The sequence below is a fragment of the Plecotus auritus genome (genome assembly GCF_963455305.1).
Source record: "Plecotus auritus genome assembly, chromosome: 8".
Taxonomy (NCBI): Eukaryota; Metazoa; Chordata; class Mammalia; order Chiroptera; family Vespertilionidae; genus Plecotus; species Plecotus auritus.
In genome coordinates, this window is record NC_137782.1 from 87,067,387 (window position 1) to 87,307,091 (window position 239,705).

Genomic DNA, 239,705 nt, shown 5'->3' on the forward strand with positions numbered 1-239,705 from the left:
CTAGTCACGCCCTGAGACCCCGCCCCACACAATCTATGAACCCACCCAAGCTCCAAACAGCGGCTTTAGCATATGAATGGCGTGCCCTATCGCAGCTTAACCTAGCAAACTTGCAGCCCGGGTCAGACAGCTCCAAAACCTCCAAACCCCAAGCAAAGAGGAGAAAACTGTAGTTCTCGCTGTAGCTCCTGCTGGGTGGCCTCAGACAGTAGCTGACCTGCACCCCATTGGAGATCCAGAAGCCAGTGTACCTAGTGGTCAGTGTGAGACACCAGATTTCAACTCCTCACATCCATAAGTGACACATTCAAGAGGCAGACTCAGTGAGCACCAAAGCCCCACTGAAACAAGTCCTGCACCATAAGCGTGTCTCCAGCACAGCAGTTCTTCCATTATAGACACAGCGGATCCTCACAGCCCATTGGCCTGGAGGTCAATTCCTCCCAGTGTACCAACAGAAATCAAGGCTTAACTACACACAGACTTTGCACTCAGCCCACAAAGGGGTGTACCAAAGGCGTCCACCTCAGGTGATTGGGGAGGCTGAGCTACTGGCCCCTATAGGTCACCTACCACACAAAGCCACTCCATCAACACAAGGAAGCAGCAAAATGTGGAGACAAAGAAACATGTCACGAATGAGAGAAATGGAGGAAAGCAAACTAATGGACGACATAGAGTTCAGAACCACATTTATAAGGTTACTCAAGAATCTTCTAAAAACTGCCGAGAAACTTGATGAGACCTCCGAGGAGCTTAGTGAGACCTTCAAGGACCTTAATGAGAATGCCAAAAAAATGGAAAAGGACCAGTCAGAAATTAAGCATACACTGTCTGAAATAAAGAATATACAGAAACTCAACTGTAGATCAACGTACCCCAAGAATCAAACCAAAGATCTGAAATATGAGGAAACAAAAAACACCCAACCAGAAAAACAAAAAGAAAAAATTCAAAAATATGAAGATAGTGTAAGGAGCCTCTGGGACAACTTTAAGCGTACCAACATCCGAATTTTTGGGGTGCCAGAAGAAGAGAAAGAGCAAAATATTGAAAACCTATTAGAAGAAATAATGACAGAAAACTTTCCCTACCTGGTGAAAGAAATAGACTTACAAGTTCAGGAAGCACACAGAACCCCGTACAAGAGGAATCCAAAGAGGACCACACCAAGACACATCATAATTAAAATTCCAAGGGCAAAAGACAAAGAGAGAATCTTGAAAGCAGCAAGAGCAAAACAGTTAGTTACCTACAAGGGAGCACCCATACGACTGTCAGCTGATTTCTCGGCAGAAACTATGCAGGCCAGAAGGGAGTGGCAAGAAATATTCAAAGTGATGAACAGCAAGAACCTACAACCAAGATTACTCTACCCAGCAAAGCTATCATTCAGAGTTGAAGGTCAGATAAAGAGCTTCACAGATAAGAAAAAGCTAAAGGAGTTCATCACCACCAAACCAGGATTACATGAAATGCTGAAGGGTGTTCTTTAAGAAGAGGAAGAAGAAAAAGGTAAAGATAAAAATTATGAACAACAAAATGACATCAAATACATACCTACCAACAAGTGAATCTAAAAATCAAGTGAATAAAAAATCTGAAGAACAGAATGGACTGGTGAATATAATAGAATCAGGGACATAGAAAGGGAGTGGACTGACAATTCTCAGGGGGAAGGGGGTGTGAGGGGTGCGGGAAGAAACTGGACAAAAAGCTTACACCTATGGATGAAGACAGTGGCGGGGAGGGGGGGTAAGGGCATGGGATGGGGTGGGGAATCAGGTGGAGGGGAGCTATGGGGGAAAAAAAGAGGAACACCTGTAATAATCTGAACAATAAAGATTTATTAAAAAAAATAAACCTCTAAGTTCTGGGGTGGTTAATTAAGCAGCAATACATATCAGAGACAGACCTGAACAGTGAAGGGAGACTGACCTGCATCCTTCTGCCCCCACCCAGAGTACAGTGCCCTGCAGCCCAGACCGATGGAGAGAGGGGTGCCCAACCTCCGCTGGACAGCTCTCTGCATTCTGATGGGCCTCCCTCTCCCTGCTAAGAGGAGAATAAGCTCTTTGTGCCCAGGTTGTGGCATCTGCCAAGAGCCCCACAGCCCACAGGGCCCTTACAAAAGGACAGCAAGGGAAGTTTTTCTGGGAACTGGGTCACCAGTTATTTGGAGGCTTCAAACCTGGACTAACAGAGAGAAACCAGTTAAAGGAAGCTGGAAACTATAGGAGGCTGCTGGGCCTTGTCATGGGGATTGCTCAGGGACATGTCCTGGTCAGGAGTGGCTGCCTGCCCCTACTTGACCCTTACATCGATAGAGTCTCTCTCTCTCTCTCTCCCTCTTCTTTGTGTCTCTCTTCTTTATTCTTTCTTGGTAGTTAAAACATTGGTAAATCAAATATATAGATCCTCTATCTTTCTACCCTTCCTTCCTTCTTCTTTTACTTATAAAAATACTAGAGGCCCAGTGCATGAATTCATGCATGGGTGGGTTCCCTCAGCCTGGCAGCCATCAGGGCCGATTGGGGCGGCGGCTTGGGGGAGGGACCGTGGGAGGTTGGCTGGCCAGGGGAAGGGACCGAGGGAGATTGGCCAGCTGCGAGAGGTTGGCTATGACAGCGCACTGACCACCAGGGAGCAGCTCCTGCATTGAGCGTCTGCCCCCGGTGGTCAGTGCGCGCCATAGTGGCCGGTCGACCAGTTGTTCGGTCATTTGGTGGCTTAGGCTTTTATATATATAGATTATTGGCTTTGCATTTATAATAGTGATATCTTTTCTTTCTTTTTATTTATTTTATTTTTATTTATTATTTTTTTTAAAATATATTTTGCTGAAACCGGTTTGGCTCAATGGATAGAGCGTCGGCCTGCGGACTGAAGGGTCCCGGGTTCGATTCCAGTCGGGGGCATGTACCTTGGTTGCGGGCACCTCCCCAGTAGAGGGGGTGTGCAGGAGGCAGCTGATCGATGTTTCTCTCTCATCGATGTTTCTAACTTTCTATAGCAGCCTCCTATAGTTTCCAGCTTCCTTTAAATATATTTTTTAATATATTTTATTGATTTTTTACAGAGAGGAAGGGAGAGGGATAGAAAGTTAGAAACATCAATGAGAGAGAAACATCGATCAACTGCCTCTTGCACACCCCCTACTACTGGGGATGTGCCCGCAACCAAGGTACATGCCCTTGACCGGAATCGAACCTGGGACCCTTCAGTCTGCAGGCTGACGCTCTATCCACTGAGCCAAACTGGGTAGGGCTCTTTTCTTTCTTTTTAAAAATATACTTCATTTTTTAGAACAGTTTTAGATTCACAGTAAAATTGAGGAGAAAGTATTGAGCTCCCATATATCCCCTGTCCACCAGAATAGAACATTTCTTACAATCAATGAACCTACATGAACACATTCTGACTCAAAGTCCATAGTTTTCATTTAAGTTCACTCTAATGTTGTACATTCAGTAGGTTTGGACAATGAATAATGACATATATGCACCATTATATTATCAAATAGCATAGTTTCTCTGCCCTAAAAATCTGTGCTCCACCTATCCATCCCTTCTTCCCCCTTAAGCCCTGGAAACCATTGATCTTTTTACTGTCTCCATGACTTTGCCTTTTCCAGAATGCTTTATAGCTGGAATTGTACAGTGTGTAGCCTTCGCAGATTAGATTCTTTCACTTCATAACATGCATTTAAGATTCTTCCATGTGTTTTCATGGCTTGATAGCTCATTCCTCTTTAGTGCTGAATTATATTCCATTGTCTGGATGCACTACATTTAATCCACTCACTTAGGTGCATCTTGGTTGCTTTCAAGTTTGGGCAATTATGAACAAAGCTGCTATAAACATTATGCGCAGGGTTTTATATAGACACTAGGGGCCCAATGCATAAAAATTTGTGCAAGAGTAGGCCTTCCTTTCCCCGGCTGCTGGCACCTGCTTCCCTCTGGCACCCGGGACACACACTTCCCTCCTCCGGCCACCAGAAGGCACCTGGGACCTGGGCTGGCTTCCCTCCAGCCCTGGCTTTGTCAGAAAGGACATCTGGAATGACATCTGGAAGATGTCCAGTCTAATTAGCATATTACCCTTTTATTATTATTATTTATTTTTAAAAAATAAATCTTTATTCAGATTATTACAATTGTTTCTCCTTTTTCCCCCCATAACTCCCCTCCACCCAGTTCCCACCCCACCTTCTGCCCTTACCTCCCCCCCACTGTCCTCATCCATAGGTGTATGATTTTTGTCCAGTCTCTTCATGAACCCCCCATACCCCTTTCCCCCTGAGAATTATCAGTCCACTCCCTTTCTATGCCCCTGATTCTATTATATTCACCAGATTATTCTGTTCCTCAGGTTTTTAATTCACTTGATTTTTAGGTTCACTTGTTGATAGATATGTATTTGTTGTTCATAATTTTTATCTTTACTTTTTTCTTCTTCCTCTTCTTTAAGAATACCTTTCAGCATTTCATATAATACTGGTTTGGTGGTGATGAACTCCTTTAGCTTTTTCTTATCTGTGAAGCTCTTTATCTGCCCTTCAATTCTGAATGATAGCTTTGCTGGGTAGAGTAATCTTGGTTGTAGGTTCTTGCTATTCATCACATTGAAAATTTCTTGCCACTCCCTTCTGGCCTGCATAGTTTCTGTTGAGAAATCAGCTGATAGTCGTATGGGTACTCCCTTGTAGGTAACTAACTGTTTTGCTCTTGCTACTTTTAATATTCTCTCTTTGTCTTTTGCTCTTGGCATTTTAATTATGATGTGTCTTGGTGTGGTCCTCTTTGGATTCCTTTTGTTTGGGGTTCTGTGAGCTTCCTGGACTTGTAAGTCTATTTCTTTCACCAGGTGGGGGAAGTTTTCGGTCATTATTTCTTCAAATAGGTTTTCAGTATCTTGCTCTCTCTCTTCTTCTGGCACCCCCATAATTCTGATGTTGGTACACTTGAAGTTGTCCCAGAGTCTTCTTATACCATCTTCAACTTTTTGGATTTTTTTTTTGCTTTTTGCTTTTTCAGTTGAGTGTTTTTTGCTTCTTTGTATTTCAATTCTTTGACTTGATTTTTGTGTTCCTCTTGTCTGTTTTTGGGTCTCTGTATAATATTTTTTATTTCAGTCAGTGTATGTTTAATTTCTAGTTGGTCCTTTTTCATATCTTCGAGGGTCTCGTTATATTTATCGGCCTTTTCTAGGATATTCTTGAAAAGCCTTATAACCGTGGTTTTGAATTCTATATCCAGTCGTTTGTTTTCCTCCATTTCTTTCGTTTGTGATCTGATTCTTTGACGCCGCATTTTCACTGCTTCCCTGAGTTGGTAGGGTAGATTTGTGTGCTAGGTTTCCAATATGGCCCAGTGGGTCTGCCTCCCCAGTTAACCTGAGGTGGACACTCTTGGTGCCCCCCTTTGTGGACTGTGTGTACAGCCTTGTTGTAATTAAGTCTTGATTGTTGTTGGTATCACTGGGAAGAATTGACCTCCAGGCCAGTTGGCTGTAAGGATCAGCTGTGTCTATGCTGGGAGAAGTTCGGTGCTGGAGACAGCCTTATAGGATTAGACTTGCCAAATTGCAATAGCCTCTGTGCTCAGCTTGGATGGGGTGGAGTCTCAGTCTTGGCTTCCTGTCAGCTTTGCCCTTGTGCGCACATGCGCGCCTTCAGACCTCTGCCTTCCCCTGCTCCCGAGTCTCTGCCCGAGAGTCCAGACTCCCCCCACAAGAGCGTGGGTCCCCAGGGGCTCGCCTGGAACCGGGGTTCAGTGCAGTCAGAACTGGGGCCCTGTGCAGTCAGGAGCCTCCGACTCCCTTCCACTAGGGAAAGCCTGTGGCTACCTCTGCAGCTTTTGTGCGCACTGGCACGCGTGAGCCTTCAGTCCTCCGCCTTCCCCGGCTCCCGAGTCTCCGCCCGAGAGTCCAGATTCCCCCAACAAGAGCGTGGGTCCCCAGGGGCTCGCCTGGAACTGGAGTCCAGTGCAGTCAGAACTGGGGCCCAGTGCAGTCAGGAGCTTCTGACTCCCTTCCACTAGGGAAAGCCTGTGGCAACCTCCGCAGCCTTTGTGCGCACTGGCACGCACGCACCTTCAGACTTCTGCCTTCCCCAGCTCCCGAGTCTCCGGCCGAGAGTCCAGACTCCCCCAGTAAGAGCGTGGGTCCCCAGGGGCTCGCCCGGAACTGGGGTTCAGTGCAGTCAGAACTGGGGTTCAGTGCGGTCGGGGGCTTCCTTCCCCCTTCCGCCAGAGAAAGTCAGCCAGGCTCTCAGCTGCCCTTCCTCTCTGCGCACACAAAGACCCTTTGCCGTACCTCCAATTCTCTGTGAGCTCTTCTCTTTCCTTCTAGTTGTAGAATTTTCACTCAGCCAGCCTTCCTGTGGTTCTGGATGGTGTCCGTTCTGTCTTTTAGTTGTAGTTTTGAAATTGTTGTGCGAGGCAGCAGTTTAGGTGCTTACCTATGCCGCCATCTTGGTTTCTCCGGCCCCTTTTATTATTATAGATAAGTTTTCAACTCATGTGGATAAATACCAAGAAGCACTATTACTGGATTGTAATATAAGAGTGTATTTAGTTTTGTGGGAAATTGCCAAACTGTCTTCCAAAGTGGCTGCACTACTTTGTATTCCCACCAACAATGTATGAGTTCCTGTTGCTCCACCTCCTCGCCAGCATTGGTTGTTGTCAGTGTTCTAGATTTTGGCAGTTCTAATACACGTGCAGCGGTATCTATTTTACTTTGCATTTCCCTGATGATGTATGATGTGGAGCATCTCTTTTTATGCTTATTTGCCATTTGTGTATCTTCTTTGGTGAGGTGTCTGTTTAGGCCTTTGGCCCATTGTTTAATTGGAGTGCTTGTTTTCCTGTTGTTTTTTAAGAGTTCTTTGTATAATTTGGATAACAGTCCATTATCACATGTGTCTTTTGCTTTCTCCCAGTATGAGGCTTGTCTTCTCATTCTCTTAGTGATTCAGGTTTGTTACAGATAAATCCTTTTGAATTAAAAAAAAATTGGTTCATTTGAGGAGAAATATTCAGAAAAGGACAGTTAAGGTGGTAGGAATACAGCAAAAAACAAAGGTATATGAAACTCAGCTCTGGCTAATACTTATGCCACAACCAGAGCCTGGTACACAGCTTGGCTCCCAGGCTCCTTACCTGGCAATTATTATGGCTATTATTGTTATTTTAACCAGAGGCTTCGTGCACGAAATTCAAGCATGGGGGTTAGGGGGTCTTCTCAGCCCCGCCTGCACCCTCTCACAATCCGGGACACCTCGGGGGATGTCTGACTGCCGATTTAGGCCCAATCCCTGGGATTCCTGAGGGATCGGGTTTAAACCGGCAGTCAGACATCCCTTTTGCAATCTGGGACCACTGGCTCCTAACCACTTGCCTGCCTGCCTGATTGCCCCTAACCACCTCTGCCTCGGCCCCCGCAGTGGCTTCATCGGGAAGGATGTCTGGAAGGTTGTTTGGCTGTCCGGTCTAATTAGCATATTACGCTTTTATTATTATAGACTAGAGGCTCGAGGCACGAAATTTTTGCAGGAATAAGCCTTCCTTCCCCTGGCTGCCGGCACCAGCTTCCCTCTGGCACCCCAGACCTGGGCTTCCCTCACAGCCCCAAGCTTCATGCAGAAGGTCATCTGGAAGGATATCTGGTCGAATTAGCATATCGTGCTTTTATTAATATAGATAATATTGGTATCTATTATTGGTGTAATTGCTATAATAATTAAGGTATAGTGACTACTACTGTTGTTGTAACAATAGATTGTTGTTTTATATTATTATATATTGCTTTGATGAACCTCTGTGTCACCTCAGTTTCCCTGGAACCTGGGGGAACCCTGCAAAGTTGTTACGATGATTCTCACCATTATCTTGATATTTCACCTCCACTAGCTGTGCAAAGTTTGGGTGGGAGGAATGGAGGTGGATATCAGTTCCGTGACAGGTAGGGGAGGGGTCGGGCGGGGAGCCTCCGCCCCAATACGGGGCGGGACTCTAGGGTTGGTCCCCCTTGGCGTTCGCCCCCCCTCCCCCAGTCCGAGCTCAGCGATGGTCCCTCGCGAAGCAGGTCGGATCCTGCCCCTGGCACTCGTCCTGGCCGCAGTGGCCGTGGTGTCCTGGGCGAGAGGGCCGCCTGACGCACTCCGGCCGGGGCAGGGCTGCTCCGAGCTGGGCCGCTGCTGCCCCGGCCGTGACCCGACCTGCATAGCCCGCGGGCCCCCGCGCTGCTTCTGCGACCAGGGGTGCGGCGCGGCGCGGGACTGCTGCGCGGACTACTCGCGGGCCTGCCCAGGTGCGGCGGGAGCGCTCGGCGCGTTGGAGAGCGGGGTTTGGGGGTGCGGCGGAGGACGTAAGGTTGCCGTTCACGGAGGGTTCTGGGCTTGGAGGTGCGCGTGGAGAAAGTTGCGCGAGGCGTGGACCAGGGCGCGTGAGTGTCGGGGGCGGAATGGAGAGGGATGCTTGGAGAGTTGAGGGGTGTTCCAGAGAAAGGGGGTGCAAGGACTATGCGCCGGACTTGGAGGGGGCTCGAGGGTGGGTGGGCTTATGGAAGAGGCGCGCTGGCCGGGGCACCGGTGCGAGACGACACTGAACGGAAATAGGCGAGTTGGGGGCATGGAAGGGTGCGAGGTGGGAGAGGGCGCTGAGGTTGGGGTAGGGTGCCAGATTTAGCAAATAAAAATACAAGAGGACCAGTTAAACTTGAACTTCGGATAAACAACCAGTAAGTTTTTTTTAGTCCTATATATTGCACAGGCCACACTTCTTTTAAAAGCCATTGATTATATTTTTCTGAAATTCAGATCCAACTGGGCGGGCGTACAGTGTTTTATCCGGCAACCCTAACGGGGCGGGGAAGAGACGTGGAGCATGGAAGGGTGCAAGGGAGAATTGAGTGCACGAGCTGCATTGCAGACTTGCGGGGGGGGGGGGTGGTGGTGGTGGTGGTGGTGGTGGTGGTGTCACAGGGCAAATGGCAAATGGAGAGGGTGTTGAGAAGGCAGAGGGCTGGGTGAACCCGGAGGGGCGGAAGAACTGGGGGTGGGTGGGGGGAGGAGCAGGCTAAAACTTGGTTAGGCCAGCAGAGGTGGAGGTAACGCCTCCCTGTGGTCGTGGTGCTGGGAGTGGCCAAGGGACCAGGGTCTAAGCATTTCCTATAAAGACCCCACCTGAGTAGTACCCACCAGGCTCTGAAATCAGGGGCTGATTTGTTGAGTTACTAGTGGGGAGGATTCTGTCTTTTTTAAATCCCAGGAGTAAGTTTTTCACACCCACTGAAGACAAAAATCTACATTCTGTAAAGTGGATATGACCCAATTTTGTCAGGCGATATAGCAATTGGACCCTTCTTCAGGAATTTACATTGAAAAGAATTTACATTTAAAATTTAAGAATTTACAATTTTATAAAAATCCTCACCTAGGATATTTTCCCCCTCAATGTTTTCCAGAGAGAGTGGAAGTGAGGGAGGCAGGGGAGAGAGAGAGAAACATCAACGTGTCACATCAACTGGTTGCCCCCTCCCCCTCCCTGCACCCCTATCGCGCTGGAAAATCTGCAACTGAGGTACATGTCCTTGACCCAGAATTGAGCCCCTGACCCTTCGGTCAGTGGGCTGGTGCTCTATCCACTGATCCAAACCAGCCAGGGCAAGAATTTACAATTTTTAAAAACTCAAAATTGAAGGCACCCAACATTTATTGATCATTTACCATGTGTGTGCCCAAGAGCTAAGCTGGGTGTCTCATCAAACCTGATTACTTTCTCACAGCACTCTGGGGTCTCTGCATATAGTCCCTATTCAGCAGATGAGAAAAGCTGGGCTTGGAGAGGAGAAAGCTTTGGCCAGCCAAGGTGTTCCAGCAGGTTTTGAACCTGGTCTGATCTTGGTCTGAGTGGCTAATGGTGGAAAGTCAGGCAACAGTGAAAGGAAAAAGTAATTTGTGGTGTTGTATCTCCCCAAATCATAGTGGTGGTGTATCTCCCCAAATCATAGACTCCCCCAGAATAAACTTGCAGAAGGACTGTCTTGGGAACACTTTTGTACTTGTCTGCTTTCTGTACAGAGTGCATGCAGCCATGGGGTCATTCCGAGTGTGGGGCTGCCCCCATAAGAGCTCCCCTGCCTTAGCCCAGGGGTGGGGGGCCCAGGAAGGAGACAAGGCAGAGGGATCAGTGATACTTTCCCACGGTCTGACCCTCGTCCACAGTATCACATGATGATATCAGTTCCCCAGCATTTTCCATTTTATAAAGAGCTTGGGCTGGTGGGCCCACAAGCCTCAAAGCTTTGAGTCTCTTTTTGTTTTGCTCCTTTGGGAAGGTGTCAAAAAGGCAGCAGACGTAGGATCTGCCTGCTTGTCTGGGCTGGATGGAGCCAAGGTCTTATAAATAGATCAGGGACAAGTTCCGTTTCCTACCTCCCAGAGGAGCAGGGCAGGAGGGGACATGGTTACTAGTTAGGAGGCAAGGGATAGAGGGAAGTATGTTTTTTTCATGAGTGATTTCAGGGGATAATGTTGACTGACTTCAGTAATTGATCGTGGTAGAAAGAGATATTAAGGATGACTTAAAAAAACACACCCTAACATTTACTGAGTACTTACCAAGTGCTGGCTTCTTTAAACCTCACAAGAACCCTATGGAATAGTGTTTTCATGTCCATTTTACAGATGAGGAACTGAGGCACACAGAGGTAGGGACCTGCACAGCTATCAAGCAGCAGATCTGGGATTTGAACCCCAGCGGTCTGGCTCCAGACCACAATACTATATGGTTGCTCAGGAGGGGGAGGGAGACTTGAGCCTACAGGTGGAAGAGGAGCACCCAACATGCCCAATTTCAGTTCAGTCACACCACTGGCCATCTGCTGTGTGCCCAGCTCAGCTAGAAGCCATGGGGCTGGGAAGATAGGCTCTGAGCCCCCTCAAGCTTATATTTTGGGAAGACGGAGTGAAAGAATTGTAATCAGAGCAAGATAGCAAGATGAGGCTTGGAAAGAATCAGTGAGGATGGGATGGAGGCAAGGAGAGGGTGGAGCTGGAGTGACTAGTAAGGCCTTAAAGGATGGACATCATTGCTTCATATTTTTCAAGTTTGTTACCAAATGTTTTTGTATATTTTACATCCTTTAATTCTCACTTGAACCCTGTAAGGATCAATGTCCTCATTTACACACTTATGTATTCATTGCCCTAGTCGTTACTCTAGGGTTTGACATAACTCAAATTGACTTAAGCTAACAAGGGAATTGATTAGTTCAGGTAACTAAGAAACAGTTCATGGATCTGGTTTCAGGCATGGCTGGATCCAGGGACTCTAAGGATATCATCAGGGCTCTATCTCTCTCCACCTTTCAGCTCTGCTTGTGACAGCTTCATTCTCAGGCATGCTGTCACCAAATGGTAGCAAAGGTAATACCCAGTAGCTCTGAACTGGTGTCCCTAGTGGAATGAGAGCTTTCTTTCCCCATTTGTTCCAACCAAAATCCTAGGGATGGTTTTCATAGGCTCAGTTTGGGTTACATGCTCATCCTTGATTCAATCAATTCCTGAGCAGAGGAGAAGGAATATGTCAATTGGCCATGTTTGTCTCACAAACCCCATCAAAGGAATGAGGGGTGAGGTTCCTCTATTCAAACCATGTGGACAGAGAGTGGGGAGGATTGGTTCTTCAAAAGAAAACTGAGGCATTGTTACCAGAAGGTGGCAGTAAGGAGGCCGGGAGGGTAGAAATGACAGCTGCCTCCCACTGAGCTGTGAGAGACTGTGCATTTAAAGGAACTTGAAGTAAAAGGGTGCTGGGACATTAAATAGAAGGAGGAGGGAGTGAATGACTGAGGGTGTGTTGCAGGAACAACTTAAATTTTAGCCACTAGACTTGGGGGTCTTTATGATCCACTATCAAAAAAAGAGCTTTTGTGAGCCAGGTCAATAGGCTACAGGAATCACTCAAGGATTTCAGGTGACAGGTTAAAGCTGCATTCCAGGAAAATCCTTTTGGTAGACAGTGAGGAGGATGGACAGTCAGGGGACTGGGCAGTGAGGTTCAGAGAAGAAGGTGGGGTTTGGATTGTCCAGAAAGGCATTTCCTGATGTTATGAGTGGGGGCAGAGGGACGCAAGGGGACTGTGGGAAATTCATTCTGGCTCCAGCAGGCTCAGCTGGCACGATGTTATCTGGGTCTCTAGGGTGGAATGAGCAGCCTTTAAACCTCCCTCCTCCTCTGCCCCCTCTTTTTTAGCTACACTGATAAGCTAGAATTTCTCCTTTACTCAGAAAAAGGTGGGATGGTCTTTGCTTTGAGAAACACCGCCATCTGGTGGTATTCTTTACAATGCCAACCTGTGGTCATATTTCCTTTGTTGTTGCTGAGGCAAGCGTTGCTCATTCAGTATTCTTTTACTCATTATTTACTGGGTCCCTATGTGCCAGTTACTGTGCTTGGTGCTGGGATTCAGCAAGGAACAAGGACCGTGCTTCCATGGAGCCAACACGAGTGGCGGAGACTGACAAGCTATGAATAATCACACGAATGTACTGAGTCGCAACCCTAGGCCTAGGTGAGGTGTGATGACAGTTCCCTGGGGATATCACATGAGCATGCTGCTTGGTGACTTCACAGATGCCAACAACATGGAAAGATGTATAGGGTGGCATCTGCCTAATTTTCTGCAAATCATCTGCCTGACAGGCAGGGCAGGGCAGGGCAGGACAGGGCAGGGCAGGACAGAGAATCATGGTGGGACTTTGGTACTCCCCTTTGATTCCTATAGTAGTCATTAAAGCCCTGTATGCTATCACTGCCTTCTCCGTCTCTGACATCTCTCCTGCTCCAGCCACACTGGCTGTCTTCCTCACTGTCTTTGAAGCATGCAACCTTGACCCTGCCCCAGGGCCTTTGCACTGCCCGTTTCCTCTGCCTAGAACCCCTCTCCCCAAAACCCCACCCCCAGGTACCTACACAGTTCCCTCTATCGACTCCTCAGATGTTCTGTCTTGGTGGCCTGCCCCCTTTGACCCCTTTATCTAAAACAATTTCTCATCATCTCACCCCTGCCGTTCTTATTCTGCTTTGTTTTTTCTCAGAGAATGGAGCACTAGTTGAAATTACATCATAGGTCGTATTGTTTATTGCCTGTTTCTCCTGCAGAATGCCAGCGCTTCCAGGGAAGGGGTATTTTCTGCTTTGCTCATCTGTGTTCCTGGCACCCAGCTCACAGTAGGCCCTAAATAGTTGTCAAATAAATGTATAAAGATTACCGTTGTTCCGAGCATTTACAGTCTCCTCAGTGCCTTGCATTTATCATTGCACCAGCCTGTGAGCCTGCAGTTCGCATCCAGGTTTGTCTGACTCCAACACCTTGGCTTGGCTTAGATATTCTGCCTCCTTAAGCTCCAGTTGCCTCTTCTGTGAGATGATTTGACAATAGTACAAATACATATAGGAGTCGGGGCCCTGGCAAGTGGCAGATGGTATGCCCGGAATAATAAGTGGAAGAGAATTTGATAAGGGCTCTATTCACAATGGGCTACAGGAGGAAATGGTGTTATGGGAGCCTGTTGAGAGCTAAATTCATGGCTGAAGGTGCCTCCTCACCAGGAGCCAGGCTGAGTCAAGGGGTGGGGTGGGGGGGGGCAACAAACACCCGGGCTGCACTCTCCTTCCTACCAGCACCTCTATGCACTGACGTCCGGTGGCATCTGGGGTCAGGGAGCCTCTGTAATGCACAGGCTTCCCAGAGGGCACAGGACAAAGGACGCCTGAGAGCACACCATCTCCTAAGATTGTTGTGAGGATTACATGTGACTGCCTGGCTCAGCACAGTGACATCATTGATGTCATTATTAGGTGCACGATGAAAGCAATCATGATTGTTAGGTTGCCAAGCTTGATCCCTTCCTCCCTCCTCCCTCTCTCTTTCCTCCCTCTTCTCTCTCTCCCTCCTTCCTTCCTCCCTCCTCCCTTCGTCCCTCCCTCCTTCCTCCTTCCTCCCTCCTTCCTCTCTCCTCCTTTTCTCCTCCCTCCCTCCTTCCTCTGAGCATTTCAGCTCTGCTAAAAGTGGAGATCTGTGCAAGGGTACGTGACTTCCTGAGGTGCCAGAAGCAACACTGTGTTTCCAACACAGTGACCTCATTCCTCCATTCAAGGATGTACTTTGTCTCACATTTTCATGTTGCCGAACTAGGACGTGTCTCAGAGCTGGTGAGGGCTTTTTATGAGGACCCACCTGTTTTTCTGTTCACCACTGTGTCTCCTGACTCACAGTAGTCACTTGGTAAATATTTGTGGAATGAGTGAATTAAGTTCGACGGTAGGAGCCCCTGTGTGTGCATGAGTGTGTGTGTGTGTGTGTGTGTGTGTGTGGTGTGTGAGACTTGGGACTCAGCCCATCCGACTGGCCCCTGAACTGGAGCTTCTTGCTCTGCATCGCACCGCCACCTGCCACCTCCATCCCAGAAGGCAGATGGGGTCTCGTTTGACATCAGCTGTACTTTGGGCGACTGGAAACTTTTGCTGTGTGTGAATGACAGCAAAGCATCTCAAGTATTGATTTGGGAGTTACAAGCAAATTTTAGCAAACAGGCAAAGTCACAAATACAGAATCTTTAAATAATGAGGATCAACATAGATATCTATAATAATAAGAGCATAATATGCTAATTAGATCAGATGTCCTTCCAGACGACCTCCCAGAGAAAGCTGTGGCGGCGGGGGCTGAGGCAGAGGCAGCCGCCACGGTGGAGGGGGCTGAATCCTTTGCATGAATTTCGTGCATCGGGCCTCTAGTGTAAATATAATACCTGTGTGAATTCTTAAACGTTGTGAAGCACTGCTTTGCAGGTTTTAAACTGTATGTACGTATGTCACCAGAAGCAACCTCTGTAAGAGGCTGCTTTCCACTCCATGCTGTTGCTGTAGCTGAGGTTCATGTTGCTGCAGCAGAGGATTAGCTGTATTTACTGAGCACTTGCTATGTGCCAGAAGCATGTGCAGTATGTACTGTATATGTTGTATCCGGTTGAATCCTCAAGGCCTCCCTATCAGGTGAATATTCTTTTTATTCCTTCTGACAGGAAGAATCTGAGGCACAGAGAGGTGAAATCAGTTTTCAGTGCTTAAGAAATGTTTACTGAAGGAATGAGTGACGAGAACAACCTAAATGATCACCAGAAGGATGATGGATGAATAAAACGTGGGAATGTTAAGTTTAGGTAGATGTATAAACAGTTACCATAGAGAAACTTTTGAGGAAGGCATGGGCTTAGGGTTGCAAGAATCCTAGTGCTTTGCATGGTGTTTTTGAAGGTTTGGCTTGTGGGAAGGTGGAGATCTGGCCCCAGGCCAGCCCAAGGCCATGCAAGTTGCCCCTGGAGACTCTACCTTCTCTTCCAGCTGTCTCCTGCATTGTGGCAGAGTGGAGTGGCTGGAGTCGCTGTGCCAAACCCTGTCAGGTCTCCTACCGTGTCCGCAGGAGGCATGTCCTGCAGGAGCCAAGGAATGGGGGTGTTCCCTGCCCCCATTTGGAAGAGCAGGCTGGCTGCGTGGAGTACCGGAGCCACCAGGGAGTGGAGTGCCAGCAGTCCTTGTGTGAGTTGCGTGGCCACCAGGGGTGACTGTCAGATCCTGTGTGGGGTCCAAGTTTGGGGTAGGACTTTGCCTTCCTTTGCCCTGATCCCCTCTTCTCATTTTGTGAATGAGGTAAGAAGCTCTGACTTCCTCTGGGCATCTCGTCTTCTTTCTACACATCTCCCAGTGTGAACATCAGGGCTTTGTATGCACACGATGGGGAACCCAACTTAAACTGACCTGAGCAAAAATGTGTGCCTCCCATGGACACAGACAATAGGGTGGTGAAGGCCTTGGGTGGGGGCAGGAGCAGGCTGGGAGAGATCAATGGGGAGGAAAAAGGGGACATATGTAATACTTTCAACAATAAAGATTAAAACACACACACACACACACAATTCCTCCCCCCATAAGAAACCCCCCCCCCCCCACAAAAGAATATATGGCCAGGTACAAAAAAAAAAAAATGTGGCTCATGTAACTAAAATTCCAGTGGATGCATTCATGGCTGGATCCAGGAGCTCAAGCAATGTGGCCAGGACTCTCCGTTTCTCAGTTCTGTTTTCCTCTGAGTTGGCCTCATTCTCAGGCCAACTGGGGATGGTCTTTGATAGCTCCAGGCTTACCTCCAACCTAACAGCTAGAAGAAAAGGTCTCTTTCCTCATAGTTTCAGCAAATGTCCTGGGATGATATCTTATTGGCTTGACCTGGGTCATGTATCCACTGCTGAACCAATCAATATGCCCAGAGCGATAGAATACACTGATTGGCCAAGCCTGGGCATGTGCTCCCTTTGAAGCTGGGAGGGGGGTCAGTCCTATTTGAGTGAGATTAGGGGAGGGGTGTTCTCCAAAGGAAAATTGGGTTGAATGATGTAGGACAGACACAACTACAGAAGTCAGTGACATTGCACACCTGGACAAAAGTTTTTATGCCACTACAAAAACAAACAAACAAAACACGTGATGCCGGTTTTGTAGCTGAAGAAAGTGACCAAGAGAGTGCAGTGGTTTTCCTGAAGTAGAAGAGGAGGTAGCAGGGCTCCATGCTGCAACCTGGTGGGGAGAGGTCATTCTACAACGACATCACAAACTTTATCCTGGTGTTGCCCTCCTGCTTTCAATTCTCCAATAGCGACCCAGTGCCCTTAGAGTAAAACCCAAACACCTCATCATGGTCTATAAGCTCTTGCCTCGTGTGACCTCATCTCTAAGCTCTCTTGCCCCATTTTATTTTATTTTTTAAAATATATATTTACTGATTTCAGAGAGGAAAGGAGAGGGAGAGAGAGAAAATCATTGATTGGCTGCCTCCTTCACGCTCCCTCTTGGGGAATCGAGCTCACAACCTGGGCATGTGCCCTGACCAGGAATCAAACCGTGACTTCCTTGTTCATAGGTTGATGCTCAACCACTGAGCCACGCCTGCTGCACCCCCCCCCCCCCAACCGCCACCCGTCCACATTTTAAAGGCTCATTCTGATCATCGAGGGGACAGTGGATCAGGGGGCAGCAGGGAGGCCAAGGAAGAGGTGACTGCAGTGGTGCATATAAGAGAGGATGGTGGCTGGACCAGGGTGGTGGCAATGGGATGATGGCAGTGGCAATGTCATTCCTTTTGCCTAAAATCCTTCTCCCTGTCCTCCGACACCCATATCTAACCTTGCCCCGCCTATTATTTCCTGCCCAGATGTCAGTTTCCCAGGAAGACCTTCCTGACTGTCCCTATTATGTGCCAAGCACTTTGCCACATTCCTTGACTCTGTGAGGCCAATGATACTGTTCTCATTTTTTTTTAGAAGGGGAAACCAAGGCTCATGGAGACACAAAACTTGCCCAAGATACATTGCTTACCATAAATCATCTTATGTAATCCTAACAATAGCTATATGATATAGGTCCTAATATTATCCCCATTTTGCTGATGAGACGGGCTTAGCAGGTGCAGTCACTTGACCAAGATCACTCAACTATAAGAGGCAGAGCTGGAACTAGAACCTGGGCTTCTCTGGGGCTCTCCTCACTTCCTTAGGCTGCACCAAAAGAAGCAACATGGATGTTTAAAGAGAGGATGGGAGATTTCATATTAAGTGTTATGGCAAAGGCCAAGCCCATAAAGGGTCTCTATGGCAGCAGCAGGAGAGGGGCTTGGGGTACCCCAGTGTGGGCCTTTTCTAGGTCACTAGCATTAGTTCAACCCCAAACTTTAAAAAAATATTTTTATTGATTTTAGAAAGGAAGGGAGAGGGAGAGGAATTTTAATGATGAGAGAGAATCATTGATCAGCTGCTTCTTGCACATCCCCCTATGGGGATGAAGCCTGCAACTCCAGAATCAAACTGTAATCTCCTGCTTCATAGGTTGAGGCTCAACCACTGCCACCAGCCGGGCAATACCAACTCTTTGATTCAGCTCCATCACTCAGGGAATGGGGAGGAGTAGGGGCTTCCTTTGGACTTTTTATTTTCCTAATGAATCACCAACCTCTTTTTTTCTGTTTTCTGTCTGTTCTAGGAAGGAAGAGACTTGGAAGTTGGTCCAACAAAATAACTTATTAATTCATTTACCTATCCATCCCTGTGTACCTCCTTTCTTCCATCCTCACATCTCCCCATCCATTCATTCATCCATCCGTCCATGTGTCCAGTTTTCCATCCATTTATTTTATTCATTCATCTCTCCATCTGTCATATCTCTATCCATCCTCTTTGCATTCATCATCTCTTTCTTTTTCCTATCCAATCTTCCTATTTATTTACCCATCATCCATCCATTCTTCCTTTTTCCATCATTTAGCCATCCATCCATCCATCCATCCATCCATTCATGCATCCATTCATCCAACCAGTTTTTAACTCTTTTTTAAATTTAATAAATCTTCATTGTTCAGATTATTACAATTGTTTCTCCTTTTTCCCCCCATAGACTCCCTCCACCCGGTTCCCACCCCACCCTTTGCCCTTACCTCCCCCCACACTGTCCTCATCCATAGGTGTACGATTTTTGTCCAGTCTCTTCCTGCAGCCCCAATACCACTTTCCCCCTGAGAATTATCAGTCCACTCCCTTTCTATGCCCCTGATTCTATTATATTCACCAGTTTATTCTGTTCCTCAGATTTTTAATTCACTTGATTTTTAGGTTCACTTGTTGATAGATATGTATTTGTTGGTCATAATTTTTATCTTTACTTTTTTCTTCTTTCTCTTCTTAAAGAATACCTTTCAGCATTTCATATAATACTGGTTTGGTGGTGATGAACTCCTTTAGCTTTTTCTTATCTGTGAAGCTCTTTATCTGACCTTCCATTCTGAATAATAGCTTTGCTGGGTAGAGTAGTCTTGGTTGTAGGTTCTTGCTATTCATCCCTTTGAATATTTCTTGCCACTCCCGTCTGGCCTGCATACTTTCTGTTGAGAAATCAGCTGACAATCGTATGGGTGCTCCCTTGTAGGTAATTAACTGTTTTTCTCTTGCTGCTTTTAATATTCTCTCTTTGTCTTTTGCTCTTGGCATTTTAATTATGATGTGTCTTGGTGTGGTCCTCTTTGGATTCCTTTTGTTTGGGGTTCTGTGCACTTCCTGGACTTGTAAGTCTATTTCTTTCACCAGGTGGGGGAAGTTTTCAGTCATTATTTCTTCAAATAGGCTTTCAGTATCTTGCTCTCTCTCTTCTGGCAAATTCAGATGTTGGTACACTTGAAGTTGTCCCAGAGGCTTCTTACACTATCTTCAACTTTTTGGATTCTTTTTTCTTTTTTCTTTTCCAGTTGAGTGTTTTTTGCTTCTTTGTATTTCAAATCTTTGACTTGATTCTTGCATTCCTCTAGTCTGCTGTTGGGTCACTGTATAATATTTTTTATTTCAGTCAGTGTATGTTTAATTTCTAGTTGGTCCTTTTTCATATCTTCGAGGGTCTCATTATATTTATCGGCCTTTTCTAGGATATTCTTGAAAAGCCTTATAACCGTGGTTTTGAATTCTATATCCAGTCGTTTTTTTCCCTCCATTTCTTTCGTTTGTGATCTATTTCTTTGTCTCCGCATTTTCGCTGCTTCCCTGAGTTGGTAGGGTATATTTGTGTGCTAGGTTTCCTACATGGCCCAGTGGGTCGGCCTCCCCAGTTAACCTGAGGTGGACACTCTTGGTGCACCCCTTTGTGGACTGTGTGTACAGCCTTGTTGTAGTTAAGTCTTGATTGTTGTTGGTATCACTGGGAGGAATTGACCTGCAGGCCAGCTGGCTGTGAGGATCAGCTGTGTCTACACTGGGAGAAGTTTGGTGCTAGAGACAGCCTTATAGGATCAGACTTACAAAATTGCAATAGCCTCTGTGCTCAGCTTGGATGGGGCGGAGTCTCAGGGCGGAACAGACAGTCTTGGCTTCCCGTCAGCCCTGCCCTTGCGCGTGCGCTTCCAGACCTCTGCCTTCCGCGGCTCCCCTGAGTTTCCGCCTGACAGTCCAGATTCCCCCCGTAAGAGTGTGGGTCCCCAGGGGCTCGCTCAGAACTGGGGTTCAGTGCAGTCGGAACTGGGGTTCAGTGCAGTCAGGAGCTTCCGTCTCCCTTCTGCTAGGGAAAGCCTGCGGCAACCTCCGCATTCAGTCTTCTCTGCAAGCACCCGTGCGCGTGTGCGCCTCCAGACCCCTGCCCGCTGCGGCTCCCCCAAGTCTTCGTGTGCCTTTCTCTACCTGACAGTCCAGACTCCCCCTGTATGAGCCTGGGTCCATGGGGTATCGCCCGGAACTGGGGTTCAGTGCAGTTGGGGGCTTCCTTCGCCCTCCCACCAGAGAAAGTCAGCCAGGCACTCAGCTGCCCTTCCTCTCTGCATGTGCCTCCGTACCTCAGCCCTTTGCCACTCCTCTGATTCTCCAAGAGCTTTTCTCTTTCCTTCTAGTTGTAGAATTTCTTTTTTTTTAATTTAATAAACCTTTATTGTTCAGATTATTACAATTGTTTCTCCTTTTTCCCCCCATAGCTCCCCTCCACCCGGTTCCCACCCCACCCTTTGCCCTTACCTCCCCCCACACTGTCCTCATCCATAGGTGTACGATTTTTGTCCAGTCTCTTCCTGCAGCCCCCATACCCCTTTCCCCCTGAGAATTATCAGTCCACTCCCTTTCTATGCCCCTGATTCTATTATATTCACCAGTTTATTCTGTTCCTCAGATTTTTAATTCACTTGATTTTTAGGTTCACTTGTTGATAGATATGTATTTGTTGGTCATAATTTTTATCTTTACTTTTTTCTTCTTCCTCTTCTTAAAGAATACCTTTCAGCATTTCATATAATTCTGGTTTGGTGGTGATGAACTCCTTTAGCTTTTTCTTATCTGTGAAGCTCTTTATCTGACCTTCCATTCTGAATAATAGCTTTGCTGGGTAGAGTAGTCTTGGTTGTAGGTTCTTGCTATTCATCCCTTTGAATATTTCTTGCCACTCCCGTCTGGCCTGCATACTTTCTGTTGAGAAATCAGCTGACAATCGTATGGGTGCTCCCTTGTAGGTAATTAACTGTTTTTCTCTTGCTGCTTTTAATATTCTCTCTTTGTCTTTTGCTCTTGGCATTTTAATTATGATGTGTCTTGGTGTGGTCCTCTTTGGATTCCTTTTGTTTGGGGTTCTGTGCACTTCCTGGACTTGTAAGTCTATTTCTTTCACCAGGTGGGGGAAGTTTTCAGTCATTATTTCTTCAAATAGGCTTTCAGTATCTTGCTCTCTCTCTTCTGGCAAATTCAGATGTTGGTACACTTGAAGTTGTCCCAGAGGCTTCTTACACTATCTTCAACTTTTTGGATTCTTTTTTCTTTTTGCTTTTCCGGTTGAGTGTTTTTTTGCTTCTTTGTATTTCAAATCTTTGACTTGATTCTTGCGTTCCTCTAGTCTGCTGTTGGGTCTCTGTATAATATTTTTTATTTCAGTCAGTGTATGTTTAATTTCTAGTTGGTCCTTTTTCATATCTTCGAGGGTCTCATTATATTTATCGGCCTTTTCTAGGATATTCTTGAAAAGCCTTATAACCGTGGTTTTGAATTCTATATCCAGTCGTTTTTTTCCCTCCATTTCTTTCGTTTGTGATCTATTTCTTTGTCTCCGCATTTTCGTTGCTTCCCTAAGTTGGTAGGGTAGGTTTGTGTGCTAGGTTTCCTATATGGCCCAGTGGGTCGGCCTCCCCAGTTAACCTGAGGTGGACACTCTTGGTGCACCCCTTTGTGGACTGTGTGTACAGCCTTGTTGTAGTTAAGTCTTGATTGTTGTTGGTATCACTGGGAGGAATTGACCTGCAGGCCAGCTGGCTGTGAGGATCAGCTGTGTCTACACTGGGAGATTTTTGGTGCTGGAGACAGCCTTATAGGATTAACCTTGGCAGATTGCAAAGGCCTCTGTGCTCAGCTTGGAAGGTGCGGAGTCTCAGGGCGGAGCAGACAGTCTTGGCTTCCTGTCAGCCCTGCCCTTGCGCGTGCGCTTCCAGACCTCTGCCTTCCACGGTTTCCCAGTTTCTGCCTTACAGTCCAGATTTCTCCCGTAAGAGCAGGGGTCCCCAGGGGCTTGCCCGGAACTGTGGTTCAGTGCAGTCTGAAGCCTCCGACTCCCCTACGCCAGGGACAGCCTGTGGTAACCTCTGCAGTCAGTCCTTGTGCACACTCATGCCTCCAGACCCCTGCCGCTGCGGCTCCGCTGAGTCTCCGAGTTTCTGAGTCTCCGTGTGCCTTTCTCACCACCAGACAGTCCAAACTCCCCCTGTATGAGCCTGGGTCCACATGGTTTCGCCCGGAACTGAGGTTCAGTGCAGTTGGAACTGGGGTTCAGTGGTTGGGGGCTTCCTTCACCCTCCTGCCAGAGAAAGCCAGCCAGGCACTCCGCCGCCCTTCCTCTCTGCACGCGCGTGTCTCCGTACCTCAGCTCTTTGCCGCTCCTTCTCCGTGAGCTTTCCTTTTTCCTTCTAGTTGTAGAATTTCCACTCAGCCAGCTTTCCTGTGGTTCTGGATGGTGTCCGTTCTGTCTTTTAGTTGTAGTTTTGAAATTGTTGTGAGAGGCAGCAGTTTAGGTGCTTACTTATGCTGCCATCTTGGTTTCTCCTCTCCAGTTTTTAACTCTTTTATCTACTTTTTACTTACTCATGTATTTATAAAAATCATTCATTTGAAAAGCGTTTGAGACCCCCCTATGCAACTCACTGTGCTAGGCCCTGAGTTTCAGAAATAAATACGATCCTTCCTCCAGCATCACATAAAGGGTACTAGTGGGGACCACTTACCCAGTTTCAGGTTCCCATAGTCTCCTTAGGGCTGCTATATGAATGACTCAGAAGCCAGGAGTACCTAACTCAGCGTCCTGTGGTCGTGCTGAGTTACCTAACTGTTTTCTCCTTGGCCCGCAGTCCCTGCTCTGATAACCACAGGCAGATACGGGAAAGAACGGAAAAAGCAAAGTGTCCTCAAGGGGCAGGAGATATTAGGGTAAGTTGAAACAAATGAACCCAAAGTCAAACTAAACTTTGTGTACATTTTCATCATGTCTTTCTCTTACCTTGACTCCCTATTTCTTGTCCTGTTACGTTTGTAAGCTCATTAGCATGCTTTTGAAGTCCTTAATAATTGGTCTCCATTACAATTAATTAATTAATTAATTCACTCACTCTCAATGTTTATTGAGTGCCCATTATATGAAAGGCACTGTGATAGGCCTTGGGGCTATAGCAAGGAGCAAAAAAGGACAGACATACTTGTCTTCATGGAGTGGACAGTCTAGTTCGAGGAGACAGGCAATAAACAAATAGCATGTCAATGGTGCTAAGTGCTATGCAGAGAAATAAGGCAGGGAAGAGGGTGGGAGTGCCTGTGGCCTCCTCACTGAGAAGGAGACATTTGAACTAGTATCTGGAGGAGGCTTTCTAGAGGAAGAGCAGGTCTGCAAAAGGGACCAGAAAGTGCAAAGGTCCCTGGGCAGGGCATGCCTGGTGTGTTCAGGATCAGCCAGACCAGTGTGGCTGGATGCAGGGAGAATGAGAGTGTAGGAAATAAGGTCAGAAATATATCTCACTGGGCCTATGGGCTGTGGTGAGAAGTTGGACACTTTCTCATGAGACACGAGTCATGGGAAGATTTTGAGCAGAGGAGTGACATGATCTCCCTTGAGTTTTCACAGGATCCCTTTGAATGATATTTGGAGAGAGGCAAGAAGGGAATCAGGAGACCAATAGGGAGGCTACTGCAATAGTCTAGGCCAGTGGTCAGCAAACTCATTAGTCAACAGAGCCAAATATTAACAGTACAACGAATGAAATTTCTTTTGAGAGCTAAATTTTTTAAACTTAAACTTCTTCTAATACCACTTCTTCAAAATAGACTTGCCCAGGCCGTGGTATTTTGTGGAAGAGCCACACTCAAGGGGCCAGAGAGCCGCATGTGGCTCGTGAGCCGCAGTTTGCCGACCATGGGTCTAGGCGAGAGATGGAGGTGGGTTGGACCAGGGTGATAGCCCTGTACCTTGTGAAGAGTGAACTGCAGGGACTGGAGTGAATTGCAGGGACTGGAGGCAGACCAGTGGGCTGGGGATGGTGGTGATGAGGTCAAGCTTCAGGATATTGCCTGGCACATGGCAGGTACTCAACAAATATCAATGGAAAGAATAAGGTCTGAACAAAAGCAATGGCAATGGAGATAGAGAGGGAGCTATATTAGGATTCCTTTCGTTGCAGGTGACAGAAACTCAGCTCACACTGTGGAAAGGGGTACTATTGGTTTATATAACTGGGAAGGAAGTTTTGAAATAGTGTTACTTCAATCATGAGGTCAAATAGTGTTGTCAGGACTCACTCTCGTATTCATTCTCTCTCTCTCTCTAATATTCTCTATGCAGTGGCCAATGTGGGAACCAGCAGCCCAACATTCTCCCAGCTTAGCAATGCTAGGTCCCTTCCTCCAGTCTTAGTGTGTTATTTCTGGAGGAGAATTTGATTGGTCCTGCTTGAATCCAGCCCATCCTTGAACTAATCACTGTGGCCCGGAGGATGGGAACTCTGATTGGTCAGCTTTAATCATCTGCCCAGGCTAGTGGCAGGTGTAGGCAGCCAGGACCAGCCACCCAGATTGATTGCCCCTCCAAAAACAAAAAGGGTGAGGGCAAGAGTTCCCCAAATAAACTACAAAAAGGGAAGAGAAAGTGTATTGGGAAGACAAAAATTTCATTTATCACAGGCTTCTGGTAAGGGATAGACTCCTGAAGAGTTCTGCTGGCAGCTCAGAGAGGAAGGGACAGGTTTGGGGCTGTCCTAGGAGAAAACTGTCTCCTCCTGAGGCCTCCCAAAGGGTGCAGCCACCAGGAGGCATTAGCCACACAGTCACCCCTGAGTCCTTGATAAGCTGCATCTCCTCCAGCAGAGGGTGCCATTTACTGCCATTTGTAGAAAAGTTGGGTAGAGGTAAAATTTTGGCAAATTGGCTCTTACTTCAAATACCCCATAATGGGAAGTTTCCCTTTTAAATAATTCTCATGGAGAATCTCTTTTATAAAATAGGATCCTTTGTAAAATGAAATGTAGTGGTTAGGAGTGTCAATTTAGGCTTTTGGGGTTTATTGATGGTTCTATTTTAGGCACAACCTCTTATTAGTTGTGACTGTAGACAAGTTAACTCTCTGATTCTCAGTTTCCTAATCTGTAAACTGGGGCAACACCTACCTCACAGGATTTCCTTATTCCATTGGACCAAATGATTCATTCAGCACATTTTTATGAGCCAGTACTGTTCTAGGAGTTGGACACTATGGTGAACAGAACAAGCAGAAATTCCTGCCTTTGTGGGGCTGACATTCTAGTGAGGAGACAGATGAGAAAGAAACCATATAGTCTTTTGGATACAGTGCTTGGAAGAGGGCCTGACCATGGCCCGCAATGAGGTTAACTTAAAGGAGTAGGAGCCACGCCTCTTGTTGAATGCAACCTGTTTTTGCAGATTGGGTTGCCCCAAAGGTTACTATACCAGAGAGAAATTGTATCAACCTAGGCCTCCATAGGGACAGGTGCACTGTAGGTGCTCAATAAATGCTCACAGGTGCCTGGGGTGGTGTCTCCCTGTGTGGCTGCAGGTACTGTGTCCAGTTCCAGCTGGGGCCCATTCCAGGGAGCTGCTGGCAGGTGAGGGCACCCCATGCCCAGTGGACGAAGTATCTGACCCAGGGCCACCTGGTCTGTGTCAGGTGTGAGTGGCCTGCCCAGGATGCCAGGAGCCGACGTTGCTACGGGGACGGCGGCGGGGCCAGAGAGTGAGCAGTGGGACTGGGGCATGGGAAATGTGACTGCAGAGCCCAGGGCTTCCCTGCTGCATGAGGGGTGATGGTGCCACAGGAGCAAGATGCTGCTGCCCGGTCAGGGCGGGCCCTGGAAGGTCCTGGTCTCAGTATCTAAGGAGGAGCAGCCCCTGCCACTTCCAGTTATGTGACCCAGCGCAAATCTCATAACTTTTCTGAACTCCAATTTCCTGAAAATGTAGATAGTAAGATGAACTCCCCATGGAGTAATGGTGAAGGTTAAGCAAGATTGTGCAAGCCAAGGATTTAGCATATTTCCTGGCATCCAGAAAGAGCTCAAGAAAAGGGAGTTGGTATTACTGTGGAATCCTCAAAATTCCCTTAAAAGGCAAGTTTGGTTACTCTCATATTATAGATGAGGAAACCAAGGCTCAGAGAGGCAGTGTGCTTTAGCCAAGGTCACACAGCAGGATTTGACCTAGATTTGGATTATATCAGCCCCCTAGACCGCTTCCCACCAGAACAGGTGTCTCAGGAAGCACTTAGTATACTAATTGTAATAGCAGCTAACATTTATTGAATGTTTACTATGTGCTAAGCATTATTCTAAGCTCTTTATATTCATTCATTCATGTGGTCCCTTCTCTTATGGAGATAACATTTTGCTGTGAGGAAACAGACATTAGGCAGGAAAATTTGTAATTTGTCAGATGGGACACGTGTTAGGAAAAGAAAGCAGAATGAGGAGGAAGTTCTGGGGGTTGTTCCTTTTCGAGGAAGGTGACACTGAGGAGGTGACATTTAAACAGAGATCTGAAGGAAACGAGGGAGGGAGCCATGAGGATATTTGGGGGAAGATGTTCCAGGCAGAGGGAACAGCAAAGTAAAGGCCCTGAGGTGGGAGTGAGATGCCACTGTGGCCTGGGTGGAGTGAGAGAGGGGGAGCATGTTAGGAGGTAAGGACACATTAACACACAATATGCCATTGAAACATTCCAAGAACCCAAAATGGATACTTTTTGGATCCTTGGGTGCAAAGAGATGTGTAAGGTCACACACCTAGCAGGTAGTAGAACTGGGATTTAAACTTATACCATTCAGATCCCTGAGCTAAGTTCTAGACTGTTTCCCCTGACAGTGCTTTTCCGGTGCAGAGATTATTATACTGTAGGAATGAGAGCACCCTCTGGGTCTGTCTGTCCAGGGAGTTCTCCCATTTCAAAGACAATTTCTTTCCTTTTAAAACTGATCAGGGAATGCCAGTGACAAGTAGGGAATTACAGACAGACGTACCTGAACCAGAGGCATTGAGACTGCACAGATCCAGGCTCAAACCCATCTCTGGTCCTTACTCGCTGCGTGACTGTGGGCCAGCCCTCCACCTGAACTTGACAGTCCCCACCACTTGAGTTGTGGGAAGGATCCCCTGCCCTTTGCACAGCACCTGGCCCCTCATTGATACTTAGAAGCAGAAGCTGCTATTGTCATGTCTAACCTAAAATGGATATAATACCTACTTTGTGAAAATGAGATGTAATGGACATAATGAACTTGGCACATAGTAGGTGCCCAGTAAATAAATGGCAAACAATATTATCACATTCTAAAGAGGCCCACTCTACCCACCCCACTCTAATCTCTCTCTCACTTAGACCTGAGATTCTACCATTAGAGATGTGTTCTTTGGGCTATGCTCACTTCTGAGAGCCTTGGTTTATTCACCCATCTTTGAATAAGCCTTTCTAGTCCTAACACTCGGATTAATCCCCAGTTTCTCCTTTTGGATGCAAATATTTCAGGATTTGGGACATGGCACTTTGGTGAGGCTGAGATGAGGGTCACAGGAACCTTGGCTCCACCAGGAAGTGGCAGGAATGGAAAGCAGAGCCAGGGCTGTGCCAGGGAGAGCCGTCTCTCTCCATTCCCACCATACCCAGGCTCGCAACAGGTGATGGAAGGTCTGATTGGGGCATGAGCTCACCAGGCAGGACTGGCAGAGAAGGAGGATCAAAGTGAGGACAGAGAGGAGCTGTCAGCTGGATTCTTTCTGTGGGCAGCTGGCGAGGGCAGGCTTGCAAAGGGCCCGGGCCGGGAGGGATTAGCCTGTCAGTTGGGGATTTTTAGGAGGGTTTATTTAGCCTGAGAAGTGTCTCTGAGTTTGGGGCAAGCAGAAGGAACACTTCCATAGTCACGCACCTGTGGAGTGCTGGGCACTAGGTAGGCGCTTTACATTCTTCAGGCCCCCCAAGCCCTTGTGAGACAAGAGACATTAGCTCCATTTTGTATCATGAGGATGCCAACAATCATGGTAACTTTATAAACTATCATTTGTGAAGCCCCTATTGTGAGCCAGGCGCTGTGCTTAGAAGCTCAGGACAGTGCCCAGCACTTAATAGGCACTCCATCAGTATTTGTTACTATTGTCATTATTTTTGCATTTAAAAAAATATATTTTACTGATTTTTTTACAGAGAGGAAGGGAGAGGGATAGTTAGAAACATCAATGAGAGAGAAACATCAATGAGAGAGAAACATCGATCAGCTGCCTCCTACACAACCCCCACTGGGGATATGCCCACAACCAAGGTACATGCCCTTAACCGGAATCGAACCTGGGACCTTTCAGTCCGCAGGCCGATGCTCTATCCACTGAGCCAAACTGGTCAGGGCTATTTTTGCATTTTTAAAAAGATTTGAATTATGCCTACGGAGAATTGGCTAAAACATATATGAACATGTAAATAAATGTTTGGAAAGGAGACACATGTAGGTAGTCACCACCCAGGCAAGGAACAGAACCTGGCCAGCCTCCCAGCCCCCACACTGCTCCTAACCATAAAGGAAACCACCGTCCTTTCATGGAAAGCCATTAGACAGTTCTCTTAATAGCTCTACTCGGTGCAGATCCCTAAACACTATAGTTTAATCTTGTTTTCCCCCCAAAGTTTAAATTCATGAAATATGCAGCCGTGTGCCTTTTGGAATCGGCTCCTTTAGCTCGCTGTGAGGCTTGCAAGGTTCATTCACGTAGCTGCCTTGTAGCAGTAGAGCTTTCATTCTTATAGCTGACATGGTTAGTTATTGTCCGATCATTTTTTTTAAATCCTCACCAAGGATATTTTTTCCATTGATTTTTAGAGAGAGTGGAAGGGAGGGCGAGAGACAGAGACAGAAACATTGATGTGAGAGAGACACATCGATTGGTTGCTTCCTGCATGCACCCTGACCAGGGCCTGGGATGAGCCTGCAACCGAGGTACGTGCCCTTGACTGGAATCGATCCTGGAACCATTCAGTCCGCAGGTCAATGCTCTATCCACTGAGCCAAACAGGCTAAGGCTGTCATGATCATTTTTATTTTCTCTGCACACAGCATCACACAGAACCTTCCAAACTTCAGAGAGGCAGAGATTATGGATATTTCTTGTCCATTGAAGCGATGGTGGAGACTCCTAGGAGCTGGGTCATGACACTCCTTGATTCCAGGGCGTGTGTGTGTGTGTGTGTGTGTGTGTGTGTGTGCACGCCTTAATCCTCACCCGAGGATATATCTTTCTTTGACTCTAGAGAAGAGAGAGAGGAAGGGAGAGGGAGAGGGAGAGGGAGAGGGAGAGAGAGAGAAATACCAATCGGTTGCCTCACACATGTGCCCCAACCAAAGATTGAACCCATAACCCGGGTATGTGCCTGGACTGGGAATCAAACCTGTGACCCTTCTAACCACTTAGCATACTAGCCAGGGCAGAACCTATGTTCTTAGTGACTCCACTGTGTTGAAAAGGGTCACAGGGAGGTTAAGCAATTTTCCTGGTTTGCCACCTCCCCATACTCTAAGAAGTGAGTCTGGATTGTCCACATGGCCTCTGGGGTGGGCCCTGCGGCCGGCTCAGGGCCATTCTCCATCAGGCACAGCAGACATAGTGCCCAGTGCATGCCCACTTTTAGGATCCAGGAAAAGTTAAAACATTTAAAATTTCTTTGAATAATCAGAAGAAAAAAGATATAATAATCATGAAATCTAATAATGAATCCAGCTGGATTATGTTCATTTTTATACAATGCCGCTGTAAACTATGACTTAAAATATTTTTTTGCATGAAGGAAGGGGCCCCCACAGCAAATGTCCTGGAGCCTAGAGATTCAATGCCACTGAGCCAAGCCCGTCTCTTGCAGGAACCAGCTGTTGCTGTGGCAAGCGGCCGGCCACCCCCGGTGCCGAGGGACGTGGGCGAGGCTTGGGCAGCTCCCGGACTGTTCCTGCCCAGAGGTCCACAGCCTCATCTTCATCTAGTGCCTCGGCCCCCTAACCGTCCAGACCCCTCCTTTCTAAGGCCTCCCAGGGAACCTCCCGTCCCAGAGCTTGGATTCCACAGGGTTCAGGGAGTGGGGAGAAGCCTGCAAATATGAGACTGAAGGAATATGCCTGTCCTTATGTTGACACTGAAAACAGCTTTATGTTTCTCCTCGGTGCCAACTAGCCAGAGCCTTGCTCACATCTCCCTGTAGTTCCCGGCTTCCCAAATGCCCTCTCCTACACACACACTTGTGGCTTTTGCCCTGTCCTCCTTACCTGTACACTTACTTTTTACGGACTCTCCACTCCTCCCCATTTTCCCCACTTAAATAAATTCATTTTAAAAGGCAGCTTAAATACATGTGTTTAAAGAGGAATGTTTTAGCAAACTAGAAATGAAAATAAGTAACAGTAGTCCACATTTGTTACTAAGTATCTACAGAGCGCCAAGCGCTGTTCTGGCTCTTTTCACATATTGGCTTGTTGGATCCTGAGTTAGGTGCAATTATATCCCCATTTTACATGTGAGGAAATGGAGGCACAGAGACATTAGACCACTTGCCCGAGATCATCCAGTTAGTGAGTGGCACAGTGGGGATTTGAAACCCATGAGCTACATCTACTGCTAAGATTCCCTGCACTAGTAGTACATCAGCACCATGAGGGCAGGGTTTTGATCTGTTTTATTTCCTGCGCTGTCCCCTGTGCCTAGAACAGTGTCTGGCACGAAATAATGTTCAATAAATATTTATTGAATAAATGAACGAATAGATGAATGATCTAATTATTATGCTATAATTAGAAGGCAATTAGAAAAATGAACATAATGGAAACTAAACAAGTATGGCTAGGTATTGTTGCCTGTCCAAGGAGCTGAGCACAAAACCTGCTCTCTTCTTGTTCAAACAAGAAATTTGCGTGGGTGTGAGAGATAGTAAGGACCCACTGCTATCTAACGGAGACTTGGATCCCTAACAAATTAGGAGTTACAAGACTCGAAAGGGGACTAATTTTCTCCCCTTGGGAGTCAACTGTTACATATAATTAGAGGCTTGGTGCATGAAATTCGTGCATGGGGTGGGGGGGGGGGTCCCTCAGCCCAGCCTACACCCTCTCGCAATCTGGGACCCCTCGGACATACCTCTCACAATCCGGACCACTGGCTCCTAACTGCTGGCCTGCCTGCCTGCCTGATTGTCCCTAACCACTCTGCCTGCCTGCCTGATCGCCCCTAACTGCTCACCTGCCTTCCTGATTGCCCCTAACCAATCTGCCTGACTGCCTGATCACCCCTAACCACTCGCCTGCCTGCCTGATCACCCCTAACTGCTCACCTGCCTGCCTGATCGCCCCTAACTGCTTCTGCCTTGGCCCCCGCCACCGTGGCTTCATCTGGAAGGATGTACAGAAGGCTGTTCGGCTGTTCGGTCTAATTAGCATATTATGCTTTTATTATGATAGATTCTTTATTGTTGAAAGTATTACATATGCCTCCCTTTTCCCCCCATGACTTCCTCCAGCCCGCTCCCATCTATTAATATATATTTTGACAGCTTTATTGAGATACAATTTATATACCATACCATTTACTCATTTAAAGGGTACCATTCAGTCCCTTTTTAGTATATTCAATGCTGTTGTAAACCATCTTGTAGTCTATTATTTAATGTCCCATCTTGGGTTGGTGTAAAACCATCTCAGATCAAGTTCCCCACTTGCCACTTGGAGAAGCACCACTGTAATGAATACAGAGCTTTTGGGGAGTTGTGACTCCCATACCTTGTTAGGAGTGTGCCAGCTCAGTTTCCCCTCAGTTTGGGAGACAGGCCTTTGGACCCAGGAACACAGAGAACAGAGTTGGGGGAGAGGTGTATCTTTCAGCTGTCCTGGAGGCTGGGCAGGAACTGGCCCAAATGTTGCTGCTTTTCCATCCTCCTTCCTAAACCAGGGCTCTGGGCGCTTCTGGGAATCACTGTTCCCCCTCTCTGAGAGTGAATGAGTCACTGGGTAAGCTTTTCAGCAGCATCTGTGTATGCTGGTCTGGAGCGAGATGCTGGGGCGTGAAGAGGAGAGAGGTGCAGGTCAGCCAGGAGGCCAGCGAGTGGCTGCCCAACTCACATCCAGGCCAGGTTCCCTGGGAGCCAACTCTCCCTGACTCTGTACCTACACCTGTTTTGGCCGTAGAAGGCCATTTAATGTGGAAATCATTTTATCTGTGTTTGTGCTGTCTTCCCAAGCAGATTGTAAGTGCCTGAATTGCCCTGGCTCTGTAGCATATACTTTTTAGAGTCCATCATAGCTACCATTTTTTCACCCCTAAACAGTGATGCCTGTTTTAATCCCTCAATGACCCTATAAGGTAGGTGATCTTTTTCCCATTTACAGATAAGGAAACTGAGGCTCAGGAAAGTCCTGTGACCTGCATGAGCTGTTGTGATTAGGAAATACTGAAGCTGGGATTTGAACTGGACTCCAAAGCATGTGCTCTTGACTGAGCAGGAAAGCAGAGGCTGTGGTGGGAATGGTTAGGGCCCAGCATTATAGCTTAACAGATCCACGCTATGGCTTAGGAATGCATGGCCTTCACAAACCCGGAGATTGAACTTGGGACCGGACATCCAGCCTCCTGTTCCTGCCCATCCTGGCATGATACAGCCTGTGATGATGGGAGAAGAGGGCTCCGAGGAGGTTTCTCTGTACATCTCCACCTATAATTGGCTCTAAATGAAATGATCTCATCCCTGAACACTGAGAAAGTGGGTGGGGTGGGGTGAGGAAACAGCTCCCTGGCAACATCTGACATGGTTTGTGACTAACCCATCTCCCTGTAGGAGAGTGAGATGGTCCGTTCTCTCGGAGACTGTGTAAAAGTTTGGGGAAAAAATAGTCTTGGTAATAGATTGTAGAGGCTCCAGCTTTTTGGGCTTTTGTGAGGCCCAAGGCATTTCTCCATTCTATCCAAACCAGGTATCTTCTTACTGTTGCTCACAAGTCAACTTGACCACCTGTCACTCATGTCAAACCCTGGCTGGGAGGAGGTGAGCACAGCCAATGAATTCATCAAGTGACTTATCTTGATGGAGTTCTGTGGCCAGCTGAAGCTCATTTAAATGCCCATACATTAATTTTGAAAGACGAGCTCCTAATCAACTTTTAAAAAGCTTGTCACAGCACCATCTGTTTGGCGTTTGTCACTATTGCATTACATAAGAGGAAAGACATTTTTAAAGAATGCGGCTGCATTTAGTAATTGGATCGCTGGAGAGGAGCCAAGCCGGGGTGGATGGCACCGTGATTCGGAAATACCATAGGCCCTTCTCGGGGCTGTGGCGGCCTCCCCAAGTTCCACACGGTCGTGGCAGAGACCTGAATGAAACCCCGTTTGGGAGACAGGCCTGGATGGCTGCTTTTCCTCTTGCTTTTTCTCCCTCTCTAATTTTACCCCTCCCCATTTATTTTCTCTCATCCCTGCCACCTCAGATAATTCTTTCAAGTACCAAATGATTTCACTTCCCTAAGCCCCAATGTTCTCATCTGGAAAATGGGAGTAATAGTATAATGCTGCTGCAAGGTTTAAATGTATTAGTACACACAGTGGTAGCACATAGTGAGTGCTTGATAATTGTTTCCTATTTTAATATAAAGCTATGCCTGACACCTTGTAGGTGTCATGTCCGTTTTGCCTCAGCAAGTATTTAGGATTACTTAGAGGCAGGATTGGCTCCATGGATGTGCAACCAGGCAGTTGTTTGGTATAATGCTTTGCAGCCACTGTCTTTAAATTCTTAATAATTTTTGAACAAAGGGCCCCAAGTTTTCATTTTGCACTGGGCCCCGCCAATTCTGTAGCTGATCCCGCCTAGACATCTAGAATGATGCTGATTTATTCGATTGCCTGATTTTAAATTAAACAACGGAGTCCACATTTTAAAGTTAGGAGTGTTCACATAAAACTCTGATGTATTTGTGACAATTAGAACATTTTGCCATTGTGGGTCAACATTTCCAGGTGCTGCCAATAAGGGGCTGGAGCTGGGTTGCGGTGCCCTCACATAAGGCATGAGCTTCAGCCCAGCACGCCTAAGAGGCTTTGAACCAAGTCCCCTTGCTCATTTACAGAGCATCCGGCATGGCGTTTGGGGTCATGGCTTTGCCATATATGTTTTCAGCTTTGCCAGTCAATAGTCATTTGACCGTGAGCAAGTAGCTCTTTGCCTTAGTTTTCCACCTGTGAAATGAAAACGATGATGGTAATAGTAACCTCTCTTTTACATGTGAAGATTAGGCTGATTAATATATGTGAAGGATCTAGGGAATATATTATTAATATTAAAAAAATTATTTTTTGTTAGTCCTCACTAGAGGATATTTTTTTTCATTGATTTTTAGGAAGAGAAGAGAGAGGGAAAGACAGAGAGAAACTTCCAGGGAGAGAAACACATCATTTGGTTGCCTCCTGCACAAATCCGGGCCAGGGAGGAGGCTGCAACCAAGGTACGTGCCCTTGAGCAGAATCAAACCCAGCACCCTTTGGTCCACAGGCTGACACTCTATCCACTGAGCCAAACTGGCTAGGGCTAGGACATATATTATTATTGCTAGTTTTTTACTCTCACCTCATGCAGGTCAGACCCAAGTTTGAGAGCTGCCCCTCCAGGAGCTGGAAGCTGCACCTGCAGCCGCCGGTTATGAGGTCACTTCCTCCTGCCGTCTTAAGCAATGTCCCTTGTCAATGTTCACTCTCTCCACCTGCAGTGTTAGCGTTCATAAGTGGTTCAACCTGGGCTTTCTGCAGCCTTCCCCCTCAGTGGTCGGCAAAATCATTAGTCAACAGAGCCAAATATCAACAGTACAACGATTGAAATTTCTTTTGAGAACCAAATTTTTTAAACTTAAACTTCTTCTAATGCCACTTCTTCAAAATAGACTTGTCCAGGCCGTGGTATTTTGTGGAAGAGCCACACTCAAGGGGCCAAAGAGCCGCATGTGGCTCGCGAGCCGTGGTTTGCCGACCACTGCCTAGCTCCAGCAGTGGGCGTGTGACCCAGGTGGTCCAATCAACATAGTCCATCCCTTGGGCTGTAGAGATTGGTTATGGGATGAGCATATGATCCAAGTTGGTCCAATTAGAGTGAATCCTGGGACTTTTGCTGCCCTGTTGGAAAAACAAAAAGAAGCTCTCTTTGAACCAAGATTTCTAGCTGTAATAATGCCATTTCCCTGGAGCTCCTAGTGAGGGTCTACTATGTGGAGAGAGATAAAAAAACACACACACACAACTGAGCCCTTATGACATCTTTGGAGCCCCTGGATCTAACCATACCTGAACCATTACCCTAAGACTTCTAAGTTCTAAGAGTTTACATTTTCCCTCCCTTAAAAAACACACACAACAGTTTGAGAGAGCATCTGAAATCCTGTGCTTGGGATCTTTACATGTTATCTCCTGTAATTCAGATATAAACCCTGTGGCGAAGGGGCAAGATTATAAAGGAATTGAGCTTCAGGGAGGTAAGTGGCTTGTCCAAGGTCACCCAGCAGGTCAGTAGTTAGTGCTTGGATTTGAACCCAGGTTTCTTTGACTCCAGAGCCTTTCTTCTATTCCACATTGTCTGAGTTCTGGACAAGAAGGTCTGTGGGGGTAAAAGACAAAAGACCTGAGTCCCATTTTGGCCACTATTTTGCTGGGTGATTTTGATCAAGTAATTACTCCAATATAAGCCTCAGTTTTTCCCATCTTGAAAATGGGGGAAAGAGTATTGCCTACCCCCTCAGGTTGTTGTGAGTGTTAAATGAGATAACCAGTGTAACTAAAGTGCTTAGAACAGGGCTGTGCATTTAACAGTGAACATGAGCTATTATTTATCCTGGCTCTTGTTTTTGAGGGAAGAAAGGGGGTCTGAGGACTTTACTCTCAGCCTGCAGCCAGTGTGCTCCCTGCCTCCCTGTGGGTCATAGGCTGCAGCAGCCTTGGGTGGCGCCTCCATCCATCTCCTGCCAGATGCACAGACCTGGCTCACTTACCCGGGAAGAAGGCACTTAAGGAGCTGCCTCTCCAGTTTCTCTTTTAATTTTCATTACATAAATTTCACATTTCCCGGAATAGAGATCTTGAATGGCTGGACTAATTTGGAAATCAAGTCAGCAAAGGGCTTCATTTATATTAATGGGGTCTTGAGTCTGGCTGGCTTGCAAGGAGGCGGACATGGATGGATGGTAGTGATCCAGGCTGAGCTGCTCCAGGCTGAGTTCGGACCTTGCCTTAAATGAGTAGGTGCCTCCAGATTTAGGCTGGGACCATTCTCATTTTATGGGAGGCCCTGGGATGTAAGGACTACATTGCTCCCTGACTTAAACCCACCAATGGCTGAGCACTGCTCTCAGAGAAAACTCCACATTGTTCACCCTGCTTGACAAGGTGCCGTGTGATGGGCTTCTGCTGATCTCTCCCACCTCCTACTCACCACTCTCCTCCTCACTCATCCCTCTCCAACTAAGCAGGTGTCCTGAGAATGTTCCTGTCTCAGGGCCTATGCACTTGCTGTGCCTCCTGCCTAAAAGTCTGCTCTCCCAACTCTTCCTGTGGTTAGCTTCTTCCTGTCAATCAGACCTTGTCTCACAATCACCACCTCTGGGAGGCCTTCCCTGACTGCCCACTAGAGTAACACTCCCCAACCCTTCTATATCACCACCCATTTCATTTTCTCCATAGTTCCCCAGCAAAAGCCTATGTCTTCCTGCTTACTTAGCTGCCTATATATTTCTTGGCTGTGTCCCCTATGAGAATATAAACCCCATGAGAGCACAAACCAGGTCTCATTCACCTTTGTCTCCCTAGGACCTGGCTGGATGTTTGGAACACAGAGAAGACAAGGTCGTTGCCTGCATGGAGCTCACAGTCTGGTACTATGAGCCACAGTAACTAACATTTAGGGACTGTAACAAGGATTTTACAAGAGACAACATGTTTAATCCTCACTATAGTTCTTTTTTTTTAATTTAAAAAAAAATGTATATTTTATTGATTTTTTACAGAGAGGAAGGGAGAGGGATAGAGAGTTAGAAACACTGATGAGAGAGAAACATCGATCAGCTGCCTCCTGCACACTCTCCACTGGGGATGTGCCCGCAACCAAGGTACATGCCCTTGGCCGGAATCGAACCTGGGACCCTTGAGTCCGCAGGCCGACGCTCTATCCACTGAGCCACACCGGTCAGGGCCTCACTATAGTTCTTAGAACTATTGTTACCAGTTCCTGTGCATAAAGCACAGGGCCGTGACATAACTTGTCCAAGGTCACATAGCTAGAAAGTAGAGGAGCCAGGATTTGAACCCAGGCTGTTTGGTTCTCATATCTGCTGGGTTAATTAGATCACCTAAGTCACAGGGAGTAAGAGCCTGGTGATAGAAGGGCTGTGATGGAGCAGGCTCCGAGGCTGTGGGAGCCCAGAAGAAACACCTGATCTTGCTTTTGATGGGGGAGGGGATCGGCAAAACCTCTGCAGTGCCTCAGCTGTGTCTAGAATTATTTATTTTTAACTTTGCATTATAGCTGAAGAATTTCTAATATCTTCACATTATCCATGGTTACAACTTTAAGTCATGCATATCATTCCAGCAAGAGGCAGTGCTATTCATCATTGTTGGGTAATTGCATGCTTGCAATTTTGATGTTCTCCCTAATGCTGCCAGGAACCAGTCCCTAAACTCAGGGAAGTAATGAAATGCTTTAGAACTCAGGCTCCGGACCTGAGTTCAAATCCCAGCTCTTCCCCTTGGCTCCCAGGGTTCTACATGCCCGGGACAAGAAGTATCCCCAAAGTCACTAAGGTGGTTAGATAAGTGATAACTAGAAGGCCCTGTCCCCCTTCACCCTCCATGCCTTGGCGCCAGGTGGGACCCAGGCTCCCCAGCTCAGCAGGTTCTTGGAAATTAGGTTGGTTTAAGAAAATAAAGAACTGTGATATTTCAACAAGAAACTAGTAACAGTAGTTGCCTCTGGAGAGGGAAACTGGGTGGCTGGTAGACTGAGTGAGAGGGATATTTTCCTTGCAGATCTTTTCATACCTTTCCAGTTGGTACCATATGGAATTATTATCTAGTAAATAAACATTGAAAAAAGCTTAAAAGAAGGAAATGTATTCTTTCTGCATATCTATCTGTGGACTAAGCTTTATAGAATGTGTTCATTTTCTTTATTCACCTCAACACCATGCGAAGTAGTTATTATTGCCCCTGCCTGACAAATAAGGAAACTGAGGCCCAGACAGGGGCAGTGGCTCGACCGAGGTCACATGGTGAATTACTGCCGGATCTGAAACTCTAACCCAGGCCTCCCGACCTTCTGCTGAGGGAACCTCCACTGCTCAGGTGCCTCTCCCTTCATCAGGGGAAGCCATGTTGAGGTGTGGATAGAGGGGCAGTGACACCATTGTACTCATGTCATGTGATCTGGGTTCAAATCCCGGTCTGTCACTTGCCTGTTGTGTGACTTTAGGGAAATCATTAAATCTCTGGGAACTCCATTCTGGAGTAGCAGGGCTCAAAGATGAATCCCAATAACTTTTGTCTCCTAGAATTCACTCCCTTGTATCGTCCCTTCTGCAGTGAAGAGGGCTGACCTGTGTGACCAATAAAATGTTGCAGAAGCGACAGTGTGTGTGACTTCCAAGGTTGGATAGTAAAAAGACACAGTGACAATAGAATACGATTCCACCTTGAAAAGGAAGAGGATTGTGACACATACTACTACCACCTCATGGATGAACTTTGAGGACCTTATGCTGAGGGAAATAAGTTAGTCACAAAAAGACAGTAGGACTCCACTTACATGAGGTAGCTTGAATGTTCAAATTTATAGAGACAGAGGATAGAACGTTGGTTGCCAGAGGACGTGGAGAGAGGGGAGTGAGGAGTTCTTGTTCAATGGGTAAGAATTTCAGCTTTGCAAGTGGAAATTTCTGGAGAAGACTAGTGGTAATAGCTGCACAACAATATGAGTCTACTTAATATCTGAACTGTACACTTAAAATGGCTAGAGATGGTAACGTTTGGGTTATGTGTTTTTTTCCATAATAAAAAAATTGGGGGATAACGACATTGCAGCTTCTGTCTTTCTCTGGGATCACTCACTCTGGGGGAAGCCCTCAGCCATATTGGGAGAACACTCCTGGGAAGAACTGAGGCCGCAGGCCAACAGCTTCACGTCAACCTCTGGCCATGTGAGGGAGCCACCTTGGAAGCCGATCCTCCAGTCCCAGTCAAGCCTCAGATGACAGTAGCCCTGGCCAACATCCTGACTGTCTCTCCTCAGAGAACCATGCAGCTAAGCCACCCCTGAATTCCTGAGCCACAGAAATGGTTAGGTAATAAATGATTATTGTTGTCTTAAGCCACTAAGTGTTGGGGTAGTTTGTTAATGCGGCAATAGATAACCGGTTTTCCATCTGTAAGATAAGAATGATGACAATTTCACAGTTGTTTTTGATGATAAATTCATGATGGTACCCATATGGTACCCATAATGATAATTCCATAGGTTTTATTACATAGAGTTGCTGCTAAGAATTAATTAGCAAATGTATGCGAGGTGCCCAGAACTGTACCTGGCACACAATAAATGCTAACTAGTATGATTTTATGTTCCATGATTTCTGGCATTGTGAGAAGGCTAGCCTGGACGATAAATCTCATTAAGGAACAGATGTAGACACCAGGCCGCAGTGGGAATAATAATGATGGTAACAATGAGAGCTTCCATAATTGAGCTCTCACTGTATACCAAGCCTTGGGCTAAGTATTTTATATCTTTTCACTGAAACCCTCCAGCAGTCCCTTGAAGTAGATGATATTATTTTCCCATTGTACAGACAACCAAGGATCAGAGAGGGAAAATGGCTTGCCCTAGGTCACACAGCAAGGAAGTAGTGTAGCTAGAATTTGACCTCAGATGCTTCAGACACCAATGTTTTTCTTCTGAACCACTGGCTTGAGCTGCAGTTTGAAATCCCCGCAAAGCCCACCTTCCCCTTTAGTAATTTCCTCTTGATTACACAGGGCTCAGTGCCAACAATCTGACAGACAAAGAATTTTTTTCCCTCAACATCCCATCTGCAGTGTGCCAGGCCTCTTTCCCCTTTGGAGACCAGAGAGTAGATTCCCTTAGAACTTTTGTTTTTCTGGTTCCAATATCCTTTCCTGGACTCTTTCCTTTGATATCTAGGATTGGGAATAAGAAGAACACAATACAGAAAAGCTCAAAAATATCTGCCTAGCCTAAGTTCCCCACAGTGTCTCATCAGAGGCGATTTAATTAGCCCCAAACCTTTGCATCCTGGCACCTCCAGACATGCCGCCAGCTGGCTCCTCACAAACAGCTCTCCTAATATTTGCTGTGGGAACATGTGGCCATCAGGAGGGGCATGTTCCCAGACAGGCGATGAGCTCAGGACATGAGCATCGCTACACCTGCTCCTCTCCCCGAGGAGGGCGGAAATAATTGTGTAGCCACTGACAACACAGCCTTTTTTGAACTTGGGTCCTATGTGTTGGCAGAAGGGCAGACTGGGGCCAACCAAGGCTGACTGGGGCTCAGAGGGAAGGACAAGGATGTTTGCACTTGCAGTGTGGCAGTGGCTGTGCTGGGCCTGCCTTCTCATATATTTCTAACCATGAGTTGCAGGAAGTATTTTAGCATCATGACCTGTAAAACACACACACACACACACACACACACACACACGAAATGAGTTTCATAAGTCTATACTCACCTTTATTATGAGCAATGCATCCTGATCTATTCATTCTGGTGTAGTTTGTCTAAATTATTCATTGCTTAAAAGAGTGCTATGACCCATAAAATAGATTTCAAAGTTTCTTAATGCTGGGATCTGAGTCTGTGAACTTGAGTGGGTCTGATTTCTAACTGAAATGTTGTCCTTCCTTCAGTTATGAATATAGGCAACAAATCATGGTAGTATTAGCAGTACTTGTGACATTTTCACTAATATGGTTACTATACCCACTATTATTATATCCACTGCTAGATCTTATTTTTTTAAAAAATATTTTATTGATTTTTTACAGAGAGGAAGGGAGAGGGATAGAGAGTTAGAAACATCGATGAGAGAGAAACATCGATCAGCTGCCTCCTGCACACTCCTTACTGGGGATGTGCCCGCAATCAAGGTACATGCCCTTGACCAGAATCGAACCCAGGACCCTTCAGTCTGCAGGCCAACGCTCTATCCACTGAGCCAAACCAGTTAGGGCTAGATCTTGTTATTTTGATAATAATATATCATTATATCACATATTTAAAAACATTTTGATAATTGAATTTCAATAGTGTATGGTTCCTTTGTAAACCTATGTATTTTTTTATGCAATTAAAATTATTATTCTGAGAACGGGGTCTGTGGGATTCATTGGACTGCCCCTGGGATCCACAGCACATGACATTCTCAATAAATGTTATGGAAAGAACGAAGGCAAGAAGGAGGGGAAATGAAGAAAGAGAAGGAAGGAAAGAAGGAAGGGGAAATAAAGGAGGGAAAAATGTCTTAATTTATCTCAGAATTGCAATACTTACCCACAGCTGACAAGTAGGTGCCAGTATGCATTTCGTGAATGATTATTGCAGCTTTATAGTTAAGTCTTGAAGTCAGGTAATGTCAGTTCTCCAACTTGGCTCTTCTTCAATATTGTGTTGTCTATTCAGGATCTTTTACTTCTCCATATAAATTTTCTTTTTTTTAAAAAAAATATATTTTACTGATTTTTTACAGAGAGGAAGGGAGAGGAATAGAGAGTTAGAAACATCGATGAGAGAGAAACATCGATCAGCTGCCTCCTGCACACTCCTTACTGGGGATGTGCCCGCAACCAAGGTACATGCCCTTGACCGGGATCGAACCTGGGACCCTTCAGTCTGCAGGTCAATGCTTTATCCACTGAGCCAAATTGGTTAGGGCTAAATTTTCTTTCTTCTTTTCTTCTTCTTCTTCTTCTTCTTCTTCTTCTTCTTCTTCTTCTTCTTCTTCTTCTTCTTCTTCTTCTTCTCCTCCTCCTCCTCCTCCTCCTCCTCCTCCTCCTCCTCCTCCTCCTCCTCCTCTTCCTCCTCCTTCTTCCCCTTCCCCTTCCCCTTCCCCTTCCCCTTCCCCTTCCCCTTCCCCTTCCCCTTCCCCTTCCCCTTCCCCTTCCCCTTCCCCTTCCCCTTCTCCTTCCCCTTCTCCTTCTTCGCAATAATTGCACCTCGGATAAACTTCATTGGCTATGATACTGCCACTGCGCGAAGCTCTCTATATAAATTTTAGAATCGGTTGATATCCACAAAATATCTTGCTGACTTTTGACTGGGATTGCATGGAATCCATAGATCAAGTTGGGAACAACTGAAATTTTGACAATATCCAGTCTTCATATCCATAAACATAGAAAATCTCTCCATTTATTTAGTTCTTTAATTTTATTCATCATACTTTTGTAGTTTTCCTATATAGATCTTATATATACTTGTTGGATTCACACCTATTTAATTTTTTGGTGTGCTAATGTAAATAGTATTGTGTTTTTTAAATTTCAAATTTCACTTGTTTATGCTTGATATGTAGGAGATTGACTTTTGTATATTAATCTTAACGAGTTCTTTTTCCACCCTTGCTGCCTTCAAAATTCTCTTTGTCTTTAATTTTTTTTTTAAATATTTTATTGATATTTCACAGAGAGGAAGGGAGAGGGATAGAGAGCTAGAAACATCGATGAGAGAGAAACATCGATCAGCTGCCTCCTGCACACCTCCCACTGGGGATGTGCCCGCAACCAAGGTACATGCCCTTGACCGGAATCGAACCCGGGACCTTTCAGTCCGCAGGCCAACGCTCTATCCACCGAGCCAAACCGGTTTCGGCACTTTGTCTTTAATTTTAGACTGTTTTGTTATCATGTGTATTGGAAAAGATCTCTTTGGGTCAAATCTATTTGGAAACCTATAAACTTCATTAACTTAGATGTCTATATCTCTCCCCAGATTTGGGAGTTCTTAGCCACATTTCTTTAAATAAGCTTTCTGCCCTTTCTCCTTCTCTTTTCCTTCTGGGACTCCCATAATGCATAAATTATTTCATTTGATGATATTCCATAATTTACGTAGGCTTCCTTCATTCTTTTTCATTATTTTTTCATTGCTCTCCTTCTACTGGATACTTTCAAATGACTTGTCTTTGAGTTCAGAAATTCTTTCTCTGGATTATTTAAGTCTCCTGTTTATGCTCTCCATTGCATTTTTCATTTCATTGATTGTGTTCTTTAGCTTCAGAATTCTGTTTAGTTCTTTTTTATGATTTCTATCTCCTTGTATTGTTTTCTAAATTTTGTTAATTTGTCTTTCTGTGTTTTCTTATAGCTCACTGAGCTTCCTTAAAACAGTAATTTTGAATTATCAGGAAATTATAGATCACCATATCTTTCGGGTCAGTTACATGAAAATTATTGTGTTTCTTGATTTTTTGTTTCGTTCCTTAAGGTCTTGCATTGCTGTTCAGATTTGAAGAAGCAGTCACCTTTGGGAAAAAAATACCTTTACCTGCCAGCCCACTAGGGATTCAGAGGCTTTCCCAGACCTTTTCTATGGAAGCATCTGTCCACTTTTCTTATTACCTTTGGTAGGTTCTTAAGATGAAGGTTCTTAAGATTCTTTAAAATTTTTTTTTAAAAAATTGATTTCAGAGAAAGGAAGGGAGAGGGTGAGAGAGATAGAAACATCATTGATGAGAGAGAATCATTGATTGCTGCCTCCTGCACACCCCCTACTGGGAATTGAGCCTGCAACCCTGGGCATGTGCCCCAACTGGCAATCAAACCACGACCTCCTGGTTCATAGGTCAACGCTCAACCACCGAACCACACTAGCCGGGTGGTTCAGGTGCTGACAGCCTCCCATTTGCTTTCCTTTGGGGGGTGCTGACTGTTCAAATCTGTGTGCTTTTTTTCAATCCTGTACAGTGAGGCCAGCTTTTTGTGTGAGCTCACTAGTCATCTGCAAAGACTTGCACTTACAGCCCATGGTGTGTGTGTGTGTGTGTGTGTGTGTGTGTGTGTGTGTGTGTGCGCGCGCGCGCGTGTGTGGTGCATGTAGCATTGGGTCTTGTTTTTTGATCCACTCTGACAATCTTGTCTTTTAATTGGTATGTTTAGAACATTGACATTCAAAGTAATTATTGCATATTGGATTAATATCTGCTATATTTGTTACTGCTTTTCATTTGTTGCCTTTGTTCTTTGTTCCTATTTTTTGTCTTCCATTCTTTTTCTGCTTCTTGTGGTTTTAATTGAGCATTTTATGATTCAATTTTTCTCTCCTTTCTTAGCAAATTAATTATACTTTTCTAAACACCATTTTAGTGGTTGCCTTAGTGTTTGCAATATACATTTACAACTAATATAAGTCCACCTTCAAATAACACCATACCATTTCATGGGTAGTGTTAGTACCTAATAAAAACAAAAGAATTCTAATTTCTCCTTCTTGTCCTTTGTATCATTTCTGTCACTCACTTCACTTATATATAGCATACATAAACATATATACATTACATACACAAGATATATACATAAGCATACAAAATCAAATGCATTGTTGGTATTATTATGGACAAATTGTTATTTGTTTGAGAAATTAAGAATAAGAAAAAGAAAAGTTTTTATTTTACCTTCATTTATTTCTTCTTGATGGTCTTCCTTTTTCTTAAATGTAGATCCAAATTTCTCACCTATATCATTGTCTCTCTCTCTAAAGAACTTCTTTTAACATTCTTTGCAAGGCAGGTGTACTGGCAACAAATTTCTTTAATTTTTGTTTATCTGAAAAAGTTTTTATTTCTCTTTCACTTTTGAAGGATAAATTTTCAGGGTACAGAATTCTAGGTTGCTGGTTTCTTTCTTCCTCTTAACACTTTAAGTATCTTACTTCATTGTCTACTTGCTTGCATAGTTTTTGAGGAGAAGGCAAACCTAATTCTTATCTTTGTTCCTCTATAATTGACCTGTTTTTTCCTCTGGTTTCTTCCAGGTCAGGATTTTTTTCTTATCTTTAATTTTTCTGTAGTTTGACTTGTAATATGCCGAGGTGTAGTTTTTTGGTATTTATCTGAGCTTCCTGGATCTGTGGCTTGGTGCCTGACATTACTTTGTTGAAATTCTCAGTTATTATGGTATCATATATTTCTGTTGTTCTTTTCTCTCTTTCTTCTGTTTCTTACGTTCCCATTATGCTTATGTTTTCTAGTTGTTCCACAGTCCTTGAATATTCTGTGTTTTTTTTCAGTCTTTGTTCTCTTTGCTTTTCAGTTTTTGAATTCATGTTCTACGGGAGGGAGAAATTTACATTCTATTGGAGGGAGATAAATAACAAACAAAATAAATAAATACAATATAGTGTGTCAGAAGGTCGTAAGTATTATGGAGAACAATAAAGCAGAGAAGGGGAAGGATTGTGAGACTTTTGTGTATGTGTGTGTGTTGCGGGGGGAGGTTGTTATTATAAACAGGGTTGTCAGCTAAAGGGGTTGCTGAGATGACACCTGAAGGAGGTGATGGAATGAGCCATGTGGCTAGCCTGGAAAAGATGTTCCAGGCAGAGAGGACAGCCAGAGGAAAGGCCCTGTGGTGGCAGTATGCTTGGTGCATTGGAAAATGGACTGGTGGCCATCTTGTCTGAAGGGGAGTGAGGGAAGTAAAGAGTAATAGGACAGGAGGTCAGAGAGGGTAGAGGAGTCTGGGATGGGGGCTGGAAAGGGGTTGCATTAGGTGAGTCCATGTGGTCATGTTTGAGGAACAGTGAGGAGGACAATGACAATGGAGCAGAACACCCTCAGGGGAGAGCAGGGAGGTGGGTGAAAGCAAAGGGGCAGGCAGGAGCCTAGGGATAAATGGCCTTGCAGACCATGCCAAGGACTTTGGATTTTATTCAAAATGTGATGGGAAGCCTTTGGAAGGCTTTAATGGTGAAATGATATAATCAGAGTGACAGGTTGATAGAATCCCTCTGGCCACTGTGTTGAGAAGAGCCTGAAAGGGATCATGGTTGCAAACAGTGAGCCTGGTCTGGAGGCTGCTGCAACCATTAGGCAATAGAGAGTGATGGCATGGCCCAGAGCTGTGGCAGTGGAGGGGCAAGAAATGCAGATTCCAGATCTATTTTGAAGGCAGAACCCATAGGAACCACTGACAGGCCATTCATTTCAGCTCTGTTTGTTATACCAAAGTTTGGAAGCAACCCAAACGTTCAGCTGTAGGAGATTAGCGATTACTGTGTACAAAAGAACAAGGAAGCTCTTTGTGTATTGATACAGGATGATTTTCAAGATACACAGTATGAAATGAGAAAAGCAAAGTGCAGAGCAGTATACCTATATGGTATGTTACTATTTGTGTGGGTAAAATAAAGCAAAACAAACACACATGCACATTCATAGTCTTTGGATGTTCTGTTCTGTTCCCCACCCCGCTCCTGAGTCTTTGCTTTTTAGTTTCTGAATTTATGTTCTATTAGAGGGAGGTAAACAATAAACAAAATAAATACATAAAATATTGTGGAAAGTGTCATGGAGAACAATGAAGCAGAGAAGGGGATGGACTGTAAGAGTTGTGTGTGGCTCCTACAGGCATTGTGAGACATCTTTATGAGAGAGTGATAGTAAGTCCAAGAAGACCCAGTTATCATTGACATGAGAGCCAAATGACCAGAATTTGGACTTTGGTCCATGAGCACAGCATGGGGTGGATTACCACTCTTTGCACATTGTGATACCAAGGCAGTGACATTTTCATACTCTATCTTTCAGGTGAAGGGAAACAGCCAGGGCTGCCGCTCTAAGTCCCTCAATTCAGCTTCCCCTGTAGACCTTCACACCTCTCCCTTCCTGTGGCCCCTAGAAAATAAAACAAACACCACCAAGCTTGTTTTTTCCATACCTCTTTATTGAACTCTGCAGACTTCATTAAGGGACCATTTGCTTAGAAATTCTTAAACATTTGGACATATTTTACAAGACAGGACAGCAGTTGGAGGTCACAATTTCATCTCATCACATGCATAAAAAGAAACTGGATTGTTTGTTGTTTGGTTTCCTCATGAGAGTGTGTGTGTGTGTGTGTGTGTGTGTGTGTGTGTGTGTGTGTGTGTGTGTATAATGCTCATTTCACCTTTACAGGAAGGACTAGAGACGTCAATTGACCAGAGATGAACAGGACCCAAGACCACGACCCCAGAAAAGAGCATCTAAGGACATTGGTCATTTATGGCTAATGTGATTGGCTTGTCCCCCAACATGGGTGGGGCGATCAGAATGGCTTTGCTGGCATAAAAACCTCAACCTCACACGGTTTCTGGGAGAGACAGAGGGTCTTAGCTAATGGGATCGGGCACATGCTACCATGGGGGGCATTGGGGTTCAGAACAAAGGAAATCCCTTGGCTCTAAAAGCTGGAGGAAAGGCTGGCTTTCTCTTCCAGCTGGACTCCCATGGCTCAGGGAATGCAATCCAGTTTCCAGATGTCAGCTCCCACATTCCTGCCCTTAGCAAGTCTAGGACCCTTGGCTTTGCCCATTGGAAAACCTATGGGCTATGTGTGAGCTAAACTAGAGCATGAGGTTGAAAATGCAGAGTAGGAGAGTAAGAAAGGAGGCTGGGGCTGCCCCAAATGATCCCCTGGAAGTGTAGCTCTGAAAAGGCCAAGGTCCTTAGGGCAGACAAGTGTCCAATTTGGACATCATCTTGGTCCCCAATTGAGTCAAAGAACAGATGCTGTTGGTGGGGCTGTTACAGGTTTTAATGGGAGGGGCCTCCCATTTCTCCTTCCTTCCCAGTTAGTACTACCTCAAGCCAGGTAAGAACGAATAAACTCCTCTATTCACTCACACATTCGCTCATCATTCATTCACTCAGAAGTTAATCATTTACACATTTACTCACTCAAACACACAGGTTGAGTGACCACTATGTGCCAAGGGCATACATTGGGGGATAACCCTGAGTTCCTGGTGCAGAAAATGGTGTCCCCAGCTCTTGACCTTGGGTTAAAGCCAGGAAAGGTCTGGGGAGCAAAAGGCCAGCTGCCAGCTGAGCAGCTGCTGATGTTCCTCTTCCCCACCTAGCAGGCACACCAAGCTCAGAGGTCAAGGTCATCTAAGAGAGAGAGCCCAATGCCCTGGTAAAGAGCAGGAGAAGTCCAAATCTCTTGAGCAGCTTCTCCTGTGCTTCCTGCCTGGTTTTCCAAACCTGGATCAGCTCAGGGAGGCAAGTAGGGTGGGGAAATGCATGCATAACTCTTGAGAGCATCCTAATGGGACAGAATTGGGAGTTTCCTTCCTTTTTTCAGGACTGTAATGTCACGGCAGACACTAACTTGAGTTATTCCTCAGGACAGAGCCTCAGAGGGGGGTCTTAGAAATTGGCAGCTGCTCGGTCTATCCATTCAAACATATTCTGCCTAATCTCATGATAAAACAACCTGAGACTGCCTGCACTGGGGGTCACCTGAGGATGAAGCTCCACTTCCTCCAAACTCACCAAATATAAATTAAGGGGGACTTTCAAGCCTCTTTGTCAAATGCTCTCCTTGAGGAATGCAGCATCCAGACCTTGGGAAGGGGCTACAGATGTGGGAGATGGCATTTTGCCTGGAGGCAGCAGAAGCCTTGTTTTGCTGTAAAACTGGGTTATAGGCGCCTCTCTGTTTGGGCCCTTCTGGATTTAACTTCATTGGGTGGGGACTTTCAAAAGATTTGAATAGACTTGACTGGGGGTGGTGAACACACAATAAAATATGCAGATGATGTATTATAGAATTATACACCTGAAACCTATATGATTTTATTAAGTGTGTCACCCCAATAAAGTCAATGAAAAAACAAACAAACAAACAAACAAACAAACAAAAACCCCCAAAGGATTTGAATGGGATTTCTTGTTTTATTTGCCAGGGGAAAAAAGCCCTTTTGGAATAGTGCCATTTGCTATTGCCTGGGCCGTTTGTTCATTAGACAGGTGGCTAGTGGGTAAAAGATAATTGTGTCTTTTGTATCGAAATCCTCAGGTCTCTGAGGGCATAGTCTGGGCAGAAGGACTGAAGCACCGCGAGACAGCCAGCCAGAGATGGGGTTGCTTTTTGGTTGGCCTGGGGGATGGTACCATGAGTATTATCCCACCCTGTGTGGTTCCTGCTAGGGCACTGGGGATGGGTTGGATGGGTGGGTGATCAACAGGGTCATTGAAATTGTCCAAGATATGGAGCATGGGGAACAGGGTATCCTGTGCCACCTAGAACTCCCTCTGAGAGCTCCAAATTCTAACATTTGAGTTCCTGCTAACAGTGCTCCTTGCCTTTGCCTTAGTGGCTTGAGTCTGTTCCCAGATTCCCGGATGTTCAAACCACCAACCACCAACCACCTACACACACACACACACACACATACACACACACACCCCAGGAAACAAGAGAGAGAGAGAGGGAGAAAGAGAATTTCCCTGGTTGTTTAGTCCAGTTGCTGTGCAATGCTAGGGTCCCTCTGCAATATCCATTTTGTACATCATCTAGCCTCTCTTTAAACACTGTGTTGTCACGAAGGTCATAACCCAACATGGCCTTTGAGTTCCATGGATAGGCAGCCCCACCCACTAGAAGTGCTTTCTTACTTTGAGCTAAAATCGACCACCCTGTTTTTCTCATGCAGGAGAACATTTCAGAGATCCGCATGCAGCCATCCTGCAGGCAGGTAATTTCTTGTCCAGGTGAACTGCCCCACTCCACCCCATCCTGGCCAGCCTTTAGATCTCTTCAGAATCTTTGCAGGGAGGAATGGAGAGTTAGAGTTAGAGGTGAAGATGAGGGGCTGCTCCATTAAGAGCCCCTTCCAAATCCATTTATTCAAGTTAGAATTTTGAGGTGTTCCCAAGAAATTCCAGGTTAAGACAAAATCCGGGATAGTGAATGGATACCCCAACTATGCAACCTCTTCCTACATGAAAACAGCCATAAGCAAGGGTTTTTGCTTATCCAGGCATCAGTCTTAGCACATTATTGGGAAAAACAACTTTTTGTTCTTGTGCAGAAGTTTTAGCAAATCTTCTCTGTTTTGTTTGGCTTTGGTTCAAACCAGGTTACCAGGAATTTGGGGAGGGGAATGGGAAAACTTTGATTAGGGTCTTGGTCCAAAAGAATAGATTCGTACTTGGATTAGTTTCCTCTTGGGGTTGTTCTAAAGGGAATCATTCGCTGCCATCTGGGGTCCTGATTTGGCTCAGATTTCTATTTGGGCGGAGGTGAGAGCCCTGAAGCTAACAGTGAGGTGGTGGTGGGGGTATACGAAAATCTAAATGATTGCAAATTGGAGATAATCTGAGCTTTCTTCATCTTCCTGCATGAGTTGATGGATGGAAAAAAATCACTTTTTGCTGAAGATCCTGCTTCGTGAGCTGTCCTCTGCCAACCCAATGCTGGAAGCCACCTGGTGGAATTAATTATCAGGACAGTCCAGATAATTAGTTGAGTGGAAGCTGCCTTTGCCACCAATCCCTGGCTCTATGAAGCCAGCAGCTGGAAAGGGAAGGGAGATGAGATGGCAGATTCTGGGGACATGTCTTCTCGGGGTTTGGCTGCAAGCCTGTCTGGCCACTGTTTTTTGTTGAGGCTGCTGGCAATGGATTGAGAAGAAGAACTGATAAAAAGTTGATGAGATCTAAAGCCCAGCATGTTCTCCAAGGTTCTCAAGAACCAGAAAATGCTCTGTCCTTTGGACCCAATTTATGTTACAGGGAGCAGGGCACTGGACATGGCAGCAGGCCAGCCAGGAGGGGCTTGGGTATGTTCTGGATCTCAGAAATGCCAGTGGGAAGTTTGCGTACATGAAATTTTTGGTTCTGAAATCTTTGGGGATGAGAAAACTTAGTCCCCTCAGATCCCCAAAGGTGTGTAGGAATCAGCTAAACCAGCCCACATACCATCCTGATTTTGAGGGTCATCTGCTTTCAATCGTGCATCTGTGCCCTGGGTTCTTAAGAACAACGAATAGGAGAAACACACAGACAGAATGAAGACAGTGACAGTGTCAAAAGACTCTAGTCCTAGTGCCAGGAAATGCCTGCATGAGGAAGTCAGACCCTAAAGTCTGTCCCCAACCCCAGAAAATCAGAATCGAAAGGAAGAAAAGAAAAGCAGTCCAAGGGACAATGGGAGTAAATGAAAAAGGCCAGAAAATATCAGCTATGATAATGACCAACCACAAACCTCCTAAAATATTATTCTATATTACAAATGAAATTGGACTCCATGGCCCTATTATAAATTTGCTAAAAGTACATATATTTATCTGAACAGAAAAATAGACTACTCTGAGATGCATGGACAACCTGTGATGTAGTCCTACACATCAGGTATTTCTAGAGCCAGAAAAATGGCAACAGAAAATTCAGAGGTAACTCTTATTTCTGGGTGTAGCCAGGGCTGCTTTGGGTCACTCTGGCTGAGTGAAAGCATTTGGATGCTGTCATATAGGCAGAGAGAGGCGAGGAACGTTCAGCTCAGGGCTGGAGGCTCTCCGCTGTCCTGCTGGGGACTCCGGTGAGCCCCTTCTTCCTCCTGCCAGCTTCGCAGCCACAGAAAAAGTCCTTTCCCAAAGAATCTTGGAGGCGTTTCACCATGTTCTCATTTGATTCAAAGTTCCTTGATTGGAGGCTGAAGCCTGGGACTAGTTGCTAGAGAAATAAGGAAAGGAGAGAACTAGAGACCTGGCTTTCGTGACCCTTGTCCCTGGTGAATTTTGACTTTCCCCTTGCCCATGGATTAGACACTCCAGCTATGACTTGGAGCAAGACAGAAATATACAATAGTTACAAACATCAACAATACATTACAGCTTTACTTAAAAGAATACTGTTCTATGTGTTTTTTCTCCTTAGAAAGGTGGATCTTATTAGGAGAAAGGGCAGAAATGAGGCTACGGTTACCAAGACACAGTGGAAGAGAGGTTGGGAATCAGTTTGAAGCCGTCTGTATTGCCAATAATTCTCAGGGACAAGCCAGGTTGACTGAAAGGAAATGGCCTCCTCAGGATATTGCCCCCCACCCCTTCCCCGTCATCTCATTCTTCGTTCTTGATCCCCAGTGCCTTTAGAGAAAGGGGCTTCCCGGGAACAACTGTTCTATCCTCTTTTTTCTTTCCCCATTAAGTGTGCTTAAGATAAAATTCCTAAAGAAGGCACTGAGAAATCTACTGCACCAAAGTCCTGTTGTTTTTCTTTACCCAAAGAGGAAAAGAGGTTGCCCACCTCTTCCCCCTGGTCGCAGACTCTCCCCTGTGTGATTGGGAGCAACAGCTTCCTGGTCCCTAGCCCTTTCTGACAATGGTGGAAGTTGGAAGTCAAGTTCAGCTGGGTTCTGGAGAAGTTTCATTGAGTTGGCCAAAAGGAGCAGGCTTCCATCTGCCTCCAGCCCCTAGTTTCATTTCTTTGGGTTGACTTGATTTTCTTCCCACTTTCATTGGCTCAGGAATGGGTGGGATTTGGACCACCAAGGTAAAGTGGTACCTGCTTCCAAAACTATTGCTTTCCTGTCCTCCATCAAGACCTGTTGATCAAGGTTAGCTTCTCAGTGGAGACTCTTAGGTAGATTTCCTAGTGCATGTATACAGGTACAGGTAGAATGTACACATATTGAAAATCTCAGTATATTCCTTTCTGGCAGATGGGGGCCTGGGTAAACTCACAGCACGTTATTTGAATCGGGCCCAGGGTAAAAGCTATATATATTCTTATGATACATACACAAAAGAAAAAAACAAAACAGAACACAATACTTTCTAAGCATAGTATATGCTGAGTTTCAATTATTTTGTTTCTATAAGAACTCTATAGGACTCTGGCTGTTCAGCCTGAAAAGGTAGGTTCTTCATGATACTTCTGAATTCGTCCTTCAAAAGTGACTCAATAAAATGCTACTTTAAGGTCAGACAAAATACACGAGGAAGGAAGGGCTAGTTCCTGCATGACCACACAAGGCAGAAAGGGCCTTTGGTTACAAGGAGAGTTGCACCAATTGGTTATTAGTTTTTTTTTTAATAAAAAAAAAGGAAGAAAGAATTTCCAATCTGAACACTTGTCGACTGCTTCAACCAACAAATGAAATGCCTTGGTTTGAAGAAGGGGTGGTAAGTTCCTTCCCACTATATATGGCTATATTTAAACATGTTCACTTTCCTGATATGTAAAATAGACTATATTATTATTATTATTAATTTTTACAGATAGCATCAGCTCTAAAAATATCTGAATCAGAAATCACAACTATTTACTTTTATCAAAAAGCATTTGTTTGTTTTCCCTGAATTTTCACATTTGTGCTGATGGCGGACATAGATGGTGATGAAAACAAAGAAGAGACACGTGAGATGGTCCAGGGAGGACTGCTCCATGGCCATTCCTCAACAGGCCTCCAGCCCACACTGAGAGCTCAGCAAAGCCCCCCGGGAGTGCTGCTGCTTCCTCTCTCTGGTGTATCACCAGCACAGGATGACCTCATTCTTTCTTGGTCCGTTAAGTCCCTTTGCATTTGCTACCAGAGTACTCTGAAGATGCTTTGGAAGAGTCAAGATACTCTGGCACGCATTTTCTTTGTTAATGCAGCAAAGAACAGGACTGTCCCCTCTTGGAGAGATCCACAGTCCTTGGAGATGCTGAGAAGCAGTGTGAACCAGGCGCGTATTCAGCAAAGAATACACATTTTTAAGGGCAGTAGGATGACCCCATGTCATCGTATCTGTGACAGGTGGCCCAACCTCATGCCACTGTGAGGAGAGCAGGCAGAACGACTCTGTGATATCTGTGTACTGACAGGTGGATCATGCCATTGTAATAACAGGCAGGTCAATAACATCGTATGAAGGACAGCTAAACAACACCATGTTTCGTTCCATCAGGAAGACGTATGCCTGTCACAATTGATGACTGACAGATATATACTATTGTATTTGGGACATCATCCATCAGAATTGTATTAAGAGAACAACATCAGTCCATTGCATTAAAAACAGGCAGATCCATAACATGTTATCTTTACTGACAGATGGGCCCACAGCATGGCATCACACTCACCAGTGGCTCAACCCAATGTTACTGAACCAAGGAACAGCCAGCAACACCATGCTGTCAGACTGAAATCAAGCAGACCAATGTCAGTGCATCAAACTAGGACAGGAACACCAACACCAAGAAACAGACTAGAACTTATTGCTTTTGTCTGTACTGGCTGCATTGATGGCTGCAGAAAGGAGAGCTGAGCTTTTAATACAGACAGTGACACTGAAAACACACCGACAGCTGGTTGACAAGAAAACACCCAATGACCAACCGTCTACTGTCTTCTTCTGAGATGCGCCTGTTTCCTATACACATGACTTTATGAGAAGCCCCACTCAAGGGCTAGGTACCCTTCTTTGCAATAGGGCTAAGGGGAAGCTTCAGAAAGGCAGGAAGGCGCCTGCAGACTTTGACATGGCAGACAGCAATACCAGCACAATATCACCCACTGTGGTGGGACACAGGCATATAGCAACAACCCAAATAGAGTCCCAAAAAGTGGCCCACGGGAAATAGTGCTTCTTTTAAAGTGCAAGATGGTGATGCTGTCCCTGGTAGAACCTATTTTTGAAAAACATAAAGTGCTTTTTATTTTAACTTTTTAAAAAACTTGAATACCACAGGAAACAAAAAAAACATTTCTATTATAGTAGATGCTTTCCCTGCCGCAGCAGGAAATATTCAAAAGTCTGAACAGGGCATTTCAATTGGGGACTTTTTTTCCCCCCTTCGTTGTTGCAGGTTAAAAAAAAATCATTTTATTCTGTTCTCCAGTAACATACAGTCTCTTTGAATAAGCTATTTCTTTTGCATATTTGACACTTGCATATCTTTTGAGCCTACACTAGTGATGTACAGAAAATGCTTTCCCTCTACAACCCTAAAGCAATGCTCAGAGTTCATACTGTTGGCTGAGTGCCTGCCTTCTGAGCCCTTCCCAGATTGCCAGGGGGCAATTAGAATGGAGTACAAGTGGTACAACTCACTCTGATGATATCTCAAAATAAAATCTCAAGTACTATGAAATACTGAAGTCAATGAAGACATTTGAGTATGGGTTTTGCGCTGGGATTGTGGCTTATGGTGCAGAGATTTCTCCATGATACAAGCATTCTCTGTAGCCTTCTAACAGTGGGATCCATCCAGGAGGTGATGGACAGGGGTTCCTAGAGGTGGCCAGGCAACACCCAATACCAAATTAGTCAACTCACTTTTTCAATATCAGCCACGTGTTCCAGCATCCTTCTCCAGCCAAGGCCAGGAGGGATCAGAGATGTTGCTTTCAGAGGCTGATGGCCATGAGAGAAGAATGGGAAGTAGGTGACCTTGGTTATGTCTAGAATGTGGTAGTGGTGGCTGTGAGTTCTGCTCATGTCATCTCCCAAAGAGGGCAGTGGAGTTGTTACAAGGAGGTGCCATATTCTATGGCTTGGCCAACTTCATTCCAATAGACCTGCTGTGACTCTCAAGGTGTTAGGGAGCTTTCTCTGGAGTCTCTCGTCTTTCTGGGGACTTTGCAGAGCCTTTCTGCTTCAGAGTTCATGCAGAAAAGCTATGTGGCAGGTAAGCTGAGCGGCACTCCTCTTTGGATCTCACTACAAGTCTCTCCTCCATGTGGGGTAGTTCAGATGCTCTGATCCCGTGTGCTTCCATGGGCTCCTCCCCCAGGCAACACCCGAACATCGGGGGAAATATGGTTCTCAAGTTTGTACTTTTCCTGACCACTGGGGGCTTTTCCAGTCAATGCTTCTGTAGAGTAAATACAGTTCTGCCTTAAGAACTTAGGAGAGGTGGGTAAGGGGGAACTTTCAAAGTGGTTCTTCTCTGATCTTGTCCCAACACTGAACTTGGGACTGGTACTTCCATGGAGGCTCTTGGGAGGGCTAGAGTCCACACTGTACAGCACCTGTCCCTCATCATCTGTGTCTGCATCAATGTACTGGTGGATACCTGCTTCGAAGTTGAATGCTATTGCTGTGTGTTTCTCGGGTGACCGGGAGGGTGTCCTAGCACTTGCTGTGGTGTAGATGGAGGACTCTGGACTCAGCACAGGCCTGTCCAAGAGGGTGACACACTCCAGCCCAGCGACAGCAGCTGCAGCAGCCCCCCGGGTCCTGAGAGGGTCATGGTACATCCCCAGAACAGGGACTAATGGACTGGGTTCACCCTCCATGAAGTTAACTTTAAGTGCTCGGAGCTTCAAAGGGTTGTTGGTCTTCATGGTACTCTTGGGGCTCTCAATGAAAAAAGTAGAGTGATGACTGGCATCAGGGGTGGGGTTGGCCTCCACAAACCTACCACCACTGGCACCCAGAGCTCCCTGCCAGCCGATCTCTGGGGCCAAGCTGCCTCCAGTCTTGCTGGGTAGTGACATCAAAGGGCTGTGGGAGAATCTGGTGGCTTCAGGGAAGTCTGTGGCACAGCTAATGAAGCTATCAATACTCGACATGCTTCTCATGTCTATCACTCCTTCTGTACGAGTGGGCAGAGGAGCTATGGGGCTGGGGATACTCTCCATTTCAAGTTCTTCCTTTGGTTTGCTGTGTGTTGCTGATTGCTTGGTATTGAGGACGGGCTGAGATTGGGTCTTGGCCATCTTATTATACATGTCTTCCAACTGCTGGACATTCAGGTGTTGAGGACTCGAAGATGATCTGGCCTTCTCAGGGGATCCTTGCTCCTTGGTTTCAAAGGACTTACTTGAACTAGTTTCAGATAGTGTCCTCTTTGTCCATTTCCATTTGTTGGGTGACAAGTGGTTATCTTGTACTTTGTCCTTATTCTCTCCATTTTTCTCAACCACGATGTCCATTATCTCGATGCTCCGGGCAAAAGCATCTTTCATGTTCATAGACACAATGCTGCCATTCCTCTTGGCTCTCTCCAGAGCCTCTCTACGCTTGATTGCTTTCTCCTGCCTCTTCTGCTCCTTGTAGAACTCAGAGAAGTTGTTGACAATGATGGGGATGGGAAGAGCAATCACCAGGACCCCTGCAATGCAGCAGAGCCCCCCCACAATTTTCCCCAGGAGAGTCTTAGGGTAGATGTCTCCATATCCAACAGTAGTCATGGTAATAGTAGCCCACCAGAAAGAGGCTGGGATGCTTTTGAACTTGGTGTCCTCCTCATCTTTCTCTGCAAAGAAGACAAGGCTGGAGAAGATCATGATGCCCATGGCGAGGAAGAGAATGAGCAAGCCCAGCTCATTGTAGCTCCGCCGCAGGGTGAAGCCTAAGGACTGGAGGCCAGTGGAGTGGCGTGCGAGCTTAAGGATGCGGAGAATACGCATGATGCGGAAGATCTGGACCACACGGCGAACATTCTGGAACTGAAGCACACTCTTGTTGGATTCAGTGAGGAAGATGGTAACATAATACGGCAGGATGGCCAACAAGTCAATGGCGTTGAGTGGACCCTTGAAGAATTTCCACTTCTTGGGCGAGGAGAGGAACCGCAGCAGGTACTCCATGGTGAACCACGCAATGCACACGGCCTCTACGTGCGCCAGCTGGGGGTTGTCTGTGGACTGGCCAAACTCATCAACGCCCTGCAGTTCGGGCAGCGTGTTGAGTGACAGGGCAATGGTGGAGAGGACGATGAACATTATGGAAATTATGGCAAGGATCTGTGAGGAGAAGAGAGTGGGATTTAGTTATCAACCACCAATGGGATGATCACTCTAATATCCTGAGTCTGCGGAGTGCTCCTCAACATTCAGGAGCATTTCACATTTCACTAGTCATTTAATAACTGGATGGTTGAGCTAAAAAGATGATTTATTCAAATCCATTTATTGTACAGATGTAGAAACTGACTGGGAGAATTGAAATGATTTAAAGCTAATTATCTAGCCCAGGGGTGGGCAATTTTTTTCTATGAAGGGCCAGATAATAGATATTTTAGGCCTTGAAGTCTATGAATTCTTTGTTGCAACTACTCAACTCTGCAGTGGAAGCATGGAGGCAGCCTTAGATAATATATAAATGAACATGTGTAGATGTGTTTCAATAAAACTATTGACAAAAAGAGGTAGTGAACGGAATTGGACTTGTGGGCCATAGTTTGCTGACTGGTGAGCTAGAACAGTGGTTTGCCACTACTATGGGGTGGGGGCTGTTTTCACAACATGATACTAATGATAATAACAATAGTTACCCCTTACTGAGTGTTCATTGTATGCTGGGCACTGTGTTTAGCACTTCCCATGCAATACCTTATTTCATTCTCACAAAAACCCCAATAAGTGTTCTATCTCCAGAGTTAGGACTTTCACCGGGCCTATCTGACCCCAGAGCATGAGCTCCTTGGGCTGTATTAGAAATCAGATGAAAGCTATAGACCCTTTTGCTACATACAATCGCCTGATTTTGCAGGCGATTTCCAGGCAGGCATGGACATCTCGGATCCATGTTATTAACTCCCAATTGGGACTATGAACTTTTTGAGGCTAAGGGTCACGGCTTAATTATCTTTGAGTCCCTGGATCAAGAAGAGGTTTTGGCCCAGAGAAAGGACTTATTGGACATTTGTTGAAACTAATGGAACCTAGGCCAGTCTATAGTTTATGAAGAAATGCAAGCAGATGTAATAAATTGCTCTCAGGGTCTTCTTCAAAACTACAAATCCAGTCCCATAATCTCATCATTTCTCTGCTTACTAAATTTTCAGGACATTTCAGGAGCAAATCCAAAGCCCCTAAACTTGTCTTTCAGCTCCTCCCCTCTGTCCTGTTCTCAGAGACTTGCCCCTCTCCTTCAGCTGCCCCTGTGGAAGGGCTGGTCTGGTCACCATGCTTGTACAATTTGTTCCTGTCACCCTAGCTGGTTTGGCTCAGTGGATAGAGCATTGGCCTGTGGACTAAAAGGTCCTGGGTTCGATTCTGGTCAAGGGCACATGCTCGGGTTGCAGGCTTGATCCCCAGTGGGGGGTGTGCAGGAGGCAGCCGATCAATGATTCTCATCATTGATGTTTCTATTTCTCCCTCTCCCTTCCTCTCTGAAATCAATAAAAATATTAAACACAAAAAACAAAAAACATAAAAAAACAATTTGGTCCTGCCTGTTGCTGACTGGGATCAGCCAGCCCACCACTGAAAATCTGAGCTCGGGGATCCAGGGGATGAATGGTGAGTCTCTGAGTTAAATGGTCAAGTACTATCTAGGCTTCAACCAGCTTCTTGATAAGCCCAAGCTCCAAGCAAGTGTGTCCCAAGTTTCAGGGGACAGAGAAGATATAAAAAAAAACACAGAGAAATCTGACCCTTTGCTGGAAGCCTGAGAATAAAGGGGAGGGCAGATAGAAGGAGCAGTGAGGACACAGGAGGTTGGAGAGAGGATGTAGAGGGCAGCAGTTAAGAGCTTGGGCTCTGGTGTCAGAATACTTTGGATTCAAGTCCCAACTCTACTACGTCCTTACCTTGAGCCAGTTATTTAACCTCGTGAAGCCTCAGTTTCCTCATCTGCAAAATGGGATGATAATAACAATATCTACCTCAGAGAGCTGCTGTGAAGATTAAACGTGTCAGCACATCCAGAACACTAAGGACCGCTTCCAGAAGAACACAGTGAGTGTCTGAGAAATGCCAGCTATCATCCTGGGGGAACATCTCAGCCCACCCTCCCCATTAGTCCTCTAGGTGGCCCAGCTAGTCTTTGCTTCCTGCTCTTCGGGAACTGCCTGCTGCATCCTGTAGGGGAACACCGTTGCTGTTTGGATGAGTGTGAGAGGCTTCTGTCCCCTGTAATGAATCCCCAATCAGGACATGGCTGTCAGGTCCCTCTGCATTTGACTCCAACCCCTCTCTTTGGCCTTGCCTCCCACAGGTACTCAATCTTCACACGTCCCTAGCCACATGCACCTGTTGGTCTATTCTGCACACCTGTGCTCTTCCTCTCTGTCCAGTGAACTGTAATCCATCTTTTAAAATCCAGCCCATGTGTCCTGTACCCTCCCCTCAGAAGTCATCCCTACATTCCCCAGGCAGGCTGGCCACTCCATCCTCTGGACTCCCCTATTATTTTGTCAGCCCTTGGGGTACATATCACACATATCCTATTACCGGGGGATGTGTGCATTCATCACTGCCCAGTATCTGTGAGCTTTGGGGGGACAGGGATTGGTTCTGAGGCTTAACTCTGCACACCCAGCACCTAGCCCAGGGCATGACACCAGCAGGCACTCCCAAGTGTTTGTCAGCTGCTGCTCAAGGTCACAGAGCTCCAAGTAGTAGGGCCAGGATCAGCATTCCATTTTCAACGTGGCCACTATTTATTGATCACGTAGTATGCATGAGGCACTGGGATACCACAGGCAGCAAGAGAGCTCTGGTGCCTTTCTGGGCCAGCTCAGAATAGGAACGGCAGTGTCTCGTGATGTAGCGTTTCCTCAATCTCAGTTGCTCTACCAACATCTTGATTTTCTTTTTTTTTCCCCCCTCTAGTGGTATTTTCAAAGAAAACTTGAGTTTTATTTTCTTGATTTATACTCATTGAACAAGAAAAATTCTGTAGTCATTTTATAAAATAAAATATCTGACATGCACAAAAGCAGATCTAATTTACATATATTTACAAACCATAATCAAATGAACACCTCCGAAGCCACCACCCAAGTTAAGAAACAGAGCAGGTGACAGTAACATGGACCCTTCCTGTGTCCTTCTCCACCCCAGAGATGATCAGAACTTTTTCTCATCCCCTGGCTTTTCTGAATAGTGTTTAATACACATGGATACATGCCAGACAAATGATTATTTCATTTTGTTTAGTTTTTTAAAAAAATGTATTTTATTGATTTTTTACAGAGAGGAAGGGAGAGGGATAGAGAGTTAGAAACATCGATCAGCTGCTTCCTGCACACCTCCTACTGCGAATGTACCCACAACCAAGGTACATGCCCTTGACCGGAATCGAACCTGGGACCTTTCAGTCCATAAGCCAACGCTCTATCCACTGAGCCAAACCATTAGGGCTCATTTTGTTTAGTTTTGACATATTATATGTGCTCTTTTGCTACCTGTACTACTTTTTCCTGAATAGTAATAAATAAATAAATAAATAAATAAATAATAAATAAAATAAACAAACAAACCCACTCACCTTCTTTGTTTTATATTTTACCCTCATCCTAAGAAATAAACTTCTGCTTTTGCATGTTAGAAATATATGTATTAAATATTCATTAAAATAAATATGTGATCATTGGAAAAAACCATTTTGGCAGCACACTTTGGAAACTGCTGCGTTGAGGTTAGGAGTGCGACCCTGGACCTGGAATCCAGCTTTGCCATTTACTGGCTAGGTGGCCTTGGGCACCAGACTTTTCTTATTGGTAAAATGGGGGACATACCAGTGGATGATGTTGACCTTTAGGGGACATTTGGCAAATGCTGCAGAAATTTTTGATTGTCATAACTTGGAGGAGGGACAGCTAGAAGGTGGAGGCCAGGGATGCTGTTAAATGTCCTATAATGCACGGGACAGCCCCACAAGGAAGAATGATCCAGTCCCAAATGTCAACAGTACCAAAGTTGAGAAACTTGAGAGATAACGATAGTCAGGCCCGCATAAGTTTTAGAGTGGGGGAAAGGAGACTGTGGATGAAAAGCTACTAACTAGCTCAGGTCTAGCCAGGCGCAGAGTGGGTCTGACCTTACGGGGCAGCCAGCCAGAGCCTTGGGCTGAGCCCCAAGGTTGCTGCTGCAGCCTCTGACTCCAGCTAGGAGGGAGCCTGCAGGAGAAGGAGTAGATCCCTGGGGAGTCTGTTCCTTTAAGAGCGGGGAGGTCCCATTCTAACGCAGTTTCTAAGCACAGACAACTCTAGGAAAGGCTCACATAATTGATGTCTGCCAACAGACCCATAAATTATGCACCCAGCTATTGTGTAGTCCTTAGGCCTGTTATTCTAAGGCAGGTACCCCCTTTGTACCTGAGAATGTGCCCTCCCCTCCTTTCAGCCTAGGAAAGAAGAAAAGGGGGGCAGAGGCCCTGCTGGCTCCTGGAAGTGGATGTCTGCTGCTCAGGGTTGGGTTGGGAGGGTCTGAGCACACCAGGCCCCCTTTCCTGTGTGTGTGAAAGTATCAAATAAAATGTGCAATAATGCAGCCTGAAGGGCTCCCCTCACCCACCCCTCCCAACCCTGCCCTTAAGATCGTTCTCTCTTCCAGACCCACCAGAGCCAGGGCCACCCTTCCTGGCTGGGGAACTTCCTAATGTGAGTTAAACCCTCTGTGCTGCAGTTTCCTCGTCTGTAAGGTGCGAGTGTATGTCATTGCAGGGCTGCGATAAGAATTCAATGAGCTCATCAGGCTCTCAGATCAGCTTTTATTAGTCCACAGGCTTACACGTATTTATAAGCTGCTTTGGGACCTGGGTTTGAGTCCTGGCACTATTATTCTGGGCTGTGTGGCCTTGGACAAGACACTTCCCCTCTCCGAGTCTCCATTTCCTTATCTCTAAAATGGAGATGAAAGTAATAAAGCACTTATCACATAAGAGTCACTTACTATATATTATGTTATTAAATTAAATTATTATTCAGGTAATTTATTGTTGCCCCCACTACCCAACCCCAGACAGGTTGCGTTCGGAGGTCCAGGACTAGGTCTGTGGGCCCGAGCGCCTGGCTAAGGCAGCAGACATCCTACAAAAAGCCTCAAACCCAAATGAACAGTGCTGCTCTGGACTCTGAGATGGGTCTTGGCAGTGGGGGAGCAGCCAGTACCCTGAGTCCTCTCAGCCTGAGCTTAGGCTCCTGACCAGGGCTCTGCATTTCCAGCCTTGCTTTCCTGGGATCTGAGCCCAATCAGGTTTGGGCAGGACTCCAGGAACCCGGGGAACAGAGGCAGGAGCCAGGACCAGGGACTTGGAGGCTATCCCTGAATTCCCTCCCTGAGAGGAGGCTCTGGATCACGGAGCCCACTTGTCTGCATCAAATGGGCGAGTGGCCTTTGGCGTTCTGGGAAAAGAGATCTGGGAGGAGCCAGGCCCTCCGCATCCTAACTGTCAGCTCTGGGGTTGATCACAGGGATGTCCACCTTTGGCTCCAGTAGTCAGCACAGACTGTTTATCATTTCTCTGCTTATTCCCCTGCCCGTCCAGGAATGTGGATGAGGCACAGAATGTCCATGCAGAAGAGGGCCCGGGCTCATCTCTGGAAGATGGGAGGATTCAAGCAGAGAAGAGAAGGTCACACAGCCCACTGGGGTCAAGTCTGTACAAGGACACTAGACGTTCTGGCGAGCTGAGAGCTGTGTCTAGAGTTCAAGGATTGCAAACTGCTTTTCATGCAGATGCATGCTCACGGCAGCATTAGTCATAATAGCCCCACAGTTAAATCGACCAAGATGTCTATCAACTGAAAATTAGAAAAACAAATTGTGCTATATCCATATCATACAACAGAATATTATTCCTCCATAAAAAGGAGCCCTAACTGGTTTGGCTTAGTGGATAGAGCATCGGCCTACAGACTGAAAGGTCCCAGGTTCGATTCCAGTCAAGGGCATGTACCTTGGTTGCAGGCACATCCCCAGTAGGAGGTGTGCAAGAGGCAGCTGATCGATGTTTCTCTCTTATCAATGTTTCTAGCTCTCTATCCCTCTCCCTTCCTCTCTGTAAAAAAAAATCAATAAAATATATAAAAAAAAGGAAAGAAGTATTGATACTTGAAAACATTATGCTAAGCAAAAGAAGCCAGACACAAAAGGCCACACACTATATGATTCCACTTGATAAAATGTCCAGAAAAAGCAAATATATTAGAGATAGAAAGTGGTTGCCAGGGTGGGGATAGGACTAACAGTTAATGGACACGAGGGATCTCAGTGGGATGATGAAAATATCCTAAAACTGATTTAGGGGGATGGTTGCACAACTTGGCAAATTTACTAAAAAATGAACTTGCACATTGGAAATGGGTGAATTGTATGATGTGTAAAATAAGCCTCATAAAGCTAAATAGAAACTGGACACCCATAGTCCCCAAGCTTCTTCCATCACAGCACTGATCTTGTTGAGCTGAATTTTTCTCCCCTGTGTCCCGCATAGAATGTCAGCTCCATGAGGCCCGGGCATGCACTGCTGCATCTCCAGCTCTCCAAAGCCTGGCACAGAATAGGTGCCCCCTAAATAGCTGATAAACAAATGAACAAGCAGGTGAGAGAATGAAGTCATTTTCCAGGGTCACACAACTTGTAAGCAGGACTCCATTTCAGGTCTGTGGGTCTCCCAAGATGGTTTCAAGGACACAGGAGGAGGCGGCTTCTGGCTATCAAACCTTTTTCTCCTTTTATGGTGCTTCCGCTTCCCCCAGCTTTAAGTGGGGGGAGGAGATAACAGCCAGGAAGTTTTAATTATAAGGGTCACTGGCATAGATCCGATTAAGGGGATTGGGAGCAGGCTGATGGTGTTCCCCCTCACCTGCGATGAGAAATTGGAGTCAGGAGCCTGCAGGGGGCACTCCTGGGCAGAAAGGGACAGGAATTCAGGGATCTGTGTGCCTGAACAACAGGAAGAGGCCTTGGGGCGAGCCAGGCAATAGTGGCCTTCATCATGAGAGGGCAACCAAGTCAGAAAGGTGGAAAGGAGGTGTGGTGGCATTGCTGGGGGTTTCCCAGACATTATAAACCAGAGGCCCTGGGGCTGAGAAAGTTCTTTTTACTTATTTGCCCCAGTTTTAAAATTGGGAGATTTCACATTAAAAATTCCAGATTTTCAGATTTCCTTGGAAAATCAGATGACGTGTCTACACTCAACCTGCACTCCAGATAGCAGCCATTGGCTGGAGCCGAAGAGCCAACCGCCCTGGCTTCAGCTTCCTAGTTTGCCACAGGCCCCTTTACTCTTTTATCTCTCAGGTCTCTGCAGGCACTGGGCTTGCAATCCTGGACTAGTGCAACTCTGAAGACAGCAAACATTCATTGACCTGCTACAGTACATGAAGAACTTTCCAGACAAGATCTGCATCTATTTGCACAAACCAGGAACCTAGGGCTCACACTTCACACCTCATCACCCAAGGTGACGGACTCTTCCTAACAAGCTCTGGGTTGGGCAACCTCTTCCTAACTGATCAATTCAGTTCCCATGAGCCTTGCTAAAGCAGGAATTCTGGGAGCTGGTGATGTTGTAACCTCTTGCCCATCTGAGGATAATGCTTCTGGTGATGGTGTGGGACCTGACGTTGGTCCCTGCAGAGGGAGGAGGTGATATGGAGAAATGGGGTGGGGAATGTCTTTCCTGTCTGAGTGATCACCCATTTCTTATATTAGCTGAGGGCATGAGGAGCTGAGGAAGGGACTGTCTGTCTGAACAGTGATGAATGGCATGAGTCCATCCCTGCTGTGGAGAGCAGTGTATTGAATCAAAAATAAGGTGCATAGAAAATGTTAGGCAAGGACAGTGTCCACGGGTTCTGCTAAGTCAATAGCTGATTCTGGCAGGATGGGGAGTGGGGAGTGTAATCTCTGCAAGCTTGGCCAAGGTGGCCGAGGTTGCTAAAGGAAGCTAACTATGTTAGTCTGGATGCTGGAATTGGGTACCACTCTGGCTAACATCAGAATGATGGCTCTGTCAATGGTCATTCCTGACAATAGCCAGACTTGCTGGTTAATGTCCAATATACATTTAGAAAGAGACATTTGAGTGGCTTAACAATGTTGTTTCTCACATAGCATTTTTGTCTCAATAGAGATTCATATTGAGGTGAAATGGATATGTGGATGATTGAGAGACCTACTTTCTAATTCTGGCTGGGCATCCTTAGATAAGTATCTTCACATCTCTGGTCTTTCTCATGCAATATCCATTTGAGTCTGTTAGGTTTCCAGCACAGTTCCCTTCCAAGTGGTGACTCAGGGATTCAGTGGCTCTATCATCTTAGTATGTGGCCACCTCCCTTATCATGGCAGGGGAAGGAACAGCATGGAGAACTCACACTTGCATGTGCCCAGAAGTGCTATCTGTTATTCCCTCCCCTGACAGTGAGATTTATGATCTATACCCTGGATCCCTTACGGGGAAGTGATAAGTGCTTTGAAACCTTAGAAATGCTTCATGATGGACTGAGGAGATGGTCTCCAACGTGGGTGTGTGCACATATGCGCAGGGTGCAGAGGGCAATTACTGGCATTTGAAAAACGAGTTCTGGAGTCTGCTGGACAACATTGTACTGAGAGTCAACAGTACTGCACTGTATACTAAATATTTTGTTGAGAGGGCAGATCTCATGTTAAGAGTTTTTACTTTAGCCCTAGCTGGTTTGGCTCAGTGGATAGAACATCGGCATCTGGACTGAAGAGTCTGGGTTCGATTCTGATCAAGGGCACATATCCAGGTTACGGGCTCGATTCCCAGGAGGGGGAGTGCAGGAGGCAGCCAATCAATGATTCTCTCATCATTGATGTTTCTATCTCTCTCTTCCTCTCCCTTTTAAAAAAAAGTTATTACTTTACAATAAAGTAAAAAATAAACATAAAAAACTGGGATAGATTTAAAAATAAAGTAAAAAGCATTTGAGGCAGACAAAATAGCAAGAAATCACTAGCATGTCTACTTTTTAACATAAAAAAAGAAAGAAAAAGAAATCAAGTTTTAGTGGCATTTAATCCATGAATCAACATTGCTCACTGCTCACCCTCTCTATCAGACTTCTCAGGGGAAGCAGAAGTGCCCCAAGGAAGGTGGGGGTGCCTCAACTCAGTGGGTTGGCAAGGGAACCCTCGCATCTTCATCTTCGCCTGCCTGGTGTGGAAGAGCCTTGGGCTGAGGCATTTAAGAGTGGGTGTGAGGTCTCCACACTCTTTTTTCCTCTCCCCCAACAACATGGAACAACTAAAATCAGTGCCCTTTTTTGTTAGGACCATTTGGGTTGGGTTTCTGACCCTTGCAAATAAAAAGTGACCTGGCTAACAAAATTTTCATCTTCATTTTACAGTCCAGGTAACTAAAACTCATAGGGGTAAAATGACTTGCGCAGGATCACACAGCCAGAAAGCAGCCAATCACACTGAGATATAATACAGAAGGTACCTGGCATCCAGTAGGTCCTCAATAAATGCCAGTTCCCTTCTTCCACAGACCAAGGAAAGGCAGAGTGGAGAACTGGAAGAGATATACCACGGGAACCCCTCTGAGCTCCGAACTGCTGGTCAGATTCCAGATCCATCTGGAACCCTCCAAATTGTGCGGGGTCAGGTAGGAGTGAGAACCAAAGCTTAGGAGTTGGCAAACAAACTGAATCAGCTGCCAGGATGTCAGTGTCTGACAAAATTCTTGAGGATCCCACTCCCCCATCTGAGGGTCCTGGCTGCAAATCAAGGTTTCCAGGGAAGGGCCCGAAGTCCCAGCATTTCTTAGAGACTTACGCTTAGTAAGAGCTTGTACAAGCAATGATCTCAGTATTGCTGAGGATTCTGCAGTCATTTGAACTTTTCAAAGCTCCTACACTTTGAGGCTGGACAGAAAGCGTTTAGCCTGCAAACTCTGATGTTGGACAGAGCTGGTTGCAATCTTGGCTCTTGCCATCTGGGTGACCTCTGGTCCATTCCTTAGCCTCTCTGAGCCTTGGTGTGAAATGGGCAAGATTGGAGAAGAAATCAGACAAAGGTAGAAGCTCTTATGGCAGAGTTTGTAAGCTCTTTAGCTTTGTGGCTACCCAAGTGAGTACTACCTGATCCTCAGTTTCCTCATCTGTAAAATGGGGGTCAGAACAGTCCCTACCACACTAGTATCTGTGAGGCAGCAATGAAACCATGGGTGGAACAGGCGTACTCCAAGGACTGCCACTTGGTGCCAATGAAGGGTGAGTGGCTGTGACAAGTGTAAACGGAGGCCACCCCACCAACTGGAGGGTTCCACGACCCATGAACGGATTTGTTTTGGCCCACGCAGTGAATTAGTTGCCAATGTGTATCTCCCCTACGGATCCAGATTTCCAGCTTCTCAAAAAGAATCCGAAGCTCTGGCTACTGTGGGCCTATGTTCCTCTGTGACAACCCCCTGGGCTGGAGCTGAGCACCAGCTCATCCAGGCCTGGGCTTTTAAAGTCTTGCACGTGTGTTGTTTATGAGGCCTGCTTGGCCTCTGCAGGGATCTGGGTTTGTGAGCCTCGGAATAAATCATTAGAAGCGTGGCCAGTGATGAGGGAAAGATTAAACCCTGCCAGGGAAACAGTCATGGGTTCCTTAGGGAATGCTGGGCCTGCAGCTGGGTCCATGGGGTGCTCTGAAAGAGGGATGTGGGATGGAATCCTGTCTGCTCTAGCCCCTTACCCATCCGTGTTGTGGCCTGCTCTTCCTGGTCTACAGGAAAGCCACTTAGTTGCTTCCTTAAAGCCCCTATCTGCTTTCCCCCACTCCCCGCACCACTTTCAGACCTCTCTGAAGCCTCCTTTCTTTCTCTACTCCCCAGTCGGCCAATTAAACAAAATGATGGGATAAGAAACAATAGGGTGGGGAGGGTTGACTACTTTAGCTCAAGTGGTCTGGGAGGCCTCTCTGAGGAGGTATTTGAATGGAGATTTGAGGGATGCAAAAGAGCTGGTTGCAGGAAGATCTGGGGACAGGGAGTTCCAGGAAGAGGTAATAGCAAGTGCAAAGGCCCTGAGGCAGAGAAGAGATTAACAAGTAAGAGAAAGAGAAAGGAGAAAGGTGTACCAGGGGCTGAAAGGAAGACAAGGGGTACTAGAGATGAACTCAAAGAGAGAAGTGAGGAAGGCTTTAAAGATCTGATAGATGTTTTTTGTTCTGCGAACCATACTAGCCAAAGAGGGCTTCTCAGCCGGCTAGTGACATGACCTAATGTAGGTTTTAAGATCCTCCAGCTGCATTTGGTAACAGCCTGCAGGGGGAATGGAATAGAAGCAGAAATCTAAGTGAGAAGGCGAGGCAGGTGCCCAGGTGAGAGATGGTGGCTGTCAAGAATAGAGAAGACAGATTCAAGGCCTATTTTGGAGGTGAAACAAACCAAATTGCTGATGGCTCCAATGTGTGAGGTGAGGGAAAGGAGGGATCCCAGGTTTTGCCTTGAGCAACCGGGAGAATGGTGGCGGCATTGCCTGAGCTGGGAAGACTGGGAAGAGCATGCTGGAGGAGCCAGAGAAGCTAGGACTGGGAGGGGCCAGATCATGATGGGCTGTCACTGAAAGCTAAGGGGTCTGGATGAGACCCTGCAGGCAATGGGGAGCTATGGAAGGCTTTTGAACAATAGCAGAACATTATTCTGTCATTCAACAAACGTTTATGGGGACAGGGTTCACATTCTGCTCTCTGCTGACAGGGACACTCCCTCCAACCAGCCATGGGTTGCAGGGCACAACCCACCTTCCTGGGACCAGGGTGTAGATTAAGGAGATCTCACCTGCTGACCCAGGGGGTCCCTTTCCCTCCTTCTCCATTTCCTGCTTTAAGAGCTGAAGTGCATTTCAAAATCTTTATTTACTCACTGAGCGCCTGTCTGCCCCTCTAAAAACTCCATGAAAGTAGGACCATCTTTGCCACTTCTGTATCCCCAGTGCCTAGACCTGTGCCTGGCACATAGAAGGTGCTAGAATACAGAATTTTTTAATGAAAGCCCTAGTCTCCATCTTGAAGGACCAAGTGAGATACTATAAAGTCTGAGCTCAGGGCCTGGTATACAGTAGGCATTCCATAAGTAGTAATGAAAATGCACAGAAACTACAGCCACATTGTCCACAGCCCTGCCCAGACTCTGGTGGGTCTTGAGGCTTCTCCAGGGCAGGATGCGCCTGAGGAGTGGGAGGGAGAGGCAGCCTGTGACCCATCCTCCTGGGCCCCTGTGTCGGGCCTGGACAAGATAGGCTTGGTGTCTACAATAATCCCGGCTAAGCCGCCGGATGTGTAAGGATGTGTAATCCGAGGCCTGAGCGGCCTGTCCTGCCGGCTTTATCCTGACCTTGGCTGGCATGACCCAAGTCAAGGTGGACATCCCAGTGCCGCAAGGCCACCCAGGGCTGAGACCCTCCCCATAGTTAGGGACAGAGACCAAAGGGAGCTCTCCTCTGAGGGCAGAGGGTGGCAGGCTCACCCAGGCCTCCCCTACTGTCTACTCCTTCCAGTTTGGGGAGTGCATCTCTGCACCCCTTCCCCATCCCCACATCTTTGCCCTTGAGTCCTCCCTGATGGGGGCCATGCTGTACAAAAGCACTGTGTCAGGGAAGGGGAGAGATTTATTCTTTCATTTAGCAAACATTTATGAATTACAGCCCTGACCAAGCCAGACCTTGTCCTTAGGGAACTGGCATTTGGGTGGGGGAAGCATTTATAAAATGAGGGAATATAAGTTGAGATCACTTCAGGTACTACAAAGGCAAGAAAAGGGACTAAGGGGATAGAGAGTGACTGGGTGTAGAGGGGTATCATTAGCTGTGGAGGTCAGGTAGGGTTTCTCTGAGGAGGTGACACCTGAGCTGAGAGCTGAAGAAGGATCCAGCAATATGCCAATCGGGAGAGGGGTATCTAGGACAGTGGTTCCCAACCTTTTTTTTGGCCACGCCCCACCTAAGCATCTCTAAAATCCTGATGCCCTCCCTGTGACATATAGTTCCTTTTTAAAAATTTTAATATATTTTATTGGTATTACAGGGATGAAGGGAGAGGGATAGAGAGTCAGAAACATCAATGAGAGAGAAACATTGATCAGCTGCCTCCTGCATGTCCCCCACTGGGGATGAGCCCACAACCAAGGTACATGCCCTTGACCAGAATCGAACTCGGGACGCTTCAGTCTGCAGGCCAATGCTCTATCCACTGAGCCAAACCGGTTAGAGCACATATAATTCTTATTCAAAAAGTGAACTCCTATTCACATGGAGGAAGCCTAAAAGGCCATTAACTTGGTCTAAACAAGCGCCCAAAGAATATGGCATCCATGAAAGATAAAAAAAAAAAAAAAAAAGAAAGGACAGTTGAAGTACTGAGGAAAAAATCACTAAGAAACTGTTAAAAAAAATGAAATGATATGAAAAAGTAGCAAATAAAGTTTCAAAACACAATAGAGAACTGAAAATAAATATGTCACAATATATATTTATATACTGCATATGAGGCCCCTAGTAACATAAGAAATGCAAAAAATTCACTGTTAATAACTCATTCTTGAATCGCCCCTCTTAAAAATCAAATTGCCCCCCTGTGGGGCCTGTGCCCCATGTTGGGAACCACTGATCTAGGAGAAGGATGAGATTTTAATCTTCACAAATCCTGAGTTGGCACTATTACTTCCATTAATTGAGCACTTATTTTGTGCCAGGCCCTTTTCTAAGCAATAAGATGTTTATACTCAAAACAATCCATTTTTGTCATTCCATTTTATAGATGAGCCACAGAGAAGTTAATTACTTCGTCCAAGGCCACACAGCTAACAAGTAAGAGATTTAAATGCAGGTCTGCTCTATCCTCCAATTTATATGGGCTGTTCCTATCCTCAGAGCCAGGGAGGAGAAAAATTAATTATTGAGCACCTACCTTTGACTTCTGTCATCTTTACCTGGCCCTACCTCTGAAGGCCACCCACTGGTTCCCTGCCATGCACATCTCTTTCCCCCTCTTCTGATAACACCACTCTGTCCACATCCAGATCTGGGAGTGGTCATGTGACTCAGGCTGTTCCAATCAGCACATTCTAACCCTCCTAGTGAAAATGATTGGCTAAGGGATGGGCATGTGACACAAAAATGGGCCAATGAGAATGAATCCTGGGACTCTGGCTGTAACTATTTGGGAGGAGGAACTATCCTTTGAGTGGGACTATCCTGCTGGGAGATGGGAAGCCCAGAAGCCCAGAGAGCTTACTTGAGAATGAAGCCCACTCAGGGAAGGCAGAGACAAAAGTTGGAGAGAGACTGAGTTGCAACGACAAGTCCTAACGATATGGTTCAAGGGCATGTGTATCTGGGCCAGAAGCCAGAGCTACTTCTGGACTTTCCAATTGCATGAGCCAATAAATCATCCTCCGTTTCTGTTCTAGCTTAAGCCAATTTGAATTGGATTTCCGTCACTTGCAACTGAAACCAGAATACTTTTTTCCTTCTGGAATGCTCTCCCCGCTCTTCTTTCCTGCTACCGACAGTACTATTCTATTACCATGAATATAACCACCACTGCTATCACCAATGCAATAACTACTTTCACCAGTAGTCCTAGTACCACTGCCAGTAATAACACCATCATCGCCTCTGTGAACACAACGACCACGGGGGCCATTACCGCTCCTATGATTGATGGTGGTACTACTGCTCTAACCTCTATTAATGTCCCACTGTCCATCTGTAAACCTCTCTCCAGTTTACAACCTTCACAATCCATGCTGGGTATTGTTAGTTCCATTGTAGGGAGACTGAAGTTTACCAAGGTGCTAGAATCTGCCTACAGCCATAGGCAATGCAACCCAGACTTCTATTCATTCATTCACTCACTCACGTGCTCATCTCTTTATGAAAGAAATGTCACTGACTGCCCTCTGTGTGAGGACAGGCTCCACTAGACGCTGGGATGCAGGGGTGAACACAGGCCTAGCTCCTGCCCTCACTGAGCTGCCAGTCCCATGGGCTCCAGGACATTCCAAGGAGCCTCCCTCACAGGCCACAGAGGAAGCCTGGCCAGGATCATTCTCTCCTCCCCAGGGGCCTGAGACTATAGCCCAGTTGGTAGGCAGAATTGGACTGTGGATTTTCCCTCTTATCTGAGCTGCCTTGGGCAACAGACTCAGCCTCTGAACTTTTCTCCCCACCAGACAGTGAATTCCTTGTGTGGGAAGGGTGGGAGAAGGGGATCCTGATTTTACTTCTGTCTGGGCAGACAGTAGGAACTCAGTAAATGCTTATTAATGCATTGTGGGTTTTTTTCAGAGGCAGAACTACACGTCCTTCCTTCCACCCATGTACCCACCTTTCCATCCATCCATTTATCCAACATCCATTCAATTTCTTTCTTCCATTCTTGCATTCCCAAAAATCCAAGCATCATCCATCTTCCTCCCTCCCTTTCTCCTTTCTTCCTCCCACACATCCATCTACTCAACTTTCAATCTGTCCATTCTTCCACTTTCCTTCTCTCCTTCTCTTCCCTCCTCTCTCCCTTCATTCTTTCCTCCTTCCACTCTTTCTTCATTTTTAATTCATCCATCTTCCATCCACTTACCCAGCATCAAACTTCCTTTTATTTTCTATCATCCATCCATCCATCCATCCATCCATCCATCCATCCATCCATCCATCCTTTTCTCTCCTTTCATTTCCTGTATTTGTCTTTGTTTCCATCTTTCTTTTAATCAATTATTTACTCATCCTTCAGGCATGTCAGGCCCTGTATCAGCTGCTATGGATAAAGTGTTCACCACTTGATCCCTTTCTCAGAAAAAACACATTTGAACCAGACCAGGGCTGCTCAGGACCATGCCCCTTTCCCTATCCCTATAGTCCTTTTCCTGAACCCTCCAAGGCATCTCAGCTCTCATTAAGGCATTTTTTTCCTTGCCTATGTTTGGAATCTTCCCTGGAGTTCTAGCTCATGGACCAGGCAGAAACTATATATACAACCATTTTTTCTGGCTCTTTGTACAGTTGTTCTCAACCTGTCTTCAGAGAACACAGCCCTGGGCAGGGCCAAATTGCTGCACAGCTCCGTACAAAAACTGCACAGTCCTTCTTGAGCATCTACTGTGTACTGGCATAATGGGGGATGTTCTGGAAAAGATGATTTCAAATTTCTGAGTCCTAAGGTCCTTTTTGGGTTCAGTCTTTTCCTTTCACCCATTCTGGGGGAGGAAGCTGGGAAAGGGGAGCAACTAACCAAAGTCACTAAGGCAGTCTGTGGCAGAACCAGGACTGGATTCAGGGTCTCCTGACCTGGCTTTCTGTCCCTTGCCTGTCTCCCCACATCTGCCAGTTCTCCTTGGGCGGTGAAGGAAGATTCCAGCCTCCAGGTTTTTGCTCCTGCTATGCTTCTTCCTAACCCCCTTCTCTAGAAGGTTAACAATTTCCTGGCTCTTAGCAATTTGCAAAAGAGCTTGCAAGATGGAACAAACAACAAAAACCTTGATTCTCGAAGCCACTTTTTGAGGCAGTCTGAGTTACTACAAGACTTATCTTCCCTGACTACCCAGTCCCAATCCCATTCCTCCTTTTAAAACTCTTCTTTCTGGTTTCCTGAGTGGTGCTTTGTCTCCCCTCTTACAGCCAGTCAGGCCAGCCAGGGCTTGAACACTCAACCTCCTTACAAACCATGATTTGTAAGGCAAACAACTGAAGCCGGCTGCATGCGAATTTCCAGGAGGGGTGCTGGGCCACCTCTCACCAACTCCAGGAGGAAATAGAGGTGGCCCAAGGGTGGCCTAATTTTCCAGTTTCTCAAGACAAACAGAAGTCTATTTTGTGTGTGTGACATCTCCCAAATTGTTAATGTTGGCAATTAATTAAAATATGTAAATGCAGTTCAGTTCAATCAATACACATGAACAGGCTAGATCTGCTCCCTTTCTTCCACACAACCTCATCTGGTAGCTGGTTGCCTCCTCCCCCACAAATTGCCACTGAGAGCCTCCAAGAAGAGTGTATTGCTTTTTTTTTTTTTTTTTTAAATAAATCTTTATTCAGATTATTACAATTGTTTCTCCTTTTCCCCCCCATAGCTCCCCTCCACCCGGTTCCCACCCCACCCTTTGCCCTTATCTCCCCCCCACTGTCCTCATCCATGGGTGTATGATTTTTGTCCAGTCTCTTCCTGAAACCCCCCCATACCCCTTTCCCCCTGAGAATTATCAGTCCACTCCCTTTCTATGCCCCTGATTCTATTATATTCACCAGATTATTCTGTTCCTCAGGTTTTTAATTCACTTGATTTTTAGGTTCACTTGTTGATAGATATGTATTTGTTGTTCATAATTTTTCTCTTTACTTTTTTCTTCTTCCTCTTCTTTAAGAATACCTTTCAGCATTTCATATAATACTGGTTTGGTGGTGATGAACTCCTTTAGCTTTTTCTTATCTGTGAAGCTCTTTATCTGACCTTCAATTCTGAATGATAGCTTTGCTGGGTAGAGTAGTCTTGGTTGTAGGTTCTTGCTATTCATCACTTTGAAAATTTCTTGCCACTCCTGTCTGGCCTGCATACTTTCTGTTGAGAAATCAGCTGACAATTGTATGGGTGCTCCCTTGTAGGTAATTAACTGTTTTTCTCTTGCTGCTTTTAATATTCTCTTTGTCTTTTGCTCTTGGCGCTTTAATTATGATGTGTCTTGGTGTGGTCCTCTTTGGATTCCTTTTGTTTGGGGTCCTGTGTGCTTCCTGGACTTGTAAGTCTATTTCTTTCACCAGGTGGGGGAAGTTTTCAGTCATTATTTCTTCATATAGCTTTTCAGTATCTTGCTCTCTCTCTTCTTCTGGCACCCCCATAATTCAGATGTTGGTACACTTGAAGTTGTCCCAGAGGCTTCTTACACTATCTTCAACTTTTTGGATTCTTTTTTCTTTTTGCTTTTCTGGTTGAGTGTTTTTTGTTTCTTTGTATTTCAATTCTTTGACTTGATTCTTGTGTTCCTCTAGTCTGTTGTTGGGTCTCTGTATAATATTTTTTATTTCAGTCAGTGTATGTTTAATTTATAGTTGGTCCTTTTTCATATCTTCGAGGGTCTCGTTATATTTATCAGCCTTTTCTAGGATATTCTTGAAAAGCCTTATAACCGTGGTTTTGAATTCTATATCCAGTCGTTTGTTTTCCTCCATTTCTTTCGTTTGTGATCTGTTTCTTTGACGCCGCATTTTCACTGCTTCCCTGAGTTGGTAGGGTAGATTTGTGTGCTAGGTTTCCAATATGGCCCAGTGCGTCGGCCTCCCCAGTAAACCTGAGGTGGACACCCTTGGTGCACCCCTTTGTGGACTGTGTGTACAGCCTTGTTGTAGTTAAGTCTTGATTGTTGTTGGTATCACTGGGAGGAATTGACCTCCAGGCCAGTTGGCTGTAAGGATCAGCTGTGTCTACGCTGGGAAAATTTCAGTGCTGGAGACAGCCTTATAGAATTAGACTTGCCAAATTGCAATAGCCTCTGTGCTCAGCTTGGATGGGGTGGAGTCTCAGGGCAGAGCAGACAGTCTTGGCTTCCAGTCAGCCTTGCCCTTGCGCGTGTGTGCGCCTTCAGACCTCTGCCTTCCCCAGCTCCCGAGTCTCCGCCCAAGAGTCCAGATTCCCCCCACAAGAGCGTGGGTCCCCAGGGGCTCGCCTGGAACTGGGGTTCAGTGCAGTCAGAACTGGGGCTCAGTGCAGTCAGGAGCTTCTGACTCCCTTCTGCTAGGGAAAGCCTGTGGCAACCTCCGCAGCCTTTGTGCACACTGGCACACGCGCTTCCAGAACCCTGCCTGCCAGGGCTCCCCCGGGTCTCCCCTGGGTCTCCGAGTCTCCGGGTGCCTTTCTCTCTACCTGATAGTCCAGACTCCCCCTGTATGAGCCTGGGTCCACGGGGTTTCGCCCGGGACTGGGGTTCAGTGCAGTCAGAACTGGGGTTCAGTGCGGTCAGGGGCTTCCTTCCCCCTTCCGCCAGAGAAAGTCAGCCAGGCTCTCAGTCACCCTTCCTCTCTGGGCACACAAAGACCCTTTGCCGTACCTCCAATTCTCTGTGAGCTTTTCTCTTTCCTTCTAGTTGTAGAATTTTCACTCAGCCAGCTTTCCTGTGGTTCTGGATGGTGTTCGTTCTGTCTTTTAGTTGTAGTTTTGAAATTGTTGTGCGAGGCAGCAGTTTAGGTGCTTACCTGTGCCGCCATCTTGGTTTCTCTCCAAGAGTGTATTGCTTTGAATACAAACGACATAATAACAGTAGTGGCTAGCAGAAACTGGATATCCAAACACGGGAACCACCCCTGTGAGAGGTTGTTATTGTCATTTTACAAATGAAGAAAACAAGAGCCTCAGAGAGGTTAAGGAACATGCCTAAGGTCACACAGCTAAGAGAACCTGGATTTGAGCCCAGGTCTGTGTGACTCCAAGACTGTGATCTAGCCCCATGGTGGTGGCACTACCCTCTAGGAGGCATTTTGGAAATGTGAAGGTGGACAGGTGTTTCTGATTGTCACAGTGATGGGGTGGGGGTGCTACTGGTGTTCAGTGGGTGGGAACCAGGGATGGGAGGGACATCCTGAGATGCCCGAACAGTCCTGCATCATGAAGTCTTATCTAGCCCCCAATGCCAATAGTGCCCCCAGTTCTCTCTCTTCCCCCACAATGGAAGCCATTATTAAGTGCCAGCTGTATGCCAGGGATTTTAGATTTAAAAGCCTAATAAGGAGGGTACTGTTAGTACCTCCATTTTATAGATGGGACAACTGAAGCTTGGAGCAGGGGGGGTGAGAGGTTATATGACATGGCAGCAGGGCCCAGACTAGGATGAAAAAAAATGTTCGGGTACAAAGTTTAAGGGAATTCTAAAAAACTCAGTAATCATGCAGTATTTTAGAAAATCATGCAAAACAATTCATGATGAACAAAATGTCTAAATCTTCTATAAAGATAGGATCTGCTATGTGGAGCTATAGTGGAGTCTGAGGGAAAAGGAAAAATTACTAATATTGATCCTGGATCTTTGTGCCCTAGCTGAGTGCCTCACTTGCCTCACCCTAGTCCTGGCCCTCTATGGCAGAGTCAGGGTTCGAACCCAAGACCATACTAAGTGTACCTTACTCTCTGTCACTAGCCTCAGTAAGATGGGGAGTAGGGGCCAGGCCTTGATTATGACTGGTTAAATCACAGACCCCGGAAAACCATGATTTGTAAGGCAGAAGATAGGCCTTTAATTAGAGCGAGGCAGGTGGGTGGCTGGCTAATACTAAGTTCCCTAATAGGTGCTGTATTTATGAATCCTCTGGCTTGCTCACAGGTTCTGGAGGCCTCTTTAGAAACCTGTTCGTAAAAAATTGGGTAAAAGTTATTTCTACCCTGAGAGAAGGAAAAGGACTTTGGAGCAGGGTGACTGTTCGAAGGTGGGCTCTGTGGGCTTCGGATCTGGCATAAACCCCAGCCTTGCCACTGACCTGCTGTGGCCTTGGGCAAGTCACACCCCTCTCTGAGCTTGTTTCCTTATCTGCAACATGGAGATGAGAAGACCTACCTTGTAGATGGCAAGGAAGATTAGAAATAACACAGGAAGCTCACACCCCTTATGGGTTTAGTTCCAAGAATAAACACGTGAGATGAACATTCATTGTTTACTTTTGAAAATCCCTACCTTTCAATTGTGAGAACCTGAAACTTGAAAGTTCAACAGGCCAGAGGTAATCGCATTTATTTCAGATGTGATCTCCCTCTATGAGGTCAGGAAGTACATGTCTAATGAGGGGGGTGGTAGGGAAAGATGAAAGAGTGAAGGAGTAAGTAGAGAATTATTCTCTTTCTTTTCAAGCAAGAAAAATAAGAAACCCTGTTCTTGCTAGAAGTCTGTGGCATCTCAACAAGATCATTCTGGTTCTGGTTCTAAGAAACAATCGGCAGGGGTTCCAGACCTCCCCAGCTGCCTGCTTCCGGCCTTAATCACCCATGGGAGCTGGTTAATATCCCCAGAGTGAGTCTGGACCGGCTGAGAATTTAGAATGGATTCAGCCGGGAGCTGCTGGCTTCCTTGGGAGTCTTTATTAAGGCCGGCTCAGATTGGTCAGGAGATAATTTGTGCTGGTCTTGCCTCTTTTACTTCCAAGGATAACTACCAAGGATGTGCACAATTGGAAAAAAAGACCAGCCACGCTGGGGTGTGCCAGGACCCTGATGATGGCCATGTAAGTAAACAAACCATCAGGCCAAGAATGGAAAGCTCAACAGATATCAAACATGGTCCTGTACTCAGAGGCTGGCTGTGGGCTGGAGGTTGGATGCAGTGGTTCTCAGCAGGGTGAAGCTGCCCACAAGGGCATGTGGCTGGAAATCTGTGAGGATGTGACAAGGATGGGAGAGGACGCCTCAGGCATGGAGTGGGCAGAGGCCAGCATAACAGGCAACATGCTAGGCGACCTGTAATGCAGGAGACAGTGCTGCTTGCAATTCCCCAAGCCTCCACTCTGACTCCATTTGACATATAAACACACCAAATACCTTCTGCCAAAGCTTTAACATACCCTGAACTTTCCAGAAATTTAACCATTGTATAAAGTTCTGTTCAGAACTTTACCAAGACTTACTCACCACGCCGGGAGAAATCATGCAGCTGATGGCAATGTGCCTATGGTAGCAGCTCTCAACACACCTGGAGCTCTCTGTGTTGTCACACTCATGATGCTTCTATGTATAGTGTGAGCACCTGACACCTTCACGGCATTTTCTGGTGTCATTGTCAGGACCAGGCATTTACATACTGAAATGCCTACAAGGTTAGTATAAATGACTTCCCTTGTAATTCTCCTTTCTGTTACAGTTAGGACGTTCTATTGACTCGGGGGAAGCTATATTCGTATATTACCTACGGATATGAATTTCATTTTAGGGAAGTAGGTGGTGACAGCAATTAACAAAGTATTTGTTATCTCGAAAAGGGGCTTAGGGTTTGGGGGTTGAGAACAGTTACCCTGAATGGTGTGTGTGTTTATACATCTCACCCACTCAGGGCTGCCTTTCTTGAGCCTCTCCTCCCTCCCTCCCTGTTTGAGCCACATCTCTCTGCTTACGTTTTCAGAGCATTTGCACTTTTTCTTTGCAAAACGTATTAGAACCAAAATGCAGGGTCTGGCTAAGGGTGAGAGTGAACACCTTCCTAAATTTTGTGCCCTGGGCACCTCACACGCTTCACCCTCTTCCTGGCCCTGCCAACATGATTTTAGGTATTTGTATAATTAGCTGTAATGCCTGTCTCTGCACCAATGCTGGGGGTTTCAGTGCAGGGACCAGTCTGCTGTACAGGCAGTTCTCGGGAGGTACGTCGTTTCATGGTTACGTCGCCATCTCCCATTTATTTATATAAAAAAAGTTCCGTCATTTCGACTTACGTACATAAGTACTTTATTTTTTTATTATTTATTTACCACAAGTAAAGGTCAGGAATTGTTATCTTTCTTTTAAATTTTTTTTACTGTTTCCCTTCATTACTGCTGTGTATGTATGTGCTCCATGTGACGTAGGTGCTTACATAGGTGGGTTCCCACTTACGGCGAAAATCGCCTTATGTCGCGCCGTAGGAACAGATCTCCGACGTAACCCGAGGATCTACTGTAGTCACTGCTCTACCTATAGTGTCTTGCATGATACCCAATGCATTGTGGTCACTGGTAGAATGAATGAAGGGCTTTATATTTCATATATCCTATTTCATAAAGCCTAATATGCTAAGTGTCCAGTCGTCCTGTCGTCTGTTCAACCAATCAAAGCAATAATATGCTAATGATATGCTAAGGCCGCTCAACCGCTTGCTATGACATGCACTGACCACCAGGGGGCAGACACTCCAACCGGTAGTTTAGCTTGCTGCTGGGGTCCAGCTGATTGGGACTGAGCGAGATGGGCCGGACATGCTCTGGAGCCCTCCTGCGGTCCCTCCCCGGCCTCGTTCATGCACTGGTGGGGTCCCTTGGCCTGGCCTGCGCCCTCTTGCAATCCAGGCTGAGGGACACCCCCCCACTGAGTGCACGAATTTTGTGCACCAGATCTCTAATATGAAAATAACAATTAATACATTTTAACTTTATAGCAAGTTTAAAAATGATCAGTCCTAGGCCTGGGCTGGGTCTGCAAAAGCTAGTAGCAAAAAGACAGACAAACAAATTATTGCAAAGCAGAGTGAGGTGGACAAAGGATGAGGAGCGACCTTCCAGGACAGAGGTCTCCAACTGGCGACTCTCATGCTGAATGCCACCTGCTGATGGTTGGTACCTGCCTGATGCCAGGACATATTTGAGCTGACCACCTATGTCTGAGGCCTGCACGAGGGCTAAAGACTTTGTAAATTAGATGCCAACATTTTAGATTACACCTAGAAACATTGGTTCTCAACCATGGGCAATCCTACCCCCAGGGGACCTTTGGCTAAGTCTGGAGAAAGTTTAAGTTGTCATATTAGGAATGGGGTGAGGGTTGGAATAGGGTTTGCTACTGGCATCTAGAGGGCAGAGGGCAGGATTGCTGCTAAATATCCCACAGTGGACAGGAGAACACCCACGACAAGGAATCCTCCAGCCTGAAATGCCATAGTGCCAAGGTTGAGATGCCCACCAGAAAAATGAAGTCCCATTTCTGGGCAACACCAGCTTCTGGGAAGGTCCCACAGGATCCCAATGTCTTTGTATTTGGTGATTAATCACCAGCATTTCTACTGTTCTCTGATTGTTCTGTCTCCATGCTTTCTTCCTGTGAGGCCCGGGCTCCCGGGGGCCTCAAGTGCAGGCCTTGCTTCTCCACTCACACTTCAACTTCTCTGATTCAAACCTCAAAGCACCCTGGACATAACTCCCTGCCTGTAAGACTCCTCTTTTCCACATGGGCAAACAGAAGCACAGAGAGTGTCATTGGCTTGACCGAATCACACAGCAAAGGAAGTGCTGGAGCTGAAATTTGAACTCAGGTACCCTGACCCCCAGCTTGTTCTTTGACACTTTATTTCTGACAATTGGCTTCCCTTGGGGTTCAAGTGTTCTGTGTCCCCTCTGCTCACTGCTCTCTATGCCTTTCTGGTTAGAACCAAGCTCTAAAGTTACACTGGAAATAGAAACAGAAGCTTCTTTGAATTCCCTCCCTTGGAGATGTGCTGAGGCTTCGAGTTAGATCTCAGAAGGGCTTCCTGACAGTGGCATGTTCGGGTGGAATGGAGGAGTGGCATGACTGGTGGGGACTCAGGTGGCCACATAACACAGGGCTGAGCAAACAGGCTCTGGAGTCAGACCTGGGTTCTAGTGTTTGATTTCAGCCCAGACCTAGGACCAATTCCTTCCCCTCTCAGCGTCTGTTCTTTATCTGGGCCTTGGAGAGACACAGATGTGCATTTCCCCAGAGCCATCTCAGGCAGTGGGGCACATGGTGTGTGTATGGAGTAGGGGAAAGGGGCAGGCAGTGGAACCAGAAGATCCTGGGTTCAAATCTCAGCTCTGCCACTTACCCAGCTGGGTGATTCTTATTGAGAGAGAAAAAGAAGAAACACTTTTCATATTGTTTAAGCCACTGCTATTTGGGTCTCTATCACAACAGCCAAATCTGTATCCTAAATGATTCTGAGAATGATGGGGGGCATACTAAGTGGGGTGATCAATAATGGCCTTTGTGAGAGGAGATGTTTGAGCTAAGATCTGACTGTGAGAAGAGCGTAAGGCAGAGAGCCCCTGCAGAGACCAGAAAGTGCAAAGGCCCTGGGATGGAAGGACCCCCAGGGCTCCCTAGTTTCAGGGCACATCCCACTAATAGGCTGTGTTATGATTATCCATAGGGTTCTCATCCTGTGGCTTGATTTCTCTGAGTCTTAGTGTTCTCATCTGAGAAATGGGATAAGAACTGTGCTTTCTTGATAGGGCTTTCATGAGGATTGGTTGAGTTAATACATACAAGGTTTTTAGGATGGTGTCTGGTGCATAATGGGTGCTCAATAAACGATGGATCTGTTCCCCGACTTCTCCGAAAAGAGTTGGCCTCTTAACTGCATGCTTCCCGAAGTCAGAGGGGAGACTCACTGATGACTTAATGTGCAAGAACAGCTTTCTCAAATGGAAATTCTCTCTCTCTCACACCTCCCTCATCTTTTTCAATTCTGTCCATCATCCATCCTTTCATCCACCCATCCATCATCCATCTATTCAGCTACCATCTCTCTGTCTATCCATCCATTCATCCATTCACTTGTCCATCTATCATTCATCTATCTAGCCATCCATATAACTACCCACTCATCCACCCATCCATCTACCAATCCACCTATCTCTCCATCCACCCATCTATCCATCCATCCATCCATCCATCCGTCCGTCCGTCCGTCCATCCGTCAATCATTTATCTATTCAGTTGTTCATCTATTATTCATCTACTCACCCATCCACATATCCACCCATCCATGAACATACTCACCCATTCATCCACCAGTCTATTCACTTATCCACCTGTCTGTCCGTCCGTCCATTCATCTATCCATCCATCCATCCAGCCCACAATCATTTATGGAAAGACTGTGCCTGATTCTGGGGATGCAGAAGCTAAGTAAACCCAATCTATGCCCTTGAAGAGCCCAAGTCCCTCAGGCAGGGTAAGTACCTAAGTTGCCTTATAAAACATGACAGAGTGCAGAATTTGAACCCCCACTCTGCCACTTCTCTCATATGACCACGAGATAGTGATCAACTTTTACTTCCTATCCGTAAAACAAAGGTGATAACCTTTACCTCTAAAGATTAGAGGAAATAAGAAAGATAAATTACCTTTATGGGGCTTAGCACATAGTAAGCATTCAAAATATGGTTCTTATTATTCTAGTGGAAACCAGGGAAGGTTTCTTGGAGGCTTCCAGCCTTGACATAAAAGGAGGGAACAGCCCTCACTGGTTTGGCTCAGTGGATAGAGTGTTGACCTGAGGACTGAAGGGTCCCAGGTTTGATTCCAGTCAAGGCACATGCCCAGCTGTGGACTCAATCCCCAGTAGGGGCCATGCAGGAGGCAGTCGATCGATGATTCTCTCTCATCATTGATGTTTCTTTCTATCTCTCTCCCTCTCCCTTCCTCTTTGAAATCAATAAAAAAATATATTTTTTTAAAAAAGAGGGAACAAATATGGACATGTGAGGGTAGAAGAGGAGAGGGGAGCTCTAGGCAGAGGGCGCAGGAATAGCAAAGGCAGGGAAATTCAGGTTCATGGAGGGGCCAGTGGCAGAGGAACGTTCTGGTTCCCTCCCTCAGTGTTCTTGAGCAGCCGGGGCCAGAGAATTAAAAAAGGCAGGGGGTGGGATGGGATCTGAGTGGTGAGGACCTGCGGCCCAGGTGACCCAGTTAGCCACAGGCAGACAGAACTGGGTCATGGGCATTCATCTCTGCCACACGACAGGCTCCCCTCCACCCACCATCTGGGCTGGTGGGGCCTGGCTGGGTGGGAGGAGGCTTGTTTTGACACTTGGCTGTTCCATGGGCTCTCAAACGTAACAAGGTCAAGTGGAGCTCTTGATCCCCGACCACCTGTTTCTAACTGGGTTCTTCCTGTTTTGGCAAATGGCACCTCCGTCCTCCTGGATCCTCAAGCCACAAACCTGATAGCCTTCCTCGGCTGCTGTCTGTCCACCAGCAGATCCTGTGGGCTCTGCCCTCAAAACAGGTCCAAAGTCTGACCACTTTTCCCACCTCCACTGCAACACCCTTGTCCAGGCCACTGATACATCCCGTAGGACTATTGCAGTGGCCCCCTCACTGGTCTCTTTCCTTCTCACCCTTCAGGTGTCAGCTCAGGTGTCTCCTCCACAGGGAAGCTGTCACTTCTCCAAGCCTTTCCTGACACCTTTGATTGAAGGACGCTCTCTCAGGGCTCTCAGAGCACATGGTCCTTTCTTTCTTGACATATTCACTGAAGGTTCTAGAATGCAGGTTCCATGAGGGGACAGGAATTGTGTCTGTCCTGGTCCCCTATGTATCTCCAGTTCCCTGGAACACAGCAGGTGTTCAATAAATGCGTGTTGAATGAGTGCATCCACAAGGCCTTTCCCAGTGGAGAAGATGAGGAGACTTCTCAGAATCTGAATCACAGACTCATGGGTGTATTTTTGAAACATGTGAATGGTGAGCCTCCTAAAGATCGTCATCGCCGCCATGCCCATTGTACAGATGTGAAATCTGAGGCCCAGAGAGGGGAAGAAACCACTCCTCAGGTACATAGCCCTGCCTGCAGTTGCAGGACCATGGCTGGAACCCAGGCCTCTCAGCCAGGGCTTCTTCTCGGTCATGGCCTCACGGAATCCTCCTGATAGTCCCGGCAGCCTGCAGATCCTGACACACCGGCTGGCCCTCCTCACAGCCGGTGCCAGCCACCCCATCTTCCCCTGCCTCATTGGGGATCTCTTCTAGTCTTGTTGGCTTCTATAAGACCCAGTAGGAAGCAGAAAAACCACAGCCTTCTGCCCTCTGAGGTTTCCCTTGGAACTGCTGGAGGGGGTGGGGATGCAGCTAGCAAGGCAAGATGGGGGGTTTGTGCTGCCTCTGAGGTCACAGCTAAGGGTGGCCCATCCCCAGAGCCCTTGCCCAGGCTCTGTCCTGAGTCCTGCCGCCTGCAGATTCTAGATGGGAGGGTGGGTGGTACTCAGGCCAGATCAAGACAATGCAATTCAGTTTGGTGAGTGTCCTTGGTACATCCTCTTTCTCTGAGCCTCAGTCTCCCCATGTGTAAAACGGGTTGAAACCATTGATAGGGAAGTAAGAAATCTTTCTTGCTTCCATTAGAAAATACCAGCAACCACAGTTTGAGCACCTACTGTAGGAACTCTTCTAAGTGCTTTTATTGCAGCTCTCAAGCCTTTCAGAAGGGTTGCCAGAGTAAGAGATACAACCCAGAGAGCACACTCCCCTGAAATAAATACCCACAACTCATATCCTTATCATGATAACCACTCGGGCATTTTGTTCTTGTTTTCTCAATGGTGGCTGGGACCCAATAAATTGATTTTATGACCTTCAGTTTGAAAAGCACTGTGTTACCTCATTTAAACCTCACAAAACCCTACAGAGAGGAACTATGAATACCCCCACTTTATAGATCAGGAAAGGGCTTCTGAGAATAACGCTTGCCCAAGTAAGTGATGGAGCAGACAGGCCGAGCCAGACCTCAAACCCGTAACTGGTGTGCTCGACGCCCCTTTAAGGGCTCGGTGGGTAAGCGGGGCCCCTTCCTGGGATGGGGCCATGGAAACCTTTCCACGATCCCCTGGCAACGCCTCTTTTGGTTTCCCTAAGCGAGATGTCAGGTCAGTAAAACAGATCCCAGAGTTTAATTAAAATAATGATCTGCGCCAGAGGAAGGGCGCCAGGGCCAGCCAGAGCGGGAAGATTAATTACAGTTTTGCTAGGGGGAGAGGGGGAGAGAAGGTGAGCGAGTGTGAGAGAATGCTAGTATGATAAGAGAGAAGGGAAAGGAAGGGGAAAAAAGGAAAGAAAGAAAGAGAGGGAGAGAGAGCGTGTGTGTGTGTGTGTGTGTGTGTGTGTGTGTGTGTGTGTGTGTGTGTGAGAGAGAGAGAGAGAGAGAGAGAGAGAGAGAGAGAGAGAGAGGAAAAAGGTAGCAAAGGAGGGGGAAGAGAAGGAAGAGAAAGAGAAAGGGCAAGGGGGAGAGAAGAGACTGAGAGTCTGTCTCACCTGAGAAAAGCAATAATGTTTGATTAGGCTGTGTTCCACAATTGCCTCCTCCAACCTCCCCTGCCAAAGAATCCCAAGCATCTTTTTACAAGATCTGATCTTGTCACCCTCTGCTTTAGAACCTTCTATGGCTCCCTAGTGCCTTCAGAATAAATCCAGACTCCATACGGTGGCTCCCAAGGCCCAAGGATCTGTCTCCTGCCACACCCTGCCCTCCTCTCTCTTTTCCACACACCTCACCTCCCCCAGCCCCAGTTCCCTCTCCCCATCTCCACACTAGGCTGTTCCTATGGGCCACAGGAGGGCTATGCTCTCTTGGCAATCATCTGGTCTGTGCTAACTCCAGCGTCGCTTTCAAGGTTTCTTTAAATATCACTTGCAGGCAGGCACCAGGCTGACCCTGACTGGCAACACCCCCTTCCTGAGTGCATGGTTCAGGGGAGGAGACGACAACACACAAGAAAACCAATAAAAGGAGAGAGGATTTAAGGCAGGGATTGGCATCAGGTGGGACAGCAAACGGCCAACCTGTTTGAGCACCCCGTGTGTGCCAGGCCCTGGTCGGAACACTGTGTGCATTTAGCTGTCTATCTTGCTCCAGCCCTGAAGGTGGGAGCCATCACTGCCTTCCCTGCTATGCGTGGCCAAGCAGGCTGCCTGCAGCTTATCAGGGCAGAGCCGGTTCCACTTGGGGAATCTGCCTTTTGTTTTGTTTTTTAAAGTTTGTTTAAAAATTGATTTCAGAGAGGAAGGGAGAGGGAGAGACAGATAGAAACATCAATGATGAGAATCATTGATCAGCTGCTTCCTGCACACTCCCTACTCGGGATCAAGCCCACATCCCGGGCATGTGCCCTTGACCAGAATCAAACTGGGACCCTTCAGTCACCAGGCTGATGCTCCACTGAGCCAAACCGGCTGGGGTGAATCTGGCTTTTGAAACCACCAGGCTTCATGGTGGCTCTAAACAGTGTGGGTGAGTGCGTAGGTTGGCGGGGGGGCAAGGAGGGAGAGAGAGCTTGATATTTGGTGGCCTGAGAAGGTAATCTTTGAGCTGAGACAGACAGGGGACTGGCCATGCAAAGATGAAGGAAGGATGAGTTGGCTGAAGCAGTGGGATATTCTGAGCCCAGCCCCACCTCAGCACCCCCACAAGTTTCCATCCTTCTTAAAATGTGCTTGGCCCGGGCCAGCATGAGTATTGGGAAGGGCCAGAGCCAAGTCCACTGAAAGCCTGTGACAGGGTGCTGTTCGGTTTCCTCTCTGTGGGTGACCTGGGGAAAAGTCTAGGGGACCCAAGAGAAGAGGGGCTACCAGTCTTTCCAGCAACCAGAGGTCAGGAGAGGGCCAGGTCTGTATCTTGGAATATAATGTCTTTTCAGTTGTCATCGATGTGGCTTCCTTCATTCGCTCCCTCCTGCCTCCTCATAGCCCACCTGCCCCTCTGAAGCCTCTTTAACCTCATCTCCTACTACTCTCCCGCTCACATGTTCCACTCCAGCACTCTCCCAATACACTGAGCTAAGTTCTGCCTCAGGGCCTTTGCATTGCAGTTCCCTCTCCTGGAATGTTCTTCTCTCACTCTGTGACGCTGTTATTAATTAAGCCTCAGCTTCAGGAAGTGGTTGGGGTGGGAAAAAGAGGGGTCATTTATGTCCAGACCTCACAATCCCTAAGGGTCTTAAGTAGAGTTTTCAATATATAAGTGTAAGGTTGGTTAATCACTATATCATTGTTTACTAGATCAAAAAAATGTGGAAACAACTTCAGTGTCCATCATCAGGGGAGAAATTAAATCAACAGTGGGTCAGCCACACAGTGGAATACTACGTGGCTGTCAAAAAGATGGAGGGCGTTCAATGTGCATAAATAGGGAATAATCCTTGGGGAATGCTGATGAGAACAACATGTGTAAACCAGCTCCCATTTCAATAAAACAAGGAAAAAAGAATATCACTTGTTTTATACATGAATTTGGATTTCCTCATGTGTGGATAAATTATCTCTGGAAGACATTGGTAACAGTGGCTGACTCTGGGGAGCAGGACTGAGGACAAGGGTGGGAGAAGGACATTTCACTGTGTGCCTTTTTGAACATTTTGACTTTCATACTAAGAAAACATATCACCTATTAAAAAAACTGACATTCTAATATTTTTAGAACTTTGACCTTATGTCTAAATGGGTTACATACGTACACAAACAGGGACACCGTGGTAGCGATGAGAAAAGACTGCATTTTCAAACCACGCTACCCTTGTACCCCATCCCAGACTCACTCCTAAAAAAATACCACACATTTAAAATACAAATACATAAGTAAACAAAACAAATTCTGTGGTTATCTTGTGAGCCTCACACTTCCATTGCACTGTATTTTCATGCAGGTGGGTCCAAAGCATGAATTTGTTGAATTTGGTATTTTAAATGTACTACAACTTTAGGAATGCCTCATTTCTTTAGAAAACAAATTAATATTCCAGGAGTCTTAAAAAATAGAAGTCTCTCAGGCTTCTCTTGGCCTGAGGGGACCCTGTCTCAGCTCTCCTTGGGGAGAGACCAGGCAGGCTCAGAATATAGGAGCAGTAAACTCACGGTCCCACATTTAGCCTCTCCTGGGGGACCGGGACAAGTTCACTAGGGTGCAGAGGCAGGGTTAGGCCTGCCCCATGGGGACGTGGCTCCTGGTGAATGTGGGTAAGAGGGAATTCCCAGACTGTAAGGCTGGTCTTGCTACAAACTGGGGGGGACTGTCGGTTTCTCACTGTCTCTTTTGAAAACAGCCCCTCCCAGCGCCGAGCTAGATGCTCAACCCCGTACTGTCCAACTCCAGAGCCCAGGCTTTTCAGCCACTAGATCGAAGTGGGAGATGCTGACTTAGCCACGGCTGTGGCCTGACTCAAACCAAGGTCAAAGTTTCCCAACAGCCCGTGTGATGGTAGAAATGACCAAATGGCACTACAAATAACGTATTTGAATTTAATCCATCCGTGAGCGTCACCCTTCACAGCCTTCAAAGCTCCTGCCCAGCCTGCATCGCACTTGATTCTCACGACCACCCAGGAGGCAGCAGGGTTGGTTTCATAATTCCTATTTTACAGACAGGGAAGCTGAGATTCAGAGTGGGGCAGGGGCGTGTCTAAGGTCACTGAGCTGGGAGTGTTATGCGTGGTAAGGGTCCCCAGTTCAGAGCTCTCTCTGAGACATCACCTGGGGGAAAAAGGTGGGCCTAACTCAATGCCTCAGTCCCTAGGGCTTGGATGGGAGAGGCCCCTTCTCACCAAATTGGTGAGTGCTGGCCAGATGCCTCCAGTGACAGGGAATCTCAGAATATCTAATGGATCAGCAAGACTTGGACTTGCCAGATCTGTCTTCAGGATGTGTCTGTAACATGCCCACCTTTCACCAGCCCCAAAGAGATCCCCTGGTCCTGGCCACCATCCCCTTCGGCCTAGATAACAGCAATCACCTCCTCACTATCTTCTTGCTTCTGACCTGGTTTCTACAATAAATCACAGTCCATTTTCCACATTCATCCAGAGGGGTCCTGTTAGAGCCTAAGCCACATCATTTCATTCTTCTTTGCTCGACCCTCCACCCCCACGTCTCCCAATACACTCGGAAAAGCCAAAGTCCTAACAATGGCCCACAAGGCCTTGCATGGCCTGGCCTCTCCTTACCTCTCTGACCTATCTCTCCCCACTTCTCGCCTCACTTACTCCAGTCCAGCCACACTGACCTTCTTGCTGCTCCTGGATCATACCAGATACTCCTCAACCTCAGGGCCTTTGCACTTGCTGTTCCCTCTGCCCCCACATATATGCCCATCTCCTTTCTTCACATCTTTCAGGTCTCTGCTCAGGTGGCACGTGCCTGGAAGTTTTCCCTGACCCCTTTATTTCAAACGGTACCAACCTCCCATCAATACCAATCCCCTTACTCCTGACATATTACATCTGTGGAATGCTAGTATATATTTAATTGTGTCTTACTGTTTGTTCATTGTTCTTTTCTCCCTTCTAGAATGCAAACTTCATGAGCTGTGAGTGTGGGGGGTCTTGATCCTTTTCTTAGATTGCTGTATCGTCAGCACCTAGCAAGGGTCTGGTGTATAACAGATACTAAATGAAGATGTTAAAGGAACAAACAAGTAAATTCCAGGTCTTCAGACAGACTCCTCCAGACTCCGCCTGGACCAGCAGGCTCTGAAATGCCTTGCGGATCTTTCTCTCCAAGAATGCAAACCCAGCTTCCTATTGGGGTTGGGCAGTTTATCTGCTGGCCACGTGTCCAAGTCACTGCAGTGACAGTACCAGACAGGATGCTTCGTGACTGGAGGCAAAGTACACTCTATTTCCTCAGGGCAGGCAAACCAACACAGTGAGAACTTTTTAGAGCTCAATTTAAAATGTATAGAGTGAAATCTTACCCCAAATGCACAGTTTACAAGGAAGCAGAGAGGAACCAGGATGGTTTCTTTGTAAATAACAAATGAGATCTTATGCAAAGTTGTCTTCCCTTAGATTGGCTCCCATTTCAAAAACCCATTAGTATGCAAAAAGTAATTATTCCTAATGATAGTCACCGTTAACTGAGCAGCTATTATGGGCAAGGCAGTGTGTGGAGTACACGAGGTACATTGCCTACTAACTCCTCACAATATCCTTGAATAGTATCTCTGCCTCAGAAAAGGACGGCGGGGCTCAGAGAAATAAAAAATGCCTTGCTTGATGTCCTACAGCCACTAAGAGTGAGAAGTCAGTATTCAAATCCTGGTTTTCTCACTCTGAATCCAAGAAAAGAGCCTCAAAGAACACTGGCACTGGCAATTTCCTGCTAAGACAGCCATGCAGATAAGCACAGGCCCGCTGGCCAGGGCCTGAAACGAATAAGGATTCCAGGTCATCCAAACACAAAGGTGGTTAGTCACACAGCGCTCTGAGCTCAGGCTGGGGTAACAACGCGCTGTTGGTGTGTTCCTGGAAGACACTTCGGGAGCTCTGGCCACGTTCACCTGAGCGGCGGTGAAAGGCGAGGGACGATGTGTTTGGAAAGTCGCCTCTGGATTCCATTAAAGCAGGTGCTTAGGGGCCTAGAGCAGCCACATGCTCCCCATCTCTCTGCAGTCTCATCAATAAGGAGAGCTAAGAATAGCCTTGGACTCTTCGCTATTTGAGATAGAATCCTGTGTTCACCAAACATACCTCCAGGTCCTCCGTGGTCAAGGGTGAAGGTGGCAGAGGTAGAGAAAAGATGTTTTTTCCTTAATTCAGGATTTTATATATATTTTTCATGGAACACGGAGTTATCTGATAGCTCCAGTCCTCTTTGGAATATCGAAGGAAATAAGGCCATTGTGCAGGAAAGCACGAAAACCACTCCCTGAGCTCCTCTCTTTTATTGACTGTGTGCGGCTGCCATGGGGATGGAACTGGGAAGGTCAGGGAAGTTCGGCTTATAAAATCTTTGTCAGCACCTCTTTTTCTGGGGCGTGGACTGCTTCCGTGGAAGTAGGTTTGCCTGCTTTTCATGGAAGTGGGTTTGTCATGTGATTTTAAAAGTCACTAAAACTCCATCTGCCAAACTGTCCCTCTCTTTTATTTTAAGTTAGCTAGAAGTCCCCAAAGGGCCATGCTGCTAGGACAAAGCTCAGGAGTGCCAATAGCAGGATCTGAACAGGGAGACTCAGTAGCCGCTCTGTAACGGGCAGCTGTTATCAGCAGCATCTTGGAAAACACTCTCAGGAACCCATGAAGGTGCCTGGGTACAAGCTGTGTCTAACCAAACAGTGGAATACAACTCAGCAATAAAAAAGGAACGAACTACTGATAAATGCTACGAATTGGATGAACCTCCCAAACATCATGCTAAGCGAGGGAAGCCAGATGCAGAAGGCCACCTGTTTCATGATTCCATTTCCATGAAATGTTCAGAGAAGCAAATCCATAGATAGAAGGAGGTTAGTGGTTGCCCAGGCCCAGGGGTGGGATGGGGAGTGACAGCAAGTTGGCATGAGGTTTCTCTTGGAAATGTCCTGGAACTGGATCATAGTGATGGCTGCACAATTCTGTAAATTTACTAAAAATTATTAAATTGTACACTTTAGATGAATGAATTTTAGGGTATGTAAATCATTCCCTACTAGAGCTGTTTTGTTTTGTTTTATTTTTTATTTATACTCACTGGAGAATATTTTTCCAATAATTTTTAGAAAAAGTAGAAGGGAGGGGAAGAGACACAGAGAGAGAAACATTGATGTGTCTCACATTGATTGGTTGCCTCCCACATGCGCCCGGATCAGATCAAGCCTGCAACTGAGGTACGTGCCCTTGACTGGAATCGAACCCGGGGCCCTTCAGTGGGAAGGCAAATGCTTTATCCTCTGAGCCAAACCGGCTAGGGCTGTTATTTTGTTTTGTTTTAAAAAAAGAAGCCAGGGAAGGCAGAGGGAGGAGATGGGGTGGGAGCTGGGGGCTGTTAAGGAGATAAATGAGTATGTACTGGTCAGAAGGTATAGAAGCTATGATTCTACACCTAATTGGAGTTCATAATGCCTCTGACTTCCTACTAGTCAAAAAGAGATTCTATTATGAGAGGGATAAAAGCTGAGAATAATAATGATAACTGCTAGCACTTATTAAGTGTTTATTCTATGCTAGGCACTGTGCAAAGGACTTTACATGTATGAATTCATTTGCTCCTCTCAATTCTCCACGGGTCTCTCAATGTCTGCATGTCTTCTGAGCAAGAGACACTAAGAGCTTTGACATGGACTATCTTCCCAGGGATGTCTGTATAGCAAACAGCCTGGGGAGACAGAGAAAGTTTCTCCCTTCGGGGCAGAGGGCAGAGTTGTTTCCCCAACCAGTTTAATAAAGAGAAGGTCTCGCGTGGTTGCGCATTGACCTATGAACCAGGAGGTCATGGTTCCATACCCCTCCCCCCACCCCGTGTGGGGCGTGCAGGAGGCAGCTAATCAATGATTCTCTCTCATCATTGATGTTTCTGTCTCTTTCTCTCCCTCTCCTTTCGTCTCTGAAATCAATAAAAATATATATTAATAAACTAAAGTCTCTCTGTGGGGCAAAGGCTGGGCCGGTGTGCCAGTAGTACTTCTTGTAAGACTGAAAGATTTCCTAAGATTGAGGATCTTCAGCTGTGGCTAACCCAGGTGGTACCACGGCCAGCTGGGCCGTTTTGCAGTGCTCCCATGGAACTTGGGATTGAAACTTTTTGTTTAAGGTCACACAGCCAGCAAGTGACAGAGCTGGGATCAAAACCTAGACAGATTGGGAAAGGCAGGCGAGCAGAGGTAATAGCTGGGAGTGACGTGAGCTGAAGGCCCCAAAGATACACAGGTAGTGCCTCTCAGCCTCCCAACTCCCCCCGCCCCCTCTCAGATGCTGCCTGTCCCCACATCCGGCTGCTGGGGCTGAGCAGCCAATTTTGGATGGCCGAGATATATTTAACAGTGAGTCACCCACTCCCCCAGCAATCAGTGTGGCAGGCTCCGGAGGATGCAGGGAGTATCTCTGGGAATCCATGCCTGAGGGTCACCATGGCAACCCCACCAAACTTGCTTGCCAGCAGCTGGGATGCCAACACCTGAATCAAAGCAGAAAATACTCTCATAGGCCAAGTGTAGCCGAGGACCGGAGCAGGCCTGCCACATGCCACCCCAGAGGGTTCACCAGAGGTTGCTGTGGGGGTCATGAGGACTCAGTGAGAAGAAGTCCCGTGGGTGCACTGCTGAGCTCAGGGTCCCGCATGGAGGCCTGGTGTGCCTGGCTTGCTGGGATGAGGGTACTCGAGTTGATGGGTATTTTGGTGAGCACCATCTCTTTGGGCCTTGGTTCCTCTTAGTTTGCTGGTCTCTCTCATAAGGACCCGCTCTCCATCTGAGGCTTCTAACCAAGTACCATTACAACAGCTAAGTCTGATGGCAACATGGGATGTTAACCACAGACATATCTTTCAGAATAATTCCCAGGACTTCCGAGCCTAGGACCAATCTGCCACACCCACATACCCACACCAAATATGAATACTGCAGTGAAAGCAGTTTGGAATCCATTCATTCACTCATTCGTTTCTGTCCTCTTAACTGTTCATTATGAATTAAATTCAGGGTCCCACAGGCCCTATAGAGATCTGGCCTTGTTATCTCTCTCTCTCATCTCCTTCCACCTCTCCCTCTCCTACTCCACCCCAGCCCTCTAGCCTTGCTGCTGCTTCTCCAACATACCAGGTGCTTTTCTGCTCCAGGGCCTTTGTACTTGTTCCTCTACCTGCTTGCAGAGTTCTTGCCCCCCAGACAGCCACAGCCTGACTCCCTTACTCCCTTTAGGCTTCTGCACAAGTCTCATCTCTTCAGAGAGATATTATCAAAACCACCCTAGGAGAAGGCACCCAATGTAGTCTCAGTGATAAGGCCAAATACATATATATTGTATAAGTCAGACTGTGACTTCGTTCTTCTGATTGTAAACAGAAGAGAGAAATTGAAAATTTGTCACCTGTAAACAGAATCTGGCCCCCAGATAGGTTTTTTTTGGGCTAAACAGTGTTTCGAAAAAACTGTATTAGTTGCTAACATTTATCAAATTTTGGAGACTTCATTTTAAAAATCCCAATTTTCAACCTCTCTTGAAACACATATTCCTGCATATGTAACAGCAACTTGCCGGGCTGAGTAGCCGCCAGCCCTTTAGTCAGACCACACACATTCCAGTCTGCCAGAGGCCTCCTCATTCACTCAAAGAGCCGCTGGAGTCCTGGGGCTTGCAGTCCAGGTCCCCAAGCTGAAGTCTCTAAGGGTCTTTGGTTTGGGAGGAAGGGAGTGGAACATAGCAATTTTGATTTCTTTCATCAGTTAGAATTGAGTTTCTAGACTAATCCAGGCATTCTAGGTGAAAGCACTGGGTAAGCAAAGCCCAGAGGCATGAACATGGAGGGCAAGTTCTAGGACTGCTGATAAGTAGTCTGGAGTGGGAAGAGGCCAGCAAAGTCATTTGGGGCCAGAACCTGAAGGGCCTTGAATGCCTAGCTCAGTCACTTCAACTTCTCCGGAGAGTAATAGGGAGCCACAGGTGATTATGGAGCAAGGAAAGGGACATGATCAGAGTGAGCAGGGACGTGGGGAAGGGAGAGTGATAATCATCCTTGATATCAAGCCCGGAGTGCATACGGGCATGAGAGGGGTGGTGTCTTCCACCAACACCCTCAGCTCCCAGCTCCTTCTTCTGGCTGTCTTATAATAACAGTGTTTTCAGTACAGACATTCTGGGCCCCCTGCTGTGGATCACTCAGCCATCCTTCCAGAGAGAAAACAAAAAGCGGTGTTTTTCCATGTCTATTTTAGGCTGCTGCCTACCTCTTTGTTCTTCTCGAGGAACACACACTCCCAGGAGGCCCCTTTCTCAGCTGTGGCCCGGCAGCCAGGTCTGGACTACCAGGCTGGGTTCCATTATGGGAAAGAGCCAGCAGATGTAATGGAATCATGCCAATTAGGCCGGGAGCTGCATGGGGATGCTGGTGTCAGTAAGTCCCAGGGACGAGGAGGTGAGGGGGAAGGTGGCTCATCCCAGTCCACATGCTTGCCCTGACGGACCATCTTTGATTATTCTGAGAGGCCAGGAGGAGCTCACCTTCCTTGTCCCCTGAAGATGCTGCCTGGAATTTGGGAGTCTTTACTGTATGGTAGATTTATGCCCATTTTACAGATGGGCTGGGAAGAGACATAGGGACTCTTCTGCACCTGGGTGGATCCAACACACTTATTTTACAGGTGGTAAAACTGAGGCCTGGAAAGAAAATACGATTTGCTCTAGATTACAGAGCAGTTGGCCACATCTGATACTGAAATAGGGGAATGTAAAATCTCAGAGGGCATGTATTTTGTCTGCCTTGGTCAAACTCTGTCCCTATCACATAACAGTATCCGGCAAATAGAGGCTCTTGATAAATATACTGTGGATGAACAAGTAACATTTCTACAGCTGTTTTCAGCTTCTATGAAGAATTCTCACACATATTCCCTCATTTTGACTGTCACGATTATCTTGCAAGTCAGGAATGAGGTTTGTCCTCATTTTCCAGGTGAGTAAATGGAGGTTCAGAGCGTTTAGTTGTCTACCTGAGACCATAAAGCCTGAAAGTGGCAGAGGCGGGATTTGAATCCACAACATCGTACTGTGGGCTGGGCATCCCTTACAATTTTCAGGTTGAGGAAGAGACCTTGGAAATGCCCAGATACGTATGAGGTAAAAGTCTTGATCCCAAGGACACCTCTGACCTGAATTATGCTACGTAGTCTGGGGTCGGGGGTAGAGGGAGACCAAGGGAGCAGTTGCCATACGACCCACCAATTCCACTCCTAGGTGTATACCCAAGAGAATTGAAAACCATATCCACACAAAAACTTGTACATGACTGTTCATAGCATAACAGCCAAAAAGTAGAAAGAAGTCAAATGTACATCAACTGACGAAGGATAAACAGAACATTGTCTATCCAGACAATGGAATATTATTCATCCATAAAAAGGAATGAAGTATTGGCACATGCTTTACAACATGGATGAACCTTGAAAACAGTATGCTAAGTGAAAGAAGCCAGATACAAAAGGCCATGTACTGCATGATTTCACTTCCTATGAAATGTCCAGAAAAGGCAAATCTATAGAGACAGAAAGTAGATTAGTGGTTGCCAAGGGCTGAGGGAAAGTGGCCACGGAGAGTGACTGCTAGTAGGTACGTGTTTCTTTTTGGGGTGATAAAAATATTCTAAAATTAGATTGTGGGGATGGCCACACAGCTCTGTGAACAGACTAAAAACTACTCAATTATACATTTTAAATGGCTGATTTTTATACCATGTAAATTATATGCCAACCAAATCATTTTTATAAAACACCAAGAGTAGCATTTCCATGACAACGGATTTTTAGAAGGGAGAACACACAAATGAAAAAATGTCCCTAGCATGGGCAGCCCCATGCTGTCTTCCTGATTTCTCAGGAAGGATTTCAAGATGGGATTTCAACCTTGAGCCCCACGGATTTACCTGAGGGCTGGTTCTGAGAGAGCTGAGAATCTGTAGGACACCTCCTCCAGGCAGCCCTCCCAGATATCCCAACCAGAGATGAGAAAAAGAACCCAGTGTGATGATGGTTACCACTTGGGATACATGTGCTCTGCTTGGTAGTGTCACGCCCCCATTATTCAGGCAGAGAAATGGAGGCTCAGAGAGGGGAAATGATATGCCCAAGGTCACATAGCCAGTGTGGGGCGTTCTCAGTTATATCATAATACCTGGGACTTGCCCAGACTGGGACCTGGGCCACTGGCCAGTCAAATTCCTTGGTCTCTGTGGGCCTTCGTTTATACATCTGAACCATAAAATCCCAGCTCACTCCCCTTCACTGTCCTGGAGAGGGGCGTGAGCCAGAGTATCGTCCCACCCTCTGATAGGACGATTCTCCGTATTTCACTTGAACAAAGCCAAATGTCTTTTCTCAGGGCTCCACCCTTCCAGGGATTCTAGGCTAGATCTGTGCTGTTTTCTTGATGCTATCTTTCTAAAACGTGCCGTGCTGCTCATGTATTGTGGGTTGTGCAGCCACTTTTCCAATAACCCTGATGTTGGGGTTCAAGAAAGAAGACAAAGTTGCTGTTTTGTGAAGCATTTGCATGAGGCAATTTCACAGGCTTTCTTTCCTCAGTGCTAAATGAGATGCTTTTCAGGGGCCCTCACTTTACTTCTGAGACTTTAGGTTCAGCTTTGGAGTCTGCAGGCCTGAGAAAAATTTCCCACCGATGTCCACAGGAAGAGCTGCTAATACACACCCTTTCATGTCTCACCCAATCATCTATTCACCCCTCCCTTCCTCCACCCACCCAGCCATCCATTCATTTCCCCATTTACTTAACTCAACAAATACATGTGGCAGGCGCTATGTTAGTCACTGAGTACAGTGGAAGAAAAGATAAAACAAGCTCCATGTTTTCATGAAGCTCAGTCTAGTGGAGGAAGACAGGCCTTAGTAGATGCACAAAAGCCTATCTAATAAAGAGGGAATATGCTAATTGACCATCACACCATCACAAATATGGCATCCACAGCCAATAAGGAGAGAATATGCTAATTGACTGTCACACCCTCAAAGATGGCGGCACCCACAGCCACAAGATGGCGGTGCCCAGTACCCTCAGCTGCACCGGGGCGGCAGGCACGTGGCACAGCTAGGCCCGCCTCCAGGCCAGTCCGGCTGCTCCATGCACCTGCCTCCAGAGTCCCCCAGTCTCTTCAGCGCCCCAGCCACTCAGGGCCGCCCGAGGCTCAGGTAACCAGGGCCGGCCGAAGCTTGCGCTGCCAGCAGTGGCAGCAGCAGAGGTGTGATGGGGGTGTCACCTTCTCCTGATCACCGAGTCGCCTCCTGCCCCTGAGGGCTCCCAGACTATAAGAGGGGGAAGGCTGGGTGGAGGGACCCCCCCTCCAGTGCATGAATTTTCATGCACCGGGCCTCTAGTATCAACATAAATTGGGATGAATGCCATCAAAGCAAAGTTCCGATTAATAAGGGGGACCTAATTTCTACTGAGGAACAGGGGAGGGCTCTCTGGGGAAGTTGGTATGTGAGATAAAGTCTGAAGTATAATCTATCAGTGAGGAATGTTCTTGGTTCAAGAAGTAGAAAATGCTGAGTAAAAGTGGCTCAAACAAACAGGATTTATTAACCCACATAACAAAAAGTCCCAAGATAAGGCTACCCCATCATTGAGGGACTCAACAACATCATCAAGGACCAAGTTCTCTACCATTGGCTCCTATCCTCAGAGGATTAGCTCCATTCCCAGCCTGGCTCACCTCATGGACCCAAGATTGCTGCCATTGCTCCAGCCATCACATGAAGACATGACCACACCCAACAACAGGGAAAAATCCTCCTATCTTCCTATCATTTTCGGATAGAGGAGAACCTTCCCAGAAACTCCCCAGCAGACTTGATGAAGGCATCACATGTCCACACCTAAACCACACTAGCAAAAGAAATGGGGCCACCATGATTGTCTCAAACCAGCAGTTCTCACCCAGGGGTAATTTTTCCCTTCAGGGAACAATTGGAGACATTTTTGGTTGTAATAATTGTGTGTGTGTGTGTGTGAGCGCGCATGCGTGCACGCACACTATTGGCATTTATAAAGAGGACAGGGATGCTGCTAAACATCCTTCAGTGTACAGGGCAGCCACCATGACACAGATTTATCCAGATGTCAACAGTACCAAGGTTGAGAAACTGCCTTAGACCAATCAGAACCAAATCCTGAGTCACGGGGACACCAGGCAGAAGGACATGGGGAATTGGTTGGGGAAGGTTTCCTAGAAGCTATGATAGCTCAGCTGAGTCTAGAAAGATGGACATTGGCCAAACCAATCCAGGTGATGAGTCAAACCTAGCATCTGCCCGTGTGAATAAGCAGATATGCAGACAACCCCCTCTGCCTTTCCTGCCTCTTCCAGTGGGATGTAAGCCCATGTGGGCAGGGACCTCACGCCCTGCTCAGCGCTTTGTCCTCATTCCCAGTTCCGTGCCTGTCACAGTGGTTATTCAACATGCTGTGGTTAAAGAATACATGAAGTAGAGGAGAACTGCTCTTGACAGTGAAAACCCAACCCTGGAAATTCCTAGGTGTCACACAGAGTGACTGCTATGGACAACTTTCTGGAAGACACATAGGAGGGGCAGTCAGTCAGCCTAGCCAGATCCCAGAAAACAGTTCAATTCCATCATTGTACAGACGGGGAGACCAAGGCACAGAGAAGGCCAGACACTAGCCCAAGGTCACCCCTTAACCTGGGGGCAGATGCACACCAGCACCATTGCGACCGTTTCCTAACCCAGCATCAACACCAACAGGTAGGTCTGAATGGTCGCACAGACACATGATCCGCGGATCCCAGTTTCTAGTTCCTAAAGCCAAGTCTATTTTGGGAATTTGGGTACATCCCACCTCCCATCTCCTTACAAATCTGTCTACCTCATGACCCCAAAAGGATGCTGAGTGGGGCACTGTTTTGTCAGTGATGTGCCCTGCTCAGCTTGCATAATGGCCACCAACTGGCCAACCAGAATGGCCGGCCCATGAACATGTTTTGTTTGCCCCACATGTTCCTTTAAAAATTTATGATTTGCCTTCTTTGTCAATCATAAAAATAATTGGGACGGTGTGCCTAGGACCCATATTTCCCACTTCTCTTAGATAATCAGAAGGACTGGCAGCACGGTGCCCATGCTTTTCTGCACGGCAGCCATTTCCTGGAGCTTTAGTTAGGAAACACGTGCTCCATTCCACCCACGCACATCTCTCACGGACGGGCAGGCCTGGCCCCGAGAGGCATTCTGAAACTGCCACCCAGCCCCAGCTGATGGGCACGCATGAGTAGGTGAGGCCATACGGGGACCCCCAGGCAGGACAGTATCCCCCTCTCTTGGTGGCCATGGGAACACACTGCCGTTTGCAACACATCTCCACCTGAAACCAAGAGATGGCATGTACATCTCTCTTCTCAGCTCAGACACCTTCAGCTCCCGCTGCCCCCAAAGCCTAAAGCCAGAAGGAGGAGGGGTGTGATCTGGGCCCCAAATGCTCCCAAACACCCCCTTTTGTTCAATCAACTCAGAGATGGGGCGTTGGGAGGAGCTGAGTTAGATTCTATCTTATATAAAAAGACCAGAAAATGTTTGATGAGAGACAGAGGAAGGCGTGGGTGTCTGAGACAGGCTCTGTTTCTGGGCAAACGCTCACATTCCCCGGTGCCTCCCTCCCCTTCACTTCCTCTGGGCACAAGCACAGACTCTCCTTGAAGCTCAAAGCATCCATCTTCCCTCAGCCACGACCCCAGCCCTTGCCAATCCCCTGGAGTCCCTAATGCATCCGGCCTGTTTCTAGGCTCCTTACAGAATCAGAAGGAAATAAGGGAATGAAATGAGAGAATCAGCCAGAAATAAGGAAATGCCCCACGCACCACTTGCCTTTGAAATGAAGAAGCTGAAACCCAGAACAGCAGCGGAAATCGAAAATCTCATTGAGAAAAGAGGCACACAGAGGCGTGAGTGCCAATTAGCACCAGGCCCCCTCCTGGGAGTGTCATCCATAAATATTAATGGCCATAATCATCTGGTATTAGTCATAATGCCTTGGAAATTAAGGTCATTTTACTGGGAGTAAATAGCTGTGTTAATGGCAGCAAAAGGTAACTGTGGCTGGCTGCCTGCCAGGTGTGGCCCACCAGGTGACGGCATAAATCAGAAGAGACAGGTGCAATCTGTGAAGTGGGGCAGCAGCATCTAGGGCAGGAGGGGTGAGGGGGCAGGGGTGTGGCCGACCCTCTCATTGTCTGCAGTCCTCCGACAGGGAACAGGGGCCCCAAGAGTGAAAACGGACCCGGGGCGGGGGGAGACCTAAGGGCAGAGGGCCCACCCTTTCTCATTGCAGCCTTGATGTCTGCGCTATGAGATGCAGCCCCTTCTTTTCCTCTACCTCCTTTCCCCTCCTCTCTTCAACTCCTCTCTCTGCCCCTCCTCCTTCCAAGAGACAGAGCCTGGGGCCCACAAGACTTCAGGGTCCCCTCCCCAGTGTTCTCATTTCTTTTATAATTAGAAGGATAAAAAATGAACTTTTAGACTGCAGAAAATGTTTCCTTATGCACTATGAATACACTCATCTTTATTTCATGCAGCTTAAATGATAAGGCTTGATTTTTTTTATGGAGAAAAGCAAAAGAGCCTGGAGTCCACAACATTCATAACGCGGCCCCGCTTTCTGCTGCCTCCTCTTCTCCCACTCCTCTGCTTCCCTTCTCCTTCTCTCTCCTTCTCCCCTTTTTCTGGATCCTCTCCCTCCTCCCACCAACCTTGGGATCTTAGGTGATTAGCATTGCCTGCTGGGGTCTCAGTTTCATCCTGTGCATAATGGGCTAATAATAACAATAACCATGAAGGGAAATGACATAGGTGTTCAGCAGCATCAATCCCCTTCCTTTCTAGGAGGTTCTGGTATCCTGCGAGTCAGAGGCGTGACTTAATTGAAAACCTCAGGGACAGAGTCCCTGGTAATGCATGCTCCCCCCTACCCCACGCTAAATGCACCATCAGGCCCTCTCTGTTCCTACTTTCCCGGGCATTCCGTTCCTCTAAGGGTAAATGCTTTCCTTGACCCTCTGAGGAAACTCACAAGACACTTGATTAGACTAGATAGAACAAATAATGCCTCTAAATTCCAGAGAAAGAAAGTATCCGTTATGGTTGGCTCAGGCAAAAGAGGGGGGCCTCCCAGCTCCCTGTCAACCAGGACTGGATGCAAAATGTGCAGAACCTGGTGCCAAAGGAACCCGCCGGGCCCCTTGTTTAGACATTATTCTGAATTTCAAGACAGTGGCAGCAGAGGATTAAACAAAGGGTGGGGCCCTTCTGAGCATGGAGCCTGAGCTACTGCACGGCTTGGTCAACCGTGACAGACCCCCATCCAGTCAGCACAGAGCTCCAGGCCTGTGGGTGGGCCAGTGGGTGAGGCAGTGGGAGGAGTCGGGGGAGGGGAGGTGACTGCAATGATGCTGACTCTCATTACCTAATTCCACTGTTGCCTAGCACAGTGCCTGGCACATAGTAGGAACCCAACAAGTTCACTCACTCATGGTTCACATGCTCACTCCTCTCAGTGCTGGGCCCACAATGTCAGATGAGACCTGTCCCTCCCAGCGGGCGGGGGACATCTGGGCTAGACTTGCCACCTGGGGGGTGGGCTGAGACTCTCTCCCTGGGGTCTGTGCCCTGGATCCTCTGACTCCTCCAATTTCCCCCAGACGGAATGATCCCTGCTTCCCAGTGATGCTGGCTGTAAGTACCACCTGCCAATGGCAAACATCATAGGCCAGGAGTAAAAATAAAATAAAAATAATTGTCAAAATAATAAAACCCAAAATTTATCAAGCACTTACTACGTGCTATTCCAAGTACTTGATATATCTTAGCCTACTTTAATTCTCACAATCACCTTCTCAAAGTGGCAGCATTAATCCAGTTCCATTCCAAGAGGTTCATTCCAAATGATTATCTCCATTTGGCGGCACGTGAGGAAACCAAGGCACAGAGAGGTAGTGTTGTGTGTCCCAGGTCACATAACCAGGAAGTGGCAGAGATGGGCTTCAATGAAGACTGATGTTGGACCAGAGCAGGGAGGGTAAAGGGATGGTCTTATTGCCTGTTTCCAGCCTCTAAGCAGGATGCCCACAGACCCCTGGGAGATGTCTTTTCTTGGGAGCGGGGTAGAGAACATGAGGAGAGTGTGGCCCATGAGACAGCACTGGGCCAGGAGTCCTGAAACGTGTTACAATCTGGGCTCTACCACTATGCCAACCTAAAAGGTCACTCACCCTGATGTGTACTCCCCCCAACTTTGCTGACAAAGTTATACCCTCCGTTCACTCTCTCCGCACCAACCCACTGGCCTCCCTACTGTTTCTAGAATCTACCAAGCTCATTCTCACCCCAGGACGTTGGCACTTGCTGCCATCACATCTGGAGAGCCCTTGGCAGCTGTTCACATGGCTCCTTATTTTTCTGGTTTAAATTCAAGGACCAAGAAGCATGTGTGTGAGGGGAACATGATCTGTCTTCCCTGTGATACAAAGGCCTTCACTGACCACCTCAGCTGGTGATATATGTAAAGCGCTTCAAAAAGCCCCTGGCACTTGGTAAACATACAGGAATGTCTATTACTATTATTATCATCTAAATTAAAGCCCCTCCTCCTGTCCCTCAATTCCTCTGTCCTCTCTTTTTCTTCACTGCATGTATCCCTTCATGAAGTTATCTTACACTAAAGGCCCGGTGCACAAAATTTGTGCACAGGGCGGGGGGTCCCCTCAGAGGATGTCTAAACTGGCAGTTGGACATCCCTCTCACAATTCGGGACTGCTGGCTCCTAACTGCTCACCTGCCTCCCTGCCTGATCGCCCCTAATTGCCCCTACTGCCAGCCTGATCATCCCTAACCGCCTCTGCCTGCTGGCCTGATTGCCCCTAACTGCCCCCCTTGCTGGCCTGGTTGCCCCCAACTGCTCCCCCTGCCAGTCTGGTCGCCCCACACAGCCTGCTATTCAGATGTTTGGTCGTCCCTCACTAACCCCTCTGCCGGCCTGGTTGCCCCTTGCAGCCTGCTGTTCAGTTGTTTGGTCGTCCCTCACTAACCCCCCTGCCAACCTTGTCACCCCACACAGCCTGCTGTTCCGTTGTTACTGTGAGGGCATCCTGACCAATTTGCACATTACCCTTTTATTAGTATAGACTAGAGGCCTGGTGCACAAAATTAGTGCATGGGAAGGAGTCCCTCAGCTTGGCCTGCACCCTTTCGCAATCCAGGACCATTGGCTCCTAACCACTTGCCTGCCTGCCTGATCGCCCCTAACCACTCTGCCTGCCTGATCACGCCTACCTGCTCACCTGCCTGCCTGATCACCCCTACCTGCTCACCTGCCTGCCTGATCACCCCTAACTGCTCACCTGCCTGCCTGATTGTCCCTAACCACTCTGCCTGCCTGCCTGATCGCCCCTAACTGCTCACCTGCCTGCCTAATTGCCCCTAACCGCCTCTGCCTGCCTGATCACCCCTAACTGCTCACCTGCCTGCCTGATTGTCCCTAACCACTCCGCCTGCCTGCCTGATTGCCCCTAACTGCCTCTGCCGTGGCTTCGTCTGAAAGGACATCCAGAATGACGTCTGGAAGGTCATTCAGCTGTCCGGTCTAATTAGCATATTATGCTTTTATTATTATAGATGTTTGTCTGCTTGTGTGCCCTCTGTTTCTCCCATCAGAGGGTGAACTCCATTGGGCTGGGACTTGGTCTCGGTCACTTTGGGTCCCCAGAGTTAGCACAGGGCTCAGCTGGTGTCCCGAGGCTGGGAAATCACCTCTCTGAGCCTCACTTTCTTCACCCGTAGAAAGGAGGAAATAGCCCCTGCAAAGGCTAAGGAGCAGATAGAAGGACGGGAGATCCTGCCGGGGTTCTGTGATGTTGACAAGGGGACCGCAGTAATGTAATGGTTCCTAGAGCTTAGCCCAAAAAGTGGGCTACTGCTGTGGGTAAGCAGCCCCAGGTCAGCCCAGCCTGTCAGGACTTGGAGCCCACCGGGGCTTTTCACACCCAGCTGGCCACTGGCTGCCTGCATCAGCATAGAGGAGGCCTGGTCGTCTGGCCTGACCCAAAAGGGTCCCGCTTCAGACAGCATCCTGGGGCTCACATGGGTGAACCTCAGTCTGGAGGGTAGGGGAGGGGACTCAGCCACACAGACAGCTGTATGGACCCTCACCTCACAGCACATCCCTGATTCACTGCCCCCCCACCCCAAGGTCATGGCAGGTAACTGGTGGAACTGGGATTCGAACCAGCGTCTGTCTGATGTCAAAGCTGTGCTTGTAAACACTTATAGGCCACTGCTTTCCAGGAGGCTGGATTCCAGAGATTCTCAGCCAGGAGGGTGAGGCCTCTGACCTGGCCTGTGCCTGAGAAGCTGTGCAGAGACCCACATATGTCCTAGGCTGGCTTCCAGCTCAGATCTGCCACTGCCTTGCTGTGTGAGCAAGTCCTGCCCCCTCTCTGGGCCTCAGTTTCCCCATCCGTAACATGAACACCTTGGAGTTGTTGGCCTCTAAGACTCTTTAACACTCAAGTGAAAAATCCCTGAGTCCGAGGATCTCCAAGGAGCTGCTTTTTTCAGCCCCCAAAATGGTAACTGTCTTCTGAGCAAGTTTTCCTCCATTCCTGACCAACCAGAGGTCAGCAGCATCCAGAGGTTCTATTTCCATCTGAAGACTAAGGCCACACTCCCTGGGGGAGGCAGGGCTGTGGGAGCAGGGAGCAGCCTGGCTGTCCCGTGTTCCCGGCAGAGCACATCATCTTCCAGCTCTTGCTGCCACCCGGTTCTCAGGGCAATAATTCCAATTATGGTTTCATATACTGAGAGCTTACATAGATCAAGCACTTGCCAAAGCTTTAAAAATATAATATATACAAATCTGGAAGAAAGGGACTACTCTTGGCCCCCTATCTATATATATAAAAGCCTAAGTGACCGTTACAACCAGTTGACCAGTCGCTATGATGCACACTGACCAGCAGGGGGCTCAATGCAGGAGATACCCCCTGGTGGTTAGTGAGCTCCCATAGCCAACCTCCCATGGCAGGCCACCAACCCTCCTGTGGTCCTTTCCCTCCCCCTGCCCCCCGCACCCTCCTACCTGCCAGCCCCAATTGGCCCCTCCCCCCCGGCCGGCCGACCAACCTCCTGTGGGTTCTTCCCCCCATCCCCCCTTGGACTGGGCAAGATGGCCCTGATTGCCGGCCAGGCTGAGGGACCCCACCTGTGCACAAATTTGTGCACTGGGCCTCTAGTTACAGATAAGAAGACAGAGGCACAGAGAGGTTAAGCAACTTGATAAGGTCACTCAGCCAGTAAGCAGCAGGCCGAGTTTGGCCCCAGGAAGTCTGGTGTCAGAATATGCTCATAACATGAGGTTTCTTCACCACAGCACTGTTGACTTTTTGGACTGGATAATTCTTTTTCATGGGGGACTGTCCTTTGCCTTGTAGGATGTTTAGCAGTGTCTCTGGCTTCTACCTACTAGATGTCAGCAGCACCCATCCCTCTGGGTGTGACTACCAAAAATGTCCCCGACATTGCCAAGTGTCCCCTGGGGGTCAAAATCACCCCTGGCTGAGAACCACTGCCTTAACCACAGCTCTGCAGGAGTGGATCCGGGGTCCATCCAGGAACTCTACCCTCTTGAGCCAGTGGACCAAAGGCCAAGGAAACCTTGCCAGAGGACCATGCCCTGCACAGCAGACGGAAGTGGTGCAGGCAGCCTCTCTGAGCTGGTGATGAGAAGACAAGGAGGGGCACTGGTGGGCAGGAGAGGAAACCTGTGGGTGGGGGAGTGGGTTTGGAGGTCAGCTGTGTGACCTTGGGCAAGTTCCTTGACCTCTCTGAGATGCAGTCTTCTCGGCCAAAATCAGAGATAACTGCTTGCAGAGTTGAGGTGTGAAGTTTAAGTAAGGGATTGTCATTACGAGTGAGAAAAAATGAAAACCAGAAACTGCCTCAATACAGGGCCTACTTAAATAAATTTTGGTACGTCCATGGCACGGAAGATTATGTAGCCATTAAAACAAATGAGGTAAATGTATTTTTTGCTGATGTGAAAAGATCTCTAAGATGTATTAATTTATTAACAGTTAAAAAGCAAGGTACAGAACAGTATGTATGGTATAATCTGTTTGAACTTTCAACATATCCTTATTAAAAACCTAGTACTTGCCAGGCGCTGTTCTAAGTGGTGGGAATACAGCAGTGGAAAAAAACAGACAAAAATCCCTATTTCCATGGATCTGGTGGAATGTGAATATGAATGTACAAACACATGAAGATTTTATAAGGATATTTATTCTAAGACAGTGGTTTCTTCTGAGCCTGGAGAGGTGGGGGTGAATTTCAATCTTTCCATTGTATACCTTTCCGTATTGTTTGCATTAGTCTTTACTGTGTGTGCATGGATTCATTTTAATGATCAGTTTTTAAGAGAATAAAAAAAATTAGAGGGAAGGCAAAGCCAATGCCTGGCCTGCTGTAAATGGTTGCTTTTATTATGATCATGTGTTCAGTAACTGTTTCTTGAGCACCTACTATGTGTAGGTAATGTGCTGATTGCTGGGGACACAGTGGTGAGCAAGAAAGATAAAAAACTTTCCCTCAAGGAGTGGACACTCTAGTTGGGGGGACACAACAATTAGAGGAGTAACTACAAGGATCATTAGTGTTGCAGTGGTGACGTCCATGGGGTTATGGAGCCATCAGAACCTAACAGAGGGGAGACCTACACATTTGAGGAAACTGGCTAGAGATCAGGAGCCTGGGCTCAAGCTCACTCTCCCCTGACATGACTTCCACCCTGGGCTGTTCATAGGGTGTGAGCCTTGTGTCTCTCTGGGGCTCATAAGAAAGAACAGCTAAAGTTGATTGAGAACTTTCAACCAACCAGGCACTCTGTAAGCACTTTACATATTTTAACTTATTTAATCCTCACAACAACCCTGTGAAGTAAACACTCTTGTTTCTTGTGTAAACATTCCCCATTCTACAGAAAAATAAGCTAAGGCACAGAGAGAATGGGTAACTCACCCAAGGTCACACTGCTTGTAAGTGGCAGAAGCAGAATTGAAACCAGGTAGTCTGCCCCAACCCCACACTTGTAACTACTTCCTTTTATGACTCTCTTATTTTCCTCCTCCTCCCTGCTCATGGGGGGCAGTCCTCTGCCTCCATGCCCTCCCCCAGACATGAGGATGACCTGGTCCTGCCTCTAGTAGAACATCAAGTACTGGAGAATAACCCTCCGCACCCTCACCTGTCCCATGGACTCACAAGGCATCTGGGCTTTGCCCTCAGAACCCAGGTAGAAGAGAAATAAGGATGGGCATGAACTCCCAGTAGCTACTGGTCCCTCTGCCTGTCTGTCCTGTATGTATAAGGACCTGAGTTGACTTTTAGAGACCCAAGGATCCAGGTGAATCTAACTTCAGCCCCTGAATGAGACCTGACCTGGGTCACAAACTGAGTCCTAATCGTGGTCACATTGAATCTTGATTCTGGCCACAGATTCCATCATGACCCTGGTCTTAGTCTAAACCCTGACCTTGGTCACAGTCTGAGTCCTGTTCCTGGTTACAGACCTGGTCCTAGGCTTGGCCATGACCAGGTACAAAGTGAGCTTGGTCTCAGACCAAGTCCTGATCCTTGTCACGAATAAGCCCTAACCCTCACTAAACACTGATCCCTGATCCCAGCCAGAGTTAACCATTGGTGAGCCATGACCTTTAACCTGGTTATATACTGAGCTTTACATTGGCCTCAGATACATAGCCATTTCCAAATGCTGTTGCCTACTGTCCAGGGGTCTGAAGAACTAAGAATGTCCTCTTCCCAGCTCCCCCAGAGAGGTAGGGACCAGTCATTCCCTGCACCTGTGCAAAGACTGTCTAGTCTGCCACCTCCTAGGGTCTATCAGGGGGACCTGGAGAACCCTAAGAAAGACCAGAAAGGCACGATTTAGACAGAGCTAACTTCTTGGGAGGCCCCTTTCCAAACAGAAGGCTCTCAATTCCTATTTCTCCTCGCCCAACTCCTTCTCCCATGTTCATGCACATGTTTATCCTGAAATAAATTTATCAGCAGAATTCTGTCTTTAAGGAAGGGAGTTCAGACAGCAGCCACCCAGGAGCTGGGCAGAATTCTATTAACAGGAAGAAGTGCCACAGCAAGCAAGGACTGTGCCTTCTCCCTCCCTGCAAAACATTACTCACTCTCCCCTGGCGGGGTGCGGGTGCGTGGAGTTCCTGAGGTGGAGGCAGCTGACAAAAGGAGCCTGTCCTTCCAGCAGCTGCTGGCAGGCCCTGCGCCCTCAGACCTGGGAATCAGCCCCAGTACCTGAACAAGGCTATAAAGATTTGAAAAGGGTCCCCCAAGGTGCTTCCAAGGGGGGCAGAGCCCTGGCAGGGCTTGTCATGTTTGGAGAATGCCATGTGACCTCCTTGAGGAATAATGTCGCCTCCTGAAGACCCCTGGGGGTTCCCTGCAAATGGGGGTGGGGGATAGGGTGAGGAACATACTTCCATCATGCCTTCCTCACTCCCTCAGAGTGCAAACATTTTAAATCAAGGAAACTGAGCAGAAGCTGTTTCCACCCAGCTCCTCTCCCTCCTCTAGAAGGGAAAGGACCTGAGTCCCTCTGGGCCAGGGGAGGGGCATGAAGGGGAGGAGGGAAGCATTGCTGAGGCTGGGGGCGGGGAGGGGTGGTGTTCCTAGAAGTGTGTCATTTAGCCCTACCACTACCTGGGACAGCCTGTGAGTTACGTCCTCATGGGGAGTCAAGAGTCAAATATCCAGTGAGCTAGTCAGTAGGACATGGAAGTGGAAAAAACAGCCGGTCATCCTGTCAGTCAGACAGAGACAGGCAGATGGTCAGTCAGTCACTTATCCACTTGATCAGGCACATGGTCAGCCAGCCAGGCAGACAGAGGGATGGTAAGTCAGTCTGTCAGACAAGGAGATGAGCAGATAGATCTTTTGTCATCATCTGTTGTCAGACACAATAAGCAGCCAGAAGGACAGACAGGTAGACAACAGGTTGTCTGTCAGCCATCTTGTCAATCAGACATGGAGACAGCTAGCCAGGCAGACCAGGAGATGAAGAGACAGGCTCGGTCATTCATCTAATCACAGCCAGCCAAACACCCTGGAAAACAGATAGCCAAACAGACTCTCAGCCAGGCAGACAGACATGGAGACAGGTAGATCATCCATCAGTCACTCAGCACTGGGTCAGACCACAAGCTGACAGACTGACAAATATGGTCAGTCAGTCAGATACTCCGAAAGGCATTTAAACAAGGAAATGGACAGAAGGGCAATTGTTATGCATCTAATTACAGTAAGTCCTTGCTTAACATCATCAATAGGTACTTGGAAACTTAAATTTTATTTATTTTTTTAAAAATATTTTTTTATTTCAGAGAGGAAGGGAGAGGAAGAGAGAGATAGAAACATCAATGATGAGAGAGAATCGTTGATTGGCTGCCTTCTGCACGCCCCCTAATGGGGATCGAGCCCACAGCCCAAGCATATGCCCCAGACCGGAATTGAACCCAGGAACCTTCCATCCACAGGCCGACGCTCTATCCACTGAACCAAACCAGCTAGGGCGGAAACTTAAACTTTAAGCAAAATGAAACCAATTTGACCACAGGTTAATTGACAGAAACAAGAGTAAGTTTCTATGGCACATTTCTGGTCACAAAAACATCACCTAACTTCTACATAAAGACCCCAAACACTTCTAATATTAAACACTGAAGTAAGTGCGAGCTATACATACATTTAAGAAAGGTTAATAGCCCTAGAGTCTAGGGTGGGCAAACTTTTTGACTCGAGGGCCACAATGGGTTCTTAAACTGGACCGGAGGGCCGGAACAAAAGCATGGATGGAGTGTTTGTGTGAACTAATATAAATTCAAAGTAAAGGAGCGGAGGAGAGAGCAAGAGAACCAGTTAGAACAGCCGGATCCGGCCCGCGGGCTGTAGTTTGCCCACGGCTGCAGACGGTTTGGCTCAGGGGATAGAGCGTCGGGCTGTGGACTGAAGGGTCCCAGGTTCGATTCCAGCCAAGGGCACATGGCTGGGTTGCAGGCTCAATCAATGATCGAGGAGGCGGCCGATCAATGATTCTCTCTCATCACTGATGTTTCTATCTCTCTCTCTCCCTCTCCCTTACTCTCTGAAATCATATTCCAGTTCAGGGTTGGGGATGGCTGGAGCCAATCCTGGGGTGCAAGGCAAGACCCGCCCTGGACAGGAAGTCCTTCCATCACAGGCACTCACACACTCACTCAGACTGGGACAACGTAGACATGCCAGTTCATCTCATGTGCACACCTCTGGGATGTGGGAGGAATATGGAGTCTCTGGATAAAACCCACGAAGATATGGGGAGACCACGCAAACTCTACAGACAGTGGCCCTGGCTGGGAATTTATTTTCCCCCTCATCAATGTTATAATGAAACAACGTTGAACAAAATGATGGTGTTCAAGGACCTGCTGGAGTTAGTTACGACAGCCGGCTAGCCAGGCAGAAAGGTAGTCAGTCAGTTATCCATTTATTCAGTCAGAGCTCTGACAATGTAGTCAGACAGGGAGCCAGTTCTGCATCTCGTCAGATGCCCAGTGTTCAGCCAGCTACAGAGACAAACAGTTGATCACCCATTCAGTCAGACAGGTCGGTTTGACACCTAGGTGGACAGAAAGACACAGACAATCATCCAGTCAGTCGACCATCCAGTTGGTTAGACAGTGACATAGGCATGTAATCAGTTTATTAGACGGACCATCAAGAAGGCAGGCAGCCAGTCAGTCCCTCAGACACTCCGCCTGTCATCAGGAGGACAAATCAGACAGACACTGTCAGTCAGACCCAACCAGCCCCCTGGCTAGTGACTCAGCTGGTCATTACGATGACATCCAGGCTGAGCCGAGTTATAACTAGACCCTGTGGGGGATGTTGGAAAATGGGACAGGTAGTCTGAACACTCCTCTCAAGACCCCAGCACAGCCCCCTAAGCATCAGTGAAAGCTTCCAGAAGATGAGGGAGGAGGACCAGGCGCAACAGGCAAGATCAAAGTATTCCAGGTGGGCTAGTGGCCTATCCCCCAGTCAAGATTTGGGGAAATTCTCCTGCTTGGGTCTCCCCTTTGCCTAACCCCAGTCCTCTTTTAGATATGAGATTGGGATCCACACAGGTTCCCCCACCTCCTGATCCTCACTGTGCCCTGCCCCATCCCAGGAGCCACCCCCTCTCCCTCTGCAGCATGTGGAATAGCCTGAGAACACCCCAAAGGCTTACTGTTTTCATAGGCCACAGGGCTAGAGAAGGGGCTGGTGTGTGTGTGTTTGGGGGTGTGGTGTGTGGAGTCTTAGGTTGGGCCCCCTCCTTTCTCCAGGCTCTGCCAAGTTCTCCCTACCTCCCTCCTCCCCTGGAGCTGGGGGTTGGGAGGCCCTCCTAGGCCACTTCCCATTTTGGGAATTGGGCTGAGAACTATGCAAGGAGACAGAAATAATTCCTTTTTCGAGCCTGGCCAGGACCATCGCAGCCCAAACATTGGCACAAAACCAGTGCTGAGGAGGGGCTGTGGACAGGGCAGCTGGGGGCAGGGCTGAGCCCTGGGGCCCAGGCAGACAAAGACCTGGGTGTCTGCAGAAAACTTCCTCACCCAGCCCCAGGGCTGGACACCAGGAACCTCTAAGAATGAGAAATTTCCATTGGGGAGCTGCCAGGCCAGAAAATGTTGGGGGTGGGGGTGGGGAGTGGGGAGCAAGGAGTGGGGAGCAGAAAGAAACAACAAGAGTGACGTCACAAAGGCCCACCGGCAAAGACAGCTTGAAAAATAGACCATTTCTGGAAGCCAAGAAGGGATCTTTTTAAAAAAAAAAAAAATATATATATATATATATATATATATATATATATATATATATATATTATTGATTTTTTACAGAGAGGAAGGGAGAGGGATCAGAAACATTGATGAGAGAGAAGCATCGATCAGCTGCCTCCTGCACACCCCCTACTGGGGATGTGCCTGCAACCAAGGTACATGCCCTTGACTGGAATCGAACCTGGGACCCTTCAGTCCCCAGGCCAACGCTCTATCCAGTGAGCCAAACCGGCTAGGGCCCAAGAAGGGATCTTAGATAGCCACTGAGTACATGCCCCCCTGCTATGGGCAAACAGGCTGTCTGCAAAGTGGGGGCAGACCCACTGATCACTCCAGGAAGAGATAGTGGTTGGGAAGCACTTAGCACACAGAAGGTTCATACTAAATGCAAGTGTCCTTCTGATCGGGATTCAAACAGAGCCAGCTTCGCACCCCTCCTAGCGTATGACCCTGGGTAAGTAAGCCACTCTAGCTCGCTCAGCCTCACATTTCGCGTCGGTAAAATGGGAACAATGACAGTACCAGGGTGGCTACAATGATGGTGTAGAAAATCTCGCACATAACAGATATGCAATGCATTTTAGTCCTTCCTCCTTTCTTTTCCTTCTCAAAGCATTATTATTATTTTAGAGGGGTCTTATGGCAAACCAGCCAAAGGCAGATCTCAGTCCACATCTTCTAAGTGACACCCATCTGGAACCAGCCTCTTCTTTCTGTGCCTCAGTTTCCCGCTGTGTAAAATCATAGTGAAGACAAGAGGAGTTGTCCCTGAGAGCCCTTTCATCATTGTCATCAGCAGAGACCATCTGACTGCATCATCCTTCCCAGAATGCATTTCCCCTCCCGCTCTCTCCCTGTTCTGCTGGGGATCCCTATGGTCTTGAGGAAGCTGATTTTACCCTGCCCCGATCTGCACATTGCATCCCCAGGATAAACACATTGCACCACGTGACACAGAGATTGCTCAGAAGGCGCCACGTGACATAAACTAACCCATGAGATAGATTTCTGAGACTTGTGCTGAACCGGCGGGAGTTCTGTTTTCTTCTGGATGACATGGTGTGCAAATGTGAAGCCTCGAGGTGACTTTGGGGTTCCCACGAGGGAAGCCAGCCCAAGAGTCAAACTGACTCACAGAGAAGGGCATAGCAGAGTGAATCCCAGACATCACCAAGCCATCGCGACACCTCCCCGCCACTTCAGATCACACCTCACTGGGACTTTTCAGTTATACCATCCAGTAAATGCCCTTCATTGTCTATACCAGTTTGATTAGACTTTCTGTTTCTTGCATTCAGATGCACCTTGCAGACATATCTCCTCTATCAAAGACTTTTTTTTCTTTTTTGGTTAATCCTCACCAGAGGATATTTTTTCCATTGATTTCTAGAGAGAGTGGAAGGGAGGGGGATTGAAGGGGAGACAGAGAGAGAGAAGGAAAGACCAATATGAGAGAGACATATTGATTACTTGCCTCCCACTCGAGCCCCGATCAGGGCGGGGATCAAACCTGCAACCCAGGTCCGTGCCCCTGACTGGGAATCAAACACAGGACCCTTTGGTGCATGGGCCGACACTCAAACCATTGAGCAATATCAGCCAGGGCTCATGGTATTCGTTTTTAAACTTGTCTTCCATTTAGAGTGATCAATTCAAACTGGTTTGTGGAGACCATCCAAATTTTAAAATGGAAAAGTCCCATGTCCAGGGAACTGCCTCAGTACCAGGCAAAAAAGGACAGGGACGGTCGGTCACCCTACTTCAATTTATGTGTATCAGATATTACTCTTCTATTAATGGCAGGTTCCTTTGAAAATAAACTTTAAAAGTGATCTTAGTATAAGGGAAAATACAAAGAAAATAATGGGACCTTTAATGAAGGGAAATGGCAAGAAACCATGAAAGCTGCAGGTGAGTGCCAGATGGTGTTGGGAGAAACACAATGCCTCCAAGTTTGGAAACCCAAGCTCAGTCTCTGGGTCGATGGCCGACTGGCTGTTTGACCCTGGATAAGTTGCTCACCCTCTCTGAGCCTCTACATCCTCCCCAGCTCACAAGGCAGCAGAGAAGACAGAGGCAGGGGTGGCATGGGCAGGCAGGCTCTGTCCATACCCTTAAATTGTGAGCTCTGTCTGGGATAAAGCGTGCAGCCAACAGCAGCTCACAAATCCTCAGGGAGGCCCGTCATGCCCTGCTGTGCTTGGCTGATGGGGCCATGCCTGCAAATTAGCCTCCACTCAGCCTGGACGCCCTTTAGAGATGCTAATTGCCCTGTGCCAATGAGTCCCCACTCCTCCCTGGCACAGACGGCTGGCTGTCGATCCCCTGCCATTATTGTCTGATAATAGTGCTTGATTTGTCTACACAGACCAGGGCTCCAGCATGCAATTAGCATCTAGCTACGGCACAATGCGTGGAGTGCTGTTCATTGATGCTTGTGTACCTAGCACACAGGCGCCGGCAGACATCTATTCTTGTAGACACATCTGTAGACACATGTGCACCCTCATGCATGCCTGCTTAGGTCCCTAAGTGTGGAAATGAGTCAGTGTACGTGTGCATGCATGCCCTGTAAGCCACTAACAGCCTGCACAGAAAGAGCCCAAGACAGGTACACACAGAACCATTTACATGCATGTACAAACATGCATGCAACGTAGGTTGCTATGAGGATTAAATGGCAGATGCCTGTAGGTACCTGGGACACACCCCGCCCCCCAATATTCTCTTACCTACCAAGGTATAATTTACACATAATAAAATGCACACGTTGTAGCCCTATCCCAGAGGTCGGCAAACCGCGGCTCGCGAGCCACATGCGGCTCTTTGGCCCCTTGAGTGTTCTAACGCCACTTCTTCAAAATAGACTCACCCAGGCCGAAAACCGACTTCTGCGCATGGGCCACGAAGTTTCAATTGCACTGTATGTGCGCGCCCACATGTGGTATTTTGTGGAAGAGCCACACTCAAGGGGCCAAAGAGCCGCATGTGGCTCGCGAGCCGCGGTTTGCCGACCACTGCCCTAGCCGGGTTGGCTCAGTGGATAGAGCATCAGCCCGAGACTGGAGGGTCCCCGGTTTGATTCTGGTCAAGGGCATGTGCCTAGGTTGCCAGCTCCATCCCCGGCCCTGCATGGGGCACATGCAGAGGTAACCAATTGATATGTCTCTCTCTGTCATTCCCCTTCCCTTCCACTCTCTCTAGAAATCAATGGGAAAATATACTCGGGTGAGGATTAACAACAAAAACGAAAAAAAAACACACAAGTTTTGCCAAAACCGGTTTGGCTCAGTGGATAGAGCATCAGCCTGCGGACTGAGGGGTCCCGGGTTCGATTCTGGTCAAGGGCATGTACCTGGGTTGCGGGCACATCCCCAGTGGGGGGTGTGCAGGAGGCAGCTGATCGATGTTTCTCTCTCATCGATGTTTCTAGCTCTCTATCCCTCTCCCTTCCTCTCTGTAAAATATCAATAAAATATGTTAAAACACACACACACACATACACACACACACACACACACACACACACACACACACAAGTTTTAAGTGTTCAGGGCAATGCCTTTTGATAAACGGATACACCTGTGTCACCACCACCCTAATTAAGGCATAGAACATTTCCCTCATCCAGAAAGCCCCCTCAGGCCCCCTTCCAGTTGATTATCTCCAAAGGTTCTGATTTCTCTCACCACAGTTTAGTTTTGCCTGCTCCTGAAGATCATATAAGTGGAATCATACAGTATGTTCTTCTCACTGACTATTATGCATGCTCAGACGTGTGCAAGCAAGCATGTGCAGCCACACATACCTGATTTATGTGTCTGGGAGCTCATGGACACACCCATGTATATACTCAGAAAGGGGTATTTCCAAGCTGCAAATCCCTAGGCCTCGGTCTGTAGCTCGCTTAGCCTCTCTAGTCCAGGTGGCTAAGGGAGGTGAGGGCACTTCTGGCACTGGGTCCAGACCAGGGGGAGGCTCCTTCAGCATCTCCTTCAGCCCTTCCCTCGGACTGACCACGTACTATGTGCCAGGCACTGTCCTAGCCCACTCCATCCTTCCAGCAACCTTAGAATTTGGATACAGTTATGACCCTTCTCTTATGGGTAAGGAACCTGAGGCACAGAGAGGTCCAGCCACTTGTCCAAGGTCACACAGCAGAGGAAGTGGCAGAGCTGGATTTGAACTCACTCTGGCTCCAGAGCCTTAACTCACCACCATTACAGTATCCCTCCTCATGGAGAGACTATGAGGTATGTCCATGCCCTGGCACACAGCAGGTGATTAATACATGTTAGATATGGCTACTCCCAAGGACATGTGCATCCACTGCTTCAATGATGCCTCAGAACAATCCCTTTTACAAGTGAGGGGACTGAGGCTTCATCAGTGGCAAAGAATCCAGGTCCTCTAACTCTAAATCCCACATTCTTTCTATTCTCCCCACTAGGGCTATCCTAGCCCACGAAAGAGAGACGCTTTTGTTCAATGCTTTGTCCCCAGCACCTGGAAGAGTGCCTGGCCCTTACTCAATACTCAATACGTGTTTTTCCAGTGAACGGGTACAGCAGGGAGTTGGAAGGAATCGTCCAGCCCAAAGCCCTCCTTTACAGTTGGGGGACCTGAGACCTAGGGAGGGGCTGTGACTTGACCAAGGTCACACTGCTCAGCACCATTGACTCTATCATTTCCCCCTGCCTGGCTCACCCTCTCTACTTCCTGTCCTGAGCAGGCCGAAAGATTCTGGAGCCCCAAAGGCACTCTCAAAGGCCACGTTAATGGGAAGCTGGCGTGAAGCCTCTCCCAACTTCATTATGCCGTCCAAGGTCGGTGCGGAAGAATGCCAAGAGAAACCTCAGAAAATGCCGGGGGAAAGCAAACAAGGCCCAGCTTGCCAGAGCTTTCGCACAGGGGCTGGGGAGCATTCCTGGCACGGAGGGCTGGGAGGGAGGGCCGGGCCAGCCTTTAAAAGTCCTTTCAAACAAACCCTTGGACTGCAGCCCACTCTGGCCATGTTCCCACCAAGTCAGCAGAAGAAGCAAAACTCTTGAGCCCAGCGGGACAGTGGAGCGTGGTCAGTGATAGTCCATCCTGGAGATGGAGGAAATGAGAGGTGGGGCTGCTGGGCGGGGCAGACTGCCCTGGACTGGGTCACTCTTAGTTGTGGGTCTCTAGCACTTGGACATGGTGTAAGTTTCAAACAATAATCACCTCCTGTTGGGTGGGTGTCCCTAGAAGCAGAGCCTGGGACGAGGATTCTTATGCACAGACTCATTGAGGAAGTACCTGTAAAAGAGTCAGTGAGGAAAGCAAGTCTCCGCAGGAAGTGAGCTTCGGCCTGACCCAGCCGGGAGCCCAGGCCCGTGAACTGGGAGCTGCACAGTTATCGCATCTTAAGAAGGCTGTACCCCTGACTCAGTGAGTCACTGGCTACAGGCTGCCTGGGGTGAGGAGGGAGCTGTAGTAGGTTGCAATCCCCTGGGCAGGTGGCACCCATTGGCCAAGGGCAGTTGTGAGGAGGGGCAGCTGTAAGCTATTAGCAGATGGGGTGCGCCAGCCTGGAAAGGAGATGGGGGTGAGGCACCCACAGCATCCACCACAGTGACTGCACCCTCATTGCTTTCATTCATCATTATCTAACCCTTCCCCAACTTCGGGCCAATCCTTAGAAAAAAGATGAGGGAAAAAACTAAACCGAACTGAGTTTCAGTTTCCACCACCCTCCACAGAAGGCCATTGAATCTGGTGTTCGAACAACAACAGCAGCAACAAAAATAAATTAATGCCGAAACTGGTTTGGCTCAGTGGATAGAGTGTCGGCCTGCGGACTGAAGGGTCCCGGGTTCGATTCCGGTCAAGGGCATGTACCTTGGTTGTGGGCACATCCCCAGTGGGAGGTGTGCAGGAGGCAGCTGATCGATGTTTCTCTCTCATCGATGTTTCTAGCTCTCTATCCCTCTCCCTTCCTCTCTGTAAAATATCAATAAAATATATTTTAAAAAAATAATAAATTAATAAGTAAATTAAATAAAAAGGCGCTGTCCCACATCTGGGCTCACGGAGTGCAAGTTCAATCTCTCCCCCTTGCAGAACTCGGGAGCTTGGGAGACACCGAGGGTAGTGTGTCAGAACTGGAGCTCTCAGCCTCTGTGAGCTGTTATGCCCGCTGGGGAGGACTCACCGAGGAGAGGCAGGATGGGGCCTGGCTGGAGGATCAGGCTGGGCAGATGAAGAGCGAAAGAAGGTGAAGAAAGACAAAGTGGCCTGGCCAGGCCTCGGGGGAAGCCCCAGGACAGGCCATGGAGGATGGCGAGATCTGATCTCGGGGGAAGGTGGTGGGGCAGAGCAGGTGTGGTGGGGCAGAGGGTCCTGGGGAAGGTGAAGGCTTGGCCTGCACCTCCCACCCCAGCTTTGAAAGGCACCAGGCCTTCCAGCCCTGAGCAGGGCCACACCTCACTTCTACCCATGGGAAGCTAAAGGCCCCTCGCCTGGGCCCAGAACTCTACTTTGCCTGAGCAAAAACACCGATTAGCTCAGCATTTTGAGGTGGGTGAGTCAAGGACTAAATTCCACACATGGGGAAACTGAGGCTTAGAGAGGTGCAGGGACTTGCTTCATTGATAAATGTTCGTGAGTGTGCCCGGCACTAATTCAGGTGCTGGGGTCCTTTAGTAAACAAGACAGAAGCCCCTCCACAAGGAGCGTGCATTCAAGTGTGCCAGGCGTGGGGTGGGAAGAAGATAACAATTACTATGGAAAAAATAGAGCAGGGAAAGGAGAAAGTGCAGGGGGTGGAAGCTGCCATTTAAAAATGGACAGTGAGAGGCAGAGGAAGAACAGCAGCTTTGGAGTTAAGCAGGTTCTGCGTTCGAATCCCAGCTCTGCCATGTACTCACAGCAGAGCTTTGGGCAAAGGACTCAGCCTTTCTGAGCCTCGGTTTCCTCACCTGGGTCTCTGGATAAGAGGCTTTAGGGATGGACACCACGGCATAGGCGCTATGCTTTAGAATTGTACTTCGAGGACCACCTGCATCAGAATCAACTGAGGTCCCTGGGCTGGTCCTGGGCTGCCTCTAGAGACTTTGATTCTGTCGTCTGAAGGGCAGGCCTCCTGGGGTTTGAGAGCCCCTGACCCAGGGCTTGGGTGTGGAGTTAAGGAGTCTGTGGCTGCTCCCTGATGAGGACTTACAGGTCCCCCAGGGGGGAAATGGCCTCAAAGATTACACAGCCCAGCAACGTGCTCCCGTTACACAGACAAGGAACCTGAAGACCAGGGAAGCTGACTGATGAAGCGGAGGGACTTGTCTGAGGCCACACAGCTGGTAAGCAGCAGAGCTGGGTCTGGGACAGTTGACAGGTGGATGGAGAGGTAACAGTCAGTTCAAGTAACAAGCAGTTGGACCCCAGAGTTGGAGTAGGATCAGGGTGAGAGTTGAATTTCATCCCTGGAATCTAATCCCGCTGGATGGGAGATGGATGCATGTTTCCTTCCCATTGGAGAGTGTTAAAAGACCCTCCCTGGACTCCTGCTCATTTAATTTTTAAGAAATGGAGACACCCTGGCCAGCCCAGGGCCCCCCAGCCTCCCAGTGAGCCCCTTCCTGCCACCCAGTGGCCTTGCCGAACCCCTGTGTGTGCCAATGTGGGACACACACCACGAGCACTAGATGCATTGAAATCTGAATTTCTCACCCTCACTGCACAGTGGCATCGCCTTGGGAACTTTGAAAAATACCAATCCCTGGGTCCCACGCCTAGAGATTCTGATTTAATTGGTCAGGTTGTGAGGCGGGGGGGGGGGGATGGCCTGGCATTAAAACTTTTAAAGATTCTCAGATGATTCTCTTGTGTAGCCAAGATTGGTTTCGCTGTACAGGGACAAGACATCAAATCACATGGATGCAGACTGAGAAGATGCTAGCCTTTCCAATTTTCCTTCCAACCTTCAGGATCCCTAAGGGGGAAAGGCCCAGGCTGAAGCTAATGGGATTTTAACACTTCTCCAAAAAAACACACATCTCCTCTTTTAACTGACGGGGAGCAGGTGTCAGGCTCCAGCCTCTGGCTAGAGTTTCATAATGATTCATGGCACCAATCCCTCGTGAGGTCAAATTTCCTCTTAAAACACCTTGATTTAAGTAAGATAAATGAATTAATTTAAAGAAGAATATTAAGCAGATCCCTATTTTAGGTATTTTCCTTGGGCTCAGTGACAATCTATGACCCAAGCTGGTCCCCACACTTGTGTCCTCCGCTGCCAACAGAGATTGGTTCAGAGATGAGCACTTGACCCAAGTGTGTCCAATCAGAGCCAATCCTGAGACTTTTGCTGGAACAGCCAGGATGGAGTTTGGAAACAATGTCAGCTCAGAGAGGGGATGTGGCCTGTCTGAGACTGTAGACCCTAGAGGTGGAGCTGGGATTTAACCATGTCCACCTGCCCCCAAAGGTAGTGCAACTTCTAAGTAAATCTGGTAAATTCTCTGTGATTCTTCGTTTTACTAGTAGAAGCTCCCTCAGAACTTCTGTTTCCTAGTTTAGAGTCTTCATATGGTGTTTGCTTAAGGAAAACTCAATAGCGTCCTATAAAATATAACCCAAGTAGGTGTCTTTAAACATCTGATAGAAGGCACTATAGTTATCACTGTGAGCAGTGGAGAAGAAAGATGCTTAGCGGAAAAAAAAAATGTGGTGTCCTTGTTTCTTTCCGACTAGGATGTTAAGAACCTTCTGGTTTGAGTTTCAGCTAGACATTCCAGACTATCTAATCCACTCCCCACTGAAAAAAAGTGTGATGTTAGCTTTCTGCCAACTGTGACTAGCCTCTGAATTCATTCATCCATCCATTCATTCAACACAATTTTGTGGAGTGCTTTCACAGAGGTAGGCACAGAACACAGCAGACGAGGCCTGCCATCTGGGAGCTCACAGTTCACTTGGGTGGGGGAAAGGCAGGCAATAATCAGATAATCATTTACATGGATGTGACATTATAATGGAAACAAGGGCCATCCAAGATAGGCACGTAGAACTTTGAAAACCATAACTGGGGATTTGATCCTTAGAAATCAGAGAAAGCTTCCCAGAGGAGGTGACATTCCCTGTGGGAGCTTCAGGATGAGTAGACAATACTGGTGAAGAAGAGAGGAAAAAGCATTCCAGGCACAGGGAACAGCATGTGCAAAGGCCTGAGGCAGGAAGGACTTTAGTAAGTATGAGATGAGTGTGGCTGCACTCAGAAAGCCAGATGGTCGTGGCAGAAGATGAAGTCAGAGAGGTGGGAGGCCTGGCCGCATGGAGCCTTGCAGGCTACTGGGAGGAGGTTTACCCTCTTCCTCCAATCCATTCATCATAGAATTGGGGAAATCTGAGAAATATAACAAAACATTCACACAATTGGGATTGTTTAAAACTTGAGGAGTTTGAGTTAGTTAAGGAAAAGAGGGAGAAGAGCGAAAGGGAGAAGGCAAGAGTATAAGAATAAAAGGAAGAAGCAAGTGAGGGGAATGGTATAGAGAGGAGAGAAGAGAGGTGTGCTGGTTCGGGCCTGAGCTCGGGAGGCAACAGCCTGGCTTCAAACACCGCCTCCCACCTCTTAGCTGTATCCTTGCATGTGTTACTCAACCTCTCTAGGGCTCAGTTTCCTCACCTGTAAAATGGGGATAAGAACAGTACCTTCCTCATAGGGCGATGTGAGGGCTACATGAGTTAATAACACCTGTAGAGTGATATATGAGTGTTAGCTGTGTGGGTGTCATCAGAGAAATAGGCTGGGTTGTGCCCTCTAAACTCTCAGGGTCCTCAAGGAGGCCCCAAGCTCAGCCTGGACAATTTGAGGGTGAGCAGTGACTGAGGGGAAAGAGGACTCCTCTAGTATGGGCAAGCTTTGGAGGGTGGCTAAGAAATCTCCCTGGGAGACCCAGACTCTTCCTCCCTTGAGTGAGAATGTTTCATATCTGGGTGGGGGGCCAGGTTCAGCATTTTTCTGAGTGAAAAGGAAGGGGCGCTGACCACCTCCCTCATAAGGGAAGATTATCCCCAAAGTAATGAATTGTGGGATCCAAAAGCAATGACCAAAGGCCCATCATAAGGGGAATGATATCAAGTTTGGGAATTCAAGGGAAGGGTATTTAAGCAGAGCCTAAAAGATGAGTTAAGGAGCAAAGGGGGCCAGGAAAGGGCTGCAAGATTGTGCTAGTCAACATAGCGTGTGCAAAGGCCCCGAGACAAGGCCCAGAATGGTATCCTGAGGAGCTGAGAAAGGAGATAGGAACCATATGATGTGCGTGTAATGTGAAGATGGGTGGTAGTTCTTACAGGCCCTTAGTGGCCAGATAAGGATTTTGGAAGTTATCCTGACAGCAATTAGAAGCCCTGAGAGGATTAATGCCACTCCCCACTGCTGCTTCCCCTCACCCCCATCCAAAAACTGTGTCGATATCGTGGATGAGATCGGAGGTGGGCTCTGCATGGAGTGATTTCACCGTATCTAAAGAGCAACGTTCATTCATTCATTTATTCAACACATTTTTATTTGGTAACTACAATATGCTAGGCACAGTTTTAGCAGTGGTAAGATAGAAGTAAAACCTGATGGAACTTATAATGTAGTGTGATAAATCAGACAAAAGCCAGATAAACATATAATACACAAGGTGGTGAAAAGGACTATGAGCCCTGGCTGGGTAGCTCAGTTGGTTAGAGCATCATCCTGATAAGATTTCAAGGTTGGGGGTTCAATCCCTGGTCAGGGCGCATACAAGTGTCAACCAATGATTGCATAAATAAGTAGAACGGCAAATCAATGTTTCTCTCTCTTCCTTCCTCTCTCTCTAAAATCCATCAATCAACAAAAGTAAAAATAAAAGAGGAAGAAAAGGGCTATGAAAGAAAATAAAGGAAGGTAAATGAAGGTTGGGGGAAGCATGTGCTACAGCCATTTACTAGGGGATTGACCCAGCACATTGTCCCTGCCACCCCCCTTTCCACTGAGTGCCCATTATTTCCACCACTGTAAGTAGAGTTTAGAGATGATTTCTAGCACGTCTCTACCCTGTGATCAATGAAGCTCCCCAGTTGGCACCAACAATGCTTTTGTTGTGACCGCAATGACCAGCAAACTGTTCCACTTCCCCACGTGTCGCTGCCAGCCACACATCTCCCGGGTTGGGTAGCCACAAGCCCTTGGCACTCCGTTCTGACCCTTGCCTAACACCGTTTGCCTTTTTTCTGGATAATAGGGTGGTGAGATTATCAAGGTGCCCCCCCCCACCCCAACGCCCCCCCGCCCGAAAGCTTGGCAGGGCTGCTTCCCTGGGCCTGCTCCAGGTTAGCCATAAAAAAAAAAAAAAAAAAAAAAAGATTTAAATAAAGTTAACAACAGGTTCAAGGGTCTTTGGCAGGGGTACAGAAGGGGAGCCATCTTTCAGCTGCCTTCCTGAGGATCATGTTACCTCTGTGGCAGTGGTTCTCAACCTTTCTAATGCCGCGACCCTTTAATACAGGTCCTCATGTTGTGGTGACCCCAACCATAAAATTATTTTCGTTGCTACTTCATAACTGTAATTTTGCTACTGTTATGGATCGTAATGTAAATATCTGTGTTTTCCGATGGTCTTAGGCAACCCTGCTAGCGGTTCTCAACCTGTGGGTCACGACCCACAGGTTGAGAACCGCTGCTGTAGAGCCTAAGACCATAAAAAAACACAGATATTTACATTACGATCCATAACAGTAGCAAAATCACAGTTATGAAGTAGCAACGAAAATAATTTTATGGTTGGGGTCACCACAACATGAGGACCTGTATTAAAGGGTCACGGCATTAGAAAGGTTGAGAACCACTGCTCTATGGGCACCTTCCGAGTGGATGGGTGTCAGAAACAATAAGGAAAAGAGGTATCAGTAAAAGAACCCCGCTGGCTAAAGAGAGGTCTGGGAACCTTCCTTGGTTCATTTCTTCAGAAACTGCTGCCAGGAGTTGTGGATGATGAAGCGTTAATGATACATAAGGGACAAGACCCACAAAATAACCAATTGGGAACAAGAGTTCTGCCTCCAAACATCAGTGTTCCAAATGTGCCTGCCAGGATTCCGAGCGTGAGCACCACTGAAGTGTCCTGACCTTGAACCTCAGAATTCCAAATCTGGACATGAGTTCCAACCTGGAACATTAGCATTCCGACCTTGCCCGCTAGAGTTTCGATCACGAGCAGCAAAGCTCTCGCCACATACTTCAATTACAGATTTGAGGATTCTGACAATAGATGGCAGGCTTCTGATCTTGAACCCAGAGTTGTGACCTTGAATGGTGGTGCTCCAACAATGAATATCAGAGCAGTGATCTTGAGCGACAGAATTCCAAACTCGAACACCAGAATTCCAATCCTGGGCACCCTAATCTCTAGAATTTCTCAATGCCCAAGCTTTCCAGTCTGAATCTGTGAAGCTGACATCACAGGGACATAAAGTTCAATTCTACACAATAAACTCTACCACAGGCCCACAGCCCCTAGAAATAAGCCAGATGCTCAGATGATAATGAGGAGGAGGAGGATCAAAATAACAAAAATAATACCAGCTTACATTTGTTGCACGTCAGGCACTTTGCTGAGCACTTTATATGCTTTTATGTTATTCATTCCTCTGGACAAGCCCTGGGGGTTTATTATTCCCATCTTGCAGATGAGGAACCAGAGGCTCAGAGCCAGTCCGTTTTGCTGACTCAATATCCAGTGCTTTTTCTAACCATGACAGCAGCTTTTTCTTCCTGCTCAGGTTGAGGCTGGGCAGGGGCACGTTGGATCCTATTAGCAGATAAGTTAAGGATTTACCATGAATTTTCCTGACTTGTGTTGGCATCCACCAGGAGTGAGCTGCCTTGGGGTTTGAAGCCAAGTCCCAGGTGGGTGTGGCAGTTATTCACTCAACAAACACTTGTCACCCTGTGCTGTGCTTGATGCCAGGAGTAAGCAGAGAGTGGGGCCAAGCTCTACTCTCTTCATCTCCCCCTTCCAGATAGGAGGGCCTCAGAGGCAAGAAATGAACCTCCTCCCATTGCTAGCCATTCGAAGCTTCTATGCTTTCAGGGGTCAAAAAGTGGAGCTCCAAGGGCTGAATGTGGTCCCCAGATATGTTTCTTTCGGCCCACTCAAATGCTTTAATTTTTGGGGTTTTGTTGTTAATCCTCACCTGAGGATATATTTTTCCCCATTGATTTTTAGAGAGAGTGGAAGGGAGGGAGGGAGGTGGGGAGAGAGAGTAGAGAGAGAAACATTGATGTGACAGAGACGCATCGATGGGTTGCCTCCCGCATGTGCCCCGACCAGGGCTGGGATCAACCCTGTAACCCAGGTATGTGCCTTGACTGGGAATCGAACCTGTGACCCTTCGGTGCTCGGGCTGATGCTCTAACCACTGAGCACACTGGCCAGGGCTCAAATGCTTTAATTTAAAAAAAATTATTTGCCAACATTGAAATTTGGATATCTCATTATGAAAATTTAAATTTCTGGCTGGACTCAGATAAGAACTCAGCCTAGAGCTGAATAGCAGCTGCCTCTTTAAATGGGAGCATATGGCCCTGTTCACCACAGTCCCCACCACTTTCTGCTGCCTCCTTGACACTAAGGCTGAGTGTTAACTGGCTTCATTGAACTTGCCCTCCCACAGTTGTCCTGTCCAACTGCTTCACTTGTTAACACCATCTACCTGGCCCCTGGGGCCATCTGAGTTTGAGGTCCCTGCTCTGGCCTCTGTGTCCCTAGGAGTTTGAGGAGGCACTTTTCCCATCAGAGATTCTCCAGGACTGAGGAGCCTTCTGCTCCCACCTAGGCCTTCTGAGTCGTTCTTCCCAGAGGGGAGGGCCGGCTTCATGGGGTGCAACCTGCATAGTCACTGCAGGGCCCTGTGCTCAGAAGGGCCCTACTTGACTTAATACTCGGCTGTCTCCACAAATTTTTTAACAAGAGGCTGCATTTTCATTTTGCACTGCACCCCACTTCTATAGCCGGCCCTGCCAGTGGATCACTCAGTACTAGGGGCATGAAGCACACACACCACACTCACATACATACACACCACATATACCACACATACCACATACCCCCCCGACACACATCACACACACACAACACATACCAAATACACCATCCATACCACACACACCACACATACACATGACACACACACCACATACACTACACATAGCACACACACACCACACACCACACACAACACACATCCTATACAATAAAAGTCTAATATGCTAAGTATCCAGTCATCCAGTGACCAGCCGACTGTTCAACCAATCAAAGCATAATATGCTAATGATATACTAAGGCCGCTCAACCGCTCGCTATGACGTGCACTGACCACCAGGGGCAGACAGTTGACCAGTCACTATGATGTTCACTGACCACCAGGGGGCAGATGCTCCGACCGGTAGGTTAGCTTGCTGCTGGGGTCTGGCCCATCAGGACTGAGTGAGATGGGCAGGGCACACTCTGGAGCCTCTCGTGGCCCCTCCCCTCCTCGATCACACACCAATGGGGTCCCTCGGCCTGGCCTGCGCCCTCTCGCAATCCTGGACCCCTCTGGGGATGTCGGAGAGCTGGTTTCGGCCTGATCATGCAGGCCGCTCCCCTCAGGAGGGCGCCAGACGCAGGGCTCACAGCTGGCAAGCACTGCTGCAGCGGCGTGCGAGCCTCCCCCGATTGGGACTGATTGGGCATGAGCCCGCGGCAGGTGCAGTGTGGCCAGGATGAGCTGGAGCGGCAAGTAGGAGCTGCAGGCGGCGTTGGACTGTGGGTTTTCGGCCTGATTCCCGCAGGACACCCAGAGGGACCCAACCCATGCACAATTCATGAACCAGCCCTCTAGTATAACATATACCACATACATACCCACAAGTAACACACACCACACACATACAACACACACACACAACATACACAACACACACAATACACACACACCACGGACTACTCAATCTGTCCAAAGACCACCTCTATGGATTGGCCTGTTCTCTGGTCGTAAGGCCAGTAAGGGTGTACATTTTTATACAGGGGCTGGGAGTGTGGACGCAGCAGCCTGGAGGGAGGGAGAAGGGACTAGGGGACTTGCCGCGGGTTGCATTTGTACAGAGCTTTATGGGGGTATGATGGAGACTGGGCAGAAACTTGGGGAGTGTCTAAACCTCCCACTCTTCAGTCACTCCTTGGCACAGACATTGCATGAAGAATGAGTGAGCAAGGTGTCATCAGAGGCCAGATTAAGGCGAGGTTTGGGATACCCGCTCTTTCCTCTCTCCCTCTTGAGAAAAGGGAAGAAGGAAAACTAACAAACATCTGTGCTTGGCCACACAATGCTGGCCACTCTGGCTCAGGTGAGTGTCCTTGTCATTCTTGCTTGGCCCATTTTCCAGCTGAGGAAACTGAGGCCCAGAGAGATGAGGGGTCTGTCTCCCAGCTCCTGTGTGGTGGTGTTGGGATTATAAACCCTGGTCTCCAGAGTTCCAAACCAGAGTTCTTTCCACTTATACCAGGATGATGGCATATGAGAGGAGGGAAAGCACTGGTGAAGAGAAAGGGAAGGATGCCTGGCCCGAGTGGGCCTAATCTCAAAATAAACCAGAGATCGTTTATCACAGAAAGAGCGCGAACACCACCAGGTCCAAACTGATTATTCAATGTCAGGAAGGCCCTTCTGAAGAGGTAACAAATGAGCTGAGATCTGAGGGATGAGAAGGGGCAGCTGGCAAAGCAAGATATGGAGCCAGAGGCCCAGAGAGGTTAAGTGATTTGCACAAGGTCACACAGCTACCTTCCCTTCCTCCCTCAGTCCTCTAATCCTTCTGACAAAGCCCCTCCTCTGCATCTGGCCCCAGGCGACTTTGGAATGCAGGTCTGCAAACTATTCCTGTAAATGCTGTTGTTACCAAAAACAGCCTTAGCAAATAGATAAATGAATGTGGCAAATGTAACAATAAAACTTGATCTATAAACCAGTCAGCCCACCCACCCTGCTTTAGAGCACAGGAATAAATAAGATACAGTCCTAGACTTTGAGAACATCCTGCTTTAGTTGGGGAGATAAAACAAGTTGGGAAGAAAGTCAAATACAAGAGGGAGCGCTCCATGCTTAATGGTGCAGGAGAGGTAGAAACAGAAAATTTGTAGAAGTAAGATAATTTCTGCAGCTCAGGAAGGAGAAAAATCAAGTTCAGGTTCTCAGAAAGGGCCACCTCCACTGAGAGGCCCTCTTTGACCATGCCCTGTTATTTGCCATCAAAACACCTTGCTTCCTTCCTTCAAGCATACAAATTACACTGTGTGGTTATTCTTTCATTTAATTTTTTACTTGTTTAAAGTCTAACTCCGTCCAGTAGGCTATCTGCTATATAATGGCTGTGGATTATATTTTGTCACCTTACATTTATTCTCCCCTCTCTTGGAAACAGTACTTCAATTTTTCTTTGGGGAAGCACCTCGTTCCCATTCTCAGTTTCATCCCAGCTCCAGCTATTGACATGTGATCCCTATCTGGCTAAGTGATTGGCTCAGGGATGGGCCAATGAAAATGAGCCCTGGGATTTTGTTGAAACTATTGGGAGACTTGCTTTTTTTCTCCCCAAGATGGAAGCCTGAAGACTATCTTCCCAGCCATGTTGCCTTGGTGAGAAGCCACCATAGAGAAGAAGAGAACTTAGAGATATTGGAAACCAAGTCTTGATGACCTATTTAAGCTCCTGGATTCAGCCCTACCTAAACCCTTACCTAAGCAAGGGCTTATCCATTATATTTATTTTGCTTAAGTCCATTTGAGCTTCATTTTTGTCACCTGCAACCAAAAGAATCCTAACTAATAGATACACAAGCAATTCTCAAGCACCCAGCACAGATCCTGGCATCCTATATAATAAAACCCTAATATGCAAATTGACCAAACGGCGGAATGACCAGATGAATGACTGGTCACTATGACACCCACTGACCACCAGGGGGCAGATGCTCAACGCAGGAGCTGCTCCCATCCCGCAGGCCCCAACCGGTGGCAGTGGTGGGGGATGGGGCTGGTGAGTGGGCAGTACCAGGCCAGCCAAGGTGGGTGCCAGCAGGGCCCCCCCACCCCCCTACCCACCCACCCTCCCACTCCTCCACTCCCCTACCCCCCAGTCACTCCACACATTGGCCCTGATCGCTGGCCAGGCCTAGAGACCATACCCGTGCATGAATTTCGTGCACCAGGCTTCTAGTATAGCAATAAATGTTTATCATACAAAGAACAGATGGCATGCACACAGACCCACATAAAGTTATAAGGACTGGAGAAGCCTAGAAAGGAAGCTAACTTTGAAAGCAAAAGGATTGTCCCAGGAATAGGAGAGGGAGTGACTGAATCAAATTGCAGTCAGTATTTCAAGGAACAATAAAGGATGTGTAAACTTACCCAAGGCATAGGAGATAAAAGAAAATTGATCCATTCAAAGAGACAGTGGGAACTCCAGACATGATAAGCAAATGGAAGGCTGGTTCAACTTTATCCTCTTATCTCTGCCTTTCTTTCTGCTTCTCACATGCCCCAACAGGGCAATCGTGGGCTGCCTCTTTGGTACAATTGGGTCTGCAAAGATTCTAAGAGGCAGTGCTGGCCAAGGTCAAGGGCCTCAAGGGTCATATAGGCCTTGGAAAGACTCCAGGAAGGGCCCTAGGTAGCAATTAGGGAAATGTGGTAGTTTATTTTTAGAATCCGTTTGATTCCAGGTCCATTACCTGGCGGATGTGAGTGATGGTGTGGAATTGGCAAATGTAACATTATTCTCTCAAAGATAGTGTCTGCCTGCCAGGCCACGGTGGGCAATTATGGTGGAGAACAGCTTTGCTGCAGAGTAAAATGGAGGGAGCACCTCAAGGGTGAGAGGGAGCACCTCAGGGGTCTAATTTAATCCTGTCTCCTTGCTGTGAATGGAAGGCAGGAGGTCACCTCTTCCTGGCCTAGGACGTGTGGAGATAGTAGTGGGCAGGTAGAGACAAGGAAGGTAGGAGGAAAAGGAGGGGTATACTGGGGAGACTCTTGCCTTGTAAGGGAGACCCCTCTGATCAGTCGTCATAAGATCATGTAAATTTTCCCATTTACTAACTCAACAAATGCTACTACCACTTAACCACAATAGTAACAACAACACTGTTCACTTGCAGTGAACATTTGCTGAGTGCCAGGCACTACTCTGAGTGCTTCATATAAAATTGGTTGAGAGTGTCCCGAAATCATGGATCAGGAAATTGATCAGAGAAGTTAAGTCATTCATGTTAGGACACACAGCTCATAAGTACTGAGCTGAGATTTGAACCCATGCAGTCAGGTTTCAGAGCCTGCTCTCTGCAGCACTCTTGTCTCTCTGAGGGTCAGTCCTGGCATCCACGGAACAAACCACAAGCTAATCTTCACAGTGCTTTGTGCAAAGAAGGTCTGAACATCAGCTTTCCAGGGCACAGAGGAAGGAGCAGTCGGTGCTGCCAGAAGGTGGTGTCGGTGGCAGAGGGAGGGAGAAGCCGGGTCTTGAAAGGTGGAAAGAGAGAGGCTGCAGGCAGACAAGGGGAAGGAGGAGGTGCAAGGTAGAGGAATCAGCTTGGGCCAAGGTATGGAGCAGGACTGGGGAAGGATAGAGAATTTGGGGAATGCCAGAGGTGGGTATGGTGGGAGCAGACTGTACCAAGGAGAGAGGATGGGTGGAGGTGATGGTGGCGATGTTGGCTGGGGCCTTGAAGGTCAGGCTGAGGAGTTTGGACTTTATCCTGGGGGCAGTGAGAATCATGGGAGGATTGGTAGAAGGGGATGATTGACATGAACAGATTACACGTGAGAAAGATGGCTCTGGTTCCCTGCAGAGGATGGACTGGAAAGGGATGGCTGAAGGCAGGGTAGCCAGGGCAGCGGCTCAGCGGCTCAACGGAAAGGCCAAAGTCCAACAGAACAGACAAAGTCATCCTCTCATCTTACCTCCCTAACTCCTCCGTTGGCTTACTCTGCCCTGGCCATACTAACCACCTGGTGGTGCCTTCACTGCCCCAGACACGCCCCAGGGCCTTAGCACATGCTGTTTTTTCTATTAGGAACACTCTTCTCCCAATAGTCCACATGCCTCCCTCTCTCCCTTTCTGCGGGTCTCAGCTTAATTGTCATATTTTGAGGGGCCTTTCCTGACCACCGTGGTTAAACCCCTCACCTGCTGACCTTTCTCCATGGCACCTATCACCAAACAAACTATGACACTTTTATTTGATATTGTCATTTCATTCACAAATACTTCAGTGCACATCTCTAAAAGATAAATATTTTTAAACATAATCATGTGAGCATTATCACATCTAAAAAATAGCATTAATTCCTCAATCACATCAAATATCCAGCTAGCATTCATCTTCCCTGTCTCATGATTTCTTTTTCACAGTTGCCTTGCTCCAGTCAGTATCTGTACTTGTTTATTTTGTGAGTGGTCTCACTCTCTCCCCTATGGAAATATCAGTGCCATTAGGGCTGGGATCTTTGTTTTGTTTTTGCCATGTCCCCAGCACCCAGCCCAGGACTTGGCACACACTAGGTGCTCCATAAATCTTATTGAATGAATGAACACATCCAAATAAGAGTTTTATATTTTATATGAGGCCCGGTGCACGAAATTCATGCACGGGGGCTGGAGGGGAGGCGTGTCCCCTCAGTCCAGCCTGCACCCTCTCCAATCAGGGACCCCTCGGGGGACATCTCTCTCATCTTGGACCTCTGGCTCCTAATCACTCACCTGCCTGCCTTTCTGGTTGCCCCTAACTGCCCCCCCCCCCCTGCTGGCCTGGTCACCCCCAACGGCTCCCCCTGCCGGCCTGGTCACCCCTCACGGCCCCCCCACTGGCCTGTTGCCCCATGCAGCCTGCTGTTCAGTCATTTGGTGGTCCCTCACTAACCCCCCTGCTGGCCTGGTTGTAGGCAGCCATCTTGTGAGGGTCAATTTGCATATTACCTCTTTATTATATAGGAGGATTTTTTGGCCTTACATTTAGGTCACTGATCCATTTTGAGTTAATTTTTCGTATGTGGTGTGAGGTAAGGGACCAACTTCATTCTTTTGCATGGACATCAAGTTTCCAAGCACCATTTGCTGCCCTGGGTGACTCTGACTTACAGGGAGGGAGAAGGAAGGGAAGGCCGGTCACCTCTGACTCGGGGAGGGAGAGGAGCCCTAAGGTGGTGAAGGTCAGAGGCCCTGACACACAGGTCTTCGGTTAGTTCCCCCCGAACGAGATCCTAAGACAGGAATTTGTGTACAGGTGGCTTACATGGGAAGTGATCCCAGAAAAAACTGGGAAGGGAGAGAAGATGTGAGACGCAGAAGGGTAAGAGGCCAAACCAGGTATATTATCAAGCCAGGAGCCACTGTGGACACCTGAAGCTTAATTCTGAGGAACTCTGGGGGCCAGGGTAGACTATGCACCTGGGAGGTACACCCCATCCGGGGTGAGGGAGGGCGGGTGTGTATGTACCTTCTCTCATCAGTCAGCAGCTGAGGGCTAGTCTGCATGGGCCATGAACTACCTGTCTTTACTGGACTCCACTAGCTGGAGGTCGCTTCTAAGCAAAGAAGTGTAGGCCTGGAAGCTGGCAGTTGGGCAGTGGCACTGAAATGGTAAGAGTCTACAGGACACGGGCGGGACACTGACCACATCTCTTCTGTCACAGTCTTGCCCCAACTGCCCATGTGACTGTGAGCGAGTTACATAACCTCACTTTACAATGAGCCTGTATCATTTTATAAGAATAATACATTTTTGAAAAGGAGCTTATTTATCCAGCAGGATTGAGACAATAATAATTAAAAACACCAACAAAAAAAACACACCACCCTAACAGTTATTAAGGGCTTTCTATGTGTCAAACCCTATTTGAAGTGTTCTGCATACATTAACTCATTCAATTCTGGTGGCAATTCAATGAGGCAGGCGCTGCTGTTGAGCCCATTTTATGAGTAAAGGAACCGGGGCACAGGGAGGTGCAGTAGTTTGCCCACATCACATGGTTATGAGTAAAGGCCAAACTTTGAATGTGGGTGATCCAGCTCTAACATCGGGGCTCCTATTCACAATGCTATCAGGCATTGAAATACACAAAGTGCTGGGGATGGAGTTGGTGCTTGTTCTCTTTCAGTTAATTACATTTTGGCCAAGCTGCTCCTTTGGGCACCACTTTTTCTCTCCTAAGCATTTCCACATTCTCTAGCCTGTCAGAGACTTTCAAAACTCCCAAAGACCAGCTGCCAAGGTCTCTCATCCTGGCCAAGCATCCTGGAGAAATGGAAAGATCCCTGAGCCTCGACGAGGGTAACAGTGGGGTCAGGAAGGTCTAGAAATGGTCCCCGATCTTTTACCAACTTGGTGTGTGACCCAAGCAAGTCCTTGAAGCATCCTCCATGTTTCCCTTTATCAAATCGGGATACTGGATTTATCAAGCGTGGCCTCAACACTTCATGTGCACTATCATACTTCATCCTCCGGGCAACCCTGTGAGGTGGGTTTTAGCATCGTCTTCATTTATAGATTAGGAAATGGAAGTCCTGGGAAGGGAAATGAAGTGCCCAAAGTCCAGGGCTAGGAAATGGCAGGGCTGGGATTCAAACCCACATCTGTGTGAGCCCATAGCACATGGTCTCCCAGGAACAAATACAAGGATCGGGAATGACTGACCTGAGGCCAGCAAGAGCCCCAGCCAGACAACGGATGGCACTGGGAAACTCCATGAATCTGAGCTGGTTTCCCTCATTTTTCTTGATGAGTATGCACGGATCCCCCTAGTTCAGGTCAAGGAAGCAGCAGCATCACACTAGAGGCATGGAATCCTACTGGCAGGCAGTGACCCCACAATCAATAACACCGCAATCGGAGATGTTACCGACCAGGAATGTAGCTAGAATAGAGCATTTCAGTGCGATGCTAACAATCTCCATTGTCATTTATTGAATGCTAACCGTGGGCTGGGCACTGGGCTAAGATCTTTATGCAGATTATCTCCTAACGGCCCCACATGGTGGGCTCCATTTCCTAGATGAGGAAACGGAGTCTCAGAGAAGGAAAGGAATTTGCGCAAAGTCACATTTCCTGGTAGGATGGAACTGAGAAATGAACCTTGTCTATTGGACTCCACAGAGTTGATTCTTCATCAAGTCTGCAGTGGGTGAAATACTGACCACTGTCCCTAAAAAAGAACACTTCCTCTTTTGAATATAATAACAATAATTCACAACAATAAAGTACTTTCCATTTGCAAATTACATTTGCATCTGGAATCTCACTGAATCATCAAAAGAGCCCGAAGAAGTGGGCCACCATTCAGCAGATGAGCTCACTGAAGCTCAGAGAGTTTGAATGGTTCCAGGATTAAGAAACACTGGCTTGGGAACCAGACCATCCTGGGTCCAAACTCTGGCTCTGCCATTTCCATTCCTTCAACAAATATTTACTGAGCACTTAGCTGTGTGAGCTCCCACAAGTGACTTCACCTCTCAGCGCCTCCATTTATTTCCTCTTTGTGAGAGTCTTAACACCACTCATCAAATCCATTCTCTCCCTCATCTGACAATGCCAGACACTTGCTTTCCCAGGCTTCCCTGTAGCTATAGCCTGAGCATGTGACCTGATCCTGGCCAATGGGATTTAAGAAGGCTTTTGGGTCCTAACTGGTTTGGCTCAGTGGATAGAGCATCAGCCTGTGGACTGAAGGGTCCCAGGTTCGATTCCGGTCAAGGGCATGTACCTTGGTTGCGGGCACATCCCCAGTAGGGGGTGTGCAGGAGGCAGCTGATAGATGTTTCTCTCTCATCAATGTTTCTAACTCTATCCCTCTCCCTCTCTGTAAAAAAAAAAAAAATCAATAAAATATATATATATATATATTTTTTTTTTTAAAAAGAAGGCTTTTGGGAAAGGCTTATCTCTCAGGGAAAAAGGGGGCACACAGGATGAAACACCCCACTTTATTGGTTGGATACGATGTGCCAACATTCGAAGGCTGGAACTGGGTAGCCATTTTGGGAGATGAGGCATCAAGCCTGAGGACCAAGCCACTTGCAGGAGTTGGAGGAGCCGAAAGATGAAAAGAACCTAGAATCCTGATGGCACCATGGAGTCATTACTCCAAAACCAGCTCCTTTGAAACTTGCTGTTATGGGACATGATACATCTTCCTCCTTCTAGAAGCCACTTTGAGTTTTCTATGCTGTTATTTGCAGCCCAAGCAGTCAGACTATCTGGATTGTCGGAGGGATTTCAACGAGCTGGTGGGTATAAAGTTCCACTAGTCAGTGCCTGGCACAATAAACAGCAGCTACTCTGGAAATGAAGGAATTATTGTAGGGCTCGATCCCTGAGACTGTTCCAGGGAACACAGACACTGCGGATTCATTCCCGCTCTCTCCTACTGAGAGAAGCCTGTGGAGTTTTCTGAGAAAGCAGAAACCCAGTGGTGGCCCCACACCGAAACCCTGTCACTTTGTTGGGGCTGACCCCACTTCTAAACAAAAATCAATCACACTGCCTTGTGCCTAATGGATTTTGATTTTCACTCCCCTGACAGCGAAGGCTAAGGCCTGTGCTTTGGTTTGTCTCCGTGTTGCCAGAACATCCCATCAATTATTAACAGCACCAGCTCAGCCTCCCAGTACTGCTATCAGAAGGAAAGGGTTTGCCGCAGCTCAGCCCACTTAGCCATGGAGAAAGGCCCCATCTCCCAGGTGCTAGGTACTGTGAGAAGGTGTGGCAAACACGACTTCCATGATGACCCTGTAAAGTGGGCCTTTTATCTCCATTTTACAGGTGGGAGGCTGGGGCTTGGAGAGCTGAAGAACTTGCCAGAGGCCAGAAACTGGGGAGGGTGCTGGAGTGGGCCTGGACCCCGGTCTGTTCTTGCTTTTAAACATTGGGACCAGGCCGCTTCTGAATCTCAGAGGGTAAAAAAGGAAGACCACCCAGAAATGCTCCTCCATTTTACCCTCTCCTTCTGTGGCTTCTGAGAAGTTTCCACAGGCCTTGCTGTCTGACAAGCAAGGCATCCAAATGGGGGGATGAATGGGAGTGAGGGGAGCACAGGGAACTGGGTTGCAGGTGGGCAGTGAGGGAGGAATGACAGATCCCCAAACCCTGAGACACAGTGACTGACTGACTGCTTGATTCATTCATTTATTCTGCATTTAGTCATTTGAGTTCCTTTGTGCCAGGCACCATGATGGGTGCTGGGAACAGAGCAGTAAACACAACTCATGGCGTTTACTCTCTTGTGTGGGAGAAACAGAGAAACAAAAGGAAGCAGGTATCATTTCAGATGGTGCTTAAAGCCTATGCAGGAAAGACACTGAATGATTTGACAGAGACTAAGGGGAAGGAGGCTGTTTACAATAGGGCTCAGGAAAGGCCTCTCTGAGGAGACATTTGGGCAGGGCCTGCTTAAATGAGGCATGAGGAGAAGTGGCTGGCCATGAGACAATCTGAGAAAGAGCAATCTAGGCAGCAGGAACAGCAAGTGCAAAGGTCCTGAGGTAGGATAAAGCGTGACCGGTTTATGGAACAGCAAGGAGTCCAGTAGGGCCTAAGCAAGTGAACTAAAGGGGAATAGAAGGAAATGAGCTCAGAGAGGTCATGGGCCTGGACTCAGTAGGGTCTGGTATGTCACGGTGAAGGTTTGGATTTTATTCTGAATGTGATGGGAAACCTCTGGAAGATTTTGAGCAGATAAACAATGTGATCCCATTTACATTTTGAAAAGCTCACTCTAGCTGCTGTGTGGGCAGTGGATTGCAAGGGCAAAAGTGGAAGCAGGCAGATTGGGGAGTAGGCTACAGCACTTATTCATTATGGAAAGAACAGGGTCTTTAAAATCACACTTGAGTTTGAATTTCTGACTACTTCTGTGTGATGTTAGACAAGTTACTTAACCCCTCTGAGCCTCCCTATTTGAGAAAGGTGGAATAGTAATAGAGAATTGGTATAAGAACTAATGGTATTGTTACACTTCTTACACAGTAGGTCTTTGATCAATGGCAGGCAGGATTTCTATCCTGAGAGCCAATGAGTTTGCCTGCCTTCCCATTTCAGTTCTGGCCATCCATCTGCCAGGCATGTGTGCCAGCTGAGCCTGGGATCACAGAGAGGTCACAAAGCTATCCCTGTGAGCAGGTTAACTCAACGGGGAGACGAAGCTGTTTATTCCCAAACAGTGTCTTCTGCAAGCCTGAGCTTCCCTGTCTTGCTGTCAGACACCAACCTAAACACTGCCTTTTGCCTGCTTCTTCTCTGCGAGGGTGACCCTCCCCTCCCCTGCCTCTTACTCTCATGCCTTAGGGACACAGGGAGGAGGGAGAGTCGTGTCTACGCCTAAACAGGATGTGGAGGGCAGAAACCCGTGTCAGGCCTGGAAATAGCAAAATAAGTCTGTTGATCCTAAGCCGGTTAAGGGTGAGTGACTGTCTTAAGAAGGAGGCTTTTTGGACACGAAACCTGGGGCAGGATTATGTTCAGAGGCAGCCTACATCCTCAGAAGAGGAAAGCAGGCCTAGGAATCTCTGTCCTCTTTAGGGTTGACAGGGAAGAGGGAAAACCTACACGTTTCCCTCCACTTCCCTACCAGCCACGCCCTCCTGCATCGCCTCTCAGAGGTCTCTCCTTGGATAGTCAGATCTGGGCAAAGTATCCCACAGGGTTCCCTTCAGACTTGGCCGTGCAGGTGAGCCTTAGTGGGGAGCTAACTGAGCCAGAGGGATTCCATAATGAGAGGCCAGGCTGAATGAAGGTAGCCCTAGCTAATACATCATGGCTGGCGTGTAGACTTCCTCCCTTTTCTCATGAATACATTGACCTATTCCACCCCCCACCACCTCCCTTTTGGCCCTGCTCTCAGGTCTCAGATGGTGAGCTATCCTCAACACATCTTTTCCAACTTGGTCTTCTTGGATTTTGGCACCAACACCTCTCTTTTCTGGGCTCCCCCGGAGCTCCAAATAAACTTCTTTATAGCACTGAACATACTGTGTTGTCATTTGTTCTGACACCCAGCACATTGGCCACATGAAGACAGGCCCTATCTCTCCAAGACAGCTCTGATCCCAGCCTGACACAGAGACGTTGCTCCCATCCTGGCCTGGCCCCCACCCAAAGCCTCTCCCAGTCCCTCACACCTGGCAGCACACAGGACTGCCTGGCCCACCAGGTGTAATCAGATTCATCCCTGCCTCCTTCTTTGGCTTTATTTTTCACACTGCCTCATTTTTTCTCTCCTATTTTGAAATTTACATTCTCTTCCAGCAGCCAAAGCATCTTTACAAGCTGCATCAAACCATTCATGGAATAAACTCACCACATAAATAAAGAACAAACCAATGGTGACCCTTCGCCCACAAGCATCCACAGCCAACTGCGTGCGTCATGCATGCACACATCCACCCCTCAGAGTCCCTTTGCCTCATTTTTCTTACGTTAAAACTGCCTGACGGTATCTCAATGTCCTCCAAGCAAGTCTATAAGCTGCCTTCATTCCCTCCTTGGGGGCAATGTGGGGTTATAAATATTGGGATAAGTATTAAAATTGCAGGGTGACACCCCCTCCAGCCTGAGTCTGGGACTTCACAAGGGAGCATTCTGTAGAATGGACCAAACTCAAGTCTGCTCCACCCCAGCAAGGCTTAATTGCTTCTCCGCACTCTCTTTCTCGTTGGCAGTGTCCATCCTCTTGCTGTGGGTTTTAGAAATCTCTGTAAATCCTTTCTCCAACAAAGTCAGGATATAAATTGAATAATAAAAGGATGGGGTGCCTTGGCCCCATGTGGCTTGGAGGATAGAGCCTCGGCCCTCCAATGGAAGGGTCCCAAAAGTTTGATTCCAGCCCCGGAAGAAGCCTGTGCTGTAGACAACCAATCAGTGTCTCTCTCACATTGATGTCTCTTTCTCTCTCTCTCTCTCTCTCTCTCTCTCTCTCTCTCTCTCTCTCTCTCTCCCTCCATCCCTCCCTCCCACTCTCTCTAAAAATCAATGGAAAAAAATGTCCTCCAGTGAGGATTAACAACAACAACAAAGATGGGGTGACCAGTACCACATAGGAACAGTCTGAAGAGGCTATTCTCACTTCCAAGGTCTTGGCTATAGCCCCTCCTCCTTTAGAGTCCCCCAGCCCTGGTCATCAATTTGGGGACACAAGCAGAATCCCCCAGCCCAGCAGCGCCCAGATCCCACGCTTACTTTGGCAGCTACAGAGGAATTGGGCTTCTCCAGTAGGTCCCAGAGCTTTTTCCTCTTCTCCGCACAGCACGTGTTATCGAACTCCTCGCCCTCCCGCTCTCGTAGGGTCTCGGCCTCACGCTTGAGCTCCTCGTTCATCTGCTCCTTCTTCTGGTGGTAGCGAGCCTGGCAGCAGGACTCCAGGTAGATTTCATCGATGCCCCAGTAGTCAAGCTCTTGGCTGAAGCTGAGCGCACACATCTCCTCCATCATGTGCAGCCGCCCAGTGCGGTAAAAGTTGAGGATGGAGGTGAAGGCGCCCGGGTGGCGGTCAAAGAAGTATTCGTTGTCGTCGAGGCTGTAGTCGTCGCACACTTCGAGCAGCGAGTCGTGTGTGTTGCAGTCGCGGAGCTTGCCCAGCCGCGTGCGGGGCAGGCGGTCCAGGGTGCGCCAGAGCACCTCATGCGCCAGGCCCCCGACGTTGAGGCGGACTCGCCGCGAGCACGCCTTGCTGCGCACGATCTCCATGGGCTCCGGTGGCAGCGAACTGGTGGAGCGCGAGCCATGCTTCGTCATGCCCGCCGGCATCGCTGGTCCGGCCGCCCCCGCCCCCCCTGCCCCCCCAGGCCGCTGTCACTGGACCGCAAGGCCGGCCGCTGCGGGGGAGGGGGGCAGGGAGCACTATGGGCTGTTGGGGGTGCAGGAGACCGCGCAGGCGCGCGTCACGGCCGTCTTCTCACCTCCATCCCGACGGCTGCGAGGCAGAAAGCGGACGAAGGTCAGCAAAGAGGGAACGGCGCGCGGCCCCTCCCCAACTTTCCAGCCGGTTCACAGCTGGCCTTGACCTTCTTGGTGCTTAAGCGGCTCAAGGAGGGTAGAAAGGCTGGGCGCTGTCCCTCCCGCTGGTGCTGAAGCCCGCCCCACCCCACGGATGGAGGGAGGGGCCGCCCTTCGGAGCTGGGAGAGGGCCCCCAAGAGGAGCCCCAGGGACCCAGGAGGCCACACCCGGGTTTCTGCCGCTCAGGCCCAACCCGGCTGCCCGGGAGCTGTCCGCCCCCTCGAGTGCTGAAATTCGCTTTTCTTTGGGTATCCCCGTCGAGTCCGGAACCTGGCCCCAAAATGGGGAGAGAGGGGAGCTGCATGAAAAACTTTTTTTTTTTATAAGACCTCATCTTTTCCTTGCCCTATTCCGAGATAATTAAGATCTAAGGGCTAGGGAGATGGCAGTAGATTTGCTTTTTCTAAACCTTAAAAGATTTTGGGGAATTCTGTGGGGGTTCAGACGCCCACTTGTCGGAAGTCATAACAGACAGGATGGTCACGACAGCGTCCTGGAGCGACCCCTCTCCCCAAGTCACGGGAACATCTCTTGAGGTCGCTCCGGCGACAAGAAGAGACCCGAAGGCGCAAAGCCAAGCTCTGCTCGGGTTCCCACCCCTCCCTCTGTGCCCCCTAACCCACAGCAGGAGGGGCGCGCAGAGTCCTGGGGAGCCACCTGCTCCGTCTTCCCCTTGCTTCTTCCCCGCCCCCTTCTCCTTCTCCTTCTCCTTCTCCTTCTCCTCTTCCTCCTCCTCCTCCTCCTCCTCCTCTTCCTCCTCCTCCTCGCTCCTCTCCTGCGATGGCTTTTTATAACTCCGGGTTCTGCGCTTTTCCCGGGGCTTAGAAGGGAAGGGGTGGGGGAAGTGGGAGGCGGGGAAAAGAGCTGAATTTTCTGGCCTTTTAAAAACGTGCCTCCTCCTATCGCGCACTGGTGATTTCAGGGGCTTCTCTGAGCCCCCAGCAGCGAGGCTCACGCCCTCTCCACTTGCCCCGGAATGAGATCTAGTGTCTCTCCAGGCCCCAGCCCTTGTCCGCCCCACCCCCCCCACCCCCAGCCTGGAGCCGCGGAGCCTAGGTAGACCAACAGGCCGAGCCGCGCGGCAGGCGAGTCCCTTAGTGTCCCCTTGCGCTCTCGTCGCTGGCCGCACGCCCCAACACTCACCCCCAGGGAGGCCGCCTCCAGGGGCCAGGGATCAAGCATCGCCCCGGACGCCCGGACGCCCGGGCCCGCGGGCAGCGGCGGACCCGGGGCCAGGCTGGGCCCAGCTTACGCCGGCCGGGCTGGGGACGCGCCGGGGCTGCGGGCGCTGCGAAGCCGAGCGCGCTCTCCGAGGCTGGGGGCGCAGGCGGACGCCGCGGACGCGGGTGTCAGGACAGCGTTCGGGCGGCGCCTCCTGTACCGCTACCACCACCTCCTCCTCCTGCTCTCGCGGCGGCGGTGGCTGCGGCGACGGCTGCTTGGGCGAGATCAACAAGTCCGGGCTGAGCTTAGGCTCCGCGCTCGCAGCGATTCTGTCCCGCACTTCAGAGCGCCCAGAGTTCCGCACCAAGGCGGGACGGCGCCACCTGCGGGTAGCGAGCGTGAACGCCGTTTAACTCCTGCTTGCCCGAGTCAGCCTGCTGGTGAGGTTGTGGGCCGGCTGGGTGTTTGGGCGAGGAGGAGCCTGGCAGTCCTAACCTTTCCACTTGGGCTGTCCCCACAACCTCCGGGCAATCCCGCCTTCCTTAGTCCTGTCAACATCGTGAACTGAGTGCCCGCTGTGTGCAAGGCACTAGGATAAGCGTCTGCGATACAGCTGTGAACCCAACACAGAAGCTTGGCTCTCGCGGAGCTGGCTGGAGACAGACCCATAACAAAGTCCAAGAACATTTCAGAGGACAATAAGCTTTTGAGGGGATAATAAGGCAAAGGGAAGAGATTGGGGGGGGGGGGAGGCTGCAATTTTAAATAGCCCTCGCTTTCATGAGTTTCTATTCTAGATTCTAAAATCTAATTCTAGAATGGATTCTAGTGGAGGAATGTGGACAATGAATACATCAATGAATATGCAATGTGGCAGTTGGTGATAACTGCTAAGAAGAAAAACCAAGGTGAGGGAAAGAGTGAGGTGTGAGCTAGTTTATATAGCCTAGTCATTCATTCATTCATTCATTCATTCATTCATTCAAGTTATATTGGACAGCTAGTTATTGAAAGCTCCCTGTGTGCCAGGTCCTGTGGCAGACTCAGTAAAAGAAACACCTTCCCCTTGAGCTCCCAGTCCAATGGGGGAGACAGAATCGATCAAGTAATCCCCAAAAGTGAATATAAAACCAAGGATTTACCTGGAGAGGTGAGTAAGGGTTCCCTAAGGATACCATCGTTATCCTCCCCACCCCCACCATTTACCCATTTATTCTTTCAAATACATATTTACTGCATGATAAGTAAATAGACCCTGAGATACAATAGTGAGCCCCTTGCTCTGGAGGAGAAAAGCTGTGAATAAGCCCTCGGCTCCCAGGGTAAGGTCCTTTCCCTCTGTGTTCTTTTTCTTCATTTCTAAATTTAAAGGGACTTGTTTCTATAGAGTTGAACATAATATTGTTACATATTTTTAATCTGTTCACGTCTCATCACCTCCATTATCATGACCCTTGTCCAAGGTCTCATCATCCTTGTGGGCAGAGGCTGGGGGTGTGCCTAGATTTCCTCCAATACATAGATAGCACAGACCTCCACAATAAAGAATTCTCCTGTCCTAAATGTCAATAGTGCCAAGGTTGAGAAACCCTGGTTTAATTTTTTTTAAATATATTTTATTGGTTTTTTACAGAGAGGAAGGGAGAGGGATAGAGAGCTAGAAACATCGATGAGAGAGAAACATCGATCAGCTGCCTCCTGCACACCCCCCACTGGGGATGTGCCCGCAACCAAGGTACATGCCCTTGACCGGAATCGAACCCAGGTCCCTTCAGTCCGCAGGCCGACGCTCTATCCACTGAGCCAAACCGGTTTCGGCCCCTGGTTTAATTTAATAGAAGTCAAAGGTATGTCCTGCTCTGGAAATGCTATTCTTTCAACGAATAATTAGTGAACACCTACTCTGTGCCAAGCACTACTCTAGACCCTGGAGATACAGTGAAAATAAAAAACAGCAGTTTCTATGACACATGGATTTATATTCTGGTGGGGAATACAGTTAATAAATAATGGAATAAATAAACTGATCATTCAGCTTATGATAAATGCCATGAAGAAAGTGAACAAGAGGAAGTGATAGAGCATGCCTGAAACAAGTGTCAGCAACTTTAGATAGGGTAATTGGGCAGGAGAGGCTTCCTAGAGGAGGTGATACATCTCAGCTGAGAACCTAAGGGCAGGGAGAAGACAACTGTGTGAAGTTCCGAGGAAGGGGATACACACAAGGGAGCCAGAAAGAGCAAAAGCTCGAAGGTAGAAAGGAGCTTCGGAAGGGATGTTAGAGGGGTGGACAGGACCAAACCACGTAGCGCTTCATTGGGATTTTATAAATAAGGTTAAGGAATGAATCTGAGCTTAGAAAGCACAATGGGAAGCCAGAATAAAGTTTTAAGCAGAAAAGTCCCATCTGCTGATCTCTGTCTTGAAGTGATTCTTCTAGCTGCTGTGGGCATTATGGAGTGTTGGGGGACAAAAGCTGGTAGCAGGAAGACCTATCATGAGGTTTCTGCAATTGCCCAGGCTAGAGGTAATAGGGCTTGGACTGAGATGGTGGTGAGGATGGCTGGGCAATTTCACAGCCACCAGGCTCTGACAGGGGAGATTCCTCAGTAAAGGCTAGGGCTAGGTATTGGATGTCATTCAGATTCTTCCCACTGGGTGGCCCGATTCCTGCAAAGTCTGGCTCCAGATTCAGATAAAGAACATCTGGATGCACCTGGAAGTGCAGACAATGGGAACAGCTCTTTCACTTTCCAGCAAACAGCTCTATTGCTACAACTTGTCCATTCATTTTCTTAACAAGGATTCAGAGCAAACTTACTCAGGACCTAGTGGCTCAGAAAGCAAGCATTCTGATGTCATTACTTACATGCAGAATGACCTTGGGCAAGTAATCTAATCTTTCTGGGCCTCAATTTTTCTCTCTGTAAAATGGCGATGGGAATAAAGAGAGTGCCTGCCTTTTAGGGTTATTATGAGGAATTTATAGAAAGCATTTACTCATTGCTAGCTCTTAACTGATAAATTGTAGGTTACCCAAGGGCAGGAGCTGGTCTGTCTTGCTCATCTCAAGTAACAGAATACTTAACTAATTGGGGCTTAAAGAATAAAGATATATAGTTATTTCACATTAAAATTTCAGAGAAGAGTGGTATGAGAGTTGATTTAGCAGCTCAACTATGTTATTAAGGACCCAAATTTCTTCCACCTTTTGCTCTGTCTTCTACAATATATTGTATCCCTGGTTCATTGTCTTAGTCACAACATGGCTGCCACCACTCCTTGCATCAATCTCTGTAAAATTGTATTCAAAGGCAAAAAGAACAAGATGGCCAAGGTGGCCAAAACTAATTTTCCTGTCATGCTTCTCTTTTTTTCATAATCTCTCCACCCATTGCCAAATTCCCTACCATGGGTCACATGGCCACTCCTAGACCTATCACTGACAAAAGGAACAGGATTGACCCTGCTACATTCATTACTGCCTTTACAAAACTGAAGTTTGTTTAACCAGAAAGAAGTGAAGATTGAAGCTGAGTAGGCAACCAACAGTGTCTGCCACACTGTTCTTATAGAGCCCGACATAATACTCGGTACGGAGTAACTGCTCAATGAATATTTGTTGAATGAATAAGTAAGTCCTCTTACATGAGGGCATATAAGAAACTTATGAATAAGACATACATCTGACCTCAGGAATATCTGATCCTATTGGTGGGGGTGGTGACAAGTTATATAGAAATAAAATTGGCAAAAGCTCTCTTATTTCCCTCATCCTGACTCCAAGTCCTTAATGAGGAGACCCTGAGATGGTTCACTGCCTCAAGTCAGCTAAACTGATATTTGTGTATATCTTTAAGAGAGAAAGAGAGAAAGAAAGCAAGACAGAAAGAAAGGAAGGAAGAAAGGGGAAATGGCTAGTGTGTAAGCAGTGTCCAATCCTGTATGCCAGATAGCAGAGGTCATGAGCTGATTATTGATTATTTGCGGACTTCTGTTGTTTGGACATCATGATATATATATATATATATATATATATATATATATATATATATATATAAATTTTGAGCCAAGATTTAACTATCAGAGGAGTTTACATAAAAATCTGGATTTCTGGCTTCTCTTTAAAAATTGGAGGAACTAGCTCTGATCGGTTTGGCTTAGTGGATAGAGCGTCAGCTTGCGGACTTAAGGGTCCCAGGTTCGATTCCGGTCAAGGGCATGTACCTTGGTTGCGGGCACATCCCCAGTGGGGTGTGTGCAGGACGCAGCTGATTGATGTTTCTCTCTCATCGATGTTTCTAACTCTCTCTCCCTCTCCCTTCCTCTCTGTAAAAAAATCAATAAAATATATTTTTTAAAAAATTGGAGGAACTAATTAACACTGGGACCGCATTCCTGTGTAACATGGAAATTATGACTGCTACTGAGTGGTGACTGCCTTTGAACCACAGCTGCCCCCTATAAGCAGGATGTAAACTCCAGTTCCCTGCAGTCTCTACCTCTATTATTATTATTGTGGGGGAAATGGTGTTAATGATTAAATCCACCTCCTGGGTTGCAGGAGGGATGAATGAGATAATGCATATGAAGTGCTTAGCACCATGCCTAACATCAGTAAGTACACATTAATATAACAGTAGTAGCAATATTAACAAACAGTAATTGCAGCTCACATTGATTGAGCAGTAAGTATATATCAGGCACTGCACTAAATGCTTTGCATGTTTCTGATGTCACTTAAAATTCTTACTAGTGTTCTTATCCTTGGGCTGAATATTTTAATATAAGGAAGACCTATTAGCTGTTGGATGATACTTGAGTGGTCAGATGTCTGATTCTAATGCCTGTCTTATGCTAGCCTGATTGTCTTTATCAAACCCTGGGTTTCCTGGCCCAAGTTTCTGGTAAATAGGTGAGCCTGGTTTTCTGGCCAACCTGAATATTTACCCATTTTTTCCATCTTTTGCTCATCACCTACCTATAAACCCAACCATCCATTCATCCATCCATATACTCAGCCACCAAACTACCCAACTGCACACCCACCCATTTATTTACCCACTCACCCATTGATCCATGTACTCACCCACTCACTTCTCTTTCTTTTTATTTATTAACATATTCTAACCACTATCCATTTTTCTACCCATTCATTCACCCACCTACTATTTCTCCATCCATCTATCCATCCATACATCATTTGTCTTTCCACCCACCCATCTATCTACCCATTTACCCCCATCCACCCACCCATCCATCCATCCATCCATCCATCCATATACCCAATCACCTACCCACTTACAGACTCATCCATCCACCCACACAAATGCATCTGTCTACCTACTCATTCATCCCTCTACCCATCATTCATTCATCCCAAATATTCGTGCATATATCCACCACTCACTCACCTACCCACCTATCTATCCACCCACCTACCTACCCTTCCACCTACCCTTATATCTATCCACTTACTTGACCATCTCCACCCACCGATCACCTAACATTTTAGAATTTTTACTACATGTAATATTCTGTGCTAAACCCAGAAATGGTCTCTTGGGCTCTCGTCCTGGGAGGAAATGGGGTGCCAACAGAGGGTCCCCACAGAGGGAAATAGATAAACCTGCATGTAGTTTGTTGAGCCCTTTTGTGGCCTGGACTTTGCCAAATCTATTAACTTCCAGGGTTAGTGACCAAACAATGATGAAATGCAGGTGAGCATGGAATGAGGCACAGGCTTCCAGCAGAGTAATTAGAGGTAAACTAATATGTCTTCCTCACAGAGAAGCCTAGGAACTCCAAGATGTGATGGAAAATGAGCGAGTCAGCAAAAGAAGGAAATCAAAGCCACAGAGATCAAGAGCTAATTAACTGATTCTCCTAGGATGATATTTCATTAAAATCCAGTCTTTGGGGACCAATGTCTCTCCTTCCTCCTCTCCATCGCCCTTGTCCATCTCTTCCTGATCTCATCTGTTTCCTCTCTGACCTCCCTCCCCAGTTTTATCCTTCTTCTAATCCAACCTCCCCCAGGCTACCAGGATGAAACTTTAAAGGTACAAGTCTGACTCCTGCTACACTGCAAGAGAGACCATGTGGGGAGGCCACATGGAGAGTGAGAGGCCCTGAAATGACACAGAAAGAGAGAGCGATTCAGCCATCTCAATGTCCCAGCTAAGCACAGCCTGTTAGTCACCCCTGCCAAGGCGCCATCTTTGAGGTCAGCCTCCCTGACATCTGACTGCAGCTACCTGAGAGCTAACCCAAATGAGACCAGAAGAACCACAAAGTGGTTCTAAGTCCCTGCCAACCCACAAAACCATGAGAAATTATAAAATAATTTCATTTTAACCCCTATATTTTGGGGTTATTTGTTACACAGCTATAGATAACTGATACAGCTTCTTTGCTCATGCTGTTTCCACTGCTTAGAATCCTTCCCTGACCCAACCATAATTTTTTCCACACAGGAAATTTCTATTCACCTTTCAAAACCCAGATCCAGTGTCACTTTTTTCTGCCTCTCCATGGTCTGGGTCAGATTCTCTTTCCTCTGGGAAACTCTATTATGAGGCTAACTTAGGATATTCATTTTCCATCTCATCCATTGGTTGTGAATGGCAATATTAATCACTTAAAGCTCACAAAATCTTATGAGGGAGATGTTATTATTATCCATTATCCCTGTCTTACAGGTGGAAAGGCTGGGGCACAAAGAGATGCTCCAAATCACCTTGGTATTAAGTGACTCAGCAATGATTCAAACCAGGCAGAGCCCAGGCAAACCACCATGGTATATGGCCTCTAATTAGAATCTAAACAATAATGGCACTTATTATCCCATTTAACACAGAATCCAGATACAAGTGATTCCAGATCTGTCACAGGAGCAGCTCAGAGGTCTCGGGATTCTTGGTTATTTCTCTGCGATTTTCTTACCCTCATGATCACAAATAGTTGCCATGGCCTCCTCTCACATGATAACTCCAACATAGGGAGGAAGGATGAGCTTCTCCCACATTTCTGAAGCTCCCCACAGACTTCCTGGGCCATCTCATTGGTACTGAGTTACATGACCACCATTAGCCCAATCACTGGCAAAAGGTGCCTGGTACCTATAATTGGATTGGCCTCAGATTTTGATTTGGAGGTCGGCCCTATTTTCGCTGAGCTCATGGCTGCCTCTATCTGAAGAGTTATTTTAGCAAGGAGATTGAGAGTTTGGCTCTTGGCCAGGAAATCAGCATTTTCCCCACAGTTGTCAGCATTAAGAACACCTGAAATAAAAGCACACAGAGACCCTGTTTATTGCAAGAATCCACTTTCCCAGGTTTGCAACATGGGTACATCAGCCTTGTCTCTCCCAGGCTACACTGAAGTCTTAGGGGAGGTTCCCAGGGTGAGAGGATTGCACACTGTCAGCTCTCCCCATTCATCACCCTCCTTCCCACGCAGACACACCCCTCTGGATCATGTATCAAGTGGCCATGATTCCCATGCATTAAAGGTGTTTGTTCACTGGTCCACCATGGAATGAGAAAAATAAGGACGATGGAATGAGATTCCTATAAAGCTAAATTGATTCCATTTAAAGGAAAGCTGTTGTTGACTTTCCTACTTAAACTCTCTGATGGCTTCTGGAGGCACTTAGAGTCAAGACCAGGCTGCCGCCATGGCTGCGGAGCGTGCTCCAGGCACAGCTCTTGTCATATCTCACTCGGCCCGGCCTCCCTGGCAGCCTCACTATTTCTCAAATACACCAAGCCCTTTGCCTCTTCAGGACCTCTGCATTTGCCATTTGTTTTCCCTGGAAAGTTCTTGTCCTGGTTCTTTACAAGGTTGGCTACTTTTCATTCAAACCTCAGCTCATCTGCCACCTCCTTGGAGAGAGATCTGCCCTGACCATCTCCAAAGCCATGGCCATCTCCATCTCCGTGTCACCACCACATTCCACTGAGCTGTTTGCTTGTCTTCAGAGCCTTCTCAGTACCTGACATTGTGTTTTTGTTGACTTGCTTCTGAGATAAGTAATCTCTTCTGCCTGAAAGTAAAATCTATGAGGGCAGAGACCTCCCTGGACTGTCGCTGTCTCCCTATCTCCTGCCTGTCCCCCTACAGCCTATTATTCTCACATACACAGTGAGAGGGATCCTGCTGGATTCAAGTTAGATCATGTCTCTCCTCTACCCAGAACCCTCCACGGCTCCTAGCCACACTGGCCTCCTTCCAACAGCCTGAGATCTTCCTAGCTCAGGGCCTTTGCATTTGTTGTTCCATCTTTCTGGAACATTCTTCCCTCACATACCCCTGTGGTTTGCTCCTCTCACTTCCTTCTAGTCTCTGTTCAAAGATCACCTTAGAGAGGCCTTCCCTGCTCACCCTGCTTAGAGTTGCAATTCCCCACCCCATTTCCCTCTTTATTCTTCTCTATGGTACTTATCATCATGACATACTTATACTTATTACCTAGACCAGTAGTTGGCAAACTCATTAGTCAACAGAGCCAAATATCAACAGTACAACGATTGAAATTTCTTTTGAGAGCCAAATTTTTTAAACTTAAACTTCTTCTAACGCCACTTCTTCAAAATAGACTCGCCCAGGCCGTGGTATTTTGTGGAAGAGCCACACTTAAGGGGCCAAAGAGCCGCATGTGGCTCATGAGCCACAGTTTGCTGACCACGGACCTAGACTATTGTTGTCTCCCCCAGGAGAATATCACTCCATGAGGATGGATTTTGGGGGGCTGTTTTAGTCACTGCTGGGTCCCCATTGCCTAGAACAGTTCCTAGCACATGTGAGGTGCTTAAATATTTACTATAAAAATACATATAACAATTTTATAAAATTCACCCATTCGAAGTGTACAAGTTAATGGTTTTTAATAAATTCACAGAATTGTGGAACCCTCACCACAGTCTTAGAACACTTCATCACCCCCAATAGAAATCCCATACCCATTAGTAGTCTCCTCGTCTCCCCGTGCCTGGTACAGTGCCCCTCTGGAAAGACTACATTTCCCAGTCTCCTGTGTAGCAAGAAGTGTCATGTGACTAAGTTCTGACCAATGGGGTGCAAGCAGATTTTCTCTTCTTTGTTCCTTGCTCATTCTTGCCAGTCTGGGATGTAAGTAGAAAGGCTGGAGCTCAAGCAGCAATAGTGGACCCTAAGGTGGAAACTACTGGTTAACTTACATTGGAGGGACCAGAAGGAGGGGGTCTGGTGAGTGTGAAGGTGCCACACCACCTCTGGTCTCCTGTATCTACATGACAGAGAAAGAAATGTCTGCTGTATTGAAGGTAATGTTTTAATGTGAAAATGTTGCTGTTAGTTGACATGTCTGTCACTCACAGCCAAATCCAATCTCAACAAATGTGTCTCCATGGTCCCCCTCAGGATGAGGAAACTGCTGTGAGGGACATTAACCTTGGGACATGATTTTTTACTCAAATATTTGGAAGAAAAACAATGTTCTCGTTTTTATTTTTCTCAAATCTAATTCATTTCACCTTTTTTTAATGCTAGGATTTTTTTTTTATTTTTTAAAAATATATTTTATTGATTTTTTTACAGAGAGGAATGAAGAGGGATAGAGTTAGAAACATCAATGAGAGAAACATCAATTCAGCTGCCTCCTGCACACTCCCCACTGGGGATGCGCTTGCAACCAAGGTACATGCCCTTGACTGGAATCAAACCTGGGACCCTTCAGTCCGCAGGCCAACGCTCTATCCACTGAGCCAAACCGGTTAGGGCTGCTAGGATTTAAAAAATATATATTTTTTTATTGATTTCAGAGAGGAAGGGAGAGGGAGAGAGAGATAGAAACATCAATGATGACAGAGTCATTGATAGGCTGCTTCCTGAATGCCCCCTACTGGGGATTGAGCCAGCAACCCAGGCATGTGCCCTTGACCAGAATCGAACCCAGGACCCTTCAGTCAGCAGGCTGACGCTCTATCAATTGAGCCAAAATGGCTAGGCCCCTTTTTTTAAAAAAATTAAATTTTAAAAAATTTAAAATTTAAATAAATGCCTACATACACTGACGGGTAAAGAACATCCAGTGAATTTTTGAGAGATCTTTTTTTGCTTTGGGATTGTGAGTCTCCACCCCAAAGTCCTCTTTGCACCCCAAAGTGTTGCCGTGGCTACTCTGTCCTTCTGTGCCACCAAAAGGATCAATGATGGAAAGATCCTGAGTTCGGTCTCAGGAGGCAGAGTCCTGCATGTGAATCCCAAATCTACTATTTATTAGCCACGTGATCTTGGGCAAGCCACTTCACCTCTCTGACCCTTGACTTCTTCCCCTGTACAAATGGAGATAATACACACCTTGGAGGGTATGACTTGATTCTAAGGTGCTCTGTGCTCCCTTCCTAGAAGCTAACTCTGCCATTCCGGACACAGCCGCCCCTCAGTCTGAATGACACGCAGAGGCAGTTTCACAAACAAGGATGGTTTAATATATTTCAGCATGTTTCCACTCAACAGTATTATATGAAAATAGAACTCTTTATTTAAACAGCAAGGCTATTCATGAAACACTGTTTATTTAAAAATACACATCAACATCAATGAATCTGGCAAGACACTTCAGCTCTCATCTGAAGAATCGGCAGGTGGGTGTCACCAGCTCAGTGTGCTCGGCCACTGATGGTAAAAAACCCTGGGAGGCACTCAGGCCAGGTGTAATGCACAGGTGACCCTCGTGGTGAGCTGCTTACTCCTTTCTCTGTCCTTTCTCCCAGTGATTATCAGGGAGAAAGTCTCGGGTGGCGATGGCCTGACTTTAATGCCACTCGAATACTTGCTTGTCTCACATTGTGACAGAGAAGTGACAGATCTCAGGCCCTGAGCCTCAGCGACACCAGCATGGAGACTCCCTTCCGTCGAATTTATTTTTCACAGTCACTTTCTATTTTTGACAACGAGTGATATATGTTGTCCATTACCGGCAACAATAAAAAAAAAAAAAGCTACCTTTTCAAACAACTATAAGGTTTAAAAAATGAGTCTGTTTCAAGGAAAATATCTGGTAAACAACAATACAAAATATAGCAAAAAAAAAATGATGATGATGTTAAGAAACACTTCATTAGGTCAACCTAAGACTGTTTCTAACATATGTCCTGCAATTTTGTTATTCTAAAGCAAGGTATGAAGAAATACAATGACAACTGTGTACCTTCCTAGATAATTTGTAGCAAAGAGCTAACCCACTCATCTCTCGCTCTTCTTTATATTTTTTAAAAGAAAAAGAAAAAGTAAGATTAAAACAAGGGAAGGCTTAAATCATTGTCTCCTAAGCTGTACTTCAGTATCTATGGTACCAGCTGGAGCTGCCTGGTGGGAGATTTGTCTCTTCTTAATGATTGTGGCTTCAAGGAGGTGCACCACCTTTAAAGGAAATTGGCCTTTTTTTTTTTTTTTTAAACAGAGGTGAGAATCTAGTCTCAGTGACAAAGCGTCCCTGATTTGGAAGAGGGGAGTCATAAGGGCTTTCCCCCACCAGGGTAGCAACCTCACAGAGAGATCTTCCCGCTGCTATTTCTGCTGGCCTCCTTCCTTCCCTTCCAAGCTAGGATGAAGCAGCTGAGGGTTGCCGTGGAAACCGGCTCCATCCTCCCACAGGAGGCTGCCAGGCCTGATTTCCTGCAGAGTTAAGAAGCAGGAAGCAGCAGGGGTCACCCAGGCATGAAGATGGGTTTCCCTGGGGATATCCTGCCTCCTGCCAATCACAGTATCTGTCTGGGAATCCTGGGGGCGCCTGGAGGCTGAGGGCCAGGGAAGCCCCCAAGCCCCAGTGCTGCTCCAAGAGACTAGCTCCTGACACATTCGGAGATCTCAGGTCCTCTCTTCTCTTTCAGCTAAAGCTAAAGTAACTTAGCTCTGTGTGTGTGTATGTGTGTCTGCATCTCATGAAATGCATCCAGCCATGCATGCCTCTGGCTCTGATGCCAAACAGAACTGTCCCTCCATCATCCCCTTGAGCCCAAGGAATGCATTTGCTATTGGGACAAGAAGTCTGTTTGCTGAATTCTACTAGTTTATGAGTTGTGTGACCCTGGCAGTCACCTCACCTCTCTGAACCTGTTTTCCTCATCTATAAAAAGGTGTAACCATCCCCTCTTTGCAGAGATGATGTGAGAAATAGAAATACTATGTCCATTGTGCCTGTCACAGACATTTAGAGAGTCCTCAATAAACGGAATCTAATATTAACAATGCTTACAATCATAATAAAGGTTTCTAGGCAATTTTTTCTCTTTGAGCTCCTCTTCCCCCCACCCCCAAACTGATGCAAAGGCAAGTTTTCATCATTGATCTGTTTGTTCGAAGGGTGGTGAACACAAGAAGATGGACCATTGGCTTAAGAACCAGTTAGCAGGTTCCTACCACCTCCTAAAAATCACTTCTAAGAGTTGGAACAGGGTTCTCAGCTCGAATGCCTTCATGGTCCAGGAGGTACTAGGAATGGAGAAGCAGAGAGAAAAAGTTCCACCAAGTAGAAACCCTGGTGAGCCAGAGCACACGCCCTAGAAAAGGGAGGTGGCTGCTTCTCAACCCTGGCCAGTGCTTGCCCTTGGGAATAATGGCCCAGTGTGCCCGGTTTTTTCAAGAGAAGCTGGGCATTTTGAATCAACTCTCCCAAAGATGATATGGAAACAATTTTTATATACTGTATATAAAACAGGTCTGCAGACTGCATCATGCCCACAGCTGGAGCTTCTGAGCTCGATTGAAGGAAACCAAAGCCTCCTGTTTTTGCCTTGCTCAGTCCAAGGAGCCTGGCTGCTTCCTTCCATCAGGACCGTCCTGTGGGGTCTGTGTCTTTCTTATTCCCGACTTGAGTCTCAGCATTAACAAGGCTTGTCCCATCTGGAGCCCATAACTCTAGAACAGTGAGCCCCACTGCTCCAATTCCAGCGTCGAGGGTGCTCACGATCTGAATCGTGGATGCATCAGCTTCGGAAACCCTCCTGCGCTTTCTCAAGAATCGGTGTGAATGGAGAGATGAGGGAACCAGAAACAGGTCTAAGGACTCCTTTGGCTTCAGCTACTTTAAAATAATTTGGGGACCTGCTTATTTCAAGGGACACACTGCTAGATCCCAAATGGCCTTTTTAAGGCCAGCATCTGCTTTGAGTGGTTAAGACCTCAACCACACCATTGTCAAGGGCTTGGACAGTGGCCCCTCTGGGAGTTGGGACACAGCAGTCAGGATTCCTATTCTGCCCTGTTTGCCCTAACTTTTGTGGGTGTCATAAGGTGAGAGGAGCAAGGTGAGCTGGGCACAGAAAGAATCTCATTTTGGACTAAACCTTTCTCTCTCAGCTTCCTTTCTCCCCCTTTCCCCCAATCAGCCTTCCAGGTAAAAAGCAGTAAAGTGCTAAAGCTGATACTGTTGGGTGTTCAAAGCTGTGCACCCAGGCCAGATGTGGACATAGAAAGTTGGGCGATCTGCGTGAGGGCTGGGTGGGGGCAAGCGTGTGGAGCCCGGTCTGTTCACGGCTGGATGCGGTAACGGATGGGCACGTCGTGTTCTGGCTGCATCAGCCCGAAGCCGTACCTGCTGAGGTCAAACTCAGGGATCTCCATGTTGGGGTTGACCAGCTCCAGGTCAAAGTGCGCCAGCACAAGGAACACGAATCTGCAGAGAGATGGCGTGGAAGGTGTGAAGAAGAGGGAGCATGGGGGGCTTGTTCAAAATATGGCAGGAGAGATTCATAAAATATATGGGTGGCATAGGTAAACACCTGTACTTGCCACCTCCCACAACCACATCAAAATTACAACTAAAATACAGAACAACCATCATTCAGAACCACCTGAAATCTGGCTGAATGGAAGTCCTACAACTAGAGAAGAAGAAAGCACAATGAAATTGGTAGGAGGGATGGAGGCTCAGAACAGGCTGGTCCGACACCCATGTGTGGTGATTTTTTAATCAGGAGGGATATCTCTAAGGCCTCCCGTAAAAAGAAGCAAGGGGTCCCAGCCCCACATCAGACTCTCAGCCCAGGGTGCCAGAGCTGGGAAAAGAAGTCCCCATAACTTCAGGCTATAAAACCAGCAGGGATTGTGGCTGAGTGACACAGAGGCTGTTGGAGTCCCAGGTGTTCCTCTTAAAGGGCCTGCCCATGAACTTATAAGGATTTCACTTCCTCTGAGCTCCAGCTTCAGGCGGCGGCTTTGGGGGAATCCAGAGACATACAGGTGGGGGTTGAGGGCTACTGGACTGTGGCATTGGGATAGAAACTCAGGGGCAACTTTCTCCCAGACAGGGAGAAAGGGTCATTGTTCCTATTGCTTACAAGGGTCATTGTTCCTATGCTTGGACCTCCCCAACACAGAGCTGACTGGCAGCCATATCTGAGTTTCTATCAGTATGGCCCACACTGTTTGCTCTGCCCTGGTGATTCCCTGAGACCCCATCCAATTTTCACCCCCACCAAGCTGTTTGTAGCAGCTTTTCCATATGAATGGCCTGTCCTGGTTCAGGCTTCAGACTTTGCTAAAATCTCTCAAAAAAGTAGCAGCTGGCATCAGTGTTCCCCAAACCTACCAATAAAAGGCCCAAGACCTGGCACTAGCACCAGCCTGCCTTCCTTCACAGCTGGGCCTCATCTGGGCACTTCCTAGCCCAATAGTAGCAGCCATCTACAGATCTCTTTCTAGCTCCTGCCAGATGGCTGCAAGCAGTGGCTGACTTTGCTCCTCCTGGAAGGCCCCAGAGCCAGTGCACCTGGTGATAGCTTCAGAGCATACCAGATTAAAACTCTACCAATTCACAAGTGACACACTCAAGGGGAAGACTCAGTGAGCACCAAAGCCCCATTGAAGCAAGTCCTGCTCCATAGGGATCTCTCCTGCATAGCAGCTCTTCCATTGTAGACATAGCTGGTCCTCACAGCCAACTGGCCTGGAGGTCAATTCTTCCCAGTGACGCCAACAGCAACCAAGGCTCAACTACAAGACTGTGCATTCAGCCCACACAGAGGCACACCTAGAGTGCCCAGCTCAGGTGACTGAGCCACTGGGCCTTCAGGACACTCTATCAATTCCAGGAGACATAACAGCTCTACCTAATACACAGAAACAAACACAGGGAAGCAGCCAAAATGCGGAGACAAAGAAACATGTTACAAATGAAAAAAAAAAAAATGGAAGCAAGCAAACTACTAGATACAGAGTTCAAAACAATTGTTATAAGGTTACACAAGGGTCTAAATGAGAACTTCAAGGGACTTAATGAGAGCTTCAAGAAAATTAAGGAGAGTGCAAAGGGACTTAGTGAGACTTTCAAGGGTCTTAGTGAGAATGTCAAAGACATGAAAAAGGACCAGTCAGAAATTAAGCATACACTAACTGAAATAAAGAATAATTTACAAGAAACCAAGATGGCGGCATAGGTAAGCACCTAAACTGCTGCCTCGCACAACAATTTCAAAACTACAACTAAAAGACAGAACGGACACCATCCAGAACCACAGGAAAGCTGGCTGAGTGAAAATTCTACAACTAGAAGGAAAGAGAAAAGCTCACAGAGAATTGGAGGTACGGCAAAGGGTCTTTGTGCGCACAGAGGGAAGGGCGGCTGAGAGCCTGGCTGACTTTCTCTGGCGGAAGGGGGAAGGAAACCCCCGACCGCACTGAAACCCAGTTCTGACTGCAGTGAACCCCAGTTCCAGGCGAGCCCCTGGGGACCCACGCTCTTGTGGGGGGAATCTGGACTCTCGGGCGGAGACTCGGGAGCCGGGGAAGGCAGAGGTCTGCAGGCGCACACACGCACAAGGGCAAGGCTGACTGGAAGCCAAGACTGTCTGCTCTGCCCTGAGACTCCACCCCATCCAAGCTGAGCACAGAGGCTATTGCAATTTGGCAAGTCTAATCCTATAAGGCTGTCTCCAGCACCGAACTTCTCCCAGCGTAGACACAGCTGATCCTTACAGCCAACTGGCCTGGAGGTCAATTCCTCCCAGTGATACCAACAACAATCAAGACTTAATTACAACAAGGCTGTACACACAGTCCACAAAAGGGTGCACCAAGAGTGTCCACCTCAGGTTAACTGGGGAGGCAGACCCACTGGGCCATATAGGAAACCTAGCACACAAATCTACCCTACCAACTCAGGGAAGCAATGAAAATGCGGCGTCAAAGAAACAGATCATAAACGAAAGAAATGAAGGAAAACAAACGACTGGATATAGAATTCAAAACCACGGTTATAAGGCTTTTTAAGAATATCCTAGAAAAGGCCGATAAATATAACGAGACCCTCGAAGATATGAAAAAGGACCAACTAGAAATTAAACATACACTGACTGAAATAAAAAATATTATACAGAGACCCAAAAACAGACTAGAGGAACACAAGAATCAAGTCAAAGAATTGAAATACAAAGAAGCAAAAAACACTCAACCGAAAAAGCAAAAAGCAAAAAAAAAAAAAAAAATCCAAAAAGTTGAAGATAGTGTAAGAAGACTCTGGGACATCTTCAAGCGTACCAACATCAGAATTATGGGGGTGCCAGAAGAAGAGAGAGAGCAAGATACTGAAAACCTATTGGAAGAAATAATGACTGAAAACTTCCCCCACCTGGTGAAAGAAATAGACTTACAAGTCCAGGAAGCGCACAGAACCCCAAACAAAAGGAATCCAAAGAGGACCACACCAAGACACATCATAATTAAAATGCCAAGAGCAAAAGACAAAGAGAGAATCTTAAAAGCAGCAAGAGAAAAACAGTTAATTACTTACAAGGGAGCACCCATACGATTGTCAGCTGATTTCTCAAAAGAAACTATGCAGGCCAGACGGGAGTGGCAAGAAATTTTCAAAGTGATGAATAGCAAGAACCTACAACCAAGATTACTCTACCCAGCAAAGCTATCATTCAGAATTGAAGGGCAGATAAAGAGCTTCACAGATAAGAAAAAGCTAAAGGAGTTCATCACCACCAAACCAGTATTATATGAAATGCTGAAAGGTATTCTTAAAGAAGAGCAAGAAGAAAAAAGTAAAGATAAAAATTTTGAACAACAAATACATATCTATCAACAAGTGAACCTAAAAATCAAGTGAATTAAAAACCTGAGGAACAGAATAATCTGGTGAATATAATAGAATCAGGGGCATAGAAAGGGAGTGGACTGATAATTCTCAGGAGGAAAGGGGTATGGAGGGTTCAGGAAGAGACTGGACAAAAATCATACACTTATGGATGAGGACAGTTGGGGGGAGGTAAGGGCAGAAGGTGGGGTGGGAAATGGGTGGAGGGGAGCTATGGGGGGAAAAAGGAGAAACAATTGTAATAATCTGAATAAAGATTTATTTAAAAAAAAAAAGAATAATTTACAGGGATCCAACAGTATAGCAGAGGATTCCAAGAATCTAATCAACGATTTGGAATATGAGGAAGCAAAAAAAAAAACACCCAATCAGAAGAGAGAGAGAAAATAAGAATCCAAAAATATGAAGATAGTATAAGGAGCCTCTGGGACAACTTCAAATGTACCAACATTTGCATTATGGAGGTATCAGAAGGAGATGAGAAAGAGCAAGATATTGAAAACCTGTTTGAAGAAATAATGACAGAAAATTTCCCCCACCTGGTGAAAGAAATAGACTACAAGTCCAGGAAGCATAGAGAATCACAAAAAAGAGAAACCCAAGGAGGCTCACACCAAAACACATAATAATTAAAATGCCAAAGGTTAAAGATAAGAGAGAATATTAAAAGCAGCAAGAGAAAAGCAGTTAGTTACCTACAAGGGAGCACCCATACGACTGTCAGCTGATTTCTCAACAGAAACTTTTCAGGCCAGAAGGGAGTGGCAAGAAATACTCAAAGTGATGAATAGCAAGGACCTACAACCAAGACTTCTTTACCCAGCAAAGCTATCATTTAGAATTGAAGGGCAGATAAAGAGCTTCACTGACAAGAAAAAGCTAAAGGAGTCCATCACCACCAAACCAATATTACATGAAATGTTGAAGGGTATTCTTTAAGTAGAGGAAGAAGAAGAAGAAAAAAAAAGATAAAAAATATGAACAATAAAATGGCAATAAATACATAGCTAAAAATAAACAAACAAGAAATATAATGAACAAAATAAACTGATGAATAAAATAGAATCAGAAGCAGGGAAACATGGAACAGACTGACGAATCTCAGAGGGAAGGGGGGATGAAGGGGTGGGAAGAGATTAACCAAAGATCTTATATGCATATATGCATTATCTATGGGCACAGACAATAGGGTGGTGAAGGCCTGGGGCAGGGTGGGAACCAGGTGGAGGAGAGCAATGGTGGGGGCGCGGTGCGGGGGCGGGAAGGAGACATCTGTGATACTCTCAACAATAAAGATTTAAAAAATAAAAAAAATATATATTTACCCCTATGTTCATTGCAGCATTATTCACGGTGACCAAGACATGGAAATAACCAACAACAGAAGTGTCTTTCGATAGATAATTGGATAAAGAAGATGTGGTACAAATGTATATGCAATGGAATATTACTAAGCCATCAGAAAAGATAAAATACTGCTATTTGCAACAACATGGATGGATCTTGCAAATATTATGTTAAGTGAAATAAGTCCTATAGAAAGTCAAGAACCATACGATTTCACCTCTATGTGAGATATAAAACTGAAAGCAACGAACGAACAAACGTGACCAACAAAAACTCATAGACACAGACAACAGTAGGGCAGTTGCCAGAGGGAAGGAGTTTGGGTGGAGGTAGAGAAGGGTAAAGGGGGCCAAATACATGGTGACAGAAGAAGACTGCACTTTGAGTGAACACACAATGCAATATACAGATGATGTATTATAGAACTGTACACCTGAAACCTATATCATTCTATTAACCAATGTCACCCCAATAAATTTTAATAAAATTAAAAATAACAAACAAACAAAAAAGGAATAAGGGAGGAGAGCAACAGCCTCCTCCGGAGTCTGCCCCCAACTCTGACTTTGGGAAAAGTGAGAAAAGGAGAGTGAGAGAGCAGGAGCTCCTACCTGTGTGCCACCCTGTGGGTAGGTGGGCCCGTGCACTAGCATGGCTGACAGGTGTGAGCAGAAGTGACCTGTGTGTCAACTTCACACCAAAGCACTTCAGAGCAGGTGCTGCACTCCAGCTTCTCTTGGGCCTGGAGGTGTGTGGGCCTCGCGTAGAGATGGAAAGAGCTGAGTCTCTGCATGGAGGGGAGGAGACCCCCAACCCCATGGCCGACTTTGTGTGAGTGGGCACTAAGCTTGTTGTCACAGCCGCTGACACTGGGCGGGTGTGGGGGGTGGGGGCGGTCGTTTGGTTCAGCAGCATAGACGAGCTTCCCCTGATCAGTATGAACAGCGACTCCTCTGACTCCCCCCAGCCACACTCACCTTCCCTCCCAAACACCTGGAAGTCCTCACCTTCTGCTCTGGTCAAGGCTGCTGCGAAACCACAGGCTGCCTTTGTGAGATCGGACACAGGCACCCCTCCCTTGAGACGCTTTACTGTGTCTGTGGGAAAACTATCAAAAGGAAGCAACTTTGCAAGAACAAGTACTCTTTACTGCCATCTTCTGGAAAACTGTCCTAATAAGTATACAAACCACGTTTATGATGCAATCAGTGTGCCCATAAATGTGGTGGCAGCCCTGCCTTATGTCAACTGCTTCCTGCCCACCTGCCTTATCTTACTCAGCACCACCCGTGTCAGTAAGGGTCAGCACTGGGTCTTCAGCTCCTCTGTCCCCACTGAGACCCAGCTCCCCAAGGTGGACTGAGCACACGGCAAGGATTCTATAATCTTACTGAATGAACGGTAAGAGGGAAGACATGGATAGAGCGAAGTCAACGCTCTGGATGAAAGAGCTGGATACAGAACTTGTCTCTCCACTTAAGGGAGTGGGACCATTGTCAAGTTTCTCTGTTTCCCCATCTGGTCAAAGAAGGTAAAAAAAGTGGCATGTATGAAGTCTGGTCGGTGTGGCTCAGTGGTTGAGCGTCAACCTATGAACCAGGAAGTCACAATTTGATTCCCAACCAGGACACATGCCTGGTTGCGGGCTCAGTCCCTCTGTGCAGGAGGCAGCCGATCAATGATTCTCTCTCATCGTTGATGTTTCTATCTCTCTCTCCCTTTCCCTTCCTCTCCGAAATAATAAAAAGATATATATATATATATATATTTAAAATGGGATGTATCCCTTTCAGCTCTGAAGCTGTAGGATGAGTTTATATCAGGTGGGGGTTCTATATCCACACCTGGACTTGGATCCTGGTACCTCCACTCACCAGGTGTATGACCTGGCAAATGATTTGCCCTCAGTGTTAGACTGACACCTACCTAGCAGGGTTGTCATGACAATTAAGTGAGATAAAAATAACAACAACTTAGCTAATTTATTGAAGCACTACGTGCCGACACTGTGCTAAACATGTAGTGTCCTAATACGATCTCTATCTGTCCGAAAGCTTTAGGCGATAGGAGCTACAGCAGGTCCTGCTATAACACTTGTTTTGAACACCTGACTTTGTTCCAATGTGATTGATATATTCGGGCACGAGTGAAGCTTAATGCAAATTTCACATTAGCTTATGTGCAATTTTATCTGTGAGTAACACAAGGAGAATGCAAAAACCTGCACCCAGCTGAGCTGAGCTGAGCAGGAATTCACAAAACGCACACACATACCTAAACTCTATCCTCCCATGACCCCAGCTCACGGTGCGTGCATGTGCGTATGTGCACGTGTATGTGTTATGTGCCCCACCATTCATATCAAATGTCCAATTTCAGATACCCCTCCTTCCACTCTTCACAGTAGCTCACAGCTGCCATCCCACCCACAGTCCACTTCCACAGTGAACTTCAGGTTGTTTTATGAGGAAAGTGCCGTCTTTTCTGCAGCACCGGGGTACTTGTTAGCCATTTAACATGTGTAAACCTGTACTACCATTTTCCCCTAGGTTCTTACCTTTTTCTCACTGTGTCACGGGTGAGGTTTTGGCCCCACTGTTCTCACAATCCCTGTGGTTTTTAATGCGTGATTTCTCACGGCGCAGTGATTTTGGGGAACACTCATGAAATGTTAGAGTAGAACTGGCTGTTTTATGATCTCCGTTTTACTGCTGGATAAAACTGAGGCCAAGACATTAATGTTAAGGGCCCATTCAGTTAGCATAATACCTGCCTGGTAATAGTAGTGTGACTAGTAATTACAATAGTAATTAACATTTATTAGGTGCTCACAATAAGCCAGGCAGTGGGTTAAGTGTTTAGAACAGCCTTGGGCAAACTACGGCCCACAAGCCCGATCCGGCTGTTCTATCCAGTTCTCTTGCTCTCCCCTCCGCTCCTTTACTTTGAATTTATATTAGTTCACACAAACACTCCATCCATGCTTTTGTTCCGGCCCTCCGGTCCAGTTTAAGAACCCATTGTGGCCCTCGAGTCAAAAAGTTTGCCCACCCCTGGTTTAGAAAGATCTCATTCCTTTGTCCTGACACCTCTGGGATGTGTTATGACCAGTGTAGGAAATATGCCTCTGATTTATCTTCATAGAAAAGAAACAGCATGTGGCCAGGCAGCTGCTGAATTTCCCCAGAGCAAACAGGATGTGGGGGTGGGGAGAGAGGGTGAGAGCTGTACACGTGGCTGATAGCATACCACCTAGGAAGATCCCCCTAGACCAGTGGTCGGCAAACTGCAGCTTGCGAGCCACATGCAGCTCTTTGGCCCCTTGAGTGTGGCTCTTCCACAAAATACCACGTGTGGGCTCGCACGTACGGTGCAATTGAAACTTCGTGGCCCATGCGCAGAAGTCGGTTTTCGGCTCTCAAAAGAAATTTCAGTTGTTGTACTGTTGATATTTGGCTCTGTTGACTAATGAGTTTGCCGACCACTGCCCTAGACAAAGGGAGGTGGAGGCAACTAGAGAAGGCCCCAGCCCATTTTTTTAAAATAATCTAATGGGAGACAGCAAGACCTAATTTTATTAGGAAATAGGTGATGAAATAGTCCTCAGCCAATGAGGAACCGAAGGAGGGTCTAATCAGGGGTCCTCAAACTACGGCCCTCGGGCCACATGCGGCCCGCCGAGGACATTTATCAGGCCCGCCGGGTGCCGCTGCCTGTCCTGCTTAGCAGCCGACTCGTCCCGGGCCCGCAGTGAGCATAGGAATTTGTTCATAGTTGTTTATTTTAAACTATAGTCCGGCCCTCCAACAGTCTGAGGGACAGTGAACTGGCCCCCTGTTTAAAAAGTTTGAGGACCCCTGGAATAGGCTGTGTTCCCTGCCCCACGTGTGATCCTGTAAAATGGGCACCCAATCTCGAGAGTGTTATTAAAAGTCTCACTTTCGCCATGCTTCTGTTTCCCAGTCCATCATTTGAAATTTGGACAGGTGAGCCATTTCCCACACCAGTACCCCAATTTTTTTTTTAATATATTTTATTGATATTTCAAAGAGAGGAAGGGAGAGGGATAGAGAGCTAGAAACATTGATGAGAGAGAAACATCGATCAGCTGCCTCCTGCACACCTCCCACTGGGGATGTGCCCACAACCAAGGTACATGCCCTTGACCGGAATCGAACCCGGGACCTTTCAGTCCGCAGGCCGACGCTCTATCCACTGAGCCAAACCGGTTTCGGCAGTACCCCAATTTTATAGTTGAGAAAAATAGGAGCACAGAAGGTTACCCAGCTTATACTGACACAGGTGCTGGACAGAAGGACTGAGTGAATATCCTAACCCCTGATCCAATCTGTTTGTGATCTGGGGGCCAAGCTTTTGTGGTCAAGGGAAGAGAATGAAGAGTCATTAAAATAACCAAAGGGCACAATGATCCTTGGCCAGTTCCGCTGAGAGGTTCTGAGCAGCACAGCAGCTGCACACAGACAGCCACGGTCAGCTGCCCAGGATGTCCAGTGTTTGGTATTCTGGGTGTTTGGTATCTGGGCACTAGGCTCAGAGGGAAGAACCTGTTGCCAGATCTGATTATTTCAAAAGCAATCAGTAAGCTGGCTTTTTACGTGCGCTCTTCATATTCTTAAGTGAGCACATATTCTAAAAACACAAATAAATAAGATTTGTGGGCAAGACAAGTCTCATGGATGTCCATTTGAAGCCTCTTCCTTAAACCCTTCTCCTGGTTTAGCGTCACGGTCTGGGGAGAGGAGGGTATGTGCCAACCAGATAGAGCAGGAGCCTCCCCTCCCCCAGCCCCCCTGCCCCCAAACTCACTGTTTGATGCTGCTGATGGCGTAACCCCTCCCCAGGCACTGATTGTGCCCAGTACCCCAGGGCATGCTGTAATTCTTCAGTCGCTTCCCATCCTTGTAAAAGTCTTTCTTCTCTGATCCATCAGCGTTCAGGAATCGGTTGTACTTAAATACCTGAGATAGGAAGAAGGTCGATTTCTGATTCTACCCCCATACATGCATGCATGATAAAAAGCTATGAGGATGTTCATCACAGGCTTGTTTATAAGAGGAAATAACTGGAAATAACATAATGGGCAATTAATAGAGGATTGGTTAAAAAATATGGCAGCTATTTATTGATTTATTTATGTATATATTTTTTACTTCAGAGAGAAAGGGAGAGGGAGAGGGAGAGAGAGAGAGAAACATCAATGATGAGAGAGAATCATTGATTGGCTACCTCCTGCACACCCCACACTGGGGATCTAACCCGCAACCCAGGCATGTGCCTTGACCAGGAATCTAACGGTGACAACGTCACACAGCAAGAGGCAGAGCTAGGATGCCGCTCAGATCTGGCTGGTCCTGAAGCTACTTTCTCCCCACGGTCTCTGGTATGGCATTTACCTCTGGGTCTGTGTAGATCTCTGGATCCTTCTGGGGACTCAGGAATGGAAAGAGGAGGAGGCGGTCACCACGTCGCAGGGAGAATTCCCGCCCATCTGCCATGGGTATGGCCATGTCCACCACGACCTCTCGGGTGATGAAAGGCGCGGCCGTGAGCCTGAGGCTCTCACTCAGCACACTGTCTGCACAGGACAGGTACAAGGAAGGGTCAGCAGCTGTCCTCTTACCCACTCAAATGCCGCCCCAACCCTCATTTTATAGAGGAAGGTGAGGAGGTTCAGAAAGGGAGCATGACTTGCCCACAGTGAGGCCGAAAAGGCAAGTTCATAAGGTATTATTGCTATGGTCCCTCAGAGATCTTAGAATAGAAGATTTGGGTCTACTCTCAAGAGGGGCAATGAGAGAAGGTGGGAACCAGAGAGATATCAGAGAAGGCTAGGGAGAGAGCAGGACCATCAATATTGGTTGTTTCTGCCTGCCCAGCATATAGTCAGTCCCTTTCTGGAAACAGTACCCTTGTTTTCCTCTGGGGAACACCCATGTCCCACTCTCAGGGGTTGGACTGTTGATTCCACTTCCAACTCCTGGGATTGGGCTGTGTTTGGCCAATCAGAGCATTCCAACCCTCTGAACCCTATGATTGGTTCAAAATGGGCATATGACCCAAAGAGAGTCAATGAGACACATTCCTGGGACTTTGGGTAGGAATGCTACAGAGAGGCACATGCTTATGGGGCGAGAACACATCAGCGTGGAGCTTCTGGTGGCCCTCTTGTCAGGATGCGATTGGAGTCAACCCAGCAGAAAACAAGGCTGAGAGATGGAGAAAGACTGAATTCTGATGGCATTGTTAGAGCACCTGGATCCACCTGTACCTGAAGCTAAATACTTCTGGACTTTATAGTTTCTTGCCCCAAATAAAGTCCTTTTTGTGCTTCAGCCAGTTTAAGTTAGGTTTTTTGCCATTTGCAACCTAAAACCTCCTACTGAGCCTATGAGAAGCTGAGACTGAGGCATGGAGATGCCAAGTCTAAGAAGACAGGAGGCTCAGGGGGACCTTAGGTTAGAGGACACTGATGGACCCTGGATGATGGGAGCTCATGTGGGGGAGGGCCTAAGGGGCCATGATGACCCAGCCTGGGACTGTCTGAAGGGTCTGGCCATCTCACCGAGCACAGGCATGTTGTCTAAAACCTTCTGTGGGAGGGTGGTCATCTGTGAGACAGGCTGCTCTGCTCGAGAGAGGACATGCTCGAGTTCTCCACGGACGGCAGCCAGGGCCTCGGGATTCTTGAGGAGGAAGAGCAGAAGCCAGAAGGCAGCTGGACCCATGTTCCCCTGCAATGAGAAGAGCCCCTGTTGTACCATCGAGACAGCAAACCTGGGGTGTAAGCTGACTGGTCTATGCCATGGACCTAGCCCTGGTCAAGGGGCAAGGGGCAGGGGACAGGAGGCCTGAGTTCCCACCCCTGCCAAACATCTAGGCATGACCTATGTCTATCTTCAGCCTCAGGACATGGCCAAGAACTGGACTGTGGTTTGGCATAGCCCAATGGCTACTTCAAGGTTATTTCTGGCATCACTGACCTTGAGCAAAATCATTGATATAAGGTCACATAGGTAATTTTCATAGCTAATTAGCAAAAAAAAAAAAAAAAAAGCATCAATAATAGTAACTAAGTGTGTCAATTAGAATTACTGTTAACATCTGAGGCTGGCTGCATCCTTGGCCCCGATTCTTATCCCTCCCCACATCCATGCTCCTTACCATGTGACTGTGCACTTGCTCCCATTAAAGAGGCAGAGTGTATTTCCCCACTCCTTGAATTTGGGCTCAGTCATGTGACTTGCTCTGGCCAATAGAATGAGGCAGAATCAACAGAACAGCAGTTGTAGGTCTAGGCCTTAAGAGACCTTTTGAGTTTCCATTTGCCTGCCTAGCCCACTGGTCCCAAGAGGAGGATGGGAGACACATGGGATAGAGCCGAGCCCAGTCAAGATCAGCTGATGCCCAGCAGGCCCACAGACATGTGAGTTAAGTAAGGGTGCAGCAAACTGATACAATACCTGAATATTTGCTTTCAAATATGTGAGTATTGTGTACATATAAAGCAAAGTAGCAATGATCAAAGATGATTATGAAAGCTATTAATGGGTTGAAAAAATATTTAAAACTTCTCAATAGCTAAGTAATTAGGAAAATGGATGGAATTTCTTGCTCTAAGACTTCAGCTTTGGCTGAACATTTTAATACTCAGGTGTGCAGCATGTGGCTACAATGTGTATGGGGTACCCTTAAATGAGGCATGGGTGAATATCAACTAACCTCAACTGGGGGGAAGATTTTTGTGTACCATAAATGACTATCCTATCCAATCGTTAGTAACAATGGAATATTAAACAGTCACTAAATGTCATGTTTGCCCAGTAATTCTATTACAGGCACAGTCGCACATGGACAAAAAGCTATTTGCACAGGGATATTTACCACAGTGCTGATGTAACAGCAAGATTGGAAGCAACCTTAATGTCTATCAATAGGAGATCAATGGTGATCTTCCCAACAGGAAGGCGCTGCAAAGAAGCCGGCTCTGTGGGTACCAATAGGACTATAGCCAAGGCACACAGAAGCAAGCAAACAGTGAGACGCAGAGCGGGCTCAGCGTGCCACCACGGGTGTGTGTGTTTAAAGGGGACATATGTGAAGAAGCACAGACCAGCTCGGGAAGGAGACTCAGATAACTGGCAACCGAGGTTGCCTCTGGGACAGCAGCTGGGAGGAGGGGAGAGGAAGGAGGGGGAAACTGGCTTTTCACTGTGTATGTCTTTTTCAGCTGCTTGGATCTTAAAAATAATGTATTAGTGAATGATTTTTTTTCTTTTTTTTTTTTAAATATATTTTATTGATTTTTTACAGAGAGGAAGGGAGAGGGATAAAGTTAGAAACATCGGTGAGAGAGAGACATCGATCAGCCGCCTCCTGCACACCCCCTACTGGGGATGTGCCTGCAACCAAGGTACATGCCCTTGACCGGAATCGAACCTGGGACCCTTCAGTCCGCAGGCCGACGCTCTATCCACTGAGCCAAACCGGTCAGGGCTAGTGAATGATTTTTACAGGGATCTGCAAGGATGCAAGAAATGTTCATGATACAATGTTAGGTCAAATTGAAAGTGGGACTAAAAAAACTACACGATCTTAACCACAGAAAAAAGACATACAGAAAAGGCAGTAAACAAAGGCACCAAAGCATCAATGACGGTGAAATAGATTTTCTGTCTTTTTCTTTAGCTACCGTGATGATTTCAGGGCCAAGGAGGTACCAGGGCCAAGGAGGTACCATGTTCTTTATCAATTCCCCCATTAAGTACACACATTATCACACGTTTTACTGAACAGGAAAACTAAGCACTCCCTAGTCCCTGCCCACTGCCCAGCATGCAGTAGAGGCTCCGTGGTATTTGTCGACTGAACATATGTGTTCCTTTGGGCTGGGGCCTGCAAGTCAGCTTGGAAGGAAGGTGGGCTGGCAGAGCCCTGAACTGGGACCAGGCAGAGTTTGGTTCAAATCCCAGCTCCCTACTCCCTGTCACTCCAGACAAGTCACTCTCTCCTCTGGGCCTCAGAACTTCCCTTCTGTTCAAATAACAGCATGCCCACTCCTGCGGCATCCACAAGGGCCCACTGAGACTGGATGCCAGCGGCCACAGAACAGGTGCTCAGAGAGGATTCTCCCTCCCGCAGGCCCCTCCTCTAGGCTTGAGAACAAGTGGGGACCTGGGACTCTCTCTGAGGTTTCCTCCAGCCCCTCAGGTCCAGTGGAGACAAGCAAGGTCAGTTGCTGTTCATCACTTAAATAGCCTGGGGAAAGCAGGCAATAAATAATTCAGCTTCGGGTTAACTCTGCCAAGGCCACTTCCGTTTGCCAGGATGGTCAGATGGGGGCCACGGCTCATTAATTACAAAGCAGGAGTGGAACACCAGGCTGCTCAGTTACCTCTGCTTTCAGGAAAAAGCTGTGGCAAGACCACCCTCCACCCACCTGCACAGATGTGTGTGAGAGCGCGAGGGTGTGTGCACACACGTCTGTGTGATCACACAACCATAGAGATTCTGAATTCGCTGCCCTTTCTCTGGTGGGGACTTGCCCCATTTACCCAGAGGACACTTGTAGTCTAGCATCATTCCCTCCCACCGAAGCCAAAGTCCAAGGCCCAGAGCTGAGGGGAGCCTGGACACTGCTGGGCCTGCTGGGATTCTCCTCCTCTGCCCACCCCAACTCACACCCACTTAGAGCTGGCCTCTTCCCTGTCGGGACTTCGATCTCAGGCCACTGGCTTCTCCTATAGGTTCCTGGGTGCGGGCACTTCCCACTGACCCCTCCATTAGCCTGATTCTAGGCTTTGGGGTTCTGGATTCTTGGAGCTTTTGCGAGATGATGTCTGTGAAGTTCTCAACAGGCTGGCTGGCACATGGCATGTGGTAAAGTGTTTGACAGCTTCTGAAATGATCACTCGTGCCTCCATTCTGACCTGACAATAGCAATCGCAGCTACCATTTCTCAACCGCTCAGAATACTTTCCAACCTGACCTCTGGGTGGCGCTCCCTCCCGGTCCCGCCCCCCTGGCCACTCCTCCTCTGTCTCCTTCGCTGGCTCCCCCTCATCTTGTCCACCCCAAACTGGAGAGGCCCAGAGCTTGGTCCCCCTCCCCATCCAACGACACCCTCAGTGATCCCCAGGCCACCATGTCTACACTGACAACTCCCAAATGAATGTCTCCAGCCCAGACCATAACCCTGAACTCCATACTCTTTAATTTAGGTACCCCCACCCCCCGCAACAATTCTCCATTTCAAACTCAGCACACTCAAAGCCAAACCCCTGATTTTCTCCCCCAAAACTTGTTCCTTCTACCACCTACCTCACCTGCTAATGGCAACTTCATTCTTCCCACCACTCAGGCCCAAACCTGGAGCCATCCTTGATTAACCCACTCCCAGCATCCCAGCCAACAGCACATCACTCTCCCCCTGCACTCTGGTCTAACATCATCCTCTCCTGCCTGGATGTTGCAGTGGCATCCTCTATGGTCTCCCTGCCTCCACTTCCTCCCACTACAGTTTTCTCAGCAATGCAACCAGAATGACCCCTTGAAAGCAGAAGACAAGCCATGTTGCTCCTCAGCTCAGAGCCTGCAAGGTGTTCCCATCTCAGAGTAAAAGCCAAAGTCCTCCCCATGGCCTACAGGTCCCTGAGTCGTCTGGCACATCACCTTCATCCCCACCTCAGGGCCTTTGCACGTGCTGTCCCCCTGCCTGGATGCGCCCATTCTATATATCTACATGACTCGCTTCCTCACTTCCTTCGAGTTTCCGCTCAGGTGTTACCTTCTTGGTGAGGCCTTTCTTGACCATCCTATGCAGAGTAGGCCCTCCTCACTCCCCTCTGCTAATTCCTTCCCCAGTTTTATTGGTTCTCCACAGAATTCATTCCCTCTAGTACATTTTACATACCTTTTTATTAACAGTCTGTCTTCTCCCACCAGAATGTCAACTCTATAAGGGCAGGGATCTTGGTTCTGCTCACTGCTCTACCCCCAGCTTCTAGAAGGGTGCCTGGCACACAGTGGGCCCTCACTGAATATTTGTGGGATACGTTTATTGAGCTCTAGTTACCGGCCAAGCACAGTTACAAGTCTCACATGTATCACTCCCTCATCACGATCTTGAGGAAGGTACTGCCATCTCCATCTTAAGGATGAGTAAACTCAGGCACCACGGGGTAAGCAGCTTGCCTGCCAGGAAGTGGCAGGTTAGTCGCAGAGCCTGTGCCTGAAACCACTGGGCTACACAGTGCCCTGCCCCTGCTCTCCAGACGTGTGTTCTCGAAGGGTCTTCCCACCTGCCTCAATTTTGGATGCTGCAATAACTCAACCTCAGAGGATATCCTGTCCCCAACTCCTGCCCAGTTTTCTTGGCCCTGACGAAAGCTGTTCCCCGGGCTGCCTGTCACTCAAGGCCAGAGTCCAGTTCTGCTGACAGAGGTCATTTCCACAAGGGATTCTGGGAATAGTTTGTAGCTCCAATCTCTGCCCATAAATATGTTAGTAGGCACTAATGGGGCCCCCACCTCTTGCCAGCCTCTGCCTCCAAGGACGGTTAATGGCTCTGAGACAAAACTAAAAATAAGTTGAGAGTCGATGGGATAGGAATTACCCAGAAATGTCAGCCTGTGCAACTGTCATCGCTGAGGTGGGGCCAAGAGAAGGAGGGGGGCTCTGGGGTTGGGGGAGGGCGGGAGCCAGGCTTTCTCTCACCCCAATACCTGTTCCATCACTAAATGCGTTGGTGCTGTGTTCCTTTGGTTTCAGAATCTTTCCACAACCTCAGCACTTCCACGGCCCCCACCGGGTCCTGCCACCAGGGTCTCCTCATTGTCCCTGCTGCTGCTCCATTGCTCAGAACCTCCCAGGGCTCCCAACTCACCCAGAGAAAAACCCAATTCTTTACTTACCAGGATCCACAGGACCTTTGTGATCTTGTCCCCCAATCCACTCCCCCTCCTCACTCTGCTTCATGAATGATCATGTTCATGATACTGTTTCACAGTTAAGAGCGTCAGGGAGCTGGGCGTGTGTGCACAAGCCCCCACTCATATTGGTGCACTCACAACCTATAAGCATGCACAAACTCATATACACACAACCACACACGCACACCTGCGTGCTCCCACTCACACGCCATGCCTACCTGTGTGGCCCAGAGCTGCAGCACCAGAGCCCGCGCCTGCATCTCCTCCGACACACCCATCTCCTGCAGGTGCAGCAGGTAACTCTCCAGCCAGGTGCTCCGGTGGGCCCGGGTGGCCAGCCTGGCTGGGGACAACAGCTTCCACAGGCGACCTTTGACTTTGCTCACGTGGTCCTTGTCCCCTGCAGGGATAGAGCACAGGGGGTGGGCGTTACAGATCCACCCCCAGCCCAGGGCCCCGCAGCCCTGACTTCCCATGAGGCCAAGGGTCTTCTGGGTGGCACTCCATGGGGGTGGGGAGTTCCTGTGGGAAAGTGGCTACAGGGAAGCCCTTTAAATGTTGACTTATTGTTTATCTCACCCACAGCAAACAGGAGCAAGGGGCCTTGTCTGTTTGATTCACCTCTGTGTCCCCAGCACCTGGCCCATTATAACTCAATAAATATGTGTTAAATGAATGGTGGTTCTTGACACAGCAGGGGGACGAACATGAAACACCAAGCAGCATTTCCCAGACTCAGCACGGCTTCATTTGGAGACATTGGAAACAAGCTAACTGCCATCAAGAGGGGACAGATTGGTCTGAGGTCTCAAATTTAACTACCTCCAGGGAAAGCAGGGAAAGTAAAGGAGGGAGGGCCAGGAAAGCGCTGTGGGGAACAGGGGATCGGGGCAACTTCTGCTCAGCTCCACCACCGGAGCGCCGCCCCCTCACCCTCACCCCCGGCCAATCTGTCCCTAGCAGGGAGCCTAGATTTCAGAAGAAGCTGAAAATCCAGGTGTTCATGTGCAATCTTCTCATGTTTTTTACGGTCAGCATATAAGCAAGAAGTTTTTAATCACTGTGCCGGTCACACAAGCATCTCGAAAAGTCAACTTTGGCCCACAAATCACTCGTTTGCAATCACTATCAAATAAACAATGGTGTGTTATGCTCTGGTAAAGCAAGGCGATGGGCCCACAAGAGCAGACTGTTGAGGGAATATAGCCAGGTGCTTATTATTTAAATATTCTGTTAATGCTACAAGATACTATATTTACACAAGTATAAGATTTGGTTTTTCAAAAATCACCCCTTGGAAGAGTGGAAGTTGCTTTGGATTGCTCCGAAATTCCAAAGTTCTAGGAACTCTCTCATTGATTTTTCTGAATCACAAAGCAGTGTTAGAAGACCCATCCAGTGAATGGCTCTGAGCAGGCTGCATACACAGGTGTTTAAAAGGGTGTTCAGCCCTAACTGGTTTGGCTCAGTGGATGGAGCGTCGGTCTGTGGACTCAAGGGTCCCAGGTTCAATTCCGGTCAAGGGCATGTACCTTGGTTGCAGGCACATACCCAGTAGGGTGTGTTCAGGAGGAAGCTGATCGATGTTTCTCTCTCATCGATGTTTCTAACTCTCTCTCCCTCTCCCTTCCTCTCTGTAAAAAATCAATAATATATATATATATTTTTAAAAAGGTGTTCAATGTAGGCTAACTTTATCTTTTTAAGTATATTAGTTACATTTTCAAATAACATGCAATGAGCCCAGTTGTTCATCTGGAATACAATATTTTCCTGTGTTTCCCAACTTTTCGGCCACTGGAGAATCACTTGGGAGCTTTTAAATCTCATGCCCAGGTCCCACCATAGACCAGTCTTGTCAGAATCGCTGGGGGTGGGCCCAGGCCTGCGGAGATTTGAAATAGGTGAGTGCAGGGTGCAGGAAGCTTGCAGCCACCTCAATGGATGCTGGTTCTGGATGCCTATAGGAGTCATCTGAGGAAGTAGTTCCAAAAAGCAAGCACAGATTTAGAAATGGGTGGCATTCTTTAAGGTTGGACAGCACAATTGCAGACCTTGAATATCACTGTAAACACTGCTTTTAAGGATGACTTTACAAAGCTACACAGTGTGAAAAGACAACAGAATAGGAGAAAATATTTGCAAATCATCTATCTGATAGAGGTCTAGTACCCAGAATATATAAAAAAAACTCCTACAAACTCAACAACAACAAAAACCCAAACAATACCAATTCCAAAAATGGACCAAGAACTTGAATAGACATTTCTCTAAGGAGAAGCAGTTTCGAATCCCAGACCTCCCACGCTGTGTGGAATTGATTGAGGTCCTGTCTACCTCTGGACTTCGATCTTTCCATCTGTAAAAAGAGGGTCCTAGGCTTGAGTGCCTCTCAAGTTTTCTCTCAGAAGTGCCTCTGCCCCCTAGAGACTTGGGGGGCACAGAGGGACCCCCTTAGGGAGACAGGCCTTTAAAGTCTGCATTTTCCCTTTAACATGAATTAGGTTTTTGTATTAGATTCTCTGATTCTTTAATATAAAAATGCCTCCCCCCCAAAAAATTTTTCAAATAAAATAGCACCCACCCCAATAATCCAGTAAGATGAATGTTCTAGAAAGGAACATTTTGCTTAGCTTAGGGCTCTGTTTAACTGCCCCCTGCCCCCACTGCCCTACTGTAAGAGAAATATCAGACTCAATGGAGTAAAGTCCCCAAGAGGGTCAATTTTCTTTTAAAATATGTTTATATTTTTTTAAAGCAGAGGAGTAATGCATGCACATGGTAAAAAATAATAATAAAAAGAAAAAAAGAAATTTGAAAAGTTCAAATGTGTATACTATAAAAGTAAGTATCTCCATCCCATCTCAGCCTGCCCAGAAACAAAAATCTATACATGTCCTCACATTTTCAGAAAACATGAATGTCAACTAAACTTATTGTGGTAATCATTTCACAAAACATGTAGGTCAAGTCATGCAATACACCCTAAACTCACACAGTACTGTATGTCAATTGTATCTCCATAAAGCCGAAGAAAGGTAAAAAGCACAATATACCCACTGTCCAGCACCTTTGTCATTAATAGTGGATTTAATCCTCTAGCAGTACATGCAGTACATCCCTTTCTGTTCTATGGTCCCATGGTTTTCCTTTATGTGAATGAATAATTTATTTCATCAGCCCCTACTGGTGGACATTTAGGACATTTAGGTTGTTTCTAGCATTTGCCATTACAAGCAACATGGCAATGAATATCTTGGTGTGTCTGTAGACATGTGCGAGCATGTCTGTGGGATAATTCCTAGCAGTGGAAGTTCAGGATTAAAAGAATGTGCATTTTGCCGAAACCGGTTTGGCTCAGTGGATAGAGCGTTGGCCTGCGGACTGAAGGGTCCCGGGTTCGATTCCGGTCAAGGGCATGTACCTGGGTTGCGGGCACATCCTCAGTGGGAGGTGTGCAGGAGGCAGCTGATCGATGTTTCTCTCTCATCGATGTTTCTAGCTCTCTATCCCTCTCCCTTCCTCTCTGTAAAATACCAATAAAATATATTTAAAATAAATAAATAGATAAAAGAATGTGCATTTTATGGGGACAGGTTTGCCCCGGCAGCCTCCAGCCTGGAGCTGAAAAACCTTTCCCAATGTCGCCACCTGCTGCCTATACTGGAAAATGCAGCCTTCCTATAACCAGCCCCCCCTCTCCCTGCCCGGCCCCGCCCACCTCCCCACCTCCCGGCTGCTCCCAGAATGACGGAGGGGTCCCCCTCTGCATCTACCCAGACTCCCATGGAGTGTCAGCATTGCGGAAAGGACAATGGAGAAACCACTCTTCCCTGGAGAAGCAATGGGCACTGGGATGTGTCAGATACTTTATGCCCAGCATTTTGCAGACTGACCAAGTTTCCATTTTGCTGGCTCTGCCACCTATCAGCTGTGTGGGGACCTCTCTGAGCCTCAATTTCCTTACCTGCAAATGGGTATAATGGTACCAAACTTCCAACATTGATGGCAGGAGTCAATAAGATAAGGATTTGCCTCTAAAGAGACGTTTAGAGACATGAACAGGCAACTCAGAGAGGAAAAGCAATTGGCTGGTGAAACACAAAAACATGTTTCATCTCGGTCAACAGGAAAATGCCTAGAAAGCCAGACGCCCTTTCTCACCCATCAGATTGGCAAGGATTTAAAGGATGACAAGTGCATGTTGACAAAGTTGTGGGAAAATCTAAATTAAAACAAACTGCCCATCATATTGGCAAACAAGTGGAAAGACTGATAACATCTGGTGGGCTCCTTCCCTCTGGGTAGGCGTAGAAATTGCTCCCTCTTTTGGAAATGATGTGATACTCACTAATAAACATTTTAATGGATATGCCCTTTGACCTGGCAATCCCACTTCCAGGAAACTATCATCGAGAAATAAAATCACCAGATGGCAGAAGAGATACCAGTACAATGAAATACTATCACACACACACACACACACACACACACACGGAAACGATTATAACAACCCGTTGGGGGCATGGCTGTCTAAATAGTGATATGTAAGGGCTGGAAATGTGTCTGTATTTTTATGTTAATTTTCTATCTTTCTACTTTGCTGGATTCTTCTTCTTTTGTTGTTGTTTTTGTAGGTTGGTTGGTTTGTTTTACTTCAGTTAGTTTTACCATGGATTTCCTGAGGTTTTCCAGATACAGTGTCTGCTCATTTGCAAATAGGGATAGTTTTAATTCTTATATTGGTAACTGACTTCTCTTATCTAATTTCATTGGCTAAAACCTAGAAGATGCTTGTATTGACAAGGGAAATGTATCTGTATTGCTAGGTTAAAAAGATGAGTTGCAAATAATGGGCATAATCTCTTTTTGTAAATACACACACACACACACACACTCTAGATATGAATATCTGTCTCTATTTGCAAAACAGGACATTCCTACACAATACTGTGAAGGGATATAAACCATCATGTTAAAATTGATTCCTAGGAAGTTGGGCTTGGAAGAGTGAATATTATTACTTCTTACTGTCTATATCTATGCATTGTTAACCAGAGAATGTTTCTTAATTTAAACAATCTAATGTGTTAAAGTTTGGTTTCTAACAACATATAAATAAAGAAAATGAAGTGATGCGCTGTTCTGAGCACTGAATGAGACATGCTTATTTTATCTGGTACCTAGCATGTAGTGCTAAAAAATAGCAGTGGTTTTTTTTCTTATTACCTCAGCCAGTCCTGATAGCCACCTTCTGGGAAGGTCTTACTCTTCTCCCCACCTTACAAGTGAGATCCTCCTCCTCAAGCTTGGATGCCCCTCTGGGTCCCTCAGTCTGCCCCACCGCCCACCAGGGTCCCCACGGTGCTTACCCACTGACAGGGAGCCACGCGCCAGTTTGGGGAGCAGCAGGTCGAGCTGGCGGAAGGTGTGGAAGACGTCAGCTGAGTGGGCACGGTCCTGGGCCTGGCTCTGCTGGGTACGTGGCAGGGCCTCGACTCCATACAAAGTCAGGTAGCCGGCTCTGGGGGCAGCAAACAGCAGATCAGGGGTCCTCCTTGGTCACTACCGGCCAACCCTCCCACAGCAGCCTCCAAGCTTTCCTTCATTCATACACCCAATGAGCACCTACTTTTCCTACTATATGCCAGACTGTGCTCGGCCAGGGAGTCACTGTAAACAGACAAAACCCTCAAGTCCTCATAGAGTGGACACTCCAGTACAGGGGACAGACAATAGGCAAGAGAAATGAGTGAACAAGTAATATGTCAGCTGGCACTCAGAGGTATATGGGGCTCACCATTAAGCTGAAACCTGAAGGTTGGGGATCAATCAGCCAGGAAAGCGCAGAGGGAGGGGGCCCGAGGCAGAGGGAACAGTGGGTGCCAACGACCCGAGGCAGGAAGGAGATGGGAGTGTTGAGGAGCAGCAAGGAGGCTGGTGAGGCCACAACAGAGTGAGTGAGGGGGACCGTGAGGCACGATGGAGCCACAGACCAGGAGAGGGAGGCAGGGCAGGCTCCCTGGGGAGGCAGGGCCTGAGCTGAGACCTGCAGGATGAGCAGGGGGAAGAAGAGGGGTAAGGGGTTCAGGCAGAGCACACAGCCTGGGCACAGGCCCGGAGCTGAGGGAGCAACTCAGCCTGGTCAGAGCCGCCAGGTGTCACTGGTCCAGGCGCTAGAGCTGAAGTGTGAGGGGTCAGGGGTGGGACCTGGCTGGTCACTCAGGGCGGGGGTGAGGGGTGCAACCAGGAGAAGGAGGCTGGGCTTGACCTGAGGAGTCCGACAGGAGAAGGACAGGGATGTAGGTGTGGTGAAAGGATGAGCCACGGGAGCACGTGTGCGTCCTCGTACATGTATACATGTACACACACCCATACACACACACACACACACACTCATATATACATACACCACACATATACCTCACACAAAAACACACACCTATACCACAGGCATACATACAAATACACACCATACATACACACAAACACGCACGCCTGTAGGAACACTTCCTGAGGAAACGTTTTCACCACCAGCCACTCTGAATGCTCCAGGAGCCCAGCCCCAGCCCCAGGCCCACCGGCCTCAGTCCTGGGAGGAAAGCCACAGGTTTTCGCTTTTCCCACGAGGTGGGAGGGGCAGGCCGCGGCCTCTGCAGAGAGACACGACTGAAGCCCCAGTGCTCCCCCTTGAGCTCCTCCTAGTCCCTGGGTCTCCCGGGAGAGGGATTTTCCTGAGAAGGAGAGGGTGGATGCAGGAATGAGGGAGGCTGGGGGCTGAGAGAGAGGCCTGTCTAGCCCAGACTCTGTCCCTTATCTGCACAGTGCAGGCACATAGTAGGCCCCCAATAAATGTTCACTGGATGGACGAATGGATGGATGGTTGGATGGAAGGAAGGGTGGGTAGATGGATAGACGAACAGACAGGAGGGTAAGTGGGTGAATGGATGGATAGTTAGAACTTAATGCTGACAACACTGATCTTGGGAGACTATTATAGGGTGATTGGGCTACTGTTCCCCTTTGCCCTGCATCCCTCCACCTCCCCTCATCCAGGCTCGGCCTCCATGTGGCAGAGATGGAGGGCTCACGGCCTACCCACCCCATTGACTAAGAGAAGACAAACCTTCCTCAGAACGAGCTCCTCCCAGAGTCCAAACCGCTGGCCTGCTCGTGCCTCCGCATCAGCACAGAAGGAATTCTCTCCCTTCTCCCCCAAACCCGTGAGGGCCCAGACCAGTGCCCTGTTTCCTAGGCAGGAGCTGCAAAGGGCAGCTTGCACACTGGGTTCAGTCCCACACAGGTCTTGTTTGGTCAACAGAGTTTTTCTAAAAACAATCTGAATGTATATTTAAACATTTGGGGAAATTCACACAAAATCTGGATTTCCCCTTCATCTCAATTTGAAAAAGGGCAGAATCTGGCCCCCGAGCCCCAGGCCGGCCTGGCAGCCCCAGGCAGGAGTTGAGTCATGGCCTCCCCTTTTAGACAGCAATGAGCTGGCAGGGTCAGGTGGTTCTCATCAGGCCTGTGGTCCCCGTGACACTGCAGTTAAACACCTATCGCCATTTGTCATCCCACGTGCATGAGGGTTTTTCTTAAAGTAGAGAGCCTTTTCCCTGTACATATATTTTGACCAAAATAGGCAATAAAAATACAAACACACCAAGAAGGTCGAAAGGTTTCACACTGTGGAAGTGAGGGCCCTTCCTAAGGTACCTCCACATCAAAATAACACATTACCTGGCTGAAGACAGGTAATAATTAAATGTGTGAAAATATACATAACCTATAGGTGGCGCTAGGAGCTATAGAGAAAAAGCTAGAATGGGGCTAAGTAACAACAGAGGGTCATAGTAAATGGGATGTCAGACACAGCTTCTCTGAAGGAGGTGACACTTAAGATGAGACTTGAATGAAGTGAGGTGGGAACCATGCAGATACGTAGGGAACAACATTCTTGGGCAAGGGAACAGAAACTTCAAAGGCCTCGAGCTAACAGTATACCTGGCCTGTTCAAGGGGCAGCAAAGAGGCCGGTGAGATGACAGGGAAGAGAGCGATGGGGACACCAGTAGGGGATGAGAGCAGAAGGGGTGGGAGATGATCATGCAGGATCCTATAGGCCAGGGTAAGAGCTTAGATGTGACTCTGAGTGAGGCAGGGCCCTGCATAGGAAGATGTAAGGGGTGGCATCTCATGGTTTGGGGCCATGTGAACCTCCAGATCAGTGTCCGTCATCCAACTCATCCATCCCTTTCTATTTCAGGGGCTCCAGATGGCGATGAAAAGGCGCTAGGCTGCCAGGCAAGGAGGTAGGCGCTCCAGCCCAGGCCTTGGGTCCTACAGATACAGGAGTCCACTTACATCTGACCCCTGAACTGTGCCTGCTGTTACCATGGGCCTACACAGACCCAGCTGCCACGTCATCCTCCCCTCCACACACCCACCCCAGTTCACAGCTTCCTCTGACTTCTTTGTCCACACAAGGACCCAGGGAGGCAGAAGCCAGGAGACCTGGGTGTTGCCTTGCTGTGAACTCGCTGGGTGGTTTTAGCTGCCCCTTTCTGAACCAGTTTGCTCCACAATGACAGGGCGGACCAAACCAGCATCATACAGACCAATCACAGCCTTGATGGTGTCTGCACCGCTCCAGGGAAAATGTGGATCCCTTACACACCAAAGGTCACACTTGAGAGTGTAGGAGAGGGGGGCTGCCCGGGCTCACCTGAGCAGGAAGCTGTAGGATAAATCGAGGAGACCCATCTCATGCCAGCCACTGCCCAGTTCTGTGGTGTCGCCCAGCAGGACCGTGCGCAGGTTGGTATACATGGCATCCGTGAGCGCCTGCAGGTCTCTGTGGAGGAGAGTCCTGAGGCAGGAAACAAAGAAATGAGAGTGCAGCTTCCTAAAGGTAATATCCACACACGGGTACCTTCCTCCCCCAACCTCAGGGTCCCAGGGCTCCAGGTCCTTGTAGGCAATGGGGGCTTTTGAAGATTGGCTTAAACAAGATGATACTATTACCATCATCATTAACAATGCTGACCAATACTATGTGTTGTGCTAAGCAATGATCTCATTTCTTCTTTTGATAACTCTAGGAATAATAGTTACTATTATGACACCTATTTTACAGGCAGAGAAACTCAGGGACAAAGAGGGAACTGACTTGCCCAAGGTCACCTGACCAGCAAGTGATACAGCTGGGATTGAAACCTTGACCTGCCCAACTCCAGAATCTGAACTAACCACGACAGTCCCTCCTCGGGGGCACACAAACTTGGATAAGGACCACTTTAGACTGAGTAAACCCCTAGGCTCTTGGATATCTCAAGAGTGGAAAATTCCAGAGGGGTTCCAGGAACTTTCAGGTAATAAAAGCTTTTGAATGTTCAAGTTGGAACATTGTTGGAATAACAGTAGACATGACTCATGTGAGATAATGTGTGTAAAGGGCTTAAGAGGGAACACCTGGCACATTACAGTGCTCAATAAATGGGGGCCTGTGATTGAACTTGACCTTGTTTCCCCAACCCCATTCCAGGCCCTAGTCCTCGACAGAGAAAGTAGCCTTCAACAGATGTGGCAGCCACACCCAGAAGACATCATGCCAACTTGTGAGAAATTCCCAGAAACTCTTGGGGGCAGACACTGGAGGAAACTGGGGTCCTTCCTGCATAGAAGGGCAGGATGCAATGAACTGTGGACTCTTGCAGCTAATGAACTCTCATGGTCCCCCTGGAATGGTGGGACCCGGGACTCGCAGGCTCAGAAATACTCCTAGCAGCTGTCACACAAAGCGAAGGTCAGACAGGGCATGGCTTCTCATCAGTGTTCACTTGTACTGCTGGCCTCTCCTCAGCTTTAGCAGTCTTGCAAAATCCAGCCTTCTAGACACTTTACCAGGGGGTTACTTTTCCTGGAGACACATCACTAGAGACTGCCATCAGACTGCGTGACTCTCTAGTGACGGAGGCAGAGTCTAATTTCCTCAATATGTTGGGTGGAGGAGAATGGGCTGTGGAACCTAGAGACTGGGGTTCAAATCTCAGCTCTGCCACTTACTAGCAAGTCACTTCACTTCTCTGAGCCTCAGATTCCTTATCTGTAAAATGAGAATCAAAGTACCTACCTCTTGAGGCTATTGCACACATATGGAAGTGTGCCTATCAAACACCTGGCATGTGGTAGGTGTCCTCAGATGGTGGTTAACATCATTCTGCACCCTCTGCGTCTAGGATGGTGAGCAGTGCTTAGCTGGTCCTCAGATGTTTGCAGAATGAATACTGAGTAAACGTGCTCACATGTCCCCTTGTTGATATAAGTGTTCCTGATGTTTCAGGACCTGCCCATGTCCTAGCTATGTGACCTAGGGCAAGTCACTTCTCTGAGCCCCAGTATTCTCATCTATAAAATGGGGCTGTAAGTTACTCACCCTCTAGCATGGTTGTGAAGACTAATGAGATCATGCATGACGCCTGGCACAGAATGCGGACTCAGAAATATTAGCCACCCCACCCATCTCTCTTCATTTTACAGATGTGGAAACAGAGGCTCAGAGAGGGGGAGTGACTTGTCCAAAGTCACAAGGCTAGGAAGGGGTAGAGCTGGGATTTGAATCTAGATCTGACTGACCCAAACCCTGGTCTCCTTCTACTCAAATCAGAGCTGTCTCCTAAGAAGTAGGAGTTGTTTTTTTCTTTTGTTTCTGTTTATTTTCTCAAAACAAAATGTCTTTACTGGACACCTGTTGTGGAGACAAGCAGGTAGAAACAGATCACCCACCCTGGCCCACCCGCAGGTACTGTCTTTGACTACTCACGGTTTCATCTTGGCCTTTTCATCACTGGGGTTGTACTGCGGAAGCTGCACATCAAAAATCCTCTCCATGAGGAAGACGGCGTAGGCGTGGAAATCGAGCCTGGTGCGAGGTTCCCACACCACTGCGTCGTAGGAGTGTGGGTCCAGGAGGACAGTGACGTACCTGCCCCCCACCAGCATCTGGGAAATTGGCAGGTTACAGTGAGTACCTCTATGAACAACAGCAGTGCTCAGTGATGAAGGGCTTACTCTGTGCCGAGCACTGGCCCCATCAGGTACTTAACGGACAATGGTCTTTCATCTACACTCACAACTACTCTGTGAGGTAGAGACCATAATTCACCAATTTATAGCTGAAAGTGAGGCTTAGGGAAGGCACATGATGTGCCCAAGATCACACAGCTGAGAAGTGGCAGAGCTAGAATTGGAATTCTGTATTTTTTTGAACCAAAGGTTATTCTCTTAACTACCTCACTCTTAAGCACGTGCCATGGTTAAATTGGTTATTGTCCTGTCTCCAGCAGACAGAAGGGAGTCTTCCCACAGAAGACAGCAGATAAATGTGTGTGTGCATCATAGACAGATGGATGGATAAATGGATGGATGCGTGGATGGATGAATAGACAGAAGGATATGGATGGATAAATGCTAGTGGATAGATTATAAATGGGTGGATGGATAGATAGATGGATGGACAAATGAATGATGGAAGGAAATAAGGAAAAAAGGGAGGGAAAGGAGGAGTGAGGGAGAAGGAGAGGAAGGAAGGGCATGTGGATGCTGTTGGGTAGATGCTAGCAGATGTGCAAGCAAGACCCACTTCTTTGGGAGGCTGAGCTCTGTCTGTGACATGCTGCCCTGGAAAGAAAGGCAACAGCACCGGAGAGATCTAATTCTGCAGAAACAAAGGTGAGGGCGTTTCCCCTCAAATGTCTATGCAGGGGTCACACAATTCTATCTGCCTTGGCCCTGTTTTCAAAGTATGGTCTGTGAGTCACATTAATCAAACTCCCTTATAAGATGCAGGCCAGTATCTAAGAAAATAATGCTACTGGATGGATTATTAGATGGGGGAATAAATGGTAAGACAGATCACTGAATGTTGGGTGGAAAGATGGATAGGTGGCTAGAAGTTGGTTGGAAACTAAATGTATGGATGAATGTTGGGTACATGTGTGGCAGGATGCTAAGTGGATATTGGGTAAACAGATTGAAGGATGAATGTTGGATGAATAGAAGAAATTGGAAGGACACATAGAAGGCGGATGGATGGGTGATGGTTGTTTGGAGGTTGAATGGATGAATAGATGGAGATATAAATCTATGTATATGGAATGGATAAATAACAGAATGTTGGGTGAATAGTGGCAGATGGATGGAAACACAGGTAGATAAGTGGAAGAATGGAAATTAGTGGAAATTGAATATACAAATGAAAGTTGGATGGATGTTAGAGAGTTATACTAGTATAGAAAAATGGATGGATGGGTGGATAGATGGGGGTTTAATGGAAATGGAATATATGAATGAGTGTTGGGTGGCTATTAGTATGGAAAGGTGCTACTTAGGTATTGTGTAGATAAGCAGAAGGAGAGATGTCATATGGATGGGTGGATGCTGGATAGATGAAGTTGAATGAATGGGTAGAAGTCGGTTAGATGGATGTACAAGTATGGCTAGACATTGAATGACTGCATAGCTCAATGTTGGGAAGATACTAGAGGGATAACAAAGGGAAGGATGTTAGATAATCATTGGGTGTACAGTTGGAGAGACATATGGATAGGAAGTTGGTGGGACCATTGGATGGATGCTGAATGAGTGAGTTAGGAATGGAGGGATGTTGGAGGAATCAGGAAACATCAGGCATGCCAGGACCAGCTGCTCATCCCCTTCCCTCCCAAGAAATACTTACAGTAAAGATATCCCCATGCTTCTCCTTCATCCTGGTGAGGAAGCTGGCAGCATCTTTTCCAAACTCCAAGGCGTAGCCCAACCAAGGGATACTGCCCAGGTCCAGGGGAGGTTCGCCAGGTCGCCTGCAGAAACCATAGTGCTTATCACCGTTTGATAAAGCAGGGAAGAGGGCAACGTGTGTAGGGCATGGGATTTGATGTTAAATGGAGAGGGTAAGGCAGGCTTCCCTGAGGAGACATTTGACCAAAGACCTGAAGGTGGTGAGAGAGGGAGCCACATGGATATTTGGAAGAGGAGCCTCCAGCTAGAAAGAGTAAGTACAGACGCCCTGAAGTTATATCACGCCTGGTGTGTTTTAATAACAGTACAGAGGCCAGTAAGGCTGGATTGGAGGGAGCAAGGAAAAGCTGCAGAGGTTGAGGCCAGACCGTGCAGGGCCTTGTAAGCAGCTGTGAGGATGTTAGCTTTGTCTCAGTAAGGTGGGCGCCATGGGGGTTTGAAGAAGAGCAGGGCATGATTTGGTTTAGTTTTCTTACAGGACCGTTTGGTTGCTGAGTAGAGAATGGACTGAAGGGGGATGAGAGCAGAAGCTGGGGGACCAGGTGATGGAGGCGGTCATCTCTCTAAGAGTGGGAGAGCTTTCCAGAACCCAGTATTATAAGGATACAGAAGTCTCTGTTTGAGCCAGCATGGACCAGGGTTTTGGTTATCTCACACTCCCTGTCATGGCCACAGAGAAAGGATGAGACTGGAGAGCACAGCTGGGTGGGAGAAGGCAGTAGAAGAAAGGGTCTCATCGCTGACCCCTGACTGCCTCTTGCCAGCTCAGAATGAGTTATCTCATGTGGCCAGGGGCCTGGCCTCTGGCCACATGAGATAACTCATTCTGTAGGGATGTCCCAGGGGTACATGCTAGCTCATCCTGGGGGTGGGAAGGTTGGGTTTGTGATAGTCAGATCAGAATCATCTCTCAGAGCAGAGGAACTCCTCTGAGAATTTAATAACAGTTGTAGCTCACTGTGATAGACAGAATTCTAAGATGACCTATCCCTTGTATAAACTCCTCCCATTGAGTGGGGGATAGACGGTACAGTTGACTGACTTTAAGGAAGAATAATTCTCCTTAGTGGCCTGACCTAATCTGGCGGACACAGGGCTTCTAAGACACAGGGATCTTCCTGACAAGAGACTCGAAGCATGGGAGAGACTGTTGCTGGCTTTGAAGATGGGAGGGGCCACCTGGCAAGGAATGAAGGTGGCCTCTAGGAGCTATGAGTGAACTTTGTCTGACAGCAAACAAGGAAATGGGGGCTTCAGTCCCACAACCACAGGGACCTGAATTCAGCCAGATTCTTCCCTGGACACTTCCGACAGGAAGGCAGCCTCACCTACACCTTGATTTCAGCCTTGTGACTGAGCAGAGAACCCAACTACACCATGCTTGACTTCTGACCTGCCAGACCGGGAGCTAATAACCGGTGCTGTTTTAAGCTAAGTGTGTAATAATTTGTAACGCAGTAAAAGATAAAAACGAATCCATTCAAACTTACATTGTACTTGCACTGGGCACTGCCCTTGGCTAAGCGTTTAATGGGTATTAAGTGGTATGTGAGCACTCCTCTTGTCCTCCCCCACCACCCTCTGAGAGAGGGACTGTTAGTTAAGGAGAGGTATATCATGATCACAAAATGAGCCTCACAATATTGTAGAGCCGGTGCTCAGAGTGCACCCCTTGGAGGGCTCTAAACCTAGGCTAGGAGCCATGGTGTCGTCTTTGAATTATCAGAACCACAAGGCTGCAGAAAGCTCCCTGTCTGCTGAATGAGTAAGTGAATCACCCCAACTCTTCTTTTCACTGTGGATTCATTCCTTCCTTCACCAAATATTACCTATGAAGCAGGCACCATTTGGGGTGTCGGAGACACAGCAGTGAACAGGGCAGACAAGGTCCCTGACCTCATTGGGTGTACATACTAATAAGGAGAGATAGGAAAGAAAAGAAAAGAAAAGAAAAGAAAAGAAAAGAAAAGAAAAGAACACACCCACAAACATTTCAGAGATTGGAGAGTGTGGTAAGAAAATAAAGAAAAACAATGAAAAAAAAATAACCCAATTTAAAAATGCACAAGGGACTTGAATGGACTGTTTGCCAAAGAAGAGATACAGACGGCCAGTAAAGAGAAGAAGCTCAGTATCATTAGTCACTGGGGAAACGTAAATCAAAACCACAATGTGGTACTTCACACCCACTGAGATGAGCCTCATTAAAAAAAAAGGAAAAAAAAAAAAAAAGGAACATGCTGGAGAAACTGAGATATGCATATTTCTGGTGGGAATGTAAAATGGTGCAGCTGCTTTGGAAACTAGTCTGGCAGTTCCTTGAAAGGTTAAACAGAGTTACTATGTGACCCTGCAATATACCTCCAAAGAATTTAAAACATATGTTCACACATAAACTTACACACTATTGTTCATAGTAGCATTATTCAGAACAGCCAAAAAGTGGAGCCAACCCAAATGTCCATTGACTGATGAATGGGTAAACAAAATGTGGTGTACTCGTGCCTGGGAACATATTCAGCCATAAAAAGGAATGAAGCACTAAATCATGCTATAATGTGGCAGAACCTCCAGGCTGCTGTGCTAAGTGAAAGAAGCCAGACACGAAAGGCCACATATTGTATGACTCTATTTCTATGGGATGTCCAGAAAAGGTAAATCAATAGAAATAGACAGTGGTTGCCAAGGGCTGAGGGGAGGGGAGAACGAAGAGTGACTTCTAATGGGTGCAGTGTTGCTTTTTGGAGTGATGAAAATACTCAGGAATTAGGTCATGGTGATAGTTGCACAACCCTGTGAATATCCTAAAAACCAGTGAATTGTATATCTTAAAAGGGTGAATTTTATAGTATGTGTATTATATTTCATTAAAGAAAAAAAGGGTGATATGAGTGAGGGGGCTAGTTTAGAGAAGGTGGTCAGAAAGGGCCTCTCCAAGGAGGTACCACGTGAGCCAAGACCCAAGGATGAGAAGAAAGTACAATGGAAGAGATGAGACAAAAGCAGAGGGGACAGCAAGTGCAAAGGCCCTGGGGTAGGAACATACTTGGTGAGGTTGTCATGATAGCAGGAACCAGTGTGGCTGGAGTAGAGAATGTAGGGGTGAGAGGTTGGAGATGATGTTGGAGATGACCCGTGGACCCTGAGGCCCTGAAAGCCCAGGAGAAAGATGGACTTGTACGCCAAATGAGATGGGGATCCTCTGGAGGGTTTGAAGTGGGAGCTGAGAAGTGATATGATTATGCTTTTAAAAGGTTGCAACAGAGAGGCAGCAGGGAGATGTGTTAGGAGACTACAGTCCCCAGTGAGCCAGCCCGAGCATCTGACTCCCCCACTTCCAGAAGTCCAGGGGAGCACCAACTTCTCTGCATCCTCCTTCCCCTCCCTCTCCATCTTCCTCCACCATGGCCTCCTGCCCCCTCAGTCTGGCTGTCCTCCAATGTAACCCAAAGTATGGGACAGGTGGTGAATGGAGAGAATGGTCAGATTTGAGAGCTGGAGTTGGGAAATATGGGAGCAGATCAGAAATGAGGTTTGAGGGCCCTGGGAAGTGCCTCCCCCAGTCACCTCCTCCTCTCTCCCTGGCTCCACTCTGCCTCTGAGCCCATCACTGAGGAGACTTACAAAGTTGCAGGTTTGAAATTCTAAGGGGTTACCAGGGAGACACCAGGACCTTCCCTTCCCCCTAGTCATTTTGTGAGCCCCTGAGTCAAGGCCACTTCCCCAAGAGGCTCCATTTAAAGGTAAGACGTCACACTGGCAGAGCCCAGGGTTGGAGTAGCTTGTTAGTTCAGTGCGCACCAGCCCAGAGAGATAGGCACGGGAATAGCAGTTTTTTTGCAGAAAAAGCAGGAGGGCATGGTGGTTATGAGCCCAACTTTAGCACCACACTTTCTGGCTTCAAATCCCAGCCATGCTCTTGCTGGCTGTGTGACTTTGCTTCTCCATGCCTCAGTTTCCTCATCTGAAAAATGGAGTGACAACACTACTCACCACATTAGGCTGTGATGCAGATGAAGGGAGTTATAGAACGAACAGTGAGTGCCTGGTACGTCGTGACCTGGGAGCAGGTGGGTGGGTCTGAGAAGCAGGGTCAATTAGACTCCCAGGCGCCATTTATTGAGTAACAACAATATGTCAGGTGCTATACATTTTCCAAAGGTTTCCTTGCTTGACAATAATGGCTATTACTTAATGAGCCCTGGCTGTGTCACCCTCTGAGGAAGGAATTATTACTATCAAGCCCATTTCACAGCAAGTGAAACTGAGGCAGAGGGACTGAGTCACTGGAGGACCTGAGTTTCTAATCCAGGCAGGTCTGGCTGTAGAGATGCTACCCTGACCTCAAGTCACCCCAAGTGGGCATTTGCATCCCCACTTTGCAGATGAGGAAACTGAGTCACAGAGAGGTTTCAGAAACCTGCCCAAATGCAGGGCCTGAGATTTTCTAAGACCTCTTTGGGGATGCGGGTGGGGCTGGGGCTTCCTTTATCAACCGTTATCCCCTTTATCTGGGCAGCAGCTCCCCGGCAAGCCAGGTGTTATTCCTGGCAGCTTTCATCTTTCCCCAGAAAAGCCCTAAGGAGGTGCAGACAAAGGCAGGAAGCTGGGAGCCCAGGCATCTGACCCCTGTGGCCAAGGACTCAATCTAACTCACATTCCAGCGTGACTCAGCCTGGCCAGTAGGGGTGAAGGAAGCTCTATTTTGGGTCTGCAGTCTCTAGCCTCTCTGACACTCTCACTTTTTTTCAGGCACTGCCAGCCAGGCCCAGGAGGGGGTGGGGAAGTGGGGAGCAGGCAGGATGCAGGGCTTGACCCAGTCATCCCCAGCTCCTGCCCACATAGCTGATTGTGGCCTGCCTCAGACACCAAGGCACCTTTTCTGATTCTCCCCTGTAGTTGTAATTCCCATCGTGTGAAGTACTCCAAAAACTGCCCATTCCTCACTTACAGACCCTACTGCCAACCCTGCCAGTCCCACCATCTGCCCTTTCTCTCTCCACTCGCCTCTTTGCAAATCAGGGGAGAGGGTCAAGGATGCATCTCACCCAACTTTGTGTCTCTTAAGGTGGCACTAGTTGTTGACAATAGTGCCTGGCCCTGAGTAGGTGCTTAATAAATGTGTCAGATGAATGAATCATGCACAATTGGTGCTCAATGAGCAGTTGCTAAGAGGGTTAAGGGAGCTTGTGAAGGTTAAGCACCTTACAGATAATCTATGCTCTCGCTTGCCCAGAGCAGAGGCTGTGCCATTTTGCTGTGCAATGTTGGTGGAATGCCTGACCTCTCTGTCCAGTAGTTTCAACTTAGTTCAGGGCCTCAGGCTCTGGGAGGATTTGATGGAAGAACAGAAGGGGGCTCGTTGCTGCCCAGCTGGGTTGAAACAACCTGAGCTACTGTTTAAACTGCTTCACCCATTCTTTCTCCAAGGCTCACCAGTAGGCATTCTGCCACTAACCAAGGGCCTCCCTAACCCTCTTTCACTTCACCCTCTCATTGCCTCCCACTGTATAGAAAAAGCATGTGGCCATCTTGCTCTAGTTTTGTTTTCCTGTCTTGTAATAGACACAGATTCAGAGAATTGTTTCTCAACATAAGAAAAAACAGCAGAGCAAGTATAGTGACAAATAAAACAGCTGCATGTTGGAGAGGCAATAGGGAGTGGTGGGGACTGTGGCCACCAGTAATAGAGAGGCCTCTACTACTGAGTCCCAGGCAAGTGTTGTTAGATCTTCCAATCCTATCTAATAAAAGAGTAATATGCAAATTGACCATCATTCCAACACACAAGATGGCTGCCCCCATGGGGTCAAAGATGGCTTCCACAAGACGGCTGGCAGGGGAGGGCAGTTGTGGGTGATCAGGTCAGCAGGGGAGGGCAGTTTGGGTCAGTCAGGCTGGCAAGGGAGGGCAGTTAGGGGTGACTGGGCCAGCAGAGGAGGGCAGTTGGGGGTGACCAGGCCTGCAGGGGAAGGCAGTTGGGGGCAACCAGGCCTGCAGGGGAGGGCAGTTGGGAGGGACCAGGCCTGCAGGGGAGGGCAGTTGGGGGCGACCAGGCCTGCAGGGGAGGGCAGTTGGAGAGGGACCAGGCCTGCAGGGGAGGGCAGTTGGGGGCAACCAGGCTGGCAGGGGAGGGCAGTTAGGCATCGATCAGGCTGGCAGAGGAGTGGTTAGGGGGTGATCAGGCTGGCAGGAAGAAGCGGTTAGTGGCAATCAGGCAGGCAGGCAAGCGAGCAGTTGGGAGCCAGCAGTCCTGGATTGTGAGAGGGATCCCAGATTGGAGAGGGTGCGGGCTGGGCTGAGGGACACCCCCCCACCACCACCCATGCATGAATTTCATTCACCGGGCCTCTAGTATTTAATAAGCTGGAAATCTGGAGTTTTTTGTGTGGAATCCCCTAATTCTCTCCCCTTGTGCTATGGTGCACACCAGACCTACCTGGCACTGAATCCAGGCATGGACCACCATTTGGTGACCTCTAGTTAGTACATGTTGGAAGGAGACAGATTTATTTGTTCCTAGAAACTCCATATTCTGCAAGGGCCCAGATCAGCCCTTGAACCACCAGGAACACTCACCTGATGCCATTTGTGGCCTCTGGCCCCCCAGAAAAGGGGCTTCCCACCCAGGAGACCTCTCCCAAGGCTTCCGGTGACAGTCACACAAGCCCAAAGAGGAAGAGATGCACTCAGCCTGGGGAAGTGGCTCGGGCATGAGAGATCAGCTATATGAGCCGGCTCAGAACACAGATGGAAAAACTAGGGTCGGGAAAGCAAGGATTCTGATACTCACATGGCAGGTCATAGACTCAATGGGCACAACAATCAGATTCCTAACGCCCAGCTCACCACCTCTCCCAGGAGAAAGCACTCACGGTTATCAAGCTGGGCTTACAAATTCTTGCCATAATTGCAGAAATTTGCATTTGGACTTGGAACTAGATGACAGTAAGAATTATTTTTTAGCCCAGCCGGCATGGCTCAGTGGTTAAGAGTCAACCTATGAACCAGCAGGTCTGGTTTGATTCCTGGTCAGGGCACATGCCCGGGTTGTGGGCTTGATCTCCAGGGTGGGATGTGCAGGAGGCAGCTGATCAATGATTCTCGCATCATTGATGTTTCTATCTCTCTCTCTCTCCCTCTCCCTTCCTCTCTGAAATCAATAAAAAAAATATATTTAAAAAAATATTTTTTAGCCCAGGCCAGTATGGCTCATTTGTTTGGGCATCATCTTTGAATGGAAAGGTTGCTGGTTTAATTCCTGGATAAGGCATATGCCTGGATTTGGGGCTTGATCCTGGGTAGGGGGCATGCAGGAGGCAGCCAATCGATGTTTTGCTCTCACATCCATGTTTCTCTCTCTTCCTCTCTCTCTAAAAATCAATAAAAAATATATTTTTAAAAAGAATTATTTTTTTTATATACTTAAGATAACAGAATTGTGATTGTCATTGTTTTTTTGACATGCATACCATTTAGCGGTAAGATATTATGACATCTATAATTTTTTAAAAATCTTGACAACTGTCAAATCAAGGTGATGATTGTGCAAGACTGGGAGCCTAAGATCTCTCAGTTAAGAGTGAGGGCAGTTGGGAGGGACCAGGCCTGCAGGGGAGGGCAGTTGGGGGCGACCAGGCCTGCAGGGGAGGGCAGTTGGGAGGGACCAGGCCTGCAGGGGAGGGAAGTTGGGGGCGACCAGGCCTGCAGGGGAGGGTATTTGGGAGGGACCAGGCCTGCAGGGGAGGGCAGTTGGGGGCGATCAGGCCTGGTCCCAGGCATTAGGAATAAGGGCCCACTCAGTGTGCTTGTGCTCCCTGACCATGTGCGTGCGCACCCTCCTGCAGGAGTAAAGATATTGGCCTTGCTGTTGGTTCCCGAGAATGCTTTGTATTCTACCAGGACCCCTGATTTTGGGGGCTCGCCTTATTTCTAATGATTTCATGTAACCCCGTATCTTCCCCTTTGATTCTGATGTATAAAATAAGGTGCAAATCTGCCATTTTCCGGAGCATTTTCTCAATCCGTTGAGATTTTGCTTCCTGGCAATTGTCAGTTTGGCTTGAATAAACTCATAAAATTCTTACAGGTTTGAATGTTTAATTAAGTCGACAGATGTTAAGATGGTCCTTGTGATGACAAACTCTGTCTTTTGAATACACTGAATTTTCCTCCCATCAAAAAACATACATATCAAGGTGATGGGTACAGGAGGGTTCTCATACTATGCTTTCTATTTTTCTGTATAGCTGAAATTTTTCATAAGTAAATTTTTTTAACTTTATAAAGAACAAAGCCACAGGTAAAGACAGAGTTGCTGACTGAAGTAGTGCTTTCTTTTTCTTTTCTTTTTACTGGGAAAAGTATACACGTTGGAACCGGCTAAATGCAGAATATAATTTCTGTATGACCTTTCAAAGGTCGCTTGCCCTTTCTAAGCCTGAGCTGTGAGATGGGGTTATGGCAGTGGTCGGCAAACTGCGGCTCGCGAGCCACATGCGGCTTTTTGGCCCCTTGAGTGTGGCTCTTCCACAAAATACCACGGCCTAGGCAAGTCTATTTTGAAGAAATGGCATTAGAAGAAGTTTAAGTTTAAAAAATTAGGCTCTCAAAAGAAATTTCAATCGTTGAACTGTTGATATTTGGCTCTGTTGACTAATGAGTTTGCTGACTATGGCATTACTGACAGGGTCAGTCAGGAGGAGGAATGAGCCAAGGGAATGGCAGGGCCTGTTTTGACCCAAGTGTTAGATCACCATCTACACAGCACCAGCAGCATCTGCCTCTTTTCCCAACACTTGGTTACTTGTGCTTTCTTAAGCATCTTCTGGTCGTAGCTGCGTCTCTCGCTATTGTAACATCATGTGGTTCTAAGACTTTGGAGCATTCAGATCACAAATATAATGTATGCAAAGAGTGAGCATTCATTTTTCCTGGGAATTAAACTTTCATGCAGCCCAGATTTTTAATCCAGGCAGACCTTGCGCAAGTTGCTTGGCCTCTCTGAGGCCCAGTTTCCTCCTCTGTAAAATGGGCGTAACAAGAGTGCCCCTCACCAATTTGGGAGGAGGAAGTGAGTTTGGAGGCTTAAATTGGGGTCCCCATGGGTCCATGCAACTGTCTTCCAGCTGTCAGTGACCCCTATACCCATACTTTCCCCCAATACCCACTATTGAACCTCCTAAGCCACCCATAGATAGAAAAGTGAACAACTTACCTTCAAAGATAAATTAGCTCTCTGGATAGCAAGAATCAACTAAAATAATGTTTAATTGGCAACCCGCTAACCCAACAATTCCACTCTCAGCTACTATTATCATCATCATCTCCACTTTAAAGACTGGGAAACTGAGGCAGAGTGGTTATTCAACGTGTTCTTATTCCTAGAAGCTGGAAATGTCCATATGCTGAGCACCCTGCCTCCCAGACTCCATGTATTTAAACATATTTTTATTGATTTCAGAGAGGAAGGGAGAGGGAGAGAGAGAAACATCCATGATGAGAGAGAACCATTGATCGGCTGCCTCCTGCACAGCCCCCACCAGGGATCGAGCCCACAACCTGGGCATGTGCCCTGACTGGGAATCGAACCCCTGACCTCCTCTTTCCTAAGTCAATGCTCAACCACTGAGCCATGCCGGCCAGGCAACTCCATGTATTTATATGGCTGCCCCCCATTGCCCCAGAGAAAAGCACAGACCAGGAGGCTCCACAGGAAAACCACACACATTGTCTGAAATAGCAAAAGCATTGGAAACAACCTAAAACTCCATCAATAGGGACAGGAATAAAAAGGAAAAAGAAGCCTGCCACTATTCTTACTCTGGAAGGTCTATACAGAAAATCAAAAGAACGAATTAGATCTCCATGTAGCAGCATGGAGGATGTTACAACCAAAATCTGGAGTGGGAAAAGCCAACATCAAGTCTGAAAACACCTCTACGTGGAGTCTCCGAAAAGCCTGACAACTCAGGGAAAATAATTCATTTCATCACAGGGAAATTTATTTGTTGTCTTTTTCTTTCCAGGCAAATGATTGAATACATGGTTTTCAATTTCACCTGAAAAGGTGGCTGGTTGTTGAAGAAAAAATATTGTGAACTGCCGAAACCGGTTTGGCTCAGTGGATAGAGCGTCGGCCTGCGGACTGAAAGGTCCCAGGTTCGATTCCGGTCAAGGGCATGTACCTTGGTTGCGGGCACATCCCCAGTGGGAGGTGTGCAGGAGGCAGCTGATCGATGTTTCTCTCCCATCGATGTTTCTAACTCTCTATCCCTCTCCCTTCCTCTCTGTAAAAAAATCAATAAAATATATTTAAAAAAATGACTTTAAAAAAAAATATTGTGAACTTATTGTTTGGAAATTCAACTAACATACTGTTTAAAAAGTTTCCGGAAAAAATTCTGAAACTTTCAGACACTTTGGTTTAAACACACACACACACACACACACACACACACACACACACAGGCACACAAGCACTTACACTGCCTATATTGTTTCCAGGTTCACATCTATGTGTGTGACAGTAATTGTAAAAACAGTAGAGGAAGGAGACTGAAGAGATATGGCACCCTGGATTAGCTCTTGGAATAGAAAAAGACATTCATGGAAAAACTGATGAAATTCAAATAAAGCCTGCAGTTCAGTTAGTCCTAACAGACCAGAGTTGGTTTTTAGTTTTGACAAATATACATTATAATGAAAACTCTTTAACCGGAGTGTAAACTGGGTGAGGGGCATTTTGAGAACGCTTTGTACTACCTTTTTTCAACTTTTCTGTAACTGTAACACTAGTCTAAAATGAAAAGTGTATTCTAGAAAAATCTGGAAGGTTGTCCCAATCGGATCCGCAGGAGAGGTCCAGAATTGTTGGAAGGGTGGTGAGAAGGGCTAATCCCTAACGGAATATTTGTTTTAAGTCAAAGGCATTCAGCTATTCCTTGTGTAATTCAAATTAACCTTGAAAATGTTTTAGAGAAAGAAAGAGACCTACTGCCATCTCCCTGATTTGAAGTGCAACTGTAAGAGTTTTACTTTTTCTCTTAAACTGCAGATTCTCAATGCGACGGGACAGCCTCTCGGGCTAGGAAGCTGAGACATTTCATCTTGGTTCTACCTGCCCAGGCCATGGGACCTCAGGGGCGGGGAGACCTCCGTTTCTCCCCGGGCAGAGGGCAGTACCAAGCCTAACAGCCCCTCCTGTGAATCCTGTGGAAGATGGTTTCGGGGCTGGTCAGAAGGCATCCCCCAGGGCCTCTGCCTCCCGCAGCCTCAGTTCTCCTATCTGTGATGGAGATGAGAAGGCTGGCCCACAGGACTGCAGAGAGCAAAGCTGGGGTTGACCCCAAGTAGGTGCGGGACCCAGGCGGCAGCTGAAGAGCGGGAGAGGGCTCCTTGCAGAGAGGGCCACACCAGCCCGTCTACGCACCCTTCCTCACCCGGAGACCTCGGTCCCCACCTGGAATCCCACCGCAGGTCCCGGCGGGGTCCCCACACCTTCCTGCGCCGCCCCTCCCCACTTCTTGGCAGGGGCGGACAGGCCCGGCCCCTCCCGGGATAAGCGCGGGAGCCCTTGTGTGGGGCGTCTGGACTCCCACCCCGAGGGGCTCGCCCGGGGGATGTGGGTGGCACTGGGGCGGGGGCTCCGGCCGGGGCCTGCCGCTGGCTCCGCGACCCCCCAGCTGCAGCCAGGCCGGAGCGGGGACGCCCCTTTGTCTGGCCGGGCCGGCGGGGCTGGGCTAAGGGGCCGGGCGGGCCGGCGAGGGGTACTCACCGCGTGCGCCGGCGAGTCAGCAGCAGCAGCAGCAGCAGCGCGGCCAGGAGGCCGAGCAGGACGGCCCAGGACATGGCCCGGCCGGCGACCCAGCTTGCAGAGCCGCGCGCGGGAGACTGCGGGCCGCTCGGGGCGCCCGGCTCACCCAGGTGCCTCTCTCCGTCCCGGCGCCCTCCGACCAGCTTCTGGCCCGGCCTTTAGGCGTCGCAGGGGGAGCTCCTGGAGACCCCTCCCCTCAGCTCAGGCCGAGACGGGGCCCACCCTGGGCCAGGAAAGTGGGGGGAGTGGAAAATGTGGGATGGAGGGAAGGGGAGCTGCGGGTTGGAGAGGAAGGAGGGGGCGTGGTGGGACGGGAGGGGTGATGGAAAAGAGAGGCTGTGCAAGGAGGGAGAAACTATGTGAGGGAGGAAGGGGGTGGAAATACGGAGATGGGGGCGTGAGATTGGGAGGGTGACTGGGGAGAGGGGAAGGAGGGGCTTTCCATCACATTCCACCTCAACCGGCCCCGCCCCCTCCCACCCTGGCGGGAGTTGGAGACCTTGATTTCTGCGCTGTGGGCGGGGCGGGGCTGGATTCTACCCGCCGGGTGTTACCTGCATAACTCCAGGGAGGGGGTCGCAGAGCTACTGGGAACCGGGCTGTGAGTCCCAGTCCTCCTCTGCTGTCAGGGACAGACCCGCGAGGGGAAAGCACCCACACTGGACCTGGGGCAGCGCAGGGGCTCAGGGTGTGGTGGTCCTTCTCAGGATTACCTGGTGGTTAAGGTGCCAGCCTCCAGGTGCAGGCGGCTCAGCAGGAGCCCACCCCTGGGTGCTGGTAAGAAACTGGGCTCGCCGGGGTGATGGGGGGGCGGGGGGAGGCCTGGCTTCACTCCAGGTTTGCTGCAGGCCCACCACTCCCTATACCCGCAGCCCCCGTTTTCACCCTCAATCCTTGCACAGGTAACTACCCTCTGAGGCCAGTTACTTATCTGGGGCCAGACAGGTCAAAGTTGGACTTACCTCAGAGGCTGTGTGAGGAAGGGAGAACTGGTCAGTAGCAGGGAGTTGCAAACACTGAATGCTTGGCACAGGAAAGTTCCGTGAGACTGGGTGGAGTGTGGAGTAGGACCAGAGGTCTGATTTACTGCTCATGGCTGGGTGAATTTAGGCAGGTTTCATTTCTTCTTCCCAGCAGCCCTCTGAGGAGCTGCTAATCCTCCCCAGCCTTCTGGCTTCAGCGCTCATCTCTCCACATTCCATTCGCCCCACAGTAGTCAGAAGGACCCTGCTAGAACCTAAGACAGATCCTGTCGCTGAATCCCACTCAGAACCCTCCATGGCTCTACCTCTCAGAGCACAGCCTTACAAGGTCCCACAAGGACCAGTATGATCTATGATCTGCATCCTTCCACCTTTATCTCCCTGACATCATGTGTCCCCCTCCCCCTGCTCTCACCCTCACCCACTCTGCTCCAGCCACACTCATCTCTCATCCTTCCCCAAGCATGCTGAACTCATGCCCACCGCAGGGCCTTTGCACTTGCTCTTCTTTCTGCCTGAATGCTCTTAGAGACTTGCACAGCCGGCTCTTTCCATTACATTTCTCATCCCTCATTCCTCTGCCTCTGCTGGATGGTCACCTCCTCAGAGAAGCCCTCCATGACCATCTGGTCCAAAGAAGTCACACCATCACTCTCTATTGCCTTAACCTGTGTGGGTCTTCCTCCCCCCCCCCCCCCAGTACTTAACAATAAGGATTCATTTATTTGCCTGTTTAATGTTGGCTGTCAAGGCCGCTGGATGACTCTCATGTGGCCTCAGTGGATTCAGGACATCAAAAGGGAAAAGGAGTTTCCAGAGCCTCTTGTTTATTTATCTAGCTTGTCTGCTGGTGAAGCCAACAATCCTAAAAAGGCCACAGAACAGGCCTGGAGATTTTCTTCAAATTTGGGCCCCAGGGGCGACCTTCTGGCAGTGGGGTTCACAGCCCAGCTCAGCAGTCTGCTCCCCCTCCCTGGGTCTCAGTGCCCCATCGGTGGAATGGAGTTGGGATGAAGAGTAAATGACCTAATTCAGGCGAAACAGCTAGTGTCAGAGTGCGTGGCACACAGTGAGCATTAGTGAAAGGTAACTGCTGTCAGTGCTTATGCCAGTGCAGACTCTCACTTTAGGTGTGAACCAGGTCTGGTCTCAGATTTCTCATCTGAAAAAATGGGATTTTTTAGGACTGTGGTGAGGACTGAAATGAATGGTGAGAGAATGAAGTCACCCAGTCTGGGACCTGGCACACTGCAGGTGCTCAATAAATGTTGGCTCTTCTAGCCCACTCCCTGGCTTATGTGTAGACCAGGGTCCCAAATAGCAGGCCCTTCCCTCCTCCCCTTAACCCAGAGGCAAAACTCCCCCAGGGAAGGAGACCAGCTGCTCAAACACCAATGAGAGAACGTTTTGGGGGCCCCTGGCTTGTCCTTGCTCAGAGAACCGGATTTTGCTCAGGAATTAGGCAGGTGTTTAGGAAAGTGGTCCCATCCCCCTCCCAGGAAATGAACCACCATTGGTCTGAGCGAGCCAGGGAAATCCCTCTTTGTTAGGAATTGGTCCAGGGGTGGCCACGGGGTGGGGGGCACCTTTTTCCCCTCCTTATTTGCCTCTTATTTTTTGGGTGCAGTTGTGTGAAGATGTGATGGTGGGGGGATTAGGAGGGAAAGCAAGGAGAATTGCCACCTAGAGCTGTAGAATAACCCTCCCTGGAACCATCTACCTCTAGACTTCTTGTTTAATGAGATAACCAAGTAAAGACACCATGAGTCAGATTTTCTCTTACTAGTACATGCAGCCAAAAGCATTCTTAACTAAGATGACCTTCCAGTTGTGGCTGTGGCTGCGACTACGTGAGGTAATAAATAATGCATCTGAAGTACCTCTCACAGTACCAGTCCATGGTGATCATTCAAAATGTTGCTTCATTTTATTATTTTTTATTTTTTAATAACTCAGGCTTTCTACATTTATCAGGCCAATGGGGCACCCAGCTCTCTTGGCTCCGGCATCTTGCAGGAACAGGCAGGCTCTGGAAAGTAGCAGAGACTCCGATCTGCCCTGACCCATGATTGGCCCATGAGGATTGACAGGGCTCTGCCTGGGGCAAGACTGGTACATCCTCAGGAATGAAGACTAGCGACAACGATCCCAAGCCCGTGGTGAAAAGGCTGGAACATCCAAGGCTGGAGAGCTAAATTCAAACCCCAACATTGCCACTCGTTTGCCACATGACCCTAAGCAAGTTGCTTTACCTTATCTGTGCAATGGGCACACCTTAGCCTTCCTCAGGGAAGTGAGGGAAGTGAAGCCCACAGGTCAGGAAAGTCCCTCTTCTGTCCAGCTGTACAAGGGGCTGCTCCCTAAGGACGGTTATCCGGACCTTCCCCTGTGGGAGTCTCGGTGTGTCCAGATGTTCACTGTCCAGTAGAGACAAGACATCTGGCCAACTCCCTGATCCTGCTGAACCTCCACTTCCTTATCTGGCTGGGTCAGGAGGGTGATGTCAAGACCCAACTCCTTCAGAATATGGGGGGCTTTGACGGGGAAAGGGCAGCCCTTCCCACACCCGTGCTCCTCTCTTCCAAGAACCAGGTCTGGTTCATTATCTGCATCCGAAAGGCCACAAACAAATTATGTCAGGAATGGAAAATATTATGTGTGCTGCCTCCTTCAAAGCTGAAAACTAGTTCAGGGAGGGACAGTTTTCAATATTTTTTTTTAAAATTGCAGCTCTAACTTAGTTGGTAACTAGGCCATTTGAAACCCTTTTGCATATTAACCCATCCAATCTGTACAAGACCCCATAAAATAAGTATTATTATTATTCCCAATTTTCAGATGGTAAAACCAAGGCCCAAAGAGGCTCAGTAACTTTGCCAAAGTGACAGAGTACTTCCTCCGATGGGCTAGAGCATGAAAGTTCAGTGCCTGCTCAGGACAGGCCAATTTCCCCCCGCTGAGGTGTGAACACACCTGGGCTTTCCCACCTCCACACCTTACTCAGGCTGTTTACCTGCCTGGAAGTCACACACCCCTTCTTCCTTTTGGTTTATCCAAATCTGTGATGGAAAAGTATGTTAGTCCAGACCCTCAGCCAAGATGAGATGAAATATATGAGAAATTCTTTGGGGGAAATGCCAGGGAGGAAAATAAAGAGGGAGCCAAAGGAGGCTGGGAGGAAGAAGGGTCGAGGACGTCAGTGTGGTTCTAAGAAAGTCCAGCAAGGCCGACGGAAGTCCTGGAGCCTCCAGAGGAGCCCTGTGTCTCCGGATGGACCTGCTCCCTCTGTGGTTACCTGGGAGCAGGCCCTGGGAAGTTCTCCATTCTGAGGACTAAATAAAATAGCAAATGAAAGTATCTGTTCCATTTTTGGTGCTTGATGGATAAAATCTTTTGTTACATCCTACCTCTGTGACCCTTCTCCAGTGCTTCCTGGGTGGGGGCAATGGGATACAGATCAGAGTGATACAGTTTCCCCTTCCTGAACCCCCTGCCCAGCCTGGCTAAGCTGCAATCTACAGACCAGTCAGAGCCAGCTTCATTGACACGCAGCCTGGGCACCAGCACGGGGCCCCATGCTCACAAGGGCCCCACACTTGGTGTAATGCTCTGCTCTGTTCATCTTTCAATTCTTAATGATTTTTGAACAAGGGGCTTCACGTTTTCATTTTGCATTGAGCCCACAAATCGTATAACTGACCCTCGCCGGTGTTACCTTCACTTTCTCCGTGAGGAAGAGCAAGTGGCCCAAGGGCACACAGCAAGGAAGGGGTGTAGCCGGGACCCAAATTCCGATTCCAAGGCTCAAGTTCATGAGATCGACTTGCCCGGGCCAGGACAGTTCCTCTACTTGGGTAGCACGTTACAGTTTTCCAAGTCCTGCCTTACACTCTAGTGCCTATCCTGTGACTCTCACGCCTACTTTAGAAGGGGTAGTTGTGACCCTGGCATCAAGCAGAGTTCTTAGATGCCAAGCAGCAGAAACCAACCCTGGCTAATTTAAGCAAAAAAGGCAAGTAAGGGGGTGTTGGAAGGAGAAGTTGACCCGCTGGGACTTGGAAAGGACAATAAATAGCAGGTCACCTCCGGGGAATGAGAAGTCAGAACCAAGGGTAGGGGGGCAAGAACCAAAGGGCAGGGTCTTCATGGCACCAACTGTTCCCCAGCTTAGCCTTATTCCCCTTAAGTTTCTGGTTCTCCCAAGAGAGAATCCGGTGGCTGAGTTTAGATCAGGGGTGGGCAAACTTTTTGACTCGAGGGCCACAATGGGTTCTTAAACTGGACCGGAGGGCCGGAACAAAAGCATGGATGGAGTGTTTGTGTGAACTAATATAAATTCAAAGTAAAGGAGCAGAGGGGAGAGCAAGAGAACTGGATAGAACAGCCGGATCCAGCCCGCGGGCCGTAGTTTGCCCATGGCTGGTTTAGATCATGTGTCCACCCACTGGCCTCAGTGGATGGCCAAACAAGCTGGGAAAGCAGGTCCCCGAGAGAGGATCCGAAAGTGGGGTGGGGAGGTCCGAAGTTGGGCAGGGATGGCGGCAAGCCCGTTCTACAGATGAGAAGAGGAAAGCCCAGAGAGGGACAGGGATCGGCAAGGACACAGCCCAGGCATGGTGGAGCCTGGGCTTCAACCAGAGGCCCCAGCCGCCTTTCCCCTCTGGGGCTCCAGGCTGGTGGGGAACAAGAGGGCACTGTGCTCCTAGCAGGAATGAATGGCTGGCTCCTGGGGATGTGCTGGGACCCAGATGAGGCCCCCCCAGAGCCCAGAAAGGCCTCAGACTGAGTCTTATTCAGGGGTTGAGGCCTTCTCCTCTCCCTCCCCCTGCAGTGAACAGACCCCCTTCAAATCCAGCCCGCCCCCGAGCTCCAGCACTACGTTTTGTAAGTGTGTGTGGCAGTGTGTGTGGGGGGCGGGGGGTGGTTTTCCAATATGTAAAACACTTGCATGGACCAAAGAAAACATGTCCTGGTGGGAGGCAGCCTGAGGATGGCTGGTTCCTTCATACACACCAAAAATCAAGGCCCTGTTGACACAGATACCAGTAGGGTTGCTAATGTCCTCACTTGGACTTTGGCTATACAACGAAAAGTAAGCCTTTTATCTTTTATATTCTCCAGAGAGGTTATCTAGTACAGTGGTCAGCAAACCGCGGCTCTGTTGACTAATGAGTTTGCGGACCACTGATCTAGTACAACGATTAGGAGCAAGGATTTTGGGGAGCCAGAATGCCTGGGTTCAAATCCTGGCTCTCTCACTCACTTACAGTGTGACCTCAGGCAACTCACTTAACCTCTCTGGGCCTCAGTTTCCTTTGCGGGGGGCGGGGGGGACACATGTAACCAGTGTCTGGCATAGAATAAATATCATCAAAGGCTCAACTCCTGTCCTCTGCACATGGTCTGATCTTTTCATGGGCTTCATGTAGCAAGAAATACAAAATCTTAAGCCCGGCTAATCATTTAAACGGTTTGTTCAGGGAAGAGCAGCTTCACCCGGTATGGCAGGGACAAGGGTTTCCCTCCCTCCCCTGCTTCTCTCCTAGACTGCATTTGCCTGCACCCCATCTTGGCCACAGGGAAACTGAGCTCCAAGGAGAAAGACTGAGGTTCCAAATGCCGTCTGAGTGCTCCCTCTGCATTAAGCACACGCAGGCGCGTGAGCTCCTGCAATCCTTACAACCACGGGGCAGGAGGAGGCGTGACTCCCCTAACCAGTGAGCTTGCAAGCAATGCCGGTGGCCTGAGACTCCAGGACGTCCCACCCTGAAGCCTGCCTTTCTCTGTTCCTGTCAACCGTGTGTTCCCATTCCCAGTAATGGGACAAGATTCAGAACCTCCTCTGCTCCAGGTGACCCTTGTCACTGGATCCTGAAAGGAACGACTCTCTCTCTCTCTCTCTCTGTCTCTCTCTCTCTCTCTCTCTCTCTCTCTCTCTCTCTCTTTATGGACAAAGTGTTCGGTATGAGAGCCATTCATCTACAAGTGATAGTTAAGATGTTTATTGTTGCTGGCAATAGGAACTCAAGTAAAATTGGCTCTTAAAAATTGGGGTCTTAAAAAGAAAAAAGTTATTGGCTCTAGCAAGGCAAGTCCAGGGGTAGTATCCTGGCTTCAAGGAGCTGGGAGAAATGCAGCGTCGGGTACAGCAGGACCTAGGAACTGCAAGGATGTTGTTGGGATTCGTTTCACTCCATCTCTCACCTCTGCTTTCCTCTGTGCTGGCTTCCCCCTCAGGCAGCCTCTCCCTGTGTTGTGTAAGATGGCTCTCAGCAGCCCTGGCATCCTGCCAGCTTGGCAGCCCCAGTAAAAGGAGAGTCTCTTTGTCAGTAGTCTTAGTGAAAGTCTGAGGTTGACTCAGGCTGGCCTTATTCAAGTCAGATGCAATTCCCTTTACTCATCCTGGAGCCACATGGGATGCTCATTGGGTTTGACCTGGGTCTCCTGTCCACTTATAGACTATGGTGGAGGTGGGGATGGAGATAGTTTCACTGCCTTGATCCTCTAATTAATGAACTCCTCGGACCCAAGCCCTTCGCAGTGTGAGTTTATTTCGCAGGCTCTGAATCTGGACTGGCCTTGAGACTCCCTCCTGCCGATGGAATGGCCGATGGAATGCAGGGAAGCGAGGCTGTGTCAGTTCCCAGTGTAGGCCTCCAGAGTCCTTGCACTTTCCGCTCTCTCTCTCTTTTGGACCCTGCAGATCCATCATCAGAACAAGCCAGGGCTCATCTGCCAGGGGATGAGTAGCCACATGAAAGACAGGTGCTTCCTGAAACAAGAGATGGGTTCTATTACCAGACGGGCAGGATGAATCTTGGGGCTCCGTTGCTCTATGATAAGCATCCCCATTTTACAGCAGGGAAACTGGTAAGTGAGAGAGAGATGAATATTCGATCAAGTCTCCCAGAACAACTAACAATGTTAAGTGATAAACCCTGACTCAGCGGAGCATGGACACAGATGTTACCATGCACCCGAGATGAGACAATCCTGACAGTTGAATGATTTTAATTGAGTTTCCTGGCAGCTAAGATAAGAAGGGAAATGTACTGAGTTGCATCAGCCTGTTCACCTGATATTTAAAGAAAAAGAGAAGGCGGAGGGGAGAAAGAAAAAGAGGCTATATGTCAGCTTGTATAGAGACAAATGTTTTTCCTGGCCTTGACTCCAAGATGGAAGTGAGGGCTCCCTACACAAGGAAGCTAACAAAAAAGTGGTGCTGCGCATTTCACTCTCCATGAAACCTGAAGGCAGCCTGTGAACACAAGCATTTCTGGGAGGAACTCAGATAATGAGGTTCCTTTCCCTTTCCCTTTCCCTTACCCTCACTCTTCCCCTCCCTTCCTTCCATTCTTGTTAACAATATTGAAGTTTATTTCTGTCTCTAGTGTAATAATTTAAAGGTCACCGATCCAGGGCTGTGGGATGCCTCAGCCATTTCCAATATGCAACTTCAATTTCTGGGTACAAGGCAGCCACTCCAGCTCCTGCCTTCACACCTGCCTCCCAGCCAGCAGAAAAATGGGGAAAAGCAAGGGTTTGCTTTTGAGTGATCATATTGACCATCTTGTGGGACTAGGACTGACACAAGCCAAAGGAACAGAAGTAAGGCACACCTGTAAAGCTGGAAATTAATAGGATTAATAGGCTGCCAAGGTCCAAATCCTGTCTTGACCATTTATTTACTTGTTGTGTTAGTTTCCTGTGGCTGCCACAAATTACCACAAACTTGGTGGTTTACAGCAACACAAACCTAGTCTCACAAGTCTGGAGGCCAGAAGGTCAGCATCAGTTTCACTGGACCAAAAGGGAGATGTTGTGGGGCCACGCTCCCTCTGGAAGCTCTAAGGGAGCATCATCCTTTGCCTCTTCCCCCTCCTGGAGGCTGCCAGCATTCCTTTGTTTGTTGCCACATCACTGAAATCCCTGGCTCTGTCTTCATATCACCTCCTCCTCTTCTGTGTGTCTGTCTTCCTCTTAGAAGAATAAATGTGGTGGCATTTATTTTTATTTTATTTTTTAAACTAGGGGCCCAGTGCATGAATTCGTGCACCTTGAAAGGAACTGTGGGCTGCGAGGCTGCGGTAGGCACAGGGACAGGTCTTGGCCCATCCTCCGCACCCCCACCCGGCCCCTCCTATTTGCATACTAGCCTTTTATTATATAGAATTTTTTTTTTCATCTTTATTGTTGTAAGTATTACACACGTCCTCTTTATTTCCCCAGTCACCCCTTCTAGCGGCACCCCCGCCCCCCCGCTCCCTCCCACCACCATACTATTGTCTGTGTCCATATATGCATACAAGTTCTTTGGTTAATCTCTTCCCACCCATGCACCCTCACCTCCATGTGGTGGCGCTAGGCCCCACGGGATAACCTCCTCATCTCAAGATCCTTGATGTGATCACATCTGCAAAGACTTGGCCATGTACGGTGACATTTGCTGGTTCCAGGGACCAGGACGTGATGTCTCAGAGGTCCACCATCTAACCCACTGCGCCAGCTGTGCCACCGTGGGCAAGGTTCCAGCCTTACTGTGCCTCAGTCTCCTCACGGTAAAACGACAATAGCCATCTTGTCGGGCTCCTAGGAGGAATAAATCAATCAATTACAGAAAGCACTTAAAATGGTGACAAGCACATGAAAAGAGCTTCGTGTTAGCTTTTAACCTGATCAAGACTCTTTGGCCGTGACAACATCCCCACCAGGACAGTTCCCTGCTCTGTCCTGCTCAGCACTGTCTCCGGCCCCTGCCACAGGGACCACACAAAGTGGGTGTCCAGGACATAGGTAATGCTCGCCGGCCACTCCCTGGCTGGGTGGCTTTAGGGAGCTGTCTCTCCTCTCTGGGCCCGGTTCCTCCTGCCTCCATGAAAAGCTTCCAGGCGGAAAAGTACATTTCTCCGTCTGGAAGGGCGCGTCCCTGCCGGGTAGAGGGTTTGGGGATCAGGGGCCGGCCGCAGCTGCTTTCTCTCTGAGTCACTAGATTCCTCCATTTAAGGCCAAGTGTCTAAATATTATGCGCAAGCTGGCTGGAGATAAGGTGGGCAAACACTGATTTGGCCAAAGCAAGTGCAGCCAAGGCACTGGGCCGGACCTCCCTGGAACTTTTCAGCAGCATGACTTAGCGCCTAGCACCTGCCAGGAGATGGGGAGGGGGCGGGGGGGAGGGACCTGAGGCCTGGCTGTGGGGGTGAGAGCCTGCTCCAGGCACCTCTGGTTCCAGAGCCAGCATCAAGTAAAATCTTCCAGTGGAGAAACTGAGGTCCCCAAAGAGAGAGAGCTTCAGGCTAAATACAAGCTATCCTCCCCAAAAATGTATACACACAATGTCTGTAGATTCTATTACATTTTGAAAATGAAACATATTTTAGTAAACACTGCCTCAAAGTGTGTATATATTTTTTGGGACACCCTATATTTATGCTGTGAACTCTTTTTCCTTCCCGTGTGGGCAAATGGAAGCTTAGAGATGGGTTAATGAGATCTGGAGAGAGAGAACCCAGGGACCAGAGGTCAGAGGTCAGGAGAAAGTAGTTAGAGCCTGGGAGGTCTGTCACCACAGCCTGACATCCAAAGCCGTCCCATCGGGACCCAGTGGCTACACAGTCATCTCCCTCAGGGAGGCATGGAATTCAAAAGCGGTTTTGCTTTCTCAAGAGAGGTGGAATCAAAGGCTTTGTTTCTTTTCTCCTTTGAAGCACGGGAGTTGGAGGTAAGAGGACAATCAAGTAAAAAAAATCTTGCGCAGAGAAGAAACCACTTTTCTAGACTCAAAAATACTTTGTTTACACAGATGGTTGCTGTCAGAGGCCTGACTCTGAGCCGCTAAGGACGGCGGAGTGAGGATGGAGGGGCCTCTGGGTGAGCTGAGCAAAGTCAAGGTCCTGACGGTGTAAGCCACAGTGACCTCGGCTCTCCATCAAAAGTGACAGGCCCCACGGAGGGGTTCTTCTCCCGGGCAACGGAGAGGGGTAAGGGCCCTCGTCCTGTCCAACAGCGTTACTGCTGACTGTCCTTTAAGTGTCTGAAGCGTCACCTCTGACCTCTGACCTCTGGGCTTGGATGACCCCTCGAGCTTGCACATCTTGGTGGGAGAGTTAATTGCCTAGCGCCTTACACATGTTTTGGGAGGAAACAGCGCTCATTAAAGAACGACGCGCCTGTTAGGCATCCCTTGGCTGGCAGATGAGATCACAAGGCTGTGTGTGCTCAGGCCACGCGTGCACTTGCATTTTCTCTTCCTTCTTTGTTCTTCCACAACGTGGGAAGTGTTGGCCGGTATTTGAGAGTATGAAAACGGAGAGAAGCAGCAGTTCAGTCCACTCTTCTCTCTTGTAGGATAAAAACGTGTTTCTGGGTGTTTCTAAACCAAGACTGGTTCTTCTCCATCTATTCTGTGCGTCGGAAACACCTGGGAGTCTTGTTCACTCAGTGGGCCTGGGGTGGGGCTGAGCTTCTGCTTTCCCAGCATGCCTCTAGGCAACGCTTAGCTGCTGGTCTGGGACCACATTTGCAGTGACCAGGCCTTAGCACATGGCTTGGCGCTTGAGGTCACTGCCATTGGTGAGGCTTATCAGGGTTGGCCAAGCCTGCCCCGCACGCCCCTGCCTTTAGACCTTTGAAGCAAAAAAAAAAAAAAAAGCTTTAGCCAGTTTGGCTCAGTGGATAGAGCGTCAGACTAAAGGGTCCTGGGTTTGATTCCGGTCAAGGGCATGTACCTTGATTGCAGGCTCCTCCCAGGCCCAGGCCTTGGTCAGGGAGCATGCAGGAGGCAACCAATCGATGTGTTCCTCTCACATCGATGTTTCTCTCTGTCTTTTCCTCTCTCTTCCACTCTCTCTAAAAATCAATGGGAAAATATCCTCAAGTGAGGATTAACAAAAAACAAACAAACAAACAAAACCCACAAAAAATAAATGATTGGCTCATGTAAATGAACATCCAAACATATTTATTGAAGCAATGTTTGCAATAATAAAAATCCAGAAACAATCTACATGTCAACCAGGAGGGACTGGCTGAGCAAACTGTGGTTGGTTCATGTTCTGGAATGCACTCTACTGATAAAAAGGATGGGAGGGCTGCTACGCTGATGTGAGGAAGCTCCAAGATGTATTACTAAGAGAGAAAAGCAAGCACAGGATGATATATACAACACGATACCATTTGTTTCAAAACACACCACAAGAATCTTTGCATTTGCTACAAGTCTGTATAGATGCGTGTGGCCACGTAGACTGAGGCAGGCTTTCTCACCCAGGGCACAGAGAATGTGGAGCAGGAGAGTCTGTCGTGGGGTCGCTGTGTGCTTTGTAGAATGTTTCTCAGCGTCCCTGCCTTCCACCTATTAGATGCCAATAGCACCACTTCCCCAGGGGTGACAACCAAAATGCCACCAGACATCACCAAATGTGGCCTGGGAGCAAAATCACCCCCATTTTAGAGCCACTGGAATAAGATCTGGAAGCGCCCATTTCACAGACAAGATCAGTTACCTCTGGGAGGATGAGAAGGCCTGAGATAGAGATGGAGGTTTTACATTCATTACTAACTTATTCATTCACCTGTTTCATACATATTTATTAAGCACCTACTATGTGCCAGACACTGTGCTAGACACTAGGGATGCATGGGGGTGGGGGGGGGGGGACAAAAATCTCTGCCCGTGTGACTCTGACATTCTCGTGGGGGCGACAGACAAGAAACAAGTGAGGCATGCATCAGTACACCAGAGGGTGCTGAGTGCTAAGGACAAAAGTAAGGCAGGGAAGGGCCTGGGAGGCTGGGGCCGAAGTAGTGTTTGAATTTCTTAAAAGGAGAGTCGATCCATGTGCTATTTTAAAATTTTTTAGGGGCTGGGTGGGCTGAGCTGTCGCAGCCTGGCTCCCTGTAGTTGGGACAGCCCTCACGAGGCTGCATGCTGGGGCCCAGGCAGCAGCTGGCCCTGGACCTCCCTGCTTTTCCTAAATCCCCTCCGTTTCCAACAATAAACTCCTTGTCAGACACCCTCAGCCACACATCCGACAGCTGGCCGGCCGGTCACGGGCACAGTGCACAGTGCTCATGCGCCCTCCTCTGCCTCTATGGACCCCTCTAGTTTGCTGTCAAAGGACACTCATAACTTCTAACACATGACTGTAACAATAATAATAACAGCGGCCGAGGCCCTGGATGTCTGGCCCCTGCCACCCCTCTGGCTTCATCTATTCCCACGGTCCCCTCACTTACTAGCACCCGCATTGACTTCTGTCTGCTCCTTGAACATTCGAGCTTGGCCCTGCCTTAGCCACTCAATCCACATCCCAAGTTCTTTCTCTGTTCTATAGGAAAAAGTGTCATCGGATCTAAAATGGACTCTTTCATTTCTGACCTCTCACTTGGGTTATTCCTGCCTCTGTTCCCCCTGCCCCGGTGTAGCCGACTGAGAAGGGTGCCAAGACCAACTGTGAGGTGGCAAGGACTTGGTCTGGAGGTGCCTGGCCCTGTTTGACCAGCTGTTTCACAAGCCCAGCCTTCCCACCCTTCGAGGCTTCTGGGCAGCGTGGGGTCAGAATGTGTCAACGTGGCTGGACTCTGGTGCCCAGTCATTCAACCAAACAGCACAGGTGGGGTTGCCGTGAAGGTGTGATTAACACCTACAGTCTTGACGGTGCACAGGAGATGGTCCTGGGTCACCTCGGTGGGCCTGATCCAATCAGTTGAAAGGCTGTCAGAGCAGAACAGGTTTCCCTACGGAAGAAGACATTTGAGTGTCCAACCTGCTCTTCTTAACATCCCGCCTGCAGATTTCAGATTTGCCCAAATAGATTCTCCTCTCTCTCTCTCTCTCTCTCTCTCTCTCTCTCTCTCTCTCTCTCTCTCTCTCTCTCTCCTGGTTCTATTTCTCTGGTGGCACCTTGATGGTTCAGGAAGGATAAATAAGATAATACTTAGAAACTCTGGCATATAGTAAATGCTCAAGAAATACTAGCACTATTATTCTTTCCTCACCTAAAAGCGCGGCTCTCGTCCTGAGGCCCTGAGGGCAGCAGACGTGGCTGAGCAGGCACCGACCTGGGAACCAGAGGACCTGGCTCAGGCTCAGGCCTCCCCATCCCCTCCTAGTGGTGGTCTCCCCAGGGCCTCAGCACCCTCCATCTGTAGGATGACAATAATCTACTGGTTCCCTGGGATTTGATGGCATCCTGACCATATAATACCAGGGACACCAGGAATTTTGATAAAGCCTGCGGGTTTTCTTCTGCATGTCTGTTTACTCAGATGTCATAGGCACAACTGCTAGGCATTGTGGGAGGTCATAAGCCACATAGAAGCCAGGGCATCATGTGGCTTGTCTTGGAACACAGACACATCAAATGTCTCTGAACTAAGACACTCCCTCTCCCTGGAGAGCCTTGGACTTGGGAGAGCCAGGAGGGAGTGGAGGTAGAGTTGGCCTGGATGACTCTGAGCTCAGAACCATGATGAGCCAGTAATTTTCCTCCAAGATTAGTGTTCTCGGGACACTATTCATCCATCCATTCATCCATTCACCCATTCACCCATTCACCCATTCACCCATTCACCCATTCACCCATTCACCCATCCATCCATCCGTCCATCCATCTGTCCATCCATCCATCAAACATTTATTGAGGACCTAGTACATGCTTGCACTGTGTGGATAAGGGACAGAGTTGGAACTAGCCCCCAGCCTCCCTCATTCCTGCATCCACCCTCTCCTTCTCAGGAAAATCCCTCTCCCGGGAGACCCAGGGACTAGGAGGAGCTCAAGGGGGAGCACTGGGGCTTCAGTCGTGTCTCTCTGCAGAGGACGCGGCCTGCCCCTCCCACCTCGTGGGAAAAGCGAAAACCTGTGGCTTTCCTCCCAGGACTGAGGCCGGTGGGCCTGGGGCTGGGGCTGGGCTCCTGAGCATTCAGAGTGGCTGGTGGTGAAAACGTTTCCTCAGGAAGCGTTCCTACAGGCGTGCGTGCGTGTGTGTGTGTGTGTGTGTGTGTGTGTGTGTGTGTGTGTGTGTGTGTTGGGGGGCGGGGATGAGGTAGGGATCAGAAAGTAAGTGTTTCATGAGGTAGGGAAGGAGGCTAGTCCCGACTCTGGATGGAGACTGACAGAGACACACAGAGAAAGAGAGACAGAGACAGAGAGACAAAGAAAGACAAAAGACAGAAATAGAAATAGAGATGGAGAAAGTAGGGACAGAGAAAGGGAGAGACTGAGAGATAGAGACATGAGCACCCATGGGTTGTGAGGCCATGCACTGGGCGCTGTCCCTCCTGGTCTCAGACCTCCCAGGACCCCCACTGCTCTCAGGACAAGCCCAGGCACCCCTTACCCCCGACCTGTGACCCGGCCCTGCTACCCTCTCTGATCCCTCCTGCCCCTCTCCCTCACAGCTCGACCAGAATTCTGACCAGGCCACAGTCTCTCCCTGGCCTCCAGGTCTGTGCCCAGGCTGTGCCCTCTGCCTGGAATCCCTTCCCCTCCTCTTTCCCCTGCTCACCCTGCAGGTCTCAGCTCAGACCCTGCCTCCCCCAGGAAGCCCACCCTGAATCCCTCTCCAGGGGCAGGTTGAATGAATGTAAGAAATCAGAGCTGTAAGGGCCATTAGAGTCCAAGGTTGTCAACTCAAATACCCCTACATCCCAAGACAAGAGTCAGAAATGACCGAGTGGCTGGGTGGGGACTGTGGTTGTCACTACTCAGCCCTAGTCACCAGCGGCCAGACCTTTTGATTTCTTAAGAAAAGCCGGCAATCTAGGGTTTTACGAGAAGTTTCCCAACTTTTAAGTGTTGGCAACTAATTTCAAACATATAAACATGCCTGTGGGCAGGATGTGGCTGCAAGGCTATCGGTTTGAGACCCATGATTAATCCAACCTCTTGTGCCACAGATGTGGACACTGAGGCCCAGAAAGGGTGAGCCACCAGCCCCAGGTCAGAGCGCATAGAAAGTGGCGGGGAAAGGGCAGCCTGTGTCCCAGCCGAAGCCCGGCTGCCCAAGTTCAGGGCACATGCCCCCATCCCAAGGGAGGCCATGCCTGAGAGTTCTGGGGTGAGAGACAGGTCACGGTACCGCTGCCCCCCCGGCCTGGACCAGGCCGTATCAAGCACTGACCAAGAGAATGATTCCCAGCAACCGGCTGGCCTGGGAAGCAGGAGCTGGGAGGGTGGAGGCGAGGGGTGCACTCCCCTTTCACTTCGGTGACCTGGACATGACTTCCGCAGGACTTGGCAGAGCTGGGGAAGGGATGGATCTTGGTTCCCTCCCCATCTGGAGAAGCATGCTCTTCCTCTTAGGCTGGGCTCCCGGCCCAGAGCCTCCCTCAAAGATCTTGTTAGGCGGCTCCTACATGCCAGGCCCATCTCAGCAGAGCTCATTCGACTCCCCACAACCTCCCTGACCTCCCCTCTCTCCATGCCCCCAGCTCACTCTGCCCCAGTCACCGTGGCTGCCCTGCTGTGCCTTGACCGTACCAGGCACCGTCCCACCTCAGGGACGTTGCACTTGCTGCTCCCTCTCCCTGTACACTTTCCCATTATCTAGATGGCTCCTGTGCTCGCCTCCTTCAGGCCTCTGTTAAATGGGGCCTCCCATGGAGGCCCTCCCTGACTGTTCACCCTGCTTAAAATTGCAAAGCATCCCACGTTCCCTATACTCCATCGGGCTTTATTTCCCCCACCACACTTACCACCATCTAACATATGTTACACTTGTTTATCTGTGTATTCGTTTCCTGTTGCCAGCTTTGAGCAACACAAATATATTATCTTACAGTTCAAGCTGGGTCTCATTAGGCTAAAATCAAGAGGCAGGACTGAGTTCCTTCTGAAGATTCTAAGAGAGAATCTGTTTTCTTGCCTTCCCCAGCTTCTACAAGCTGCCTGCGTTCCTTGGCTTGTGGCTCCCTCCTCCATCATCACAGCCAGCAGCGCTGGTCAGTCTCTCTCGTGCTGCACCGCTGGCTCTGACTCTCTGACCTCCCTCCTGGACTTATAAGGACCTTGTGATTACATTGGTCCTACTTCACCATCCAAGTTCATCTCCCAGCTCAAGGTCAGCTGCTTAGCATCCTTAATTCCTCCATGCCATAGAACCAATCACAGGTTCCAGAAATTAGGACATGGACGTGGGGACAGACTCCCTCTCTCTCTCTCTCTCTCTCTCTCTCTCACACACACACACACACACACACACACACACACACTGACACAGTTTTAGGAGGGCACAAATCACTGTCCATCTGGTTTACCACTTTAGATCCAATGCCTGGCACTTAGCGGGTGTTCAATAAATATTGGTGACTAGATGGGTGGATCGAGTAGAATGTGGCAGCTGAATGGAAGGGAGGCATGAGAAGTGACCCGGACACCCCAGGGCTCCTCCCTATCTTACTGATGAGGAGACCTTGGCTCGGAGGGACCCACCATGCCTGGGGCTGGGGAGCTATGACTTAGCCCCTGGCCTCGCTATGTGGGCCAGAGCGCTTCCCGCACCGGCATCCTACGCCTGAAGAGCAGAGAGAGGGTGGACATGGGTGTTTCCACGCCCTCATCACTTAGCTCAGTGCATTCCTGGAAGGAACCAAGATTCTCATTTTTCTAACAGACCCTGCCCCTGTGTGGGAGGAGTAGAAAGAAGGCCCGAGGTCTGGGCGCCTCAAACAGGGGCTAGTCCCGGCCCTGACCCCTCCCAGTACACCTGCCACAAATCTTGAGAAATCCCCTCCTCTCGCCCTGCCAGGCCACACGTGCACACGGCTGCCCAGCCCTGCCTCCCATCCGGGGGCGGTAGTGGGGGGAGGGCGGGGGGACGTGCAGCAGTCACCCAACATCAGTCACATAACAGCTGCTCTGCCCTTCCTGCCCCGCCTGTCTTCCCATCTTCAAAGGAGGCAGGCTCAGGCCCAGGTTTCCTCATGACTGAAAAACATTCTGCCCCAAAGGATATGAGCAAGTGGTGTGCTGGAAAGGAAGCAGGAATAATGTCTTTTCAGCATGGCAAGCGGTGCTCGGCCACGTAGCGCAGCCTGCAGAGACCTTGGGAACAGATTGCTGAGTGAAAGAAGCAGAAACAGAGGGAGAACTTATCTGTAAGTTAAAAACACTCACACATAAAGTAGCACTACTAGTCTTACAAAGACACATATACACCCCGGGACACATGTCATGGGCCTGGGCATCAAGGATGAAGGAAAATATAAAATAAAATAAAATAAAATATTAAAATAATATAATAAAACAAAACAATGGAGGTCCTTGACATAAGCCAATGAGAGCGTGTTTAGCTCAACAAACAAAAGGTGTCTTTTTCACCCTCCAATTTAAAAGAGAAGTTTAAACTATACCAAGATACCTGCTTTCATTTATTAGAGTGACCAAAGAAACCCAAAGTTAGCACACACGCCGTGAGCAAAGTTGTGGGGCTACAGGCACTCTCAACTTGTTGATGGGAGAATAACTTGGTACAACCTCATAGTGCAATTTGATCTTACAATTGAAAAGCAACATGCACAAGTCTCCAAAAAATCTGATAAATCTGATTCACACACACACACACACACACACACACACACACAGATATTAAAGTGAAAGACAACTACTCCAGTACTGTTTGCTAATAGCAAAAGTTGGAAATAACCTGAAGATCCAACAAAAAAAGAATGACTAAGTAAAATATGATCAAACTACACGAGTGGAATACTATGCAGCTGTGAAAAAGGACGATGCAGCCATGTACGTGACGGGTTAAGAAGATCAACAAGGTATGGTAAGTGAAAAAAAGCAAGATGCAGGACATGGGTGTATTTGCTTCTGTTTGTGTAATTCACGAGTACCTGTGGTCATGTGTGTTTACAGATGTACACGTTTTCTGGAAGAGCTCACGGGGAATGGAGATTAGGCTGTCTTGGGAACATGAATTTGGGAGTGTGGGGGTCAAGGATAGGGAAAAGACTTCATTTTCACTGCATACCTGCTTGTGCCATTTGAATTTTTTTATCATTTACCTGTCTTACCTATGTGTTTAAAAATATATAATTTTTAATGTAATTTTAAAAAATAGAAAAGCGCCCAGCTGATGTGGCTTCATGGTTGAGTGTTTGATCTAAGAACCAGGAAGTCATGGTTTGATTCCCGGTCAGTGCACATGCCCAGGTTTCAGGCTTGATCCCCGGTAGGGGGTGTGCAGGAGCAGCTGATCAATGATTCTCATTATTAATGTCTCTATCTCTCTCCCTTTCCCTTCCTGTCTGAAATCAATAAAAATATAAAAAAATAGAAAAGCAATGTTCATTTATCACAACATTTAAACAATGAAATGAAACTACTACTATTAACAGCTTCATAAATGATTGAATAAATAATCTTACATTTTGATATGTGTTTGTATTGTTTGAACTTGTATGATGGGCTGCATGACTTGAAATTAAACAAAAATCCTCTTTGTTTTTAAGCCAGAGACGAGCAAAGAGGCCGGTGTAATCATAAAGGTGAGTGAAGACAGTGACCTGGACAAGCCGCGGAGACAGGGAAGTGGCCAGTTTCAGGAGACGAGGATTGGAGACAGGTGCTCGGACAGGAGGGAGGAGGTGGCACAAGTGTCCATCGCCAAGTCCACACTGGGCCCAGGCGTCTGTCCTGGCCAGGCCCAGGCTAGTGCGGGGGCCTGGACAGGGGAGACTGGGGTCAGGGTGAGGAACTCAGTGATAGGGGTCCTGGGGCACCAGGAGTGGGTACAAGGATCCCGGATATTAGGGGTTGGGACTCCAGGTCAGAGCAAGATTAACTGATAATGTACTCGGTTTCAAGAGTTGAACTCCAGATATACATGGAGGTCTGGAGTCTGGATTCACTGCTGAGAAAGAGGATGATGCGATGATGCGATGATGATGATGATGATGATGATGTGATGATGATGATGATGATACTAACAATAAAAATAGCAGTAACAGTGGCCAGCACTTTGTAGCTCTAGAAAGAAGCCAAGTGCTTTACACAAGTTAACTCATTCAATCCCCTAGATTAGTGTTGTTATCCCCACTTCACAGATAAGAAAACTAAGGCACAGAGAGGTTGAAGTCACTTGCCCAAGATCACACAGCTTATGTGAGATGGAGAAAGGCAGGATTCACCACTGAGCAAAAAGGAGGTCCCTTCACCCCCGAATCCCAAATCCAACCTTCCTCAGTCCCTTTGCCTCTCCTGCCACCACCGCATGGACAACTGCAGCACCAGGGAGAGAGACTGCTCACCTCCCCGCATCTATGCCCACGGTAGATGGTGGCGATTTGCCAACCTGGTGAGTGAGAGGAGCCCTTCCTTCCAGGCCTGGGGAGGTCGTGAATGCTGGGGAGGCCGTTATGGTTGGATAAGAGAATGTCGTTCTTGGGAACCACTGAAATATTTAGGGGTGAAGGAGCATCACGTCTGCCAGGTATTCTCAAATGGCTCAGGGGTGAGGGAGGATTTCTCCAGAAGAGAGAGAGAAAGGATGAATGATGACACAAACCTAGCAAATGGCAACAATTGGTAAACCCGGGTAATGGCTTCTTTAGACTTCATTATACTATTCGAACCCACAACCTAAGCATGTGCCCTGACTGGGAATTGAACCCTCAACCTTTTGGTGCATGGGGCAATGCTCCAATTAGCTAAGCCACTCAGCCAGGGCCAAACGAAATGCATTTAAAGAAAACACAGCCGGAAACCTCCCTGCATAAACACATTCCTTAAGGATTTGTGACGAGGCAACTAAACATCCTTGTGGCCACCTCCAGGTGAAGAAGTGGAGCTCGGCCGCTTCCCCCACCCAAGATCACACAGCGTATGTGAGAGGGAGAAAGGCAGGACACCCCAGGCAGGAGCCCTGCCCCACTCACAGCCCCCCTCCTCCAGATACACCCTCTTCCCTGATGGTCGGGTCATCGCTTGTGTGTCTTCATAGTTCTATCACCTCTGCGTGTGTCCCCAGACACTGTATTTTGTCTTGCCCATTAAAAAAAACACACAAGCCAAAACCGGTTTGGCTCAGTGGATAGAGCATCAGCCTGCGGACTGAAAGGTCCCAGGTTCGATTCCGGTCAAGGGCATGTAACTTGGTTGCGGGCACATCCCCAGTGGGAGGTGTGCAGGAGGCAGCTGGTCGATGTTTCTCTCTCATCGATGTTTCTGACTATCTATCACTCTTCCTTCCTCTCTGTAAAAAATCAATAAAATATATTTTAAAAAATATATTTAAAAAAAACACACAAAAACCTCGATATTTGTTAAGTCCTGTATTTTGGTTTTCCCTTCCACCCCTTCCTTTTCCTTAGAGCTTATCTGTTGCACAAGCTGGGCTGCCTGACCGGAACAATGGGCGCCCTGGGGCTGGCTTGTGCCAACTGTAGCTCTGCGGTGAGACCTGGGCATTTCCTGCAAAATGGCAGCTGGATGCAAAGCCTAGATCAGGGATAGTGACGAGGAATGGGGATGTGAGAGGAGTGCCTGGCACAGGAGGGCAGCCCCCAAATAGGAGCCCACACCGTTGGCAGGTGCCCACATGGCCTGACCGCGGCTCAGCCAGGCGAGACATCCAGTCTCAACAGCCCATCCTGGCTTCTCTCCCGGATGCAGGCCGGCCCGCCCCACCTCGGGGCAGTTCCAGGGCCGCGGCCTGGGAGCTGGCGGCAGAATGGCCCATAATTTTAGCTGTTCCTCTCCCCTAAAATTATTTCCCATCTGGAACTGGTTTCCAAACCCTGCCCAGGAAAGAGTTGGTGGTGCAGGGAACATTTTTCTATTAAAAACAAATGAAAAAAAAATAAAAAATAAGACCAACCACTGAACACTGAGTCTCTGCAGCCCAGGCTCTGGAGGCCAGGCTGAGCGCCAGCTGTATACCCTGCCCTGAGGGCCCTGCCAGGGAGGAGCAGAGGGTGAGAAGTGAGTCGGGCTCTGCTCCTGGCATCACCTGTCCCACCTGGGCATGGAGGGGGTCTGGATGCAGGGCCTGGATGGGTCTGGATGAGCCGGGGAGGATTTGGCCTGGGGTCAAGGGGCTTGCCCGGCCACAGAGGGCTGTTCCAAGTCACAGGACATCGGATCACAGAGGCATTTTCCCTACAGGGATTTCTCGCAGAGGCTCTGAGCATCCCTGCTGCTAGCATCCCCTCATCGCCTGGCTAACTCTCTCTCACGTTCCTTTGACAAAGTTCCAGCACCTCCGTTTCCACACGGGGCGAGCAACCGCATCCAGCAAAAATGCAGTGATGTTGTTCAGCTCTCATTGTATTTATTTTCATCCTGATCTTCTATTCATGAGAAATGATATAGGTCTTCCCTCCTGCTAATGATGCAGTATAGTTGCCTTTGTGCAGAACAGGTTTAGTTCAAAGAAGGTGGGTGGGAAGTCCCTTTAAAATCTAGACCAAGGAAGGCAGAACACAGGTAGCACGGAACAGAGCGACTGCAGCTGGGGAGGCTAGGGTGCCACAGCTCCGAGGGCAGACTCCAGGGCCGGGGCTGGAATCCTGGTTTTGATCTTGGGCTCTCTGAGTGTTGGTTCTTTATCTGGAAAAGAAGGCAAATGATAGCACTTCCCTCGTCATGTAGTTACTTCTGAGGATTTGATAAGACACACAGTGCCCAGCACATGAAGGCTCAGGAAATTCATTCATTCAGCCAGAACTCATGGAGCGTATCTCCTCAGTTCATGGCATTTCCTCAAAAAGCAGCAAAGCATGGAGGTTCCAGGTTCAAATCCCAGCCTGCCACTTACTGGCTGTCTGGGCAAGTTGTCCCATCTCCAAGGAGGACACTGATCGCTTTGAGCTTCCCCGGGAAGGTGGAAGGCCATCTTCGGGGACCCCGTGGCACCCTGTGTCCTGTTGTCTGAATCCAGTAGTCAGCCCCTATCTCTAAGTCTCAAACTGAGCACACATCTCTCTGCCTCTCCTGCTTTCCCCACTCTTATTGACACCATTTTAGCCAGACTCAGCCTTGGGCCACCTCAGGGCCTTTGCACACACTGTCCCTTCAGTCTGAAATGCCTCCCTGCTTCCACCAGGGTAACTGTTGTTCCTCCCTGGGGAAGCAGGTGGGCTTCCTCACATGCCCCTGAGGCTCGGTCAAGCGTCACCTCTCTGGGCTCCCCCGGCCTCCCAGTTCTCGGCTGTTGTCTGATTCTCTGATATGAAACATCCATGAATATTTTAAACAGACTTTTATGCTCTACTGCACTCCACCCTCTTGGGCACAAATCTCTGCCTCCCTTTCTTTGGCACCCCTCCGCCCCCGCCCCAAAGGAGACTACGCAAATGTGTAGTACAGTCATGGCAGAGAATCCAAAGGCGCGAGGTCTGCCTCCATACACCGACATGCAATGGACCCTCAGTTACCATCTCTGAATAGTGAGGCAATAACAGTGCCTGCCTTATTCTGGTTGTTGTGAAGGTTAAGTGAGCTAACATGTGGGAAGTCCTTAGCACACAGCCCAGGACAGCATCGTGTTTGAGGCAGGGCAGGAGAAAGGCATCTCCTGGTAGGATGGGACCTCTCATACCAGGGTCTGGGCTAGGGTGAAGCATGTGGGGTGCCCAGGCTGCAAAATTTAAGGTGGTGTTCACAGGACTGTGCAGACCCAGGTTTCCTGAGACAGAATCGTCCTAGGTCTCTGCTGCCGCCTGCTGGTCATTCTACAGAATGACAGCCCATCCCTCTGCTCTCACCTGCTCCTGACCCTCTGCCCCCAGAGCTGGCTGGAAGGAAGTCACCTGACTAGCTTGGAGGGGCAGGTCCTGCCTCTACCAGTGGAAACCTGGGTTTCATCACCAGTAAACTGGGGTAGGAGAGCCTGACTCACAGCACGCAGAGAACAGGAAGCACTCCTCAATCATCAATGTCCTTCCTGCAATGCCAGCATTTAATAAGCACCTACTAAGTGCAAAAGACTAAAGATGACTGAGACATGAGCTCTCCCCTCCAGGGGCTTAAGAAGTGGAGTGGGGTGGGCAGGAGGAAGAAGGCTGAAGTAAGGCACTGACCCTATTGAGCACCTGTTAGGCATCACATACTATTCTAAACACGTGTATTAACACATTTAATACTCTCAGAACACAAGGAGGTGGTACTATTTTTAATTCCTGCTAGGAAGCTGAGGCCAAGAGAGGTTAATTAACCTGTCCCAATGTTGAGCATCCTTGGTGGTGGAGGTGAGACTAGAATCCACAAAATTCTAGTGAGAGGCCGGGGTATTGTATGGATCATCCATCCATTTATTCAACAAATTGAACACCTACTGTGTGCCAGGCACAGTGTTGGATGCTGGGAAGAGAGCAGTGACCAAACAGACACAGCCCCTGCCCGCAGGGAGCTGTTCACATGGAGGAGATGGATAATAAGCAAGATAAATGAGTAAAATATGTCACATGGTATCTTGCTATATATAAAAAATAGAGTGCAGAAAGAGGAGAAGGAGGGCTGGAGTGTGTTTCAATCCTTGTGGGCCATTTAAGTACTTTTGCTTTCACTGAGCCATGGGGTGGGGTGGGGTTCTGAGCAGGGGGTGAACATAGGGCATCTGGGAGGGTGGAACAGGCTGAGAGTTGCGGGGTGCGAGATATCAGTTCAGTTTCAGGTGCGTCCATTCTGAGTTGCCTGTTAGTATGGATGTGGCATTTGGATTTATCACAAATAAGACATCTCGCTTTGACCTGGCACACAGTGAGCCCTGCGCCAGCCAGTGGGCGATCGCTGTGGTTAGTATTACTGCGAGAACTAGAGGCCCAGTGCACGAAATTCGTGCATGAGGGGGTGTATCCCTCAGCCCAGCCTGCACCGTCTCCAATCTGGGACCCCTCAAGGGATGTCCAACTGCCCGTTTAGGACCAATCCCAGTTAGGTCACCCCTAACTGCCCAGTAGGATCAGGCCTAAATGGCAGCTGGACATCCCTCTCACAATCCAGGACTGCTGGCTCCCAACTGCTTGCCTGCCTGCCTTCCTGATTGCCCCTAACCGCTTCTGCCAGCCAGCCTGATCACCCCTAACCACTCCCCTGACAGCCTGATTGATACCTAACTGCTCCCCTGCAGGCCTGGTCCCACCCAACTGCCCCTCCCTGCAGGCTGGTCGGCCCCAACTTCCCTCCTCTGCCGGCCTGGTCACCCTTAACTGCCCTCCCCTGCCAGCTTGATTGCCCCCAACTGCCCTCCCTTGCAGGCCTGGTCCCTCCCAACTCCCCTCCCCTGCTGGCCTGATCGTCCACAACTGCCCTCCCTTGCAGACCTGGTCCCTCCCAACTGCCCTCCCCTGCTGGCCATCTTGTGGTGGCCATCTTGTGCCCACATGGGGGCAGCCATCTTTGACCACATGGGGGCAGCCATCTTATGTGTTGGAGTGATGGTCAATCTTCATATTACTCTTTTATTAGAAAGGATAGAGGCCTGGTGCATGGGTGGGGGCCAGCTGGTTTGCCCTGAAGGGTGTCCCAGATCAGGGTGGGGGTTCCCTTGGGGCATGGGGCGGCCTGGGTGAGGGGCCTGTGGTGGTTTGCAGGCCGGCCATGCCCCCCGGTGACCCATGTGGAGGCCCTGGTATCTGGGATTTATTTATCTTCTATAATTGAAACTTTGTAGCCTTGAGTGTAGGCCTGGACCGGCCAGGGCGGCAGGGAAGCTTGGCTTCCTCCATTGCCGGGGAAACCCAAGCCTCCTGCTTGCTGCAGCTCCGTGGCCGCAGCCATCTTGGTTGGGTTAATTTGCATACTCACTCCTGATTGGCTTGTGGACGTGGCTTGTGGGTATAGCAGAGCTATGGTCAATTTGCATATTACTCTTTTATTAGATAGGATACTGGAGGGATCATTTCTGGTCTTGGCTCCTTTGAGGGTTGCTGCAGTGTCTCATGCAGCCACCAGGTGGCGCGAGCGCACAGCAGGATGACCCGAGGCTATTCACAAGGGACGTGGGCCTCCAGGCCAGGATCTCAACTAGCAGCGTTGGATAGGATCCTTCTCTGTGGTGGGGGCTGTCCTGGGCATTGCAGGTCGTTTGGCAGCATCTCTGGCCTCCCTTCACTCCGTGTCAGCATCACACCCATCCCTCTGCATGACAACCAAAATTGTCTTCAGACATTGCCAAATAACCCACTGGAGAGAAAAATTGCCCAGGAGCAGTCACAGCCCCTGCCCTGGTACCTGCTTAACCGTGTTCATTTACTGAGCACCCACTGTGTGCCCCAGTTTGTTCCCCTCCAGGCTCACAGGCCAGAGGACCGAGTACCAGCAGGGATCACACTCAGACAGAGCAGGCCCCCAGATAGCCCTTCAAGACAGTTGAATGCCAAAAGTCAAGTTCATCCACTACAGGGGGGGGGAGTGGGGGGGAGTTCTAGGTGCAATCCAGATTTTCCCATTTATTAGCTGTGTGACCTTGGGCAAGTCTCCATGGCTCTCTTGAGCCTCCATTTCCCCATATGTAGAATGAGATAGGAGTACGTTTTGGTGCCAAACCCCAGTGGGGTCTGGGATCCAGCTACGGCAAGGCCACTGTCCCCTCCAGGATCTCCCAGGCCTGGACAAAGGACATCCACAATGTGAATAATGCACACACTGGTGCATACGCGAACCCTGACACCTGCCCCAAGCTAGAAAGCAGGAGGTCTGAGTCAAACACAGACTGTCTGAACCAGCTTCCCTGCCTATATTGTCTCCATACTGTCACCGGACATACTAACCATTTTGTTCATGCCTCTGGTTTATCTTCAGGCTCCCAACTCAAGCTCCCTGTGAGCAGATTCTTATCGAAGTTGCTCACTGCTCTATTTCCAGCACCAGGATCGTTCCTGGGACTCAGGAGGGACTCCTTTCGGTTGGGTGAATAAATTTCCTTCTTCCATTTTTGCCCCCCTATAGACTATAGTCCGTTCTCCACAAAGGCAGCCTGAAGGATCCTGTGGAACTCCCGTCATTCAGAGGAAAAGCCAAAGGTTTCCCCATGACCTATATAAAGCCCTACCTGATCTATCGCTCCACTTCACCCCACCCTCCACCCCTGCCAATCTCACCTCCTTGACCTCATCGGCCTCAATCTTCACTCAATTACTCTGTGCCGGACACACGGGTCTCCTTGCATATTCCTGCCTCAGGACCTTTGCACTTGCTGTTCCCTCTGCCTAGAACTCTCTTCCCCATAGATATTGGCATCGCTCCTCCTTTCATCCAAGTCTCTGCTCAACACCACAGCCTCACAGAGGCCTCCGTCCCAAACACTCTCTACCCGATTATTTTTACAGCACATGCCATTAGCAGAAAGGATCTTGTTGAAATGCTAACCTCTTTATTGTTGGTCTCCCACACACACAGAAAAACTCTGCCCTCTTGGAGCTCACATTCTAGTGAGCCAGACCAGGAAGGGCCTCTCTGAAGTGGGGACACTGAGTTGTGACTGGAAGGATGAGAAGGGACTGGTTGTGGGAGAAACTGAGGAAAGGTCTTTCCTGGCAGAGGGAGTAGCAAGTGCAAAGGCCCGGGGGCTGCTCACCTCCAGGGCCTGCCTTAGAGCAGACTGTCTGGCAGGCCCTGTTCACTTGGGTGGTGGGTTCCCAGGCCACGCACAGCTGCTGGCTGAGAGCCCATGAATCACCAGGAGCCCTAGGGTGGACAGGGGCTGGGCTAGACCTGGCCACATGAAGGCCCATGGACAGCCGGATGGGAAGGGCCCGGAGCAGCCTGAGTGGGCAGCTCCCCCTTGTCAGCCCCCAGGAAGCTCTGGCTGGGAATGACTGGCCACCTGGAGCTCCCCAGGAGAGGCGCGTTTCCCTGGGTGAGGGAGAGAAGCACAGGCAGCCTGGTCGCTTGGATGCGCAGAGCAGCTGTGCAGGGGCTTTGAGGTCCCACGGCCCCGTTTTAAATCCTCCCCACTCCTCCACAGCTGAGTAACCTTGGCCATGTCACCCCACTCTTCGAGCTTCAGTTCTCTCATCTCTAAAGGGCAGTGGGAAACAGGACTGAGCTTACAGGCTAGCGTGAGGCCACGTGGAGAGCAGTGGGAGCCTGGTGTCATCCAGCAGATGCTTGACAACCGGTGGTCAGCTGTGGTGGTCGGCCGGGGCCCAGCTGTGGTGCGACTATGGCTTCGGAGCTGTGGTCAGCTGTGGTGGCCCCCCTATGGGGCGGGGGACTGTGGTCGGCTGCAGTGGCACTAAGCATGAAGGCCAGCAGGGGAGCATGCCGTGGGTTTCTGGTTCAGACAGCCTGTGTTTGACTCAAACCTCCTGCTTTCCAGCTTGGGGCAGGTCTGATCTCCCTGCTGCATGCCTCAGTTTCCCCATCAGGGACAATGAGAAGCCTCACACAGGGAGGAGAGTAAAGCACCCAGCATGTGGCTCGGGCCCTGTGGTTATAGAACGGGCAGGCTTTGGGGGGGCGGCCGCAGGAGGGCAGGCAGGAAGTGTGAGGGCATGCTCCCCACAGGCTGATAGCACGAGGGTTTGTGGGAAGGCCCAGCTAATAGCTAAGACACAGATCAGGGACATGAAGCATGCATCGGGCTCAGTCTGCTGGGCTTGAGTCCCCTGTGCTAGCGTGTATCTTTGGGCAAGTTACTAAACCTCTTTGTGCCTTGGTGCCTTTTGGTGAAACAGGGATAAGAGCAACCCTACTAGCTATGGGGTAGGCGTATGGACCTGACAAAGGAAATTCACACGAAGATTGCTTGACAGGCTTAGGGCCCATCTGATGACAGAACTGAGAAAGCTTGCGAGAGCTGGGAGGACAACTGGAATATGACAGGGCCTGGAAGGGCCAGGAGGCAGATGGGCGACCTTGTGTGTTCATGCAAACACATGTACATGCTCGGCCATGGGTTAGGGTGGGAAAGAGAAGGGCCCCCGGAGTGGAAAACAGTACAGCGGTGGCAGCAGGGGCCATCGGTGCCCTGAGAGGTCCTGCTAGAAAGACCGGCTGGACCCAGATAAGGGCGAGCGGACATGCTTAGATAAGGAGTGAGGACTTTGGCTGGGGCGAGAGGGAGCCATGGAAGGTTTAGGATTGAGGGCCAAGTCGTCCTTTCCATGAGAGCTGGCACAGCTCCAATATTCCACCTCACAGCTTCAACCCCAGCACCCAGCCCAGAGCCTGCCACCTAGGAAGGACTCAGGGAAATGGTTCTGAATGAATAAATGAAATAATGGAGGAGTGAGAAACCAGCCACTAAGAGGTGGTCCTTATCTCACCATTCACCCACAGAGCCCAAGTAACCATTGCAGAAAAACTTAGTCGCTAATATTTGTAGTGCACCTACTATGTGCTAGGTATTGGGAAGAGCCAAGAACTAAACAGATCTAGCCTGTGTTTCTGGAGCTCGCATTTCAGGGGTAGAGGAGGGACAGGTAAACAAATAGTATGATTCTTTCAGAGAGTGTTCAGTGCTAGGAGTGAGGAGGGGAGCTGAAGGAACAGTGGTGGGAATGCCAGGCAGGGGGCCCAGCACGGGCACATGTCCTGAGTGGGAATGAGCTCAGTGAGATGGAGGAGCAAGAGGACCCCCGAGTGGCCAGAGAAGAGGAAATCAGAGAGAGAGCCTTGTGGGCTTTGTGGGTGCGAAGAGAGGACTTTCTTACAAGTACAGGAGGCACCATTGCAGGGCTCTGAGCAGGGGAGTGACTTGATGTTATTTGCATTTTAAATCCTCCTAATGGAAGGGCTTAAGTGTTACTATCATCCCCATTTTACAGCTGGGGAAACTGAGGCTCCAGAGTGCTAAAGACTTACCTTAGTTCACACAACTACTAAGAAACAGAGCCAGGATTCAACCCCAGTCTGCGTGTCTCTGGGACCCGCAAGGCTGGGAGCGAATTGGAAGATGCCTGCTGGACCCAACGCAGGTCCCCTGAGTCACAAGATTGGGCCCAGAGCTAACCTCGGGCATCCAGGAGCTATCCTGGGAGGTGTCCTTGGCATCCTTGCCCTTTCTACTCCCCAGGCAGTTCTGGCCACTGCCATGTGGGCTGATGCCCCACAGGGGACTCATGACAAACTGTCTCCAATCTGCCCTCCTGCTGCTGTGCAGCCTCGGGCAAGCCCCCAGCCATCTCTGGACCCGCATGCACCTGTTATCTGGCCCAGCCCCCAAGTCTTCAGTGCGCCCCCTCCTTTGTACTGTGTGGACTCACAGGCAAATGCTGATACTGGGCCCAGGCGGGAGGGCAGAAGGCGAGACAGATAAACAGGCAGTGGGAGATCCTGTGGGCCCCACAAGCCCAGCTTCCGGTGGGTAGGGCGGAGGCCGTGGCTGCCTCCTCAGAACCCCGGGGGCCCACGCCCCACCCAGATAATGTGACCCACAAAGAGGGAGACTCCAGCAGCAGAACTTGGCTTCTGTAAGAGGAAGAAAGCAAAGGGGGAGGAAGAAAGGGATGGAAGGAGGGAGGGAGAGAGGAAGGATTCCACAGCTAGCATCTCATTTAACCCTCATAGCACCAATGGTGATGATTTTGCAGATGAGAAAACTAAGGCCTAGAAAGGAAAAGGGCTTGCTCAAAGTCCCCACGCATGGACGCGGCAGAGCCAGGAGCAAATCCAGGCCCATCTCATTCCAAGAGCCCCTTTGACCCAGCCTGGCAGCCCCTCAGATCCTAAACTTTTGTTTTCCCCTCAAAATAGTCCAGCGATCTGGACTGAGCCTCCAGGGGCCAGCCAGCCTGGTGTGAACCCTGGAGTAAGGTGGGCAGGGGAGCCTGGTGGCCTCCCTGGGGACCGCCCAGAGCCATCACAAGCAGGTGTTGGACATCAAAACTGCCTCCCCGCTGGAGCCTGCTCAGCCCAGGGACCTACCCAACCCAGGAGGAACCCACTGCAACACATGTCACCTGGGGCCTGGGGACCCGTCTGGAGATGTAAAAACGGAGGCCCAGAGCATCCCTGTAACTTGCCCAGCATCCCACAGGGAGAGAGCAGATGCGGTGATATCCAGGGACAGGGGGCCTGGCTCATTTCCTCCTTCCCGCCTACTCAGGGATATTTTTCCAGCCATCGCCTCTTTGTACATCCTCAGTTTCTCCTCTCAGGACCTCCTGTGTTAAAACACATAAAATGTCCTCCCTTGACCCCATCATCGGCCCACAGGTGCCCCATCCCTGCATTCTATCTGACATCAAGCTTCTGATGGGCATGTCCACCCTCCCTGACTCACTCACTTCTTGCCCCACCCCCTCTGCAGTGTCCTCCGACCAGGTTTCCACCCTGGTGCTGCCTCGTGGCTCTGATGTCACCATCCTTGCTGCCAAGTCCCGTCACGTGGCATCCCATGCTCGGGGTCACCTCTCAGCAACGTTCCCGCTGAGCTGGTCTTTGGACCTCCCAGCCACGCCCTTGGCAACCACTCCTTCTGCAGCTGTAAATAAATGTGTGCTATGAACCTCACATTCCCATCAGCATCCCCACCTCTCTCCCGGGCTCTGGACCTGAGAATCTAATTGCCTACTTAAAACATCCTAAAGAGGCATCTTGATTTCCCCAAATACTTATTCCTTCCCCCATCTCACCCCAACCTCCAGTCTTTGCTCTTCCTAACACTACCCAGTAGCTCAAGCTCCAAAATTAGGTGAATTAGGTGTTATTCTCAAAGTATCTGGTTACATAGGCATCCACATAGGCGTGCATTCATCCACCAACAAATACTTACTGAGCACCTCCTATGTGCCAGGCACTGTTCTGCGCACCTGGCTTCTGTCTACAGCAGTGAACAGGCAGCCATAGGTCTCTACCTTCAGAAGATAAACAAACCATTCATACTGGAACATTGGGAAGCGGGTCAGTTAGCTGTCTGCCTCCCCCAGGAGCCATTTGAGAGCAGGGTCTTGGTCCTCTTCATCTCAGTATCTTGGCATTTAGCTCCTGGTCCGCAATATCAGAGAGCTTTGATGAACACGAGCGAGTGAGTGAGTGAAAGTGGCCAGCTAGTGGGAAGACTCAGGCAGGAAGCTCCTGAGACCTAGAGAGCTGCACTTCCACATTTAGCGCTCACTCGCTCGCTCGCTCGGGAGGAGTGGTTTCACTGTCTCAGGTAGCTCCTGGTTTCAGAAGGGTGTGAAGGCAGGACTCGGTGGTGCCTGGAAACTCCAGGGGGGTTTGACTAACAACCTGATTCTCCAGTTAGAAGAGCTGTGGGAGTCACATTAGTAAAAAGACATTCTGACTCCATTTCGACCAAAGCCACAAGGCCCCACAGAGCGGCAAGTGGAGGTTCTGGGGACTTTCGGTCTCCCCGATGTGCTTCCGGCCTTTGCACACACCTCTCAGGCCCTTCCAGACGCCAGGCTCTTGGTTTGCTAGCGGGATGTAAACAGAGCTGTCATGCAGAAGAGGCTGCGTGACCTGGGCGGGGCCCCTCTGAGTCATCACCTCTCAAGAATGGACTTGTCACCACAGAGTGGCGGATGCTATTTGGTCAACATCTTTGCGGGGTTCACTGGGAAACAGACTCAGAGACAGAGCTCCACCCGCAGGTGGCTCCCGGGAGTCCCTCGAGGGGCCGAGGGCCTCGAGGGGTACAGGGAGCTATTTTTGAATGGATTCATAAACATTTCCTGATTCTGTGGTTGTGTCTCCTCACTTATTCCCAATCGTGTTCTTTTTACTCTTTTCCTGAGATTTGCCAGGATTTGCCTACTTTACACTGCTTCCCTCCGAAAGAATCCTTTAAAATTTTTATCATTTTTACTAAGTTGTTTTTCACTTCATTAGATGCAGAATTAACCTTTAATTTCTTACTCTTACTTTAAAATATATATTCTATTTTTAAAATTAAATACTTAATTCATTTGTTTTTCTTTTTTAAATATTAGAAGTTTGTAGGCTCTGGATTTCCTCTGTGGGCGTTCGCTGCATCTGCTATGCTTTGGATGAACTGTGTCTACTTTTTAGTCTAGGGTAGTTTGCCATTTCAGTGTTGACTTTTCCACTGATGCAAGGGTTATTTAGAAGAGTGGCTCCGATTTTTTAAGAAGTTAAGAATTTGCCTGGCTGGTGTGGCTCAGTGGTTGAGCATCGACCTATAAACCAAGAGGTCACAGTTCGATTCCTGGTCAGGGCTCTCTCTCTCTCTTCCTCTCTGAAATCAATAAAAATATTTTTTAAAACTTAAGAATTTGAGGCTCTTCTGAGAATTTGTTCTTAACTAATTGGATTATGAAATGAGAGTGGGGCTTGGAAAAATCTCCACTGCGAATTTTGACCTTGCCACTTAGCAGCTCTGACTAGACTGGGTGACTTTGCCTCTCTGAGCCTGTTCCCTCACCTGGAAAGTGGGCACCACAACCAGTTTCTATGTAAGAGGGACTGGTGGCCATTGGGTCAAAAGCGAGGCCAGGCCCTTGTCCTGAAGCCACCATTGCTTAGCTCCTCGCCGTCTTTACTTCTACTATATGTTTATCAGGGTGACGTCGGGGGCATTGAAACTATGAGGCAGGGATCAAAGGCACCTTCCACAGCCCCTGAGCCACCCTGGATGCTGCCACTGACCATCGTGGTAACACCCAGGCCTGACACGAAATCCCTGGTGTGTGACAGACACAGATGCTCCACAGCGGATGTGGGTGAGCTGCTCCCTTGCGGTCATGATCAGTGAGTAATGTTCACATTTATCATCACATGGGAATTAGCAGTGAGGACAAACTGTTAAGAGTAACTCATGCCACTTGTGAAATGAATTCAGCTTGTGGCTGGCAGACAGCTTTCCTGGAAGGCTATGAGCCTCTCAGCTCCGGGAGGCAGCACAGCCCTGCCTCCACTCACCACCTGCAGACCTCCTCACTGTCCCCTGCCTGCGCCCCTCAGCTCCCACGACGGCTGGACCGGCCATCCACAGGCCCTGCTCAATTCATGCCCAGGACAGCGGTGGACAGCGTGGCGAAGCAGCCAAACAGGAACAAGGTCCCCGCGGTGTGGGGAGGCTGGGGTGAGGAACAGGGGGAGTGGGGAGTAAGTCCACTCTTAGTTCTAGAAAGAATAGGGACCAGAAAGAATAGCCCTGCCCCCAGGACTCCGCAGCCGGGGAGCAGTCAGAGGGAATGAGAATGAACCAGGGTGGTCGTGTTTCTGTAAGGACAAACGGAGACGCAAAGAAGCCTGAGAAAGCTTCTCTCCCTCCCTTCCTGTCTTCTCTCCTTCCTTCAGCTAATGTTTTAACCCGCCTGTTGCCAGCCACTGTTCCGGGTGGTGAGGCGAGCTGAGCTTCTTGCCCTCCAGGTTTACAGTGCAGAGGGGGAAATGCAGATCATAAACCAGTGCACAAATAAATTAACAAGTGGATGGACCTAATGATGTGATGTGAAGAATAATTACACAGGGCTGGGTGCTGAGGGCTCCCAGCAGAGGGAGGAGCCAGGGAAAGTCCCCCAAAGTTCATGTGCCCAGGTCAGCTTTAACTGCACTCGAATTATTTACTAGTACTGACAGCTTTACCTGGAAAGGGCCAGGCTCAAACACAAAATTTCACCTTTTGTACTTTAGCCTGAATTAGCTAGGCAACAGGCTGGAAACTTTTTTTTCTGTAAATGTAGTAAATATTTTAGAGTTTGGGGGTCACAGCTACTCCATTCTGCCACTGTAACTTGAAGCAGCCGTAGACCCTATGTAAGCAGAAGGGCGTGGCCGTGTTCCAGTAAAATTTTATTGACAAATCCAGGCAGCTGACTGGACAGAGTTTGCCAATGCCCATACTCCTCCCGAGTTAGGCTAAAAATTAATAGAAATATGAATGGGGAGGGAGGATCACAGAACAAGGAAGGAGTCCAGGAAACACAAAACCAACAATATGTACTGGCCAGGTGAGCACCAGGTAGCAATAGCAATAGCAATAGCAATAGCAATAGCATGGGAGGAAGCAAACCGCCCAACAAGAATGGACAAACAAGCCGGGCTCTGTCAACACAAAGGAAAAGGAAGTGGCAGTGAAGAGCAACAGATTATATAGAAACATGGAAAAGCCAGTCTGTTGAGCAGAGAGAGGACACGCCACAGGAAGGACGTGCTGGTGACAATATTAAACTGACATTCTTTGATCCTGGGACACAGCGAAAGAGAAAGCTCGCTGGAGATTTAGGGTGATGGGGCAGGGACACATTTCTGTTTGTCATTCTGCCTCTACAGATGACCAAAAACACAATAGAGGTAACAGGTTTTCGTTATTTATTTACTTACTTATTTTTAAAGACTTTTTATCAATTTTTAGAGAGGAAGGTAGAGAAGTATCAATGTGAAAGCAAAACTTTATTGACTGGCTGCCTCCTGCACACCTCCCACCAGGGATCAAGCTCGAAACCCAGGTATATACTTCCTGACTCGGAATCAAACTGGCAATCTTTTGGTGCACTGGACGATGCCCAACCAACTAAGCCACACTGGCCAGGGCTGTTTGTTTTTCTATAATTTACAAATTAAGTCAACAAATCCTATATAATAAAGAGGTAATACGCAAATTAACCTTCACACCCTCACAAGATGGCTGCCTACGACCAGGCCAGAAGGGGGGTTAGTGAGGGATGGCCAAACGACTGAACAAGCAGGCTGCGTGGGGCAACCAGGCTGGCAGGGGGGTTAGTGAGGGACAACCAAACGACTGAACAGCAGGCTGTGTGGGGTGACCAGGCCAGCAGGGGGACCATGAAGAGCAACCAGTCCGGTAGGGGGGGCAGTAAGGGGTGACCAGGCTGGCGGGGGGGGGGGAGTTGAGGGTGACCAGGCTGGCAGGGGGGGCAGTAAAGGATGACCAGGCTGGCGGCAGGGGGGGGGGGGAGTTGGGGGCGACCAGGCTGGCAGGGGGCCATTAGGAGCGATCAAGCTGGCAGGCAGGTGAGCGATTAGGAGTCAGCGGTCCAGAATTGTGAGAGAAATGTCCGACTGCCGGTTTAGGCCCAATCCCTGGGATCGGGCCTAAACCGGCAGTCGGACATCCTCTGTGGGGTCCCGGAATGGAGGGTACAGGCTGGGCTGGGGGGAACCCCCCCCCCCTCGAGCATGAATTTCGTGCACCGGGCCTCTAGTATTTAATAAGGGCCCATTACATTAGGGACTACCAAGATTAAAGTGGTAACAATGGAAGTTCCTATTAGGAGTTGTTGAGAAATAGCATTTCATTATATTACTTTAAAATTTTTTAATAATGGTAAAATACACATAACATAAAATTTACCATCTTAACCATTTTTATGTGTACAGTTCAGTATTAAGGATATTCATATTATTGTGCAACCAATCTCCAGAACTTTTCCACCTTGCAAAAGTGAAGCTGTATATGCATTAATCAACTCCCCACTCCCCCTCCTCTCAGCCTCTGGCAGCTATCATTCTACTTTAGGTTTCTATGTTTGACTTCTCTAAAAACCTCATATAAATAAAATCATATGGTATTGTTCTTTTTGTGACTGGCTTATTTCATTTAGCATAATATTCTTAAGGTTCATCTGTATGTCAGAATGGCCTTCCTTTTTAAAGCTAAATCACGTTCCACTTTTTTGTCCATTAATCCGTCAATGGAGACTGGGATTGCTTCCACTTTTTGGCTGTTGTGAATAATGCAGGTGTACAAATACCTTTTTGAGACTCTGCCTCCAATTCTTTTGGATATATATCCAGAAGTGAATTGATGGCTCATGTGGTATTTCTATTTTTAGCTTTCTTAAGAGGTACTGTTTGTTCTCCATAGCATTTGCACCATTGGACATTCCCCGCAACGGCACACATGGTCCCATTTTCTCCACACCCTTATCAAGAGTTCTGGAGGCAGAACTGTTTAGAACTGAAATCTTGACTGTACCTTGTCACTCCCCAACATCGTCAAGACCATGAAGTGGGTTTGGGTTGGTTGGTTGTCTTTCTTCCCCACTAGAATGGAGCACACAGGCCCTATTTTGCTCACTGTTCAATCCCCAGCACCTAGTCCAGGACGAGTGTTCAGTATGACCTAAAGTACAGTGGAGGTGGTCAAATATTTGCTGAATGAATGAAAGAATGAACCCCTGTTTGGCAGATAAAGAACCAAATGAGATAAGGTAATGTTTATAGAAAGAGCCAAACACACCCAACCCTGAATTCTGACTCAGGTGCTGTGGTGCGGTTACCACTCTCAGATCCCATATTCTCCTTTGGAAAAGGGAGGTGACAATACTTTCCACACCGTAAGGAAGAGATGCCTAACACGCAGGAGTTCCCTAACACCATGCTGGACATACTACAGGCAGTCAGTCCATGCAGGATTCCCTATAAAGCACCGTATATAAATACAAAGGCTTCAGACCAACCCACCCATAGGAGAAGTAAATTGGAGCCAAGATTTGTAGTCGGTGCAAGATCACTGACATTTCTGTTAAAAGAACTATCTTAATGGAACTAAATACAAAATAAGATCACAGAGAAAAACCAAGATGGCGGCATAGGTAAACACCTAAACTGCTGCCTCGCACAACAATTTCAAAACTACAACTAAAAGACAGAACGGACACCATCCAGAACCGCAGGAAAGCTGACTGAGTGAAAATTCTACAACTAGAAGGATAGAGAAAAGCTCACAGAGAATTGGAGGTACGGCAAAGGGTCTTTGTGCGCGCAGAGAGGAAGGGCGGCTGAGAGCCTGGCTGACTTTCTCTGGCGGAAGGGGGAAGGGAGCCCCCGACCGAACTGAACCCCGGTTCTGACTGCACTGAAACCCTGTTCCGGGCGAGCCCCTGGGGACCCACGCTCTTGTGGGGGGAGTCTGGACTCTCGGGCGGAGACTCAGGAGCCGGGGAAGGTGGAGGACTGAAAGTCCGCGCGCGCGCGCCAGTGCGCACAAAGGCTGCGGAGGCTGCCACAGGCATTCCCTAGCGGAAGGGAGTGAGAGGCTCCTGACGGCACTGAACCTCAGTTCTGACTGAAGTGAGCCCCAGTTCTGACTGCAGTGAACCCCAGTTCCAGGCGAGCCCCTGGGGACCCACGCTCTTGTGGGGGGAGTCTGGACTCTCGGGCGGAGACTCGGGAGCTGGGGAAGGCGGAGGACTGAAAGTCCGCGCGCGCGCGCCAGTGCGCACAAAGGCTGCGGAGGCTGCCACAGGCTTTCCCTAGCGGAAGGGAGTGAGAGGCTCCTGACGGCACTGAACCTCAGTTCTGACTGTAGTGAGCCCCAGTTCTGACTGCAGTGAACCCCAGTTCCAGGCGAGCCCCTGGGGACCCACGCTCTTGTGGGGGGAGTCTGGACTCTCGGGCGGAGAATCGGGAGCCGGGAAGGCAGAGGACTGAAGGCACACACGTGCGCGCAAGGGCAAGGCTGACGGGAAGCCAAGACTGAGACTCCACCCCATCCAAGCTGAGCACAGAGGCTATTGCAATTTGGCAAGTCTAATCCTATAAGGCTGTCTCTAGCACCGGACTTCTCCCAGCATAGACACAGCTGATCCTTACAGCCAACTGGCCTGGAGGTCAATTCTTCCCAGTTACACCAACAACAATCAAGACTTAATTACAACAAGGCTGTACACACAGTCCACAAAGGGGTGCACCAAGAGTGTCCACCTCAGGTTAACAGGGGAGGCAGACCCACTAGGCCAAATTGGAAACCTAGCACACAAATCTACCAACCCAGGGAAGCAGTGAAAATGCGGCGTCTAAGAATCAGATCACAAACAAAAGAAATGGAGGAAAACAAACGACTGGACATAGAATTCAAAACCACAGTTATAAGGCTTTTTAAGAATATCCTAGAAAAGGCCGATAAATATAACGAGACCCTCGAAGAGATGAAAAAGGACCAACTAGAAATTAAACATACACTGACTGAAATAAAAAATATTATACAGAGACCCAAAAACAGACAAGAGGAACACAAAAATCAAGTCAAAGAATTGAAATACAAAGAAGCAAAAAACACTCAACCGAAAAAGCAAAAAGCAAAAAAAAAAATCCAAAAAGTTGAAGATAATGTAAGAAGACTCTGGGACAACTTCAAGCGTACCAACATCAGAATTATGGGGGTGCCAGAAGAAGAGAGAGAGCAAGATACTGAAAACCTATTTGAAGAAATAATGACCGAAAACTTCCCCCACCTGGTGAAAGAAATAGACTTACAAGTCCAGGAAGCCCACAGAACCCCAAACAAAAGGAATCCAAAGAGGACTACACCAAGACACATCATAATTAAAATGCCAAGAGCAAAAGACAAAGAGAGAATATTAAAAGCAGCAAGAGAAAAACAGTTAATTACCTACAAGGGAGCACCCATACGACTGTCAGCTGACTTTTCAACAGAAACTATGCAGGCCAGACGGGAGTGGCAAGAAATTTTCAATGTGATGAGTAGCAAGAACCTACAACCAAGATTACTCTACCCAGCAAAGCTATCATTCAGAATTGAAGGGCAGATAAAGAGTTTCACAGACAAGAAAAAGCTAAAGGAGTTCATCACCACCAAACCAGTATTATATGAAATGCTGAAAGGTATTCTTAAAGAAGAGGAAGAAGAAAAAAGGAAAGATAAAAATTATGAACAACAAATACATATCTATCAACAAGTGAACCTAAAAATCAAGTAAATTAAAAACCTGAGGAACAGAATAATCTGGTGAATATAATAGAATCAGGGGCATAGAAAGGGAGTGGACTGATAATTCTCAGGGGGAAAGGGGTATGGGGGGGTTCATAAAGAGACTGGACAAAAATCATACACCTATGGATGAGGACAGTGTGGGGGAGGTAAGGGCAGAAGGTGGGGTGGGAAATGGGTGGAGGGGAGCTATGGGGGAAAAAAGGAGAAATAATTGTAATAATCTGAATAAAGATTTATTTAATAAAAAAAAATATATTGTAAGTAAAAACTCAAAAAAAAAACAACAACAACAAAAAAACAAAAAACAAAATAAGATCACAATACAGAAAGGCCATAAGGTTTTGGCTGCCTATTATATAGGGATTTTTATTTTTCACTCTATTTTTTAAATTGAAAATCCACTGAATAATAAAAATGTACTTGTGGGGACATGAATTAGTCCTGGCTGGAGTAGATAGTCCAAGGTTTCTCTCAGGAAAATTTTTTTTTAATAATTCTAGAGATAAGACTTAATATTGTAAAGTTACTGAGTCTTCCCAAGTTAACAATTCAATGTCATGCCAATCTTGACCCTACAAAGATTTCTTTTTTACTAGAAATCGACAAAATGAATCTAAATTTCATTGGATTAATACATAAAAATAGCCAAGAAAAATTTTATAACAAACAATGATGAGGTTAGATGGGTATGTTCAATCTGACAATTCAAAAAGCTGGCTATTCATATATGATGTATGGACTCTTCCGTATGCACACTCCACTTCTAGAAAAACTTGTTTAAACATTGGAGGAGGAGGTTGAGGAGGAGAGACACTGGTCTTATAAAAACATACTATGGAAATATAGTAGTGTAAATATAAACCATATAAGGCAGAAGGAGACAAAGAGCTCAGCAGAATGGAAGGATCTTGCTACAGAATTTAATGGATGACATACAGTGTTTCATATAAGTGAGGCAATTATAATAATAAAAACTGTTGGGACAATTAACAGTTCATTCAGTAAAAAATACATTTGGACCCTCGCCTACCTCACATAAATCAATTCCGGGGGATTAATGATATAAAGGGCATAGTCAATCATAGATGGGACAAGGGTTGTTAATGCATACTGCCTGTCTATAAAACTTCCCAGGACTGAGAGACCAAAGAGGCTGACAATTCCATCACCACGTCAAGAGCTTATTAAGGGAACTTATATTTGTTTTTTAAAGAAGTGTTTATTACCTGTCTTTGTTTTCCTATACATACATGGGCATAGGTACAGACACCAGCCAGACTGCTGGCATTAAAGGGAATGAGATTTAGAACTTTTCCCAGTAAACAGGTACTCATGTATCACATCTATATATATAAAAGCCTAAGTGACCAGTTGCTATGACATGCACTGACCAACAGGGGGCAGACGCTCAACACAGGAGCTGCCCCTGGTGGTTAGTGTGCTCCCACAGCCAACCTCCCGAGGCCGGCCAACCTCCTGCAGTCCTTCCCCGCAGCTGGCCAACCTCCCGTGGTTCCCACCCCCACCCCCGCACCCCCCGCAGGCCTGCCCCAATCGGGACTGGGTGAGATGGCCCCAATTGCCGGCCAGGCCAAGGGACCCCACCCGTGCATGAATTCGTGCACCAGGCCTCTAGTTTTTAATAGAAGTACTTGTGAACTGTGTCTGAACAAAAGCTCTTAAGAGCACATATGCAAAAAAGAAGGTGGGTCAGAGGCAGCTTGGGGGTTCAGAGCATTAACCCCAGCACCCCTCCTCTCCACGATTGTTTACCCCAGCATCCCTCCTCTCCTTCATATGGGCCCATGGACTGGACTCACCCAACTGGCCCACTGCTTCCCCTTTGCTTCTCTACAATCTCCCACTCTCCCTGCAGTCGGCGATCTATTAAAAGTTACTGTCTAATCACATGACACTGAGCCCTACCTGCTGGAAACTCTTGCACCCACTGCTTTAAGGATAAGATCTAAACTCCTGACCTTGGCCCATAAGGCCCTGCATACAGTCTGGCCCAACTCAACCCCTCAGCCTAACAGTGCCCAGTGTGGTCCTTTGATCTCTCTAACCTTCCTGGCTTCCTGTTCCTGCGGATGCCCTGCTCACCTCTCCTCAGCTCACCCACCGTACTGCAGGGACACCTGCCCTACCATGCACCCATGGCCCACAGTATCTCCTTCACAGCACTCATCAAGGTTGGAACTTTAACCTCGGTGGGTGGGCGGAGGGAACAGTAAGCAATGACACTGACTCTGTCTTATTGCTCGTCATTATATTC

General features: G+C 48.1%; 3 protein-coding genes across 8 annotated transcripts; 1 reads left to right on the top strand and 2 right to left on the bottom strand.

Moving 5' to 3' along the window:
• The first annotated feature begins 8,026 nt into the window (after window positions 1-8,026).
• Window positions 8,027-39,641, top strand: LOC308256073 (somatomedin-B and thrombospondin type-1 domain-containing protein-like). 4 transcript variants are annotated; one of them, XM_080684060.1, is made up of 5 exons: window positions 8,027-8,316; window positions 15,417-15,611; window positions 22,969-23,047; window positions 25,677-25,853; window positions 30,011-30,488. In XM_080684060.1, exons 1-5 carry the CDS (start codon window positions 8,073-8,075, stop codon window positions 30,126-30,128), a joined length of 813 nt encoding a protein of 270 aa, XP_080540186.1. In that variant the 5' UTR covers window positions 8,027-8,072; the 3' UTR covers window positions 30,129-30,488. The 4 variants fall into 4 exon arrangements, with proteins under 4 accessions (XP_080540186.1, XP_080540189.1, XP_080540188.1 ...); XM_080684063.1 differs by lacking the exons at window positions 25,677-25,853; window positions 30,011-30,488 and adding exons at window positions 36,970-37,034; window positions 39,238-39,641 and having other exon boundaries at window positions 8,056-8,316; XM_080684062.1 differs by lacking the exons at window positions 25,677-25,853; window positions 30,011-30,488 and adding exons at window positions 36,970-37,034; window positions 39,276-39,641 and having other exon boundaries at window positions 8,056-8,316.
• Window positions 39,642-47,103: 7,462 nt separating this feature from the next.
• Window positions 47,104-143,200, bottom strand: KCNB1 (potassium voltage-gated channel subfamily B member 1). 3 transcript variants are annotated; one of them, XR_013961404.1, is made up of 4 exons: window positions 142,870-143,200; window positions 140,910-141,642; window positions 55,475-57,888; window positions 47,104-51,884 (listed from the first exon to the last, which is right to left on the bottom strand). XR_013961404.1 is itself a non-coding variant. In XM_080684058.1 (3 exons), the coding sequence occupies exons 2-3, from the start codon at window positions 141,474-141,476 to the stop codon at window positions 55,888-55,890; spliced, it is 2,568 nt and encodes an 855-aa protein (XP_080540184.1). In that variant the 5' UTR covers window positions 141,477-141,642; window positions 142,870-143,200; the 3' UTR covers window positions 47,104-55,887. The 3 variants fall into 3 exon arrangements, 2 of the variants coding, with proteins under 2 accessions (XP_080540184.1, XP_080540185.1); XM_080684058.1 differs by having other exon boundaries at window positions 47,104-57,888; XM_080684059.1 differs by lacking the exon at window positions 142,870-143,200 and adding an exon at window positions 142,384-142,435 and having other exon boundaries at window positions 47,104-57,888.
• Window positions 143,201-153,342: 10,142 nt separating this feature from the next.
• PTGIS (prostaglandin I2 synthase) lies at window positions 153,343-198,021 on the bottom strand. The gene is made up of 10 exons (XM_080686780.1): window positions 197,848-198,021; window positions 186,010-186,133; window positions 184,096-184,274; window positions 181,999-182,142; window positions 178,644-178,795; window positions 173,490-173,671; window positions 167,907-168,075; window positions 166,738-166,919; window positions 166,151-166,302; window positions 153,343-156,550 (listed from the first exon to the last, which is right to left on the bottom strand). The coding sequence occupies exons 1-10, from the start codon at window positions 197,919-197,921 to the stop codon at window positions 156,406-156,408; spliced, it is 1,503 nt and encodes a 500-aa protein (XP_080542906.1). The 5' UTR covers window positions 197,922-198,021; the 3' UTR covers window positions 153,343-156,405.
• Window positions 198,022-239,705: the final 41,684 nt, after the last annotated feature.

Coding starts and splice junctions, on each gene's coding strand:
- PTGIS (XM_080686780.1), bottom strand. CDS start 197,921: ATGTCCTGGGCCGTCCTGCTCGGCCTCCTGGCCGCGCTGCTGCTGCTG. Junction 184,275..186,009: donor AGCATGGGGATATCTTTACT/GTAAGTATTTCT, acceptor CCAATTTCCCAG/ATGCTGGTGGGGGGCAGGTA. Junction 166,303..166,737: donor AGATCTACACAGACCCAGAG/GTAAATGCCATA, acceptor TTCCTATCTCAG/GTATTTAAGTACAACCGATT.
- LOC308256073 (XM_080684060.1), top strand. CDS start 8,073: ATGGTCCCTCGCGAAGCAGGTCGGATCCTGCCCCTGGCACTCGTCCTG. Junction 23,048..25,676: donor AAGGGGCAGGAGATATTAGG/GTAAGTTGAAAC, acceptor GTGTGGCTGCAG/GTACTGTGTCCAGTTCCAGC. Junction 25,854..30,010: donor GACGGCGGCGGGGCCAGAGA/GTGAGCAGTGGG, acceptor CGTCTCTTGCAG/GAACCAGCTGTTGCTGTGGC.
- KCNB1 (XM_080684058.1), bottom strand. CDS start 141,476: ATGCCGGCGGGCATGACGAAGCATGGCTCGCGCTCCACCAGTTCGCTG. Junction 57,889..140,909: donor ATTCCTCTGTAGCTGCCAAA/GTAAGCGTGGGA, acceptor TTCTCCTCACAG/ATCCTTGCCATAATTTCCAT.